The sequence below is a fragment of the Mytilus galloprovincialis genome, chromosome 13 (assembly GCF_965363235.1).
Source record: "Mytilus galloprovincialis chromosome 13, xbMytGall1.hap1.1, whole genome shotgun sequence".
Taxonomy (NCBI): Eukaryota; Metazoa; Mollusca; class Bivalvia; order Mytilida; family Mytilidae; genus Mytilus; species Mytilus galloprovincialis.
The window spans coordinates 9,419,195-9,669,441 of NC_134850.1; the positions used below are offsets into that span (position 1 = coordinate 9,419,195).

The following is a 250,247-nucleotide window of genomic DNA, read 5'->3' on the forward strand; positions in this document are numbered from 1 at the left end:
AATAAAATAATCAACAGACATCTTCTCGTCAACGTTGTATTACAGTTATCAACGATGGAAAAGGGGTCTTTTATGTGACAGGTGAGCGATAGGTTAAGCTATATGTAGCAATACAACCAGTTTTATTCCACAATTAACTACATGAAGAAATGTCTGTACCAAGTAAGTAATATGACAGTTGTTTTCCATTCGTTTGAAGTGTTTGAGCATTTGATTTTGCCTTTTGATAATGGACTTTCCGATTTAAATCTTCTTTGGGTTTTGGTATTTTTGTTATTTTACTTTTTATTATATCAACCTCAAAATCGCCCAAAGTCGAAAATCATAAAATGAATTAAACATTGACCATAAAAGATCCAAAACCAACCCTCATTTCTCCTAATAAAAAAACAAAACTTAAAAACATAACAATGTAACAAAATATAGCCTTAGTGAAATAATATTATTCACGACTCTTGACAAGTAAAAATTTGTGACTGTTTAAGAATTATTTCTTAACTATCGACCCTCCCCTTTTTAAACTATGTAGACTTAAAAAGTTATGTATACAAACAAACTATAACAGAAATAAAGAGCACTTACCTCTAAGATTAAAGTATAAAAACTTGAACCCAAGTGAAAAAAACAAATATTTGTTGATACCCATTCAATTGGTTGATTGATTGGTGTGTGTTTATACCAGTGGCCAAATATCTGCTGCCTGTTCAGGACATCTGGAAAGAATGATTGCAGATACTGATAGGCACTAAAGACATTAACACCTTGTTTCTTTAACATTACAATTTATTTTTAACTATTGTGAATGAGTTCTTGCTCTAATTGATAAATATTGCAACTTCTATAGTTAATACGTCCTTTGTCACGCTACAAATTCTAGATTGACTACACGAATATAAAAACTAGAAGCTCCCAAGAACCTGTGTCGCTCACCTGTATTTACTGTTGTTTTGGAAATTTTGTGAAATAAGGTTAAAATCATAATTAATATTATATTTATTATGAAATGCACATTTATTAATAGTATTATATACTATGACGTTGCGCACGATGTTGGTATATTTTGAGATATTAGATAATATTATTAATTCGTATATTTTAACAAATTTGATTCGTTTAGGGATAGTCACGTGTTAAACTATATTTTCGAAGGTAGAGAAAAAACGGCGGATAGCAAAAAGCATATTGACCGGCCAAAAGCATATTGCACGGTTATTTTTAGAATATCTAAAAACCGATATATTTTGTGACGTCATGTAATGAATTCCTGGATATTGCTTAACGTTTTGAAACAAATGATACTAGTATCTGTGATCGATTATCTGACGAAAAATAATCTTCAAATACATAAGATGACTTGTCCCAAAAAAAAGTAAATGAAATAACAACTAATATGTTGTTATTGTCAAGGAGACAATGTAATATCTTGACGATTTTGATACAAACATGGTCGGAAATTAATAATATAATAAATATAGCCTTTGTATGAGGTCAATACAGGATATATCGACCCAAAGAAGTATATCGACCTCGGACTTCGTCCTCAGTCAATATACTTCTTTCAGGTCAATATATCCTTGTATCGACCTCATACAAAGGCTATATTTGTATACTATAATAATATTTAAGATAGTAACCAAAAACTGCACAATTTCATTAAAATTACCAATTCAGGGCCAGCAACCCAACAACGGGTTGTCTAATTCGCCTGAAAATTTGACGGCTGATAAATCCAAACCTGTTAAGCATTTTAACCCTTTTGTCAGATTTGCTCTAAATATTTTAGTTTCAGAGATATGAACCAAAAACTGCATTTCACTCCTATGTTCTATTTTTAGTTCTGTGGGCCATCTTGGTTGTCAGGCAGGGTCATCAAACACATTTTTAAAACAAGATACCCCGAGAATGATTATTGCCAAGTTTGGTAAAATTTGTCTCAGTAGTTTCAAAGGAGAAGATTTTTGTAAAAGATTACAAAATTTATGAAAAATTGTTAAAAATCAACTTTAAAGGGCAATAACTCCTTATAGGGTCGATTGGCAATTTTTGTCATTTGTTGTTGTTTTTATGGTAGATCTTACTTTGCAGAACATTATTGCTGTTTACAGTTTATTTCTATCTTTTAAACTAGATACCTTAATGATGATTGTGGCCAAGTTTGGTTAAGTTTGGCTCAGTAATTCTCATAGGAGAAGATTTTTGTAAAAGTGAACGACGACGGACGACGACGGACGACGGGCGTCAAGTGATGAGAAAAGCCAGGTGAGTTCAAAACTGTGATAGCTATTGTAAAATTGGATGGATAAGGGCAGACCAGACCATTTTAAATCAGTTATGAAATATTAAAACAAAATTTACAAAAATGGTGGCCTTTGTATGGTACAAAAACAATATCCATTTATATTAGCTCTTTGGAAGGGTCACATCCAAAGAAGGCTCAAGGGAAAACCGGTAGTATTACATTTTCCCAGCATTAGGTTGGCCTTTTGTGTACCCAAGGCAGGTGAAGGAAGTCAAATTAGGAGCGCTGTGATTGGATGTAAGGGTACAATATATTTTTTTAATTATCTATGAATAACTGCAGTGTGTAAATTTACAATATAAATTTTAAAACTAATTGAAATATTTTCTAAAGAATTACTCGAAAAGGCTTCCAAACTTTCAAAAAATTGTTGTAAAATGACGGTGGGCATGGATAACATAAACAAGCTCCGTTGGAAATTGATCATGACACTATTTGGCTTTAATTTTTAAAATAGAATAATAAAGTACTAACACCACACATAACTGTTTTATCCAGGTTTTTATTATAAAAAGTGGTAAATTGAGGAATTGTTAGTATTGTCGCCTATGGCAGAATACATAGTACCGTTTTCCCTCAAGGAGACTTGTTAAAGCGTATAAAACAAAACCAAGACGCCAATAAGTATCATTGATACTATTTCGAGTTGTCTATCTTTGAATACACATAGTACACGGCCGTCACTCGGCTAACCGAGAGATTGGTCGATTATTTTATATAGAATATGCGGCTATATGGGCGTTTGGTCTGTTAATCGGGTTTTAGCAAAAAGTCTGTTAATCAGGTGTTATCGAGAAAACCATTGCAAGGTCAGATTGATTTATTGTATATTAATAACTTTTTAAATATATTTTTATCATCAAAACTTTTCATGTAAGGCAAAACAATTCAGTGTTATTTTTTTCTTCTAGCGTCGATAAACGATCTATAAAATGAAAAGGCTGATCAATAAATTTATACACATTTTACACACACAAAATTTACACAAAATGACAGGTTAGTTGAATTTACTTGCAAGCAACATTTTGAACATCGAAAAAAGACAGCCATTATAGTTGTTTACCATATTAATATCATTATGTGAAAAATCTACACGAAAATCTGTATGTTGGTGACATAAATTTTTATTAAAAACCTGGTCTGTTAATGGGTCGGATGTATAAAACCCGGTCTGTTAATTGTTCTATTAAGAGTCGAGTGGCTAAAATATACGGAAACTTAAGACAATGGAATTTGAAAATTGATAAAAATGGTTTCAAAAAGTATAATATCAATTTCTATAAGAATGGTCGCATATATCATGTGGATTATGTTTCATTGTTATGAATGACACAAATTTGTCATCTACATTCATTTGGTAACAAGTAAATAAATCAGAGATAAACTTCGCAATGTAACTTAACATCATTAAATTAAATATTATTCATTTGTTGTGATTTCCAGGAAAATAAAACATTCTTTTTGTAACACATTAAAGTTAAACAGCACCCAACACCAAAAAAAAACACCAATGTCAATTTATTGTTTAGAACCACGTCTTACTACCGAATATAAAAAAACGGTCATATTCCTTATTTGGTACAGACATTAAATTTTCCTTATGCAGGAAATGACAGTGATGACAAGGTAGAAAAGATAATGCATATCGGACAACGCATGGAAATTACCCAACTGCACTGCAACACAAGTTTCGTAGATGTTTGACAGGGAAAACAATTCTCTCGACTTTCTTTGATTTTCCTTTTTTTCTGGATTCGCCCCTGCTAGTGTGAAAAATCATGGTTTTCGGTTTCAGAAATTGCTAAAGTACGCTTACCCGTTGTACCACATTGACACACCAGCCTGCTAGGTAGTTATTGATAGTCATATATTTTCTTGTTGATGTCGTGCATGGTTAATTGTATTGTGTTATCATATCCGAGGAACCGTTACGGTAGCTCTAAAAGTCCTTGTAATTATTTTTTTTGACAATGTTCAATATGCACACATCTTAAATCATCATAAAGAACCCAACTTTGTGTCACGGTTACGCGTCTATGTTTAAGAGGGTCTGGAGGGGGTGTTGATTGTTTATTCTTTAAACTTTTCTCTTTATTCTTCGTTTTTGGCCTATTTTTCTCTTATTCTTTTGAAGTGGTGTAGGTAGTCCATCTACTGTATCACAAGACCTGTTGACACTAATCACTAATGTTGTAAGGTCGATACCCGCACGTTGCATGTGTTGTCGACTAAAATTTCAATAGACTAGGATTTCAGTTTTCCTCCAAAAGTTTGTGGTTATCTCCAGGCACTCCGGCTTCCTTCACCAACAAAAAAACTGGCCTCTTTTATATACACAGCTACTTTTGCATAGGTACTATTTCTGTACTAAAAATTTGTAGTACTGAAAATTTACTTTTAATATTCAGTACTATTTTGTTACTCTAAAATTATTGTAATATTTAAGTACCTGTATTTTACAGTACTTTATTTTTACTTGAAATTTAAGTACTACAGATTTTTAATTACTACCGTTACATTTTCAGCATTTTGATAGTTTTTCTATTTCAAATCTCTTAAAGGTATGATTTTCAAACATGGAATATTGTATTATTTCTGTACCAAAATATTTAGTACAAATCAAGTACTGTAAAATATAAGTACCTAAATATTACAATAGTTTTAAAGTAAAGAAATAGTACTAAATATTAAAAGTAAATTTCCAGTACTGCATTTATTTTAGTACAGAAAAAGTACCTATACAAAATTAGCTGTGCTGAAAGTGGTTCAACACCAATAATCAACCAATACACGTATTTTAATTCTTTATATTTTAACCAAAAAAGAATGATTATCACTTCTATATTCTTTTATAAGCTATTTTCTAAATTTAACCATTCTTTCAAATGGATTGCCAAACAAAAAATCGGGAATCCCCAATATTAAATCTATTTCTGTAAATCTATTACACTACTGGATAATAAGTTGTTGGAATTATTAAGTGTTTTGTGTTTTAATCAATCGAACAATCAACCAAACTTTTTATTACAATATATACCAACTGATACGATTTGTGACAAAAACAACAATGTCGTACCCGCAGAACCGTTGCAGTAGCTCTTAAAGTCCTTATAATATATTTTTGACAATGTGTAATATGCACAATTAAATCTTAAATCACCACAAGGACCCTCTGCTACATTCTTATATAAACTATGATTTTTTTTTAATTTAACTTTTATTTTTAATGCATTGCCAAAAGACTAGAGCGGGAATCCCCAATATCAAATCTATATCTGTAAATCTATTACACTACTGAATAATAAATTAGGGAATAATAGAAACGAGAATAAATTGAAAAACACACAATGAGTCTGTTCTTTCTTATCTCACTATCAGTGGTAATTGTTTTTGATGAGGCGATCATAGAAACGGAATCTAAAGCATTATTTTCCAATTGCTTTTATTAATATTTTATAAGCTGGATAATTGATAACAGAAAATAGATTGTTCATCACGAGATTGTTCTTTATAAAATTCTTTGTACTGAGAATTGGTTTGTCTTTATTTTTACTCGATATTTAGAAAATTCTGTGTGACAGAGCTTTGATAGTATCTGTTAAATTAAATCACGATTTATATAGACTAGGGACGTTTAAATATATTCTTTCTATCAAGTTATCCATTGTTGATTTATGTAGGACTTCAACCCATATGGGTAAAAATGTGCATTTATTCAATAAACTAATTAATTTTAAATACATGAAAGGATAATACTTGATGATACCGTATCTACGAACTCATATTTTAGGTGAAAAGTGTTCAGCCACGTTGAAGAGCTAATTGACAAATATCAAGGAAAAAATGTTTCACTATAAAAATTGACCAATTCACAATGAGAAAACTGGCCACTAGAGACCAAATGCCATAGAAGTTAACAACTATAAGCCACCGTGCAGTCTTCAAGAATGAGCAAAGTACATTTAGCTATAAAAAGCCCCGAAATTACAAATGTAACATATTAAGTCAAACGAGAAAACTAACGGCCTGCTTTAAGTACAAAACAATGAACGAAAAACAAATATGATGCACAGCAACACACGAAAACTGTAGATCAGTCTATCTGACTGTGGGACATGCACATGCAGAGTGTGACGGGTTTAAAAAGAGTTGGCTAGCGCCAAACCCTCACCTTAACCTGGAACAGAGATGTAACGGTACAACATGAGAACAAATTATAAAACAGTTAAAAAGGGTTTCACATATTAGATTGCTACAAAGCAGAAAAAACATCTTACAAAAACACAGACCGGACGTGGCCGTGTATTTGTACATCCTCAACACTACAGACACCAACAGTTCAGATCTTAGAGTACTCGTAGTACCTGTTATTGCTGTTGCATGTCCTGGATCGCGAATCATCTTGGACAGTCAAGTGTCGGTATAATATTTCATTACGTTTTAACAAAGATATATATGTCCCCTGGTTTTATTGGTAATAAACAATACATGGAAGAACCTTGGTGCCATTGTTGCTTTAATAACAACTATTAGTGAAATAAAGTATCTGAATTTGTAAAAAAAAGAGTTGCCGTTATATATATTTTCGTGAGATAATCAAGAATTATATATATATATATATATATATATATATATATATATACAACTCGTCTAAACATCAACCCAACAATGTTAGATCTGTATATTTTCGTGAGATAATCAAGAATTATATATATATATATATATATATATATATATATATACAACTCGTCTAAACATCAACCCAACAATGTTAGATCTGTAAATTTGCTTTCGCAAATTTTTGGTTCTTCCCTCGCCGGGATTCGAACCCATGCTACTGTGATATCGTGACACCAAATCGCCTGCACTGCAGCCGTCCCGCTAGACCACACGACCACCTGGGCTCTCATAAAAAAGAGCTTTCGGTGGGCATGTGTTACCTTTCCACGTCAGTTTTAATCTAGCGGCGTACTACAGTACATGATATATAAGGCATGAAGATGGTATTGTTACAGATCAGCTAAATTATCTATAGTAAAGGATCCTACAAATTAATGTAATATACAGTCACAGAAAATAATTATATTCATAAGTACGTCTGCGTCAGTGACAACTCTACAACAGATGTATCCATCGGATCGCCATCGATGATGGTGATACATGGCTGTGTACATAATGTATATACAACTCGTCTAAACATCAACCCAACAATGTTAGATCTGTAAATTTGCTTTCGCAAATTTTTGGTTCTTCCCTCGCCGGGATTCGAACCCATGCTACTGTGATATCGTGACACCAAATCGCCTGCACTGCAGCCGTCCCGCTAGACCACACGACCACCTGGGCTCTCATAAAAAAGAGCTTTCGGTGGGCATGTGTTACCTTTCCATGTCAGTTTTAATCTAGCGGCGTACTACAGTACATGATATATAAGGCATGAAGATGGTATTGTTACAGATCAGCTAAATTATCTATAGTAAAGGATCCTACAAATTAATGTAATATACAGTCACAGAAAATAATTATATTCATAAGTACGTCTGAGTCAGTGACAACTCTACAACAGATGTATCCATCGGATCGCCATCGATGTATATATATATATACTACCGAAAAGTACCCACAGGAACTTACTTTACATAACAAAGTACGATAATGAAGAACCTTGTCATATAGTTAGTTAAAAAAGTATTTTACTGACATCATAGCAAACCACTTGTACGAGGAATGGGGCGGGGTGGGGGCGTGGTCAGCGGCAACCACTACATTACAGCCTCCCGACTTTGAACGGACACACATAAAAGTAACCCTCCCATGTCAGCTTTGAACCTGTTGTTGTCGAATTATTTTGAGTAAAAAAAGCACGAAACACATTGTAATTCTGTTTATTTTATTTTGGGAATTTTACTTCATTTGGATTTTTTTTTTCATATTCGTATATGGTATACACATGTTTATCATTCGTAGAAAGAGGCGATGATCCTTCTGATTTTTATTAAAAGCTGAAAGAAATAAATCAGAAAATAGCATGTGCCAAAAATGTGCGTAATGAATTATCATTAATTCTTTAATAAATTGTTACATTTATTGTCTTTTTAAAATTAAGAAAACTGAAATATAGTAAATTAGTTACGGAATTTGTATTGAAAGCAGGTGAAACACAGGTGCAAGACAAATGTAATTACCGTTCGTTGTAGGTATTGAATTGAGAATAAATAAATAAATTCATCCAATCTCGCTTTCTAATAAAAAAAAATCAAATAAATCTAGTATCGTTCTAAAATATCTCTAAAAATATATCACATTTCATTATTGAAGTTGATTCTATAACATGTGTTTTTCATTAAAAAGACATTCTTAAACTAATCTTAAGAAAATTGAAAGCAATTCATTGTTTTTCACTATTTTTGAGATTAAGTAGATAAGAAATTTATTGGCAATGAAAATTACAAGGGTTTATTTGTTGTATATTTCGAACTGAAATCAACATTTAAAGATAAATGAATGAAATAAACATATAAACAGACACATCTTATGAATTATGATATGTGCAGGATGATTATTTTAAACACGAATAATGAATTCTTGTTTGTTTCTATCAGATAATATACCCACCTGTGTTCTCAGATGATAATTCCAAAAGTTTGATGATGGAGGAATTGAATGCAAAAAATAAAACTATAATTATTTCTTAATATAACCGAGTAATTTATTGTATGAGTTTACTTTTTCTTTTTTTAGTGGTAAGTCATTTTTTTTTCAAGCCCATCAGCCAGTAAGACAGAAAAAAAATGTAACAGAACAAATAAAACAACATCAATAAACTAAATGTGTGATATACAAAGTTAATAAAGTTTCTAACAGTCAATCAGCGTTTTCTATATTTTTTTCTAAAAACTACATATATACCGAATAAACAACGGTACTGGGTATAGGATTGAGTTTTTATAAACTTTTTTCATCAATTTTACTTTCAATAGACTTGGCAATAGGCTTTGGCTCGTTCTTATGTTGTACTGTTATACCACTGTCCCAGGTTGGGGGGAGGGTTGGGATTCCGCTAACATGTTTAACCCCGCCACATTATTTATATATGTGCCTGTCCCAAGTCAGGAACCTGTAATTCAGTGGTTGTCGTTTGTTTATGTGTTACATATTTGTTTTTCGTTCATTTTTTACATAAATAAGGCCGTTAGTTTTCTCGTTTGAATTGTTTTACATTGTCTTATCGGGGCCTTTTATAGCTGACTATGCGGTATGGGCTTTGCTCATTGTTGAAGGCCGTACGGTGACCTATAGTTGTTAATGTCTGTGTCATTTTGGTCTTTTGTGGATAGTTGTCACATTGGCAATCATACCACATCTTCTTTTTTATTTTATGTCCAACATATCTACATTTCTGTGTTAGATACTAAATTGTCGAAGGGGTGGATCTTAATCTGCCATAATTTAAGCTTTAACATTGACATAATATTTGTTATTTTTTGGATAACTTTCTGACAATTGAATGGGTGAATGAAACATAGCACACCGAATTTTCAATCTTATCTTCTTCACGGATAAAATATACAACTTTGACCCATAAATCAGATTGTTAATCGTGTTCGAGATAACAGTTATTTTTTAGAGCTCACATATTTAATTTAATTGCGTTAACAAGACTTGGTGAGAGGAACCTTTTATTCTGGACAAGAAGACATTACAAATTTTGAGTTTGTTTTTTTTTTTTTCGCAAGCATTTTCTGTCTTAGACTATGTTTAAAAAAAACTATAGTATCAAGTCTACTGCTTCATAAGATACGCTCACCAAGATTTAAGGATGCATAAACAACGTCATCCATTGCTTTATGCAATGACTACTGAGCAGTGAGCGAAACATGTAATGGGATACATTTTGAATGCGCATTACATGTGTTTCTTGTTCATATGGCATGGCAACAGTTGAGAAAATCGAAAATATAAAACGTTTTAGGATGAAAATCTAAACAGAATATAAAAATAACCGCAGGTCAACTTGAGTTTTTGTTGCGGATTGCAACTAGTGAACAGTTTAGTAAATGTAAGACAATGTAGCATCCTCCCAAAAAGCATCAAAAATCCCCATTCTGTTTATTTATTGCATTTATCTTTACACTACCTGGTATAGTGACTTGATGCTGTATTTATTATACTGTTAAGCATACGATAACTAAAGACATAAATCTTCAAAAAAAATCCTTATAAACATGGTAGATACCTGTACCAAGGGAACACAAAAATATGTTATTTAGATAGCATATCAGTCGAAATTATGAATAGAAATGTACTTCATTTATTGATCGGCGAAATGTGTTTGTGGTTTTATTTTCATGTATCATACATGACCTACCGAGTTAAGACTATTTACCGGATTTGTTATCACATAAGCAACACGACGGGTGCCACATGTGGAGCAGGATCTGCTTATCCTTCCGGAGCACCTGAGATCACCCCTAGTTTTTTGGTGGGGTTCGTGTTGTTTATTCTTTAGTTTTCTATGTTGTGTCATGTGTGCTGTTGATTGTTTGTCTTTTTCATTTTTAGCCATGGCGTTGTCAGTTTGTTTTAGATTTATGAGTTTGACTGTCCCCTTGGTATCTTTCGTCCCTCTTTTATAGGAAAAAGTAAAATTCTGAGTATTGTCTTTGTTGCATTCTGTTGCATTCAAAAAAAAATGTAAGTGTTTATAAATAAAGGCAACAGTAAAAAAACGCTGTTCGAAATTCACTAATCGACTGAGGAAAACTGATGAAAACACATCAAATACAAGAGGAGAACAAAGACACAACAGAAACACAACACTTAAAATGCAACACACAAAGAACTATAATATAACAACGGCCACCCTCCCGAACCAGCACAGGACATTAAGAAAAAATTATGGGTTGAACCTGGCCCCGCAGTCAGCCAACCCTCCTATGACAATTAAACATATTAACACCAAAATGACAACACTACATCACAGGACCACAATTAAAATAAATTGGAACACACAGGACAGAGAAACACACAAACAATAGCTACCAAAAGGTATAAGGCCTATAATTGAATACGCCAGACGCGCGTTTCGCCTACATAAGACTCACCTGTGACACCCAGATAAAAAAAAAGCTCCAAAGCAAAAACAAGCACACAGCCGAAGAGCACCGAGGCCCATATAACATTAAGTGAACGTCCCAATTTTGGTGTGCTATTTACCAGTGAAGTTTTAAGCACGTAGCTTGGTTGTCTGGCAAGACAATTTAAATAATTAGAATCATAATTTGGGCTTCATACATAATTTGATGTATCGTTACATTTTGAATAGAAACAAATGTTGATTTTTTTTTACTTCTTTAGCGAAGTTGTTTGAATTGTCCCTTTACATTTAAACACTGATGATATCTAATCTAGAAAGCCTGAAATTTGTGATATTTTCCTTACTTCCAGTGCCATGTTTATAAAAATGATGCATCAGGTTGGAACTTGATGAAGGAAGATTAACAATTTGGAGAATTATTGGTTATGTTATTAGTCGTACCCCAAAAATACAAATAACATCACATCATTGGTGGAATTTTCATCGTTTAGGATTTCATTAGCCAATCATATCTTTTTGGGATACGCTTATGAAAAACATAACCAAGAAGGCATTATAATCTGAAACGGTTAACTTTCTTGACAATGTATTAAATGTCTTTGTGCAGTCTAAGTGCACAATAAATATTATAATTGTTCAACACTCGTTATAAGAAAATCCGGGATGAATATAATGTTGACATTTTTTATTACGGTCAGGGTGGGCATTACAGAATATATCAAAATGGGCCAATACTGCAGACAAATCGGCTAAAATAAATAGAAGAAAACGGAGAGAAAAGCCCCAAAACTTAAGAATATATAGAATAGTGAGATGCTTCAATGTAAAAGATAGAGATAAAGGACCTAGAAAATAATTAACGAATCCAGAAATGAACTACCTTCCCATCCAGACACGCTTTCATTGTAAGAAAACAAAGGAAAAGAGTTGAGTTTTTTAACTTTTTTATCAATTTTACTTTGAATAGGCTCGGCAATGTCCAAAATATCTATATTTCAGTGTTCGACACTAAACTATTGAAGGAATGGATCTAAATCCGCCAGATTCTAAGATTTAACATTGAAATAATATTGGTAGTGGATATCTTTTTAATATAACTTTCTGATAATTAAATGGGTGAATGAAACATAGCACACCGACTTTTCTTCCTTATCTTCTTCACGGATAAAATATATTACTTTGACCCATAAATCAGCTTTGTTAATCTAGTGCAAGATAATAGTTATTTTCAAAGCTCACACATTAATTAACTTGCGTTAACAAGGCTTGGTGAGTCAGGAACCTTTTATTCTGGACAAGAAGACATTGAAAATTTGGAGTGGTTTTTTTTCGCAAGCATCTTCTATCTAATGTATTTTTAAAACAAAATATTATAGTATCCAGTCCATTGCTTCATAAGGTACGCTTAAGACCAAAATTTAAGGACGCATAAAAAAACGTCACCCTTGACTTTTTGCAATGACTTCTGAGCGTAATGTAATGCGATACATTTTGATAAGCATAGAAACAACACCTATTGCCATGCGCATTATATGTGTTGCTGGTTCATATGGCATGGCAACAATTGAGAAAACAAAAAATATAAAACGTTTTAGGGATTAAAATCTAAACAGAATATGAAAATAATCGCAGGTCAGCTTGACTTTTCTTGCGGATTGCAATTGAACACTGTATTTAAATTTTAGTAAATGCAAGACAACAAGGCATTTCCCCTTAATTCTGTTCTGGCTCTCTATGGAAATATTCTCAGACTGGTAAGGGACAACAGTCTGAAAATATTTCAACAGAGAGCCAGAACCGAATTAAGGAGAAATTCCTTTGCTCTACGAGTGGTGAGAAGATGGAATACACTACCCGAAATTAAAGTGACATCACCAACTACAAATACATTTAAGAATAGACTAGACAAATACTGGATGAACCAAACAATGGTGTACGAAGACTATAAAGCAACATTTACCGGAAGTGGAGAAGATTAAGATATAGAGATTGATGAAGAGAAACTTAAGTTCCTGTATCAGTAAAAGAACCTAAGTAAACCTAGGTAAAGTTAACAAATTTAGCATCCTCCCAAATAGCACCCAAAATTACCCTTTCTGTTTATTTATTGCATTTATCTTGACAACACCTGGTATAGTCACGTGATGCTGTGTTGAAAGTATGTATTATACTGTTAAGCATACGATAACTATAAATACGTAAATCTTCAAAAAATCCGTATAAACATGGTAGGAGATACATGTACCAAGAGAACACGAAATATGTTACTTAGATAGCATATTAGTCGAAATTATGAATAGAAATGTTCTTCATTTATTGATCGGCAAAATGTGTTTGTGTTTCTATTTTCATGTATCATACATTATAGGAAAAAACAAAATATTAAGTTTAAACTTTATGACATTATATGTAGCCGATTACAAAAATATGTTACCGTTTATTACATGAAAATATTAACATTAAGTGACCGTCCTAATTTTTGCTTACTATTTAACCGTGAAGTTTTAAGCACGTAATTTGGTTGTCTGGAGTTCGCAAATTTTGTGTTCTTCCCTCGCCGGGATTCGAACTCATGCTACTAAGATATATCGTGACACCTTGCACTGTATTCGACGCGCTAGACCACACGACCACCTAGGCTTCATATTAGATATATCAGGTTGGAAATTGATGTAGGAATAATTATAATTTGGAGAATTATTGGTAATATTATTGTTCGTACCCCAAAAATACAAACTACACCGTATCGTTGGATAATTTCCATCGTTTAGGATTTCATTAACCAATCATAACTTTTTGGGATACGCTTATAAAAAATACATTTACTAAATTAGCTCAGAATTTTAATTGTTCAACACTCGTTACAGGAAAATTCGTATAAACAACGTGATGAATATAATGTTGACATTTTTTTACGGTCGGTTTGGGCATATATAAAAATGGGCCAATACTGCAGACAAATGGGCTAACAAATCAAGGAAACTGACGGGGAGATAGGCCACAAAACTACAGAATATATAGAATACTGTAAACCAACTAATTTTTGCGAATACTTTTTTTCACGTTTTATCCTTTCTAGTCCACTTCGCGGATATCTAATTTCACAATTTTTAAATTTATATGATGTAATTTAATAAGGAAAGATCCAAGTTTTACATTTTCGCGACGATTTATATTCGCGTTATTTTTTCTACTCGCGAAAGTTGGTTTACAGTAATGCGGTGCTACAATGTAAAAAATAGAGATAGTACACCTAGAAAATAAATAACGAATACAGAAATAAACCACCACTCCACCCAGACCCTCTTTCATTGTAAAAAATAAACAAAGGAAAAGAAAAACATAAATGAAATTTATTGTGAATTATATTTCGTTTTGAGTCTTTCACGAGCTCATCAAATATACATTATCAATCCCAATCGTGCAGAGGATGTCGTCTGCCATTATTTCAATACTTCTCAGGAATATGTAACGGAAAAGCTACTAATTAATCAGTCATGCTCCGTGCGATGTAATCCGTCCCTTCGGAATAACTCATCCGTTATTGTACAATGCAGAAACAACTTAACTCTGACAGCTATTGGGACATATCAATTACATTTAATATCATCATGTTATCGATTGTCAATTCACTTGTATAGAGACTGATGTATCGGGCTCGTAACTGAAATCGTAGTGTATGGCTCAAGATTGTATCCGATAGTATGTACCGAAATGATACCATAGGCGGATCCAGGGGGAGGGGGGGGGGTCCCCCCTTTCGTGGGAAAACATTAGTTGATTATATAGGGAATATCTTAAGCATGATTGGAACGCCCCCCCCCCCCTAAACCCCTAATGAAAATATCTGGATCCGCCGTTGTATACAATGCTGATGCTTTGATTCGACTATAAAGAAACCGTTGAAGATGAAAAGTTAAGGTGTTTTGAATGATTGATTGATTGATTGTTGGTTGCTTAACGTCCAGTGGCAAATATTTCATACATTTTACGGACGATTAAGGAGTTATAATAAGTCTGACCAAATACTGCTGTTGTCTTAAATACATCATGGATATTTTTGAATAACATATGGCCGAATGTGTTTATGTGTGTGTTTGTTTGTTTGAAAATGCTAGATAGGAATATAATACATTGCAAGTTGAATGTTAGTATGAATTTAAAAAGAAAGATATTTTGTTATGTTTTTCCGTAATATTGATTATAAGAAACTAAAAGAACAATGATTTCCTTCACTCTGTCACAAAAATACTCTTAGAATTTGAAAACTCGGCCTTTCGTGGCTTCGTATTAAAACCGTTGAAGTGTAAAGTTTTAAGCTGTAATGTCTATAGGGTAATTGTACATATAACATTAATTGAAGAACACAAAAAGGAAAAGAAGAAACAATACATCCAATATATAAAAAAGAAGATGTGGTATGATTGTAAATGAAACAACTGTCTACAAGAGACCGAAATGACACAGAAATTAATAACTATAGGTGACCGTACGGCCTTTAACAAAACCCACCTTGACCGTCATGTCTTGAAACAAATAGTCAACATTATATTCATCACGTTACGAATTTTCTTACCCAGTCATTTAGAATGTTGTGGATTGATGTCTCATTTGTGATTACACATCTCTTCATTTGTTTACTTTATTACTCAAATTTGACCATGGTCTTTTTTATTTCAATTACGAAATGTTTGCCTAAAACGGATTTTAACTCCACCACATTCACTATGTATGTGTCTGTCCCAAGTCAGGAGCCTGTAATTCAGTGGTTGTCGTTTGTTTATATGTTACATATTTGTTTTTTGTTCATTTTTTTGTGCATAAGTTAGGCCGTTAGTTTTCTCGTTTGAATTGTTTTACTTTGTCATTTCGGAGCCTTTTATAGCTGACTTGAGGTATGGGCTTTGCTCATTTTTGAAGGCTGTACAGTGACCTATTATAATAGTTAATTTCTGTGTCATTTTGATCTCTTGTTGAGAGTTGTCTCATTGGCAATCATACCACATCTTCTTTTTTTTATCATTAAGGTCGTGTTCAGGACGGAAATCATCGCGTTTTTCTAATTCACAAATAAACACTTTTCATTGTAATTATTTGATTATTGAATTTACTTTACAAATCTTTCAAAATTACTAAATATGTATTTATGGTTAAGTAACAAAACTTCAAAGCCCATATGTTGACAAAAGATTGATTTTCCGCCCAGTTATGTACTATGTATTCATTAGAAAAAAAGTCATACAAAAGGATTAAATATTTCTTCCGTCTATAAATATAGATAAATGTTAACAAAAATTGCAGCAACTATTATTTAAGAAATGACTGTAATAATTTTTCTGTCTATGTAGAAATAACATAAAAAATGTGGTGCACTCTGAATAACCCGCGTAGTGGGTTATTTTATAGTGTGCACCACATTTTTTATGTAATTTCGAATAGACAGAAAAAATATTACAGTCATTTTTATAATTTAATTCGTAATTCAATTTTAATCCAGAGTAAATCATGAAAAAACGTTGAGGACGTCACGGTCACATGACAAAATTATGTCTATGAGCAGATCAACAAAACGACGTCAACCAATCAGAAGACGCGCGCGTTACATCCAAAATTAAGTTATTACAAAATAGTTTACACGAAAAGATACTCGTATATTATGTAGATTTCAGTAAACATATATTTAATTCAATCGGATAAAATCGTATGAATTTTGTTTCAGTGAACTTGATTAACATTTAACAGTAAACTAGATTAATTGACTGATTGTTCAGTACTATTGACTATATTGGGGTGGCCAGCTTTTGTATTTTGGGTAAGAATAGAACCCACAATCTTATCGTGGACAGGATATTTCATATTAGACCCACACCTATCAATATTTTGTTAAACCAATGCATACCGTTGATAAACTACAAAATGATTAAGAAACTAACTTGTAAGGTTGACCACATAGAAATTAGGCTTTTAATTATATGTATGCCCTTTTTGTTTATACAACTTCTATCGTTGTGGCGTATTTACAAACCCCTGGCTTTCAATGTATATGTACGACGGATGAGACGTGTGGATCAGGATCGGCTTACCCGTTGGGAGCACCTGTGATTAGCGTCTGTTTAAGGTGGGTGTGTGGTGTTTTTTTGTAATTTGCCTTTTCTTCAATTTCGTGTTTTGCTGTGAAATTGTTAGGATATTTTTACTTATGAGTTTGACTGTTCCTTTTTTATCTTTCACCTGTCTTATTGTAGCTTTTCTTGTGACAGGTTAGTGCAGAAAGGCTTTTCGTCCGGACGAAACTTATTAAGTACGTACATGTACATGCATATGTATTTCATTTACTCGTCCAGTACAGTATTAACAATGACATATTTCCAGATTCGTTTCAGAACTTTATTGCACATCTTTTAACAACTTATACTTTTGTTCTATTTTAATTGAAACACATACCTACCTATAGATAATACAATTTCCATTTCAAACCTTTTCTTGAAAATATTAATAAGATGGAACACAAGTGACATTTCAATTTCTTTGATGCCTCAAGAAAAGTTCAATTTATTAAACAAAAGGAATTGAATTTCATTAAACCTGAGTACCCTTTTGATATTCGATATTATTGTATTTTCTTAGAACTGTATCATCCTTGTGTAATGATCGGCATACCGCTGTTATAAAAGATTAAGATTTCCATTTGACGAGTTTTTGAAACCTTTGAAATCTGTGTAATCACTGTTGGTGAAACATTGGTAATGTTTATATGATTTAAGTCTCGTTATCAACGACCAATCGATTTTGTCATCAATCTTCTAATTTAAATCTCCAGATAACGTTTTCAAAAGAAAGAAAAATAATTTATTTTGAAAACTGAAGTTCCTGTATTTTCCGATACAAATTTTATTTTCTCATCAATCAGAAACAAAACATTAGTTATCAAGTTCCCTAATCTGGATAAAAACACATTTTCAAACGTCAAATTACTGTGCTTTCTTAATAAGAAATATTTCAGCCCGCACGAATCTAGATCCATTCTGAACATTTGCATGGTTTCCTCGGAAATCTAATTAATTTATCTAGTAGTTACCGTAGAAAATTAAGAAAACGAGGAGAAAAAACAATCTGATAATAGATTAAAAAGAAATCGTTCAAATTCTCATTTAAAAGTGTAAATTCAAATATTGTTTCTGGTCCAATTCAATACTACTTATGACTGTCAAGATAACATAATTTGGAGAATGCTGTTCGTTTTTCAAATTAATTGTCAACAGAGAAACTGTGAACGATGCACTATTGCAACACACTCGAGTTGTGTCTTTTGTCTACGCTAAAATAGGCATGAAATGGAAATAAATCAGGCCGTTAGTTTTCTCGGTTATAATGTTTTATTTTGTCATTTCGGTGCCTTTATTAACTTACTGTATGTGCGGTATGAGTTTTCTCATTGTTGACGGTTAAACGGTGACCTATAGTTGTTTCCTTTACGTCATTTGGTTTCCGGCCTCCGGTTGATAGTTATGTCCATTGCAATCATACCGCATCTTCCTATATATGAAACAAGCAGCTCTGAAACAAATAGCATATAACAAAAAACGTGTTGGAATAAATATCGAGAAAATAGGAAAACATCAAGAAAGACATATAGAAAAAAAATTATAACACTTCCAAAACCCTTACTTTTGAATTTAACTACGCCTTATACACTCAAAGCAGGATGTTTGAAACCCAATGATGTTAAACAGTTGAAGAGATATGTGACAAAAAGGACCTATAAATAATAGAAGTCAATAGTGTCTTCTAATAAGCTTTTTGTAAATCGTTTGCTGTATGTAAGTAGCTTATGGTCATTGTATGGATTCAACAATGAGCAAAACTCATAGGCATGGCAAAATATAAAACATCTCAACCAAAAATTATCAATAAATGTGTTGTTCTTTTTATTCATTGTTATTCTAACAATATTTAACTGCTGCATAAACGTTTACCACAGTTCCTTTTCGTGTGCAATATAACACTTTCATGTTTACCAAAATGAATAATTCTTACTTTTCTCTTCAAAAAAACTTCATGATGATGGAAAAATTGGACACGTCGCATTGTACATATGCCATTTACTTCTAGCGCTTATGCCATGTAGATTTCATTGTTATTTTATACTTTAGCAGTTTTGATCATCAAATATGACACCAAGGGATCTGAAATAGATTACAGTTATGGAAGCTAATAATTGATTAACCTCAAAGACCACTCAGTTTCACACAAAAACATCAGAATATGTTGTCCCTGTAGGTAAATTAATGAAACATGATTATGGATTAATTTCTTATTTGGTGTTATCCTTTTTTCTGGATACTCACGCTCATAAAGATATAGCCAAGGGATTAAACCGGAAACCTGCCGTAAACAATGTACTGTTTACTGTCATTCAATTGAAATTTTACGACTTACTAAGCAAAAAGTACCACTTATATACATTTTTAACTGTCTTATAATATGTTTGGTACATTAATCATCCCTTATGGAGCCTCATTACAGTAATATTACCAAGAGATCATCTATAAGATGAATAATTCGATTTACATCGAATTAATATAATACGAAGAGGACATTGGTCGCCATTATAACAGCAACACTGGTGTTTTAACGGACATTCTATAATGGACAAGATGGTTTCGGAGTCTAACTCAATTATGAGCATTTTACTACCATGTGTAATAGATTTAGTCTCGAAATACTGTCTGGCATTAAAGCTAAGGGAAAGCAGTAGCGTTGCCCCCTTCAAATTGAAATAAACTGCTAGGGAGGGGTTTGACAGGACGAGAGCGACCCAAAAGCTGAACGATCATAAACAAATTAATCATTTAAGAAAAAAATGTTTACACGGGTGCTACACCACTGAAAGATGTAAAAATGTGTCAGCATTTCCATTACCTGCGCACGTGTAAAAATTTAATGAACCTTGTTCATTTGTATACATTAATATCCAAATAAAAACTTTGGTATTAAATCTTAATTTGTATCAGATCATTCTCTTCTGCAATAGATAGCTCATTTTCTTCTGCAAGAGATAGTTCATTCTCTTCTGCAATAGATTGCTCATTCTCTTCTGCAATAGATTGCTCGTTCTCTTCTGCAATAGATTGCTCATTCTCTTCTGCAATAGATTGCCAATTTTCTTCTGCAATATATTGCCCATTCTCTTCTGCGAAAAATAGCTCATTCTCTTCTGCAATAGATAGCTCCTTTTCTTCTGCAATAGATAGCTCATTCTCTTCTGCAGTATATTGCTCATTCTCTTCTGCAATAGATTACCCATTCTCTTCTGCAATAGATTGCTCATTCTCTTCTGCAATAGATTGTTCAGTCTCTTCTGCAATAGATTGCCAATTCTCTTCTGCAATATATTGCCCATTCTCCTCTGCAATAGATTGCCAATTTTCTTCTGCAATATATTGCCCATTCTCTTCTGCGAAAAATAGCTCATTCTCTTCTGCAATAGATAGCTCATTCTCTTCTGCAATAGATTGTTCATTCTCTTCTGCAATGGATTGCCCATTCTCTTCTTCAATAAATTGCCCATTTTCGTCTGCAATAGATTACCCATTCTCCTCTGCAATAAATTGCTCATTCTCTTCTGCAATAGATTGCTCATTCTCTTCTGCAATAGATTGTTCAGTCTCTTCTGCAATAGATTGCCAATTCTCTTCTGCAATATATTGCCCATTCTCCTCTGCAATAGATTGCCAATTTTCTTCTGCAATATATTGCCCATTCTCTTCTGCGAAAAATAGCTCATTCTCTTCTGCAATAGATAGCTCATTTTCTTCTGCAATAGATAGCTCATTCTCTTCTGCAGTATATTGCTCATTCTCTTCAGCAATAGATTGCTCATTCTCTTCTGCAATGGATTGCCCATTCTCTTCTGCAATGGATTGCCCATTCTCTTCTTCAATAAATTGCCCATTTTCGTCTGCAATAGATTACCCATTCTCTTCTGCAATAAATTGCTCATTCTCTTCTGCAATAGATTGCTCATTTTCTTCTGCAATAGATTGTTCAGTCTCTTCTGCAATAGATTGCCAATTCTCTTCTGCAATATATTGCTCATTCCCTTCTGCAATAAATTGCCAATTTTCTTCTGCAATATATTGCCCATTCTCTTCTGCGAAAAATAGCTCATTCTCTTCTGCAATAGATAGCTCCTTTTCTTCTGCAATAGATAGCTCATTCTCTTCTGCAGTATATTGCTCATTCTCTTCTGCAATAGATTACCCATTCTCTTCTGCAATAGATTGCTCATTCTCTTCTGCAATAGATTGTTCAGTCTCTTCTGCAATAGATTGCCAATTCTCTTCTGCAATATATTGCCCATTCTCCTCTGCAATAGATTGCCAATTTTCTTCTGCAATATATTGCCCATTCTCTTCTGCGAAAAATAGCTCATTCTCTTCTGCAATAGATAGCTCATTTTCTTCTGCAATAGATAGCTCATTCTCTTCTGCAGTATATTGCTCATTCTCTTCTGCAATAGATTGCTCATTCTCTTCTGCAATGGATTGCCTATACTCTTCTTCAATAAATTGCTCATTCTCTTCTGCAATAGATTGCTCATTTTCTTCTGCACTAGATTACCCATTCTCTTCTGCAATAAATTGCTCATTCTCTTCTGCAATAAATTGCTCATTCTCTTCTGCAATAGATAGCTCATTCTCTTCTGTAGTATATTGCTCATTCTCTTCTGCAATAGATTGCTCATTCTCTTCTTCAATAAATTGCTCATTCTCTTCTGCAATAGATTGCTCATTCTCTTCTTAATAAATTGCTCATTCTCTTCTGCAATAGATTGCTAATTTTCTTCTGCAATAGATTGCTCATTCTCTTCTGCAATAGATTGCTAATTATTCTCTTCTGCAATAGATTGCTCATTTTCTTCTGCAATATATTGTTCATTCTCTTCTGAATTAGATTGCTCATGTTCTTCTGCAATATATTGCCCATTTTCTTCTGCTATAGATTGTGCATTCTCTTCTGCAATATATTGCTCATTTTCTTCTGCAATATATTGCTCATTTTCTTCTGCAATAGATTGCTCATTTTCTTCTGCAATAGATTGCTCATTCTCTTCTGCAGTAGATTGCCCATTCTCTTCTGCAATAGATTGCATTTTTTTGGTTTCCTGCTATGGCGTTGTCAGTTTGTTGTCGACTTTTGAGTTTGTCCTTTTGCTCCATTTTTCGTCTCTTTTGAAAGGAGTAGGTCCGGTAAGGACCGATTTTGGCCTCAAATTTCAAGTTCATCTGACGAAAGATTTTGACCACTTTTTAAACACTAAATTGTCTTTTTCATTTGATTCAATTAGTTTATGTGAAATATTTTAACTGATTTAGTCATTAAAAACGATCCGATTCAAGCTCAAATATGAAAAATCTACCAAATATGCCGAAAAATGTCACTTTTCAGATGGTTTTTGTCAAAAATGAAAGTGGCCGCATCCGTGTTCATCCTCAACCTTTATATATGTTATGTATTATCATCAAATACAACTTACATTTCAATATTAAGGATGAACACGAATGCGGCCACTTCCGTTTTACACGGAAACCGTCTTAAATTTATCTAAAATGCTAGAATTGTGAAGATTTCAGTAATTTAGCATGACTTAATGGTGCTACTACTCGATATACGTACATGGTTTTGTCAAAAACAGCCCATATGCATGTAGCCGAAGCATTCTTCTGTCCAATACATAACTAAAATTTTACATTTTAACAATTTTGTAAAACTGCCATATTCTGGGGCCAAAATGGGGTCTTGTCCATCACCAACAAATACCTATAAGAAGACAAGCCATATGATAATCATATGCTATAGACAATTATCTAAACTATCGTCGACCTAATATGAAATGGTTGTCACTGGACGTCAGGGATACAGTCATCAATCAATCTTAGCTAGTACTGAAACATATATGTTGACCTGTAAGGTAATCTCCCGTACTGTTCCATTGATAGGTTGCTTTATAATTAGGGTATGTCTCCTTTTATTTCAAACTGCAGTTAGCACCAATAATGCGATTCAGGAATTTTACCAATGAAATATTTTTATTTCTGAACCATATATAATCTTACCTTTGAATATCATTCAGTTGTCTTTTTCTTCCTCTAATCTTTGTGTTTTCATCTCCGACCAAAAAGAATAGTCTTTTTGTATAGAAATACAATAGCTCCTAGACATTCCGTTCCGGCAGTAAAACAATTTCTATAATTTTGGGCGTCTGTACATAAAGGCAACAGTAGTATACCGCTGTTCGAAATTCAAAAATCGATTGAGAGGAAAACAAATCCGGGTTACAAACTAAAACTGAGGGGAAAGCATCCAATATAAGAGAACTACGACACATCATTAAAATGTAACAAACACAGAAACGAACTACAACATAATGGCCATTTTCCTGACTTGGTACAGGACATTTAAAAAAAAACCTGGTGGGTTGAACCTGTACCATATATTAACCATGTACGTGCTTCTCTACCGACAAGATTACGTCTAGGTTTCATTACTCTCTAATGAGCAACCCTAGATGGATGGAATCCTCCATACCAATATTTCTCAGTGGTCGTCTAAATTTACCGCCTTTCATCTTTATTGGCCTAAATATACCTGGCAGAACCTGCCTCTTGTGCTAATTGGGACTTTGTTCTCGTCTTGAATATGCCTGAACTATTTGTCACTGAATGTTAAAACAAGCATTTCTCAATTTCAATTCAAGAGGTTCGCTACGATCCTTTTTTTTGCCATATATAAAGAAAAATATTTGTTATCGTTTTTATTCAATTATATTTTCAGAATGTACTTCGTTTATAGATTTCTTTCAAATATTTATACCCTCATAAAATAGACTGACTTCATTACATTTTGTAATTTGAAATAAAAATTATGCAATTTCAAAAAATAATTTTCATACTTCTCGAGTACTTGAGGCAATGCAATAAAATAAATTTTACAACGAAATACTTTTGTATATATCTATAAGTCTACAAAATGAAAAACATAAATGTTTTGATCTCAAGCACATTTCAAGTATACATGTATTTCAATGGCACTAGCTTCTTACTTTAGTATACAAACAAACGCTTGTTAACCTATAATATAAAATTCGAAAGATATATTTTTATGCTCTAATCACCTGTCAAAAATAAAAATGCATTACACCTGGGCAGACCTAATCACGTGCTGTGCAGACTATAGGCTAACAAAAATACAGAAGTCGCGCCTGCCAGAGTTTTGAATGCAGTAATTATTTCATAATATTTTATAGTGTCTGTTAATTTTTAAGATGTTTTTGCAGTGAACAAACTACCAATTATATTTTATTTTTAAATTACAGAATGCACGAGGTCGCCTTCAGTGATACAGAAACATACAAGGTTTTGCATCTGCCCAATTAGCTGTTAAAATCGCTAACAATTCTGACAAGTGATTAATTCAAATTTTAATAAAAAATATTTCTGGTTTTCTTTTATTTATAAACATCGATATCAGTACAGTATTTATGTACAGAATTTTATTTCTATTAGTCGTCGATTTCATTTTATTGCCCAATTATTTTCAACCTGGGGTTAGATACTCTCTCTCTCTCTCTCTCTCTCTCTCTCTCTCTCTCTCTCTCCGAAGATCTCCCAGTATATCTCTCAGTAATATATATATCTTGTATAATTATCTTTTTCATTTGTCTTATATCATACCGTAATTATCAATTGTTTTGACATTAAAAACATTAAATTCCCTTGTGTATTTATTGGCCTTTTCATGCTACCTGTATAAATAGTAAGGAAATAAATAATTGAGTTGGTTATCCATGATCCATTGTATCATAGTCGCGTGTTCCAGGTTAATAGTGGTGATCAATAAATTAAGTTGGTTGTTAGTCGAATCATAAGGTCGTATTATCGGATCGCATGGATCTAGAGAGAGGGAGATCACATAGAGAGTAGTATCTATCGAGACTTCGGAACTACTCTAAATCACCATAATTGGTTGAAAATTGGATTTTTACACTTTTAAGTTTCAATTTATGTCAATATGTCAACACGTGTTTCTGTTAATAACATTTGACAACAGACACAAACACATATAGGAAGCTATTGAAATAAAATAAAGGATATCATTTAGTGAAAAAAGTTATAGTTTATTGTGAATCATTCTGTAAAAAAAGTTGTTAATCGGAAAAGACTGGAGATATTGATACAGAGATCCAACAAACAACTTCGTTATTTTGTATTAATTCAAATTGACAATTTCTTTGTCTGATAGGTGTTTTATCAATAAATAAATTGAGAGTTTCGTAACTTGCAAATACTGTTTTAGTGAAGAAAAGACATCATCTTTAACCATGGTCGTCGGATGTAACTTCTTTCCTGATCTTCCAAGGTGTAAAAACCAGGTAAGATTTAAAATTGATAACTTAAAAGTTTTATATTTTAATTTCCTTGTTTTATCTTATTTTGACATTTAAAAATCTCAAAACAATGAATAATCTGATGATTTTCCTTAGTCAATTGATTATTATCGAACATGGAAAATATGCAGTAAATTGCGTGTAAATTGTCGGTAAATAGCCTCCGTATAAATAATTATCAATAAAGAGGCAGTGTAACGACTTTTAGATTCCAATTCACAGTGCCACAGCTTTACTGTAGTTGTTAACTTTGAGTTACGAACAACTATTTTCTTACATAACGGCACTTTTGACCATGTGACTTAAATAAAGATGTCACTGACTGCTTTCTAAAAATTGCAGTTTTGTTACATTTTTCGTCAATTGGAGATTAAAAGGTAAATATGGATAGTAAAGACATATTCAAATGGAATAAAAGCTAGAAGACTTCATTTTTGACCCCCCCTTTTTTTCCCAGGTATTTTTATACGACCAACGAAGATTCAAAAGGAAGTATTTACGAAAATATATGCCTTAAGTATGTACCTGTGTGCAAACGTTTATCAAAATTATGAATATTTACATTATTATCTTTAAAAGCAGTACTGAGAAATATTTTGTTTATTACATAAAAAATAAGGAGATGTGTTGAGAAACACCTACTCAGAAATTATATTATATAGTCAAATCATTTTATATACATTGTACATGTATATACATGGAATATATATGCTTTGGTAGGTCCTCCAATCAGGGTTCTACTAGTAGGAAATACATATCTTATTTACCAACACGTTCTTTTTTACATTGTATAGTACCCTCTATTTCTGCAATAAGTTTGAATGTAGAGGGCTTTACAAATTTGGACTGGTACTTTATCTAGTGTATAGAGTTTAATTTTCATAATTTTCAAAATTTATTTTATATCATATCCAATTGAAAGTTTACAAATATGACAACATAGATTTCGAAAAAGTTTACCTGTCATGTATGGTTGTCATTTTGGTGTTATATTTAACATTGCCATAAAAGTGGGAGGTTTGGCTAGCCACAAAACCAGGTTCAACCCACCATTTTTTTCTTAGAATGTTCTGTACCAAGTCTGGAAAATGGCCGTTGTTATATTATAGTTCGTGTTTGTGTGTTTTACATTTTAGTGTTGTGACGTGGTTATCATCTTGTGTTTGATATGTTTCCCTCAGTTTAAGTTTGTTACCCGGATTTGTTTTTTTCTCAATCGATTTATGAATTTTGAATTGCTGTATACTACTGATGCCTTCATTTACCTTTTGTTGCAAACATAACCTATTACTCAAGTACATTATAATTCAAACTTCGCAGACATATGGTCTTTCAAATAGAAGTATATTCACAGGAACACCAACACAAAACATTAGAGCCAACTCTTATTTCGTGAGTAAAGAAGGAACGTTTATTACCATTGCTGTAATATTTTGCTTCCTGATGATCTGGGGGGGGGGGGGGTCTTCAATTCTATTTTCTTTAATTGCTAATGCATTCTCTCTATTTTTCTTTCATTTTCTTTTACCAATTGTTCTTCATTCTTTATACTCTGTAATCATTATTTTTTTGTACATATTACTCCATTCTGTCTCTTATTGCCACATTATGCTCTATTCTGTAAACCCCTTAGAGAGCATATTTCCTCCTCGTGCACGGTGTACTGGATGCTGAAGAGTATAGGGTATCTTGAATGCTCCAACCATGAGTGGACTCTGAACTGTCAACACTGAAAAAAAAGTTAAATCACAAAAAAATACTGAACTCCGAGGAAAATTCAAGGCGGAAAAACCCTAATCAAATGGCAAAAACAAATGATAAAACACATCAAACGAAAGTACAACAACTGTCATATTCCTGACTTGGTACAGGCATTTTAAAATATAGAAAATGGTGGATTGAACCAAGTTTTATAGCGCTCAACTTCTCACTTGTACGACATCGAAAAATTACTAGTTCTAGTACTGTTCCAAGGTCACGATATCAGCTAAAGAGCAGAAGGCTCGAGGTCTGATATATATCAAAGCATGAAATAAAACGTTTATGTTACCATTCCGGAGCACCTGAGATCATCCCCAGCTTTTGGCGGGGTTCGTGTTGCTCAGTCTTTAGTTTTCTATGTTGTTTCTCAGTGCTATTATTTGTTTGTTTGTCTTTTTCATTTTTAGTCATAGCGTTGTGAGTTTATTTTCGATTTATGAGTTTGACTGTTGCTCTGGTATCTTTCGCCCCTCTTTTAAATGCAAGTATAAAATATACAAGTATTTGAATATATTCAATTATGACAAGCGTAGAATGATTAACTTTTATTATTACACTGCCTTTTTTCACTGTCAGACATTAATGTATCCAACACCTATAAGAGAGGGCTGAATCGGTGAAGAAATATAAACTGTGCGACTCTCCAAAAGAATTTATATACTGTATTATTTGTTTTGCATTTTTTTATAATGTATTTCCCTTTTTCCTCCTTGATTTTGTCTTTAAATATGCTTACATATTTCTTGTTTTCACTGATAAATGGTTCTATCAAATCGCAGGTCATATACAAAAGGACCACCCCTTCAGGAGCTACATATATGGTAAATGCACAGACTTTTTACTCCCACTTCTGACTTTAGCGTGTCATAGGTGGATCCAGAGGTCGATATAGATTTCTAATGTCAGCTATAACATTTACATGAAAATAGCTATATGTTATAAACCTAATTATTGTACATGTAGACAAAAATACCTTATTTGGTCTTAAAGAGAAAACAAAAGTACAAGTATTAGACAAACATGAATGATCCCTTTTTTATCAGCCGTTTATGCACTTATGATGCCAATCAACAGTTAATTTGAGTCAGATAAAAGCCACTCAAAGATCAGAAGACAATAGCATCTTCCGTCCACGTTACATCTGAGGCTTCATTTCAACGTTCTAGAAAATCAAGTCTCGATCAAAATAATTGTCACACTGTCCGCCAAAATTCAACACCGTTACTAAATTGCGTCTTCGTAAATGCGCGTTAGACCAATCAAAACGTTCAAAGCACTGATGTTCCTAGAAGTCAATCCTGGGGGCAATACTGGTATCATATTCAATTTTTATTTTCCTAATCACAGGGCACGTTCATTCACACTTCAATACAACTCTTTTTCACTCTGCTCACCTAGATTTGATATACGTATGTGTTATATTTGAACAGTCTTATTTTAAGGGATAATAAAAGTTTAATCAATGAAAGCTTTGTCCACGTTATAGTAAGTAACGTATCATATATATCTGTCTTGAGGTGCGGGTGCGTTATTGCATATACATGTATGAATAATGATGTGTTTGTAAAATGCTTTTTGTTGCCTATGGTAATTTTGTCATTTCTTTGTATTTGCCTCTGTTAGTGCCACTTAATTTGCATCTATTGCATCCAGGTAATTTATATCTGTTGTAGCTTGGTTATCTGCATATTTGCAGCCAGTTAATTTGTACCTTTTCCGCCAGTTAATTTGTACCTTTGCGGCCAAGCATAATCTTGTCTGGTACAATACAATTCGTTTTTATTCTATTTCATTTCTTCCCTTTAAATTATAATCCCTAATACTTGATTGGTTACTTTGACGAAAGACACAAATTGGCAGAAAAATACTTTCCTTCGTTTTTTTTTAAATCACATAAAAATCACGAAAATTAAACTGGTACCCCTTCCCTAGTCCGAGAAAGCTCTAACGTCTGACAGCCTTTTTATGTCTTGTTTGGATCGTATGGTCACGTCCTAAAAATGACCGCCAAAAAATATGACCGCCTGACTTCAGAGTAATACGGCTCGGACTACACCCTCCCCCTTCTAAATTTTCAAGGCGGACCCCCCGTTATCGACTATTTGTATTTCTTATAACACTGTTTTTGAAATGCTTTGACATTTTTCTCTTCCAAAAATATTTCGAAATTGTAAGAGAAAAACAAAATATGCATCAACAGACCAAACGAACACATTGAGAACAAATTTCATCCACAAAATTAATAAAATGAAAATGATAAAAGCATTTGCCTTCTAAGAAGTCTTATGATAAAGTTTCACAAGATCTAAAGAAGATCGTGAATAACTTTCTTAAAAGGTAATCAAATTACCACGAGAAATTTTTTTTCTGTGACAAAAACACTTCATTCAATGTTAAAGAGACATTTCTTAAAATGGAAATTCTCTATAACTAAGTCATCCAGCTCTTAAAATACAATACATTCAGTTTCATTACATTATCTGGTAATGAAAATTTTCCAATTAAGACGCAAACTTGTCAGTATCATTTTATCATTGTGACGTGAAGCTCACATAACTCTGACATGTTTAATTTTGTGAAAATGGTGGACGTTTTTATAGAATTATCCTCTTGACATTTAAGATAGTTTAAATTATATGTTATGTTTTAATAATGTTTACATTTACAGCCATTTTCAACAAACGTTATGTGCTTTTGGTTAATACTTCTATGACCTTCTGCGTCTAGTTTTCGTTAGTTTTTGAGAGTTTATCAAGAAATGAGTTAGAGTTGATTCCATGCATGGATACATTTGAAGAGTTAATTTATAATGTTCTTTTTGGCCTTAAATGATTGAGAGTTTATAATATTAGAAACAATTTGTCTGTTGTGAGTCTTTGATCACTTTCGTGTCAATCCGCTTACTGTCTCATTGATTTATTACGACATTTCCTTTTACTTGTGAGTTTCAAGCTTACATGTATTTTTGTCCTGCAAACGTACCTTATCCTATAATGGTTTACTTTTATAAATTGTTACTTGGATTGTGAGTTGTCTCATTGTCACTCATTCCACATCTTCCTATATCTATTTACATGAAACAATATATGGACGCTTTATCTTTAAGCCAAGAGTCTTTTCTACAAATGTAATAAGATATCCTCTTTTCTGTGCAATGCTTATTCAAACTCAATATCATTACCAATATGTATTGATGGTGATGACGAGTTGCGTCCAGTTACAAATATTTAACGCACAACAAGACGAAAACATGTGTATATGTTATAAACATAAAATTTGCATTACACGAAACTGACATTATGATATTTCCTATATACATTGCCAAGTCAGCTAAACTTCAACTTGAACTACATTTAAATCTATATTTAGAGGCCTGAAGCTGAAGCCCGTCTCAGAAAGATTATTTTTCTCTCTGTATTGAAGACTCATTGTTTACCTTGGGATGTGTTCTGCTCTTGTGGTGTTGTTGTCTATTTGACACACTACCCGTTTTCATTCTCAATGTGTTATTTATTTTTTTGAGTTAACTGTCTTGCTCAGTTCTCTTCGCGTAATTTTCTCATATGTCTTTCTTATTGCATTGGTCTTGTATTTTTTTAATTTTAGTTTCTTGTGTACAATTTGGAAATTAGTATGGCGTTCATTATCACTGAATTAGTATATATTTGTTTAGGGGCCAGCTGAAGGACGCCTCCGGGTGCGGGAATGTCTCGCTACATTGAGGACCTGTTAGTGACCTTCTGCTGTTGTTTTTTCTATGGTCGGGTTGTTGTCTCTTTGACACATTCCCCATTTCCATTCTCAATTTTATTTCTTTAAAGTTACCACTTGTACCTATTCCCATTTTCCATTTAATGCTCTGGTAATGACTAGCTTACACCTGAATCGTCTAATGGTTGATAATGTTTCCAGATTTTCTTTGAAATGTATAGTGTTTCAGGATTATTGTCTTTTTTTTGTTTTTTTTTTTTTATCAAATGTCAGTTATTCATTCAATTTGATTCATTGCGGTATTTCCGGAAAAGGTTAAAATGAAGGGAAAAAATAAAGTATGATAAATGGTATATCCTGTCAAAAAGCTTACTTTTTGAAACACAGAAAGGAGAGGTTATCGAATGGGACCGACCATTCTTTCTTTAGGGGGGAATGATTGTTTCCTCCGCTTTTTCTTTCTCCTTTTTGAATCCTAATTTCTAGTGAAAACAAATAATTTCTTAACTTGACTCATAAAACTACTAATCTGTTTCCTTAAGAAATTAAGACTCTTAAAATTAACCCCCCCCCCAACCCCCCAAAAAAAATTAGATAAATAAGATGAATGTTCTATACTTTAACAGAAAGGTGCCTTATTTGAAGTATTATAAACATGAAAGTCACTATTATATTTACCAACATATTTTTAAAATTATGTAAAAGTTACATTAATGAAACAATCTAACATTAATGAAATTTCCAAAAATTTTGCGATATTATTAATAATTGATTGAGTTTTAAAACACAAACAAAGAAGATGGATAGCCTCTTTATAAACTTTATCATCTAAGATTAATCAAGCATGTTAAGATATGATTATAAAATTATTACAGAATATTGCAATTATCAGATGAACTAGAAATCTCAAAAACAATTTTCAAGAAATTTATCTGGCTTCATTTTTATGACATTAATATCGAGACCGAAGAAACGGAACCTAGATTAGATTTTACGTTTGAGCAACCTTTCGCTTGATCAAAAACATCCATTTCCCGGCGTAATCCGTTAAGATTAGGTTTCGGGGAAAGAAATTCGGATTACTATTTGAAAAATAGGAGACTTTTCTTTTAATTATACGAGTTGACTAATGGGTTAGAGAGTGTACTAGCCCGTTAATTAAGACGTTGAAATTATCTCTCTGTCTTTGTGATTATTCATTGTCTTATAGTAAGAGACCCTTTATCTCAATCAATGAAGAGCTGATGTTGTATATGTATTAGTTGTAGTCTTCTTATATCTGAGTGGCGTCAGGCCCGAATATACAGTGCTCTCATATCTGAGTGGCGTCAGGCCCGAAGATACGAGACGACTACATTGGGTTTACCTAAATAAATAAATAAATATTTTATCTTTTCTATCTTTTTGAAACGACAAATAGTTTTGATTAAACAGAAAACGCGTAATTTTTTTCTTCCAGATGCATTAACATTTTCGGAAGATTTTTATAGTAATGAAATGAATTCTTAATTGTCTCTATTTTTCTGTCATAAAATTGATACATGATTACTGTTTCTGTATGGCAATATGTTTCGCTTTCCTGTCGTCTTCTGTGAAATTGGCAAAATCTTAATTTTTTGTTACAATGTAAAGTTAAAAGTTGTTATTTTCATTCCTGAAAAAAAAAAATCAAAAAAAAATCTTAAGTTTGGTGATTTTCACTATTATGTTTCATAAGGAACATCGAGAGCTAAAATAGATTGACAGAAAATGATTCAAGAACTCAAATTATTAGGAGGCAAATAATGTATTAAGGTGGTACCTAACACTACAGGGAGATGACTCTGTAAAATCACCTAAACGTTTTAATGACATTGTGTTGTTAAGGGAATATTAAAAGCTTCTCAATGATCAAAATTAGTGTTTGTCAAACTGCTATATAACCAGTGTAATTTTTCTGATAAAACGCTTGGTTCAAATTTTTTTAATTTTTTATATTTTTGTAAAATGGTCAAAGTAAATACTTTGTCAAAATTTTATGAAAATTAAACGAGCCAAATTAATTTTAGTGAAAGTGATGGGTACCACCTTAATACTTCAAAAGCTCTAAGACCAAAAGGGACCTTTAAGAAATAGCAAAAATTACCTTATAATAACTTTGCATTGGAAGTTCGAATCATAGTTTCTTAGTAATTTCTAAATCTATAGACGGATTTAAAAATTGTTGATATATGCACTGACTACTGGAATAATGAGACTCTTGACTAACAGTACAACTGCTGCTGTAAATTATCAGTGTAAAATGTACTAGAAAATATTTAAGATGATAAGGATTAATACTGTCTCTATAAATGTGATGTCATGAAGCTAACAAAAATCCTACTTTATCATCAATCCATCTGCAGCAATATCTTCCCATTTTTAAAAACATAAACTAGTGCGCTCGAAGCCAAAGAGTTTTACTAAATTACTTTGATTTTAACATAAACCGCGTTTGAAAATAACACTGAAATCATAATCTGTTCAAAAATCGACAAGAATATATTACCCTCTACCCTGGAACCCTTGTTCACAGCTCGGTACGACTGCTGGAAATGCATGAATATGTATCATTGGTCCTATTGTGGAAACAATGAAGAATTTAAGGAATACACATTTTGTGAGATGATGGCTTGCTATCTCGTTATCTTTTCCACAAAGACGTCTCATATTGGTTTTAAAATATCCTTATAATATTTAAGTACATTATTTGTCCTGGTATACAATATTTTAATTATTCTAATCTTTATAAAAACATATAAGTTAAAAAACGGCTTTGAAATTAAATTGTAAATTTATATTTCAATAATTGACAATTTCAAAATTACCGGTTGATCCTATCGTTCCCGCCATCTTACTTGAAACGCTAATGTGATTTAGCATCTGCTAAACGAACATCCGGGTGAAATGATCCTAAAATAGATAATATAATTTCAAAATCTTCTTTAAGCCAATAGCTGAGGGTCTTAATGGTTCATCCTTCATTTCTTTATTCTTTTATTTTGTAGGTAGCTTTCTTTATTCTTTTTACTGTTTTGCCCATTAGTGTATTCTCGATTCTTTATTAATTTGCGTTATGTTTTTCTAGTCTTTCTTTTTTGGGGGTCCATTTCTCTGTAGAATAGATAATAATGGTCATCATAAATAAAGTATATAGAATAATGAGAGAAAAAATAAAAAAAACGAAAGACTTTCTTAATATTGTTAATGTTATGGAAAATAACAAGTTATTATATTTATAGTTACAAAAATTCACAAATTATTGAATGTGTCATTTTCTTTTTTTTTTATCTAAATTAAACTGATTCATAGCGTATTTATACTGCAATACATTTTAAGATGAGAAAAATGCATATGAACAAATAACTTAATATGAATGTTTCACAGTCTATTAAGAAATTGAAATAAAGTAACCACTTTATGGAATATTGTCGCTATAAATATTTAATGTTGGATAAATATTTTATACAATGAACAAAACAAGTTTTCCTTGATATAGTGTCGGCTCTTTATCAATAATATTATCGATATTTTATTCCCAAATGGGTTATAATATTCCAGCAATAAGATACAAATATTGCAAATGTCAATAATATATGAGTACTTAAAAATGTTTATATTTTCAAATGAAAAATAATAAGTTCCGATTAGTAGGCAATCAAAACAAGTTGAAGAAAGACATGCAACTAGAGGGTACATGTAGAAAAAAAAAGATGGACAACAGTCCGCATAATACGCGCATGAACTAAAGATTGGTTAAACACAACCAAATAAAATGTTAATAAAGGATCCCAGATGCATTAGAAGGGTACGCAATTTCTGCTCCGTTAGTGGTTAGATGCATGAGAAGGATACGCAATGTCTGCTCCGTTAATATAAAAAAGAAGATGTGGTATGATCGCCAATGAGACAACTATTCACAAAAGACCAAAATAACACAGACATTAACAACTATAGGTCACCGTACGGCCTTCAACAATGAGCAAAGCCCATACCGCATAGTCAGCTATAAAAGGCCCCAGTAAGACAATGTAAAACAATTCAAACGAGAAAACAAACGGCCTTATTTATGTAAAAAGAATGAAATGGTTAGATGTTTCAGACGGGTACGCAATTTCTGCTCCGTTAGTGGCTTCCGTAATTGCCGCTTGTTGCTGGATGCTCTATTTTCGGTTTATTAGGTTAGACCGTTTGTTTTCCGATTTGAATTGTTTTACACTAGTCGTTTTGGTCTCTTTTATAGCCGGCTGTTCGGAGTGAGCCAAGGCTCTAGTTGAAGGCCGTACTTTGACCTATATACTTGTTAACTTTCTATACATGGTGACTTTTATGGATAGTTATCTCATTTGCACTCATACCACATCTTCTTTTATTCTCTAAGAAGTTAAACGAATTAAAAGAAATAACCTTTATCAGCCCCTCATATTTTCAATTATGCATGTGTACTTAAGTCTCGACGGGATGAGTTAGGTACAATACATGTGAAGGACATATATATATTCTTTTATTGACATAACAAACGCACCACAAATATTCAATCATTAAATTATTGTCAAACAATAATAATATACAACATATCTTGCTTGACATTTTACACATTCGTTATCAATAACAACATCTATTAATTTACGCAGATTTTCAAATGGCAAACATTTACGAACTAATTTTGATATAAATGAAATTGCCAAAGAATTTGTGCGTGTGTCTAGGGACTATTTTCTTTTAATCAGATGCACAGGAAGAAAAGAGTGATTATGACGAAAGGCAGCTCAATAATATTTTGCATACTAATAATTTGTTCACATGTTTCATTTTTTTTTTGTTAATTGATTCTCAAGACGATATTCAAAATAGAATAACATGACAAGATGTCTAAAAGGAAGATGTAAAAGAAACAATATTCCACGTTTCAAATTTAATTGGGATATTGCAGTTTTAATCATAAAGCCTCTAAACCCAGTCTACCGCCTTGAAAAGCTATGCGATTCTTAACATATATGTACGCTGTTGCGGTTTTTTAACTAAAAGAGTTCGAGCTTTGATTGAAAGGTATATCATTCAATGTGTAAATATAATTGGTGGATTATCCATTGTTTATTTGTATACATAAAAGATACATTTAGTGGTACAACCATGAAAGTATTACCCAAAATGCATTCTGAACCGTTACGGTACCCAGAAATCATCCTGAATTGATAGAAACCAATTATGTTATGATGTGTTGATCATGATGTTTTAAATTTTTTTTTAAAGGAAAAAGAGAATTTCAAAAATTGTTACATTTGTAAAGTTAAAAATCGTTGACAATATTATCAACAAAAGACGCAGGAATCTAATCTCATCAATCACGTCCTTAATGTCAGCAACAACAAAAAATGAATCACATCCTGAAACCGTGTGACCTTGCTCTCCGTTTCAGTCCCCCACTAACCCATCACACCGTACCACCTTCAACCCCCCCCCCTCTCCGACTTTTATCCCATCTAAAATTGGACAAAGGTACACAAAATAAAACCTAACCTAAATTTTTGAACTTAGTGATATTTGTAAATTATCATCTTTCAACTTCATTATACACTTCAGTTAAGGTTCATCATAACCTTTTGGCTAAAATGGCCGTATTTACACCCCAAATTTTACTCTGAGTACAGACTAACCTATACACCTGCAACAGTTTTAAGGGATGGCAGGAACTAGATATATAAATTTTAAATGCATTTTATGTTTCAGAAAATTATAAACTTTTCTAGATTTTGCTATCCATTTTTTTTCGTTCCTGCAAAAGGTGCAAAAATTAACTAAGTAGTGAAAACGATTGAGAAGCTCCCCTCATATAATCAATGTTGTGAGTAGTATTGATTTAAATTGACAATAGATGGACAATAGACACCTGTAAACAATAGGTGATTTAACAGGTTTAAACTGTGTAACTGAGTGGACCGTATCAAATGAAACTCGGGTGTTTGTTTATTTTGCTATCTTCTGCAGACTGGAAAAAAATGAACATCGAAATCCAGGTAAGTTTTTAATTTTCTGAAACGTAGACTTCATATAACTTTTATATATCTAGTTCCTGCCATGCCTTAAAACTTTCCTGGATGTACCAGTTTGTCTGTACTCATAGTAATTTTGGAGGTGTAAACACGGCCATATTTTTCAATTCCTTATGATGAACCTTAAACCTCGTTATTTTAAGGTTCATCATAACCTTTTGGCTAAAATGGCCGTATTTACACCCCAAATTTTACTCTGAGTACAGACTAACCTATACACCTGCAACAGTTTTAAGGGATGGCAGGAACTAGATATATAAATTTTAAATGCATTTTATGTTTCAGAAAATTATAAACTTTTCTAGATTTTGCTATCCATTTTTTTTCGTTCCTGCAAAAGGTGCAAAAATTAACTAAGTAGTGAAAACGATTGAGAAGCTCCCCTCATATAATCAATGTTGTGAGTAGTATTGATTTAAATTGACAATAGATGGACAATAGACACCTGTAAACAATAGGTGATTTAACAGGTTTAAACTGTGTAACTGAGTGGACCGTATCAAATGAAACTCGGGTGTTTGTTTATTTTGCTATCTTCTGCAGACTGGAAAAAAATGAACATCGAAATCCAGGTAAGTTTTTAATTTTCTGAAACGTAGACTTCATATAACTTTTATATATCTAGTTCCTGCCATGCCTTAAAACTTTCCTGGATGTACCAGTTTGTCTGTACTCATAGTAATTTTGGAGGTGTAAACACGGCCATATTTTTCAATTCCTTATGATGAACCTTAAACCTCGTTATTTTAAGGTTCATCATAACCTTTTGGCTAAAATGGCCGTATTTACACCCCAAATTTTACTCTGAGTACAGACTAACCTATACACCTGCAACAGTTTTAAGGGATGGCAGGAACTAGATATATAAATTTTAAATGCATTTTATGTTTCAGAAAATTATAAACTTTTCTAGATTTTGCTATCCATTTTTTTTCGTTCCTGCAAAAGGTGCAAAAATTAACTAAGTAGTGAAAACGATTGAGAAGCTCCCCTCATATAATCAATGTTGTGAGTAGTATTGATTTAAATTGACAATAGATGGACAATAGACACCTGTAAACAATAGGTGATTTAACAGGTTTAAACTGTGTAACTGAGTGGACCGTATCAAATGAAACTCGGGTGTTTGTTTATTTTGCTATCTTCTGCAGACTGGAAAAAAATGAACATCGAAATCCAGGTAAGTTTTTAATTTTCTGAAACGTAGACTTCATATAACTTTTATATATCTAGTTCCTGCCATGCCTTAAAACTTTCCTGGATGTACCAGTTTGTCTGTACTCATAGTAATTTTGGAGGTGTAAACACGGCCATATTTTTCAATTCCTTATGATGAACCTTAAACCTCGTTATTTTAAGGTTCATCATAACCTTTTGGCTAAAATGGCCGTATTTACACCCCAAATTTTACTCTGAGTACAGACTAACCTATACACCTGCAACAGTTTTAAGGGATGGCAGGAACTAGATATATAAATTTTAAATGCATTTTATGTTTCAGAAAATTATAAACTTTTCTAGATTTTGCTATCCATTTTTTTTCGTTCCTGCAAAAGGTGCAAAAATTAACTAAGTAGTGAAAACGATTGAGAAGCTCCCCTCATATAATCAATGTTGTGAGTAGTATTGATTTAAATTGACAATAGATGGACAATAGACACCTGTAAACAATAGGTGATTTAACAGGTTTAAACTGTGTAACTGAGTGGACCGTATCAAATGAAACTCGGGTGTTTGTTTATTTTGCTATCTTCTGCAGACTGGAAAAAAATGAACATCGAAATCCAGGTAAGTTTTTAATTTTCTGAAACGTAGACTTCATATAACTTTTATATATCTAGTTCCTGCCATGCCTTAAAACTTTCCTGGATGTACCAGTTTGTCTGTACTCATAGTAATTTTGGAGGTGTAAACACGGCCATATTTTTCAATTCCTTATGATGAACCTTAAACCTCGTTATTTTAAGGTTCATCATAACCTTTTGGCTAAAATGGCCGTATTTACACCCCAAATTTTACTCTGAGTACAGACTAACCTATACACCTGCAACAGTTTTAAGGGATGGCAGGAACTAGATATATAAATTTTAAATGCATTTTATGTTTCAGAAAATTATAAACTTTTCTAGATTTTGCTATCCATTTTTTTTCGTTCCTGCAAAAGGTGCAAAAATTAACTAAGTAGTGAAAACGATTGAGAAGCTCCCCTCATATAATCAATGTTGTGAGTAGTATTGATTTAAATTGACAATAGATGGACAATAGACACCTGTAAACAATAGGTGATTTAACAGGTTTAAACTGTGTAACTGAGTGGACCGTATCAAATGAAACTCGGGTGTTTGTTTATTTTGCTATCTTCTGCAGACTGGAAAAAAATGAACATCGAAATCCAGGTAAGTTTTTAATTTTCTGAAACGTAGACTTCATATAACTTTTATATATCTAGTTCCTGCCATGCCTTAAAACTTTCCTGGATGTACCAGTTTGTCTGTACTCATAGTAATTTTGGAGGTGTAAACACGGCCATATTTTTCAATTCCTTATGATGAACCTTAAACCTCGTTATTTTAACAAAGGTATTTTCATGTTCTCAAATATCACAATTTCTATAGTAGATAGATATATAGTATTGTACTATTTTTCATAGGTAGTTATTCACAATTTAAAAAGAAAACAGTTTCTATGTTACCTGATTTTATGATAAATAGCAAACGTGATGATTTGAAGTGTGTCTTTCACTAAGTTTATTCAAAATATTTCAAGTGAGGAGGAAATAAAGCCATTACTGTGGAAACGTTTTGATTGTGTGATTACCTAGTCTATTACAGTTTGTTACAAATTGAGTTTGATATTAACACGTGCATTGCTAATAGAAGGTTATTCTTAGAAGATTTTTAGAATGGTGGTCGGATGTAACTTTCTGCCTGATCTTCCTCATTGTCAAAATAAAACTGAAGAGGTAAGAATTTTGTTTGTTTGCTTATGCGATTTAATTAAGAGTTTTTATGAATGTGCCTGTCCCAAGTCAGGAGCCTGTAATTCAGTGGTTGTCGTTTGTATATGTGTTACCTTTTTGTTTTTCGTTCTTTTTTTGTTCAGAAATAAGGCCGTTAGTTTTCTCGTTTGAATTGTTTTACATTGTCATTTCGGGGCCTTTTATAGCTGACTATGCAGTATGGGCTTTGCTCATTGTTGAACGCCGTACGGTGACCTACATTTGTTAATTTTTGTATCATTTTGGTCTCTTGTAGAGAGTTGTCTCATTTGAAATCATACCACATCTTCTTTTTTATATTGTCATAGTTATGAAACACCTTGCTATTGATTGATTGATTGATTGTTGGTTGCTTTACGCCGCATTACCTTGCTATTGATAAACACCGTATCGTATGTTGCATGGCCTCATTATTACATGTATTTTGTGTATAATTCTTAGTTATTTTTTTTACTCTTTGGGTTGCTGTGTCATCGAGGTATACCCAAACTGTCCCTCTTTTTATCTCTATAAAACTACCGTCACATATATAACATAACATATAACGACATATATAAACTCATGTGATGTATTCATGAAATAAAAGACCAAGCGTACATTAAAATTATAAATTGTCTTTCTAAACACAGTTTATACTAAACTGAATTCTAAGAAAGCTTTCAATACACGTGGGTCACAATGATGGTATATGTCTTTGTCTTTTGTGTGTCAGAAATAATTCTAAGATACGGTATACTAGTACATGTATGTATCTGAACTTGTGGTCATACAAATTACGATCACGATTATTGTACTCAAGACTAGGTAATCGACCAATCAAAATACTGTTTTTGGGGTTCAGTAAACATTATGTTGTACTTCGAGAGCCCTAATTGTCAAAGCTTTCGATATTTTCAAAAGATATATTGTATATTCATTGCAGAGGCGGATTTAGGGGGGGCAGGGGGCCCGGGCCCCCCCTTTTTGGGAAAAAAATTGGTTGCTTATATAGGGAATCACTGAAGCGTGACTGGAGCGGGCCCCCTCTTAGGTTAGTCAGTGGGCCCCCACTTATGAAAATTTTTGGATCCGCCACTGCATTGTGAATTCATTATATTTTTATTGTACATTTCGATCAAGATTTTAAAACCTCTTTGTCAAAACAGATGTTTATAATGTCGTGATATAATCTCTAAAATCCATATTCTATCTTACTAATGTCAAATGCTTTTGTGTCTGGGGACTGTAAGATATTGGCGTATTGCTCATTGTTCAAAAATTAATTTCCTGAAGTATTTTCATCAATTTAAGTTTACTGTATAATTTACTTTCGTAGCCAGAAGGATTTACAGCACAATTAGAAATGATGAAGAAGTAATCTTATGAAGTCTTTCTGTGTTAAAAATGCGAAGTAGAACTAATGGATAGACATACCTTCCTCATGTATGTTATATATCCGACATATATGCAAAAACTAGTTTGACAAAGCCATGACTGTGTACGTAACACTATGACAGGCGATTACCGCGAAACAAATTGAATTTGAAATTTTATATAAACCCCATTCGCACCCTCTTACATGTACATTTATAACTAAAATTTAGTTATAAATGTACATGTAAGAGGGTGCGAATGGGGTTTATAGAATATAAAACTATGGAAATTTAAAGCAAATGGAGCGCAAAACATTTTACGAAAAGGTGAATAAATGTTTCACGCAAAAGTTTTAATATTACTGATTCAAATTAAGGTGGTACCCAACACTTTCCTAAAATTAATTTGGCTCGTTTAATTTTCATAAAATTTTGATAAAGTATTTTCTTTGACCCTTTGACAAAAATATAAAAATTTCAAAACAAATTTAACCGACCGTTTCAACAGAAAAATTACACCGGTTATATAGACGTTTGACAAACACTTATTTTGATAATTGAGAAGCTTAATATTCCCTTAATTAACAACGCAACGTAATTAAAACGTTTAGCTGAGTTTACAGAGTTATCTCCCTGTAGTGTTAGTTACCATCTTAAAGATCTATAGTTAATACAATACGTCTTACAGAAATTAAAGTATTAAAAACGTTTCACAACATTAGGTGATCTTGTCGTAAAATTAGGAGCAAACAAGGATGTGTCCCCAGTACACGAATGCCCCATTCGCACTATCATTTTCTATGTTCAGTGGACCGTGAAATTGGGGTAAACCCTCTAATTTGGCATTAAAATTAAAAAGATCATATCATAGGGAACATGTATACTAAGTTTGAAGTCGATTGGACTTCAACTTCATCAAAAACTACCTTGACCAAAAACTTTAACCTGAAGCGGGACAGACGGACGGACGGACAAACTAACAAACGGACGGACGAACGAACGGACGCACAGACCAGAAAACATAATGCCCCTCTACTATCGTAGGTGGGGCATAAAAATAAAAAGAAGTAAAACAAATATATCAGATCTACTTCAAACTGGTTTGTCTGACTTCTAGACCTATTCAGCATTTCATGGTTTATTTATTACAGTGTAGGCTACTTCCAAATCATAATGAACTTATTCTGGGCAAATGCAATGGAAAACAGCCTCGTCTAAAACTTAGGACACTTAGAGAAACTGATCCTAAGTTATTATATTAAACGCATTAGATATCGTTCATCCGCGACAAAACTGAAACTAAAACTTTGATGAAATCTCAAAGAATCAATTTGTCACTTTTTAGAAATATGAGATTTACGCGGGTAATTTTTCATCTGAAACACTGTAGAAAGATAATTGCTGTTTTGATATTAATACGATAAAAACTGGATTATTTTGTAAATTAATTTTGACCAAAAAGTCATCGCTCTTACAAACCGTGAAATAATCTTCATAAAATATTGGATTTTTTCCCCTGTTTAACGAGATTTTAGAAGATTAATGCAGATTCGGCAGGTCGATCTAGCCTGCAATATAATATAGCGCAAAATATAACAATTTTATAGTTTGGTCCTTGATTAATCATCATAAACTTTTATTAGAAAATTCCTCAGACTTTACTTTATGTATAAGTATTTAATTGAATGAAAGAAAGAAAAGACTCAATTCTTTAGACATGACCAGACGAAAAGACTATCTATTTTAACATAATGCAATTTAAAAGAATTTAAAGCGATGCGAATTCAATAATTTTGTTAAATATGCTATAAAAAGAGAAATTTTGCATGTAAAAAAAGACAAGCACATTCATCTCTTTTTATCTTTATTGAGAAAACTCGCATACGATTTGTCCAGGATTTGTCTCTTTTATGCAATTCGCTATTTCAGAAGCAAAAGTACTATGTACATGAACCTATGATTGAGACAAAGTTTCAGATCTCAACCCTCCGCCATTTTTGTGTTTTATTGTTTGCTTCATTTTTCAATTTTAGTTTGCCCTATCGACTTTTGATTTCTACGATACATACATTATATATATAACTTGAAATGGAATTAGAAGTCAGAATGACCGAAAATGAACTAAAAATAAACAAAACGCAATACACCATTCAAAATTGTGAGTTGTTAACGTTGATTTAAGGGTAATTCCTTCATCTAAATTTAATTCGTCAAGGATGTCTACTCAATACTTCTTTAACTTTGACTTCTGTATTTGCGGGCGGTCTTGTATTCCAGAACATAAACAGGAAATTGATACAAAAACAAATAGATGTTCGTAATTCTTACAAAAACAATCTTTCTTAATGATTGAAAATCTCTGTCATTATAACTACTTTAACTTGGTTATTTACAATCCAGCTACAGTAATGTAACTCTTAAATAAAACAGTCGAAAAACTACGGACAATACATGTGTTATTGAGGTTTCATGTGATCGTTTTCAGCAAATAAAGTAACCCGAATAATTCAGTCGTTATATTCCGCTGATCTACGAAGGCTACATTAACCTCTTGTTGGAGAAAATCGGACACGAAAAGGGCTTGAATTATTCGAGTTACAAATAAAGATAAGTAAATGCAGATTCTAATAAAACATACATGTGACCTATAGTTGTTAATTTCTGTGTCATTTGGTCTCTTGTGAGTTATCTCATAATTGGCAATCATATCACATCTTCTTTTTTTTATGTAATGTAATTATATAACAACAAAGTATTATCATTCATATAATAGATAATTGTATTGACTCCCTAAAACTTCTTGAAACCTCTAGGCATGACAAGTATGTGCTGTAAAATGTTAATCTTGATAAGAAACCCCAATTCCGACGTTTTATAATTACCTCATTATCTTTTACCTCATCAGCCGATGTTTGGAATTGATTTGTTTTGATTTCATTGTTGGTACCAGGTACTTTTCAAAGTTAACTACAACTATTTCCTGTCTATTTTAATTTAATTCCTTAATTGGCGCACCGCATGCTCTCTATCAGGCATGTAGCAATGCTGCATTATCATGTAAAGAAAGCTCTACATGTACCTTGCTCTAATTAATCTGACTCCTTAGTCGGTGCACCTCGTTGTCTTATTATGTAAGAGAAATCTACATGTTCCATGTTCTAATTATTAGTATTATATACGCATCATTACAAACATGATTTAGTGATATGTTACGATATAAGTAATTTGACTTTTTTTTAAAGATGATTACGCACTTTTATCATTTCATGCAGGAAACTTACATCAGCAACAGGTACATAAATAATCATTTCTTTTTTTTCCCCAATTTTGCGCACGTGTAAGCTAAAAGACAGAAAATGTATGTTTTTTGTGAAAAAAATCTGTAAAACAATCTGAGCAAAAACACATGAAAAAATATAACTAAAGATTCTTTATTTCTTAGTCTGTCCTCATGTTACGGTTAAGAAAGGTATAAGTGGTATACTTTTTACCCTTATGTCTTAGCTCTGTTTCTCTTTTTTTGCACACATGACATGCTGCAAATAATAACATGCATCATATCATGATATTACTTGTATGTTTTTATATGTAGAGAGAAGGATTTGTAAGTACGACTATACAAAACCTTAATAGGGGGACACCAAAAACAACCTCGTTATATTTGTCAAAATATCAACGATGAAAAAAAAATCCTTTAAACAAAACCTTTTGAAAAAATGTTATGGGGAATCTCTAATTGTCCCTTTTAAATCATTACTTATGCTGAAATAATATTTACTGTGTTAAGCTTTATATGAACATGATGAAGATTAAAGATAAGATAAGTCAAGAGTTTAACAGAACATGTAAAGATATAACCACCAGGCTTGAATCCATGATTTGATGTAAGGGGAAGCGCTTCTCAAAATTGGGTGTGAGTGGACCCTTTTTTGACCAAACAATGCCTGTCATTTTATCTTTAAAAAATCACATTTTTTAAGGGGTTAAGGGGGCACCACCCATATAACATTAGCACGAAAAAATGGACGTTTATGAAGCATAACACATTGAAATGCTCACTCTCTTAGTCGACGTAAATTCATCACAGCCTTATACTTGTTTTAACAAATATTGAAACATGTCATGTTAATAGTATCTAATGGTAAAATAATTATTAATTATTAATCACTTACTGCCGATTACAATGTCAATGTATTGATTAGTTGACAGGTTGTAGAACATGTAATGAACACTTCATTGGTGCATTTAATTGCAATTTCCAATCATAAAAGCATTTGGTGCATGTGTCATTTACGGAAATAGCCAAATTTGATAAATGTATATTTTATGTGCACTTGTCGAATTAAATATTTATACTCTAAAAAAAATACAGGAAATTAATTCAATCAGCGTCCCAAATTTGTCTCTGGACTATTTGTTATGTGTTAAAATGCTTCAGTTCATCTTAAAACGTTCATGTGGAAATGTAGACTAACATTATACATTCAAATTGTGTTATTACTTTTTGTTTAAATAATTAAAGTTTATGAAAATCTTCATCGAGTTAGATGAAACTGGGAACAATATATAGGTTCCTGAATGAAAGGGTATTTTTTTTATGCATACACGATACACATTACTGAATTTCATGATAAAATAAAATATTTTTTTAACATTTTTTATATAAAAGCGTAAAACCATTATATGAAGAAGAAATAAAACCTTGTGGTTCAGCAGTTTGTGTAATGACACACATTTTCATTCATTCTTTTTGCATTTACTCGGTTATTACTAGTACTTCCTGTCTCGCAACTCCGCAGGTGAATAGACAAAAACCTTTCATGCGAGCCATTTTCATTGTTAAATAACTTTAATTAGGTTAGAAATTTGAATTGAACTTAAAATAAACTTTAAATGTGTTTTCATAAAAAATTAATGGTTGCTATCGCAATATTAATAATTCTGTTGGCGCTGATAATGACTTCAAAGGTTGATTTTATGAGAAAAAAATATTTTGCTTTTTCATTTTCATTCTTTGCATAGATAATTTTATATGATTGCAAAAGTTATAAAATAAATGCACTTTTAGAGCATAAAAATATAAACTTTCTATTTGCTATGGAATAGTGTTTTGAAAAGTACGTGTGTAACTTGAATTAAAATCTTTACTACAAAAAGTATTGCAAAAATAAAGAACTCTTAGGTAAAAAAGGGAAGTCCGTAAAAACTGTTAAAATCAACCAACGGAACCGAAAAAGGCATGTGACTGAAGTTAGGGAGAAAAATATACGTCAAAAGATTTAAACCCTAGAATTTGTCTCATATAGATATTGGAAGATGTGGTGTGAGTGCCAATGAGACAACTCTCCATCCAAATAACAATTTTAAAAAAAAAGGTAAACCATTATAGGTCAATGTACGGCTATCAACACGGAGCCTTGGCTCATACCGAACAAAAAGCTATAAAGGGTCCCAAAATTACTAGTGTAAAACCATTCAAACGGAAAAACCAATGGTCTAACCTATATAAAAAAAAAACGAGAAACGAGAAACACGTATAAATTACATAAATAAACGACAACTACTGTACATCAGATTCCTAACTTAGGACTTGTGCAAACATTTACAGCGGGATTAAACGTTTTAATGGATCCAAACCTTCTCTCTTTTTCTGAAACAATAGCATAACATCACACCATGACAACCTTTGTGATTATACATCTGAAAATTCTTATTCTGTTAATATGTTTTAAAAAAAGGTTGCTGCTTAACAAAACGAATGAACGTTTCTGGTTTTATTTCAAAACAATAACTTGTATATGTCTTATGTAGACGAATCGCGCGTCTGGCGTACATAATTATAATACTGGTAACTATTGCCCCTGCATGTACGTAAGAAATAAAAAGGATTTTAGTTTAGTTTTAAAATCCTGTAACGATTTGCACAAACATTTTCCTTGTAGTTATTCAATAAGATTACATTAGTAAAACCGGAAATATACATTTTTTTAATCTTTCTGTTTCATTTGTTGAACTATTGAATAAGTGTTCTTTTCTTTCCTCTTTTAACGAAATCTTCATCATTAACATCTCACATTGTATGAAGTCAACGTGTTATTGAATTATAATTTCGTATTGCGCACGTGTAAGGAGACCTTTCTCTGATTTCACGGATCTTTATACCCAACTACCTCCATTTTCTTTTCTTAATACCCATGGTCTACATAGTTGTCATAGTACACCCCTGACGTGCGGTTTTTCCATACTCAACGGGTAGGCATTGTCTCATTATTCTACGATGAAATTGATTCTGAAATTGACATTAGATGCTATTTGATATCACCGCTCAATTTGTCTTGATATTCATCAGCTACCAGCTGTCACGCAGTGTTCAAATTACAATGAAATAGCTACGAGATTAGGCATCAATTAACAATATATGTTTTCCGTTCGTTTTAATGTCAGTATACAAGGGACTATAGTTATAAATTTTACCAGGGTTAAAATTTAAAACGCCAGCAAGCGTTTTGTCTACATAAGACTCATGAGTGACGCTCAGATAAAAAAAGTTAGAAAGCCAAACAAGTACAAAGTTGAAGAGCATTGATGACCCAAAACTCCAAAACATTGCGCCAAATACAGCTACGGTTATCTATGCCAGGGATAAGTAAATCCTTAGTAGTTCGAATATTTGTTATTTAAATGCAAACAGTAAGTTAAGTTTACAAAGAAATTACCATATAATTGATATTCATGTCAACTCCGAAGTGCTAACTACTTGGCTGGTGATACCCCCGGGAATCAAACGTGCACCAGCAGTGGCATCAACCCAGTGGTATAAATTGTTATCAAAGGTACCAGGCTTATAATTTAATACGCCATACGAGCGTTTCGTCGACATAAGAATTATCATTGACTCTCAAATCAAAATAGTTAGAAAGCCAAACAGTGTGTAAATAGTTATCAAAGTTACCAGACTACAAATCTTAAATACAAAATAGTCAATAATGATCCGTGCAACCAAGTGCGGATCAAAGATTTAAAAATGGTGTGACCACTTTGCAGAATATATGCATTTATCATAAAGTAACTCCATAAGGAAGGGGTCTAGCCCTCAGTCCCATTAAATCCTCCTCTGGCTACGGTAAATACATACTATGTATGTAAAAATTCAAGTAATGATTGAGTAGTATAATAATTGATTCATTCATTTGTGTATTCTTTCAGGGTCTATATATTATATAAGTATTATAGTCCGAGAATGAGGTTCTTTCATTCATTTGTTTATACAAACGACCAGTATAAAAAATATGTGTTATGATTAGCAGTTTGACAACCTCTTCCACTAGAGTTTAAATGACGCAGATAGGAGAAACTGTAACTCACAGTGCGCCCTTCAGCATTGGATAAATCAGAGCAGTCCTGATTAAGACATACTATAATTGAACTAGTTTGACCACTCGGGCCCTGATGCTTTAAAGTTTTAAGCGTAGTGTTTTATTTGTTCGATCCATGCTTAGTTTCGTTTACAATTATGCTTTGGGTTATCTCCATCCAATTCTTATACGATGTAATAGCATGTAAATATTGATTTCAAATCTCTTATCCAATCTTATAAAACATGTTATAACATTTATTTTCCTCAAACTAAAAATAAATATGGTGTAGTGTCACTCTTTTTTAATTTGCAATTTCTTGACAAACTTATTAACCAAGCTTTTGAAACATGAAATCATTTCGCTATGCCTTAGTATTGACAGACATATATCAATACACGTTCTTATTAGAATTTAATCTATATTTCATTGTTTGCAATTTTATAATGTATTCAGCTGTTGCATATATTGTGTAATGCATGGGGGAATTGATAAAAACAACTTAATTTACAAAAAAATATCAATACACCCTTTGATCAATTTCAAAGCATGCGCATGTAGTTGGTGTAAATGCATGTAAATATGCAAGTAAAATTAAAACTTTCACATTCAAGCAGGAAGTTCGTGAGGGCCCTTATAAGGTGGTTTAAAAACAAAATATTACAAAATCATTTGTTAATATTTTAGCAAAATTCAGATGGACCTGGGAAGTTTAAACTATAAGTTCATTTAAGTATGTGTAGAGATAAGGGCATATTTATTTCTTCATAAAACAATTTAATTTTTACACATATATTTGAGTTGGTAATGTTTATGTGTGAATTATTTATAAGATACGCTTTATTATATGCTTTATGAATAAGCTTTATCATAAAGCAAAACAATTAAAAAAAAAATCACTGATTTAAGTCTCTTCCGTAACATGCGACATATATTGAGTGTGGTAGTCCTTTATATACATGCTCCTGATGCCCTTATCTCAAGGGCGGCCTAAATGTACATGCTTAAGTTTACACAGCAAATGCGCCTTTCCAGAATGATGTGTTATTATTTGGGCATATCTTATAAGGTTTATTCCTCCAAAACTGAAATCTAGGAAAGCATCTTTATCAACGCGAAACCAAATAGTTCATGGTGAACCTCTGACTAAACCAAAAACCTTTTTAAACATGTCGGTATTGATTGTTCTAATCCACATTTTTTTTTGAGCTTTTGAATTTGCCATTTGATAAAAGACTTTCCGTTTTGTGTTGTCTTTGGAGTTTGGTATTTTTATTATTTTACTTTTTATAAAGTAAGCTCAATGAAACGTAATATATATAATTTATCATCACATATTGATACCTCTTTCATACACAACCATATAAAAGTGTATTAATATATTGAAAATAAAACTTAATTTCCCCACTTGAAATCAATTGAACAGCTGATGAGTATTATATTGGAAACTTGCGGAAACAATTTTTAAAAACAGTTTCCTTATCATTCTCAAAGATAAAAATATAGTTTTTCAATTTCATATTTTCAGTAAAAAAAATACTATTATTGAGCTTCCAACAGCTTTTATTACCTCGTATAAGTATGATGTTTTGATTTTTAGAATCACACAATAATTTGAGAAAGAAAACTAGAATTTAATTACCTATCTCGAAAACATGCTTTCATTTTGAAAGACTAGTTTTGTTTAGTTACATTGTATTACATCATGATGTATATAAACCTCAGCTTACCATCTAAGAAAACAAAGGGATTAAACATTTATATATATATTATTTTTACTTATAACGTAAATAAAGAAAAATTGTTCCGCAGGGATGCTGATATAATTAGTAAATAAGTTTTCGAAAAGAACCAGCTTTCAAACTAGATGCCTCTAAAGATGTTTGAACAAGTAAAAACTTGCAAGATCGAAGGAACGAATTAGGAAACTCTCCACATTTAAATAGGCATTCTTCGTTAAGTTTAATGTTGAATTGGCGAATTTTGAAAAATTATCCAAGGTCAAAAATGAATGTTTCAGATTTCCATGATAAGCATCGTATTATACATTTAGTTACTTAAAGGAAAGGAAACTTTCCCATCAATTCTTCCCCACTTAAGAAGATAATTCAATTCCAAATGATGCCCCTTGAGTCTAATATACACGCTACTATCAGATAAGCATTAAAACTTCCAGATATACATTTTTTTTTTCTGCGTTCCAGGTTGCTATAAAATAGTTGGATATTCCATGAGCAGTCGGTGCTGTGCGTCGTCTTTGGTCCAGCTGTTCATCTTGGTTAATGATGGAGTGCCCTGAAAAATCAGGATACACAAAAATGAGGACATCTTATAAACACTTGGTCGATACCACTGATTGTGGTGTTTGAATTTCTCGAGCGTAGCACTAGTTAGTACCTTTGTGTTGACATGAATTATCATTGATATGGTCATAATTATAAATTAAATGTTTACAAAAACTGTTATATTTTTGGAAATACTAAGGCTTTTCTAGCTCAGTAATACTAACAGATTACATAAGCTGTATTTGGCAAAACTTTTTTGGAATTTTTGTCCTCAATGATCTTCAACTTCGTAATTTATTTAGTATCGAGTGTTACTGATGAGTCTTTTGTAGACGAAATGCGCGTCTGGCTCCCATACAAAATTTCATTCCTGATATCTATGATGAGTTTATATAAAGGAGCCAAAGGGTCAGTGGCTTATGTTATACATGCATCACCTGTCGTGTGACAATTAAAAATAAAAACAAAATACGAGGTCGACCTATTATTATCGAAGCAACTGAATTGAATAAAAAGGTCGATATAGAAAGGCATTTTTACAATTAAAAAGGAAACCAACTTGATTTTTCCATACACTTAAGTATACCTTAATCATTTATTCGCATTAATATAAAAAATTATTCTGTTCTTTGTTGATTTACGACCAATTGTCAATAAAATTATACGTTCTTATGGTACCCACACATTTTTTTGTTATAAACATCAGTCATTCTAAACTGTAATTGTCCATAATTACTTTGTTTGTCTGTAAATTATATATTGACAGTTCCCAACTACTGTTTTTTCGCATCTAATCACTGTAATTGTATAGATCTAGATGTGGTGAAATCAATTTAAGATGACAGAATTAATTGCAGTTACTTCCCTTATCCCACGTTTGAAGCGACGATGACATTATAACATTCAAATCTTGTTTTATTCGTTTTAATTGCCTTTAGTTTCGTGACTAGTCCTTTTTTATGGAATAGAGGGTTTGACGATTGAGATCACTTGGGAATCTTTATTTTTTCCAAGTATTCTCTCTACCGCTTTTTTTTTTTTTTTTTTTTTTTTTTAATCTTTATTCTGCACTGTTTACGCTCGGTTGTTCTCTTCTGACGCTTCGGTTTCTTCCACCAGTAAAAGCTGACTGCCATGAAAAAGTAAAATAGCTGAAATTTGCGTCATATACCAATCAATCATTCAATCTCATTATATTGTCCTCTCACTTATCAATATAAAATTCTAAAGTCAACCCCGCCAAATTGTCATGTGTATATTCAAGACCAACATTTAGTCTGTATCATATTTTAATGTAGATCCATATTTTAAGAATTAGTTACTTTAGTTTATTGTCATTTTTACGTGTTGTATTTTGTAAAATTTGAACAAAACGTTGTTTTCTGAAGATTAAAAAAATAGAGTTATCTTTCTTCGATCGCTGTTGGGGGGAAAAATGCAAAATAATGTTCCGCTAATAAACATGTACATATAGTTTCGATATTGAAATAAATCAAATTTATATGCATTATTGATAAAAAAAAAAATAATAATAAAAATAAAAAAAAAAACAACAAAAGAATCAATGAATCAAATATAATAAATAAAATAAATGTAAGATGTAGTAACTGTGACCCCATGCTTTATAATGTCACTAACAAAAAGATGGATAGTAGCATCTTCTTGAGTTTTAGAATAATTTGTTTTTAAAAATTTGATTTATTATTATATATTTTCTTTACATAGACTATCTTTTAAATTTTACTAGGACAATATGTGACTTTGTTGTTGGTTGTTTCAACTGACCATATTATATAACCGTTGTTTAAATTACACATTTTAACGTATATATGTCAGGAATGACTTCCAATGGGTATACATATACTGTCTATTTTAAAACAGTTTGAATCCCATGTACGAAATTTACACAAACTAATTTATTGATTCCTGTCAATTGCACTGAATAGCTATATGATGTTTTAAAATGTCTTTGTGTACATCAATGCATTAATAAATCGTTATTCTTTTGTAAACCAACTAATTAATTGTAGTCTGGGTTTTTACAAAGAGATAGAATCTTGATTTTCTTCTTAATTAACATGACTTCCGTTATCTGTCTTTTATCCATCATCGATAACATTTAACATTAAAACCGACATAATCAGTGAAGCTCCTATCCATCAGCGTCTTTCAATATTGTTTATTATTCAAACCTCTTATTCTGAAATATGTTTGAAGTAGAAATCAATCCTTGAAATGAACACAAAATAAACACACCTGTAATATCTCACAGGTGTAAGGTATCTGCTAACGTTAATCACTTACGTAGCATGAAACACAATACCATCAGCATTGGCATGAAATAAGAATTCTGTAGTTTTCAATAGAGCTAATGTTACCTCCTTGTGTGTATACTATACCGATTGTAAATAAAGCTTATCTATTATTTATAATTTATTTATTAAGCAAAGGACAAAAACACTGTTCTTTTCTTGTCAACCTCTTCTATTTAATTTTATGTAAAAACATGATCGCAAAGTTACAAGACTTATGTTGGCACAACGGACATATTAAAACTGACTTATATATGTTTACATGTGCAAGTAAATTAAAAACCTTTGGTCTTCGTAGTTTAAATTCGAGCATTCGCGTTTAATGCAAATGTATTGGAGAGCACCGGATGCCCATACTTTACACGTTTTCTCCTCTTTTGTCGGGGGGAAGTGAAGAAGATAGAACAGTCTTCGATTAAAACTGCGAAAAATATGTTTACGTGACAACTTTTGAATATAATGAAGGTAGTGTGGTATTGCCTTTTTGAATGCCTTTGTTCTTAGGTCCTTATTGCTCTTTTGGTTCCTAACGTTTCTGCGTGTTTATGCTATTCTAACTTGCACATCTTTTGATTTGATGTTCTATAAAGTCTAAGACATAAATGTGATTCGGACGCACGAATTTATAAAAGGTTGTTTTCAAGATACGCTAGAAATAAAAACATTTAGAGTTCATATGTACATACAGTTTTTATTATCTCCACTAAAACCAAAAAAAAACGTAACCTTGACCAAGGATAAGGACAACCTTCATATAATAACGGGTTTCATCAACTTTTCAAACACATTTTGTATGAATCATCTAAATCTCAGTGAATTATGGCTACTAAGCAAGTTGTAGGTTCGGTTGTAAACCACCAGCATAGGCGCGGAATCAGGTTTGGGCTCACAAAGCGCGCGTTCTATTTTGTGTAGCCTGTAAGATTTTTAAATTCCTATTGCAATATGATTAAATCCTGTAAGATTTTATAATACTCTTGTGAGAGTTTGAAATTCTAATTTAAATATAAATAAATTCTGTAAGATTATGTATATGCTATGAGAGATTACAGATTTCCTTTGGAATATGAATATTTTCTATTCTATAGTGTATATTTCTTTTGGGATTTTTTTATTTTCCCATCGGAATATGAAGATATTCTGTTAGATTTTGTATTTTCCTGTGGGATTTTAGATTTTCCCATAGGAATATCAACCAATCTTATTATATTTTGAATATGCGTATGGGATTATAGTTATTTTCATTGGTAAATGAATATTTTTGTTTGATATGGTTTATTCCTGTTGGCATTTTAACATTCTAATCGGTATTTGAATAAATCTTAATTCTTTTCGATTTGCTTATTTTCCTGTTGAATGCTAGAGATTTCCATCGGAATATGAATAAACCTGTTTGATCGTAGATAAATTTCTTGTTACTTTTTAGCTCACCTGGCCCAAAGGGCCAAGTGAGCTTTTCCCATCACTTTGCGTCCGTCGTCCGTCGTCCGTCGTCGTCCGCCGTTCGTCGTCGTTGTTAACTTTTACAAAACTCTTCTCCTCTGAAACAACTGGGCCAAATTAAACCAAACTTGGCCACAATCATCATTGGGGTATCTAGTTTAAAAAATGTGTCCGGTGACCTGGCCAACCAACCAAGATGGCCGCCACAGCTAAAAATAGAACATAGGGGTAAAATGCAGTTTTTGGCTTATAACTCAAAAACCAAAGCATTTAGAGCAAATCTGACATGGGTAAAATTGTTTATCAGGTCAAGATCTATCTGCCCTGAAATTTTCAGATGAATCAGACAACCTGTTGTTGGGTTGCTGCCCCTGAATCGGTAATTTTAAGGAAATTTTTCTTATTTTGGTTATTATCTTGAATATTATTATAGATAGAGATAAACTGTAAACAGCAATAATGTTCAGCAAAGTAAGATTTACAAATAAGTCAAAATGACCGAAATGGTCAATTGACCCCCTAAGGAGTTATTGTCCTTTATAGTCAATTTTTAACAATTTTCATAAAATTTGTAAATTTTTATTAACATTTTCCACTTAAACTACTGGGCCAAGTTCATTAAAGATAGAGATAATTGTAAGCAGCAAGACTGTTTAGTAAATTAAGATGTACAAACACATCACCATCACCAAAACACAATTTTGTCATGAATCCATCTGCTTCCTTTGTTTAATATTCACATAGACCAAGGTGAGCGACACAGGCTCTTTAGAGCCTCTAGTTTGTTATTATCTTGAATATTATTATAGATAGAGATAAACTGTATACAGCAATAACGTTCAGCAAAATAAGATCTACAAATAAGTTTGCATGACCAAAAAAGTCAATTGACCCCTTAAGGAGTTATTGCCCTTTATAACTAATTTTTAACATTTTTCATAAATTTTTTGTAAATTTTTAGAAAATATTTTCCACTGTTATTACTGGGCCAAGTTCATTATAGATAGAGATAATTGTAGTAACAAGAATGTTCAGTAAAGTAAGATCTACAAAAACATCACTATCACCAAAACACAATTATGTCATGAATTTATCCGTGTCCATTGTTTAAACTGCACAAGGCCAAGGTGAGCGACACAGGCTCTTTAGGGCCTCTAGTTATCAATTTAACAAAAAAACAAGGAAAAGATGGACGTCTATAAAACTGGATACAAAACAGGATAAATAACAACGTATGTTTAATATGATGTTCGATCTTAACATCTGTAAAATGGACGTTGGGTACCATGCGTTGACAACATACGTATATAATTCGACATTGTGTGCACGAAAAACATACATTTTACAACATTACGATACTTTGTAATGGACGTTTTACTGGCATTAGATGTGTGCCTCATGAACGTTAAAACGCCTTTGGAACAGAAAAGAACCTTATGATAAAAATAATTTAGTTAATGTTAAATAGTCAACCTATAAGTTTCACGGTGGAACCATGATATTCAATTCATGCCTTTAATTTTCTTTCCCATTATATCGAACGATTTACCATGTAATCCGCCTTTCTACGTTTATTATCCATCCGTGGATACAAACGATACGTTTTACGTACGTGAAACAGGCGTTGTAATTTTACCTGTGTAATCTTTAACAAAACTACGCTGAAAATAAAGTATAATATGAAAATATACAATATGGTTCAAGAATGTATTCAGTATATAGGATACGACATACATATTGACTCCATGTGGAAGCCAGAATAAAAATTGCATTCCCCCTTCGCAAGTTAGTGCATAATACAATTTAAAGTTGGCACATGCAAAATTCGTATGATCAATCGTAAACGGATGTTATGTTGTTAAACTTAAAAGCTTTTTCTTAAATTGTACAGAGCTTTTTAAATTCCTGACAAATGATGTAATTAAAACATTCAGTGTTGCATGCAATGTTTAAATGTTATGTTGCAGTTCAAAAATTGTTTTGACAGTGCCTGATGAACAATATAGCAGCATTTTGTTTTTTTTTCTTCAACCAGCATTTGTTTTATAGTTATAATCAACCAAGCATCATTTTGTTGCAATTATACCTCTATATTTTTACTGGGAGGTTAAGGTATATTGTTTTACAATTTAAACGAAATTATACATATGTTATTCTAAAAACAACTTCCGAGGATTATGTAAGAGAATATATAGCTGTTATGATAGCTAACTATGTTTAAAAAAAAAGAAGAACTTCATTACAACTCTGGAGTATTAAATTATAATCCTGGTACCTTTGATAACTATTAACATCAATGGGTCGATGCCACTGCTGGTGGACGTGTCGTCCCCGATGGTATCACCAGCCGAGTAGTCAACACTTCAGTGTTGACATGCATATCAATTATTTGGTCATTTTTATGAATTTCCTATTTACAAAACTTTGAATTCTTCGAAAAACTAAGGATTTTCTTATTCCAGGCATAGATTACCTTAAACTTGTTTGGCACAATTTTGGGAAATTTCGGGTCCTCAATGCTCTTCAACTTTGTACTTTTTTGGCTTTTAACTATTTTGATCTGAACATCACTGATGAGTCTTATGTAGACGTCTTGCGTTATAAGTTACAATCCTGGTACCTTTGATAACTTTTAAGAACAACAGGAACGTTATACTTCTGCATAAGCCTGACTAATGCTATGTATTATCCAACGGAACATTTATTTAACAAAGAAAATTCTACCACAAATGTTTAATGCACTTGTGTCATCAAAATGTGGTGCACACTAAATAACCCAATTAGTGCTGGGTTTTTTCAAACTGCGCACCTCATTTTTTAGGTCATTCTGAATAGATAGAAAACCTATAACAGTCTTTCCTCATTATTTAATTTTAAGTCCAATCAATAAGGAGTAAATCATGAAAAGCGTTGATGACGTCACGGTCACATGGCAAAAACGTGTCTTTGAGCTGATAGCAACGTGTAACATCCAAAATTAAATAATTGTTAGATCAAACACATTACGTCAATGTTACATTTTGTACTACCCAGTTGGTAATTTCCTTTAATTTTTCTATTGAAAACACTGTCTATTATAGGCCATTTCCAAAAAACCTTCTTTTGACTCCGGTCGAAATAATTTTTTGACTGGTTACATCCTCTGTAGTAGAATATTCTGGTAATCGGTAAAGTAAGAGCAAATGAAAGAAGTAAAAAAATTCTTAAAATATATGCAATTCGGGGTAAAATAACGGTATATTTTTTGCTATACACAAGAGCAAAATAAAGAAGTAGAAACAAGCTTAAAATATGTGCAATTTGGGGGAAATAACTGTATATATTTTGCTATATACTTAGTTTTAAAAATTATATACCGGGAGACATGAGTCGGTAATATGAAAATAGTCCATTGGGAAATAAACTTATTGACAACTGGCCTTAATATAATAGACAAAAAAAGTTTTCACATAACGATAGATAATAAATTTCACACCACAAAGCAACATACCTATATTTGAACACATACTTTCTGCCCTTACTTAACATTTATGTGATTCTAAGTTAATTAATACATATTACAGAGGTGATTCCTCGTTACAGGCAAACTAGTATTAAAATTTTGAATATTCATTACTTCAAAATCAGCGTTGACTGTAACAATAGTTTGCCTTAGAAGACAACATTCCTTGTTTTTGTTGTCATTTGATACTTTTTCAGTCCATGATTATAAATTTACAAAGAAAAATCGTTTTTAGGGGGAGAAACAAATTTCCTAATGAGACATTCTAAACAACATTATCACTCTGAAATTAATAATTCCACATAATTGTGAGAAATTGCGAGATAAAATGACAAGAATTATAATCTTCTGAGGACTTTGGATTTGTGCATTTTAATTTCTAACGTAATCCTCTCAAATCAGTTCCAGTGTCTAATTAATAGAAATCAAACAAATTCTGTTATTATTATTCAAAATTCCAACGTCTGATATCCTTTTCGCATTATTTGTTCCAAGAAAAACATAAATTCACGGATTACATGACAAATCCTTATTATACTGGTCTCCGTATTTCATATTTATGATGCTATAAATAACTTTAAAAGAGCAATACGTAAACATTTCAACGCATTTCAATTAATATTAAATTACTTGATATCATAAATTTCTTTTAATTTTCGATTTGTAACGCTAAAACTTTTATTATTCGAAAGTCTGATTCATTGAATTATATCAGGGTTCAATACTGTATTACAGAACAAGTTAAATCTTCTAAACATGTAAAAAGTAAAATCACAAAAATACTGAACTTAGAGGAAGATCAATTGGGAAAGTCCATAATCACATGGCAAAATCAAACAAAACGCATCAAAAACGAATGGACAAGAACTGTCATATTCCTGACTTGGTACAGGCATTTTCAAATGTAGAAAATGGTGGATTAAACCTGGTTCTATAGCGAAGTTTAAAACCGGAATATATTACGATGATGTAGAGCGGGCGGACCGTGAAAAAGTGTTTTATATGTTAGCAACGATAGAGAATTATATACTATGTTATGATTTATTTGAATAAAATTTTTAAAAGATTGAACACATGTTGTAATTGTGCACACACTATTATGGGGTTGTTTTAGGAAGTTTACACACTTGAAAACTTAAAAAGATAGTACCACTTTTGTTTAAATGACTGAATTCCCCATACAGAGCTTTCCTGTATGGGGAATTCAGTCATTTAAACAAAAGTGGTACTATCTTTTTAAGTTTTCAAGTGTGTAAACTTCCTAAAACAACCCCATAATAGTGTGTGCACAATTACGACATGTGTTCAATCTTTTAAAAATTTTATTCAAATAAATCATAACATAGTATATAATTCTAATAAATAAAATTCAGAAACAAGCATAAATGTTTTTTATTAATAAAGGCTACAGTAGTATACCGCTATACCGCTATTCGAAAGTCATAAATTGATTGAGAGAAAAAAACTCCGGGTTTAAACTAAAACTGAGGTAAACACATCAACTATAAGAGGAAACAACGAAACAACAGAAACACTGATGTCTCCTTATCTCTATTGTATTTAAATAAACTGGAGTAATTTACGTTGGAAACAATGGGAAGACGTTGCTAACATATAAAACACTTTTTCACAGTCCGCCCGCTTTACATCATCGTAATATATGCCGGTTTTAAACTTCGCCCATCTGTTCAAAGCACACGAAGCATTCCTGTCTTTAAACAAAATTCTTTGATACCCACTGACTTTTCAAATAAACTTACCATTATCACTATTGGACAGGAAAGATTGTTTTTTCGCGTTTATGTGAGATATTTTGACCGCTGGATGTTCGTCAACTTAATTTCAAACTATCGGCTTTTTATGATTAATACTTTCATGTCGATGCAAAATCAAATTTTCCTTAGACGACATTTTATAATAATTTGATTTCCCTTGTTCTTTCCCGGCAATTTGTCATCGTTTTGCTGCATTGCTGATCACATCTTTACCAATCAGTTTTCTATGCCATATGCGAACTCTTTTATTGCCAGATCCATTAAAACCAAACATCTCAAAGATCTTGATATAAATATATTGTCATTTATATAATTTCCTTCGACCCTTGAAACAAATTATGCAGTCAAGCCTAACGGCAGAGCATTTATATTCGGAAAACGATTTGACCGTAATCGGTTTGTTATTATACGTTGTATAGTTTTGATGTAAAATCGTTAGTGAAGTGATCTTGATCATTAATCATTGTAACATCTTGTCTTTGTTAAGAGGTTTAGAACAAGACACTAATCTTTAAAATTATTGAGCTTTCTGGTAACTTTGGAATTGGCCTTGCGTTTTGCATCGTCAATATAAAACTTGCATTTATTTGACTATTTTATAGTATTTTTGTCAGTATGAATTTGAAATTCTTCTAGAATAGAAAACTTTTTGAACATTGGTATATATTACAAAAAGACGAAACATTATGTAATGGGAATAATACATATTAAACATCAAAAATGCACAATTGAAATGCAAATTAATGGAAGACATTTATTCTTGTGTTTGGTTTGCCTCAGGATGACATAAAGGAATGTTTTCCTTGATTTAACATGCATATAAGCAGCAGATATGTTTTCGATGCAAAAATAGGAAAAAAATCTGTGTATCGGCTCTCGACTATTCGCAAAAATTCAGAAAAGACGTTTTAAAAATAAATTACAATGGACCATGGATCTTTTGTTTTAAATTATAAGATGTTCAGATCTTTTAGTAAGAATAATTTGCGAAAACTTTGTTTAATAACTGTTTTCTTAGGTTGTGTGCATTGGCACATCTTAAACATTTGCTAAACATATCTTTACTTTCATAGAATGTTATAAGTACGTAGATTGTTGTAATTACTGTTTGATAGCACCTCCAAAACTAAACTATGCAGCTAGCTACCTCTTACATGTCTTTTTTTAAATTTCAAATATCATTTTACAATGTAAAATTTTTAAGAAATGAATAGTATCTAAATAAATGAAATCATATTGTTTATAGCATCATGGTGAATACATAATATTAGCAATATGAAGCACTGAATAAGTGATACAGCAGCTTCCTTTGAAAATTTTTATTACGTTTCAAATATATTGTCCGGTGTTTTATTTAAACGAATTTAAATATTCGATGTCCTGCAATGCCGCTGATTTTTTATGATGACTATACCATGGTTGTCGTAATGTATTGAACTCTCAACATGTTTGATTTTATCTTTTAAAACTTACGTAATTGAATTCACGCTGCGTATCTGGGGATTAACCAAAGTTGTTGAATTGCGTCGATTTTGTTTTTCCAAGTTTAACTTGATCTCTTTCCAAACTTTTCGTTCGTTACACATAATCTCCATATTCTGTTATGTTTGTACCATAATTCCATGGTTTTGATAAAATTGTTATTAAAGTTCTATTAAACAGTTTGTCTTTGACAATCGTGAATGTTTCGGTGATTGCTAGCATTTGGAGCGTATGTTTGATCTGTAGTGAAATTGATTTTTAATATAATTTTAGATATATTTTGCAGATTTCTCCCGTCGATGTGCACTGTTTTGTTCATGATGCGTTCATATTTTCCATACATTCTTGTGATTGATTGTATGTCCTCTAATTACGCAAAAACAAGTATCTTCTTTTAAACTGAATTGAATCATGCCATATTGGCTAGTGGATTAGGGTGAGGAATGAAATCTCACAAAACATGTTTAACCCCACTTCATTTATGCGCCTCTTTCAAATCAAGAACCCTTCTTAGTCTTGTGTTGTTTGGTGGTTTTTTTATATATATTATATCATTTATGGGTTTGTTGTGACGTCCATTTCGCTGTACTACTATACAAGGTGGAAGGACCCACATGAAGCCCACTTCCGGGGATGAAATTTCTTGCTACGTTGAAGATCAATTGGTGGTCATTATACTGTTTGTGCTGTATGGTCGGATTGTTGTCCCTTTCACGAATATCCGGTTTCAATTTTCAATTTAAATTTATTACGACATACAGTAAATATTCTAGCTATATGATAAAATTATACTAAATTTAAACATAATCATATGATAAACAAACCAACATAATTAATATTTTACTTAAAATAAATTCATATTCATGAAAATATTGCCATTACTTCTAAATATTATTATTTTATTTCTGTATTAGTATGAAACCATATAAGTTGACAGTTCTTTCTCTATAAGGGTCTTATGCGGTTTTTTATCCGAATAACGGCTTACTTCATGAAAGTTCATCATACTACAAAATAAAAGGTACAGAATGAACCCTGATGTAATACCATCAAGATTTTTTTACTTTCATTCATCACTTTTTTTTTCATTGATTGTACATTTTTTGTTACATTAGTTTATGAGTACATGCAAATCAACTTATTTTGTCTTCTCAAATTCTGAACGAGGCACTGTATTGTCTTGTTCAAATATGGAGTGATCTCTGATAGTTTACAAATCTTCATTGTTTCGTCGACAAATTAATTTCTGTGTTCATTTGATGCATTGGACCCGTATCTGTTTTGTTTTTAGAAAAGAACAATTGTAATTCCATTAGTTTCCTTGTAACTAAGCGCTAATCATGATGAATGTTCTAATTATTAACCTCGCTGACTGGTAATTCTGTCAATTTATAATAGAATTATAGCTATAAAAAGATACAGGACAAAATTAAATTCTGAACTAATGCAACAACATAAAAATACATCTTAATCACAGAAATTTCTAATATTGCACCGAGAGAAGCGTTACAGAAGTTTCTTTGTTTGAAGTTTTATCACTATTTAAATAAATTAAGATAACATATTACAGCATTTTAAATTAGATTTTTTACTGTATGTGTAAAATGGAAAGAATGAACACCTGACAACCTAGGAATTAGTTTTTTGCTATGTTGGTTTTTGGTGACATCTTTCCGATGCCGTAGTTAATGAGCGTTGGTTTTTTTGTGATATCTTTCGGTGCTGTAGTCAATATGCGTTTTAAATCCAGGCATTTTTGCATTGAAGCGTCTATATGATTCGGAATCAAGGAAACGAACAATGCCTTGCCACATCGTGCTTAGAAATCAACTACTTTGTCTTTGAACAGGTTGTGCACAAGTCAGGAAATGTGGGATACGTGTACTATTCCCTGCTTTCAGGGAGCCTCCCTGATTTCTGATGTATAAAAAAAGATTTATGGCATGAAATTTACAAAAGGGCACGTTTTAGCGTTATAATTACATCAGTTGAATTTGAAAATACTAAAAGTATTCTAGGAACAACAAAACATGAATAAGTGAAGACTTGTTTTTTCTAGAACATACAAATCTTTTATTTAGGAATCAATTGACCAAGCTGCATGATCCAGGTGTAACTGAACATAATCGAATTATGTTCACGTCTATTGAAAAATTTTAATTCCCAAGTGATTAACATATTTTTTGTCATCTCATAAATTATGATCAAGATATGAATTGGTGAACAAAGGAATTATTTTGTTGTGAGTTATGCATCAAATTAGACTCGAAATAAGCTTGATTTTTAACTAATAAACACTTGCTATCATTAAACATTGTTATCACATTTAGAATGTGCACTTGTGTAGATTTCATATTATAAAATGAATAGGAAAAAAAGAGGTCCCTGTATATACTGTTTTAACACAAGAAACTGGGGTGTACACTTAATACAGGGAATATCCCACTTGTCTTGACTTGAGCCTTACCTACCTACCCATACCCTGACAACCGCAGTCAGGGGAGGGGAAACACAGATAGTTTTAATGTTGGCCTGAGATGTAAAAAAATAAAGTAACGTACACAGGTAAATAAAAATATATGTGTTGTGAGGATGTTTGCTTCGGTTATAACAGATTAAGCTTTTAAAATAATTCAACATTTTAATAGTACTTAATTTATAGAAAAGTATGAAACCAATGATATTCAATGTCGATACAAAAGTGCTGACTACTGGGTTGGCGATACTTTGTGGGGACGTCAATTGCTGACTACTTGGTTGGTGATACCTTGTGGGGACGTCATGTGCGGACTACTGGGTTGGTGATACCTTGTGGGGACGTCATGTGCGGACTACTGCGTTGGTAATACTTGGTGGGGGACGTCGTGTTAAATTGTCGTGGCATCGGTCCAGCGTTTGTAAGAACTCATCCAAGATACCAGGTGAAAGGTTTTTTTTTTAGTATTTCGTGAAAACGACTTAATTTTGAATATGAGTATTATTTTTTTTAGACAAATACTGTTAGCCAAACTGACAGTAACCTTTATAAATTAATGATGTTGTTGTGTCTGTATTTTTGTATTTCATTGAAAAATGGATGAATTGATTGATGGCGTAAAATTACAATCTATAAATAGCTTACATTATTGTATAAAAAGAAAACACAATTATTGGATGCAGTTCTATATATAAAGTGAGGAAACAAATGGCAATGATGAAGATTATGGATGAGTAGTTGATGGCTTTGAACGGAAATGAATCTGTAATGACGATTTCACTTCGAACATTACACAATGTCGCACCCGACTACCGATATGTGGATTTCATGTTCATGTAAATGATGTTTTATTTTTATTATGCTTTCCCTAGGAACTGGTTTTGTCAGCTTCTTTTCATCCACTTGTATCTTTTTCTTTCCCTATTCGCCGCATTATTAAAGATAGCCTATGACAATTCAAATCAAAATACATTTTGTAATGCATTAAATTACCATTCTCAATCAAAACGAACTTTTCATGTCCGACATAGTTAATGGTCAAATAAAGTTGAAAAGCAATGAACCCCCAAACTTCCTAAAGTCTTTGCCAAATACAACTTAGGTTTTTTGTATCTAAAATTCAAAAAATGATAATTCCTGTCAACACATTGACAGAGAAGCAGACTATTGGACTTGTTGATATTCGTTTCTCTTATGGCACATTTTCTTATGACAATGTTTCTTTATATTGCTGAATGATTTTTGGGGTTTTTTTTGTCTTTTTTTTTAACCGTGTAGCTTTGTTTTCAGTCTGTTTTATGGCTTCCTGCTCTGTTTTCCTTTGACCATAATATCTTCTTATCTGTTCAATGTATTATAGAATAAATAAAATAAGATTAAGTTCGCTGATGTTCATCACTTTATATACATTCAGATTATACATAAACAAGTTTTATATAAAAGGATAAAAAAAACTATTATTATCCTTTATAGAAAAATGATTATTATTTAATGTAAATTTATTACATTAACAATGATGATTGTATATTTACGCAATACCATGACTATACAAATAATCATTACTTTTCAATATTAATATACATACAACAATTATGACAATATAAGTTGGAGAAAAAAATGACAAAATATTATAATCAATATTCAGAAAGGTTTCCATATAAACGAAGCACCTGTTACGTTCGTAATTTGTTCTTTATTTAAAACGAGGTAACAGTTGCCTAGTTAGTCAAAGGATTAAACAAACATTACAGTAACTGTGAAATCGATGCGTAAGTAATGATAATAAAATATGTATGTTTCCTCGCTCAGGAAATGTACATCGCAAAATGTAGAGGCGAATGAGAACATAACATGCTTTCTAGCAAATAATGAAGAATCTAAAGGAACTTAATGACCTTGCATTTCATTTTAAAGAAATTGGTTAAGAACTTCGGTACTTGCATGAAAAAAAATCCAAATAATTGAAAGTTTGTCAGTTAGAAACACTTTTTGAATCTCATAACCTTTTGATGACGATAGCAACGTTGAGTTATTTGAAATATCACTAATGTATATAGGGATAAAAGGATTTTTTTTGTAAAATATAAGTGATATGTTTTGTTCAGAAAAATTAATAATATAACGGAAAAGCTGGAGACGACATTTGTCAACAGGGTGTCTTGGGTTTCATTTTTCTAAGAAAAAATCGTACAATATCAGACTTTTCCTTTTAAAAAGTTGCATGTTACTTCTAATCGGATATTTAGAATCAAAATTGACATCCTTATTCTTTATCTAGAACTAAACAGTGGGAAGTGTCAAAATAATTCGTAAAAAATACAACCAAATATGAAACTTTAACATGTGATTTCCTGGTCATAGCTTTGCACATTAGATATGTTTTCTTTAAGCTACAAAATGAACATTTAACAGCATATCATAATCCCTAGAGTATTTGACAAAAACCAATAGAAGGTTAGCTCTGTATAAATACTTTCTATTTACAAACGTCACATAATAAATAACTAGCTGAGCGATTTACAACGGTTGAATTTTCTTCCTCAGTGTTGATAATTTTCAATGCTACAAGCCATGATGTAAATATCAGTAATGAAATTGACATTTTTACCGAATAAATCGGGAAAACATACAAAGTAATTAAGCTTAATACTTGCCATACAAATTAACGACTCAGTGGATGTGTGCTTTGCATTCTGCCTACATTACCACCCCGTTGTGCTCTAATTGAACCTTTGATTCACCAGAATAATCAAATTATCAAAGAGATTCTTTGTTTATGTAGAGTTCTTATATATTTATCAATGTTTGGTTCAGTTAATCATCTGACATACGAAGTTCATAAATGATTGCATAAAGCTCACTCGAGGATGGAAAAGATGTTGTCTGTTTATTTCATCTTTAAAATTTAATTGTTAAACGTCTAGCTGGCTGGATCGTTTTTGTTCGGTGGCAGTTGTGGATTTTCTTTAACTTTGATAATTGAATCGTTATAGTTAAATTTCTAATTTTACATTTTATATGATTTGTCTCTATCATCTGAATAATTAATATTCAGCTACGTGGATTTAGTAAACACGAATGTAATTGTATTTGATATATTAAGTGAACAGCATTAATATTTACTGAAATTTTCAAATGTTTCAATACACCATTAAATGATACTTAGGATACAATCATATACAGATAGATTATCAACGAATCGTAACATAAATGTGGATCACGGTCGATTAATCAAAGAATAAATTAATCAGCAAAGAGACGAGGTACCATATTGTAAGTAGCACATGTGATGTATGAAATTGATCGGTGATCTATAGCAGTCACCTGTATATAATGGTATTATAAAAATGTTGGACATCTTGTATGTTTACCGTATCGACAACTAAAAATTTAAATCTGTATTCCTCTTGTGGCAGCAAATTGGCAGTTGTATTCAAATACTGAATATTTTGACGGATATTTATCAAAATAAGTTACGAAACGAATGATAAATCTGCAATCGTTTAGAGATTTATTACAGTGAAATAAATGCAAATGAGGTTTACTGCAATATACATTTGAAATTATTTTTCTGAAAGTGACGTTGAACATGAATTGATGTAAGTTTCGACAACAGGTCTGAGGTTAATTGAAGATACATCTGTGAATTTTGAAAACAGTTTTTAACTAAAGAAAGTATATCAGCAAACTTATTTTTGATTCCTAGCTGCAATTAATCAAACGTGTCTTTGACGAATACGGAACTATGCTTCTATTGAATTATCGATGTCTTTTACCTGTGAAAATGACAGTAATCTGAAACTGACACCGCTATGATATGAAATCCATCATAATTTACATCTAAAAGGAAGAGCAGTTATAAAAACGCTTGAATAATTTTCAAAACTTGATTGTAAATTGTTCGATTTGCAAAATAAGCAATTAATTTTACTGCTTTGTTTGATAATGATAACAATATCTAACCAACGCATCTAAATGTAGGAAATATTTATGGAAATAATTATACCTAATTATTTGTTCAAAGAAAACACAGACAAAAAAGTAATTGTGCAATTTGTCGTCATGCAAAGGTGTTTAGAGGACTTATGAAAATTTAATGTCGACAGCAAATTTCAATTAATAATTATCTTCGAAAACAAAGTGCAGATTTGTTCATGCTTCACTTCAGGTGTGGTGCAATTTGCTGAAAGGTTTCAAATGTAATTGAAGATTTTGTGCATCTTTTTTTAAATCGGCAAGTGAACAAAAATCGATTGCTATTGAGCAACAACAAATTTATGGGAACTCATATACACATCAGGAAAGAAATAATTACAAATATATGATTTTTCTGACATTTATTCTAGGAATAATTATTACAAAAAGAGACGGCATCTTTTAATTAAAATCAGTTGTACTGTTTACAAAAGGTGGACTGTTCTTTTCATGTGCATTTTCTGAGAAAACCTGAACTGATCATTTCAATCAGCAGTGCTAGAAACAAATTAAAACGAAAAACAGAGAAATAAGCCATAAGCTAAGATTTCTCATTAGTTTTACTACCATTGAATATCATTTTACGGAATAATCATTTAATGAATAGCTAACGGATATTGGATAATAAGACCGATCAATTCCGCTCGAAACAAATGAGACGGACCTTTATTTAATATGACATATTTGTATAGCATGAGAATAAGTTTGTCATAAAACGTTTGTTTGACAAGGAATATCTTGTTCTCTGGTGATTTCTATGTATATGTAGATTACGATATTATTAGTTTGCTTGGAAATCGATTTGTAAGGACATCGAATTGAAGACCACGTAATTTAGTATTGTGATGTTCAACGTTCGACTTCCTCTTTTTATAAATTAGATTAAATCTCCCCAATCAACTATTTCGCCTGATAAACAATGACAGTGATTTTCGGAATGCATCGACCCCAAGAAATCAAAGTTGTATGAACGTTTTTTATTACGTTGCTTCAGCACTCAGCACTGATTGAAGTTTGTGACAAGTATTTATTGCCAATCTAAAGGTACCTTCGCCGAGTGGCGATTAATCGTTCTATAATAGACTGTAAATTTATCTACTTAATTCGGGATGATTTCATGTGATTGATTTGTGTTGTGGGAATTGTGACAAAATTCAGAAGAAATGGCTGCTGCCATCCTTAAGATAATTGAAAAGGTAGGAGATATATATTTTCGTAAAATCTAAAAGATTCATGTTTGCAATTGACATTACTTTTATTTAATATTTAAAACTAGCCATTTAAGGGCTATATTTCGGTGTTTTTGATACAGCTCATCGATATCACAAAATTAGAAATATATTTTCAGTCTGGGAGAAATGCAGCGTTTATTTGATAATTTTTTAACATTAAAACAGAAAAAAAAATCAGTGTGTGGCTGATAAATCATAGAAAGTAGAGCGCGATCGCCCCCCCCCCCCCCTTTTCATTGACGTTTTTCTTTTAAATCTCATGAATTTTACGATTTATTTGTAATTTTAGCTGATAAACGTCCAAACTTTTTTTGTATATTTTTACTTTTGTAGAATTTCAACCCCCCTTTATTTTCTTCAAAAATCCTTGATCCGGCTGTCACTGATGTAACAGCATAGTTGTCAGCTTATCATATCGGTAACCTTTTTTAAACGTATAATGTATCATACATATGCATGATCTCTCAAATATTTAGTTTCAGCAATCAATTTGATATTAGTAAACAAATGATATTAAGTTGTTTTGATGCTAGATATATTTATAATCTGGTCGACTATATAATACCAAAAATAAGAGATCAGCATCTCTTGAATTAGATAACAAATTATATCAGCTTTGTTGTCCCTTTGATGTCTAAATTAAAAAAAATCATGTAAATTTCCACCTTAAAAATGTATGGCACAAAACTTATGAAATAGATATTTATTAGAGCTGGTATATGGGTAATATAACAAAGGACCAGCAACCAAATTTACCCAGATATGCAGAAGAGGTTTGGAGGTGAACATTGTCTACATCAGTTGAAAGGTGTTGGTCAAACATCGAGTTAAGGTGGTACCCAACACTTTCACTAAAATTAATTTGGCTCGTTTAATATTCATAAAATTTTGTTAAAGTATTTACTTTGACACTTTAACAAAAATATAAAAATTTTGAACCAACCGTTTTGCCAGAAAAATCACACTAGTTATATAACAATGTGTCAAACACCAATTTTGATCATTGAGAAGCTTAATATTCCTTTTACAACACAACGTAATTAAAACGTTTAGCTGACTTTACAGAGTTATCTCCCTGTAGTGTTAGGTACCACCTTAAATGTAAAGAAATACCCCAAAAACAAGGGTCTGAAAGGGATTCACAGTATAGAAAATAATGAGTACAAAGTGCACTGTAATGGTTCTCACTTGATAAAAATACTTATGTTTGGACAAGTTTTTTTAATGGCGTCAAATTTTACTCTGAAAATCCTTTCGAATTTCAATTTTTCTATATATCTTGAATACACTTAACTTTTGTAACTACAAAGTAGGCCCTAGATGTGTGTGTATGTACCTTGTACCGTCAAACGAGGTTCAAATGAAATCAAATAATAAAACATTATGTAACGTGGTATGTCTATTTAACTGTGCCATGAACAAGCATGTTGTTCTTGGCTAGCTGAGTCTTCATAAAAGGAATTGTTCTTTTATTTAAGAGATGGATTCATTGTTGCGGCTTGTGGCAAATTGAATTTCCTTATCACTAAGTTCATTTCAAATTTGCTGTCCCCCTTTATTTTAAACTCGTGTAAAAATGGTTGACGTTATGTCTACAACCTGATCATGAAAACGTTTAACAGAAAGCAAACATGGGTTTCTACACTAAAGCTCTTTTGTAATTCCGATAATAATATCTCAATATGCTTTTATAATGGATGACATTTAGTTAAAACAACAAATTTACTATCTCCAACCAATAATCATTTACAAAGCACGATTCCCATTTACTGACACATCAACATGAATATAAAACGGAAATAAAATTCTAATATTTGTAGAAATTATAACAGGGTTTAATGGAGGTTTATTAATTTGTTATGAGGCATAATCAACACGTTCATGGTTGTACCATACACAGCAGACGACACTTTTTTTTATTTCAAATGTGATAATTTTTCGTTTCGTTTTAAAGTTCGTGAATTATTCATACGTGTGTTTACACTATGGATACTTCATTACTGTTGGGCTGTTTCAACTAGACTTTGCTCTTTTATGATGTAGGGTTGTCGTGTATTTGTATGATTAGAACAATACTTAGATAACATGACACAAATGTCTTCGTTTAGAATTAAAGGCATTATAAATAAAAAGTAAATGACAAAAATACTGAACTCCGAGGAAAATTCAAAATGGAAAGTCCTTAGGCAGCAACCATTTGCTTTTCGGGGGGGGGGGGGGAGGGGGCTATGGTTTTTTATTCTGAACAGCCTTTTTTTTTCGCCTGCGGCGAAAAACAATCTATGTTTTTCGCAACAAGTCGAAAACAATTTTTTTCTTTCAATTTTAGCATTAGATATAGTGGCAGCTGAGGGTGAAACAAACAATTTTTTTTTTCTCAGAATCAAAAACAAATTATTTTTTTCTCCAAAAACTGGAAACAAACTTTTTTTTCCAAAAAAAACCATAGCCCCCCAGAAAATCAAATGGTTGCTGCCTTAATCAAATGTAAAAATCAAATGATAAAACACATCAAACGAATGGCCAAGTAACGTCATATTTCTGACTTGGTATAAGCAAATGTAGAAAATTGTGGATTGAACATGGTTCAAATTGCATTGCTGTCTCAAATTTGACTTATTTTATAATTCAAAAAAATTAGAGCGATGGTGTAATGTTATTTGAAGATTCATGACGGCGGACGACTCCCATACTATCTTAACTGAACATTCAAACTCAAAACTAACAAAATACTATTCGTGAGTGATCACACGTCGACGACGTAACAACTTTTAATGAATGACTCTAAATTCTTCGGATAAATATATGTTTACAAAACAATCTGTATGGAATGCTAGTATCGTGTATATATTTATTGATAAGTAAAATATGACAAAGGTTAACTTTGCTTGTTTAATGTCATAAATGCCATAGTTGTTTTACCTATTAGATCGTACTTGATATAATGCTAGAATGAATTAATTGCAAAGCATTTATTTATATCAAGTACGATTTAGTATTTTGTAAGTTAATAGCATTTCTTTTAATAAAGACTAAGCCAAATAAAAACTGTTCTTGCCTCAGTCAGAAAAGAGCAAACAATCCAGCAAGGGTTCCAGTATTTCAGGAAGTTTGCTGCTCAGTTTCGAAATAAATAGATTTCCATAAAACTAGTATCTATATATATATTGATAGGGTTTAATTGAGGAAGCAAAAAAGCAAAAAGAAATATATAGGTCAATGTGCTTGTTTTTGGAATTTTAGCGAGAAAATGTTCTCTCTTGATTTTTCACAGTTTTATCATTGACCAGTTAAAGTTCTCAAAAACTATTAAAAGATGAATAAGACTTATAAGATTTATAAGACTTCTATAAATGGCTTATAATTATACGTGTAAAAGATTTATAAAAAAAAAAGGGGGGGGGGGTTCATGGGGACATTTTTTTAAGGCATTCAAATGGATAAAACCAGAGGATTTCGAAAATCTTACAAAAATTCCAAAACATGACAAGCAAGCATCCTTAACCATTGATAATCAATTTTGTAAATAAAAAATAAGAAAATAAATCCTGGTAACTATGATGAGTTTATTTGTTGGTGTTACTCAACTTTGAAAAGGGAATAATGGGTTGCATTCTGGTAGACATTTACCAATCTAAATTAAAATGATATTTCTTTTAAGCAGAATTAATCGTAACAGTTGTCATGAAATGCAATTAAAAAATTGCACACGACAATCGTAGAACATAAACAACATTCTCAAAGCGACTAAATTGAGTCGAAGAAAAATCTTGTGATCTGACATGCAGTGGTAAATTCTTTGACATTTGCTGGGGCTTTTCCAGAGAAATATCTCTGCACTCACCCTAAATATGATGATTCTTAATGTTATATATATAGTATAAAGAAGAATTTGTAAGTTGGTAATGCTTGTGTCTGGTTCGCTATGTCTTTGCGGAAATAGAATAAATTTAACAACCAGCTAATTCGTAACAAGCGAGGACAAAACGCAGCTGTAAATATATATTACGACAGACATACAGGCTCTATATCTGATACATGCGACTCAATTTCTTCATAACCGTCTACTATATATGTTTGTATCATCAGCTCAGTAGTCAGTACTTTGGTGCTTTGTAACAAACCTTAGTTTCTTAGATTGAACGTTATTAAATCTAAAACTTATTAAAGAAACTAAGGTTAATTATCCCTCAGGCAAAAGTGTCCTTAGAAGGAGTTTGCTATTAATTTAGGCCCTTTTTGATCCTATAACTCTTCAACTGCATCAGTTCTACTGCATCCATGGCTTTCATATATTGGGATTTGAGTGTTCATGATGAAGTTAAAATCCAGAAAGCGCAGTCGGATTTTCGTTATCCATATAAATATCATTTAAATGTGAACAAGTCATTCTTGTTTGAGAAATTAAAACTATTCAATTGATAAAACAAACACAAACTGTATAGCGTTAAAGCCTTAAAAAAAATCCAAAACCATGAAAAACATCTCTGTATGACGTCGCGTACGGTGTTGGTGATAATACGGATTTTGCTTTCCAGTTCGCCTTTATTGCATTTGTTAGAAGTTTCGGAATTGATAACTATATAAATGTATATATCAAAATGTGCGTAATTAAAAGTAGAAATGGAATATGCCTTAAAATCAATACTTGTATTCATTTTGTTACTCGAATGATCCCTAATAACACGGATTTTGAGCGTGTAGACAAGTAACACCGCGACATATGATAAGCGTTGCTTTGAAGTTATTCTTGTCATTTTTTAAACTTATTAAAAAAAAGTTGTACTCCTAGCAAGAGTAGTCTTTGGTGTTAATGGTGTATGTTTTATTTATGACGTCATCGTGAACTGGACGCGTCTGACCAGGACGAAAAGTTCACTTTGTTTTGTGGTCAAGCCGAAAATTGAAAAAAAATATGGATAGGGGTGAAGTTAAGAGTGATTTTTAAAGGTAATTCAAATAGATTATTCCGAAAATGATATATCTTTTTATTCCGTATATAATAAGGGAAAAAAATAAAAAGTTGTGTTACAACATTTCAAAAGATCGTGGCAGAATTAATGATTTTTTGAAATTTGTTTTTCTGTCACAAAACCCAAATCTCGCATATTTTTTGGAGCTCTTCAAAATTCGAACGAATGCTGCAGATCCAAACCACAATTTACATATCCACCCTTCCTGTGTCAAAATTATACAATAAATATACAACTTTCTATGTCTTCAATTAGTAAGTATTGTTTAAAATATGTCCTAAATTGTTCATTTTATTAAATCCGTTGAAATGTCACACTCGCCGTTTTCTGACGTTTTGACGTATTTGTTAAGTGTCTTATGAAAAGTAATAGGCAGTTGCAGTCTTTTCTACGATATGAAATTTTATTCAAACGTGAAAACTTTTTTTTTAAGTGTATGAAAAATAATTGTGTCGAAGTTTTAAGAGAAAATATTGAAAAAAAAAAATAAACGCGATCTTTTTGTTCTTGTCTAGTCAAAATGTCACAAAACGCAGTTTTTTACATTTTTGTTACAAGTATGATAAGTTATATTATACAGTTCTGGAGGGGGGAATTTGAAATTATAATAGCACAAAAATACTATATAACATATTAAAATCTACTGTTCAGGGATTTTTTTTAACCCATTTTCGATCACATGTCGGAAGTATTAACGACACAGTCAGCGACTACTTTTGTCTAGTCATAATGTCACACCATGCTTTTTTACTTGTTTTGACGTTACGTTCTGTAAAACTTGACATGTAGTGCCTAACGTCGAGAAGTGCGGAAGCCTTTACGTGCCATGCTATTTAACTTTTTCCGATTTGATATAACAAATTATCAATTTGATACAACAGATTATCAATTTGGTATAACAAATTATTAATTTGATATAACAGATTATCAATTTCAGATAACAACAAATTATCAATTAGAATTAACAAATTGTCAATTTGAAATAACAAATTATGAATTTCTCTCCCTATAGTATGATTTAATTATAATAATTAGATTCGTTGAAACATTGCGTAACCCAAATTGGCGCATTTTTTTGTTTAGTTTAAACATATTTATTTATAGTGGATTGGGAAACAAGTTTTGCAACTTATATTAATCCCTTTCCACTTTGCATTTTTTTGTGTATTGATTCATTGTTTATCTGACGTCCAGCGACAAATATGTCATTGAATGCTTATTCAAAACGTTCTTAACAGGTTTAATGTTTCTGAAACCTTCTCCCTCCCCTTTTATCTATTATTTGAGGCAGTTTGGGGACTAGTTTGAATGTTCTCTATTCAGTACATGGGACCTGGTGTCTAAGTACGAACGATTATAATAGAAAAAGGATCAATTTATATTGCACATTTTCAAATCAGAAAGAATGGATAGTGTGTTTCTAAGGACATATAAACATGCAAGGATAAAAAATGCTGGCATGCTTCTTTATCAATTTCGATGGGCACATACAAGGATTAATGAAACACCCTTAAGTTCATCCTTGCATTTTTCTTTATATATTTGTTTCAATATTTATTTTGTTTGTACACTTTTTATTAAAAAACAAAGACCCATGCGCGAGATCTAGAAGAGATCAGTACAATACTGTTGATAAAGTTGCAGAAGGAACTGATTTTTCTCTTTATCTTGTCTAGATTGTGGTGCACATTCGCCTATACGTTGTATTTTTATATATGTTGTTGTTTGCAATTTGATGATACAATTTGTAGTATCAAGAAAAACGTAAATAGCTGAGTGACAACTATAGAATTACTTTTATTTCCATGATGAACCAAAGTGAACATATATATACATACAACTTTAATATTAAACCAGCATAAATTAATGCTCGTGGTTTTATTATTATTCAACTAGGAAAGTTTTCGCTAAAATGGGCTATCGAAAATACAGCTGAACGGATTAATCCTGCGCTAAAATGGGCTCTAATGTCTGCGCTAAAATGTCCCCTAGTAGTTTTGCGCTAAAATTATCTGCGGCCATCTGTTTTCTTGTTCATAGTTGAGATTAAATTTCTTTTTGTTTATGAAATTGGCAAATTTGGTTTAATTAATTTTATTGTGGTTAATTTTGAATTTGCTTTCAACTGTTGATTCTTTTAACATTTAATACAGGCGATGAAACAAACGATTCAACTAATAAAATTTTAATTCGGAAATTTTCAAAAGCGGATAAAAGAATAAGCCCTTGACACCATTTGCGAGTATGATGGTCTTGTGAAACAATGATAGTCCGTCGGAAGGGGGCGATAAATGACTGACCCGTGTTTTATTAAGAGAGAGCAATATCTCTTGCACATAAAAGTCACCTTTTAGATTTCGAAAACACACCCTCAAAGTGGAAACGGATTAATATAAGTTGTAATAACTTGTTTCCCAATCCACTATAAATAAATATGTTTAAACTAAAAGAAAAGACAGCAGAAAAGACAGTGGTTTAAACTTTTTTTTTAAATATCCTGTTTCAATCAAAAGAAAGAGAAAATAGCTTTGCTCCAAGGGGATACTAATGTAAATGAATATTATTTTTCCGTTTTAATTTAACTGTACTTAAAAAAAAATATGTGCCGCTTTTGCATTTCGGTTCTATACGTAGCAAGTCAAGCAAACCGCTACTATAAATTATGCTGTAATATGAAGCTGCACGAAATAAAACAAAGTACGACGTTATTTATACAATGCATGAAAAATAACGTCAAAATAACGTTACCAAAACTAACACCAACACCGTACGCGACGTCTTATATAATCAAAAAATAAATATAGCTGTTAAGAAAGTGAAGTTATAATAATAATATCGATGCATCACGCCTATTTTTTTCTTCTCGTGAGTCGTGGAAAAGTACTCAGAAATGAATGAGTGCAACTTTAATGCCTATATATAAGCATGCGGATTAAACATTTTGCAGTCATGAAAATGCCATTATACAAAAAGTGCGTCATGCCTTATGTAATCTCATTAAATAAACGGCGATGTTTCCATATAACAGCTTGTTCAAAGAAACAAAATATGCTTGGGTTAACTCGACCACTAAATAATCGTTTAGAGTGTATGCATTATGTATATAGAAGGCGTTCAACTCTAGTTAAGATACTTCAAGATGCCTATATAAGAGTTCAAGTCTAGAAACTTGACTGTGTACTTTTTTTGAATAAGCATCCCATTAAAAAAAGATAGATACTTGAACAGATTTGTTGGCGTTTTGTTTTCTTTTTTACCTCTTTTTTCTTTCTTTTTTGTTGTTTTTTTTTGTTTGTTTGTTTTTTGTTTGTTTATTTTTTTTGTTTGTTTGTTGTTGTTTTTTTAGGGGGGGGTTAAAATAATTAAATCCTGTTACCAAATCCAAACTTTTTAGTTTACCATACATAGAACACAACTTATAATTTGCCTGAGTTGCGAATTCTTTTTTTTTTTAAATTGTTTTATCTTAGAACAAAATCAGAGGACTACAGTAAATGTACCATTATTCTGGCATGATAATTTTTTTGTCTAAAACAAATTTTTTGGCTTCAGCACTTTATATATTAGCTAAGGACCACTTCTTATGCGGCAAAATCGTCAACTCTACATTGAAAAACACGATTCAATCAAATTCCAATTTGCTTAGAAAACTATTAAAGATCTAATCTTAGTCGTTTAGTCGATTTCATACGATTTAAATGCCCGAATGATTAGAATTTCAATTTCTGAAGACACATTCAAGTGAAATTACAGAAAAATTCTCTATTAAACCGTAAACTAAATTGTATTATGGGGAATGACAAATTTCTCTATAGAAATTTTCAAGTGGAACATGAATAATAATCAGAGAAATTAATTTCATCGATATTGTATGAATTTTAACGTGAATCTCATATAAGTGTTGTTTATTTTTGGAATAAATAATTTAAATGCGTTTCCGGCAGGAGGACTAATATTTTTTAAAGCCTCGTTGTGATTTTAATATTAAAATCGTTTAATTCTTAGTGATTTATTTAATTCAAGTATTTTTTTATGTTAAACAAATCAATTCCTGCAGTTTTACTGCATCCAATCACAATAGTTGAATAAAACTAAATACACAGCGCAAAGATCTTAGAAATGGAAGGGAATCTTAGTAACGTAATTGGCCGAGAACACAGTTATTTCGTAGTGCATTTCTTTTAGACCATAAATTCAAATTTAAAAAATCGCACCTGCTCTTTTTCAAAAAGATTTTTACAGTGTAGTGTACTACCAGTGAGACAAATAATATCAAAATTATAGAAAGTTCTACCAGCTCTAACTGAAAATATTGACAATTCTGTGGTAAGGGGGTGTAAAATTCAGTTTGACAGCTTCAGACGTGATAAAATTTGACCTTTTTATAACTGGACCAAATCACTACTTAACATAAAGATTCAGCACTTAAATTTTTTTTAACATGTAATTACATCCCCCTCCTTACAATTTCATGCATTTAACATCAAGAAATAAATTGAAAAAGTGTATTAAATAAAACATGCAAGTTATACACTGTTTACACTAGGGACGAAAACCAAAGGACGATAACTGTGTCCTTGGATCAATTAACAGTTGTTGTCCAATCGTTCGATGTATTTTATCATTTGTTTTTGCCATTTGATTTGGGACTTTCCGTTTTGAATTTTCCTCGGAGTTCAGTATTTTTGTGATTGTACTTTTTAATACATCTGAAGCCAATCTTGCATGATATTAAATTTACAAAGCGTCAAAAGAATTGAGAATGGAAATGGTGTACGGTTCAAAAAGACACCAATTCGATGGGGTTAAATGATTAAAGAATAATGCCCTTAAAAATGAAGATAAGGGAATAACGGGCAAAAAAATGAAGATTAGAGAAAAAAAGGGGTTAATTTTTTGAAGATTAGAGAAAAAAGGGGTGAAAATTAAATGTTTACAGATTAACAGACCCCCCATCCAGACCCTCCTTTATCAGTACAGCGAGAAATCCAGCGCGCTTCAGCTACATGAATAATGTGTACTAGTTCAGGGAAATAGATCTTCAGTGCTCTAAATGAATACAATGTTTAGTACTTTTAAAGTTTGATCAAATATCTTAACTATCAAATATAAAAGTAATTTAGAATTTTGAAATTTTATGTATTTGTTAAAAATTTCAAAATTTTTAAAAATTTTAAAAATTTGGAATTTTGATATTTTAAACTTTGATCAAAATTTCAAAAATCTAAAATTTGAAAAAAAAATTAAAATTTTGAATTAATAAGTGTTACAAGGACCATTTCGTAACTAAAAAGTAGAAAACAATTTAACGTTAGATGTACGAATACGTGTTCGATGAACTAATAAGCAAATGTTAATGGAACAAAAAGTCTTGCTTAGTTTTCAATTATAGGGCTATAACACCTCTCTATAGGACAATACAATAAGATTAATGCGACGTCGGACTATTTTATTCCCATGAAGAACTAAACTGTGAATGCTCATAAAGATATAGTAATGGTGTTAATTTTCAGAAATAATATTTTGTCCTTAAATAGTTATTGCATGGAATAGGATGATCTAAACAAATTGTAACTATTTGTTGTTTCTGTCGTGTCACCTCCAATTAGCGCTTTTGAAATTATTTTTATTGATTATAGTGCCTTTTGCAATCTTTATATAAATACATCAAAAGGAATACGATTTACTTTGACTAATGTATTTGATATTTTACATGAAATGGTTTCAAATTGACAATCTTAGTTATATTTATTCTAATGCAACTTTGTTTGCCCTGTCATACTTTTTATTTTATTTCAAATCGCTTCTAATTATTCCTATTGAATAAATATTGTCCTAAAAAAATCATGGAGACAATGATATGAAATACAAATCAACTATATATGTGTTACAGTGTTTTGAGAGAAAAAGAAGAATTATTAATATGACCTGGCAAAAGTTTGACGCTTACCTAAACAAATTCTCGAAGCTTGTCTTTTGAAAGGTAGAACCTCGCAAGGGTATGAAAAGTTTTCGTTCTCGAATTATGAGGTAGAATTTTAAAGCTATCGTATACAAATAGAACAGTCTTCCAGTTTGTCTCTTTTTCGTCTCTTTTTTGTTTAATTTTTACATGGCCTGCTTTGATTGATTGACGCAAATTGTTAGCCAATATATGAACGCTCGGATTAATTAAAGCCTTTCGTCTTTCGGGGTTGAACCTTGTAAGGTGCGAAACGTGCACCAATATTTGCAGGAGACTAATATATGTATAGGTCTGATTTTGAACTAATTTTTGTAAAGTCGAAAACAGATTCCAATTTCGTCAGCAGTTTGCTTAACTTCTACCAGGCCCTTACTTATTAATTGACACCAACTGTTGTCATACTATCAACGATTGATGTCACTGTAAAGACTTGTCTATACATCATAAATATTCATGTCTGTCTATTTTCAGTAAGTCAAATCACCTATTTCGTTTCCGTTCTGAGTTATATTGTCCGCCATTTATAGTGATAAATCAATAGCCATTTTTACTTATTATTTCTATACATTTGTTTGACATTAATGTAATATAAAGGATTATGCCTCTATTACCATTATCAATTCATACCATAGATTAGTTTATAATGACAAGTACGGGACCGCATGCCGGCTTTTTGTCGATTGAAATTTTTCACAATACAATCGTCATTTCATTGTCAAAGATGGGAATAATAGATGTTTTACTGTGAATGCACAAATCCACTAATTAGAAGTTGTCCAATTTTCTGCTCCAAAAGCTCTTACAAACAGTTTTAATGACAGGAATGGCTTTATAACGGTTTTTATCTGGGAATAAGCCGTATCGGGGTGGAATTAATGCAGCGAACAATAATTTGCGATGACTAGAGATGATGGTCTGCATATGAAATCAAACTGTTCGATATTAGGAGATTTTGTTTTGTCATGATAATTATTCAAGGTGTTAGATAAAAAGCAAAAAAGGAACTGGATAACGACGCACAATCCGGCATTATTGCATTGCAAAAAAAGAGGCAAAAGATATCAAACTCTAAACGATTAAATAAAAACGATCAATCATTTGCATAACACAACATGGAAATCTAAAGACAAAGCAACACGAATCTCACCAACATCCGGGTGATTTCATGTGCTCCAGAATAGAAGGCATGCAGTTCCTGTCCCAAATATCATCACCATTTGTGTACAAAAACGGACCAAATCTTATCCGATAGGTCATATTAAAAGAAACGAGGCAATGCATGACTTATTTGTTTCTGATTTCATGTGCTCCAGAATAGAAGGCATGCAGTTCCTGCCCCAAATGTCATCACCATTTGTGATGCGCATTTAGGAATAAAAGCGGTGATCAATCTTATCCGATAGGTCATATTAGATGAAAAGAGGCAATGCATAACTTATTTGTTTCTGCTTAATATGCAGTGGCAAATATTTCATGTGAATCCATGCAATTAAAACAAAATCAAAAAAAAATTTTAAGCATTTTATAGAGTAAAGATGCATATCTTCCTTTATGCACGTGCATGATTTTAGTTTGGTTTATCTCTATCTATATTCATCCTGTCCAATTATGTTATCCCTTCAAGAGAAATTTGCTCGAGTTAAAGATTGCATGTTAGTTTGTTTATTGAGCATCAATTTAGAGACTTTACTCGCCAACTTTGAATTACTTGTAACTTTTTCATTTGAAGCAAAACCATGCATCTCTTATGAATAAGACGGCTTTTAGGTATATCCCTTTTTAATTGTTGAGCTCCAGTTTCCACGTATTGGGATCTGGGTTATATTGAGCAATATTTTGGGGATATGGGCTTCACTGATAGAAATAGAGCTCCAGGCTTCATTGATAGGTTTCCCATGCCAGCTCCATCGGTATGGAAACTAGATCAACTTACTTTAAAATCAAGCGTCTAGGTGTTTAGCTCGTCTTATTAACGTTCAGTTATTTTCACTATTTCCACAAAGCTTTAAACCAAACTCACCTAATTAAAATAAGATACATGGCAATTATACTGTATTAGACTAACACAATAAAACGGTTTGAATGTTTTAAAGTTTGCAGTGCACTAAATCAGACATAAATCTAATCGGGCACAGGAAGGGAATTAAAATTTGGAAACCTAGACAATTTCAACTTTAATTCTTCTAACAAGACAATTGAAAATCAATCATTGAGAGAATTGTCTGGTACTTTTCCACTTGGTTCGTTGCTTTTTTGGAGTACCAGACGGCTAGATATACTCTTATTTCAAAAGTTCTTTTTGAAGAGAGGTGAGAGATACCAAAGGGACATTAAAATTCATAAGTAGAAAATAAACTGACAAAAAAAGAAAGACCTACAGACAAACAGCAGCTACACAAAACACAACCTAGAAACTTAAGGTGGTACCTAACACTACAGGGAGATAACTCTGTAAAGTCAGCTAAACGTTTTAATTACGTTGTGTTGTAAAAGGAATAAATTAAGCTTCTCAATGATCAAAATTTGTGTTTGTCAAATTGCTATATAACCAGTGTATTTTTTCTGACAAAATGGTTGGTTCAAAAAAAAATTAATTTTTATATTTTTATTAAAGTCTCAAAGTAAATACTTTGACAAAATTTTATGAAAATTATACGAGCCAAATTAATTTTAGTGAAAGTGTTGGGTACCACCTTAAATACTGATCATCATGAACCCTACCAAAAACTTAGAGTGATCCCAGGTGCTTTGTATCATTTTTAAGAGTAACACATCAAACCAACTTAATGAAAGATTTATAATTTTGAAAATCATCACTAGAGTCTATAGATAACTAAAATATGTAATAGCAAAACAGGAGATGCTGTCTGGTTTCAGAGTTTTTGTCCACGTTGAAAAAATGCTTTTTTCTCACAAACTGTTTAAACGTTCTGCTATATGTTTGTAGCTTTTAAATTTTTTGTTGACTTCTAGAGTTTCTTTTTTCCTTACATGTTTTGTCTCTTAATTGGTACAGTTAAATTGAGAGTTTATCAGATGCTTACAAATTTATACATATATTTAAGAACCTACTTTGAATCATAATTTTGGACTTTTCAATCAGATTGACGCTAGAGAAAAAAATATGTGTGTCGTGATGTTTAGGTATCAGGCTTCGTTAATTGTTTTAACATAGCAGTCATGAATAAGAAATCGTGAATGTAAATTAGTTTTACTTTACTTGACTAATACTTTTGATGCTTTGTAAGTTTGCTTGGGTCCTTTTTTTTCTAATCTCTTATGACATATCTTATATGTTTCTATACATATATAAAAACAATAATTAACTTAATTTACCAGCCAAATGCTCATTTTATTACAAACTTTAGAAATAACAATGAGTTATGTGAACGGCCTAATAAAACATCAACTCTCATTATAATCAAACACATAGAAGATAATATTGACGTCCAAATTCTGATTGTATCTTGTTTGAGAAAACCGGAGGAATCCCGCGGAATCAGGTAACTTCATTTCCTGCTTGTCGTTAAATTAAAACTCCGCGTCCGTATCTGATGTTTAGTAATGCACTTTGTTTTATATTCTATTGATTGTGGCTTTATTTAATAGAAGAACACACTGTGATTTCAGATTCCATTGTTTTGAGTTCTTTACCGTTAGATCTAATAGACATTTTATTTAGTAAAGGGTTCTTGGCATATTATATGGTTGTTTGCGCTTTGCCGTATTTAGCCATTTGTTTTTATTATCACAGAAGATTTGACATTTTGTAAAACACTTTGTATTTATTCCACGAGTTTTAGATGACAGAATATATTTCTTGATTTCATTGCGATGTCGAGTTGCATGACTGAAAGACATAAAATAGTTTGGATTTAAAACAATAAAGATTCTCAAATAATTTGCACTAATAGGCGCCTATCTATGAGGGCTTAATAAGTATTAGGATAAACCAAAGTGTAATCCGAAGTGCAACTGGATTTATGTTCTGACCATTTACGTCAATTGGTGGAATTCCGTCTTTTATAACTAAATAACAGTTTACAGTTCGACCTAACAGGTCGTTATAAAATAAACCACGAATATGAACTGACACTAAGTAAGACAAATTTGTCTGGTTAATATAAAGCAGCTTTGATTATATCAATAAACCGGAAGCTGTATATACTAGTAACCAAAATGGCCGCTGCTGTCCTAAAGTTACTTTTTAAGGTATGGTACTTTTTGTTTTTATTTCATTAATAGAACACATAAGTATGTGACAGTTTAACAATGTTCTGTAATTAAATTGAAACTTTTTAATTATTTAAGTTTGCGAATTTAAATGATTGCTCTGTAGTATGTACCATTGAATTATTTATACTTTAATAATTCTGTTTTTGTTTTGTTGTTTGCGGGTAACTTTATTGATGTGCTCATTTTTTTTAATTACCTATTTTGTTTGATAGGGATCGTTTGACTTTTGTTCTTGAACCTGTTGATTCTTTTCTTTTGTACACTATACTTTGGAGCAAAGGTTGACATTTCCTGTTCGACACAGTGTGCCAGCTTCATATACATTCTGTCGCCAAAAAATGTCCACCTTAAAAACATGTAAACAATAGAATGACCGCATTCTGCCAATAGAACGACATCATTCTAACAATAGACCGACCTCATTCTGACAATAACAAGACCTTGTCTATGTTTGAAACACTACATAATACCAAAACAATTTTAGCTAAACTATTTATTCGAGTAATTATTTTGTATCAAATTTAAATTTAAAAACTATTAATTTGTTATTAGCTTTGAATTGTCGATCATCATTAGAATAGTAACATGTTTGCCGATCACAGTGTAGCAACATGATTGACGATCATCGTTAGGTAAAGACCAATGATTGTCGATCATCGTTAGTATGGACCAATGGTTGTCGATCATCGTTAGTATAGAAACATGATTGCCGATCATAGTCTAGCAACATGATTGACGATCATCGTTAGTATAGACCAATGATTTTCGATCATCGTCAGTATAGAAATGTTTGTCGATCATCGTTATTATAGACCAATGCTTGTCAATCATCGTCAGTATAGCAACATGATTGTCGATCATCGTTAGTATAGACCAATGATTGTCGATCATCGTCAGTATAGCAACATGATTGTCGATAATCGTTAGTATAAACCAATGATTGTCGATCATCGTCAGTATAGACCAACGATTTTCGATCATCTTCAGTAAAGAAAATTGATTGTTAACTCGTGTTTGCTTAACGTTCAGTGGCAATTATTTCATGCATATTCAGGATAAGAAAATAATAAAAATTGATACAAAAAGAAGGTTCTGAAAAATAGGATGAAAGGAGAGGGAATTTATAACTGGGAATTGAATTAATTGTATATAAGCCACCTAGTTATACCCGGGAACCCTAAAGAGTTAATTGTTACATTGTACATAGGTTTAAGATGCATAGAAAATATCAGCTAATCAAACGAAACATTTTATTTTCCTTTTCCATCCAGATTTTCAAATTGCTGAAACAGGATTTTTAATTATTCTTCTGTTTTCTTTCCTATGATTTGATTGGATAATGTTACAAATCATTAATTTTCTTTCAACATGAGAAAACATTGATTTGTTGGTCAACTTTACAAATAAACAAACTCAACTTCATTATTCTGTATACACACTTAGGCGTAAATATACTTTTGACATTCCCAGAAACTTTAAGAGGTTTTGCTCGTCTTTAAAGTTTATGGAAAAGTAAAATAGTGGAAGCACAGACAACGCAAATCAAAAGATAAGAAAACAAAATGAGTATTCGAACTTTCGATCAAATATTTTTAAACTTTTGAATAAGAAACAAATTGAATTTACACGCCATTTTTCATATATACATGTGACTGAGTGACTGACCTTGGTAACCAAGGTTACAAACACGGATTCAAAAAAGTACAAAGCAACAAATGTTCAGAATAACTCTACAAAACATTATTTCCAGAACTTTGTAGTTTAAAAAAAAAGGAATGCCATAATATTCCACTCGTTAGCAAGCTATTTGCTAAATGGCCTTTTCAACATTTCCATATTTTACTGAAATCAATGTCTATAATATTTGAAACTAGTGATGCAGTCCAGATCTTAGTCATATTAACGTTTATTAGATTAATAAATTGCTATACAAAGACAATAATATTCTTTGAAGTTAAACATAATGATGAATATGATTTTTTATCAATAAATGGTCTTTCCTTGATAAAACTTCATCAGCAGCTGTACGTCAAATAGTTTTTACGTGCGGTTACTTAAAGAGGTGTCGAATCATTCAGTGACATCACATTTTGAACAATTGGAAATATTTTAAAAGCAATGATTTCTTTGAACAATTTTAACTCGTACACGAACCATTTAGAGACAGAATTGTATTTAGAAACATCGCATTGAAGTTACCAAACTATAATATATGACCATTCACAGTTCGGTTTAACACTAAAAACCAAAAAAAAAAATATATTGTTCTGCTTTTGTGCCAATTGTTATTTCATTTGCGCCACAAACCATATGCAAATATGCAAAAATTAAACATTTCATTTGCGTTAATAATACAGGTAAATAGTAATGTAAAAATTGTAAAAATGGGAGCAAATGAAAAAATTAAATTTTGCACAACACGATAAAAGTCTTAAAATATGAAACGAAAGGTCCAAAGTTTTATATAGATAAAGCCATACATTTTGGATATATTACATAGATTTAGGAAGATGTGTTATGAGTGCCAATGAGACAACTCTCAATCCAAATAACAATTTGTAAAAGTAAACCAATTATAGGTCAAGGTACGGCCTTCAACACGAAGCCTTGGCTTACAGCGAACAGCAAGTTATAAAGGGCCCCAAAAATTACTAGTGTAAAACCATTCAAACGGGAAAACCAACTGTTTAAATCTATATAAATGTCAGACTAGAAGGGCAATTGCTGAAATTTTATTCACCGATAATTGGCGAAACTTTACTGCTACATATAATCTTTTTTTTATATAAATTCTGTTTTGTTTTAAATTCTATAAGAGATTAAATGGTATAAACTTTTTTTTATAAATGGTATTATATATTTCATTTTTATGAACATTTTGATGGTCAGATCATATAATCACTTTGAATTATACAAATATAATGTATGGATTATAATACTGAAGTAATAAATAAAATATTAAACATAGCAGCACTTGGATAGAAAGGAATAAAATGTCTGGATTATAATTCTAAAGTAATAAATAAAATATTAAACGACGAAACATTTTGATTTTTCAAATAAAATGTTTGGATTAAAAGTTCTGAAGCAATAATTAAAACGTTAAACATCATAACACATCATTCGTGCAGATTATCTTTGCAAATTGCATGTTGTTAAAATAAAACCAAGCAATGTATGTTTAGAATTTAATTAGTGGACTTTTCGCCTAATTTCAAAAGAATCAAAATCATATTCTTCACGCACACTTGGTTAGGTTTTGGGAATTTCCTCTTGTTTACTTTGTTTTTATGCTATTCTCTGATTCAATAATATTTATTCAGAAATATAGCGCCATGAAATATGATCTTTGATACTAGAACTCTTTCTTTATCAATTGTAATTTCATAAAGCATAGTTGCTGTCAAATCAATGTTCTTTATAATTCCACAATAGTATATTTCATATGCCACTTCAAGTAAATTCGGCGTAGGACCTGTAATCCCAGGCGGAATGATATTGATTAAATCATATATCATTGCGCCACATGAGATTACACGTCCTGTTAATCTGACGTAGACGACGTTCCGAGGTGACTCGAATGACTTTATAATCGAAATTCGGAATCCCTCTGGACCTTCTTACTGTCGTTTTAGTGCGTAGTAAAACATTATTCATCAAATAAATTCAAAGTTTAGAAGAAAATCTTTCAATCGTAAATTAAATTGATTGAATATTCCTCCCGAGGTCGACGTGTTTCATTATTTTGCCTTTAAGTCTAGATTTAGCGGAGATTTGTTTAAAAGAGCAGGTTTTCCTCTGTCAAGAATTGTCTCAAAACTCAATACGCTAAAAGGGTGGTTAAGATAATACGATAACATAGTTTAGGTAACAAATAGTATGCATATGACATCATTTGCGGATTAATAGGTATATTTAATAGTGTGTCTTTCTATGTTGTGATATTATACTATTGTTTCAGAAAAGAAAGAAGGTTTTACACCATTAAAATGTTTAATCCCGCTGCAATTGTTTGCACCTGTTCTTAGTCAGGAATCTGATGTTCAGTGGTTGTCGTCTGTTTATGTGGTTCCTTTGTGTTTCCCGTTTAAACGGTTTTACACTAGTATTTTTTTAGGCCCTTTATAGCTGTTTTGTGTGAGACAAGGCTCCGTGTTGAAGACCAGATCTTGAACTATAATGTTTACTTTAATAAGTTGTGACTTAGATGGAGAGTTGCCTCATTGGCACTCATACCACATCTTTTTATATCTACCAACTGCATGTGCAGTTTTGTTTGTTGATTAAGAATGCACTTGCCATTTTAAGTTCAGTGGTTTCAGGGGGACAACTAATGCTTCTAGTATATGACTTGCATGTGTTGGAACCCCCTTTGAAAAAGGCAGGTGACGCGTTTAAAGTTTTCTTATTGTATTTTCATGAGGACAGTAGTCATTTAAATTTCAAAATTTGAAGTAAACATACACATTTTCAATCCTGGCAATATCAAGACAAAGACTTGACAGATCTGACAATACTACATGGCTGGAAACTTAAACTGATGAAATGTAATCTTTGTCACTGAATGAGTTATTTAATGACCACTAAAAATGCGGATATGCTTCGCAAGTCTAAAATAAACTCCAAAACATTCTTTAAGTTGTTCTTTGATATAAAAATTCGAAAAACATGATTGTTTATTTCGCTTTGAAAACCTTGCAACTTATTATTTTAGGTCAGCTGAAGAAAAAAAAACATTGTTTTTTTTACCAGGTCGTAATGTAAAGTAAAGTGTCATAATTTTAAATGAAAATAAGTAAACTGATATAACAAAAATTGTAAAATCGAAGTAGAACGAGAGAACGGTGACGGCTAAATACGTTGAAATGTAGCGATCTATAATTCCTTGTGCCAAAGTTTGATTTAATGTGAAAATGTATAATTGCATAATATTTAAACCATTGTCATTAAGAACCATGCTGTAATTGTTCATGTGTATTTAAATTATTCAACACTATCTGTCAGAACAACCCAATTTTGGAGACGTTTTCCTTTTGCCCTTCTAAACGATCTATTTTTCTTTGTCAAGTTTTGAAAATAAAACAAAAATACAAATACAAATATGTGCTATAGTTTCATTAAGATAATGACAAGTGTGGTTCTGCAACATCAGTTTAATCAAATTTTGACTATGATGAAAGTTTCCCATGGGGCTAATGCGTTTCTGAACCTTGACTTCCTCTTATGATTAGATAGCAAGTCAGAATGAAACGCAAACGGATGTTAAGCTGGATTCTGTTATCTTTTGATCGTTTAGTTTAATGATATTTTCATATTCAAATTCCATGTGGTCCAGAAATTATGCAGCAAAAAATTCCATACGATAAACTTCTAAAAATAGAATATTAAATAAATGAGTTTAAAGGATTTACATGTTGTTTGTTTTGTTGATATGGAACGCTACTTTTGTACATATATTCATAATTTCATGGCATTCAAAGCAAACAGGTCCTTGCCATTTTTGCAAATGACCTAAGCGATTCCTAAACGATAATTGTCTCGTTTCCCTCAAGTAAAACTGCAAAATAGTGACGAAAGTATGAACAAACCTTAGGGACATTCGAACTAAGTAGAAAACAAACTAACAACGCATTACAAAAAAACGAAAAACGACCTAACAACGCCTTGACAAAAATATGAAAAACGACCTAACAACGACAGTTTACAAAATACAACATTGAAAACTCAAGACTGAGCAACACAGACCCAACCATAAAAGTGGATGATCTCAGGTCCTACGGATGTTACTATATTGGTATCAAAAGTTTAATATTAATTCCAGGGATCGCAACATGCACGTGCTTTGCGAGTTACAATGTACCTTTATCAGCAGTTCTCGAAACCAAGACTTCTATTACCTAAAAAAATCAACGTTTCACAGCTTTTATGTTGAAGGCCGTTCGTTGACCTATATTTGCTAACTTCTGTGTCAATTGGTCTCTGTTGGAAAGTTGTCTCAGTGAAAATCATATACCACATCTACTTAGGAGATAACTGTATTGTATTTTAAGCTCCGACGGCATCAATTGGGGATTTGATGGTCGCAAATTAAGTTTACTGGCGACGCGTTAGCATTGATGCCATGTAAGAAAGTCACGTTATCCAATCGAAATGAACGTTACAACGTTGTTGCATTAGAGTTATTTTTATAATGTCATCTCCCCTTAGAAGATGAAAACAACGACATAAGTTGCATGATATCTAAATTGAAAATGCAATCAAATAAATCATGAAAATTTACTTTTTATTTTACCCTCAAAAGACTTTTTAAAAACTCACAGTGCCCTTGTTAAATTTGAATGACAATATTGTTAGAAAAAAATCTGATGCAGTTGTTTCGAATGCTTAATATGCTGTTTCCTACATTGTCTTCAGCAAACATGCAAACATTATTTTTTTTTATTCTAACAAAATTATTTGATGTTTAAGAAACAATGGATTTACAGCATGTATAATAACAATGGCGAATGTATAATTATCGCCACGGTCTCTTCATTATATATAACAATATTGTTTTTGTTTCCTACTTATGCAAAGAACCAATTATCAACATTGATGATTGACATAATAGAATTAATTTAATGTTCTTACAAAATAATCTACACCGTTTCAAAATGGTATTCTGCGATCGGAGAAACGTTTATATCTTTGTAGTAAAACGGGGATGTTATTCTTCTGAGAAGGAGTGCAATGTTACATAAACAATTAAAAAGAAAGAAAATGTATCAAACGGCAAGCTAAGTTGTAATTAACCTCGCTAGGATTAATGATGTTATCGCTTCACTATCACTTAACATGATGCATGTGTTAAGGGGCTGTTCGATTGATTTATTTTTCACAAAATATCAGTCGTTATAGAACTGGATTTTTCCCTCTTCTCTGACAATGTTTCTGTGTCATGAAACATCACTCTAAAGGAACGAGAATAACTAGACGTTGATAAATTACTCATTACGAGTCCTGTTTTCTTTCGGAAAATCACAGAAACGAAGAACCCTTCAAATTAAAGAAGTTGAATTTAGTAAAGACAAAAAAGACAATAATGATTATATTGATCACCATTTCTTTTGCTGTTGAATCTTTAAATCTGAAACCCATGTCAATGCAATCATACAAAATATGGTTATAAGGTCTCGTGGATAGCACATTTTTTTAATCAAGAAACAAAACAACCTACAACCGAAGACCCAAACTTAGTACAGATCTGCTCTGTAATTTTCACTAAAGGACAATGGTATTCTTCCGGGGGGAAATGAAAAGTGCGCATGGGTTCATTATGAAACTACTTTGTTAGACAACATTATGTGAGAACGAATTTTATAATTTCTCCTATCATTTATACAAATAGATAGCTTTATGCTATTTCATTGAATTATTAAGTCGTCATTATTTTAGTAATTAATGTTATAAATGAGTATATATATAAACATATACGTGATATGTTAACTGGATCCTTAACTAAAATATCAGTAATATTTGAATGTTTGTCATTTTCGTAATTTGCATGACATTTTCCTTTTTACGCTCTCTAGTTGTATTCGGTCGTATATATATGTGTCTTGGAAGTTCGATAACTTGGTAATAAACTGGTTCCCCATTTCAAAAGATTATATCTAATGGGATACCTGTTTTTGTAATTCTGGTTTTTAATAACATCAATCTCTGTTTTCAGAATTATTATTTGTTTTAAAATCATGAATCAGCTAAACTGGCCAATCTGTGTTTTTTTCGCATGTGCCCAGATTTGTTTTCATATTATATCGACTTTGCAGCTTCGGTTTTTGACACTTGTTGAATATGTCGGTTCGGTGATCTTCGAGATGTGTTTTACTTAATACCATGTTTGGTGTTGTAAAGATTTATACACGTTGTTATTACATCTTCAGATGGATTAATTCGCCTTTCTTTCCGTCAGAATGGTCAGGGAAATAAGTAATTAGCTTGTAGGTGTCGTATTTCTCGTTCAATGAGAGTCATATTTACTGAACAAAAGGAAAGATGTATATTTACTACATTCTTACAATCAAGGAAGACAAAAAACAAGTCAGAAAATATAACTAATTTTCTTATATATCAGTAAGTAAAGCATTAACGACAAATGTATTTATATCTTTTTTTCGAAGTAAGAACAAAAGTATAACAAAAAGAAGAAATCAAAATTAAGTATTTTTGTGTCAGTGTAACATGTATATGTTACAGTGAATTTGTATAATCAGGGATTATGTAGAATCCCTGATTTTTCAGGGAATATGTAGAATCACTAAAATCATTAGTAATTATATATAATCCCTGAAAATGACCAGTGATTTTACATAATCACTGAACATTTGAATAATTATTCTACAAATTCCCTAATATAATTTCAGGGATTATGAATAATTTAAGGATTCTTTGTTTGATAAGATAAAAAATATATAGACAGAACAAATTTATTGGTTCATAGTGTGTAAATTTACCATTTATTTTATTGAGTTAAGCCTTCCAATTGATATTTAATCGTGTGTTTTTCTATGTTGTGATGTTATACTATTGTTTCAGAAAAAGGGAGAAGGTTTGGTACCATTAAAACGTTTAATCCCGCTGCAAATGTTTGCACCTGTCCTAAGTCAGGAATCTGATATACAGTAGTTGTCATTTGTTAATGTAATTTATACATGTTTCTCGTTTTTTTTTTTATATAAAATGTAGATTAGACCGTTGGTTTTTCCATTTGAATGGTTTTACACGTCTAGTAATTTTGGAGCCCTTTATAGCTTGTTGTTCGGTGTGTGCCAAGGCTCCGTTTTGAAGGCCGTACATTGACCTATAATGGTTTACTTTTATAAATTGTTATTTGGATTTAGAGTTGTTTCATTGGCACTAATACCACATCTTCCTATATCTATCAAATTATCATTTTTTTTACTTTCATATTCCTTGCCAGATGAAATAATTTTGCTTTTAAACACAGAGGATGGTCTTAAAGATATAACCATACAGGGTTTCGAGATAAAGTTGAAGACTTCAAAATTAATAATATCAAGATTCCCTTTATAGCAATAACTTAACAATATTGTTTGTTTTTAAAATCCAGCGTCAAATGGATATTCATGTTCTATTTGTAAATCTACAGAGCATGTTTTTGTGGTACATGTAAAACAAATGGTGAAGAAGATCATGGAACATCTGTATTTTGGTGGGTTTTTTTTCTCCTCAAATGAACAAGAAATTCAAACAGAGAGAACTTACGCATCTAAATGTATAGAAAAACTAAGGATTGACAATTAGACCAAAATTGTAGAGGAAGCTGGAATTTGGTGTAATATTCTCATAGCAATTCCACATGGTAAAAATGGAAACGAAATCCCAAAAAAACATAATTGTAATTGTTCACCAAAAGTCGGAAAAAGGACATTGCCTGGCCAAAAAAACATGGGGTCTTGCAAGAATCAGTTCGAGGTTGCTTATTCTCTTATTTTGGGGTACCTACAGATGTTTTTACTGAACACTTTATTTCTCTTAGGCGGGTCATAAAATCTGATTCGATATGGGAAGGTAAATGTTTTCTAAAATATGGATATTGTGGTAAATACAGATGTAATTTAAGCATGTTATTTTAATATATTGTGTTTACAATCAATAAAGTTATAATTTTGATATTTTGTGCTTAACATTTTACAATTTATGTTTATACAGTGTAATGCTGTTTTAATATGATTTTATAGCATACATTATATGACTTTTATTCATTTTCTTTATAAATAAAACTATTTCTTCATTTCAGTTATTATGTATAATCCCTGACGTTTTTTCTAGTGATTATACATAATCCCTGAAAATTTTAGTGATTATACATGTATATAATCCCTAAACTGACCAGTGATTCTACATAATCCCTGAAATTAATTTTCAGGGATTCTACATAATCACTGATTATACAAATTCACTGTAACATATATACATAAACGCCCAAATGCGGCAACGACCTTGTATTTAGTTTGTTTTAGTAAGATAGTTGCATTTTGAAATAGGCACATGCTTGCCATAGCTAAATATAGTTTGACCAATTACTGTCGGTATCACTAAGGTATTAAAAACTACTGGAACCTCAGGAAACCCTTGTTATATTCTGGTTTTATATAATGTTCTTGATGATAAATCTTACGTTTTCTGTGATGTTTTTGTGGACAGTTTTTTGTCGTTCTTCTTTTTATTGTTGTCTGTTTTTCTCCGACTAATGTGTTTTGATTGTTCTAATGATACATGTACATTCTTTCTCCTTTAATGTCTCTTCATGTTTTATTCATTGTTTTAAGGTTTAGAGGAGGGCTGGTGGGAGAATTACATACAAATTCTTCCTTCATTAAAGTAACTTTTTTTAGTATGAAAATTCTTAGTGTCAGTACTGTAGTAATGCTGAGAAACAGGCATGACAGTAATATAATGTTTCATGAAATGTAAAAACGTTATAAAGTTAAAGACTATAAATAAATACCCTTACTATAAAAATGTACCCTCAAATTAAAGACAAGAATTGATATATTATAGCTTCGCGATTAGCTGTCCAATGCTTTTAAAAATAATGCAAACTTATATTTTCCTGTCTCTTTGGTTACAATCACTAATTCCGAAAGTTTAGCGATAGTTAGATAGAACAGTGATGCATTGTTTTAGAAAATGAAACGGAAATTCAATCGGATGTGAACATTACTTATTTACGACATTGATATATTATTCCGCGTAAAAAACTCCGGAAGGTCGGCAGTGATCAGTAATGAACACGTTCGTTTTATATCAATTACTAAGGACACACAATTATTGTGCTTCTATTGGTTGTCCGATGTAGGTTAACCTCGCGATTTCAGATCGAGGTTAAATATAGTCCAAACTTTCAAATATCGTGTCTTTATATATTATTTTCGTAAAAGATTTAACACATATTATAAAAAGAATAAATATAACTACGAAACTAAATCATATAGTTCAATAGATAGCACTCAAACTAACTAAAACTTAAACAAATAGGACCCTTTTCTGGTTTGTGGCTTTCATCTGTATAAATACACTATAAAGATTAGCTTAAATAACGGTTGCTTAATCAGATATTTCAATTCTTTGAAGTTTTCAAGTGAAGAATTATTCATTTTATATATATATATAATACATGAAAGAGGTAATTAAAGAATATAAAGTAGTTGTTATAATACGTGTCAATTTTTTCAAAATCTTCCAGCTACATTTTACATATACCTGTATCTCTATTTGATCATTTTTTTTCATATCTACATTATGAAAATTGCTTTTAAAAAGTAAAATTCTTTAAATTAATCTCAAATTTTTTTATGATGTACGAAGCATAATACATAGCATAAACATTTATTTTCGAAAAATAAAAACGCAGTACAATTTTTCACTTTGAATACATATTTAAAGTTCCTATTCATTTGTCGCTTGTAAATATATAATATAGGGTGCATTCGATTTGTCCAAATGTATAAATTGAACCTGCCATGATATGTAATCGTATGGAATATTATCAGATCAAGATGTCTACTGTTAGTGTCGGCTGGTGTAGTTTACTGTGGTATCTATTATTATTGGTAAATACATTTTTGATATTTTAGATTTTTTTTTCTATTTGATACTCTTGTGGGTATTTCCGACTAAATTGCATCATCTTGTTCCCCCTTCCTTTTCCGACGAATATAAAGTCATTTACTGAAAATTTTCATTATTATAATTGTTAAATATGTTTATGTCCGAGATATTAAGTATTATTTCGCCACTCTAAGAGTTGTGAATATATTGCATCATCTTGGTCATCCGAGGACCTACCGAACAAAATAACTGCATATTTGATCATCAACTTGAACTTGACAGTAATATTTGTAAAAACGAGTGCATTTTTCAGAAATGTGAAACACCTTCTGTTCCGCTACTTTAAAGTACAAGTGAAATGAGTGGGTAGGAGGGGGTTCCTAAAATAGATAACGTTGAGTGGCAATGGGTGGGGGAGTGGGGGGGGGTCCCAACAAGATAACGGGTGCAGTTTCTGTTTTTCTGGGTGATATTGAAGAGTTAATAAATTTTTCACAGTTGGCTACACGCAGTATATACAGTTTAAGATATTGCCCAGTTTCTGCTTTCCACATCTTTAGTGCAAAGGGATATATTCAATTATTACATCCTTTGATGGGGTATTTATAAAGATATATGTTACTTATGATTTGTAGATGATAAAGAGCACAAATTTATCTCCATGCAAAAGATCATCTTTATAGCGTTTGATGTAAGGCATTAATATCGGTTTTATATTGATAGTTTACGAAGGGAGGATGGTTTATTTGACTGAATATTAAAGACAAATGGCTCTTTATGTTCTAGTTATTGCATTTGGCTGGGTTATAATTATCTTATTTTTGATATAAATGCCAAACTTCGACGTTGATGGATTTCTAGTTAGATTGAAAAGAATGGACTAAGATAGTATGAAAATTTATTCTTTACTCGTAGACGGATATTTTAGGATGATTAACATTCGGAATGCATCTAACTCTACATGGGAGAATGATAAATGTTCAAGAAATGTATAAATTTAACTTCAGATGTATCAGCAAGGAGCATACAGCGGTCATACTCAGTTATTAAAATTCTTTTTCTGAGGGAAAAAAATCAAAACCTTGAATATTATTCTCAAGTAAACAGTTTAATATATTTGAACGCAATGCACTCCTCAATAATGTATTCTAATGCAAAAACCTTAAGGATGGTCTAGAAGCGGGTCATTTTTTGCATTCTTTAATTTTCTGGACCATTTTCTTTATTCTTTATTGTATAATTCAGAATAAGAGGCAAAGAATATAAAGAATAGATACATAATTTTTACTGAACTTAAGACAGTCGTGCAACAGCACAACAAAAGAACAAACTGTACAACTCATTGACGAAAACAAATATGATATACAGCAACAATTAATGACAGCCACTGAATTACATAATTCTCGCTCTTCAAACTTCATTCAGTGTTTTGGTAAATGCCCAAATCATAAAAGATTTATTGAAATCAGTTATGTAACACTTAAACCCAGACACAAATTACTAAATATCTTTAATGTTTGTCCTCTCGACTTTTTTTCTATCTAATATATTTTTTGTCATCTGTCCAATTTCAATATGAAACAATTGATTGATGTAAAAAAAAAAGTTTTTAAGCATATGTTACATGCAGCTGATTGTTACCATTCTAAAGGATTTAAACAATAGATTCCAAATGTAAACCGAATCTAATTGTCTCTGGTTTTTCTATCTCTTGATATAATCTCTTCCAATTAATAATAAATCTGTCCCCCTCTATATGGAAAATGTCATTATTATTGTTGTTTAATGGTGCGTACTTGTGATAACCATCGACATAAGCTTCATCGTTTCAATTGGTCAAAATCACAACAAGGCGTCTGTTGGATATGCAATCGAAGTTAGCAAAACGTTTACTTAATTTGGCAGCACAACATTAAACGGATTTGACATTCAAAGTCTCCTAAACGTTTTACAAATATTGATCTTTTAATAGATATGAATTAATCAACACAGAACAGCTATTTGCTGTCATTGATTTCTAAATTATGTTGCACATTGCTTTAAATGACATCGATTTAGGAAATTAATAGATCTTCCACACGAACATAATATTCTGACAATTTACATCAACATATTGCTTAATTTCCTCCCGGCGGAGATGAGGGTAATATACTACAATTATTACCCGGGAAACAGTGTATTTATTTCTTATCAAATGACAGAGAATTATCACTTGTTTTAATATTAATTGATTTGAGGGCAACATTGATTTTGGATCAGTTTTGCATTTCAGACGTATATCAAATGTCTGTTATACCCCAACTATTTATCATTGCTAAAATACCAATTGACGTTGATTGGTCAGGTAAAATTGGATTTGTCTCAAGAGTATTGGATTCCGTTTAGCCCCAAGTAAATACCTTAAGTGGTTAGCAAACTATAAATTCCCGTCTTAAGGTTTTAAACACATTAAGTTGACTTTATCCTCTTAATAATTTCTCTATTACTAACTACATCAACGATTAATAATCAGAAATACATATAAATGTATTTCATCTTGCCACAGAAAGCCAATCTAACCTTGAACTTCAAAATACTAAATTTGGGTCTGAAGAAAAATCAGACAATATCATATCAGATAGTTATTGCTTGGAGTATAAGGATCTATCAGCTTAGTTTGAGTTCAATTTCACGATTTATAACTTCAGATTTGAATACAGGTTAACTTCAATCAGATTAAACAATCGCGGACAAATCCGTTGGTACATTCGTGGTCAATAACTGACTGTTGGCCTGACCTAGGACAGTTAAACAATTATACATACGTAAGCAAGTAGAAAAATGACCAAACAATGTATACATTTTTTCTTTTTTTTTAATGGATTAAACTCTTCCAATATTTCTACATCAGGCTGCGCATTTCGCTGTTTCGCCGCAAACATAATTTAGGATTAGAAACCGTTTACAAAGGTTAAAATGCAGATATAACCGAAAAGGACCAAAATCAAAGCTAAACCCGGATGTCGTGTAAAAAATTCGCAACACGACTGTCAACCCTTGTAAATATTGATGAAAAATGTATTAACAATATGACTTTGTAGAAAACACTCATTTCACGTCGATGATGAATAGAATTTCTTCTTTTAGCTTTTTGTTCCTGCTGTGGAACTTCCTATTCTAATGATCATGGTTTTAATAAAAAGACAATTATATACATGATTAAATGCGTCAGCGTAAAACTTCTGCCTCATTTCCATCAAGATTTTAATGAGGTCAACCTGTGTAAATGAACAGAGTATGGTCGATAACCTTGTCAAATACGGAGAAATACTAACTTTTCCAAACTTTTGAGTTAAGCCATTTCAGTTAATATTTTATAGTGTGTCTTTTGTGTTGTAATGTTACACTACTGTCTCAGGTTAGGGTGAAGGTTGGTGCCTGTTAAAACGTTGCAACCTGCTGCATTTTTATTCGCCTATCCTATGTCAGGCGCCTGTTGTTAATTGGTTGTCGTTTGATGGTGTGGTTCATAGTAGTTTTTTTTTTTTTTTAATAAATTACACATTTAGTTTTTCCTTTTTTATTTGTTTTACACTTATGATTTTGGGGCCCTTTATACATGTAGCTTGATGCTTGGTGTGAGAAATTGTGACTTGGCTGGAGAATTGATTCATTGGCATTTGGGGTCAGTGCTTAGATCATTGCACAAAGGAAATGATATATATTATCTGTAAATGACCAGATATTGGTCACAAAATACACAAAATGATAAACAACAACAAAACAATAAACTGATTTTAATACAAATGAATGATAAAACTTATTAATCATACATGTAAATCACTTTACTCCTAAAACCAAAATGAAAAAACTTTAACACTGATTTTTTTATATACTTATGCTGACATTCAACTGGTATAAACGGTTGCTGAAAGCGTTCATTCGACATGTAGCTGTGTTGTTCACACATCTGTTGTGGTTCTGGCTATGCAGAGTTTAAGGGTATATCTGTGCGACTTGTTTCCGGTTTTAAATACATGAGATGCATCTACAAATGCGAGCCTCTTATTCAAGTTAGAACACCTTAAAACATTGTGTTCTATAAAACAACCTGCTTTATAACAATTCCAGCATTTATTTTTGGCGCAAATAAAATGTAACCTTAAATTTGATTGTGGTCCAAATGAAATAAAAAGTTTTAAAATAAAGATAGTAATATATACAGGGGCGTATCAAGGGTTTTCAAAGCCGGAGGGCGTAACTCATAAAACTGAGGAAATTTCGCATGAGACGCGTAGCGAGGGGATAGAAAAAAAAATGACTTTTTTATGTTGTACACTGTAATATATTTCAAGAAATGGGGGCGTAGGCCTTCACCCTGATTTCCCATTGTCTGAGGCCTTGAAATTTGAAGTAAGCCATGGATGATTGAGTCCATGTTGATTGTATTGTTATATCACCCGTCTTCTTGTATATATTTATTATGAAGCGGTATAGATTACTGAAGACATCCGTTTAAAGAAATCTTCAGGAACGGATTATTCAAAAGAACGGAGGTTCAAACAAGTTTACAACAAAAAAATGACAGATCAAAACTTTATTGAGTTGAAAAGCGAGCAAGATGTCGTAGCATGTTAGTTTCCGGTGTATTGATAAATAACGAAATCGTATACGGTCCGACGACTTCCCTCCGGAAATACCTAGACAACGTTATTCAGGATTTCCTGAAAAGCACATAGTAATCTGTCAATGTTGTATGCAAACACGTCTTGTTCTCAAACAACTTCATCAATATTAAAATTCAAAATAATTAAGACGAGCTAAAACGGCACGTAATCGAATTGAGAATCCGCTTTTAAATGAGTACCTTTCCGTGTGAATAATGTCTACAAGGCACATCTTGTCATTTAGAATATTAAAACATTATCTGTATTTACTTAATTGGACGAAGACATGAAAAATGATTTACCAATGAAATAGGAGAAGCGAGATATCGCTAATGTTGCAATAAAGCTTTTAAAGTGTTTGGTTACAAGGTGATATGATCGTATCTAAATTAATTATAATGAAATGTTAGTTTCACCTGCCATCCGGGACCTGTCATCGAAGGAAATTTACAATACATTTTTCATACACAACTGTATTGCTAGATAGTTAAACTTGAAATACCGTTATTTAAATGTAGGCCTAGGAACTTGACAAGTGTACCAACTATTGAATAGAGATACACCGTGTTCGACTTTTGAGTTTGAAAGGCCCTTCCGGTATCTTTCGTATCTCTTCTAGGACACATTTATTTTGATATTTGATGTGACTGTTGTTTATCACTCTCGCAAATGAAGTAGTTAAAATGGTTCGACCTTTCGATTTTTTTTTTAAATGTGCTACACCGAATTTAGTTTTGTTTCTTCTTCATATTATGTCAGAGAAAGCTTTAAGTGTCGCTTATTTTTATTGAATTTATTGTCTTGGAAATATAGAAATGAAACGTAAAACAAATAATTATGTTAATTAATAAATTAATTAATTGTTATGCCTTTCAACTTCAGACACATTTGTCGTCAAGTGAAAAAAACAACGTAGAAGCACTTACATAATTCCTAAAACCCTCAAAGAAGTTGTTTAAGTAAACTATTTATTGTCATACATGTCTACAAAGTATACAAATTTTATAGGCTTTTTATTTGTGTTGATAGTTGGTCGTTTGGAATTCCATGCTCAGAATACATAGCGCGAAAAGTCACGAATAATTATCCGAAATGTTTCATTTTTCAAACTTCACACGGAATCATGGTATGTCAGAAATGTACATTATCAGTTATTTTGGATTAATTCTTATAATAAAAGAATTCTGTTGCACTAAGAAAATTACACATTTGTATTATGTAACGGTCTGCTAAAGATTTCTCTTGATTTAAATGAATAAGAGAAGGTATCGAACACGTGTGAGTGATCATTCTCCTCACAAGAGGAAACAAAATTGTAATGATTTCCTAATGGCTGCCGTATCTTAATACAAAAGTCTGATTGTAAATGTCTTATGGTAGACTGGTTTGCAAGGTTATGTATAATGATTAATCCCAGATGATCTGGTACCTGTACAAAAACATCTTAAATCACGGCAAAACACGCCAGTTCTCCAGATATCCATACGTTAAAACCACGTGACCAGAACGTTAATGGCGTCATGTAAGCCAGTAGACTATAATTTGGCACGTGTGAAAGATGAAAATAAATTGACGATTCAACTTCGGAATCCGTTGCAAGATGTTCAAATCATAGTAGATAATTAAACGATTATTTTTTGCTTTTGTGCCATAATTGATGGTTAAATTTCAATGTTGTAGGCTTTTAGACAGCTTAAATAAATATAAAAGGTGCATTTGGAAAATCGAGTGAGCTACTCAAGTCTTTAAATATTTCTTATAATTGGCTGAAAAACATAAAAGTGCACTTTACTTGTGCTTAATGTTAATGCCACACTGGCTTTTTCATAATATATCATGTAAAATAATTAGTGTACGATAAAAAAAAAATGGTATCAATTTGAAGATAGCTTGTGTATCTTTGTAATTTCGAGAATTAAGAATTTGAGAAGGAAAATCTAAAATTAAGAATGCATTATAATGTGACTAACATATGTATCGACCCAAACTTTCAGGATGGATAACATATGTATCGACCCAAACTTTCATGATGGATAGCAGAAGTCATTGTCATTATGGTGGGACTTCCTGATAATTCCAAACGACAGAAGACATGATGGAACTATTTTGTTTTTAAAAGAAAATGGTTGATGTATCAACTGATTCTGAATAAACGCATTATGGAAGTAAAAAAAATCTAGACTGATAAATGTATTCCATATTTCGTTTTTTTTTTATTGACTTCTAACCTCGGTTCAATATGGATACAAGTATACAAAGTATTTGTTCTATTCCCAATCATAGCCTCAATATCATCTTTTCGATGCATTCCCTACATTTTCAGTTTGTTGTATATATAATAAAAACTAATAAAATCAAGCCAGCTTTAAGAATACAAGTGGCAAACTTACAACTGTCCGTCACGACTGGTGTATTTATCTGATATTGAACTTTCAATGGTAATTTTAAACGTGATGTATATATACTAAACTGTTCTATGAGTATCGACATGGACATATTGTGTTTATTTCTTTTATGGTTTTCATTTAAGCCACAGTCATTGTGATTTTTTGTTTTGTATTTCCACAAATTTATAAGCACCTATTTACCCGAAATATTTGCCACTGGACGTTAAATAAACACACAATTAATCATAGAAAACAGTATAGTTTTTATAATGATTTGTATTTACTGCAGTGAAGTTGTATACATGTATAATTGTTTTATTTTTCTTCTAGGTAAGTGAAGTGTTATGAACAGACCTGCTCAAGTAACGGTAGGAAAAGTTTCGTCTTCCGTTCTTTCTCTTCGTATAACTGTTCCATCTTTCTTCTGTTTTACCTTAATTTCTTTACCACATGCATGACTTTAGAAGCACTTTTTCTTCTATACTGTATTTTTTTATATTTTTGTGTTTTTATTCTTCAATATTTTAATAGTATATTAAAAAATTGATTTCAGTCTCTTATAGAAATTCAATGTTTAAATTTCAAAACTGTATACCCAATATTTTACAAATATCTTGTACTCTTATCTTAGATTTTTTATGTATAAATTAACTAGCCATCACTTCTTGTCCGTTGTTGTTCTTGACATTTTGTATAATCGTGGGTTTTTGTCATTATCTATGCAAACACCAATGGTCAAAGGTCGTTTAATCTATTCGAAATCGATGTCTTTTTTCCAAATGCAATATCCTCGAAGAACTGTAAATATAGGGTTCAAGAAATAAATAAGAACAAGTAAGGACCAGGTCACGGTTCACGTTATGATTGAATAAAATGGTATGAAAAGGTTATTTAGCTAATTATATAAACATGTATCCTTCGTGTCTTTGGTTTATAGCCGTTGTGGTGCTAATAAAGGAAGATCTCTTTATTTCTCTATTAAGTTAAAATAAAGAGGTAATGTATAATGTACACTACGTTTAAAAACTCCATTAAGGTTCAATGGTATTTTCAAACAAAGTGCAGTCCATGCGAGAACAAATACGACTGACCGAGTCAAAGGTATGGAATACCAATTACACGACCGTCATCCATCGTGTTGGATATCTAAGTTAGATATATATATGCGTCTAGGGAGAGCAAAACACGTGCAAAAAGGAATTAGAACTCCCTTAAAATATGCATAATGCAAGTTCAATGAGTAATCCGGTACTAGTAAGGTACGGCATTTGTACAAAAAGATAAAAAAAAAAATGAATTTGAAAAACAAATTTACTGAGCAGCAACATATTTCATCAAGGATATCAAAATTGTGAATCCATTTACAAATAAACATAACATGCCAATGGCGTCCATGTTACTTTTCGGCGAGATTTGGAAATTAATCGAATTCACATTGAAACATCATAAACGTCAATTTATGTCAAAAGAATTAGCAGAATGTTTTGTATAATGTAATGTTATTATTTAGTTGCCGGGGAGTAAGCTTTGATGAAGTTAACTGAATTAAGTTCTCGCGAGAGACGAGATTTTCTGGGATTTAGGCTATGCGATAGAACGTAATGAAATTACTACTTTCTCAATAAAGAAATTATTGAGATAAAAATATTTTTTGAAATGGAGTCACTCTAAATCATTATCTTTTGGCAGCATCAAATTTATAATTTATATCAAAGAAAATATTTTTGATGAATTTCTTTGTTTATTTTCCCAGATGATTGTACTTCAAGTTAGATTTTAAGGATTAAAATGTTGCTGGAAAACCCATATTTTATTGCATATGTCCACTATCTATTTTTGGCATTCTCAAAAGTAAAATTTGAAAACTAAAAAAATAAAACTTGAAAGGATGTAAGAGGTTTTGCTCCGTTTTGAAGACCTCATTGTGACTTTTAGATCGAGAACAGCAATAGAAGCGTTGTTCTTTGGATTGTATTTTTGCTGAATCATGTATTATACATGAAAAATATAATAAAGTCATATTACAGCTGCAAACCTTCGTATGAGTAGTTTCGAAAATTCTGAAATATGAAATCAGTTTTATGCACATGACGTTTGATTTGATATATAAAAACAAAACACACACATAAATAACTGGCATTGCATTCTATAATAAAATTGAGAATGGAAATGGGGAATGAGCCAAAGAGACAACAACCCGACCATAGAAAAAAAACCAGCAGAAGGTCACCAACAGGTCTTCAATGTAGCTACACATTCTAAAATATATTAGAATAAATATGACACATTATGATATATAAAACGTATTTGTGTTAAGCTTTAGAAATACAAAATTATGTTATCTAATATTTTTGATTGACAAAGACCATCAATGCAAACATGATCTTTGTAAAAAAAAAATACATGTATTCTGTCAACGATATATACAAACGCGACTTACTATCTGTCTGTTTCGACTGGACTTCCAAGTATTTCTTTCCTCGTTGTAAGGGAACTAACTCTAGTAAATCTGTTTACGCTTAGTTTTAAATGAAACTCAGTGGATGTATTAGGTTAACTATTGTGTATGTTGTTTCTTTTATTCATTACCAGGAGAATAAGAACGGAATGTTTTCATTTCTTTTAGAAGAAATATTTGCCAAATTAGCACTGTCTTTGTAGAAGAACAGACATTATTTTCAATATTCCTTATCTAGAATTTTACACACATGATTCATAATGTTTAGCATTTATTTTTCATCTGTTAAATGTGGCGGAGTACCAACATCTAACGGGCAAGGTCAAACGTTGGGTACCACAGACTCCATACATTTCTCAAAAGTTTTGGTGCAGGGAGCCTTGAGTCTAACGATAAAATTATTACATATGATTTATCCAAAAGCCCGTCCACTAAAAAACAAAACAAAACAAAATACAAGTGTAACAGCAGCCATTTATTCTAATTATTTACTGATAGTCTGTTGTAGTGCCGTGTAAAGAGACATTTGCTAATTTTAGATACATTTAATATATCATGTCACAGTTCATATTTTTCTTCATTTTTTGTCATGGCCTTCACTTTGATCAATTTTGAATACAGTTTCATGCAAAGGGTTTAGTTCAAGTAAGTTGCTATACAAAATATCATGCATGTCATGACATTCCCTTTGTTGAGAAAGATTTATTCTTTAAGATTGTAATTTGTCGGACAAAATAAAAGGCAATGGCATACAATAAATGTTTGTGATTTGTATTTATTTTTTGGATATAATTTCAGTGTTTCAGTTTAACATGAATATACAGGTCAACTCCAAACACGTTTTGTGAACACCATTAATTCAGAATATTGCATCTCCAATAAAGTTTAAGACGAACATACCCTTTAATTACACTGATGCGAGGTATCTGTAGGGTAAAAGTATACTTAAACAGGTTATTGTTAGTGACAAAGCAATAACAGCAACAGCAGTACTTACAAAAAGAAGATGTGGTATGATTGCCAATGAGACAACTCTCCACAAGAGACCAAAATGACACAGAAATTAACAACTATAAGTCACCGTACGGCCTTCAACAATGAGAAAACCCATACCGCATAGTCAGCTATAAAAGGCCCTGAAATGACATGGTAAAACAATTCAAACGAGAAAAGTAACAACGGCCTTATTTATTTTAAAAAATGAACGAAAAACAAATATGTAACCCATAAACAAACGACAACCACTGAATTTCAGTACTATTTCTATGTGCATTTATGTCATTAAAATTATCTGAAACAAACACCCATACTATTCTAAGAAAGATAACTCAGTCATTTCAGTTTTCTATTTTATACAAAGGCTATTATTTGGTCTCTAACTATAATAAAATCATCTTGTCATCACTTGATCGATTTTTACGATCCCTTTATTAAAAGTAAGATATAAGATATATAAGAGGTTCGGCGTGTATAATATTCCTGCAAATAAATGGCAAATGAATTTGACGAAATACTTAAATCACTATATAAACAATTAAATATAAAGGATGTTCAACGCTACTTTTAACCTCGCTTTTAACAAGCGTTAAATAGACTTCAAAATTTACGTTCGCATACGTGAAAACGTGATTTTGATTTACATGTGTTATCTTTGTTAAGAATCTAAATTATCATTTTTCAAAACTTCATCATGTTTGGAAGAATAGTTGCAACTGCGAAGTTAGAATATTTTTTTTATGACACATTTCCTGCTGCGGTCATCCTTCTGTTCAGCGTTTAAGCCATGTCAAATTCATAAATATCAGAATTCAAAACTACTTTTATGTTTAAATTGCAGGATATATTATTACGATCTACAAAAAAATATAATAAGATTTATGTATACTCTTAATCGCTTAAAAATAAAAACGTTTTCCTGTTTCTAAAGCTCTCTCAATTTACTACTCTATATACCTTTATATTCCAAGAAAGACAACTCTGTCAGTTTTAATCCACTTCATTTAAATTTGCAAAAAGAGAAAATTGATTGCTTCCCTTTATTTTTCATTAAGCTACAAGGTAGTAGACACATAACTCTCAGCTAAATTTACTTTATGGATAAAACACATTAACGTCGAATATTTAAAAACAGAAGATTGAATCACAATAATGAGGTTTGGAAATCCTAAACAAAATGCCTTTGGGCTTTGAATTAATTTTATCATGTCGGAGATGCAAGCTTAATGGATGTTTATTGAACAGTGTATAGTACATAAAATTTTAAATAATTCATCAGTAATTATCGATAGAAAAGCAATATGAGGTTTTAGTTAGGTTTTCCAGACTGCGATTTAGATTTGGCGTTTTCGTACATATTAGTTCGAGGTTTTGGTAAGGTTTTCCAGACTTCGATTTAGATTTGACGTTTTCGTACATATTAATTCGAGGTTTTGGTAAGTTTTTCCAAGCTTCGATTTAGTTTCTACGCTAGGAAACTCATTCTTATGATTCCCCTTTAAATCATATAGGGTCTATAAGGGAAGTTAAATCAAATAGAGAACTTCATTTAGATTAATGGAACGCATATTTCCCCTGGTTCCCTGTCAATGCAGCTCAAAAGCCGATAACTTCTGTTTTGTGGATGATAAGATATAAACCCTTGACACCATTCGCGAGTGTGATCTTGAGAAACGATGATAGTCTATCGGATGGGGACGACAAATGGCTGGCCTGTGTTAAGAGAGAGCCATGTCTCTTGCACGTTAAAGACACCCTTGTAGATTTCGAAAAAAAAACCAGGCGAATGCCGCTACGAGGCAGCACTCGCACTCGCAAAGTGGAAAGGGATTACTGAATATGAAATGCAATAACTTGTTTCCCTATCCACTATAAATAAATTTGTTTAAACTAATATGTATTTACATTGTATCACACTATAAATTTTATTTGAACGACCTGTATAGAAGCAGTGAAAATCCGATGTTCGCCAAGCTTGCTCAAGTTTCGTAGCGAGTACAAATAAGTTCAGCATTTCCAATATTGTACTCATATTTATCTAGCAATTTAAAACATTTGATCTAGTTGGTTTTTTTTACAGTGCAATAGTCTACCTCAAATATGTTGCATGTGTTCTCTAACGTATATAGAAAGCGTTGCACTCTGCTTCATGGAGTCATCAAATTAGCTTCCCCTTTCGGTCTTGATGTTCAATGCATATTTATCAACTCCAGACAACCAATCGCACGATCTTCTCTGGCGAGTAAGCTAACTATATTGCTAAATTCTACAAGTTTTACTGCGAGTATAGTTGCCATATTGTCAATCATACCACATCTCGATATTATGATTTAAATCAGTACAATAAATGACAGTAAATTAATGGATAGATGCATTATAGTCTGAAACATCCAGTTACATATATATTAAATGCATATATTGTTATTGATTGGTAGTTGCTTACCGTCCCTATTGGCAATTCCTTCATGCAAATTCTGGACTAAAAATAGAACAAAAACAATGATTCTGCAATGTAAAACTACCGACATAAAGGGCAAGATAGTTGGATTCTCTCTTGAAAATTAGAGTATACTATGTTTGATAGTAGGAGAGTGTCCACATAATCATGTATTTTTAAATCTTTAACGTTCAGACTTCGTTACATTCTTCCTATACGAGGCTTTGGATTTCACGTTCCCAAACCGACCGGACGTGGTTGCGAATAAAATTTCATTCGCACAGCCAAATAGACGCGTAACTCTAACAAGGGTTTTACTCTAGTTAATATGCAAGTTAATAAGTTTATATATAGTCCGTAGAAAAACAGGTAATCCTAACCAGTCAACCATTTCCGATTCCGAGCCAATCAGTCTTTACTTTAACTTATCAATCCAAGCAAAAAAGAGTGATAGCAGTTACTGAACTTAAGTTATGTATCTTTCTCTAAGCCGTATGGGAAGTTTAAATTCGTAGTCACTTCCGGTCAGAATACATGGCGACATTTAATCGGATGCCATGTGTATATAGAGAAAGTGTCACGCCCTCTGCACGTTTACATCATTGGCAACATCTCTTTGAGGGTCCATATAGGCTGCTGCAAAGGCTAACTTTCTGTCCATATCAAATGTACCAACATTTTGCAGTGCCATTTCTTTTCTCTCACCAATCATCCAAGAATACCCCCGATATAAAGTAAATGGTTTGGTAATTTACGTGTCATTTTGGTCTTTCAGGGAGAGTTGTCTCGTTGGCAATCATGCCACATCTTCTTTTTTATATATACCCATTGCATTTGTTCTCGTCGTTAACATGCATGAACTATATTTGCCGTTGAACGTATTAGGCGAACAAGAATCAATGATTTATCTTCCTCGGTGCTAATTTAAGGGCGTTATGTGCATTCTCTGTATATATATTATGGCTAAAATAGAAATCGACAACAAGTCAGCAGAGTTTGGTTGTCAAGAAGTCTAATGCATGTTAATGTTTGACCTTTGTCTATATCTTAATAATTGACGACATGTCTAACTTCACGCTAGAAATTCTAATTGGTCTTTGAATCAAGGTCAATTTTGTCTATTTTGATTGGTTTAATTTCCGAGAAAGCAGTTCCAGATCTTTTGTCTTGCATACAACCTCATCCTGCTGATCTCAAAAGGTCGATTCTACCTCTGGTCATGTTCAGAATGTCACTTACTTTATAAAGAGCAAGACTGATTCTTCTTAAACTATGTTGAATGTTTTTGACAAAATTGAATTTGTTATGCTCGCTCACTGCGCTCACTCACCAAAAATATTAACATTGTGGTGCTCAGCTGATATGTTGCGATATTAATGGGTTAAGAACTCGATAATCGTAACCAATTGATAATTTATATTTTGCATGTTGGAGAATGAGAAAATAAAAAATCTGTAACACATTCATCTATTCGCTTTCTCTGTTTTATTGATTTTTATTTTTGACAAAACATGTTGTATCGACCCCTTTAAACATTCGTCATAACCTTAAGCTTTCAATTCAAGTTTTCTAGACTCAATTAAACTAATTGAATGATTTCACTACTATAATTTCAGTATTGTATCAAATGAGTAAATTGATAACCTAACATTTTTTGTTTACTTTTTATTTTTCACTTCATTTAACATGAATTGTTGAAGATCTTCGAAGCATAAAACACCCAAAAATACGTATAATGAAAGCACAATGAAATCAATAACAATACACAATTAAAACTGATTGCAATACACATCTTTCTGTTCTATAAATGCTTCCTGCCTTCACATGAAGTAATTTGTTTTATAAAGGTTTCAGATATGAGGTTTTTGTGTTCTGGCGCAATTAGATAGAGTACATAATTTTCCTAAGGTATAAAGAAAATTAATATTGATTGGGATGTAGAAACTCGGATTATGGCAGGAGATATCTAGTCAGCGTTCGCTCTTACAATAACATTAAACAATACGGTTCCCAGGCGGGTGATAACACAAGCATATTCAACGACTCGGAGGGGAATATTTCAGCTTATTACACCTGCCGATATACTTTATTGACTTGTGTTTTTAGAGTGTCCGGTGTGACATAAAAAACGTCTTATTAAGAAACTCTTTCTGACAGTAAGACAAATGCGTGTGTCATTATTGTCTAATCTTTGCGGATAATATATAGATGTAACAGATTCCTTGCTGATAAAATGTTTCTGTATGTTTGTGTGATTGTCATTTTCGCGGTAAGTTTCTTTAAAATTTATAAATTTATCAAATTTTATATATCAATTTTACAAAATAAAAAATTCTTTCAGGGGTTTAAATTGATGAATACATAATAAAGATTTTTAAATCTAAATTACTTGCTTTTAAATTGTCATTCAAAGGAATAGATTTGTACTTAGATTTAAACATTTTTCTTTATCTGATTATAAAAGATACATGTATAAAGATTTTTTTAATAATATAAAATAAATGTGTTTATGTCAATGAACCAAGCAAATATGTAACCTGTATGTAACTTTATTTCATTTTTATTTATCAATATGAGGAAAAACGTGCATGTGTTTAAATGATATTTGAAAAGTAAACTTTCGAGAGGGTCTTAGTTTCTTTAATCTAAAAGAAAGGCCATTTAGATGCACGTGCAACTATGCATTTTCTTTACTTTGAACAAATGATAAACGTGTTTTAATATTTACTTTCATACAAAATTATTGCGAGGAATTTGAAAAGTAAACAATATTTAAACAAATAAAAAGGAAAACAAAAAAGAAAGAAAAGTAAATATATGAATGTGCAAAGTATTAGTATTACAGAATGTACATGAACTTTCAATGTTTGATCGATGTGAACAGTGATACATGCATGCACGTACACTATACTGAAACGTATATTTAATATTGAAAATGAAATAATACCAATATTAAAATTTTCATATGCAAACTAACTTTAACTTGTTTTAATTTAACAGCAATACTATAATTGCTATTTGAAACAAATTCAATTAAATTGAATATTATGCAAAATCCGCCTGGCAATCGAATCAACTTCAGAAACATAATATGTGGTAAGATTGAAAGTCGACTTTCGGAACTTTCTAAAAGTTCTAAGGTTTTGGTTATCAATCCAAGTAAGACATGTTTGCATACCATGTATAAGCTTAACATGTAGTTTGTATATGACAGATGCAAATAGCGATGCAGTTTTCGTACAAACACTATCATTCGTTGCCAGCCCCAAAATAATAATGGGGGTACATTTACATAATAGGACAAAACAACAAAACAACATAAACGTCAAACGTCATAAAATAAAATTTTGAAAGCAAAATAAAAATAGTGTTGCATTTTTGAAAGATTTGTTTTAGGAGGGGCTGGGTGAGAGTAATTTTTCCATACATGCATCTATATAGATGCTTATGCTGCACACCATCACTTTACAGGGTCGTACGATGAATGTGTAACTTTGGGTTGTCTTTTAGGGGATGTTACTCAAGGATTGCAAAACACTCAATGCCTATTCAAGGAATTTATAGATTTATTTTGTAACTTTCCAAAACAAAGAGGGGGCAAATCCTGTAATGTTAAAATTTCTATTTAGATATAAAATTTCTTTGCGTTTCTATCAATTTACAAAAACCTGTAAATTCTCCATCATCGGTCGCTTTTCAAATATGCGTCTTTCAATATACTCTCCTTTACCAGGAATGCTTACTAATGGATATATATACAATCAGCCCCTGTAATAACTAATAGATAATTCCCGCAAACGTGTCATATAGAGTGTCATAATGTCGCCATTTTGAAACCAAAGCAATACTTAAACGCTTCAAAGACCAAGATATGCCATTAACAGACGAACAATACGCCATTATTATGCTATTATTTTACCGGGAAAACTATAGTATTATATATGGCGTAGTAATTTAGTTGTCAGTTTCAAACATTTTCAATCACTTATGAAATCGACTTTAGAAATATCAATACGAAAACAGTAATCAAATTGATGCTAAATAATAATCAATTTTTGGCCGAACAAAATTTTGCAATTTCGATGTTTAAACTTCAAGTAGAACAGCTGCCGACAGAGGTGTTCATGTTGTATATCCGTCTTACCTCTCACTTTTATGGCTTTAAAACTTGGTAATTGTGAAATCGGAACACAAACACGTGCACTATGGTGTTGGCTTAAATTAGATTTTGAAAGTCGTAAAATTGGAGTTAAATATATAAAAAAAAAAGATGATGTGGTATGATTGCTAATGAGACAACTCTCCACAAGAGACCAAACACAGAATTGAACAACTATAGGTCACCGTATGGACTTCAACAATGAGCAAACCCATACCGCATAGTCAGCTATAAAGAATGCAATGAATTTGTATATCATGATACATGTGTTTATCTTTAAACAATGGTGAAAAACGAATCAGGCAAACTTGGTCTGTATAACAAATAAGGAAACCAAAGAATCAAAACACAACACAGAACAGAACAGAACAGACAAAACAGAACAGAACAGAACAGAACAGAACAGAACAGAACAGAACAGAACAAATCAAACAAAACAGGGGAAAAATATATTCAAAAAAAATTATTTAAATATGTCCTTCTGTATATATTGTACAAGTATAACATATAGAAATGGCATTTTTGAAAAGTAGTTTCAGTGACATATATATGCAAAGGCCATTAAACTTGTATTTTCCAAGAGCTCGTGTTTTACCAAAATATCCCCAAAGTCTCCTCAATTTAAAGATTTTCCATGTCAGATCGAGTGACGTGTTAAACAATTTTTGCAATTGTAATTACACGGAATATTACCAAGAGGATATGTTTAACATGATCAGTGCAACCTGATCAATGCTACAAAACCCTCTGTAACTGATTCAAATTCAATTATTTACACACTTAAAAACCGTCATTGTCAGGCGTATGAATACCATTTTATACCAGAGGAAAACTTTATGGGGTAATGAAAGGACACATATAATGTTGTGAGATCTGTAGAATAACTTGATGTTATGCTTTTCATGTATCCATTAAAACCTTGATACTATATTAAGTCTCAGATTGATTATATCTGCAACATATATTTGTAACATTACTGAAACTTAATCTATTCAGGCTCAACGTATCACACATGTTCGATTGTTTCTTAACTAGAAGGGTGTACTTGATTAACAATTGTGAAGTTTTTGTGGTTTTCCACTCCAAGTTATGAGCATGAAATTCAGAAGTTTTGTCGATATCAGTTACTGGACTTCGGAAAAGATTTCAGCCTATATACGAACGGTTCGGGATAGTTTTACGCTCTTGTGCAATCCTCTACGAAAATGCCAGTGTATAGATTTGTCATACAAAAATGAAATAAAATATATAAAACCAGTTTAAAAACTGGTAATCATCTTATGTAAGAAGCAATGCTTTTCAGTACAAATATCATTTATCGATCAGTTTATTTTCAAAAATCTTTGAAGGACAATTTCGAAACTTATTCACTTTTTAAATAATATTACTGTGGCAACATCAGGTTTTGACTGTTCCCTATAAATTCGATCCCGATACTTCTGATATTATTTTATAAATGATAGATGTAGAGGAAATAAATTTAGTATGTCGATAAGAAGTGTCTGTTGTCGCTGGATGAGGAATGGGGTTCTAGTTCGAGGCGAAATTATGAAGTTGTTTTCTTGGAATTAAATGCAATTATATAAGGTTTACCAATTGAAGTTTTCACGAGTTTTCAGTCTCAGGTAAAGATGTTAATATACTCTGGTCAGGAGATTTACATGAAATTTGGCTGTCAGCAGAAATCGATTGAAAAAAACAAAGAATTACCAAAGTGAAGAAAACATTTGTTTTACTTTCAACAAAACCATATTACCAGGATTTGTTTTAAATGGGAACTATCAATCTCGAGTGTATTTGATCGTAAATTAGATTTTTCTTGATTACTTTTCATCTCAAGTTTCTACAAAACACATCAAAGACGATGATTGCAGTGAAAATGCCATTACAGAAATAAATTAAAACATTGATCTGATCTGCAAAAAATGGCGGCAGGTTACGTTCTGAAAAACCTCGGAAATATCTCTGTATGACAATTCAATTATATTGGCGATATAGTTCCGAATAGATTAGATACACAATAATGATCACTTGATAGCGACCAAATCGATTTTTCTAAGACATGCAAGATTTTTATATCATCTTCAACTCTTTCCAATTTCCTTACAAACTAAATAATTTACAGAAATGCCAGAAAAACCAATGACAAACATAAACATTATCTATTGAAGCAGGTGTTCCGAACGCTCCGGCATCGTTAAATCCGAACCAATCTAACAGACACTTGAGTTTTATGATACTACTTAAGGAAACAGTTTTAGTCATTCCTCTTGTTACAGCTTCAAGTAGCATGATTGTTTTGAAATTAAACTGAAAAATAACAAGTTATTCTAGAAAATTAATTAAGTTTCCATGACAACCGATTTTCGTTTTTATTTTTTTATTTTTAATTATAATCTTGCAATGCTAAATTCTGTACTGAAATACATTTTAGTTTAAATAGAACCAGTTAAATTAATGAAAAAGAAGTTGGGTTTTCTTATTTAGTTGCTTATAATTATGTGAGGGAGAACTGGTAGTGGAAATATTCTTCTTTAAATCAAAATGGCTTTCGTTTTACTTGAAAAATTGTAAATTCTTGAAGGTGAAATAAAATCGCCATTTCAACCTCTATGTCTGATCTGTTCAGACTAAATTTACTGATTATCTAAACAAACGTAATCTTTACTTACCAAATCCTCATTTACCTTAAATTTTAAATCTCTAAGGATAATATTATTTTTATAATTGTATAATAACATTGATAAGTATTAGTTAAGCAGTATACTTCTTTGGCCATTAGCAGAGATTAACTCAGTTAAAACTGTCTAAGTATATATATATAAAGTGCCTAGAAAATTAACCTAACGATGTTAGAATAGATTTGATTCGTAACTTCCTCCCCGGCCGGGGCTGAAACCTGTACTTTTTATTTCTAACTTCTGCAACAACACCGCCTAGCATTGCGCAGAGACCTTATCTCGTCCTCTAACTATATATATTATATAAATTGTGGATACAGTGGGGGGTGGGGTCAGGAGGTTGGTACCTCATTTTTGTTTGGCAACGAATTGTTGTGTATGCAGACAAATGGTAAGAACCCCACCACTTTTTATATTACTTAATGTGTTGGAACCTCTTTTAAAAAATGACTGAATCCAGCACGTCTGTCCCATGCAAAACGTCAAACATGGTTTTTAAATATTTTTGTATTCTATTTCTTTTATTTATTTGTTTTTCACTTCTTTTGTTTTTTATTTTTAATCTAAGGCAAACTAGTATCAACTACCAATACAAAATAATCCTTCAACCAGGGGGAGTATTTAAGATGAAAAACGTGTCACTTAACACTTGCACAATCGTATTATTTTTATAATGTTCAACATTATTTCTTCTAATCTTATTAAATAATATTTTTCTTTTTTTTTTAAAAGGGGGAGAAGGAGGTTAATAACAAATACATATTGGTGTCAAGGGGTGAATTAAAATGAAAAACTGTCATTTGCAAAATTTACTAAGCTGTGTGGTCATCATTTTCTCAGTTCAACATGTCAAAGGTCGATGGTTCTTTTCAAACACTCCAGCTTCCTACAACAACAAAAACTGACCGCAACGTTATTGCCAATAGTGCTAAAACAGTCCAAAAAATAATCAATAAAACTCTATTCCATTTCATTTATTCATGTTCCTTTTCATTTATTTTTGTACTACCTCAAAAATATAAAGATAGCAAATACCTATACAAAATAAACATGTCACTTAAAAACTGCAGGACATTTTTAACAAGCTTGACACTATACTGATCCTGATCCCGATCTGTTCGTAGATTGTTATCTGTTCGGTCATCTTTAAGGGAAATAATTGTACAATTAAGATCCATTAATACTGATATGAAAATGATCAAAATGCAGTGATAACCATCTTCGTGACGTAATTAGAAAAAAAATGACATCTGACCTGAACAAATTTAAAAGATCTTAAAAAATGTATATATTGGATTTGAAAGCCAATTAGCCATTCACTTTAATTTTAAAAGTGATTGAATGATTTTAATTTTTTTATAATTCAAATTTTTAGATACGCTTTAAATGGTAACAAGTTCAGTATAACAAATTTAAAATGACATTAATTTAGCATTTCAAGTTTGATATTAAAATTTATTTCAAAACTGGATACAACAAATGAAAATTTGTAACGTCGACCTTGACTGGCTATCCAGCCCTTGTACGGTCGGGAACTGGATATACATGTATGTATATAGTTGAATATTAAGGTGTTAGTATACCGACCGTACAAAGACCCTCGTGGGTAGTCAAGGTCCTTAAAAAAACCTGCGTCATCGTATATTTTAGATAAATTTGATTCACATCGTACATGTATATTAAGTTTTTTGTCTCCAAATCTAAAAGATAAATATTATAAAGTCCTATCCTATATTTTGCATAATAACACTTAATTCATGACAGTTTCAATGATTGTCTGGACAGGGGTACATAACTCTACATAAGTATAACAAATACACGTCGATTCTGACTGAGGACAATATCTGCCCATGCAGTAGTACCCTATTACGTCTGTTCTGACTGAGGACAATGTCTGTCCAGTAGTACCCTATTGTTAAAACACCAGACTAATCTCTATAATGATGACACATTCACAAATATTTTCTTTAAGAATTAGATAAATACTCCTCAAATAATCAATATTTAAAAATTTAAAGAAAGTTTTATCAAACTTGTAAGTGAATGAAAGCAAATGTCTCGGATTTAAAGGTCTCAATAAGGTTAAATGGTCCGGAAATTGTACCTCGGGGAACATCAAACAAACTCATTAGAATTAGAGGGTAATATACGATTCTTAAAGGAGAATTTATATCCTTATTAGGCGTACATTTCAATGTATGTTTCGATGTTCATTTCAATGTTCATTTGAAAGCATTCAGTCAACATCGTTAATAAGTGATTTAGATTGAGGTGTTATAGGACGAATTCACCTGGAGAAGAAATTAAATAAGAGAAGAATTTCCTACGTACCTGTAACTTTTGATGTAATAAGAATTTGGTGACATATTTGTGTTTTTGTTTACTTTGGATTGTAAGAACATGGCCACTACTACATCTATAGATAATAGATCGAGATCTGCCAAGAAATCAGCTAGGGTAAGAAAAAAGCATATTGATTTAAGTCTTTTTTTGCAATTCGAAAGAGAAAAAGAAATTTCTTTTTTACTTTTTGCATCCTCACGTTTCATACGCCAAATATTTTATTGTCTAAAAAAATGTTAAATTGTTAAGGTTTTTATGAGAATTTATTATCATTTTAACTTAGGCTTAATATGTTAAACACTTGGGCATATGATCAATGAATATATTTATAGAATTGAATTGCATATGCAGGTGCTAAAATATTCAACGGTTATAAATCTTAAATGCTAAAGACTTTTCGTTTGGTTTAAACATAGATGTATTTCATCTATGGTTTAAAGAACGACCAACTGTAATTCTTCAGTGTCAGACTTGGAACTGAGGCCAATGTAATACATAAACAGATATGTAAAAAACAATCTTTTTAAATATAATATGGGTTTGCAAGAAAGTCCATCTTTTTTTCAAAATTTGAAGCCACATTACATTATTTGCAAACATTAGAGTTCAAAGTACTGATGTTGGTGTTTTCATCCGTAATCAGTACAATACATGCTTGTTGTTAATAATGCAGATATTAACTTCCGTTACAATAAATGTGCGCATTGATAAATGCTGTTATGACATGTCAACTGTATTGATATGCATGTCATGTTTCTGTCTTATAAGAAGAATATCCTAATATAACATTTCCCTTGATATTCATATAAGTAGGAAAGTTTCAATGCATTGGAACATAGATGAGAATTTCATAACGCCCAACGTCTAGACGAAAACCAATTACAAAATTTGACTCTCTGGAAAATTACATCTAAATTAAAATAGATCGTCTTCTGGAATTCGTTAAAAGAATTAGGAGTCACATTGATTTATACGTCAAATAAGCGCTTCGTAATTTCTTTTAAGTTTGGTTTCTTTTTGTGTTTCATATTTGAGATGATAATGTCCATTAGGAGATATTACAGATTCGAGGGTAGCAGGAACAATCACGCTGAGGTGTTTGCCACATGTTCCCCATTTCCTTAACCCTTTTTATTGTGGTAATATGTCTCGTGCATATTCATTAAGTTTTTACTTATTTCACTTATCTTATGTGTTACTAGTAATTGTTTCTTTTATCCATATAATATTACAATAGCAGTTGTTTATATATCAAAAATGCTGCATAAACAATTTTTTTGTTATTGTAATATCAAATATAAATTCAACAAAAAATACAGATAAAGAAGAAAAAGGGTTGAAGCTTAAGGCGCTTGTTTGAAGCATCAAATAAACAACTGCCCGCTATACTTTGTCGGGCATGTGGAATGAAGGTCTGTCTGATATTGTAGGCAAAGTAATTGACGTATATAAATATATATTTATAAGAAATATTTAGCTGTAAAATCAAAATTATTTTTTCATTTCAGCTTGCTCTCTATACATTTTTTTTATCACAGAAGTAATTTTGTTTTGTTAATTATTACTCTCAACTTTTACATTTTTGTTTTATTCAAAATATCTGACCTAATTAAAATACACACAGATTCTCACATAACTAGTAAAGGAATGATAATCATGTCCTTTCTATTTGTCATGTTAGTTTTGATAAGAAGTACTTATTTTGTGTATTCTCCTATTACTAGGTCAGGTATAGTTCGATAAGAAAGCTAATTTAATGAAATAAGAATTGGTTTTGCCGTGACAGTAGCTAAATTTTATGATAAATATACCTTATACAGGTAGATCGTATTATTAGTGAAAGTTTACGTATCCAAGTAGCCCCAGTCTGTGACCATTGTATGTTTTTCGGAATGTAGTGTATACAGGCAATTAGAACACGTTCATACTTGGCTTTAGTTCTTTGTTTGTTTTAGATGCACACCAAGTTAGTCCGATCCCATTTAGATTATGATAACGAAAATAATTCAGTCCTTCTCCGTAATCGATCGCGATCTCTGCTACTTTAGTATCTACACTCGTCTAAAGGCTCGGCCGATTCCGTTCTTCCATCTATATATATAGAAAGAGGGTTACTGATTCACCCGAAGGATTACAGATTTGCGTATCCGTCTCAACTAACGAATTAACTTTTCTCAAAAACTAAATTTTCATTTGCTCTTGTATAATGGCGTATTGTCTCATAGTTTTGACGACCTTTTTTGTTACTTTTGGATGTGTTATGCGGAACTGAACACTGAAACCGGCTTTCCGTGTATCATGGAGTTTATTTTTTTACACCGGGATTCGTTAAAAAATTGGAAGTTACTAACATCTGTATAGTTTTGTTTCAATTCTGATCTCGTGTACATGTATTCATGCTTTTTTATAAGTATAGTTTAGTTTCAATTCTGATCTCGTGTACATGTATTCATGCTTTTTTATAAGTAGTTTTAACATCATAAAATGGAGAAGACGAAGAATGGACAACCCTCCACAAGGGACCAAATGATACAGAAACTAACAACTATACGACCTTCAACAATGAACAAAGTTTATACCGCATAGTCAGCCTGAGAACCGGGTCAAATCTTACTTAAAGTCTCTAGTTCTTGTAGAACAAAATCCTCGGTTTTATTTTTCTCTTAAATTTTCTATTTTCATTTTGACACCAATTAACGCTTCGGTACTTTTCTATATACATGTACATTGCACATAACACGGGTCGAATGTTTTCCGCTTTGTGTCGTGTTTCTGTCCGGAAAGGTTAAATGCTGTTAAAGAGATTTCCGATTTCAATCACGTTTACAAATGTTGGTTCAAAATAATATAATTATGTCAATTTTGAAAGCGAATGGTTGTATTTGTCAATGGACAATAATAACAAGATTTTGTTCCGAATGATTCGACTTCCAGGAGACCTCTTTGTTGTTACTCGGAATTGGAAAAAATTAACGAGGAAAATTTGCATATTCTTTTATAACACAAATCCTAAAACTACATGATCAATAAACCGCTTTAGTTGGATTACAGTTTCACTTGTAAACTAGAGTGATGCTTTATTGAAGAAAAAACAGAAACGCAAACTTCACTTGACGTGAATTTATTGCTTTCTTTTTATCGCAAACTACCCTGCGGTTGTAAAACTGTAGTCGGAAATAAAAGAAGGATTTTTACTACCAGAATAAAAGAAAGATTTAACTTTGGCACTGATTACATTGTGACAGAGAAATATATTGAGTGCATTAATTTTACTGAAATGAAGAAAAGCTTCAAGCATATTATATTCATTAACTAAGGCACCTTAAGGAAATCTTTCACATATATAGAAAAACAATTTAAAATAAAATCATTTGAAAAAGATTTAAAACGTAGTTGCTGTTTGTGGTCACATTTTTGAAACTATACACATTTTTTTGTCATGCTCATCTGTACAAAATTTCGTCTCACCAGATGCTTAATTACAGCACTTAACAGATTTATTATTAGGACCTAACGTCAAGTATTGGGAGCCCATAAGAGGTTGCTAAGTGTGCTTTGCTGTGCATGATATAGAATTTTATGTAACTTTTAACCCCGGAATTAAAGCTCTGCATATTGAGATATGATTCAAATGTATATTCTTATTGAAAACAAGGACAATCGATGCATGTGATGGTAAAAACGAGTATAATGCAAAGTCTAGAAATTTAGTGCGGAAAAAGTGTTACGTACACGATGCCTTTCGATACACCCAATCGCTTTTTATGAATTTAATGTATCTCAAGCTTTGAGGTTATAATTATAATTAGTCGTAGAAAGCTGTAAACTTCATTACAGAAACGGAAAACGCTTTCATCAATTAATGTACTTTTAATTGTTCTACAAGCGTTTGCATAACCCTGGTGTTAGATCTGTGTCATTGAATCTGACAATTATGAACAACGAAGAAACACGAAACGACATTTATGCACGCAGGTGTTCGGTCATGCATGGAATGTAAAGAAGTGTTGCTCTTTTAACTCATAACAGATACACCTTGAGGGTGTGTTTGCATACATGTGCTAGCATACTTGATAATGTGATACATTGTAGCATTTTCGATAAGATGCTCTTACTGTATCCCTGCATAGCCCCTTCGCCTTTAGTTGAAGAGGTTAAGGGTTCGATGCCGTGTCGTGCTTATAATCTCTTTGTCTCATAGTTTTTCGAATTTCTCTGGACTTTACATATAAGGCGTTTTTAAAGAACGGCTCGGAGTGGCGGTAACGTAGAATATGAGTGACATGTAAAAATAAGATGTAAAATGATTGCCAATGAGACAACTTTATAACAAATTACATGTACATAGAAGAAGTTTTATTTACAAGATTTGCATTTGAAAGCTATGAATATGCATTGATATTGCAACTGGGCGTAAAACACCCAACAATCAATCATTCAATCAATATGTCACTATATCGTGCCACGATGATGGTTATTTTGATAAATGCAGTTAATGTCGTAATTTTCTATATAATTTTACCAAACGGAAGTGAAACTTATTAGCTCAGTCTGAAAATTTGCCTTTAACCATAATGTCCACTTTCTGTCAATTGCTTCAAAAGAAAGTTATTTGTCTTTAATTGGAACCAATTATCTTAGAATCTCGTTAAACGAGATTAATGTATTCCTTCTAAAATTAAGTCCATAGAATATTTTTTTCAACCAAAAATACAACAAAACAAGATTTGCTTCGTAATGCAAACATTTGATAGATCAATCAATTCCCAAAAAACCTAGTGCACGTCAATTTAAACATTAAGATGAACATTTCCTTCAATTTTGATAATCGTTAGTGATTGCATCGCAATCTAACAAGCTCTCTCATTAAGTTCGGTTGAAACCTGTTTAATTAAACTCATTCCATTTCTTGTAACATGCAAGATATCATTCATCATAATTCGTTTGTATGGAGTAATTTGTGATCTACAATTTATAATGTTGCACTGTCAAAATGAAATGCTTTTATCATTAGAATCTTTGACAGATTTAACTTAAACTTGATAGGAAGGTTAATCTATCCTCTCGAGTATCTCTTTGCACATTCTGATGCGTATACTTTGCATCTAGCATACTTTTTTTACATTGGAGTATGTAGTTGTCCAGAATTATTTTAGAACATTCGGCGTACAAAATAAATGCATTTTCGCTAAAAAATTATTTATTAGATAGAAACACATACATTTTAAATGAAAAGACATTTTTCTAAATATATATATTCAAGGTTTATCTATGGTTGAGGATAGTGTGTCTTATTTGTTTTTGGTGACAAAAGGGCACAGCCACGCTCGTAAAGATTCGGAATGTATTTCCGTTTCCGGATTTTAAATGAAACTGACTCTAAAATTATAAATTTTAGAACTTGATAAAATTATTCACTTTGATTTCGATTTCAAATTATAAATTCTTTGTTTTATTACATTATGCAAGCACACAGACAAGGAAACGGGAATTAGAAACACTCGATTAATTAAGACTAAAACATGTTTCGTTCTGTCAATATTCATTTCCTAGGTCACTTTAGACAAATATTTTATCTAAAGCTGATTTTATATCTCCTTCAAGCGATTTCAGAAAACGTGACTTTGAAAATATTACATTTTAATCTATTTTCACATTATGGTTTGCTTGCGAAGATAAACTACACATTTATTATACATGTATTGGTGTGTGTCTGCAAAAGGATAAATATTTGTGTCATGTGAAATATAAATGACCGTAAATACTTGAAGGAGTGACATACAGAGTCGGATTTAGGTGGGACAGAGTGCCGCCTCCCTTATGTGAAAAAAAATTGGTTGCTTTACATATAGAGAAATATTGAATCATGACTGGAGCGGGAACCTCTTAGAGCGGGAACCTCTTTTTTTATGAAATTTCTAGAACATCCACTGACACAAATTATTTTTTTCTTTAATACTGCTTCACACAAAAGCAATTTTTCGAAAGGTTTTTCAACCTGTACTAAAACTGATACTATCACAACTGCATCAATATAATTGAAAGAACTTCTGTGATTTCGTTTTAGTTATAACACCTATATACATATCCAGTCAAGATATAGATGTGAATTTTATTTAGTTTGGCAGCTTCTTTGAGGTTCTAACAATGGTATAGCTTACTTTTATTAACATTTAAACATTTAAAGAAATACAAATTGGCCCAATACTTCAACTCAGTTTTGAAAAGTTAGGAACGTATACCAAAATGTATTGGGGGGGGGGGGGGGGATTCTTAACCCATAACGACACAATAATAAATTAAGTTCAGTTTTAATTTTAGTCATGTTGATGTAAGAAAAATAAATTAAACCCGAAAACATGTCAGTAATTTGAAATATTTGCACAAAAATTCGTACAACTGCAATATGCGTTTAGCTACATCAAAATGTTCATCATTTTCATTCAGTGATACATAGTGGCGGGTCCGGGGAACTGTATAGGGTTTAACCCCCCCCCATATTTGATCGTCATTTTTTTTTTAAAGGAATTGAAACGAAAAACAAAAAAATCGTGTTTTTCACGTACATATATATCATAATTTTTCATAATTTTTTAGTATATAATCGTCAAAAAACAATGTTTGACTCGCTTCAATCGGCTCTACTCATCAAATTTGTGGTTTTAAGCTCATTTTAAAAATAGATGTGAACGTTTTATTAAACATATGAATTACACATTAAAGTGTTATCTTCTAAATAGTTGTTCGGAATAACAATCTTTTGTGTAAACAAAAACAGTCCGGAAAAAGAGTTTATCCTTATTGAGATTTATCAATTTCAAGATCAATTTCCACCTAAATTAAGGTTTATGGTCCGTAGAGAGAAGTTTTACTAACTATATCATCTATTTAAAAGGTTACTAGATCAAATATTACTTTGTGCATGGTTGAGAGAGAGAAAACAAGGCACCGAGCTTCAGAGTCAATCACTGTTTCCCTCGATAATAATATTTATGTAAAAAACGAAATGAGTTATTGTCATGAAATGTGCGTATTATCTTGATTGAAAATTTCATTTTAAAAGTATTTGGTTAGCGACATATTTGTTTAATTTATCAACTTCCGTCTGAACTTTATTGACATTTTAAATGATACATTTGAATTTAAACTGTAATATTTTTATAAAAATAGCACACGTTTTTACATGAACAGTATACAATTATTTTAGAAATCATACTGCCATGGTTTTACCAACCAAGAATAAAAATTAAAAAAATTAAAATGAAATCTGAACGGATCGTGATTGGGTGTGTCTTACTTTTCGCTGAAAAGAAATGTCACGTCCTCTAAATTCCGACCGGCAGTAAAACACTTGTCTGTTTGATTGTGCGGGATGTACAAGTACGCAGCTACGTCCGGTCAGAATGCCTCGCGTAAAGACAGTGCTACACTCTCTGTATACGTTTTAAAAAAACCTGCAAAAACTCTTTCAGTGGCCGGGTCCGTACAATAGGTGGCCTGTTGCAATGCAAATTTCTGCCCCTAACTAATGTTTACCTCCATTTTCCAGTAGCAGTCAAGATTTCCCCGACCTTCTTCCAAGATGGCCTCTATATTACAGGAATGCATATTGTTGTCATTTTCAAAATGGACAGAAAGTATATAAAAAAAGGAGAAAAAATTCCTTAAAGAAAAATATAGAATACAGAAATGAAGGACCTTCACACAGACCCTTATAATAACGTAACATCGTGTTATTTCATACTTTTATATTGATTGGTAAGATTTGTGTCATCTTATGGAACATCTGTATCTGTCACATGTCTGTTGTTTACAAATATACATCGACGAACGATAGAACAATGGACAAAACTAGGTGGCTCTGAAATTTCTAATCATTTCTTTGTATTTCTGATAATAATATTAAACTAAAAATGATAGGACGTTTGCCGATTCGTACAAGGAGTTTTGGGAATAAAGCCCTTCAGAATTCTTCTGAAATTATAAAAGAAGTACAAGAAGTTTCAGGCCATTCCAGACTGAGTATTTGATGCTATATATACAGGCGTTGCCGTATTAATATTTCTATTACTTTTATTTTTTTAAATAATTATACGGAGTTCCCGCCACCGGATGTGCCCAAGTCTGAATTTCCGCTTGAGTTTTCCCTTTTTAACACCTAAATGAGGACTGTTTATGTAACTTTATGTATCTTTTAACAATATCCATTCACAATGCTATTTCTGGCATGGTACATCAGGGTTTTTTTTATTCACATTTCAGTAATGTCATCAAGTATAGATATTATCAATTTATATTGGAGAAAAACAGTAAAGAAAATAAAAAGAAATCAGTCTCTGTATCGAAAGTTTGAGCTGGCCAAATCTTCAAACATTAAATTGAACGTTACATTTGAAGTGCAGTCTGTTCCTCATAAATTTACATATTACATAAACAAAGGAGTATAATAAACGGATTTTATGGTGTGTTAAATAGATAGAATATATACAGAAGTGATGTGTTAAATAGATAGAATATATACAGAACGACTGTTTCAGTAATAAATTGTATACACTAAAAAAAAGTTATATTCCTCGTAAAATTCAAATAGCTTCTAAATTCTTTCAACAATTTTTTAGTGTTTATTTTTATTCAAAACTTCAAAAGTGTTTCATTATGTATTGCCCATGCCATTGAAGGCAACGTACATCTTCAGTCGCTTACCCTGTTCCTAAAAAAAATATAAGTATTGTGCATTTTATACATATTTTATCTCCATTCTAGACCAATTGCTTTAGACAAAACAAACTTAGAAACTCGGGATCATCAACTGCTTCATAATTAATTTGGTATTTTCATTTCCGACTTGAGTCTTAACCACCTAATGTTTCAGTCGCCAACTAGACGATGAAGAATCATTCTGATTATGCTACAGTTAATTCTACTTTACCAAGAGTTCAGTGATATATGATCAACAAATTTATATCAAAGTCGCGAATCTTTGAAATCAGGCGTGAAGTCGGGACTAATGAAAACAAATTGTGTCATCCATCCCGAGCCATTACACTAGAAATCAATAGAAATACTCTTGATTTACATCAGTTTGTTTGTTTAGGTTGTTTACTTATTCATCACAGCATTGCTTTTATGCGATAATTTTCTGATGTTTCGGTAGGATCCGTCATATAAATGTCATTAATTAAAAAATATAGTTGATGTAATGACCCTAAAGAAAATATTTTGTTATTTATGCTTTTGGGTTTTTCATCAAGCTTGTGATTAAAAGCGGACCTCGGTGGCTAAAGGTCTAAATAGTTCATCTGTAGTGATAACAAGCTTACAGTAGTACTACATCTATAGAAATCACTAGCATGTCAAATCCAAAATTATGAGTTCGAACCCACTCGTGGCAGTAAGGCGAGTTATACTAAAATCTTGCTATTTCTCCTGCTGAAAATCGGGGCTCCTCCTCTTGTACTGTGGTTTCCAGAACAAATAAAAACTGGCGGCAACGATATAGCCGAGAGAATAGAAAGGTGCGTTAAACATAAAAAAAAAACCAATCATGATTGAAAAGATACGCGAGATGAACTTCAATGAGACAGCAACTCTGCAACATGATAACTCATAAAAAGACACTGATTATTGGGGCAAGGCGAGTTATATTTTATACCTTAATCTCCCTGAAATGTATGTACATTTTACTGACATTTTAACTATATTCTGGTTAGTTGAATTGGCGTTCAACAGTGATGTTAACTCAAATATAGATACTATCTTACCCTAGGATGAAGATAACCAGTTTAAGTTATTCTCAAGGATGCCATATCTTGGTCAGAAACATACTGGTCACTTGCTAAAGTGCTAAAGAGAGTCGATATTTTACAATTTCTTTGGGTTTTTTTTGTTGTTTTTTTCTGTAAACGGTTTTTATTTCTTCTGCCAAGGTAACGAGACCTATATTTATCTTTATGTAGTACACATCGGATTATATATATATATATATATGTCAGTAGGTATATATAATGCAATTTAATGCAATCTTTGTCGTAACGAGTGATATCTTATCGGGACCTTATCATGAATTTTTCTCTTTCTTTTGTCAGTTTCTGCATTGCGATTCTTCCTCTTTGATATAATTCGTGTAGACAGTTAAGCAATTATCATTGTTTCCAGCCAATTACATCTGTATTGCCTTCCAAATTAGATTAGTCTCAAGCCATCATTGTGTAATCTGTTTACTGTCAAATCTCGTTGTTAATCGGCTTTTCTCGTGTCCAGCCACCATCGCTCGGAGTCAAATTCGTCTGCTAAAAAGCAGGATATTGCATTTTAAAATTACAACCTATCAAGTTGACTGGGTATACAATAAGTTCCATCCAGTCGAAAATCATATACCAAGGGAACCCGTTTGGCTGGTATGGATGTATTAATACTCAGCCACGTATATGATCGGAATGGGGACGTCAAACCCGTATTGAGAATAATACGCTCTTTGCGCATTAGATACCCCATTCAACAATGGCATTTAGGGCCAATAAAGATGGCCTTTTGTAAGAGGCAAAAGTTGTGACCTTGTGTGACCTACAGGTCCCATTTTTGCCCAGTGGCATTTTTTATCTCGACCATCATCCCGATCGACCGACTCTGTAAAACCTTCTTGTTGACAATATTGTTGATGTTTTCGTCCTAAATATGCATGAAATAATTGCCACTGGATGTTAAGCAAACACATAATAATTAATTTACCAAATTATCTTTAAAACGCCCATTTCAAAAATATAATATCAATGTGTGCTTGATATAGCCAAACTCTCCGTAAAACCCGTCAATGATCATTGTGACAAACATTCCAGCTGTGTCAGATTAAAAACTTTCCATTTTAAGAACATTTTAAATTAGTTTGTTTTACTTGGATTTACTCATATCTAAAGGCTTTGTTCAGTATACAAAATTTATTCTTTCTTCAAAACTTATTAGGAAAATTTTAATAAAATCAAAATCTAATAAAATCTATTCAACTCGGTGAGCGTTAAGCATTTTGGCAATATAGAACAAAGAAATGACATCCAGAGGTACAGTTGTGTCTCCTGAACTTGTTTAAATTTACTTTCACACCATGTATCATAACAACAAAAATAATGGATAATTTGTTACATAAAGGTGCTCTAGGTACGCAAGCACACGTGGTGTGCATAATTTTTTCTTCGTCTGCCCTAGATGCTTTATTTGTGAAAGAAGCGGTTTACTTTTTACCTGTAAATGAAAAAAACAACTATACTGTAAAATGAATTACTGTGAGTGTGTATAGCAATTTATTTCTAAGTGTGTCGCATCTGCCATGTGTGACTAACGTAAAGGCGGTTTCCATTGTTCCGGGTGTAAATAGCGTTTTACATCAGTGTACTTGACGTTTGATTTGTAAGAGTGTGTTTAACAAGTAAATAATAGAAACTCAGATCAATGCTGGTGAAAGAAGAGACAAAAACTTGACATTTAATCAGGATATACACGTTTTTACGTTCGGAATAACTACTTTTGTTAATCAATAAAGACTAATTAATTGTGATCAATATTCATTGATCGGGATTTCTTTTGGAAATGAGTAGGGTAAGTAAACTCGTTCTTAATTTAATTTTAAACATGGGATATTTAAATTATTTACAAGTTTCAGTTACATATAGAAATGTTACAGTGATTTGTGTCAACACAGGATAATGTTAAATGCTGTAAAATATAAAATGAAAATTGTCAAATATTTAGTCATTGTTATATGTTTACTAAACGTACAGGTGTCTAACACATTAAATATATTACGAACACTTTTATATAGACGTACTTAGTATTATTCAAGATTTTGTTACGTAAAATTGTTGATATAAGTTTAATTTAGTGGGTTTTAGAGTTGCAGTCTCTTTAACCCCTTAATATCATGTATGTTTTTATCTAGCTAGTAGTGTTATTGTGTTGCTCGGCTTTTCTTGCTGCAATAAATTTTACTAGCTCTCTGGTCATATTTTCGTTTCTGTAATGGTGCAATGTAGCAGTTTTATCATCGTCAAGGGTTTTGCGGGTTTTGAGGGGCGGTTGGGCAGGATTTTTTATTCTTATTTTCATGTTATCACTCTTGAATTTCTTTAAAAAAAAAGTTTCTGTGTCTTGTAAGTAATTTGGTATTTTTTAGTTATCTTATACTAAATCCATCTTGTTCAAATTAGAAAATTTTTTTGGTCATAGAAATTGAAAATCTTGATAGAATTATACAGACTAAAATTTATGACTATTCACAATCCACTTCAAATTGAAAATCACCTGGCCCCATGACAGTTTACACCCGAGGCTTATTTTGATGGTCATTTAATGATTCACCATTGAAAGTCATTAAGTTTTAGTTCTTAGCTTAATACCTTAATGTGTTCAATCCCTAGATAATTAAAACTGGAGCTAGTATTTGTTTCATCTTAACAAGGAGACAACAATAGAGAGTTAGATTTTAATGAGTATCAGTAACAATGTAAATATTCTATCCACTTAATAAGCTTATCCCGTCATCATAGGGGGGTTCAAAGGGAAGTATTTCCCCCAATTTCATAGCTGTATATCATATATATATCTTTATTGCAAAATTACACCCATGAGGGTCAAGCAATACAATGAAACAATAATTTAATACTATACAATGCAATACAATGAAATACAATGTAATACAATGAAATACAAAATAATACATAAGTAGTAGTGAAAAGATGATATTGGCTTGATCCGAAAATTTTAGTTTGATGAACCAAGAACGCAATTTGAAATGAAATGCTAGTTACATTTCACAATATAGCACTGGACAGACACGTTACCGCCCAGCTGTCGATCAGATGTGAATTTCATTTATTAGCTTCTTCCCGCGATAAACAAAGTGTCTTTTTCAGAACCCTATAAGACATCTGAGTGACATATTATAGACCAGACTTTATAGAACCTTTGAATTGATCGCATCATTCGGCGATATTATTACATTGCATTGCTTTCTTTATTTACACAGAGAAATGCCGTCTAATTAAGCAGGAAATTGGCTTATCCATGTAATACCACAAATAATCAGCCGGGAGCACTTTCATTGTCAGTTTCAGTTGGATGTTATTTCTCCAAACGTCTGCCATGTTTTCTTTTCTTACCGTCCTGGGTTGAAGGTTTTGTCAGTTAAAATAATAATACTAATCATTGGAAGAAATCAACCGCCATCTTAATGCTCTTCGGATCATTGTTTCGTATTAAATGATACTATCACATGATTTTCGTTTGATAGCCTGTCAAGAAATTGATTCTTCTTGTGAACAGAGCTAGCAGCCTTTTATTGGCCTCCTTGGAATCGGATGAAAGGATCGATCACTTCTCAATTAATTCTTGCGTGTATTCTGTAAAATAACAAGAATCATGGTAAATTTCTTCAATGTAAGTAATAAGTGATTATTTGAACTATAATAATATATTATTAAATAAGATTCTTTTTTGAACACTGCACAAGTTCTAAGACTTGTTTAAAAAAAAATATAGGATTTTGAAATAAATATTAAATATCAGTTTAGCGAAATTATTGCTTTGTACATAAAACAATTTACATGACAGTTTTTCATTTTTGTCTGTAGAGAAATTAATCTAATTGGGACTTCCAAAACATTATGGAAGTTTGAAGAAAACAAGAGAAGGACTTATTTTTTTCGTTTAACATAACATACTTGTACTTCAAACGATGTACTTAATATCATGGTATACGGATACTTGTTATAGTACTTGTAATGTAATAATGCTTTAAGAGACCGTCATGATGTAAGGACAAAGTTGCTAAATTGAGAACCAGGATAAGAAGATGAAAGATAGTAGTTTAGTACATTCCTCTAAACCTCTCTGAAAAACTAAAAACGTATTCTATATCGATTAAGGGAGCTACCATTTGATTTTTATGGGGGGGGGGGGGCTAGGATGAAATTTGAAAAAAATAGGCAGGACAGGAGTTTTGAGTAAAAAAAAAGGCAGGATGAGACACTTGCAAAAAAAAAAAAAAGGCAGGACGACAATTTAGGTAAAAAAAAGTCAGGATAAACTAAAAAAAAAAAAGGCAGGACCGAACAGAGTGAAAAATAAAAAGGCAGGACAGAGATTACAGCTAAAAAAAAATGCAGGACAAAATTTTTCATCCTAGCCCCCCCCCCCCCCCCCCCCCCCCCCATAAAAATCAAATGGTAGCTCCCTAACAAGTAAACCAGTTCTCCAATGTATCGCTCATTCACGAGAAGTTTTACAGTGATAATTCTAATTGGACTTTCAAATCGTTATCTTTTTGACAGTTTGCTGAAATATTGGAATGTAACGGAACATGTACATCATAGAGGGACACTGTTATGAACCGTAGCTAGTGTACGGAACATAGTGTTTCCCACTTGGCAACAATCTCCAATAAAGTTAAATATAAAGACTCCATTATTTGATAGTATATTTAATTTTCACAGTTTTAAAGGTAAAAATAACAGCCTTTTGTCCATAAAATCGTATGTCATTGTGTAAGTATCGTAAACTCGGAGTATAATCCGAACAAAAAATGTGTGATGTGTAATTTAAAAGTTCACGGAATGTGATACGCAAAGATCTTTAAAATGCTTTATTTACCTTAGGTTTAATCCGTAACCTTGGTTTTTTTATGGTCTACTGATCCATGTACGAAACATCGAACAATGGGGTGTAGGACTTGGATTATAATAATTTCATGTTTCGCTTCTTTTTAACAAAAACTTCTATTCATATAAAAGTCTGAAATAAATGAAAAAAGATATTGATACACAAATTTTAAAATTTGAGAAAATAAGAAATTCTGCTTCATTGTATTTATGTATGAGTTTTTAGAATAAATTTTGAAATAACTTTAAAGATTAGAAAAAAATAAATAGAATTACCTAAAACTTGCAAAAACAAGAAATTTCTGTGTAAAGGTGAAAGTTGAAACACAAATTGTATTCAAAAATACACCCGATTAGATACAAGTTCTTTAAATAAACTGCATGCGTTTAATTTACGGTCTCAGAAGTTATAAATGATTTTCATATCTATGAAGCTTTCATATCTATGAAGCTTTCAAACAGAGAACACTGAAAACGTCAGGATTCAACTCGCTAGCTTGCCTCTCTAAGAGTGAAGGTCGAAGATATTGCAGAATAAGTGGATTTCCATCATCCTCTCAAAGATTGAAGGTTGAAGCTATCGCAGTATAAGTGGATTTTCATCCTCCTCTAAAAGATGAAGTCGCAGGTCTGTCATTAAAAGACGTTTTGCACTTGTTATTATAATTTATATATACTTACTTTTCATTACATATTTATGTACTTGAAAAGAAGTAAACAATTTGGGACACAAAAGTCATTTGTCGTAGCTATCTTCTACATGAAGTATATATATTACCAGAGACATGTGTGTCTTTGATATTGCTAGTATATGATAGTAGAACATCCAGAAAGTTGTTATACATGTATATATTTGATATTACTAGTATATGATTGCACTGCAGAACATCCAGAAAGTTGTTATATATCTGATATTAAGAGTTTGTTGAATTGAATATACAAATATCGTAAATAAGGATATGTTTAACTTATTGATTAGGGAATACATTATTTTTATTATACTAAGTTTTTTTTGCATATTCTATATTATTTATGTAAACAATGTGTTACATAAATGTCACATATCGTAGCCATCTGTGTATATATCATCTTTAGACAATATAATTATATTTATCGATGTTGAATTATCTTGTAGTTTCAGAAGCATAACGGCTCATGAACACTGCTTGTCATTTAGTTAGTAAACCTGCAACGTATATACTATCAGACCGAGGGTGATACAATGTACGGGGTGGGTGTTGAAAGTCTTATTTTACCACTGACTCACGTATATATTTGCTTCGACTTACAATCCAAGCGTCCAAGTAAAAACAGCAGGTGTATATCATGTATAACATCGTGAGTGCGAATACTGGCGGTTAGCATCATGTTTATCAAAATTTCTTGTGGTCATGTTTGTCATGATATGAATCCGTGTTGTAAATAAAGAACTCCCCCATACGTTCCTTTAGGCTCGAGGAGCTGTATAGTCCATACGTTCCTTTAGTCTCGAGGAGCTGCATAGTCCATGCGTTCCTTTAGTCTCGAGGAGCTGCATGCATAGTATTTATGCTTTAATTCTGTAATAAAAATGAGATTCAAAGAACGGTTATTCAGTGATATTGTTTGCCTTAAATTACCGGAGTATATAGGCTTTTTCCCCTGGAGAAGAATCCAAATTTGAAAAAAAAATGGCTTAAAACTATTCCCAAAAAAACAACTTTTTTCCCAAACAGTGCAGTTTCAGTAGTAATTGTGCATGATTACAAACTGAAAAACACTTCATTTAAACATTTTTCATGCCAAAAATGACTACATGTGCAGATTTGAGGGTCTATTTGTGTATCATCACTAACCGGCAATAGGGGGTCTTATTTCAAATGAGGGTTAACCTCTTTAAAAGGGATCTGCAAATTAAAGTTCCAGTCAAATTCATGGTTTATTATAAATTTCCCAATTTGATATAAATGACGCATATTTTCCCAATAAAAAAGGGTAGAGGTAGTTTTGAAAAAACCCAACAATATCACGGTTATATAACACAGATTTGTCTTGTTAAGAATGACATTAAAAGGATACGAATTTACGAGCCTTCCGAAACTTTATATTAAATTTATTAAGAAAAGTTGCTATACAAATTATTTTTAATGAAGATTGAAGCTCTCAATTTTCTAAATCACATTCTGCAGACTTCTGAAGTATAAATGAGTCATATCGTATATCTTAGTTTATCTGCTAGAAGTTTGAATAAACTTAATGATAAACCGAGCAGCAGATGCGACCATAGCAATATACTCAGGCGTGTCATAACTCGGACCAACACAACCTCACTGTGATCATTGCTAAATCATACACATGTATGGAATCTAAAACAGCCACAGTTTTTTTCAATCCTGACCTTTATACAATTTCACGTTTTGTAAAATTCAAATGATCACATTTTGTAAAATTCAAATGAATATGGGTATATCTTTTAATACGGAATTTTATTTCTGAACAAAAAAAGAGTATACATAACTGACTTACAAAATTAGCACGATGAGTTATCAAAATTAGAATGTTCTGTTATTTGAGGTTGGTGTGCTCGTGCACCGAGGGAAACGGCATTTGAATGCATGAAGGGAAAATTACTACTACTTTTTATGACAACAAAACCTACCTTTAAAAGTTTCTTGGTATCTAAAGTCATTGAATGCTTCTTGAAATATGTTTACTTTTTTCTGCAAAAATCAGGAGTTTCTGGTCACGTGTCTTGTGATGATGTGAGGTGGAAACTGAAAACTGACCAGCCTGTCAATTTCAAATGATGGACAGATAATAATTTGAAATTAAAAAAAAACATTAAAAGAGATGATGAAGTGAAATATAATACTTGCATATATATTAGAATGATTTGGATCTTTGTCTCTGATTTCTAATTTCTCAACCTCGTCAAACAAGACCCCTTTGACCTCTGAAGAGGTTCATATAGGGTAACTTGACAAAAGGAATTTCTTAATAAGTTTTGTCGATTTTCTGGCTCGCTTACTTTTTACGTTACTAATTTATTTGTTTTGTAACTTGTTTCTTCCATAATATACAAGTAATATATGCCATAAGCCCGGCTTAGCAAATAGTTAAAAAAAAAAATATCGAAACAACTTCGATGTAAGCAGGAATTGAAAAACTAATTATATTATTATATAAGCTGGAAAAAATTATTTCACATATCGAGACGAATTTGTTGACTAAAACAGTTAACTCTTAAAATACTCTAAAACTGCAATACCGGACTAAAATGAAGATATTCCCCTGTATGTAGATATGTCAAAACCCACCCATTTTAAAACAGATAACTCTTAAAAAAAAACTCAGAGTCTTAAAACTCTCTACTCTCAGACTAAAACGAAGATATGTTCATGTGTGTCCCTAACGTTCCCCTGTATGTATATATGTCAAAAACCACCCATTTTTTTTAACTGCTTAAGATATTTAATACTTGTATGTAACTGATTGTTATTTAACACATTTCTCTAATTTCAAGCTGAAATTTTAATTTGTTGTGGCGTTGACGTTGCATTTCTGTAACAAAACTAAGTATCAAATAACTAGTTTAATGTTTTAATTCATTTTATATCTTTTTTATATTAGTTTTAGAGAGTGTCAGGTTAATACTTATCATGCATTATTTTCATCACTTTTTTTTTTAAATATCCATTACCGCATTTGGTCTCTAAATTATAAGCACGATCGAGTTGCTTCCCTTTGATCGAAATAAATAGTGAATTTTTGAGTGAAGTAGAATAATCATGTTTTATTTAAACTGTAATACGACAACTCATTGTAACTCAGTCTTTTTATCATTGCATATTACCATACCTATCTAAAATATACAAAGAATATGTTTTCAATAACGTTTTGATAACGTTATATTATATGATAGATGTGTTTTATTATCAGATAAATTTCACCTTTCATTGTTAGTTGAGATTTTATGATTGTCGAGTTCACTGTTAAATATGTAAATTCTCCTCTTTATACCTATATTATTAAAATATAATCAAAACTTCATAAAAGCAAACTGAAAATTAAATTCACACTGAATAAGATCTGATAAGTGCCCGTAAAAGAGATACATCATTCATTTAAGAAAATGATTGTTTATTTAGCATAATTCAAATTTACTTTTTAGACGTTTAGGAGACTAGTAAGATCAGGAACAGGTGTGGCTTCAAACGGGGACACATCGGATTACTTCCCCTTAATACTTGAAGGGAAAATTAAACGTGACCTTTATTTTGTCAAAACACGGTCCTCTTACTCCAAATTCTCAGGAAGTTTCCTTGCATGGAATTCTGGATCTGCGCCTGAGAAGATGATCATTCAATTTTGGTTTATCTGAAATTGAAAATTGATTGATTAGTCCAGCAGCAAATATCTTATGAATATGTGATTCGACAGCATTTTTTTTATATTTTAAATGGCTTTTACCCTGTTGATTTTTTCATAGACATATACAAGTTTATGTCTCCGATATTTTATTCCGAAGAACCCGAAATTTATAGAAATGACAATGTTAATTGACTTTATTTATATTGAAGTTTATATGTACACGTATTACTTATGAAAAAGGATAGATAACTGAGATTTATTCAAATACACTTTGTTTCCATGATAACAGATATAAATGTCAGAACAAATGATCTTCGGGGATTTTTTTTTTTCAGTGCTCAGCTTAATTTGAAAATAATTGCATACAGCCAACAAGTATCTCTACAATGTATTCTCGTTTTAATTTAGATAATTGAAGAAAACCAGAGTTACGAGAATATTGATTGATTTCCAAACAAAGGATAACTTGTGTTTATAATTGACACGGGACGAATTATGGCATGATAATCAAATTTAATATCGATTTGTAAATTCCCTGTATCTTTCCAATTGCGATAATTAATATTGACACAAGTTATGTCCCTTAGACCAGAATATAATCGTTTGTTATGAAGAGTAGTTTCCCTTTGAAATTACAGATAATCAATCATTGTATAATTAAACCTAAATTGGATGCAAAGTCGGAGATCAAACGTATCAGATTCTGCTTGGATGTAGGATTACATTTGGTTTTCACAGATCGATTTCTAATTTGAAAAACAATATAAAATAATTTGATAAATTCATTTAAAATTCACAGACTTCCAATAAACCATTCTTTTTGAAATTCTCACAGATCAATTTCTAATATGGAAAAAAAGCAACAATATGAAATTATTTCATAAATTCATTTAAAATTTATAGACTGCTTTTATTCAATTGCATGTTATACAATATCAGTCTTTCAATTGTGATCTTTTTGTCTAAATTGCGGTTGGTTTATTTTATCATGACACTGTCAGCATCGGATGGTACTTCTTAGTAAATGTTTTAGAGGAGATATGGTGGAAACCAACGGAAAATTAGGACTGCTAGTCGTTCAAACTTTTGTGTTCTGCAAGTTTGGCTCAAAAGTCATACAATTCTGACTATTAAAAATTTTGTTGTCAATCTGAATATGCAAGGATTCTGATGCGAGGAAATATATTTTAAAATGACTTTTTTAGGGGCTTAAAAATATATAGTCATACAAAATAAATTATAGGTCATGAGATTGACGCCTGCATAATTTTGAGAAAGAAATTTATATACATAGTGCCCTAAATAAACGCGTTTGTATTTTTCAAATATTATTTTTGAAATCAAATTGCTCTCCCCTTTGACAACAGTATACTAGCTATAGACTCCTGGTACAAATGTATCTAATTTTGAAGTATTTCATTAAATGAAGTTTATTTATTTTAAGGTTGTTACCTAATTTAAGTATTTAAGAACTGTTCATTTTAAACAAATATGGCGAACAAAGACAACACATTTCTATATGTCAAACGATATTTAAATTAGTTGATTAAAGATAAATTGAATTGTTCTTAGCACTTTAAATCTTGGTTTGCATTACATCAAACAGTTAAGCAGGTGAAAAACAGTTCAAATTATTGATATTTATATAAAACACATGTTTTTAACGAGCATTGAGTTACAAATACTTTTTTTCTATCTTGTTCTGCCACCATGCTGAGCCGACATCGTTAATTATGTATGTTTCAAAAGTGGATCATTGAAAAAGTGTGTATTCTCCATTGAAATGTATTTTAATGGCCACTTTGGATGTGTATTTAGCGTGTAATGACCGTAATAAGTATTTATTACTTTCATTGTGGATAAATGCGTATAATGATGGTAGTGAATTATCAATAATTTACTCCAAAAACTAATTTAATGCAGTTTGCGTATGAATTCTGGAAGAGTATCAACATTTAACGTTTATCGCTAAATGTGCTGATTATATTTATCGGAATAATTTAATGCATATTCTTGGATAAATAATCTAATGTTTACCTTGCGAAAAATTGATTTGCAATTTCCTAGTTGTGGTATTATCAGTTACTTATACGTGTAAGTGAAGATTGCGGTGCACTTTTGTGATAATTGAACTGATAATTCCTCAGTGTTAATGGATCCACCTGAAACTTATGTCAATAACGTTTTATTTTTGTTTCTAACAAGTTGTGTATGCAATTCTGACTATCAGAACAGCTGATCTAAAGAAAGTGTCAGTTTTTATAGTTCATGGCGTTCAAGATGTGTAAAACGTGTTGAGTTGGATATTGAAAAAAAATATCTATCGTTCAATATTTATTTACACTTCTAAGCATTGTACTTATGGATGAATTATTTGCAAACTTATTGTTAATCGACTTTGTGATATGATATAACATTTATTAACACTTCGATTACACGTTATTTATACATGGTTTGTATTGTTTTGGATTTTTTACAAGCATTCCACAACTGCCACACATCCTACCTGTCGCATTGTTCTATGCCTGTTTTGGAAGTTGTCATATTTTAAATGCCAGCATAGACCGTCATTGTCATAACGAAATACATCTGAATCACGACAACTTTAGTCAGGAGGTTTTAAAAGCAGACTTTCGACTTTATTTTGTATGTGAGAATTTGTTATCTGAGACAATTGTGAAATTTGGCAATAGTTTTCAATTTCAGAAGATTTTAAACGTGATTACTTGAACCTTTTTTAAACAGCATTTATTCGTCACTTTTGGATTTAAAGGACACGCAGGACCCTCCTCTTTTTCAAATGACAAGAAACACATGACATATAGTGTCTCCTTTCAGCCTCAAATTTGACATAATTCGGATAACAGAAATACAAAGAGCATCTTAGCTTTCGTGTGTGTCGCCATTTTGAAAATCAATACGTGCGAGTATCATATGCAATGTATTGATACAATAAAAATCTGAAGTTACAAGTTATAAAAACAACAACAGATGTAAAAATACTTTTTTTTGTCTTAATCTGTGATCGGAAAACCGTGAAATGCTGGGCAGTGGTTGTTCAAGCTTGGGTTGTGATCCGGATAGTACTGTCCCGGTACGTATCAGTTATTATATTTAAATGTATTTCTATTATTTTAATGAATTAAAATTAATCGCCTTACTTTGCTCTTATCATAACGGTTCCTCGGTTTAATGAGCTTAAATAACTTCCCTGGATCAGGTGTAAGGCTTGTTATTATTAAGAGAATATCGACCGTTCGTACAATATTAGTTATTTTTCACAATAGAGAATCTTAGAAAAGACGGAGTTTTAAGTTCACAAATTCTCTGACTTTTATCATTAATTAGCACGGTAGAAAAGGATTTTTCATCTAATGAAGAGATGATTTTTTTCCTGCTAAGATTACGGTTCCATAGTAGTGTGTTTTTACCATCAGAAAATCTATGAAATCATCTTTGAACAGCAACGGTTGGATGTTCGCTACTTCAATGTTGCGCTAGAATAAGACATTTCCTTAAAATCGATGGGGGACTTCACGAGTGATCAATGGGTCTAGGATGAATTCTGCCAATTTATCTAATCGCTAAAGAATAGTAGGGAATACGCGTTGTAAACAATTGTATTGCCGTTTTGTATGGTTTTACACTAATTAAGTAAAGTGTGTATTTTTCTAATGATCTGAAATTGGATTTTTCACTTGAAGTAAGAATTGTTTCTATAGTTAGCTCTGAAATAACAGAATATTGAATAAGATAACGAAGCAGTTGAAAATCTTTAAAAGTTTGTGAGTGTTTTTACGTCAGATTTCCGTTCATGATCGTTCATCAACACTTGTAAATAATTATAAAGTTTCTTCCGGTTTTCAGGATTTTGAGTGATTCGTCAGTGTTGGATAAATCACACTGAAGAAGTTGATTTGAAAATTGAACTGCTATATATAAATGGATTTACAAAAACTATGTGAAGTTTATTCATTGGAAATTACGTAAATCTTGCATGCTCTAATTTGTGTATTTTTCTAGTGAAGGAAAGTTACACATACATGTGACAAAGTTACTTTTACAAATGTAGTATTGGTGCTATACTGCAACGTCACATAAACGTTTTTGTTTTACTGAAATAGACATAAAATGGCGTTTTCAAATTGTGGTACATTAGACTGTTCAAAACCAGCAATGACAGTAAGTAACGTTATCTAGTGAACCGTGACTTGACGTCTGGTAATTTAAGATGGAGGGTTGAACATGGTTCCTCCTTTCCCTAGCTGGTATCTGCCCACCTTACGTCATCTTTTAAATTGTCACGTGATATATACCGAAAAATTTGTATGAATTTTATTCTTATCATGATTTTTTTGAACGATTGAATCCTTTCAGTTTGAAAATTTACATTTCAATCCTTAAATACAAGCTAAAATACAAATTTTTAATGAAAACAATAGATTTAAAATCATTCAGGTCATGATTCAAATATTTATTATAATTTGTTAATATCATGGTAAAATTGAAAATGGAAATGGGGAATGTGCCAAAGAGACAACAACCCGACCATAGAAAAAAAAACAGCAGAAGGTCACCAACAAGTCTTCAATATAGCGAGAAATTATAAACTTGTTTCCAGAAATACTATTTCTAGAAACTAAATAAAATTATGTCATTGTATAGTCTGTATACTAGTATAGCATGTATATATGTGTCTTATCACAAGTCATGTTAATTTTATCTAGTTAACAAATGTACCAGTTTAGAAATTTACATGCTATTTACATTATTTACGATGCCCTTTTCAAAACAATTTGTTTCAATTTACCACGGAACAGTCATATGAATAATTAACGATTGCAATTATCGTTTGTATTGACTTTGTAATAAATGTAACGGAACATGAAATAGATTTCCTATAAAAGAGAAAAAGCTGGCTTTCCCATGGTAATTCGGCGTATCATTGAACGACAACAAAACGAATGCTCCCTTGGTGAATTCGACTTGTCACTACCTATTTGCGACAATTCTGGTGATTTAATTAAGAGAACCAACTTCTGCAGTAATTATTTATCAATAACCATGATAACAATTGGCATATCCCTTGAGAGTCTCTTTTGAAATTCTACAAGAAAAGAATTCTATATACTTTTCTTTCCGGTAGGGTCATGTAATTTTGTTATCGGATACATTGTATATGCATATATTTAATTCGTGCTGTCCGTTTCATTTGGGGGATATAGAGATCAAATTATTTTCTGGAAGCTACCTTTTTCATTAATCTTACAGCGATCTTATTTTTGTGACAAAATAAAGTCTATAGATGAGTTATATTTGGACTCTATCGCGTAAAACATTCTTAATTATATATTTTTGAGGTGTTGTCGCTATCTCATTTACGTATACGTCCATGGCTGCCTGTTGCAAGGGGAAAATGTGTCCCTATCCAATATACCCTCATTTGCCCGTAACAGTCCAGATTTTAATGACCTTCGCCTCGGACGTCCTTTATTACAGATCATAACAGGACCTACCAATTTATTTTATGTATTTATTGTTTATTTTTGTATCGCCCTGTCTGAACATGCATGAAATATTTGACGCTGGACGTTAACAATTATCTAAGGATATACCAAATACCGTTTTCACTAGAATGATAGAATTGTAAATGAAACTTTGATAAAAAGAATTATTACAAAGTATATGAAACATAGATTAAAAGAATGATTACAAAGTACATGAAACTTAGAACTAGTAAAAGAATGATTGGCAAAGTACATGAAACTTAGAACTAGTAAAATAATGATAAAAAGTACATGAAAAGTAGAACTAGTAAAATAATGATCACAAAATACATGAAACGTAGAACTAGTAAAATAATGATTGGCAAAGTACATGAAACTTAGAACTAGTAAAATAATGATTGGCAAAGTACATGAAACTTAGAACTAGTAAAATAATGATCACAAAATACATGAAACGTAGAACTAGTAAAATAATGATTACAAAGTACATGAAACTTAGAACTAGTAAAAGAATGGTTGCAAAGTACATGAAAAGTAGAACTAGTAAATAATGATTACAAAGTACATGAAAGGTAGAACTAGTAACAAAATGCTTGCAAGTACATGTAAAATAGAAAATAAGAACGAAATCAACTATTTTTTCCGTGATTCTTGATTTTTCATGAAAACAAAAACTGACATCCTTCTTATAGAAGACTAATATCACATGGTATGTCTGAAAATCAAGCTCAAATCAAATCCATCTCTTGCAAATTTTTTTTAATACGCGGCTGCATTTATTTGCTTTTGGCTATTCTAACGGAAACATATTGGACTATGCATCTATGGTTTATAAAAGCCATTGATTTTCATACGTTATCATATGCCTTTGGGCTTTGGTAATATGCAGTGATTTCGGTTTTTTGGCTTTTGCGTTTATGCAGTAGTTTCATTATACGATTTTTATTAACAAAACAGATGATTTCATGTTATTTATCCCCTCAGCTATCTTTCAAATCAATATTGCCTGCTTTATTTATATCAATTTAGGCTAACATTATCAATTTAATTACTTCTTTATTCTTTTTCATCTGTTTTCTCTTGGCCGCCATTTTGGAACAGAATTGATCTTTTGCTGTTCTGTTCAAGCAAAGCAACCTCCCAAAGGATAATTGAAATTACTCATTAAAAAGCAATCGAACCGTATACATGTACTTTATGACTATACCATAAAAGTTTGAAAATTTAATGATGCCATTTTAATATCAGAAAAAAAAAAACCAAAAGATTTCCGTTGGATGATACAAGCTCCAAATTGAATTTGATCATGGAATTACGTATTCTGATCAGGAAAGCTCTTTCCAATCCGACATTGCAATATAAAATGATGTATGATTCTTTGTTGCATTTTATTACGGGATAATAATACCGTGGAATGCTCTCTCAGGATTAAATTATGATCGATTTTTCCAATAAAAGGGTTATCCTTAATTTGATGGTAGTTTCAAAACGTCAAACTAACTATATTATTTTAGCCATTTGTTGTCAGTCCGTGACAGATTCAAACGCTATTCAAACGTACGTGTACTGCATAAATCAAACGCAAGCTTGAGTTAGGATTCAGCTTCTGTTTTGTTAAAGACGAATTCTTGAAACAAATCTAATTTTGTTGTTTATTGAGAACCCTTAAAACACCATCATGAACGTTTTTATTCAATTCTACTTTCATGACTCTTGTTTCGTTTGATTTTACATGATTTCGAAAATTCGATTGATTTTTTTGTCTTTTGTTGGCTTTAACCCTCTTAAGTTCCTAAGAATGGCTATCATTGGCATGAATATACAGAATCAACAATATTCATTACCAAACCATCGACAAATGTCATTTGAGAGGCTTTTCAGGTGATGGATATGTCCATCAAAATAAACCGATTTGGATTTGAGAATTTCAAACAGAAGAAAAGCAGCGAATTCAGAGACAAAAAGACAAGAGATTTGCATAATACAGCACGAAATGATCCCATACATGCTATTTATCCCAATATCATTTTCAGGGGATGGATATCGTATTTTGGGGTAAAAGAAGGGCTTTATTGTTCGTTATAGTATAAATAGTGGCGAGCATAGTTACCGAGACGTTTTTTTTCAAAGTTTACAATTTTATACCAAAAATGATATTTTTCATCGCAAAGGGGGATTATTACGTCCTCTATGTTCCCATTTGAATCCGCCACGGATATAGTTTTAATTCCGCATGTTTGAATAAGGATATATTCCAATGTTAATATATATATAGAGAGAGAAAGAAAGGCTTCTTATACTCTCTTCATGCATGCTCGTACATATTCTTAACATGCTGAATAGGATTGTATATAATATATATATACATGATATATATTGAATTTAACATATTTTAATGGTGAACTATGCTTGCTAGTTCATTATGACTACATAGAAATATGTTCTAAATAAGTATACACAAGTACTTGAAATAAGAGAATACTTAATAAGATAACCTTTATTGTGGCGATAAAATGTCGTGGGATAATTATGAATAATCCGAGTCATTTAAAAGTGACATTTAATATTAATGACTGGAAAATTTCATTCGCATAAATTTCCTATCTCCTCCGAAATTTGATACAATGTTTTATTATTGTTACATTGGGGAAAGTTGCTGTACTTATCTGATCTCAACTTACTAGAGTACGAAAACAAGTCAAAAGTAAGGGACTGGGTTTGGGAGGTGCCCAGGGGACCTGGGCCGCTTATCGGGCTACATATATGATGAGCCCGTTTAAAAGTTTTACACTAGTATTTTTTTGGGGCCCTTTATAGCTTGCTGTTCGGTCTGAGCCAAGGCTCCGTGTTGAAGACCGTACCTTGACCTATGATTGTTTACTTTTATAAATTGTGACTTGGATGGAGAGTTGTCTCATTGGCACTCATACCACATCTTCCTATATCTATAGACTTTTTTCAAGTATGACTCCGAACATTGTCTTGCCTTGGAGTGGCCAACTTTTTCTAATCCTGGATCCACATCTGGAAGCACACAGTCACCAGAACGAAATGAGAAGCAAAATCAAATAACACTTGTCACAAGTCGTATTTGAGTGTTTCAGAATAGAAATAAACCAAAATTTTAGGAAGATAATAGGTTACTGCATTCCTGCTTTTTACCATTTGTCCCTATTGCAGCGACCCAGCAATGACTATCATGGGAGTGAAAAACTAATATCAAAATATGGTTTTGAGTGTTATTTTCAGAAGTTTCCTTTTGTGTAACCCGAAGGGCTTCTGCGTAATCGACATTCCGGGTAGGACTTGATTCTGCATGACTTTTTGTATTCCCGAGGTTATTCCGAACATAAAATGATGACTTGAATAGGCAGGACCTGCTTTTCAAATGCTTTTGAAATAAGAGTTGGAAGCAGATTTCAAAAGAAAGAAAAGTCCATTATATACCTATCATATTGTAATAGTCTGAAAATTTACTCGTATTAAATAAGTCTTTGAAATATAAGTTGATTAGAATTTCGGCATAGAATTTTATACACTTGACAATCAAAAGACATATTCATTAAATTTCGATCCACTTGTAATTTTATTTCGAGTATCAATATATTCTCAAAGTCAACGTCGAATACAATTAGGGACAAGAATTTCTGACACATTATTTACTTATCTAAGGACTGGCAGTATTTATTTTAGCATTTTCTTTTCTTCTTAGTTGAAAACGTATATGTATTTTATAATGAGTAAATATGTTCTTACCAGAGTGGGTATTAATTAAAGAATATAGATATTATTATATATAAAAGTAAAGCAAACAAACTTATATAGATACGGATCCACGATTAAATATTTGACGGGACCGTCCTTTCATTAAACTGAAATAATATTTTTATTTCGTGAATGTGTATTGACATTGAGATCATAAGAAAATAAGCGCCACCAAGGATACAATAAATATTGAAACACTTAAGTCTATGAGTGAAAAAGACTAAAGAAAAAACAAGAAAAAATGTGGCTTCTCCTTAACCAAAAGTTCACCAATGGTTCATACAGGGCTGAACGTGTTTTATTCAAATATTTAAATGTTCGTTGAGACTTTCTAATTTCCAAAGAGAGAATTTGTGTTTATTTTTATGAAACCTTTGAACAGATTTTGTAGATGTGATGTATTTAGAAAGCTAATTGTTCGTTGAGACTGTCTAATTTCTAGAGATAGAAAATGTTGTTTATTTTAGTGAAACCTTTGAACAGATTTTGTACAATACGGTTTCTATTACCTTCAACAATTCCCTTTCAATATTACCATGGTAACAATTAAAATAGCAGGACTGAGAAGTTAGGAGACACAACATATTTACATGAACGTGTTGTGAAACATTGACTTTCAACAAACGTTACGTAATTGTAGTCACGTGATTTTGCGACCGGCCGTTTCAGAAAATAAATATAACCTGCACTGTGACACGGAATACTCTCTGACAAAAAACATTTCTATTCTCTAATATGGTAATAACCCATTGTTTATCTAAATTGACTATATCAGTCCCAGGGGTTATTTTAGTTTAATCAGGTTCCATTTTATCATGAAATGTTTTGTTTAGCATAAACTGCTCTTCAATATAGAGATCAATAAATCATACTTTTTATTCTTAAATAATTAGAAGTTGTCGACCTGGAGTTCTGCAAGCACGAAACAAAGACATTTACAAACATTGTCGTGTGATTTCAATAAATGCAGTCTTTGAATAGATCTAAAAGAAAACTTCAAAAATGAGTCAATATTAAGTTTTTATACAAAGACACATTGCATGGTTGTCATTGCCAACGACGTGGTTTCTAAATGTCGGATAAAATTCTGGAACTTCCGGAAACAAGGTGAAAAACTGTCGATTAAATCGTTGGCACGTCCTTTGGTTAAATTGAAGCTTTTCTATCAAAGAGGTAACGAATTGAAAACAATGTTTGAAGACAACATTACGAAAATATGATGTTATAAGTATTTGAGTAGTAAAAAGCATTTGATTTTTTTTTTGAAAAAATGTCATGAAAAAGGCAATGGAAATATACCTATGTATGATATAATTTTTTCAGAAGTAAAACTTAGAAGCACAAGATAGCATTGGGTATGCTTTAGTTTTACATGACTTTTTGTATTAACACAGGAAAAAACTTCAAAGATATCGTTTGCAATATGATGTAGCGTTTGCGTGACCTAGAGAATCCAGATAGCGTCAATGTTTTACTTGTAACGACTCAAACATTGATCTCATCTTAGACACAAAAACAATTTAGTTTCGGATAAAACTTAAACAACAGATTTTTGTAATAAAATCCGTTATTCAGCGATTTAAACATGCCGTAAAATCTTGTGTGTTTAAAGTACACATATGGTCCCATTATTAACGTTTTCAGACGTATTAAGGATTTTGAACTATAGTATTGTCGAATATCTACATTGTTATAAGAAAAAAGACGACTTTTAAAGCTGAAGAAGTACTATGTATAATAGTTTCTTTATAATTTCAAGTACACATCCTATTATACTAGTGATTTGCCCACTTAGCATGGATAATTGAAGTTTAAAATAATGTTGTAATCACACTGCCATCGCTTTGTTTCGATTTTGTATTTCAAACAGTCTGAAAATGTGTCAGTGTTACTTTAGGTATACCGTATAAATAAATTGTGTGTTTTGGTGTATGTGTTATATTGGGACATCAATTGCATTGATTAAGCTTCTGACTCAATCCCTCAACAAGATGAAGAAAACCGGAATTCGTGTATATATCGCTTCCATTTCTTTCCGCACTATTTCATCAAATCTGCTAATAAAATAGTAATCCCTCGCTCCACAAAACATAATCCGAATAATATTAAAATGAAAGCGTAATTTCCTCGGTATAATTTAGCCGGCGTATTAATCGGAGATCATTATATCGCTCGCTCTTTCGTATCTCATGCAAAGAAATCGTGAAAAATACTATTAACTAAATCAATTTGGCGTGGTCTTCGTTTTCCCAAGCATATTCGGTCATCTTACTTGTAGATGAAAACGTTTAAGTCTTAATTTCTAAAAAATAAAACAGCCCCCTACCCTTTACTGCCCTCGGCCTTCCAAGTATACAGACTCTGAGAGTTATTACTATCATTCAAACCCTGGACTTAGTTATGATATGACTGTTCTAAATTGAATATGTATTGTAGGAAATACCATCTTGTTGGAAATACATATATAACTAGTATGGTAGAAAATACCATATATACAAATTATTATATTGTTCGAAATACTGTATTGTTTTCTTATATTTTCAGTTTGGTCCATCGATAGGTGGCGTACATTCAGCAGAATGCAAAGCCGACTTGACAGAATGTTCCCCTGGTAAGTAACGTCTTATTCTTAGTGTCAATTGATTAATTTTAGTGTTGTAACGATTATCACCGATGATCGATTATATATGTTTGGATCTGTTGTAACGATTCTCCGATGATCGATTATATGTTTGAAATTGTTGTAACGATTATCACCGATGATCGATTATATGTGCACCGATGATCGATTATATATGTTTTGATCGGTTGTAAGTTTGGTCCATCAATGGCTTGTGTACATTCGACAGAAAGCAAATCAGACTTGAAAGAATGTTCCCAAAGAAAGTAACGTCTTATTCAAAATGTCAATTCTATGACTTTAGTCTTGAAGCGTACCTCCGATGATCGATTATTTATTTTTAGAAAGATTGACGATGGTAATAATAAAAAATTATCTAATTTGGTCATATTTATTTGAATTTTGGTCATATTTAATTTTAATCCTTGTGAGATTATCTGCATGATTATGAATGACAAAGATTACGAACCTCAATGTACATGTATATTATAGATATTTCAAAGCTTAGTTCTTTCATATATCGAAATTTCTAGATGGATATCTATCCATCGTTCTGATCATGTGTTAGATTAGTTGAACTTTCTTTTGCACGTGATATTTCGGTCATATCTAAGGAAAATGTTTTACATTGGTAATACTTAACAATATTTTTTTACCAGATAAATGTTCATTTTCTACGAAAATAAAGTTAAGAAAATCATTATGAAGAGCAGTTAACTAATTCCCTCTTCATCTGAAAATCATTATGAGAACGGAATTGGCTTTCAACTCGGGAAAACATTTATGAGTTTTCAATTTCGTATAATTAGACAACAAGCAAATTGAGCCAACGGATTTAATACATTATATTCAAGCATCTTACTGACTTTAAGCTTTTCAGAGCCTCGTAGTGAGATAATTAAAAGAGATGAACTTTTCACTTTCTTATCTGGTAAAGAAAATATTGATTCAAAATATCATTGCAAAACTCATACGATCCAATTAAGTAAGAATCTTCCTATTGCCTTTTCTCCAATTTGGTTGATTGGTTCAAGTGTCAATATTCATGGCAGCCATCATTCCGCGTGAGAAAACAACAGACGATAGAGGTCCCGGATCGAGTATTTACTGTAACAAAACAGAATTGCACAGTGAAAATAGAATTTGTAAGAAAATAAGCAAAATCGATACGAAACATCCATTAGTTTATGCAAATGTAAAGAATAACCAAACTTTGATGCCAGCTAAAGTCAATAGATCGTTTTTCAAGATGTCCGAACAACCGCCATTTTACGGCTACATTATTCATCTTTTTGTAAACCGTACGCTTTTATTCAGTTACATAAGATTTTCTGGAATGGTCTTACATTATTCATCTTTTTTTTTAACTGTCCTCAGTTACAAAGATGTTCTTGAAATGAATTTATTTTGTTTTTTGCTATAATAATTTGACTTTGACGGATGCTTTTTTTTTGCATGTCGTACATTGTGTTAGGGTACCTGTTGGTTTATTCCAGCCAACAACATAACATATTTTCTTTATCAGTTCCTATATTCATTGTGTTCGTCGATACTCAATATCGAAGACTTCATTCAAGATCGTAATGGTTGGATGGGTGCTTCATTTCTGTATTCTTCAATTTTTAGGTAATTTTCCCCCTTCTTTAATTATTTGTTCATTTATGCCCCACCTACGTTAGTAGAGATTTTAATGCCAAATTAGATTTTTTATCCCAATTTTACGGTCCACTGAACAAAGAAAATGATAGTACGAGTGGGGATCCGTGTACTATGGACACATTCTTGTTCTCTATTATTTTAATTTCAGCACCCCGTTATTCTCTATTACTGATTTTTGGGGGCCTATTTTTCTCTATACTTTATTTGATTTGACTGTTTGTCTTCAGTATACGTCCCATATTCTTTTTTTTATGTGAACCCTATCAAGACTCTCGTTTATGGTTCTGAATGAAACACAATCTTTTATAGATATGAAAGAAACCATGGTATCATTAAGAAAATGCCCTCATTTTCGAATTTTATCAAATTTGTTTTAATCGCAATAAAAGTTGGGGCAATAAAAGATAATGAACCAACAGTTGAAACAAAAAAAATCTTTCTTCTCATGCAAAATTTATTATGCTTTCTATCACGATTAAAAAACACGGCTTGAATTTAATAAGATTTCCTTGTTATCTTTGTCTTAGGGCTTCTTTCTTCGAAGAAAATCAATACTCCCTGCAGCTAATACAGATTTCATGATTACTGAGTATAAAATGGCATAAAGTCATTCCATGATAACTCTTTTATATCATTTTAGTCTTAATAGAAACAGATTGTTATCACCCCTCGGGGAATAGCAATAACGAAATAAAATACGGTGCAGGCGAGTTTTCAATATAAAATAAAGTAAACAACTGCTTTTCTAATGGGAGCATCCTTATTCATTACTAATAAACCGAAAACATAAACTGCTACTTAAAAGGGGGTCTCATTTAGGGGGGAGGGTCTGATCCTTAGAAGGGAACCCACTTTCCTTTTGAAATCAATTTATACTTCCGTTTAAGTTTCGAACATAAATATTGGTCTAAGGTTTGTTAAAGGTCGAACACCCTGTGTCGTCATTTCTTCTGGTCCGGCTGAAATAAAAAGTCCAAACCTAAGTACAATGTTCATCGTTCCCAGTAACATTACATTATTTGTTTTTATTCTTACAGGCCACGAAATGGTCAAATGCAAGGGAACAGAACTGAAATACTACTGTCAGCAATGTAGTGACACGACTTTCCAACCGAATGCCAATAGATATGGAGACCGGTGTCGGTTGAGGTAAGTAAAATATCCGAACGGGATCATATTGACAAAAAGAAAGATTTTAAAAGTAAATACGAAGATCGAATATTGAGACTGACTTTTCGTAGAATTTCTTCATATCACATAGTTATGATTTGTTTCAATCAGTACACTCAGTACAAATCTTTAATTTCACTTTTCTGACTAGATGGCAATTTGTCAGGAAATCCTTATGAAACTTTGTTTGCACCAAGATCACTAAATAGATGACATAAATGTCCATTTTATAATTCCAGAAAAGCCTGTTACAACCAGTTCATGCGTTACAGAGATTATGGTAGTACGACACGTGATGCAATGTGTAAATGTGAACCTGGCTACCATTTTGAATCAACAGATCAACGAGCATGCGTACAAAACAATTACTGTGATAGAGGTTATGGACAAACAGATTATGGTGAGAGGAAAGATATGCTACCATGCACTCTCTATTTCTATTAATTTAAAAAAGTGACTCAATTTGTAGATGGAGTTCAAATCAAAAAATGAAAACAAAAATGTATCCATGAATAATTAATCCAGTGACGTTATGCCTATTGTGAAACATGACAATGTCACTATATCAATTTTGTGTGTCTGAATCGCTTTTCTGAATTTACTTTCATCAAGAACACCTAACCCCCTCTAAAAAAAGAAATCCAACTTGTCGTAAGAGCGGCGAAAGATACCAAATGATGACTGTAGTACACTGAGATTCCTGTAAATTATAAAATCCTGATAGAATACAAACTGTTCGAAGAATTGCATTCCCTTATTACCGACTGATACTGAGATCCCTGTAAATCCTGATAGGGTACAAACTGTTGGAGTTGCATGCCCTCACTATCGACTTATTGACGAGATGCTTCCAACTTAAAGCTCCTGCTTTGCTTGTGTCCCCCTTCATGTGACTCAAAATAATAGAAAATGGTAACTGCACTGGACCAGAAGTGTTACTAATATTTCGATATTTTTTTAATAATAATAATCATAGTAGTGAAATAATCAAACAACAAATTATTGGATAAAGATTTATAATGTCAAAAGAAAATATAAAGCTGTAGCAACAAATATTGAAAAAATATAAACTTGATGATATTTTTACAGGTTCCTGTGAGCGTTGTGTAGTAGGCAGTACATATTCAAACAAAAAGGACAAACTACAAAGGTGTAAGACGGTTACAAAGTAAGTTTTGAAAACGAGGTTATATTTTGGTGTTGACATGAATATCAATAATGTGGTCATTTTAATAAATTTTCTGTTAACAAAACTTTGAATTGTTCGAAAAACTAAGGATTTTCTTATACCAGGCATAGATTACCTTTGCCTTATTTGGCACATCTTTTTGGAATTTTGAATCCTCAATGCTCTTCAACTTTGTACTTGTTTGGCTTTATAAATATTTTTATATGAGAGTCTTATGTAGATGAAACGCGCGTCTGGCGTACTAAATAATCATAATCCTGGTACCTTTGATAACCATTTAAGTGTTCAGTTTGTATCAGGATTTGCCTACACACTTCTGATGCGTCATTTACTGACGAATCACGTGTCTTGCATTAAAAATTATAACCCTGGTATATTTGGTGAGTTTTTATCACAACAATACCTCTTTCCCTTATTTTAATTAGATTATAACTGCATTTGGTAGACATTTTGGGAAATGTGGATAATATTGTTCACAAAGCAATCATCATGTATCTTGATTTTCACATTAAAAAATGAAGTCAGATGGTTAAATTTCGTTTCAGTGTAGACGCCAATGAAATAATTTGAATAGTACATGTCTCAGGCTGCATGTTTTGACTTTAGGGACGTGGCAATATCTATATAAATTCAATTTAAGCTTTATTCTACAAAAAAACATGATTAAGGTTGGGACATTGATGACTCCTTCCCTCCATTAAAACATTTATGCATTTAGTTTACATGCAATCTGTAAATGTTATTCTGACCAACTAAAATAATGTAAGAAATATCAAAGAAAAAGTGTTAGCTTTAAACAAAAAACTAACCTATGTTTATTATCATTGAAATTAATACCTCAAAGGAAGGTAGATGAAATTTTGAAAAATATTGTGGATCAGCCAGTCCTAAACTAAACCTTAATCTTAAAAACTATTATAAATTGTAACAGGATGGTGTTAGTTAAAGGTTAGGTTTTTCAATTCTAAAAACTGTAAATGTTTATAGTTTAAATTTCAACCTGTTACATTGTTTTTATAGGACAAGAAAAGACTTGATGTTGGTTTTATGTTTAACAAAGTATTTAAAAGGATGAATTGATGTTTAGTTTTAAAGGCTATTTCAACACAAAGCTTTCATTAACATCTTTCTGATTCATTTAACTTGAAATATTTTTTTGAAAGGATCAAAGTCGAACATTTGATGTAATAATATGAAAACCTTTGATCAATGAGTAAAGTCTACATATATAAATAAATGAATCAGCTACAATATGGTATATACTTTATACAAATAATAATTCACAGGGATTAAGACAACAAAACCCACAATAAAACTTATTTATATATAATTTATTATATTGATAGAAATGCCCTTATATGGTTATATATTTAAATTATTACCATTCCTTGCAAATCTTTCTTATAAAAACAAGAAGAAGTTAGAAGATTTATTACTAAAAAATGACGCTAGATTCTTTGAAAGGAAATGATGGTTTTCATTATCTGATTTAAAAAGACTAAGACAATCTAAGAAATACCTGGAAACAAACTCACGTTACTGCTTTGAAAATACTAAGCTTTCAAAGTAATCTAATATCGCTACGTTTGACTTAGATTTTTATGATCGGTGATCTAAAAGATTCCATTCTTAACTTTGAAATTCTTAAAAAAAAACTGGTAAAATGATCTGCAAACGTGTTTTTGTTTGTTTTAAATGATTCATTGCCAGATCTTTGAATCGAAACAGACACAAAACATATATACTGTTTTCTATCTTGACACGTGTAGTCCACCATGAAAGTGAAAAAGATGGTAGAATAATAAAAGTAAGATACCTGTCAATTTCTGTCAGAGAAATTCTATTTACATCGATGTTTAAGAATGAAAATAAAATTTAAAGGATTTTTTTCAGTCATAAAGTTAAGTTGATGAATAGGCTTAAAAACAAACTTTCTAAAATATAAATGTTATAAATGTATTTTTAGAATTCAAAAAAAATATTATTGAAAACAATAAACAAAAGTTAATTCATTTGCCAAAATAAACATTAACATAACTCTACTTGCTGCAGTTAAAAGTTAACATTTCAACTAATTGTTAGAATATTATAACACATGTTGGAGATCAAAAGCGTATTTTATCAATTTCTGCTCACGATTTTCTTTTATGTTTCAGCTGTGAAAAAGATAAAAGATGTACAATAAAACGTAGTAATGGAACTGGTGATAACGTCTGTAGTACATACAGAGTCAAAAGTAAATATAAATATCTTTTCTTCTTTCTATTATGTTTTATTGACGACATAAAAAATCAATGAAGGATAAAAACTTAATTCAAATAGTTTGGGTCAAAATTGCTGCAAGTTTTGTTTAGTTGACATCGATTTTATATATATCCTTATTGGTCAATCAATTTTCCCCAAATTAAGTTAAGAGGGGTAGGGGCGTCAGTGAAAAACTATATGAATTAAGTTTTTTTTTATCCTACATTGAACTTTTGATATCGTCCCTTATTATAAAAAACAAAACGTTGGTTAATTTGTTTCTGTATACTAATGTTCGTCTATAGATAAAGGTTTTAAGCTTTGAAAATGTATGCTTCAATTTCTGGCCTGCATTGTTTTTATTAACACTGCTGACTTGGATTTGTCTCAAAATTGATATTTTAACTTCAGTAAACTATTGTTGCCTTAATTTGAAACTCTGAAAAAGATGCCTATTAATAACACATGTAAGATTTAATATATAGCCATTGCTTGTCAATAATTTGACTTGTACAGTCAGTCTAGATGCTATTAGTTACATGTGTCATAATATTTGATTATATTTAGGGTAATGACAATAAATAGATTACATTGTGTTATTTGAATTAGCATATCACCTTTGCTGCAGGTTTGACTATGTTCATGTTCAAATAAAGGTTAATTCTGTAGTGACAATGCAAAGTGTTGCACCGAATTGTCAATTCAAAAAAATGAAGCAGTTCAATTTGAAAAATTTAGTATTAAAAATTAAATGAAAAACTTTTTGTTTTCAGATCCGTCTAAAGACTGTACAAATCCACCGCCTGTACATCAAGGAAATGCACAAAGTGGTGGACTATCCGAAGGCGCCATTGCAGGAATTGTTTTAGGCGTCCTGGCAATCATTGTTATTGTTGTCCTTTTGTTCCTATTTCTACTGAGCAGACGACGAAAAGCACATGCTAAGAATGACCAGATTGATCCAGATCATTTGGAACGGTTAGCATCACAGATTGTGGAAAGGTCTGCTAAAGAAGAACCATATCGAAGAAAGGGTATGCGCAGATAGAAAATAGTTTTCATAATTCACCACAATGTAATTAAAATCAGGGATTTTTTTACATTTTCTATTCCTTATTTTATTTGTATCACCAGCCCAGTAGTCAGCACGTCTGTGCTGACATGAATTATCATTGTTGTCATTGATATGGTCATATTTATAAATTAACTGTTCAAAAAACTTTTGTATTTTTGATATACTAAGGCTTTTCTACCTCAGAAATAGATTACCTTAGCTGTATTTGGTAAAACTTTTTTGGAATATTATTTTGGTCCTAAATGCTCTTCAACTTCGTATTTTATTTGGCCTTTTAAACTTTTTTGGATTCGAACGTCACTGATGAGTCTTTTGTCCACATCAAGAAAACGCCCCAAGGGATATAGTGTATACTTACAGTGAATGATATAGTGTATACTTACAGTGAAAACTTTCGTCAACTCAGCAATCATCTATCAAGAAAATGTGTGGAAAAATTAAATCAAATAAAGAAAAGTTCCAGATTTTTTCACTGATTACCAGAATCATACATCAACTTGAGTTTCCTTTGTCAGATCATTAATCTTCCTTCTTTTTTTGTTAACATTGACCAAGCGTTAATAATTGATTTTGGTGCCTGTTGTTAACGATATCTCAAGGAACTGTTGTGGCTAGTTTATCAATTTAACATAGTTCATCAATCTCTATATCAGAATTTGTTCAGAGTGATAATTGTCTTGGATACAAGTTGGGAGTATGTAGTTTATTATCATTCTAATGTCGTAATCTTTCTTGTTTAAGTGTTGACAGCATCCATGAGAGAAATAGAGGATAACATAAACAAACAGATATGGTCGTTACCACAAGAATTATTCCGGAATCATACTCGAGATGCTAAATATGAACTAGTGGTGGAACAATATAAAGGTATGGTTATATTGTATAAACGAGATGTTATCAAACCCCTTCTTAGAGACATGAAACTCGGAAAATTATCTTATACGGAAAACGGAGTTTGTTTTTCGTGGATAAGATACAATTAACACTTTCAGCAAAAACTGAATTCACTCTTGTGGGACAGATTCCACATAATGGGACACATTTCACATTATTGAGGAGTATTTCAACAATGTCCTATCAGTTGAAATTCTCCATTCAATCCAGGTACTTCAACTTTCTAATGCACACTTATTTTTGTTCAAGTCATCGTTTCCTAGATATATATGTAAACACAAAACACAAAGGTTATAATAGAAACAAAAAAATAGATGATAACAAGTCAAGACAAGACAAGAAAACAACCATGAAGACAGAATACATGCAATTAACTAATGATTGGGCAACTAGAAACCTACAAACAGTCAGAACTGTACAATTATGTTTTCTAGAAGGCTGAGCAGTTCCTGTTTAATTTAAAAAAAGGAAAACCGAAATGGTTCAATTTATAAATTGATAACTCCATAGCATTTAATACTGTAGAGCTGCTAGTGTACAATGGAATCCTCATAACACTCTTATTGTTGTATTTTCAGACAAAGATCACAAATATGCCATCAATGGTTACATGCAGGATTGGCGTGAATGGCGAGAAGAGGCTGGTGATGCTGTCGAAGAACTGTTTGCCTGCCTGAAAAAGGTCAAACGGGAAGACATCATTTATAAAATATGTAGCAAATTCAGAGAAGGTAATTAAACATCTGGGTTCTTATTTGGTTAACTTGAGTTGTGATGATGATGTCACATTGATGCTATTGCATTATGGGTAATCTAATCATCATGAACATCATGGGCGTGACATAGCAATATTGTCTTTTCTAACAATATTTAAATTAAATTATAAATTACATATCCTAAGGAAATGTTATACTTCATGAAATGCGTATGTGTTACAGTAACATTCATGGTACTATTAACGTTCATGCTATTAAAGAATATGTATTTAAAAGACGTAAAAAGTTTCGAGTTCTATTTATCTTACTTGATCAGATCATCAATTCTTGATAAAATGTGTTTTACACTTACATTTACTTATCTAAGTACTTATTCAATTCATTTCTATTTAGCTTATCCAGAAGTTGTGATTGATGCAGAAACCCAACTAGAAAATGGTGTAGTTAGCAGACGTTCAAAGCGTCAAAATAAGGAAGGAGTAATGGATGTTTTGTTTCCTTGTTGCTCAGCACAGGATAAGTACGAAACCGAAGAAAATGAACAAGTTAAATTCATGCTTGATGATTCGAAAGATGCCGCGGCACCACCACAAACACTTGAATTTGAACCAAATGAAAAGGGCAATAACTCTAATGATTCTAATGACAATGGCGCCTTGACGCCACAGGAAGCTGGAGATGTATATCGTGGACATCCAACACCAAGTGCTCCTGTACTGGATGATTCAGGCAACATTCACATCATTATACCAATGAATAGGTCCGTGTCATATCCTGTTCAAGCTAGTTCATAACTGGTGCTACGACTGTTTCTATTGGTTAAAGGTTAATGTGCTAATATCTATAGCGTGTTCTAAAGCTTTTGTGCTTGAACTTTAGGGTCAATATCAGTTCAAGCATGATTCCTTGCCTCTTTACATGTGTTCATGAGATCAGAATTAATACAAAAAGCGGCATTAATCTGTAAAATGTTTAGAATAAACTTGATAAGGAAGATCGTTTTCACATTTGCATAAAGGACATTGGCCAAGGGACCAAACGCAAAATTATACAATGTTAATTGTATGCTACAAGAGACATAGATTTTGATAATGTTTATATTAACTTTTGCATGAAATGCAAATTTTATGTTGTAAATTTGACACCGTTTCATCAACAAACGGAAAACAATTCAAGAAAGACAACTCAATCTTAAACTAACATTGAAGTAATTGTATGACAGAACTTGTCAGTGAATGAACAAAGACAAAAATTCCTGAATTCAATCAGTGAACATTGGATGTGAGTTGTGATATTTGAATCCTTTTCAAAAAAGGGTTTAATGCCTGTTACTTTAATTAAAGTGCTTTTATTTTTGTTTTGTAATATAGGATTTAATCTTTTATGAATGATTGTAATGTGTAGATGAAAAAATAAACGTTTTTGTGTAATATATATATATACTTGTGAATAAATGATATGTCTTACAATTATGAGGGGCATGTAGAAATTGGTTATAATTATTCATTAAATATTTGCTTTATAACGTTTATTATCAGATAATTTCAAACGTAGACTTTTACAACATTTACAATAGCATTTAAAACAAACATACATGTATTCGCATTCATTTATTGTTTTTAAGTATTCTTCAAACCTTAATAATTAATGCAAATTGACCCACAAATTGATCATAATGCACAAAGAAAGTGAGATTAAATACTGCGGTGGAAGAAGTCATATTTGTTCATGATTGTTTTAGACCAGTAGTAATGTGCAGTTTATTTCTGGTTCATAAAAATCAATAACACACATCTAAAAAAATTCAATGTTGCCGAACTATCTATTAAAAAACAACAACATTTACAAAATAATATGAGGAATGCATATTGTTTGGCTATCGGTCGCTTTTAATTAAATTTGAAAGTAATTTCATAAAACATATATCAATTAAGATACTTACAAACTTTGTGTTGCTCAAATTGATTCATGAATAAAAATAACTACATTTTTATGATATATCAGTAGTTTATATAAGTTTTCGTATTCTAAAATTTTGTAAGGCGAGCTATGAACAAGTAAAGTAGATTTTTTTTATAGATAATGTATGTCACAAAAATTATGATACATCCATGGTATTTGTTTATAGTTTTAAAAGTGCATAATTTTTTATCTTTTTTTTTCTATCAAAAGAAACTAAAACAAAATAGATTTTCAATGAAAGATTGTAAAACAAATATGTATTCCTATTGAAATCAAAATTGAAATATTTTTTTTCAAATAGATTTTTGTTGAAATTTAAACTAAAAGAAATTTAAAAATTATGATTGTCAATACAATTATTTAGTTTTTGTTACTTGATGAATTCCCATAATGTTTTTTCAATTAAATATTTGTTTATTTGATCAATTTTCTTTGTTTATAAGTCTAACAACATTTATATATATGTATACTGTAAACGTATTTTGTGTGCAGTTGTTTAAAAGGTTTAACAGATATATTCTTTCTCTTTGAAAAAAAGTTGTCAAATTATAATTTAAATATTTTTCATGTTTATTAATCATATCAGATGTTAACCACATTTCATGTATCATATATATGGTATCTTTTTTCAATTCATTTTATTTTTTTTATTTTTGCATTTACTAAATGTTCATTATTAAAATGACATAACTTTGGTTGTAACTGAATTAATTTAAAATTGCAATTCATTTACTAAAAACAATCTGTTCTTACCATTTCTCTTGTTTTAAATTTCATTATTAAAAACGACAAACATGATTGCAATATTTCATATCACATCACCAAAACAAAATGTGCAGTATATATATTTACAGCTTAAAGCAATTAAATCTCCATAAAAATTGAATTGGTCCACTTATTTCCTATTAACAATCTTATATTTTACGATTATCAGAAGACGACATAATCATAAAACAAATTTGCAATATTCAATATTTGTGTGAATAGATATAATGATTTGTACTGTTGATTATTCTAAATGTCAAGTCCCTATTTCTGATTTGAAATCCTTATTTTCTGTGTATACATGTTATAAGTTCAATAAAATGTATTTGTCATAATTTACTTGCTATCTTAATTAAATTGCAATGTCATCTACATTTAGCTAATAAAATTATTTTGTTATAATATTCTTTATATATTCATTGTGAGACTTGTGGATGATGCCATCTTGTCTGATCTAAAAAAAAAATCACGTCTTTCGGAGAACTTCCACACTTCTGGTTTCAGAGTATACAGAGAAGAGTCATGAGTTAGGTGATAGTTATGGAATAATTTTGTCACAGGTGACAACGGATATATTCAATTGTAGTAACCTCAATCCCGTCCTCTTTTCCTCTATTGAAACCAGTGGTAACACTATTTGACGGTCGTGTTAATCTTATGGTCGGTCTTTTAGGTTTCAAAACTACTTTCGTTTCAGATAAACCATGACTATCAAATGATAACTATGGTACCGCTTACAGTGTGCTTGACATATTTTTTTCAGAATTCCATTGACCGTCATCTAGTTCCGTTAAACAAAGTTGGGAACCTTAAAAATAAACTTCAAATTTTTAATTTCTATGAGTTTGATTTATTTATTTACAACCACTGGGTCGATACCACTTCTGCTGGAGTTTTTATTCTCCGATGGTATCACCAGCCCAGTAGTCAGCACTTCAGTGTTGATATGATTTTTCATTGATATGGTCATTATTATAAATTATTTTTTTTACAAAACTTTGAATTTTTCAAATACTAAGGCTTTTCTACCTCAGTAATAGATTATTTTAGCTGTATTTGGCAACACCTTTAGGAATTTTTGGTACTTAATGCTCTTCAACTTCGTTCTTTATTTGACTTTTTCAATATTTGTTGATGAGAGCGTCGGTGATGAGTCGTATGAGACTAAACGAGCGTCTGGGCGCAAATATTAAATTTCAATCCTGGTATCTATGATCAGTTTATTAATTACCATGAGGTTTAGTTTCAGATTATACTTCATCAGAAGAAGAAAATTAGGAAGGAAAGAAGCCTGCAACTCGTATTCCTATATTAAAACCCAGTCAACACTTATGTTGTGAGTTCGAATCCCGCACATGTCAAGTTCACTTGACTGCAATCGTAGTAATTGACAATGTTTGTCAGTTTTCCGTAATATAATCCGTGGTTTCCAGTTGGCATTTTTCCTTCTCCACCGCCATGAATTAATGTAAATGTTTCACAATTGCATAAACAACGTATGAACGTTATGACCAGATCAGTCGGCGCCATCACGAGTTGGTTGACCGTTATTGAATAACCGTTTCACAGATGATACCGGATATGCTCCTTATGTTGTAACTACAATACCCTTCCCTCTTCACGATTGTGACCAACCGAATTAAACTATATACCGGATGTGTTATAACATAACCAATACGACGGGTGCCACATGTGGAGCAGGATCTGCTTACCCTTCCGGAGCACCTGAAATCACCCCAAGTTTTGGGTGGGGTTCGTGTTACTTAGTCTTTAGTTTTCTATGTTGTGTCTTCTGTACTATTATTTGTCTGTTTGTCTTTTTATTTTTAGCCATGGCGGTGTCAGTTTATTTTCTATCTATGAGTTTGACTCCCTCTGGTATCTTTCGTCCCTCGTTTAGCATACCATGTAATACATGCACCACCCTCTATTCATTTCATGATATCAATAGTGAAGACCAGAACTTCTGAATACCTCGGTGTTTGTATAAACTTAAAGGGGCACTAGCTACGAGATGTATAAAAAATCTGAAGTATGATTTTTTTTTTTGTTCAATCATTAATAAAAGTGAAATAGTGAAATAAAAACTTGCTTTTCTCAGCTAGAATGGTTCAATATTGTCAAATAAAGCTAATAAACATTGATAATGAATTATTCACTTGCAAGTGAAAAACTCGACCTCATTAAATCCGTATTCATGTGAACTCCAATTTAACCCCGTAGAAAGAGATAGAATACGCATGCATTGCCCGTGTATGGTTATTTAAAGGAAAAGAATGTCAACATTGAAAGTGAAACAAAGGTAAATAATTTGATTGACTAATTCGATTCACAAAAAGTCTTTCTTATAAAGGTAAAAACGACGATAAACATTAATTTATAATTTATAAAACAAAATTTAACAGACCTATCAAAATCTAATTGCACGAGCTGCTTAATCTATTTATATCTCTGTTTATGTTTACATCGCTTATATGGTCATAGAGGGTCAACTCGATAGTTAATTAGATGGCGTCTTGGCTAAAATTCTTATAAAACGAAGCTACATCTTATTGAGACCATGTCCTGTAAATTGTTTATTTTATACTTTTGAAAAATGTTTTACATTGTTATAAACAATACACAAGAATTTGAGTCAAATCGGTGAACATGAATTTGGCAGCTAGTGTCCCTTTAATATAATTTCATCAGAAAAGCTCAAACGATAACATTTGAAAGTCAGGGGTGCGTGAATACGCCGAAACGTTCCGACCTTTTTTACCAAAAGGATCTAATCGGAATAACAAAATAATTTAAGGTCAAATTTCCTTCGTTTCTCATACTTTTTTTTAATTTATAAACGTGGAACTGTTGAGAGTTAAATAACAAGAATACCTAACTACAAGGAAAATTCAAAACGGAAAGTCTCGGACCCTTATCAAATGGCGAAATAAAACAAATACATGATATTTTAAATTCAGTACCGAAGAGATGTCTACTGAGCTGATAATATCCAAGAGAATCAACAGTCTACCAGCATTGGTGTCGAAACAGTGTTGATAAATGAAATACACACTATAAATTGCTTGCGTCCGAAGCACTCTTCTGGGTTATTTGTTTACATTTTTCCTACCCCAAGAATGTACTCAGAATAAAAAATTGTACGGCTTCTAAATTGAATTATACTCCAATTAGATTTTTTTTAAATCCCGAACATTAAAGTCACATTTAACAAAGTATAGGAAATAGCTTCCATATATGCATGTCGGACCCATTTGAAAATGCCTTTTTCATAATGCGAAAACAAATCGATGTTTTTCAACAGGACAATTTTTGCCACATGACCATATATACTTTTTTAGTAATTAAGCAACAAAAGCATTTCTAGTAACAGAAAATAAACTGATCATAGATACAAGGATTAAATTTTGTATTTACGCCAGACGTGCGTTTCGCTATAAACGACTCATCAGTGACGCTGGGATCCAAAAAAGTTAAAAAGGCCAAATAAAGTACGAGCATTTTTTCGCAACTATCATGATTGATATTGGATTATCTCACGTCTATCAGAAAAAAAATACAGCAGCAATTAAAATATGAAAATGTGAGGTTATATCGTATTACGCCAGACACTCTTACTAGAAACTTGCTTAATACTTAATTGACCTTAATTCATCAACGATGAAGGGTTTTTCAACTGTGTCTTCTTTAATTGAATAATTTTTTCTCCCTTATTTATAAATCTACCCTATTATTCTCTATTCTTTATACTTTAGGACCCCATTATGCTATATTCTTTTTTTCTTTATGTGTTTTGACCGTTTTTTTTGTTTGAGCTTTTTTTCTGTAAAATGTGTCTTTTATTCTCTATTCTTTATACTTTAGGACCCCATTATGCTATATTCTTTTTTTCTTTATGTGTTTTGACTTCTTTTTTGTTTCAGCTTTTATTCTGTAAAATGTGTCTTTTATTCTCTATTCTTTATACTTTAGGACCCCCATTATGCTATATTCTTTTTTTCTTTATGTGTTTTGACTTCTTTTTTTGTTTGAGCTTTTATTCTGTAAAATGTGTCTTTTATTCTCTATTCTTTATACTTTAGGACCTCATTATGCTCTATTCTTTTTTTCTTTATGTGTTTTGACTTCTTTTTTGTTTGAGCTTTTATTCTGTAAAATGTGTCTTTTATTCTCTATTCCTCATCGTTGCTAGCAATCAAATGAGATAGATGTCATCAAGATATCAAAGGACGAAAGTGTTCATGTATCCTTTCCCAGGCTACGTATCTTTTTTTCGATTGGTCAGAAATTATTGTTTATGAAATTTCATTGGAATACGTAGGATGAACACAGATTGATTGATTGATTGGTGTTTAACGCAACTTTCAGTACTATTGTGCTATTTAGTGGCGGTAAGTTTTTATTGGAGGGAAGCTGCATTGTCCGGAAAGAACAACATTCATTCTGTAGAAAAAAATACAATTTTAGTCATATAAGATTTGAGTGAATTGTGGTATTCGACCTCTCATGCTCTTCAACTTCGAATTCGTACTTTATTTGGCCTTATTAACATTTTTTGATTCGAGCGTCACTGATGAGTCTTTTGTAGACGAAACGCGCGACGGACGTAAATATAGAATTTTAATCCTGGTATATATACTGAGTGTATTCTCAATCGCAGTGTTGACAGGCTAGTGATACAATAGTTTCGACTGCTTACACCACTCGGGCAAAGACAGTAAAATAACTCTCAAAGACAGTAAAATAACACTCAAAGACAGTAAAATAACACTCAAAGACAGTAAAATAACACTCAAAGACGAAATCGTTTCTTAAATTGTAAATTTTATTTTTTTTTTAAATGTAAGTACTCGTGACGTGATTTGAAAATATGGAACAACAAAATTTGAAAATAAAAAAGCAAAAAAAGCTAAATGAAAATTTATATTGACAAAGAGAGATAACTGCGTGTAAAAATAGTTAATTTTATTTACAAATCACAGTTTAAAGAGGTTTGTTTATCATGAGGTGAATGACAAACTTTTGTGATGTTGGATTAAATAGGAGGTAAAACATTGGGAATATTTGATATACATGTGAACCATTGAACATCCATAAAAGTGGAATCAAGGTAAAAAAAAAGAATTGGAAAGTGGCCAAAAATGCAAAAAGAGGGTTTTTAAAAGAAAAAATCATTCATCAAAACGCTGACAAACATGCTTAACCCGGTAACAATCTTTTAAGCATGTCCAAAATCAGAAGGCTGGATTTCAGTGTTTTTTTCTTATTCATTTATGTTATATACGGTGGGTTTTTTTCGAGAATTGTCTCGCAATAAATTAGGTCATCAGTTTTCTCGTTTTAATTGAGTCAAATGTTTTCATGTTGAGGCCTTTTATCGCTGAAAACATTGTATGGGTTTTGTTCATTTTTAAGGCCTAACTATCTTTGCTTACATCCACGTCAATTCGGCAATCATGCCATGTCATGTCTCCTTGTTTTTATAGTTTTATGATGGAGTTCCTATTGTTTATTCAAAAATTTAATTTTGGATGTAACGCGTCTTCTGATTGGCAGACGTTGTTTTGTTTATTAGCCCATAGACATAATTTTGTCCTGTGACCGTGACGTCATTAACGTTTTTTCATGATTTAATACGTTTTAAAATGAAATTAAGAATAAAATTATAAGAAATGACTGTAATATTCTTTCTGCCTATCTAAAAAAGACATAACTCTCCACTTGAGACCAAATGACACAGAAATTAATATCTATAAGTTTGTGTAATTCCATGAAAATATATCATAGATACCAGGACCAACATTTTATATTCACGGCAGACGCACGTTAAGGGCATACGATACAGTTACAGGGGAGGTAATATGACGTTTCTAACGTAAAATGTTATTTTCGCGACGTCAAACTGTGACATATCGGGAAATGATGCATTTTTGACTGAGTTTTATCATTCAAACAGATTTAATTTGAAAACGAGTGCATGGACCCCCATTTTTTAAAACGACATTTTATTTCATTTTGCAGGGAGATTATGTGGACCAAATTTTATAAAACTGAAAATAGTGCAATTTTTTTAATTTTGAAAAATATGCAGCAAAAAATTACGTTTTTTTCTCAATTCCTGACCATTTGATAAATATGACTTATTTCTGAACAAAAAATGCATAAATTTTTAGAATACTTATACAATACAGAAATTACAAATTATTTAACAAAAAACAATTTGTGTTTATCTTTTAAAACAAAAAAGTTATGTCTTTCTTTCGAAATGGAAAATACGGCCATAAATCCGAATTTTAAACAAATATACAAAATTTCGACCTCATTTAACTAAAAAAGTAGCGCATGGAGGTATATTTTTTTATTACATATTTGATTTAATTAGGTATGCAAATTTTCATCAACTTGTAAATACGGGATCAAAACTGTATCGTATGCCCTTAAAAGGGTCTTGATCGGGGTCCTTCATATTTTTATTGCTTGATCTTTTATAAACATTTTCCTCTATCCTTTCTTAATTTTTGTCAATTAATGTCTGTTCTTTATATCCCACCAACACTTTTAAATATTCCTCTCGTTATCGTGTCCCGTGTTTTGAATTCAAAGCACCTCTTGAATCAAGTTGCCAGGCAAAACAAGTTAGACTATCACGTCAAGGAATAACGACAATGTAGTATAGGGGTAATGTTCTACTTTACAACAGTCAGGTGGAAGTTCTTTTCCTACAGCACACGAATTCCCCATTCTAATCACATCTGCCACGAATTGATACAACCCGCTTAGCCAAATGAATAAAATCGAGATTAATGGGCAAAAAGTGCCGAATAAGTTGCTTAAAAAAGGGTTAATAAAGAGAAATCAAGCCTTTCAATACTAATTTTATTCTCTATATCCAATGAAATTGTACTTTAAATAAAGGCAACAGTAGTATACCTCTGTTCGAAATTCATAAATTGATAGAGAAAAAACAGATCCGAGTTACAAACTAAACCTGAGGGAAGCGCATCAAATATAAGAGAACTACGACACAACAGAAACACAACATTAAAATGTAACACACACAGGAACGAACTATAATATAACAATGACCATTTCCCTGACTTAGTACAGGGTATTTTAAGATAAAAAATGGTGGGTTGAACCTGGCTTTGTGGCATGCCAAACCTCCTGCTTTAATGGCAATGTTAATTATAACATTAAAATGACAACATTACATGACAGGACTACAATACAAATAAATGGAAGAAAATATAGGACAGAGAAACAAACGATTAATAGCCAACAAAAGGTACTTTGTTAAAAACAGTGTCGTTCAAAAACAGTTGATTTATTTTAACTGTCAAAATTTTATGAAAATTAAACGAGCAAAATCTAGTTATGTCAAAGTGTTAGGTACCCTCTTACATATACAATTGCAGTTTAAAGGATGTAATCCAGGGTTCTATCGTTAAAAACTGTAAGGTGACCTTTATATGCCTATTTTAGATTACTTTAAATCTGTTGTCTGTTATAATTGATGTACAACATAATCTTTTATATTATTTAAATAGTTTGTAATTTAATTAATTATGGTGTTTTTTCTTTTTCTAACAACTAATTCATATGTATCTAAGGCATTCAGGATAACAAACTCTTTTTCTAAATGTAATGTTGATGCATTTTAAAAAGAAGAAAAATATACGATGTTACTTGATATACATGCACCAAAGATATGACCGTCGTACGTGCATTACATCAAAAACTGTTGGCTTCCTATAAGTAAAACAAGTAGATTTGTGGTTTTTTGATAAAATTCTTGAATAAACATGTAATGACTTTTATTTTCCTGTTTCACATTATTCGTCCACTTAACAATGCCGTACGCAAATGATTAAGAATGTAAAATTTTACTTGGAACGGTGCCTTTTTTAAAAGATAGTTTTCTGCCAAAAGAAATTTCCAAGTATTGGATCGTTTCTGTAATTGTACGAATCAATCTATACTTTAAACACGATTTTACGATATAATGTTTAAAAAGGAAAGGGAAGTAAAAACTTACAAAACAAACCGGGTTTTGAATTGGAAGACATACGTCTTTACTTAACATTTAGATGCATTCTGTATATTTACGGCTGATCTAAATATCCAAATGAAACATAGCAAAACATCTTTAAGGTAGCACTACAGTCAATCTTTTCTTATTCTAACCAACTGTCTTTAAAGATTTAATTCTCCTGCACTACTCAATAGAGTTTCATAATATTTAACTCATTTTAAAGCCGAAATACTACTCTTTCTTAATCTAAGGATATTTTTTTTCTGGTATGATCAATTAAAAAATATACCTCATTAACTTTAAAAAAGAAGTGTTCTCCCAACTTAAATGAAAATAGCGATTTTTTTCAAATGATAGTGAACATTTGTTTTCATCCATTTATTGACCATGGATACACAACAAAACCGTAAACAATGCTAAAGGGAATCGTGCGTTTGCTTGTGCTGGATGTTAAAAAAGTGCATTTACATCTAGCTGGTCAGAATGGGAACGTTAATGGTTCAATTAGTTGTCTCGTGAATGACGAGTGTCAAGCTCCCTGACGTGTCCTTTAAGAGACAAACATAACTATAAGAATAAAAATAATAACATCTGACGAGAGTTAGTCACCATTTTACAAATATACTGATGATGCATCCTTGTTTTCTTATTTCGGGTGTATCTCTTTAGAAACATATTATAGATTTTACACATTTTCACATCAGAATGTGTCACTGTATTGACAAGGACGTAACTTAGTTGGAAACTCAAACTTGTCTTAATATTATAAACTGTTACATTAGAAGATGTCACGTGTAGTCAAACCCTATCGTTTCATTGGATGTCTACTGGTTTGTCATACTAAAGTTATTGGAAATATAGAATTATTTCGACTGTTTGGATTCTGGTTCTTTTTTGAATATGGTTGATTTTCAATTTGTATTGAGAGGTATACTTTTGTTTGTATTTGTGTCATCAGCAGGTAATGGTTTATTTTTTATAACTATTTTATTTATTTTATATCTCTGTCACATTTATTATATACACATTTTTCTCTTCTTCTTTCGAGATTTTCTAAATCCAATTCCCTTTAAATACTATACAAATCCTTGTTAAAATCTTTCCATTTCATAGGATAATACTAGCTTAAAATAAGTTTACTTGTTGTCTGGAAATAATTAAAACGAAATAATGACAAATTACATGTAGTTCTACGAGTGTATTCTTTGGATTTCTTATTTGAATCAATTATAATTTACCGTGTTTATCATATAACAAATTGATGGTCTTGAGATATCCTTAGTATATTCCTAACTTAGTATAAATAAACTCATCATAGAGGCACCAGGCTTAATGTTGTACGCCAGATGCGTGTTTCGTCTACAAAGTCTCAGCAGCGACGCTCGAATAAAAAAAAAGTTAAAAAGTGGCTAGATATAGTACGTATTCAGTTGAAGTGCATTGATAAACCGATATTCAGAAAGGTTTTGCCAAATACAATAAATGTCATCTGTTCCTGAGGAGAAAATTCTAAGATTTTTTTTTTTTTTTTTTTTTTTATATTTATACAAAAAGTTCGGAAACGCGTATCTTTTAACTTGGATATTTCATTATGCATCGAAGATAAAAATTGATGCCAAAATTATTTTTATTCAATTCAACATAGATCCGCTTTAATTAGAAAAAAGAAGATGTGGTAAATCTGCCAATTAGACAACGCTCCACCAAAACCAAATAACATTGAAATTAAGGGAGTTCTTCATCTTTTAAATGTAAGTATATATTCGACTTGTTGATTTTGGATGGTGCAAATGTGTAAATCATGACTTCCCGTAGTAGCTATTTATCATGTTGTTACTGTCATGGTTTGAAATATTTCAAGCCTTGGTATGAACTTCAGTTGGATTTCAGTGTTTAAAATAATTTGGCAAACGCAATTTCTTTTTATTTGCATTTTTCTTTATGTAGGTTGCCTGACTTGCTATACCTGTTCTATAAGTAACGAGAAAGACAAAACATGCGTAGAGGATAACAGGTACCTGATAGACAGCAAATTACATATGAAAGGTTTTGTAAAAAATTGTTCTAAAAATGAAAGTTATTGCATGATAGAGAAAATCACAACTAAATGTAAGTATTTGAAATCTATTTCTTAGTTAAGTTTAAACAATATTTTATTTTTCCAAAAGTGCACGAAATATAATTATACAATATAAAGTTTCGTAGCCTTACCTTACCAGAGAATACCTGCATACGGGATATATATCTCCCAATTGATACGATATTCCTGTGCTTGCATTTCCTATCATGATTTTCTTGATAGAGGGTTGCTGCTCACAAGGAAGCTATTAAACCAAGAGTTCCAAATGGTAAATTTAAATCATCCCTTCGTAAATTTTACGAACGCCATCACGAGTTGGTTGACCATTATGGAAAAACCGTTTCACAAATGAAATCGGATATGTTCCTTACGTCGTAACTGCAATCCCCTTCCTTTTCATGAATGTGACCTACCGAATTAGACTATTTACCGGATTTGTTATAACATAAGCAACACGACGGGTGCCACATGTGGAGCAGGATTTGCTTACCCTTCCGGAGCACCTGAGATCACCCCTAGTTTTTGGTGGGTTCGTGTTGCTTATTCTTTAGTTTTATATGTTGTGTCATGTGTTCTGTTGTTTGTCTGATGGTCTTCTTTCATTTTTAGCCATGGCGTTGTCAGTTTGTTTTCGATTTATGAGTTTGACTGTCCCTCTGGTATCTTTCGTCCTTCTTTTACAAGAAAATACCTTTCAGCCAGACCACTTGCCTTTTAATTTTGTTCATATTTGTTTTATGATTTTTTTTACTTCCTTCTATTTTCATCTTGAGCTCTTTTGACTTCCTTCTATTTTCATCTTGAGCTCAGGATCGTGTGGTTATTTATGGTACATGGTCGTGCGCATGGCAATCATATCAATACTCTATTCACAAATGGATCGGTAGTCTGCTGAGTAACCAAGGCCGTAGCGCAAGGCCGAACGAAGTGAGGCAAATCGCCGAGCGGAGCGAGGCGAAAAATTTTTGAGCCGAGCGAAGCGAGGCGAAGCGAGGCGAAGCGAGGCGAAAATTTTTTTTGGGGGGGGTTCGGGTGTCTGAAACGGGAAAAGCTTATTTCAGCATAAATATGGGAGAAGTCAATGTATTTATTATAAGAAACAAAAGAAACAAATTAACAGAAATGCGTTTTTTTTAATAGCTAGCCTAGTAAGTAACAAAACAAGTTTCACTGTATATCATAGTTAATCTCTGTTGGTCAACCAAAACTTCCCGATTCTCCTATGTCCTGTGCTATCGAATAGCTTCAATACACGTTCTTTGTCCACTGCATCATTCCTATGCACATGGAGCATGGCAAGCCCACAAAGCCTGTCACCACCCATTGTAGCCCGTTCCCATGTTTTCAAACGCCTTAAACTGGAAAACGATCTCTCACAACAGACTGATGTGACAGGCATAGTTAAAAGTACTTGCAATATTGTGAAAACATTTGGGTACAAGTCTTTGTTAGCCAGCTTAATTGCTGTCGTGAGGCTTCCTTCATCTAGCATACCTACTGTCTTTCTTACCCACCTTTCAAGTTCACATGTTAACTCTTCCATGTTTGTTACGTCCGGAAATGCTTGGAAAAGGTGTTCAATTAATTCCGGTGTTAACTTGCCTACATTTTTTGGAATAAGGTAATATCCTAACATTTGATTTTTTACCTCATCAGGAAACCGGCGTTGCATTTCACTAATAACGTGATCCAAAAATGGGAAAAATAAATTAATTCGCCAATGCTGCTCTGCAGTAGAGGCAGTTGCTGCGTTCTCCCTATGAACTTGACGACCAACTCGCCTACGTGGCATTAAGTCTATTTCAATAGCATCTGCTATGACAGTACCTCGCCTGAAAAGTTCTGAAAAAATTTCCTCTGTTCTCTTTTCCTGCAATAATTCCAGAAGAATTTTTGATTCCTCAAAAGCATCCACCATGTTGCAGTCAGTCTTTTGAAGGAACAATGTTAGTGGCTTAAGAATGCTCAAAACAAATTGGGCAACTAACACGGCAACAATGCATTCGGGGTCTTCCAGGTAGCGCCGATAACCACTTGCATTTGTCCTAGCATCACTTGTGCTTACATTTTCAATTTTAGTCAGAGCAGCATGAACAGATTTGTAGTTTGCAAGAAGTGACGAAACCGTGTCTACTCTTGCTGTCCACCTTGTTTCGCATAAACGCTTCACCGAAACATCTGTTCCCTTTTTCAAAAGTTTTATGTCGACATCTTCTTCCTCATTTTGTAAACCTTCAAGCATATCATCTACTAATTTTGTATTACCTGTAAATGAGTTTAGGATGGTTTTACGCTTGTGGGATGCACACAAGAACCATGTCATTTGGCCGACTGATGACATCAAATTTCGTATCTGGCGCACATCCTTGCAACTCTGCGTCACCACAAGGTTAAGGTTGTGCGACTTGCAGTGCACGAAGGGTGCATCTGGACATTGTTCACGTATGCGCTGTTGTACACCTGATACATGTCCACTCATGACAGAGGCTCCATCGTACCCTTGTCCACGCAGTTTCTGCAATGGTAGTCCCCATTTGTCTAGGTTACTAACAATTGCATTAGCAATATGTTCAGCGTCAACTTCCTTAGGTTCAGCAAATCCTAAAAAATCCTCTCTAACCTCATACGTGTCATTATCAACATATCTGATACACAGCGATAGTTGCTCTGTCACGGAAACATCCGTAGTTTCATCGGCCATTATGGAATAAAAGCCAGATGCTTTACATTTTTGCACAATTCGTTCTCTTATTTCAAGTTCACAGCATTGTATCAATTCGTTCTGAATCTGTGGTGATAGGTATGTCATAGATTTGTGTGCTGTTTCGAGATGATCTTTTAATACCGTATCAAAGTTAGATTTCCAATTGATGAAAAATTGAAAGTTTCCGTCTTCCTGGTGAGATATTTTATCCCAATTTCCCCTTAATGCAATGTTCCTCTGCCCTAACACGATTATCACATCAATTATGGAAAGAAGTATATCATGATTTTTCTTGACCTTGTCTTCATATGCTTTGCTTAATGATGAACATATACTAGGTTTCTTGCCTTCGCATACAGAGATAAAATTTTCAGCCTTCTCAACTGCATTTCTATGGTCAACGGAGTCGTCATGTGATTTTAAAGTTGATCTTTTATTACCCACTGCATTTTTCCAGTCCGTGAAACCTTTACTGCTAAAAAGTCCACCTTCATCCCGAAAAACAACACAATACTTGCAATATGCAGCATCTTCCGTACAGGAATATCTTAACCATGGAAACTGGGATTCCCAAGATGGCAAATATCGTCTCCCCCCTTTTTTAGGATAAACATTAGATATTTCGTCAGCATCTTTTAGCATCGCCAATTTCTGTTCATCTGTACTATGTTGGTTTTCAATAAGAAATATAGCTGGATCAAGCCCCTTTTGACTACTAACTGACATTAGAGTGGACTTTTTACTAGTACTCGGCTCTGGTGTTTCCCTTATTTCTGGATCTGGTTCATTTTGAATGGGAGAGGATATATCTGGAGTTAATTTTTCTGTATCAGAATGGTCATCTACAAAGAAATTGAACAAATAAACCTGATGCTAGCATGATGATAATGATGATGAATGCCTTTTTCATCTCCTGTCCAGCAGCAAGTTATAAGCTTATAAAAGACGAGAACATATTATAAGCATCAATTAGGATATATCTATTTTTAATACATAATCATAATCCGCTGGAAGACATGTCAACCTAACTGGACACATTTATTCTACCAACTTTCAAGTCATTGGTTTTAACTATGAACAACCTGGATTCGAACCCACGACCTTACCGCTCAAGAAGCAATGGAACACATTAGCATACAACCAGACAATGCTGATCATAATCAGAAAAAGAAACACGAAAAAAATATTTTCAAACAATACTAAAAATATATTTCACACTTTTATTACTGATAAATAAATATAATGAATTGCCTTAAATTAATACATTAAAGATTTGAGTCTCCCATAAAAAGGCGCTTCGTGATTTTGTTTAAAACTAATTATAAATAATTATTATATTTTTGGTCAATGAATTATTTTATCGATTAGCATTTGTTGTTCAGTGAATTGATAGTGTATACATTGGTAACTATAGCATTATCCATCCAAAAAATAAAACAAGCAGAAAGCCTGCATACTTATAGGGGGTGTTTATACTCATGAGTTACCTTTCTCATCTTTTTTTCTCTTTAAAGAACCCGTCTTCAACCAGTTTTGTAAAGACATCACGAGTTTGTTTCAATTTTCTATTTTGATTTGTATTCGGAACACTTATTGTTTTACAGTCAGCGCTATGGTAAAAGCTGCACGCTGCAACATAGTGGACACACTGTATGTAGTGTGCCGGTAGATAATTTGAAACTCGAAACTCGCATAATGATTAGTATGATAATGTAAAATACATAATTGAAAAAAATGACACTTTTAAAGTTTGGTCGTCGTTTCAAAAGTGAGGCATTTGCCTCATTTGCCTCCATTACGCTACGGCCCTGCATTGAGTGCAAAAAATAAATTGTCTTCTAATGTATGGTTGTTGTGTATCAAATGAAAGGTCAGGATGTGTACATTTCAAATATCAAATTCCTGACCTCTAAAAATTGAGTGCAAGAAATCAAAAACTTTCTAGAATATGGTGTTGCCGCATATCAAATGAACGGTAATCATGTTAACATTACAAATATCATACTTCGGATTTAAAAAAAATAAAGGTGGATGGGGTCATTACAAAGTTTTCAGAAGGTATGTTTGTCGTATATCAAATGAAAGATCGTTAGGAGTACATTACAAAAACATCCTTTTTACAGGAAAGACCTTTCAAACAATTCAGATACTAGTATGATATGGTTCTTATAATAAATTATGTCAAAAATCTGTATATTTAACGGAGTTTCATAACATTAAATTGTGCGTGTAACACTTAAGATCACTTAACAGACTATAACCGACCCGATTAACAGACTAACCGCCCATATAGCTTAACGTTTAGTGAAGTGCGAGTAATTGAATTGTCTAAAACGAAAGTAAAAATCGTATGCATATTCAAATTACCTTGTTCAACTTCTCATTTAATTTCTTATTAATTTGCGACAACTTACCGATTTATCGTCGAAATATTGAGGGATAAAAACAAATAAATGTTGTCACAACTGACAAAATTAGCACTGGCATTTAGAGAGAGGAAAATACATCGAATACGCCTGCGTCGTATGATATTTACCTGTTTCAAGATTATTGATTTCAAACTATTTGTTGAAATGACGGGTATATTTAAACAAGGATTTTGTTAACTGAGGGCCCTCATGGGGTTTTTGATTATGTGATTACTTGGCCGTTTTTTTAATGATTATTTGATTATTAAGCCAAATATTTCATGATTATTTGATTACCTAGGACTGTATTTTTAGTTTATGATTATTTGATTACTAAAGATAAGCAAATATTTAATGATTATGTGATTATATTGGCAAAAAAATGGTGATTATGTGATTACTAGGACCCCCCCCCCCCCATGAGGGGCCTCTTAACTATACAAAATTAATCCTTGATTTAAACAAGTTGCAGTAAAAAGAAAGAAAAGCAACACGAAATCCCGAGACAGGTGAAAAAAAATGTTACCGATTTTTTTGCATTTGATTTGAAATAATTGACTGGGAATAAGGTTATGATGATTTAAAAAAAAAAGCGGCGTTTTATTTCTAAATATACATGGCATTGTTTTTTGTTCGACTTATGTATTTGACTTATTTACCCCTTTGGTATCTTCTGCTTCTCTTTTATAGAAAAATGTAAAAATTCGGTTTGGAGGTAAATCCATTTAGTTTTCTATGAAATGTAAATTTATAATTGTATAAAATGCAGGCGAACATTTTTTGATTACAGTAAACATGGTAAATTATTACTTCGGTAATCGGCGCAGTCACTAATAGTCATTTAACTTGAAATATTAATAATTCTGAACTCTGTAGCTTGAGACACCCTAATTTCGATAACAACATTGTTCATGTTTATACATCCATTTGGCAATCAAAAATTGTTTTTTTAACATAAATATGTGTACATTAAAAAAAATAACAAAACGTGGTGTATGTATTGACAGACTTACCAGGTAGGAATTCAGAGTCATTCATTTTCTGAAAGACAAGACAAACATCATAGATGTAAGACATCTTCGGTAGACAAGGGTTAGGATCCATCCTGGAGAGTTTTGATAATTTTTGTGAAAATCTCCTAATACAACTCTTTGTAGAATCTTTTAAGTACAAAACATAGGACTTACACTACGACTTTTTGTGAAATTGATAACATTTTGTGAGGGAATTCGATGTTTGCTATACCACTGTTCATTCAAACGCACTTTATGACAAAACCACTATATCAATGTCATTGTTATTGAATCTTTTGCAATTTGATTGGATTAAGTTAAATAAATAAGCACAACAGTCAGTTTTTTGTAGTTGCTTTATTTTAGAGGCCCGACGAATAGCAAATTGTGAAAAGTCTATCTCAATCAGTGGAGAAATAACAGGCAGATCCAGGAATTTCAAATGGGGGCGTTATTCAAGAAAACGCAAAACTATACCGTAAAAAAAGTGTACGCCCTCTTAGCAAACACCCCCACCCCACCTCCTCCTGCTGCTTAAGTCAAAAGAAAGGGTAGCTTTCCGGAAGTAAGGAAGGAAATGATGTTTCATCAATGCCCAATTGCTTCCCGATGGTTGTGAAGTGATATGAAAATAGGAACATTCTAATGGCAAAACGAACAATTAGACAGAAGAGGGATAACTGCTGCTAAAATTGATGGTCCATTTTGTTCTATTAGTTATAAAAACATGTATAAGAAAGGTTAAACGATTTGGCGTTGTCCAATTGAAAATAATGGTAAGCAGAGATCTTGAAGCGGACCCCCCCCCTCCCCCAAACTTAACAAATGTAATAGAATTCTTCTTGAAAAAAATAATTGTACTGCTACACTGGTGATACGCCACTGCAAAGTTTCCATTAACTGTCTTTTTATAGCTCACATGGTCTAAACATTTTGAAAAGATGCTTTAAGGGGACGACACGCTATAGGGGTACACAGATGGGATAGTGAGGAAAAGTGGAGTGCAGTTTGGGAGGGAGGGAGGGAGGGAGGGAGGGGGGTATACTTATGAAATGAGTACCCCGTGTCACCCCTCTATATTTATTTTCTTTCAATATTTACTGTTTGTAAGAAAAGGCTAATCTCATTTAGAAACTACTCTGAAAGTGGAAATATCATACCAAATGAAAAAAATACTAAGGCGTAGTTTATATTATTTTAGCTAGCATACATATAAGCTAGCATATTCGAAATAGTATTTCTCCCTAAAACATGTGAAGTCAGTAAGATAAGATACACATGACTTTTTATTCTCGGTTTACTTGTGTGAGGAAGACAACACACGTTTTTGGAATGATGTGGGATAAACAAGGTTAAATAGGGGGAATTTGGGGTGTAGGGGGTAAAACAAGTGGGTATGTTGGATATAGGGGTAAAATGTAGAGTATGAAAAGGGAGAGAGAAGGGGGAAAAGTGGGAATTGTGATAAAATAACAAAAGCCTGATTTTTTAAATGAACAGCCAGGTGTTACCCCCCTCTTATGTCAAAAAATTTACCTAATGAAATAAGTGATTCAAAAAAGTTATCTTCGGACGAAACTGCAGTTGATCTTTTATATGATTATAAAGATTTGGTTTATCTATTTGTTTGTAATAGATCTTTAAGTTTAATAGTATGTCCGAAGCTGTCAAACTGAATTAAAGACCATCTTAAAAACATTTATCCCTTTTTTTAGTTCTATCTGGTTGACATTTTTATAATTAAAAGTAGTAAAATACACTGTAAAAATCCTTTTGAGATTGACATGATGGAGCCGGTGCGGTTTTTTCATTTGAATTTATTGTCTAAAAAATGTACTAAGAAATAACTGTGTTTTGCGCCACTTGCTGTACCCCTTACACTTCTGGCAATCCAGACCATGAGCGAGGCTCTGGATGGGAGTCTTTAATTTAGTACTCTTTAAAAAATAAAAATGTAAATTTTGCCCATTATTCTCTATTATGTAAAGCTAATCCAGACCCTCATGTGCTGTCCATTGTCTTGGATTTATTTTTGTACTTATCATTTTGACACTAACGGTAATGTAATAGTGGGGGTAGGGGGTCCGATGTCGATATTTTAGACCCAAATATGGAGAACAGCAAAGTAGTTTAATATACTATACAGTTTCCAGCTCTAATTTTGTGCAATTAATTGGTTTATATATTGAAAACAATGATGGTTTTAAATGCATCTATAATTGTAGTTTAAGGATGTTTGCTCCTCTCTTTTTTTAATTTTTTGCCAGATTTTCGGAATCCTCTGGTTTTATCCATGTATTGTCATTAAAAAATTTGCCCACAAACCCCTACTTTTCTTTTGATAATTTTATTACATATAGGTTAAAAAGCCATATTTCAAAATTTTATAAAATTCTTGTTATTTTTTCATTGTTTTTGAAACAAATAGTTGCCAATGTTAAATGTAAGAAAATCTAGAGAGAATTATTTCCCGCCAAATTTTCAATGGCTTATATCTCAGAAACGAGCACACAGACCCTCCATTTTTTTCTACGTTTTTAGTTTCTTTACTTATATACTATCAATTCATAACAATCTTTTAAAAAGCTTGTTATTTTTTAACAGAGTAGCGAACATCCTTAAAGGATTTAATCATGTTATCCAGACGGTATTTATTATTAACAAGAGTGCACATGTTGAAATATCTCGCTCCTTTACCAACCATTGATTTTATGTTGATCGTTCTAAATATAAAGCTTTACTACAAGTATCACATAACCTTAACATAATCCAAGAAAATGAGATCAGGGTCAGATAAATCAAACGAGAAATATATGTACACCTAACAACCATTTGATATTCCAAATATAGTTGACCTATTGCTTATTATATAGTTTCTAAGAAACTGTCTTAACCAAGAAAACTAAACATTGACCAATGACCCATGGAAATGAGGTAAAGGTCAAATGAACCATACCAGACAGACATGTACACCTAACAATGAATCTTTGCATTAAATATAGTTGACCTATTGCTTATAGTATCTAAGAAACAAACTTAACCATGAAATCTTTGACTAATGAACCATGAAAAATGAGGTCAAGGTCAGATGGTACAGACCTGCCTGACAGACATGTACACCGTATAATCCTTCTATACAACAAATCTAGTTGACTTTTAGCTCAAAATTTAAGAAAAAAAAATCAAAACAAAAAACTAAACTCTGAGCAATGAACCATGAAAATGAGGTCACGGTCAAATAAAACATGCGAGAATGACATGTACATAATAACATATTTCGATACACCAAATATAGTTGACCTATTGCATATACAATGTAATATATAAAAAAGACCACTGAACCATAAAAAGATAAGGTCAAGGTCAGATGACACCTGCCGGTAGGAAATGTACACATTGCAATCATTTCATATACCAAAAAAGTAGACATATGGCTTATACACATGTAGTATCTGATATATGGAATTGACCATGAAACTCAACCTTGTTCGCTGATTCGTGAAATGAGGTCGAGGTCAAATGAAAACTGTCTGACGGGTATGAGGAGCTTACAAGTACGCACATTCTAAATATCGTTATCCTTTTACATAATAAAAAAAGAAATTGACATTACAAAAAATCTTAACTTTTTTTTCAAGTATCACTGAACCATGAAAATGAGACCAAGGACAATGGACATGTGACAGACAGAAGCTTCGTTATATAAATCATCTATATACAAAGTATGAAGCATCAAGGTCTTCCACCTTCTAAAATATAAAGCTTTTGAGGGGTTAGCTAACACCACTGCCGCCACCGGATCACTATCCCTGTGTCGAGCTTTCTGTGATAGAAATTAAAGGATCGACAAAATGTAAAGTGACCTCTAGATGCCCTTTTTTGGGAACTAAATTTGTACATTTTCTTTCATTCAAATAGTTTGAATTTTTATTTATTAACGTGTTTTTCTTGTTAAGACTAGTTCAAATGTATTTATGGCTTTCAGGATAACAAACCCCTCTCCTAAATGTAATGTTGATTGAAAACAGAAGAAAATGTACGATGTATCTTGATATATTCAACAAAACGACAGTCGTACGTGTGGTACATCAGAAAGTGTAAGCTTCTTGTTATCGCGTGAAGAAAAACAAGTAGATTTGTACTTTAATGATAAATTATATCAAATAAAAATTATAAAAATTCCTAAACAAACAATGTAATGACTTAAATTTTCTTGTTACTCAAATGTGTTCGACTACCTCATAATTGCGTAGGAAAATGAATAAGATTCTAAAAGTTTACTTTGGAATGTTTTCTTTTTAAAGAAAGTTTTCCCCACAAATGTTATCTTCAAGTAGGAACGTTTCTGTAAAAGTGCGAAGAATCAATCTGTACTTTATAACATGATGGTGATTACACGCATTTAAGATCTACCTAGCTGTATTTCGCAAAATTTTTACGAATTTTTGGTCCTCAATGTTCTTCAACTTCGTACTTTATTTGGCCTTTTTAACATTGTTTTATTCCAGCGTCACTGATTCAAGTCTTTTGTAGACGAAATCCTGGTATGATGAGGAGTGCCTTTTTCCGGACGTCGGGATCGGGTGATTTTAAGCTCGGTATTTCGGGATTGACCATTTCAGGATCCGGGAATTCTTTTTTCTAATTTCGGGTTGTCGGGATCCAAATTTTGTTTTAATTAGGGACCTCGGGATTTCATGTTTTCAAGCAGCCCGGGATTTCTGGATCAGGACCCCCCCCCCCCCCCCCCATGCTATATATGATGAGTTTATTAACTAGTAATACCCGGTATGTCCACATGCGCGTCCGTTCGAAGTGAGAACGTGAAAGGAGCAACCATTTTATTCCAAGCGAGTAGGGGGTATGTGTTTTTGTCTGCCCGGATAAAAAATTCGCCCAAGTTTAATTAGGTTTTCAAATTATTTTTTTTTAACATCTAACACTATAAATGGTATATGGAAAATATGGACCCAATACTGTATTTAGAATAATTTTTTGTTGTGATCTGCTAGATCAGAATACTTTTTTTTTTACATCAAATAGGGAATCATTTCAAATCGAAGTTATTTTTTTTAGAAAAAAAAAGCATAACCTGGAAAATCTGGATTCAGAATATTTTGTTTCGTCATCTGTTTGACCAGAACATTTTTATTCATTAAATTTGGGATCAGAATGTATTTTTGTAGAAAAAAAAACCTATCCCTCCCCCTTTTTGAAGTTATATGGTCATTCCATAAATCAATTATCTCGTGAAGGGAGAGAGAATAAATGAGAGAAAAAAACTTCGTAACCATTTTACACTGATACAGATGGTAGATATTTGTTAACTTATTTTGGCTGTAGTTGAACACTCTTTAAATATATATAATACATACAATGTATGTGTTTTACAGATATTACACCTTTTTTCGTCAGAAGGCGTCGCTGTATTGACAAGGGCGGTAACTAGGTTGTTAGAAACACAAACTTGTCTAAATTATTATCAATATTTATCAACATTTAAAGATGCGTAGGCAAATAATATCTTCAAAGGATATATCACTATAATCTTGTCGGTTAAAAGGTTATATTAACTTCCAAATAAACAGTTTAACAATTAAAATATGTAATTTAAAAGTCGGGAAACCAATTTCATGAATTAGAATTGACTGTCTAACGGCTTGTAACATTGATGCGATTGGAAATATGGAATAACTTCGAATATTTGGATTCTGTTTCATATTTGGGATATGGCTGATTTTCAATTTGTAGTTATAGTTTTACTTTTGTTTTCATTTGTTTCATCAGCAGGTAATGTATATTTTAAAATAATTATCCAATCAATTCGATATCCTGATAACATTATTTTTTTATTTATTTCTCACTTGTCTTCCTCTTTTGATATATCTTTAAAACCAATACTTTTTTTTTATATATTCTGTACAAATCCTTGTTAAAAACTTTCAATTTTCTTGGGGGGTTTTCATTAAAAAATATGCTTCTATGTTTTATAAAAATGAAAAAAACAAAATTATGAAAAATTAGTTCTGGAAATACATTTTTGGATCTCTTATTTGAATCAAATAGAATTAGCTGTCATATTTGTTTTACTTTTTTTTTTTTTTAATTTGTAACGTATATGTTTATTAATAAGCATCAGAGTCAAATTATACTAGACACAGGCAATTCGATTTTGTCACACGGATATATCTAATTATTTTCAGACTTCTTTTTCATTATACCAACATCTACGGTTTGAGTTTTCCTTAATAGTTTGGAAACGCGTATCTTTTATTAAAATAGATATTTCATGAATTAAAGAAAATGAAATTTGATGCCAAAATATATTAATTCAATTTCAAAAAGTCTTAGAAAGATTGGATCCGCTTAAGCCCTTCGTGCTTCTTTTTTCTATACTTTACAGTTCTAATGCTAAACAATGTAAATCTGAAAATCTCGATAACGTATTGCAGATATTCTCTTTTTTTTTAAAAGATAATATAAGTCAATTTTGAATGATCTAAATATATAAATCAATATATTTCCTTAGTATGTATTTGTCATGTTTTATATGTATGGATTGCGTGCGTATGTGTCATGTTTTATAAGTATGTGTTGCGAGTGTATGTGTCATGTTTTATAAGTATGGGTTGTGTGTGTATGTGTCATTTTTTATGAGTATGTGTTGCGTGTGTATGTGTCATGTTTTATAAGTATGTGTTGTGTGTGTATTTGTCATGTTTTATAAGTATGTGTTGCGTGTGTATGTTTCATGTTTTATAAGTATGTGTTGCGTGTGAATATGTCATGTTTTATAAGTATGAGTTGCGTGTTTATGTGTAATGTTTTATATGTATGTGTGTATGTGTCAAGTTTTATATGTATGTGTCATGTTTTATATGTATGTGTTGCGTTTGTACGTGTCATGTGTTATATATATATATATGTGTTGCGTGTGTTTATGTCAAAGTTTGAATGATATTCAACTTTGATTTACACATCACTTGAATGAACTGATTCCTTTAGATAAATACAATACTGTAATCAAACAAACAATTCCGGACTCCTAAATTTGTATATTTCTTTCTGCAGGTTGTCTCACTTGCTATGCCTGTTCTTTGAGTAACCAGAAAGACAAATCATGCGCAGAGGATAAAAACATGTTGATAGACAGCAAAGTGCATATGAAAGGTTTTGTTAAAAATTGTTCTGAAAATGAAAGTTATTGCATGATAGAGAAAATAACAACTAAATGTAAGTATTTGAAATCTGTTGCTGGTCAATGCCATGGGAAAGTCGTTTTTGTTTTACCTTGTCTGTAGTTATCAAAAGTACCAGGATTATAATTTTATACGCCAGACGCGCGTTTCGTCTACATAAGACTCATCAGTGACGCTCAGATCAAAATAGTTAAAAAGCCAAACAAATACAATCTGTCCGTCTATCCCTCATCAAATTTAAAACGCAAACACTTCAAAAGAATAGAAAGATGACCAATGAAGTTGTTATGAACCATATGATTTTTTTAATGAAATTTAGCCCATTAATTTTGGATTTTAGAGTATCAGCTTTTTGTGGTAAGATTTCAATGAAAACTGATTCGTGGGTATATCATTACACTCGGAGGCGGGATTTAGCTGACCACTACACAAACATGTGTAATAGTTCAGCGTAAATGGTATTCACACTCATGCAACTCCGAAAATGAACCAAAATAAGAAATAATATAAAAGACTTAACAAAGGTCAAAGGATCCTGACTTGGGACACGCGCATAGATGAATGTATTCTGAAAACACATATCGTTTGCTGAAAATTGGAATCAAAATTTTTTGTCAAAGACTCTCTACAAACCCCAGAGATACCAGGATTAAAATTGTGAATGTCAAACGCGCATTTCGTCTTCAAATGATTTATGAATGACGCTCGAGTAAACAAATATTAAACAGTACAAAGAGCATTCAGAGCCTGTTACGGTTCACATAAAATCCACCTTTTTGCAAACGTCTTGACTTCGTTACTTATAACTTAATAGTTATATAAACCAAAGAGTTAGTTATGGAGTTTTAAAATAAACTTTTAAAACAATTTAAAAAGTGGGAGTATACTGTTAAACCTCTGTCTGTCCATCCGTCAGTCCGTCCGTCAGTCCGTCCGTCCGTCCCATGCATATTTTTCGTCGGATCTTTCTCAGGAACTACAATACAAGGATTTCAGATTCATCACTCAACAACTTCTTGTTTACCGAACACTTTTATCATTTTTCACATGATAGCCAAGTTGAAAGTTTTCGTCACATTATCCAGGAACTACAGTACAAGGATTTCTGAAATTTTTGGTTTCAAGGTTTATAAATCAGTTATACCGTTTGATGCCTTTTATGATTCATTACTTTAAAACTTCCTGTTTACCGTATACGTTTAGGGGGTGGGGTATCATAAGTGAATAGTAGCTCACAGATTCACAGAAATGTTTCTCGTTTCTCGTTTTTTATATAAATTAGCGTTGGTTTTCCCGTTTGAATGGTTTAAAACTAGTAATTTTTGGGGTCCTTTATATCTTGCTGTTCTGTGTTTGCCTAGGCTCCGTGTTGAAGACTATACCTTGACCTAAAATGGTTTACTTATATATATTGTTACATGGATGGAGAGTTGTCTCAATGGCACTCATACCACATCTTCCTACATCTTACACACCTCATGCAAGAGCCTACATACACAGTGAACAAGAGGACATTCAATATAACATTCAGATATAAAGCTGATTATGCATGATGACCGTGTTATTTGTTTTGCGATCTTTATAACCCTAAGACCACTTTTTTATTGTGCTTTTATGTCTTTATTGTGCAGCGAATACAACATTTTAAAAAAATTGTCTTTATTGTGCAGCAAATAGAAAATTTTAAAAAGTTCTCAAAAGCTCATTTTCACTTGTATATATAACTATTTTATGTTTTGCTAATATACACTGACCTAATTTATCTGTCATCTTGGGCATATATTTCAGTAGATCCTGTATCTTTTGATATATCACAGTGTTCAGATACGGTGGCTTAAGTAGGGTACACACTACAGAGCAATCTAATTCGCCTTTTTAGAATCTAAAGGATTATGGGTAGTATCATTGTTTGTACATCAAAATGAAAACGTTACGTCATCGGTTGAATTTCCATTGTCTATAACTTTTTTGACCAATTACAACGTTTTGGTGTACGCTTTTGAAAATATTACCCAGAATGCATTAGATTCCGAAATGGAAAATTGTAGGAATATAAATATTACTGTACAGCATGTATGTTTTATCGTTTAAAAGGGAAAATATGCCTATCAACAGAAAAGGTTAAAACTAAAACAAAAAAACAAAAAACAACACAATGCATAACTTCTTTTCTTTTCTTATGTTTGAATCCTTCTATAGTTAACGCATCTTTCTCTGAAGTATGCTCGCCTTTATCTTAGGATTGAGGTCGAGGTTCTATCTCTAAATAGGTCAATCCAAAGACTTTTTGATTCGTATCTGTTTGTAATATTTGCCGCTAGAAGTAAACAATAACTTTTCAATCAATCATTTTTTCAATTGACAAATTCTATTTTCATTTTCAGATTCGTTTGCGAGTTACATTCGAGATTGCAGTAATGGACATTCCTTTTCCTATTCTCAAATAGATAGACTCAAAGGGATTGCACCAAACAATTCCTCTAGGTGTGCATACTACAACGAACATCTCGTCTGTGTTACTTTGTGTCTGGGTAATTTTTGTAACGGTCCACAGGAAGTGTCGAGTGCACCTTTAACTTTTGTAGGCAATCAGTTATTATATTTAACATTAGTTTTTCTATACTTCGTGCATAAACTTTTATAAAAAAATACATGTACGACAAAACAAAATGCTGGTGAACATCAATTTATACAGTGTATCATCACCATACGAATTTGAAATGAAGTTAGAACAATGTTTTTTTTCGGATACAAAACCAATTTTGGCCATACAACGGAACTAGAAACAACGTGGGAGGCTTAGTTAGCGATTAAACCTGGTTAAAAGTATGATTTTCCTAAAATGTCTGTGCAGTTCTTAAAAATGACAGTTGTTTTTAATCATTCCTTTGGTTTAAGTCTAACGTTTGATTTTTGTCTGTTCAATCGTCATAAATTAAACTACCTGCTTCGCTGGTTTAAACGGGAGGATAGTAACTCTTTATCATTGGTCTTTTTCTGAAGATGCATATTTGTACCTTCTTACAGAAGTTTCCCTAGAAACTTTGCTATTATGCTTGCTCATTTAAAAAATCCTTTACCTTATATTTCGTTAAGAATCACTGATACCGTTTTATATTTCTACGTTGAAATGATATTCCCGAATAATCATTTCATTATGAACTACATGTAACAAGAAACTTCTATTTTCTGACAGTTTCTTCCCTAGCTTTACGAAATCAATAGAAATAATCGTCAAGCTCATCAGGGGTCGCACTACCACACATGTCACAGTGTGTAATATCTTTTTTATGTTTTCTTTTGTTATTCGTGTTTTTCTATGTTACATATAGTCATATTCATTATCATATCACATTGATGCTTGACGAAAGACAAATCCAAAATTGTTCGGTTCAGAAACAGACCACGAAGATCCACTAAGGCAATTTTGTTTACATCGGTAATATATATTGTATACTTTGTATTGTATTGTGTATATGTCATACGCCCGATATTATATCTTGCTTGTGATTGAATTATTGCCCCTGAGAGATTTTGATTGAAATAAATCTATTTTCTGCTAATGTATTGTGTTGTATGTGTTGTTCTATGTTGAAGGTATTATATACTATATATATATATATTCAATAAAAGAAACGATACACAAGTTTGAACTCAAATGTATCATAAAATATGATAAAAAAGGAGAAACGTTCAAATTATTAAATGAAAAAAAAAATTGCGCAGCAAATGCATATGATTAAAAGAATCTGACCAATTTGGAAAGTTTTAAAAATAATATCGTGTTACTGAACACAGGAATCATTTTATTTTGAGGCAAATTATGACAAAAGTCAGCAATTAACTTTTAAGATGAGAATTTAGAATTCAAATATCTGCGAAGGTATTCAAAATTTTAAGCAAAGCATGTTTAATAGATTTATAGTTTTTAGTTCTAATATCGATTTTAGAATTTTTGCATGAAAATACGATTTTTGAAATAACAAAAATGCTCCCAACTATTTCGCGTAATTGCTTAAAATCAAAGGTTTGGATAAGAAAATAACACTCTGTAGACATTAGATCGGTTGGGCATTTATTTACCTTGGTACAGTGTATCCAATTTCAACTTATATATGGAAACACATACTGTCTGACGGGTATGAGGAGCTTACAAGTACGTACATTCTAAATACCGTTATCCTTTTACATAATAAAAAAGAAATTGACATTACAAAAAATCTTTTTTTTCAAGTATCACTGAACCATGAAAATGAGACCAAGGACAATGGACATGTGACAGACAGAAGCTTCGTTATATAAATCATCTATATACAAAGTATGAAGCATCAAGGTCTTCCACCTTCTAAAATATAAAGCTTTTGAGGGGTTAGCTAACACCACTGCCGCCACCGGATCACTATCCCTATGTCGAGCTTTCTGTGGTAGAAGTCGCAGGCTCGACAAAAACTGGAAGGTAACCTTTAGATACCCTTTTTTGGTACTCACATTTATACATTTTCTTTCATTCAAATAGTTTGAATTTTTATTCATTAACGTGTTTTTCTTGTTAAGACTAGTTCAAGTGTATTTATGGCTTTCGGGATAACAAACCCCTCTCCTAAATGTAATGTTTATTGAAAACAGAAATAAAATGTACGATGTTTCTCGATATATGCAACAAAACGACAGTCGTACGTGTGATAGATCAGGAAGCGTTAGCTTCTTGTTATTGCGTAAAGAAAAACAAGTATATTTGTACTTTAATGATAAATTATATCAAATAAAAATTATAAAAATTCCTAAACAAACAATTTAATGACTTAAATTTTCTAGTTACTCAAATGTGTTCGACTACCTCATAATTGCGTAGGAAAATGAATAAGATTCTAAAAGTTTACTTTGGAATGTTTTCTTTTTAAAGAAAGTTTTCCCCACAAATGTTATCTTCAAGTAGGAACGTTTCTGTAAAAGTGCGAAGAATCAATCTGGACTTCGTAACATGAGGGTGATGACACGCATTTAAGATCTACCTAGCTGTATTTAGCAAAACTTTTAGGAATTTTTGGTCCTCAATGCTCTTCAACTTCGTACTTTATTTGGCCTTTTTAACATTTTTCTTTATTCCAGCGTCACTGATGAGTCTTTTGTAGACGAAACGCGTGTCTGTTGTAAATATAAAATTTCAATTTTGGTATCTATGCTAGTACAGAAATGACCCTCACATCCGTCGAATATGTTCAACTCAATTCCTTCCTTTTCAACAACACAGAAAAAGAAACTCATCAACGATACCAGTCTTATAATTTTGAATGATATCGTCCGTTTGCTTATGTTTGATGTATAATGTGCACCTGCGTCCGTTCGAAATTAGAACGTTAAAGGAGCAACCCTTTTACCCCAAGGGAGAAGGGGGTTTGGGTTTTGTCTGTCCGAAAAAAAATCGCGCGAGTGCGAACATCTTTTATTTAGGTTTTTAAAAGATTTTTTTTTTCAACACTATAAATGGTATAGAAAATCTGCTTGATCAGAATTATATATAATATAATATTGCAATTCCCTAAATCAATTATCAATTGACTCGTGACAGGAGAGAGAATAAATGAGAGAAGAAAAAAAAAACATTGTCACCATTTTACATTGATACAGATGGTACATATTTGTTTACTTATTTTGGGTGTCGTTGAACACTCTTTTAAATATTTATAATACATTTAATATATGTGTTTTAAAGATATTACACCTTTTCTCGTCAGAAGGCGTCGCTGTATTGACAAGGGCGGTAACTTGGTTGTTAGAAACACAAACTTGTCTAAATTATTATCAATATTTATCAACATTTGAAGATGCGTAGGCAAATAATATCTTCAAAGGATATATCACTATAATCTTGTCGGTTAAAAGGTTATATTAACTTCCAAATAAACAGTTTAACAATTAAAATATGTAATTTAAAAGTCGGGAACCAATTTCATAAATTAGAATTGACTGTCTAACGGTTTGCAACATTGGTGCGATTGGAAATATGGAATAACTTCGAATATTTGGATTCTGTGTCATATTTGGGATATGGCTGATTTTCAATTTGTAGTTATAGTTTTACTTTTGTTTTCATTTGTTTCATCAGCAGGTAATGTATATTTTAAAATAATTATTCAATCAATTCGATATCCTGATAACAATATTTTTTTTTATTTATTTCTCACTTGTCTTCCTCTTTTGATATATCTTTAAAACCAATACTTTTTTTTATATATTCTGTACAAATCCTTGTTAAAAACTTTTAATTTTCTTGGGGGGTTTTCATTAAAAAAAATCAGAAATATGATATGCTTCTATGTTTTATAAAAATGAAAAAAATAAAATTATGAAAAATTAGTTCTGGAAATACATTTTTGGATCTCTTATTTGAATCAAATAGAATTAGCTGTCATATTTGTTTTACTTTCTTCTTTTTTTTAATTTGTAACGTATATGTTTTTTAATTAATAAGCATCAGAGGCAAATTATGCTTAACACAGGCAATTCCATTTTGTCACACGGATATATCTAATTATTTTCAGACTTCTTTTTCATTATACCAACATCTACGGTTTGAGTTTTCCTTAATAGTTTGGAAACGTGTATCTTTTATTAAAATAGATATTTCATGAATTATAGAACAAGAAATTTGATGCCAAAATATATTAATTCAATTTCAAAAAGTCTTAGAAAGATTGGATCCGCTTAAGCCCTTCGTACTTCTTTTTTCTATACTTTACAGTTCTAATGCTAAACAATGTAAATCTGAAAATCTCGATAACGTATTGCAGATATTCTCTTTTTTCTTTTTTAAGATAATCTAAGTAAATTTTGAATGATCTAAATATATAAATCAATATATTTCCTTAGTATGTATTTGTCATGTTTTATATGTATGGATTGCGTGCGTATGTGTCATGTTTTATAAGTATGTGTTGCGAGTGTATGTGTCATGTTTTATAAGTATGAGTTGTGTGTGTATGTGTCATGTTTTATGAGTATGTGTCATGTTTTATAAGTATGTGTTGCGTGTGAATGTGTCATGTTTTATAAGTATGAGTTGCGTGTGTATGTGTAATGTTTTATATGTATGTGTGTATGTGTCAAGTTTTATATGTATGTGTTGCGTGTGTATGTGTCATGTTTTATATGTATGTGTTGCGTTTGTATGTGTCATGTTTTATATATATGTGTTGCGTGTGTATGTGTCATGTTTTATATGTATGTGTTCGTGTGTTTATGTCAAAGTTTGAATGATTTTCAACTTTGATTTCAACATCAGTTGAATGAACTGATTCCTTTAAATACATGCAATATTGTAGTTATAGAAACAATTCCGGACCCATAAATTTGTATATTTCTTTCTACAGGTTGTCTCACTTGCTATGCCTGTTCTTTGAGTAACCAGGATGACAAAACATGCGTAGAGGATAAAAACATGTTGATAGACAGCAAATTACATATGAAAGGTTTTGTTAAAAATTGTTCTGAAAATGAAAGTTATTGCATGATAGAGAAAATTACAACTAAATGTAAGTATTTAAAATCTGTTTCTGGTCAATGCCATGGGAAAGTCGTTTTTATTTTACCTTGTCTGTCCGTCTATCCCTCATCAAATTTAAAACGCAAACACTTCAAAAGAATAGGAAGGAGACCAATGAAGTTGTTATGCACCATATGATTTTTTAATGAAATTTAGCCCATTAATTTTGGATTTTGGAGTATCAGCTTTTTGTGGTAAGATTTCAATGAAAACTGATTCGTGGGTATATCATTACACTCGGAGGCGGGATTAAGCTGACCACTACACGAACATGTGTAATAGTGTAGCGTAAATGGTATTCACACTCATGCAACTCCGAAAATGAACCAAAATAAAGAAATAATATAAAAGACAAAGGCCAAAGGCTCCTGACTTGGGACACGCGCATAAATGAATGTATTCTGAAAACACATATCGTTTGCTGAAGATTGGAATCAAACTTTTTTGTCAAAGACTCTCTACAAACCCCAGAGATACCAGGATTAAAATTGTGAACGTCAAACGCGCATTCCGTCTTCAAATAATTTATGAATGACGCTCGAGTAAACAAATTATATTAAGTACCGGTCTTTGTAAGAATCATGCAGGTTCCTGTTGATGGGCGATTCATGACCCCTCTTCAAATGTCTTTATATTTTGTTTATGATGAAGGTATGGTATGAAAATAAGTTTTCTGTATTAATTTTTTCTTTTCAACTTTGGTTGCCATGGAAACCATCCTTACAAAATTTTGCCTAAATACGTCCATAAGTAGCCTTTGAAAATTGAAATATAATGGATTTTAAAGAACCATAGAAATAAAGTTAATCAATACAAACAATATGTATATTTACAGTATTGACAAACACAACCCCAAACTATACAAAAACGTTAAAATTTTGAATTTACTAAATGGTTTGTTTCCATAGCAACCATTTAAAAATGTGTTAAAATTCGAAAATGAAAAATTTCAAAAACTTAAAAATTTTAAATCTGTTTATCTCCCAAGACCAACAATACCATGACATGTCATTGACAAATTTTGAAAGACCACATTCTATATATTCAGAAAATAAAAAGAAAGTCGTGTGTTTTTTTTTTCTTTAAAAAAATAATTTTAGTCAAAAATTGTCAATTTTCACCAAAATTCAGATTACCAAACAGATGAATACTGAAACATTTTGAACTTAAAAAGCTAAAACATTCCATTTATGCGTGCATTTCTGACACAAATTTGGTAATTATAAATGAGAAAATATGATTGATAGAGATATTTTTGTAGAGAAGGACATTTTTTCTTTCTGGGCATGGTGCCCCCCCCCCTTTTTTTCAAAATTCAAAAAATTATTAATAAATTTAAAAGATGGAATTCAATTGTGAACATTTTGAGCATTAAAACATGAAATTTCTTCAAAGGGTGAGGGAAATAATAGAACCCCCTACACCATTTTTATATATTAGATTTTTTTTTAGAAATGGGGAATGTGTCAAAGAGAGAACAACCCAAACAGAAATTTAAAATCTTTAGATTCTATTTCATGGTCTTTAAAATTGACTCTAAAGAACCTGAATCGATCACCTGTAATTTTTGGTTAAATCTTGCATCAATGATTATTTGTCCCTTCAATATATATCAATGAGTGGCTTAACAATTCCATTTAAATGTTCTTTGTATCTGTCGTTTTTTCTTCAAAAGCAAAAAATGAATTTTACCCCTTTGTTCCATTTTAGCCATAGTGGCTAAGTTTCTTGAAGTACAAGGAAATAAAAAACTAAATTTATACAAGATTATAACTCCCAAGTTGGGCTGAAATTGATTAAGCATATTCAATATCAAAAGAAGATTTTTTTTTAAAGGAAGCAAACTAGATGAACAAATTGTGAAAAATTTCTTTAAAGGGCTATAACTCCATACGGATTCAATTGACAATTCTGGTCATATAAACTTATTTGTAGATCCTACTTTGCTGAAAGTTGTGCTGTTTACAGTTTATCTTTGTCATTAATAATATTCAAGATAATAACCAAAACTGCAAAATTTCCGTACAATTAACAATTAAGTGGCAGCAACCCAACAATGGGTTGTTAGATTCATCTGAAAATTTGCTCTTAAAAGGCTTTAGTGTTTGAGATATGAGCTACACACTGCATTTTACCCCTATGTTCTTATTTTACCCATGGCGGCCATTTTTTTTTACAAAATAGAAAATAGGACACAAACTTAATTCTAGATATCCTAAGGATCATTCAGTTTATAAGTTTTACTGGAATTGGTTAAGTAGTTTCAGTGGAAATGTTTCAAATATTTAACACCGGACAGACGACAACGGAAGCAAAGTGATGGCAAAATTCACAGTTCCTTTGAAACGATGACCTAAAAAAACTACGTCCGTTCTATCAGAAATAAACTGAAAATAAAAAATAAAAAATTTGTACCATCGAGAGCGCTAACAAGGCAACTTTCCATAAATTTTAATATTTTTAAGGGTCATAACTCTTTTAAAAAAGTCAATTGTCCATGATTATAGAACTCATCCAAGATATTGTTGATATCAATCTAGTGTATAAGTTTTATTAAAAATCTGGCAAGAATTGTACCTGTGGGAGCGTTAAAGGGGCTATTTTCCATAAATTTATTATTTTCAAGGGTTATAAATGTTTTTATTAAAGTCGATTGACCACCAATATCTAACTTGTTCGAGATATTGCTTATAATAACCTGAAGTATTAGTTTCTTAAAAATCTGACATGATTTGTACATGTGCGAGCGCTGCAAGGACAGCCAGATGGACACAAGGACGGATGGCAATCAAAATTTTAAGCAGACCATGTTTAAACGAAAAAAATTAAGTTCTAATTTCGATTTTTATTAATTGAAAATTTTTTGGTCGCATATTGGTATCACGTTGGCGTCGTCGTCGTCCGAAGACATTTGGTTTTCGCACTCTAACTTTAGTAAAAATAAATTGAAATCTATGAAATTTAAACACATGGTTTATGACCATAAAAGAAAGGTTGACATTGATTCTTGGTGTTTTGGTCCCAACAGTTTAGGAATTAGGGGCAAAAAAGGGCCCAAATAAGCATTTTTCTTGGTTTTCGCACAATAACTTTAGTATAAGTAAAAAGAAATATATAAAATTTTAACATAAGGTCTCCATGACCACAACAGGAAGGTTGGGATTGATTTGGGGAGTTTTAGTCCCAACAGTTTAGGAATTAGAGGCCAAAAACAGGTCCCAAATAAGCATTTTTCTTGGTTTTTGCAAAATAACTTAAGCATAAGTTATTAGAAATCTATGAAACTTTAACACAAGGTTTATAACCACAAAAGAAAGGTTTGGATTGATTTTGGGAGTTTTGGTCCCAACGAATTAGGGGCCAAAAGGGTCCAAAATTAAACTTTGTTTGATTTCATCAAAAAATTAATTATTTGGGTTCTTTGATATGCCAAATCTAACCGTGTATTCAGATTCTTAATTTTTGGTCCTGTTTTCAAATTGGTCTATATTAAGATGAAAAGGGTCCAAAATTAAACTTAGCTTGATTTTAACAAAAAAAGAATTCTTGGGGTTCTTTGATATGCTGAATCTAAACGTGGTCATAGATTTTTGATTATGGGCCCAGTTTTCAAGTTGGTCCAAATCGGGGTCCAAAATTATTATGTTAAGTATTGTGCAATACCTCTGCGGTCGTATAAAGCTGCGCCCTGCGGAGCATCTGGTTTATTTATAAAAATACTATTTTTGATATAACAAAAATAAAAAAATAAAATATTTTTTTTGTCTTAAATCAGTGGTTTTGATAAGATAATAACACTCTGTAAAGATTAGACAAATGGGACAGTTTTAATCTTGGTACAGTGTTTCCAATTTCATTATCTATGGAAAATACATTGCCTTGCATCGTTTCTTTTGTGGACTAGTATACTATTGCACAGAGTCAGATTATGTACACATAATGGCTGTTACTATTTACCTCCCATGTAAATCGACATGTATCGAAACCTTTATGCAAACACTTATTTGTCACTATGTCGATTTAACTGTGCTAAAATTGAAATTGAAGAAGAACTACATAACCTTTCTTTTTATTCTAATATATAATAATCTAACTTATCTAAAAGATTTGAAATAAATGCGGAATGTGTCCATTGGACACAGATGATGCTCCCGCTTCCATATCATAAAAGTCATAAACGGACATGACTGAAGACACTTACCAATTGTGTACTAACTTTTATGGTGATAAGAATTGTGTAAAAGTTTCGTAACATTTGGTTGAGGCAAACTAAAGAAAGAAATACAAAACAAAAAATTCAGCAACTTTTTCCCTCTATAAAGAGGCATTGCATAGAACAGTGAAAGTTACACCACAAAAATTCAAAGTTGATCTGCATTTGGTGGTTTTAAGCATTGTGTATAATTTTAATAACATCTGGTAAAGACAAACTAAAGTTAGAGAACAGAAACGGAAATTCAGCAATATTTCTATTTGTAAAGGGGCATAACTCTTGGACGGTTTAAGTGACACCACCAAACTAAGTCTTGTTTTATGGTAATAAGCAATGTGATTAGGTTTCATAACATTTGGTTGAGGCAAACTAAAGATAGAGAACAGAAACCAACGTTGGGACATACTGACGGACGGACAAGGGTTAACCTTAATGCCCCCTCCGCCACTGCGGGGGCATAAAAATATGTAAATATAACAATTGATTAAATTAGGCAAAATTCAAGAATGGCCATTGCACATGGTTGTCATAAAGGTTTGAGAATCAAAACAGTATACAATAGTTCGGACCAGCAAATTTTCCTCAGGGCCACAAGGATAATATTTTTGAGAACCATAAAAAAACGCGATTATTCTGGGTATACAAATAATAATTCAGTTAGGTTTTAAAAAAAATAATAGACAAGCTGTCCTTTTCCACCATATACAATAGAAACATTGACAAATTCTTGCACAATTAATGTAGATCGTTGGTATATATTTCCTCAGATAGAACATGTAGAATTTGTATGCCCCAACTGTAGCAAAGGGGGCATTAAGTTGTACCCTTGTCTGTAAGTACGTCCGTTCCAGAGTTATACCCTTATACAAATGGAAAAAAAATGCTGACTTTTTTGTTTCCGTTCTCTAACTTAAGTTTGCCACAACCAAATGTTTTGAAACTTATACACAATGCTTATTTCCATAAAATTCAGAACAGTTAGAATGTTATTGGTGTAACAGGTACTGTCAATAAGTTATGCCCCTTTAAAAATGGAAAAAAATGCTGAATTTTCCGTTTCCGTTCTCTTTTTTTCGTCTGTCTGACATAGTTCATCTTACCCTGACCTCATTTTCTTAGAACATTGATAATGTTAAGTTAATATGATACTTGTATTAAAATCTTTACATAACACTTACAGAGTTTCAAAAGTAATTCAATTATAAATAAAACCAACCAGACATTTCAGGGTGAGTCTTCTTGTTTAGCAGATCTTAGTCTAGGGTTAAAGTTTTTAAAGCATCAATCTGTTTCAAAAACCAACAATGAGTTGCATTAAATTGTTATTGTAACTTCTTTATAGCCATTTTGAAAGAGAAAGTATCCTGAGCTATTTTTTTTTAAATGTTCATTAAGATTTGTTTTACAGATAATCATGTTATGCTCATTGTTGAAGGATATACGGTGATCTGTGGTTGTTTATTTCTATGTCTTTGCTCTCTCTGGTTGAGAGTTAATTGTCTCATTGACAATTACAACACATCCTCTTATCTTTATACATAGACTTACTAGTAATTAAGTTTTGGATTCAACTTTATTCTTTTTCACTGACAGCATCAGTCTTAGACACGACAACGGGTTATGCGTATTACCATTTTTTTTTTAAACTTCTGAGAAATCTTACATATAAGATTGAAGGGAGGGGGTACATATGCTGCCCTCAACTTTAGAAGTTGTGTTATGCTTAAATTCTTAAAATACTTAGTTCACAAGTAAACACAATGAGATACCACATTTCTTTCAACAAATTTTATAATTTTGAAAAAAAAAAAAAAAAAATCGAAAAAAAAGGGGGGTGCACCATACCCAGAGTGATGATTTTTCATTTTGTACAAGTATATCTTCATTTATCATATATTCTCCTTTAAAATTAACAAATGTGTGTCAGAATTGCACATATAAATGGAATGTTTTAGCTTTTTAAGTTCAAAATTTTTGATTATTCATCTGATTGTTAATCTGAATTTTGGTGAAAATTGACAATTTTTGACTACATTTTTTTTTTTAAAGAAAAAAAAACACACGACTTTCTTTTTATTTTCTGAATATATAGAATGTGGTCTTTCAAAATTTGTCAATGACATGTCATGGTATTGTTGGTCTTGGGAGATAAACAGATTTAAAATTTTAAAGTTTTTGAAATTTTTCATTTTCGAATTTTAACACATTTTTAAATGGTTGCTATGGAAACAAACTATTTAGTAAATTCACAATTTTAACGTTTTTATATAGTTTGGGGTTTTGTTTGTCAATACTGTAAACATACATATCCTTTGTATTGATTAACTTTATTTCTATGGGACTTTAAATTCCCTTATTTTATATTTTCAAAAAGGGTCTTTTTTCACATATTCAGGCAAAATGTTGATTTGATGGTTACCATGGCAACGGGCATAATACAGGGAAAATAAAGACAGAATTTTGACCATCTACCAAAGTTCTTATAATATAGGGCAAAAAAAATTACTTCTGTGACATGCCATGAATCACCTTCTGCATGATTTTTACAAAGACCGGTACTTAAACAGTACAAAGTTGGAGAGCATTCAGCGCCTGTTACGGTTCACATAAAATCCACCTTTTTGCAAACGTCTTCGTTACTTATAACTTAATAGTTATATATACCAAAGAGTTAATTATGGAGTTTTAATATAAACTTTTAAAACAATTTAAAAAGTGTGGGTATACTGTTAAACCTCTGTCTGTCCATCCGTCAGTCCGTCCGTCCAATGAATATTTTCGTCGGATCTTTCTCAGGAACTACAATACAAGGATTTCAGATTCATCACTCAAAAACTTCTTGTTTACCGGACACTTTTATCATTTTTCATAGGATAGGCAAGTTGAAAGTTTTCGTCACATTGTCCAGGAACTACAGTACAATGATTTCTGAAATTTGGTTTCAGGGTTTATAAATCAGTTATACCGTGTGATGCCTTTTATGATTCATTACTTAAAAACTTCCTGTTTACCGTATACTTTTAGGGGGTGGGGTATCATAAGTGAACAGTAGCTCACAGATTCACAGAAATGTTTCTCGTTTCTCGTTTTTTATATAAATTAGCATTGGTTTTCCCGTTTGAATGGTTTAACACTAGTAATTTTTGGGGTCCTTTATATCTTGCTGTTCAGTGTTAGCCTAGGCTTCGTGTTGAAGACCATCCCTTGACCTAAAATGGTTTACTTATATATATACTGTTACTTGGATGGAGAGTTGTCTCAATGGCACTCATACCACATCTTCCTACATCTTACACACCTCATGCAAGAACCTACATACACAGTGAGCAAGAGGTCATTCAATGTAACATTTAAGGAATGACTGTAATATTTTTTCTGTCTATGAAGAAATAACATAAAAAATGTGGTGCACACTGAATAACGCGCGTAGTGGGTTATTTAACAGTGTGCACCAAATTTTTATATTATTTTGAATAGACAGAAAAAATATTACAGTCATTTCTTATAATTTATAATTCTAAATTCCATTTTAAACCGTAGAAAACCATGAAAAAACGTTGAGGACGTCATGGTCACATGACTAAATTATGTTTATGGGCTCATAACAAAATAACGTCAGCCAATCAGAAGACGCGTTACATCCAAAATTAAATTATTCAGAAATGAAGTTGAGTATGCATGATGACTGTTTTGTTTGTTTTGCCATCTTTAGAAACTTAAGGCCACTTTTTTCATTGTGCTTTTATGTATTTATTGTGCAGCGAATACAACATTTTTAATAATTGTCTTTATTGTGCATCAAATACAAAATTTTAAAAAGTTCTCAAAAGCTCATTTTTACCAGTATATATAACTATTTTATGTTTTGCTAATATACACTGAACTAATTCATCTGTCATCTTGGGCAAATATTTCAGTAGATCCTGTATTTTTTGGTATATCACAGTGCTTAGGTATGGTGGCTTAAGTAGGGTACACACTAAAGAGCAATCTAATCCACCTTTTCAGAATTTAAAGGACTATGGGTAGTATCATTGTTCGTACATTAAAACGAAAATAACGTTACGCCATTAGTCGAATTTCCATTGTTTATAACTTTTTTGACTCGCCTTTATCTTAGGACTGAGGTCGAGGTTTCTATCTCTAAATAGGTCAATCCAAACACTTTTTAATTCGTATCTGTTTGTAATATTTGCCGCTAGAAGTAAACAATAACTTTTCAATCAATCATTTTTTCAATTGACAAATTCTATTTTCATTTTCAGATTCGTTTGCGAGTTACATTCGAGATTGCAGTAATGGACATTCTTTCTCCTATTCTCAAATAGATAGACTTCAAGGGATTGCACCAAACAATTCCTCTCGGTGTGCATACTATAACGAACATCTCGTCTGTGTAACATTGTGTCTGGGTAATTTTTGTAACGGTCCACAGGAAGTGTCGAGTGCACCTTTAAATTTTGTAGGCAAGCCGTTATTATCTTTAACATTAGTATTTCTATATTCCGTGCATTAACTTCTACAAAAAAAACATGTACGACAAAGAAAAATGATGGTCAGCATCAATTTATACAATGTTTCTTCGCCATACGAATTTGAAAAGAGTAGTTAGAACAATGTTTTTTTTCGGATGGAAAACCAATTTTGTCCATACAACGGAACTAGAAACAACGTGGGAGGCTTAGTTAGCGTTTAAACCTGGTTAAAAGTATGATTTTCCTAAAATGTCTGTGCAATTCCTAAAAAATACAGTTGTTTTTAATCATTCATTTGGTTTAAGTCTAACGTTTGATTTCGTCTGGTTTAAGGACTTCAATCTTCATAAATTAAACTGCCTTCTTCGCTGGATTAAATACGAGAATGTAACTCTTTATCATCGGCTTTTTTTCTACAGATGCATATTTTTCCTTTTTACAGAGGTTCCCCTAGAATCTTTACAATCCTTGCTCATTTAAAAAAAATCCTTTAACCTATATTTTGTTTAGAATCACTGATACCGTTATATATGTCTACGTTGAAATTATATCCTCGAATATTCATTTCAATAGGATCAAGAACTATCAAGGAACTTCTCTTTCATAACAATTTCTTCCCTGGCTTTACGAGATAAAAAGAAACACCCGCTAGGCTCCCCTATGCAGTCAGGATTCTACTTCGTCAAAATTATCTCCCCATTACGCCAGTTCATTTTCACAATCGTAGAAATGGAAGCCATTGTATGGATGACGCGCGGCCAATTTTGCTCTTGGAAACCGATTAATTTATCCACATTGCACTATTACGATCCTTATCTGTCAGTTGTATTTTAAAAGACAAATGTATCAACTAGCTAATGAGCTTCAGTTAATGATCTTGTCTGCATTGATTCAACTTAAAAATATTGTCTGATCGGTTGTCAGGTGGAATTTTCGAAAATTCATAAACTTTTTAATAAATTCTAATTAAATATTTCGTGGAGGGGCAGACTAGATTTTTTTAGTGGTTGAAGACAATAAACCCTAGTTATCACACACAAAAAATCATAATTTTTCAAAGATATGCATTTTCATCATCCAACTTGAAAGACTGTCGTCAAGTACTTTCAGTAAACAAATAGCTCTTCGAACACACCTACTCTGTTTTTTGTGATTCATTAGATAGGTATTTCACTTGACCCATATATTTCATCTTTACGTACTGTGATTTTTTATTGTAATAAAGTCAACCTGTAGCTTTGATATATAAAAATGATAGAATCTGAAGCGAGACGATGTATGAGATAGTCTTGCTTTGTACGATATCAAGACAAAATATTCAACTCAAACACGCCCTTACATAAAAAGGTGCACTCGATTTTCTCTTATCGTTACAATTGTTACCCTTTTTTTGGAATTTTTTCTTGAGTCACATAATGGAAGGGCAGACACGAAAATTGCTGAACTAATAGATTGATATGTTTTCCGCCCGTGGTAATTTTTTTTTTTAAATCGGAGGTTATGCATTTTCTACATTTAACTTGAAAGATACCCATGTCGTCGACTTGATATCTAATTGTTCTACTTAACTATGTACTAGATAAATTGAAAACTTATGCAAATGGTATTTTTAAAATAAAACACTTCGTAATTGAGAAGAAAATTGTAATTTTGTTTGTTTCTATTAACTTTTAAATTCTTTGTCACTATAGTAAACTTTACAGTAAGCATTTATCGCCTTCTCTAACAAAGAGCTTCGATTCTTTTGTTCTATTTCAACCTGGTTTCCGACTGTATGGGTCGCACTACAACACATGTAACAGTGTGTAATATTTTTTTATGTTTAATTATGTTCTTCGTATTTTTCTATGTGATACATATATTCATATCATATTTCATATGTCATATTCATTATCATATCACATTGATACTTGAAGAATGACAAATCCAAAATAGTCCGGTTCGAAAATTGGCTACAACTCACATGCACCCACTTAAGCTTTTTGTCACATCGGTAATATAGGGTTATTGCATGAATATTGGGGAATATTGTCCCGAGTAGAACTTTATATTGCAAGAGACTGTGAGTGCATTATATGTTCTACGAGGGACAATATTCCCCAAGATTCATGCAATAACCCTTTTATTGTATGGCAATATAATATTTGAAAGTCTGGTTTAAACTAAGATTTTGTCGTTGATGACGTCATCAATTTTAAAGATTTATTGCACTACGCTAACTTTTGGTTACTTTCTGTGGGAAATATTTTATTGCTATGCAATACTATATATATTGTATGCTTTGTATTATATTTTTTATATATGGCATACACCCGATATATCTTTCTTGTGATTAAATATTTGCCCCTGGTAGATTTTGATTGGAATAAATCTATTTTCTATTAATGTTTTGTGTTATATGTGTTATTCTATGTTGTAGGTATATATATACTAGGAAACAAAAGAAACGATATACAAGTTTGAACTCAAATGTATCATAAAATATAATAAAAAGGAAAAAAAATTAAATGAAAAACATTAATTTGCAAAGCAACTGCATATGATGAAAAGAGTCTGACCAATTTGGAAAGTTTTAAAAATAATATCGTGTTACTGAACACATGGGTTATTTTATTTTGCGGCAAATGATGACAAAAGTCCGCACTGATTTTTTAAGATGAGAGTTTTAAACGTATTTTAATTTCTGCGAAGGCATTCAATCTTTTAAGCAGACCATGTTTCACAGGTAGTAACCTCTTCATATCGAGAAGCGTTAAGCACTGTGATTTTGTCATATTTTGGTTAAAATGAACACGAGCGCCCATTTATTCCCAATTATTTTATAAGACAATCATAGTAGTATGATTTGCATACAAAGACAAATCAGTTAACAGTTAAATTGTTTAATGTAAGCTTTCCCAATTACAGCATCTAATTTTGATTTAAAAAGCTTGTTTACTTCTTAGTCAGTTGGTAAATTGTGTAACATCATTTAAATACAACCGTTTTTCAACAAACTATCAAACTGAAACAGATATATATCAGTTAGGATCTAAACCATGACAAACTTGATTAAAACCATGTCCAACTTCTAGACACTTAACCGAATCATGTCATAACTTAACCAAACCATAGCAATTTCGATAGTTTCTTATTCTGCGTTATTTTCTTGAAAACAACAATTCCAATGTAGATCCTTTTGTCTAACGATGCAGATTCAAACATCTTATTTGCCCGTTTAAATAGAACTGAGACAATCGTTCGGGAAAGTATCTAATTTCACAAATGATATCGGATATGTTCCTTACGTCGTAACTACAATCCCCTTCCCTTTCATAAATGTGACCTACTCAATTAGACTATTACCGGATTTGTTATCTCATAAGCAACATGACGGGTGCCACATGTGGAGCAGGATCTGCTTACCCTTCCGGAGCACCTTAGATCACCTCTAGATTTTGGTGGGGTTCGTGTTGTTTATTTTTTAGTTTTCTATGTTGTGTAATGTGTACTATTGTTTGTCTGTTTGTCCTTTTCAATTTTAGCCATGGCGTTGTCAGTTTATTTTCGATTTATGAGTTTGACTGTCCCTCTGGTATCTTCCGTCCCTCTTTTTTTTTAACACAACCATGTTCATCTTAACCAAACTATGACAAAATCACTGTACTGAACGCTTCTCGATATGATGTTTTAAATAGGTTTATAGTTAAGTTCTAATATCGATTTTAGAATTTTTGGATGACAATTCGATTTTTGAAATAACAAAAATTCACCCAAAGTTTTCGCGTAATTGAATTGCCTTAAATCAAAGGTTCTGATAAGAAGAAAAAAACACCCTGTCAACATTAGACCGCTTGGGCATTTATTTACCTTGGACAGTGTATCAAATTTCACTATATATGGAAAATACATTGCCTTAATTGTATCGTTTCTTTTGTTGACTAGTCAATAAAATAATATTGAGTATAAATGCCAATGAGACAACTCTCCACCATAGACCAATTGACATAGAAGTTTTCAGTTTTGGGTCACCGTACGGCCTTCGATAATGAGCAAAAACCATAGCGCATGGTCAGCTGAATATAAAAGGACCCAAAATGACAACTGTAAAACTGATCTATATAAAATAATCATTGATGAACGAAAAACAATTATGACACACAGCAACAAACGACACCTACTTAATTACAGGCTCCTAATTTTAAACAGGTAAATACATTATGTCGCGGGGTTAAGGATGTACTTAGGTGAGGTTAGGTGAAAATTAATAAATTAAGAATTTAAAATAGATAGTTTAAGCCGTTAGAGCATTCATTAAGGATAAAAATAAGCTAAACATATTGACTTATCGAGATATTTGAAATTTTAAAAATGGCGGGAAAAGGCTGACTCGGACTTTTACCTTATATTTGCATTGGTATTATTTGGGTCTCAAAACAACAGAAAAAAAATCAAGAATCTTCTTAAATTTTGATAAATGACCTTTTATGACCTATTAAATCTTATATGAAAAAATAAACGGGTGTTATGGGGCAAAATATTTTACATTGTACTGTATGGAAAAACACAAAAGAGTCCGAACATTTGGCACAAATTCCAAAACCTCACCTAAGTACATCCTTAAATAGGTTTAAAATGCAACCTCTAACTTTGGACAGTCTTGTCACAGTACAACACAAGAACACACTATAAACGATATAGTATAATATATAGTCTATATTTGTTTTGCCTTTGTAATATATGATATTTTGTGCATGCATACAATTATTAGTTAGCATGATCTAGTATGATCTGTTGAAAACATAAATGAAGAGGATACAATTCAATATGATGAATGTCCTTTTCTTGCTCACAATGGACATACATTAATTTCAAATCTGCAAGTGTTTTTCCTACCCAAGTACACTTCTACTTGATACTTTAATCAAATCGGTTATCAGTAAGATATCTAGTGATATTTCCAGCGGTTTTTATTTCTCTTGCTAGTAATCAAATAATGACTACTGAACATCGGAATACTACAACTTTTTGCAGATATTAAAACAAATTGGGAATGGAAATGGGGTATGTGTCAAATAGACAACTACCCGACCATAGAGCAGAACACAGCCGAAGTCCACCAATGAGTCTTCAACACAACGAGAAAATCCCGCATTCGGAGGCGGGCTTCAGTTGGTTCCTAAAACGTGTGTAGTAGTTCAGTGAAAATGGACGGCATACTAAACTCCAAAAATATAATTTAACTAAAATTCAAAATCATAAAAAAAAGATATAATCATGGGTCTTCACAAGCACATGAAATTTAACACTACGCATATTTTAAAATCTGTTGCTGTGTTATACAAATATCTTGGGGTGCTCCAGAAAGTGATGGACTTTACTGCAATGAATGAAAAGTAGGAGAAATCGGTATCGGTATCAGATCCGACCCTGAACTTGTTAATTATAATTGGTAATATTAATTATGTGAAAAACAGGAGGATGAAAAATATTGTAGTTTTTAAAATAATGCCCTTCTTATCTTCTCTAGTATTCTAAACATTTATCACGTATACCGCTGGAAAAACATCAACTATACTAGGAAAACAACGTAACAACAGAATCAGTAAATCGCAACAAAAAACAATGCAGACACACAAAGATAGTCTATATGATAACAACTGCCATATTTCTGAATTTGTACAGGACATTTAAAATATAAAATTAGTCGGTTAAATCTGATTTTTATGGCTAGCCAAACCTCCTGCTTAAATGGCAATATTAAAAATACCGCCAAAATGAAGAAAAAAAAATATGTGACAGGAATACAGTAAAAACAAATGCTAGAAACACTCTGCACATAGAAAAACATAAACAAGTAATATGATAGTACATTACAACATGTAAACCGTATAATAACAACGGACTCCTCTCATAGATTTACGACATCGAACCATGTATTTGTATGACGTTTGAAGTACTTTATCATAGGTGCTATTCTAAAAATAAAATAAATTTACATATATAGCCAAGGCTCCGTGTTGAAGACCGTACCTTGGTCTATAATAGTTTACTTTTATAAATTGTGACTTGGAAGGAGAGTTGTCTCATTGACACCATACCACATCTTCCTATATCTACATACAAGAATACTAAATTGCAATAGTCTCCTATCAAAAACACAACCACATCAATCGCATATATAATTCAATTATATTAACAACATCGAACTTTCATCGTTAAAATACTTAACCCATCCAAAGATAGCAAACCCTAGTCGATGTATGGTTTGTTTATAAATTAATATTCTCTGATTATTGTAATTTTAAAAACTTAAGTTAAAATGCAAATGGAACACGTTTGACAAAAGTGTTAGGAATTTTAGGTGATAAAATGCTCTCTAACTCTGTACTTTGCTTGGCCTTTTAAAGTTTTGTTTCACGAGTGATTGGTGAGTCTTTTGTAGACAGATCGTGCATCTGGCGTACACACTATTAATTTGTGTATCTATGACCAGTTTATGGTTTATATCACATAGTTGTTCAGATATAAGCTCCATTTCCCTAGATGATCAGTTCTTGGAACTTCTAGTGTTTCGTTTTCTTTCATGTTCAACATTTGGATGAAATTAGGTAGTTTACAGGATTGATTGAATGGTAGGCCATCAGCATATGTCATACCCTCACTATGTCAAAACAATAAAGTAGAAATTATTCTGAAATCGTAAAAACACATAACGTTACCTGCATTTCATATTAAATACAGTTGCAAAATTAAAAAGTATTACACGAAATCGAAATTAAGGTTCATGTGGACTCTTTGGCTAAATGGCTGCATTCTCACCTCAAATTTTACTCTGAGTACAGACAAACCTGTGAAACACATTTGAAATTTATCTATCTAGGGCATGCTATGCCTTAATAAAATTACAGATGCAAAGGTTAATCTGCACTCAGAGTAAATTTTGAGGTGATAATACGCCCATTTAGCCAAAAGGTCCACGGAACCTTGTTGACCGCTAAAGAGATTCAAAGGTCGAAGTTGAAACAGTTAATGCAACAACAGTGACAAATTTGACCTGATTATGATGGTAGATATTGACATGTTATATATTTAGACTGTCCATCAAAATGAACTTAAGTAATCTTCGGCAAACCTGTTTATAAAATTGATCATTTACTCTGATTTGAGTTATCATTGATATGTTCAAATTTACAAATCAACTGTTGGAATACAAAGGCTTTTCAACATTAGGAATAGATTACTTTAGCTGTATTTGGCAAAACTTTTTGGAATTTTTGGTCTTCAACGCTCTTCACCTTCGTACTTTAATTGGCATTTTTAATATTTTTTATTCGAGCGTCACTGATGAGTCTTTTGTGGAAGAAACACGCGTCTGGCCTAAATATTAAATTTGAATCCTAATATCTATGATGAGTTTATTTACAACCACTGGGTCGATACCACTGCTGGTGGAGATTTATTTCCCCGAGGGTATCACCAGCCCAGTAGTCAGCACTTCTGTGTTGATTTGAGTTATCACTGATATGTTCATGCATAATTATATATAAACTGTTAACAAAACTTTGAATTTTTGAAATACTAAGGCTTTTCTAGTTCCGGAATAGATTACCTTAGCTGTATTTGGCAAAACTTTTTGGGATGTTTGGTCTTCAAATGGTCTTCAACTTCGTACTTTATTTGGCATTTTTAACATTGTTTGATTCGAGAGTCACTGATGAGTCTTTTGTAGACGAAACGCGCGTCTGGCTTTTATTTTAAATTTGAATCCTGGTATCTATGATGAGTTTATTTGAAGGGACCTTTGCAACAGCTACATCAATGAAGGCTAAACTTGGTTTGTAATTTCTTGTTAGTTTATGAGGTCATGGACATTGGATATAAAGCAGATGGAAACTTCGTACCATAAGGTAACTATAATATACAAAATATGAATTATCCAGCTCTTCTAACTGCTACTGATTCATTAGCATCACTGTGCGAGACAAAAAACTGAAAGCATCAAGTTAAATTGATATTCTGGTTCTGCATGACGCTTAAAAAGCATTTAATTTTTGGTTTTGGACTAAATTATTAATAGTATTAATAATGCAAACTAAATAACTTCATGTGTTTATAGTACAATCGACCATATAACGCACAAACGTATATTTATTGGATTAAGGTTAGTCGGGTGTCTTCTTCAATCTTTGATTTTGAAATACCAGATAACAATCGGTAAAGATCTTTAATAAAATCAATATTCAAGACTTTTTATGTTAATACAGAAAATGACATGTTTTATCATATTTACGGGTGTATTTTACACCCCAAAAAAAACCAGTAAAAACTTTGTTCGATTTAATTTTTTTCAAAATTTCCCTCATCAGGGAATAAACTTATCAAAGACCCCAGGATTAAATTTTGTATTTACGTCAGACGCGCGTTTCGCCTACAAAAGACTCATCAGTGACGCTCGAATCAAAAAAAGTTTAAAAGGTCAAATAAAGTACGAAGTTGAGAGCATTGAGGACCAACATTCTTAAAAGTTTTTCCAAATACAGCTAAGGTATTAATCTATTCCTGATGTAGAAAAGCCTTAGTATTTCAAAGATAACTCTAATGTAAGGGGCGATCATTCTGATAAAGTAAATTTTACAATAGAATTTTTGTTAGGACTAAGTCTTAACTAATTTCATTGTATAAGAAAACGAGTTCGATGACCCCATTTTTTTATTTCCTCTGACATATTTTAATTCTAAAATTATACTGACAGTGTGTAGTTTTCGTTTTATGACATAAAATTGTGTTTTCCTTGCATTATCTATACAAAATCTGACAATTTTGCACAACCTGTAGCGTGAAAATAAGCCCGGTGACCCATTCTTTTTATTATATTTTTGAAAAAAGCATGATATAAACCACTGTTACACATTTTGACAAATTATTAAATTTTTTCTGCTGATCTTAATTCAGACCCCAGCTGCCTTAGCTGTAGGTCCGATACATTTTAATTTATAAAAATTTTAATCTCAACCAACAATCATTTTTTCTCTGCAACCTGTCATGATTGTTTCAGGATTTTAATCAACCGGAATCTTATCTACCAGAATGATCATAAAAAATCATTTCCATTTCACTGTTTTGTCATTGCAGCAACAATTCCTCATTAAGGTCTTTCCTTTTTCTATAAGGAAAGACCTTACTGTATTTCTTCTTCTTCTGATTATTATTATTATTCTTTCCGCCAAACTTTAACGACATTGCCCAAAAAAAAGTATGCGACATGTTAAAATGATATTAGGTATCTAGTATCGGTTGACCAAAAGCTATCTTGTGGTTAGTGCACGACCCCGTTACATTTCCTTTATAGGGGTTATCTCCCCTAACACCGAAAACCTTGTTATCATTCTAACTAGGTAGAAAAAAACAAAGGGTGGAATTTGTTCAGGAACGGTTCTTCGTTACATATAGATGGAAAAGATTCAACGACTCATTGGTAGGGTTATGCCCCTTCGAAAATTAACCAATGTCGGTTGGCCACTAAAACTCAGAAACCGTAAGTTGTAGCCACCTAGGATCTTCACCAATGATCATCAATTTACGTGACTAAGAAAACTGACCTTAGTTCAAAGGTCAAGGTCATGACCTAGATTTTGACCTTAGCTTGTTATCGGATTTACTCAATAACCGTAAAAGATGGCTGATAAAATATCACAAAGAAAATGTGTGACTGTCGTGTCCAGATCTACATTTGTTATGTTTGGTTCAAAATTATTGGACCGACTGTTATGGACCTAGGGCACGAAAACTGTTTTTCGGGTCCGAAATTATGATGTTTCGCTTATAACTCAAAAGAGGTTAGAGAAAGAAAAAAACTTTGAATTGCAAAAATGTTCAGCATAATAAGATCTATAAAATTAGGTCAAGGTCAGATGTCAAGATCCCTAGCAACAAGATAAAACACCTTAGCAACCATATATTTTTGAACTTAGAAGGATATGAATAATATAAATATGAAATTTTTAATACTGGAAATGACATTTTTGTCCCTAACAATGACATTTAAGTCCTTAGCACTCACTTATTTTTTTAACTTTAAATACTATGAATAGTACATATGACATTTTTAATACTGGTAGTAATATTTTTATCCTTAGGAATGATTTTTGTCCTTAGCAACCACTTGTTATGAAAATAAAAGTCCTTAGAAACCATATATTTTTTAACTAAGAAGGAAAGACCTTTCAATTGTTCATGAACAATTGACTTTTTAATCTTTTTTTTTTTATCATTGAAAATAATTTTTGCTATAGAATACAAGTTCTAACACTAGTACAAATCACACTAAGTCAAACATTGCGGTTTCTGAATGTCCAGTTCCCCGTTCGGTTGTGTTTATTGTTAATTCAGTGTTACCGAAATGAAATTCTACATCAAAACGACGGATTTTTTCGGATGGATTATGTATTTTAACTCTGAAAGTTCCAATTTGCATGCACCCTGGTTCATCAGTATACATTGGGTCTTCTTTTTTAGACACAAAAACAATGACAGCTAATGCTTTTTGGAGTTTTACTGTCTTGAATTCTTGTTTAACTATTGTTCCCGGTGAAGCGTCCTCGTTTAACTTTTTGACAATATTAAAACAGTTTTTACATTTCTCTTCGCCATCTATAATTTCTAATTTTGCTTTGTCGTGAATATTTTTGTTGAATTTATTTTTAACTTGAATGCCATATGTATATCGCATTACGCGTGATGCTATATAACCTGGATTTTGACCAAAAAGTACGGCCCCTTTCAACACGGACAATCCTGCATCTTCAGGGATAATGATTCGTTTGTCTGGGAATTCCTTTTGTATGACATGCTGAAGCATGTCCGATTCCGAAAATCCTCCTACTAGAAGCAGCATAGAAACCCCTTCACATTGTTTGATAACATTGGTTATTTGACTGATGATATCAATAGATGATTTCGAATACAGTGCTTTCACAACATCTACCTCCGCCCTCATTTTGTCACCTCGGAGAGATATTTTATCGCTTAGGGAACAAGACTTAACAGTGGCAGGAAAATCTTCTCCAAAATTTACCCTACACAAGTCATTCAAAGCAGCATAAGGAACAGTGAAATTCATTTTACCCGTTTTATTGTGGTGTACGGTTCTTTTTACTGTTTCGAATTCTCTGAACAGATCCAGATAAGCTGAGGGATCCTTCCATGACAAACTATTCATTAGAGGTTCTCCACAAATTTTCACCATTATCTGGAAAAATTCGTTATCGATGGACGTTCCACCACATGAATCACCGGTTGCTTGGCACAATTCCTTTAGTTTCCCATCTTCTTGCTTTTCGTGAACAGTTATATCTGCAGTTCCCCCTGCATTAATGAAAACACTTTCTTGTTATATCGTATGTAAAATATATACTAGTATATTAAAAAACATGTATTTCCTAAAAAGTAAATTGTCTTGGTTCGATCATGTAACCAATATGCCACAAAGTACTAAGAATTACTCTTTCAACGTTAAGGTTCCACTAAAGTCAAAATATAGGACACTTCATAAACATCTAAACTTTCCCGGTATTTTTCAACCTATAATGAATAAAGTCATAAGCTATGAGAACATATGTTCATTAAAACATACTTTACATATACACATTGTGTAAATTGTAAATAAACTTGAAATTGTTATATTGTGGCCAAACCGGTTCTTGGGGTTAACACTAAATTTTCAAAAAAATCTGCAGGCCTGCAAGACGACTTAATTTGCTTAAAATTTGTATGGACGAATACTGTTACATGTAATGCAGGGCAAGCGGATGCTGATTTGTCACATACATATGTTTTAATGGCATATTTGTCCAATTTCTGTATTGTACCTTCGATATTCGTTCACTTAGATACATGAAATTAACTGAAATTCGAAAATCAATACATTTTATAAAAAATCAACATCCGCTTGCCCTGCATTACATGTAACAGTATTCGTCCATACCAATTTTAAGCAAATTAAGTCGTCTTGCAGGCCTGCAGATTTTTTAGAAAATTTAGTGTTAACCCCAAGAACCGGTTTGGCCACAACATAACAATTTCAAGTTTATTTACAATTTACACAATGTGTATATGTAAAGTATGTTTAAATGAACATATGTTCTCATAGTTTATGACTTTATTCCTTATAGGTTGAAAAATACCGGGAAAGTTTAGATGTTTATGAAGTGTCCTATATTTTGACTTTAGTGGAACCTTAACATTAGATTACGGACTCTATAACGACATAAAACATGCACTAGCACGTGCTGTGGTGATGACTATTAATTTGTAATTGAACGTTTTAGTAAACAGCACGAGGTTACCTGGGTTGAGTTCAATATCGTATCGGCTACGTAGCTGCTATCAATATCTACGTAGCAGCTAGTCTATAGCTACACGTTCAATAGTCAAAATCTACGTAGCACTACGTAGCAGCTACGATATTAAACGCGGTCCTGGCAAACCGGTAAGAGCGAAAACCTTACAAGTCATCACTATAAGGCTATTGACAAATATGAGGTAATTCTCTTCGGTAGTTCCTGAGAAAACCGTAAAGTATAATTTTTCATTTCACGGACAGATCCGACACTCGAACAAGCTGATAATTAAATGTATTGAGTAAAGAAACAATTTTAACAAAACATTTTTATAATTTTGAATTTCAACAACAACAACTTTTTAAACATAACAAAAGATAAGTTATTGTAATAATAATAAAAAAAAACATATATAGTTTATTTCCACCACCTTTTGATTTGTATTGTGTTTTATAATGATATGTTGCTTGACTATTCTCACTCATTATATAAATTCATTTTCCTCAGTATTCTGATATATATTGGACACTGCAAGCAATGGTTTTGTGCTTTTTTGTATCAGTAGAAACAGGCGAAAGATACCAAGTTGATATTCAAGCTCGTAAATCAAAAACAGAGTTTAGTATGGCGTTCATTATCACTGAACTAGCATATATATTTGTTTAGGGGCCAGCTGAAGGACGCCTCCGGGTGCGGGAATTTCTCGCTGCATTGAAGATCTGTTGGTGACCTTCTGCTTTTGTCTGCTCTATGGTCGGGTTGTTGTCTCTTTGACACATTCCCCATTTCCATTCTCAATTTAATGACAATTTCATAATACAAAAAAAAAAAAAACACAAAAATTCTGAACTCTGAATTCTGAAATTCAAAACGGAAATTCCGTAATCAAATGGCAAAATCAAATGATAAATCACATCAAACGAATGGACAACAACTCTCATATTCCTGACTTGGTACAGTTATTTTTTAATTGTAAAAAATGGTGAATTGAACATGGTTTTATAGCGCTAAATCTTTCACTTGTACGACAGTCGCATCAGTTTCCATTATATTGACAATGAGGCGTGAACAAAATGTCACAAAAGGGTACAAAAACAACACGGACCCCACCAAAACTAGGGGTGATTTCAGATGTCCCATCCTGCTCCACATGTGGCACTCGTCGTGTTGCTTATGTTGTTACAAATCCGGTAAATAGTATAATTAGGTAGATCACATTGGTGAAAAGGGAAGGGGATTGTAGTTACGACATAAGGAACAAATACGATATCATCTGTATTACGTATATTCCATAACGACCAATAAACTCGTGATGGCGTCCGTAATATTTACGAAGTCATGATTATAGCTTCACCATTTGGACCACAAAATAAATGTAAAAAGACAATCAATAAATTCACAAAACACAGCATGGAAAAGAAACAAGCAACAAGAAAAAAAACACCAAAACTTGTGTTATTGACTAGAAATTTAAATTGAAAATACTGTCTAAAATTATCTTGATGGGTGTTTTTACACTTTAAATAATAATCATCATCTCGTATGGTATAGTTGGATTACAATAGCATTTTTTTTTATTATTTAAGAAGAAAGAAAATTTTCAGAGAAAAAAGAATAATACCTTACAAGCGATAAATACTTCAACACTGAATCATTTTTCTTGTCTGAAAGTACTGGACAGTTCTAAACAAGGGTTTAAGTAACTTCATTACACAATAACAAGATAAGATAAACTTTTTTTCAAATCGTTTTATACAGCTAGAGTGCATTGACTGTGTGCGAAAATGTATTTATTTGTATTTATACATAAATATACATGTAAATATTTACCTCCTAAGTCTATGATCATATATTTCGTTCCAACTTCAGCCATTGTGAATTCTCCGTCTACACCCTTTAATTTTTCTATTGGAAGATATTGACAGTATATAGAAGCAGCTTCAGGTTCCAAAGCAATCAGTAAATTTTCTCCTGGTATCCCTGCCTTCAAGAATACAAAGTATATCGTCCTTACAATACTATATGAATGCATACGGAAGTGAAATAGTTTTACTGGACAAAGAAGTCCTTTTTTCAGTTTTGCTGTGTACAAATGCATATTAATCAGTAAATTCACCTGGTATCCCTGCCTGCAGTACAATACAACTAAAGTCATTCAGATGTCATAGACAATTATAGGTGGAATGCTTTAATCACAAACCATCAATTAATGCTGAGTTCACACGTAATTCGAATTTGATTCGCATTAACTAATTCGAATTAGTTTAATTCGCATCAAACGAAACGTTAAGTTACGTCCTAACGTCAATTCTAATTCGAATTGCAATGCGCGACATGTAAATTCGGTTTACTGTTCAAACGACGTTAACTTTTCTAATGCGAATTGGATAATTCGAATTAAAAAAAAAGAGTGTGTGAACGCGATTAGCGAATTCGATTCGCATTCGCATTCGAATTCAATTCGAATTAAATGTACGTGTGAACAAGGCATTACTTTAATAGAATATCATTGTGTATTTATCATTTTGAATGTTTGTATGAAAATTATATTGCAAAAAAAAGAGAAATAATAAAGACGACAATACAACAAAACCGAACAATACGAATCCAACGCAAAACAGGGGTTATATACGGTGCTCTGAAAGGGATGAAAGACCCCGATTATGTCCATAAAATTACAGAAGGAATAACTTTAACTTGGCCCTTTGGACCTCTTGGTTTAATAGCTTTCAATTACTCAGCAACCCTCTTTTAAGGTGATCATAGTAGAAAAAATGCTAGTTCTCCAATAACTGGTGATTTATACAATACATGCACACGCAGCGCGCTGCTGGAATGTTTATATATAAAAATGCAAATTGGAAACAAAAATCATCTCGTTTATCGTAAAGTTTTGTTCTCGGTCTTCCATTATTGTCAATTTAGGAGATAGCCGCATTGTATGTTAAGCTTAGCTTGGTCTTCGTAAAACGAAATGCAGCATATTATAATTTAACAAAGTTTGGCGTAAAATGCACGTGTAAAATGACATAAACGACATAAACGACATAAATGACATAAACGACATAAACGACATAAATGACATAAACGACATAAATTAAAAAGTCAACTAAACCGTTGCATTGTCTTTAGCAACTAAACAATGTCATATGTATACTCACGATGTCAAACATAATATTCTAGACGTATTTATAACTTTCGTACGCTTCAGAATGGTTTTAACGTTGACAAAAATAAACAGCTTGAGCCTCAAAATATGACTTTCATGTATAGTTTGTAAGAAAGAAATTACATTTCAAAAATATCAACCATCTTGACAATTTCATTTTCTGATGATTGTTTTTATTGGTTTTTTTTACACATTTCTCTAACAAACAAGCTGTCTGTATAACGTTTGCCTTTTGTTTTAATGAAACAAAGCTATGTTGGACACTGTAAGAAAGAACATACAAGGAAGTAGTAAATATTTTAAGAAAATAGTTCGTAAGCATAGCGGTATTTTTGTCAATAGATGAAATATTTGGTAGATTTTGTGTATCAAACGAAGGCTTGAAAATGTGGGATCACTTTTGAAACCTTGTTGAAACTTTCTTTTGAATAATAAAAAGTATGTTAATTTATAATAGGATAACACATTTGTCCTGTTATTCAGATCAGAAGTACGTGTTTTGTACTATCAAAGAGTGTTTAGATTTTTTATACTATAGGTATCCAATAAAGTCGGGTAATGTTGTTTATGTTAAACTTTTTTTTTACTATCAAAAAATGAAATACAGTTGCAATTACTGTGATAATCATCCTTACTAGTTTTTAAAATCTTAACAATTTTCAGAACGGGCTTTAATCAGGTACTTGTTTCATTGCTCAATCTCTTGATTCATCCAATTTTATTGTAATATTTCCATGATTCTTTCATAATGTGTTTACTACTGCTGGGATGTTTCACAACATTGACTTTACCCAATTAGGTCTCATATGTGTAGCAGTAAATCATGACGAAATAACAGAAAAAAACAACGAAAAGATTTATTAGAGTTTACAATAAAATTGAAAATGGAAATGGGGAATGTGTCACAAAGACAACAACCCGAACAGACAACAGCAGAATTTCACCAACAGGTCTTCAATGCAGCGAGAAATTCCCGCACCCGGAGGCGTCCTTCAGCTGGCTCCTAAACAAATATATACACTAGTTCAGTGATGAAGAACGCCATACTAAACTCCAAATTGTAAACACAAGAAACTAAAATTAAAAATAATACAAGACTAACAAAGGCCTTACAAGAATATAAGAGTTAGAGAAACACCGATCCAATATTCTATAAATATATAAATCTCATGCGTTCATAGCGCTTGTTTGGTTTTATTGTCATCAGGAAAGCTGAATTGTAATTTTGAAAGGCAAGGATGCATAAGAGCCGAAAGATTTGAAGGGTTTTTTATAACCAAAAAAAGACAATAAATAGTAACAAGATTCATATAATGCATGTCAGTTTTGACTGAGGGAGTTGATCCTAAGTGTCCAAATCATTTATAATTTTTAAAGCAGATTTCGGTGAGTATGTAGCTAAAGGCAATACCTTTGGTTAGCTTACTTGCTAGCTGAACCGTGAAGTCATTGTTAGGCTAGGTAAACCATCCTCTTTTAAGAGTAAACTAGTCCACTTGTCCACTTGTGTCACACTTCAATTTCAGAACATTCTCTCTGACATATATAAAAAAGAAGATATGGTATGATTGCCAATGAGACAACTATCCACATGACCAAAATGACACAGACATTAACAACCATAGGTCACCGTACGGCCTTCAACAATGAGCAAAGTCCATACCGCACAGTGAGCTACAAAAGGCCCCGATAAGATAATGTAAAACAATTCAAACGAGAAAACTAACGGCCTTATTTATGTAAAAAAAATTAAAGAAAAACAAAATATGCAACAAATAAGCAAACGACAACCACTGAATTACAGGCTCCTGACTTGGGACAGGCACATACATAAATAATGTGGCGGGGTCAAACATGTTAGCGGGATCCCAACCCTCCCCGTAATAATATATTTTATCGTTACCTTTTCAGCACTTTTTCTCATAAACTGTTTTGCTGTATCATTCCATATGGCCGGAACAGTAAGTACCCATCGTATGTCTTTGACTGTCATTGTAGTTCCTCTTTTTTCTAATGTATCAATCAAATGATCCTTCAGGGCTCGTATAGACAAAGAAAACACATCTATTGCTAATGCTGATTTCCCAGTTAAATCCTCAATTATTGAGGCTGTTGACAAATGCTATAAACAAGATCATATACTTTATACAAAGGCCATTTTATTTTCATGCCCTACGAAACCACAATTCTACGCAAAAACTGCAAATCCTTTCGGATTTAGAATCCTCGCAAATGTATCAACGTTGTTGGAAGACAGTCAAAAGGCTTTCTACAATTTTTGCAAATATTTGTTCATAGTTGTCTTGGCATCATACAACATCTCTTTGTGTTTTGATATTATAGGGATGCCATATGTGACTTGATATTGTTTTTGTTTATGTTGATCAATGGAAGAGATAATGTTTTCTTCACTACCTAACTTGCTGTAATTTCTTGAAATACCTATTAGTGAAATGTATTGACTTTCGCAAATGAAAAAAGTAAAATAACAAAAACATTGAATTCAAAACGGAAAGTCCCTAATCAAATGTCAAATTCAAAAGCTCAAACACATCAAACGAATGGAAATCAACTGTCATGTTCTTCACTTGGTATAAGCATTTTCCTATATAGAAAATGGTGGATTGAATCTGGTTTTATAACTAGCTAAACCTCTCACCAGAATGAATTAACGAAGTGTAACTTCCATAATATCAATTACCTTATTTTTATGGAGCTTCATTTTAAATCGGTGAAAATAATAGAATTCATCGTGTTCTTTATCCATCGTTAAATCAGAGTACTGGTTTTCTGCTTCATAACCAAATGAAACAAATTTCTTGTCCTGGTCGAGTAAAAGAACTGTAGGTGTCTTTAATGAGAGAAGTTGTCTCCCACCGGCATTCCAAGCTTGATTGGCGTGGATTTTGAGAGGATCTTTCTTGAAGTCACCTCTCATTGAAAATGCATAACCAGAGTAAGTGGTTCCGAAATCTATAGCTGCTACCAGGAGATGGTCGGAGGCCATTTTATCTTGCTTAAGATATCATCTGAAAAAGAGACCGGCAGGATTTAAAAAATTTTTTTTTGTCGTATAATAAAAGTATTTCTTTTATTCGTCCGAACCACAGCATGGAATACTCCCAGAACGCGCAAAAGTTAAAAACGCTAAAGAATAACCAATAAACATCCTTTCAGATGAAAAAAATGTGTTACCGCCTTGGTTTTGTTAATACATAAGAGATATATGAAAAATTACTTCTACTACAGAAAGATAGTGTAAAGGATCGCAAATATTTCTCGGTACACTAATAATTAGTGAACACAATAAATGAAAAAATAAATATATACAGACAACAAATATTAATATCTTGGTTCAAATCTTACTGCATGCAAAACATTTAATGAATGGCTATTATCTATTTTGAATTTATTGAACCATAAAACTAATTTTTGACTCTTCACATTGAATTATTGCCATTCATTATAAATAAATTTCTATCAAAAATAAGGCTCAAAGAACTTTTTATATTATTTATATTAACAATAACAACGTACACACATTTTGGCGTATGAATACACAACGTCAGAGTGGGCGTGTCGCCATCAAAATTGACAACATTGAAAATAAAACTAATAATTCTAACCAATCAGAAGACAGTAAAAACACCAAATCTATTTATGACAAAATATAAAAATAAGGTGTGGTCGGATTGCCAGTAAACAACCTCCAAAAATCAAATGAAGTGGATGTAAGTCATGGGAAAACCGTGCAGCATTCAACAATGAGAAAACCCTATTCCGTATAGTCGGCTATGAAAGGCCCTGATATGAAAAATGCATGTGAAACAATTCAAAAGAGAAAAATAGTGGCCTAACTCAAAACAAAGATATATACGAAAAAACAAAACAAATATGACAGACATAAACCAACGACAACAACTGAACTAAATGGATGATCCTGATTCGGGACTAGCACATAAAGAATGTGGCGAGATTCAACATGTTTGTGAGCGCTCATCCCCTCCGCCCATAACATGGAACAGTAGTGTCAATCACCAAAACAAACAGGCAGTGTGCGACCAAAAATCACAGAAATCAACATTCAATTTGACTGTGATACAGATTAGATGAGTATGCTTTAGTTTCAATCTTGGCTAATTAAAAACATAAGTAAAACAGTCAGCATTCATAAAAATATAAGTAAATCTGTTCAACAACACTTTTATTTATTGAACTGATTTAATAGCTTTTGGGAATTGGCATAACTTACCAAATTAACGTGGAACAGTTGCGCCGGAGCCAAAAGTTTACACTCTGGAGCAGCTTACTAAAATGTCACAGGAGTCATAAGGAAGGGAAATACAGATACGCCTGCGTCGTGTCTTTTTAATGACATGCTAATTAACCTATTCAAGATTATAATTGGTTTTAAATAACTAGTATTGATAAAAAAAGATAAAAACACACTGTTACACTTTTTATATAGTGTGTGGTGTTTTGGGCGAAATAATGGTTACAATTTCATATCTATACAAAAGCCAAGCATACATAAGATAAGATATATTTTTATTTCCAATAGTGGACCCATCATATAGGAATAATCAGTACATTGGTATTTTTATCACACAATTGTAATGGACAATACACAAGAAAATAAAAATCGAAATACATTTGACAAAAAACATGAAATATGAATTGAGTTAATAAATAACACATAATATATAACATGTATAATGGACTTAGCAAAAGATGTCTATCAATATTCGGATCAGATCAAATCAAACTATTATCATTTGATTAGTTGAACATGCATGCAAAAATTAAATCGTTTTGCTCTACCAGCTTGGAATAAAACAGCCGTAAAATGACTCAATTAAAAATAATATTGCCGAAACAATTTTATACCTTGTACATTTTTAAGTGGAACTGCAAAGGGACAATACAAAAGCAAAAACAAATGAACAAATTCTTCACATCTGTCTTTTAAGGTTAACCAAGGACGTATAACTAACATACGTCCTTGGGTTAAGTAAAATGATGTTGTATATGTTACAGTAAAAATTTGAAATTAGGAATCACATGAAATTACGAAACAATTAGTAAAACATTTTTCATGTTTCAGTGATTACAGGTAATCACTATTTTTTTGCCATTTTTACAGCAATATAATATTTTGCTTCAAAATTATAGACATAATTGAAGAAACCAAATGATAAAGTAAAAGGGTAGGGATTGTAGGGATTGCTTTAGGGGTAAGGAATCAAAGATCCTTCAAGACTGTATGCTCTTTATTTCAGTTTGTGTATGTGAAACTCACAGACAATCATAGGTCCCAGAGGTTTGTGTGTTTATATGACATTCAATAGGCAGTCTTCCCAATTCATTCCTTGTACCAAAATTAGAGGCTATCTGCTCTTGTTTGTGCCAAGGGTAAACTTGCAATAACCAAGATTTCTATTGGTGTCTTCAATTGTCAATAAAATCAAACCATAACTACTGCACAAAATGAATGAATACGGTATAAGAGGACCACTAAACAAATGGTTGGAGATGTTCCTAACCCAAAGGAAAATGAAAGCCGTCGCAGATGGGGAGGAATCAGAAGAAGCTTCAGTTGACTCCGGTGTACCACAAGGTACAGTACTAGGACCCCTTCTCTTCCTCTGCCACATTAACGACCTTCCAGATTCAGTACAATCATCTGTCAGACTGTTCGCAGATGACTGCCTCCTGTACAGGAACATAAATAGTCAACATGACCACACACTCCTACAGAGAGACCTCCAAAACCTAGAAGTATGGGCCAAAAAAACTGGGGCATGCGCTTTGAACAATGCAAAAAAGTGCTATATACTTAGCATCAAGAACAAAAGCCAGAAGATGTACAGCCTAGACGGACATGTACTACAACAAGTCCAACACAACCCATATCTAGGCTTACAAATATCAGAAGACCTAAAATTGAACACGCACATCTCAAATGTAGCCAAGAAAGCCAATTCGACACTCGGCTTTCTGAGGAGAAATCTACGCTTCTGCCCAAAAGATTGCAAAAAGACCGCATATATATCATTAGTACGATCAACTATGGAATATGGTGCCATAATATGGGACCCATATACACAACATGATATAAATCAATTAGAAACGGAATACAACGCAGAGCAGCTAGATTCATTACAGGCGACTATAGGTCTAGAGAAGAGGGGTCAGTCACCAAAATGCTAGCCGAGTTAGAACTAGACAATCTACAAACGAGAAGAACAAGTCAACGGCTGGTATTTCTGTACAAAGTGGTTGAGGAGTTGGTCCCAGCTATTACTCCCGACGATTTTCTTGTAAAAAGTAAACCTAAGAGGAAAATCAAACCCAAAACATTTGACAATTTTGTAAGTGCCAATATAGTGACAAATTCAGTGAAGAACAATTCTAAGGCACTATAGAAACTATTCCTAGCAACACCGATCCATATAAGAACTCTTTCTTCGTCAAGAGTATTCTACACTGGAACCAACTGGAAGCCCGTATTGTGTGCGCAGATACAGTTGAGAGCTTCAAGGCTGCTCTCCAACACCGTCAATAGGTGTCTCTCTCTCCCGTTGAGTAAAAGCCAGAATTGGTGTCTTCAACGTACGTATACATACAGATAGATACAGAAATGGGTTCACACATGATTTTTCTCCACTGAGAAACCAAAGCTCTTTTTTAGCTTTGAAATATGTTATATATATATATATATAGTAGTCTAAATATGTTATTTCAGAATTATAAGTCAATATATATATAGGTCTCACTAAGGTGTCAAATAAGTTCAGGTTAATAGGGTCAAATGTATGCTAGATTGACTGAACAATTAGAAGTTCTGAGAGCAAAGCAGCCAGATCATTAGCGAACAGGAGCCTAGTTTACTATTTATAAGCTCCATATATAGATAACTTTGAGATAATATTTTCTCACATGGGAGATCACTCTTGAGCACCTTGCTGAAAAATGTATGAATGAAATGACGTCATTTATTTGACAACCAACCAAAGTAGTGTTTACATCGAGATCTTGGTGACAATTTACGTTATCAACAGCATCAACACTAACAATATGGCGCTAAACGTCAATCTGGAATCCAGGTAGCAAAATTGTAATCAACGAACCATGGACGATTATAGGTTTTAAAATGATAAAGTATATGTAAAGTTCCAGCAAACTATATATACCGCAAAGTGTGCGAAGTTGTCAAGTCCATACACGCCGCTAACTGCACATTTATTTTGGGAGGTCGTTCACACAGTTCACGTTATATCTTGTTGAATGTTTAGACTTTTTCGTGTGTAAAAAGTGCCGATATTATCCTTAAGTTTGGAATTACATTATTAAAAATCAAATGGAAGTAGAAATAAAATTAAATTGATGTCAAATGTTTTCAAAATGTGATTGTTTTGGTTGCTACGAAAGTGCATAGTGAATTAAAGTCTGTGCTTTCTGTGTTAGAAGCATGTCAAATGTAAATATATTGTCATTGGATTTACATCCTGCTAATGTACACAAAACACATGGTGGTAAAAAAGGGTCAACATCACTAATTAAATATGAGGATGAACTTATTCCTATAGTAACACCACGATTAAATCAATCACAGGGTTCAAAACGAGTGGCGGCAGGACCTATTGTCACCACTAGTGATGAAGAAAGTGATAGTTTGCCGCCAAGTCCGCGATCTAATGATACATCTTTAAATCAGAATCGTGAGGCTTGTGAGCATGATCATGACTATGAAAATGTGGCATCACCCAGTGGCAGTAGTACTGCCAGTGGCCCTACATATGAACGACCTCCTGGATTTAAATTTCATGCGCATGAAATAAAAAAGACTAAAAAGAAAAAGACAAGTGTTTATTTTGGTGACTTTAAAACTGGATTAAAGAAACGGGCGCCTACACCTCCAAAAGTGAAACCTAGAAGAGGTAATAAATTGGTACAATGACAATGTACATTTGTACATCATTCATGTTCATATGTACATGTAATGTAGTTTGTACTTGTTTACTAATTCATTATCATACTAGTAGTATTTAATTTTACAATACATAAAAAAACACATTTTTATCACATCATTTCAGGGATCTGATAATTTTATAGTAATTTTTATGTCCCACCTATGATAGTAGAGGGGCATTATGTTTATCGGTCTGTGCTTCAGTTCATCCATCAGTCTAAACGAAACATTTTATCATACAAATTTACAACAAATAATTTAATTTTAACAACCACCACCCCCTCCCCCTCTGCTCTAACACAATTTTTTATCTAAAACCTGTAACTTGTTATTGGCCAAAAACAATTTTAAAAAACCAACATGTGAAGTACATGTACATTACATGTAGTACATTTGTACATGTAAATTTGTACATTATCATTGTACAATGAACCTACATGAAACCAATCCTCTAAGGCATGGGTACGAAGATCAAAATTATTTTTTTCAGGATGGCCTACAATGTAGATTAATCTTAATGCATTTTTTCTTCTATATTTTACTGCAAGTTGTAGAGTAGACTGACTAGTACTTTTATACTACATGTACTTTTTATAAGTGACTGTTAATTCAGAAATTGCAGGGGTTTTACTTACATGTACATGTAGGTGAGTCCATGAGTCTTGCAGTTTAGTTTGTCTTTTCAAAATCATTTATAAATCTTGCAAAATTTTAATACTGCAAATGCTCCTTATAATTTCTGACTTTACAGTAATGTATTTAACATCTGTACATGTATGAACCTCTCAATTAGTTACACGCTTAATTGACTAGGATTGTTAGTTTTCCCATCGAAGATCAGTGGTTTCCTCTAGGCACTCAGCTTCCTCCATCAATAAAAACTGACCTGGTGACCACTTGCATGTAATACATTGTAGCACAATCTGACAATACACATGCTGCAAGTGGCGTTAAAACACCTATCAATCAATCACAATTAGTTACATGTACATGTACCATCGGATTATCATTGACTTAACTTTGAGGCTCTTTTAAAAACATCACTTTAATAACTACATGCATGTACATGTATATATAGGGAAAAGGTATGAACAATATTTTTGTACATGTATATGTACATAATATTTGTAAGACTGTCTTGGTACTGTCACATGTTCTTGTTTTATCGTGATCAGTGGTGGATCCAGACATTTTTAAAAGTTGGGGCCAACAGACTTGATCATGCTTCAGTGGTTCCCTATATATAATCAACCATTTTTTTTCCACAAAAAAGGGAGGGGGGAGCAGGCCACCTTTAAATCTGCCTCTGGTGGTGATAATTAAGTACCTGACAGTTCATTTAAAAGCTTAAAAAATCTGGATTGCATTGTGAACTTTAAGCAGATGCTAAATTACTCATCCTATAGTCATGATAATATATAGAACATCAGTTATCACCTCTGCCTACAGATTTAATTCTAATTAATTAACTCCTCCTTTTATACATGTATATTAAGACACTTAAATTGATTTTATATCATAACAACAATGAGAAATGTGGGAAATTCCAAAGTCTATTGACTCAGTTGTTTATGTTTAGCTGTAAAGAATCAATACACCAGAAATCTACGTGAGAAATTAACGCCAGGTAATTTACCAGCTGAGCCAGGTACTTCATTGTACTTATCAAAGGCATTGACCATTGTTTCAATTATTGATAAACAAATATAAGCAAAATTCAATAATTTCTCCACAACTCAGGGTCATTATGATGTTAGCTTCAGATTTTCAATCCATAGGGAAAATTCAAATTGGTTTTACTTCATAGGATTTCAATTTGCCATCATTTGCATGTCCTTTAATCACAAATCAGATATTCATCGCAATTAAGGTAAAACTTTACAATTATGGAAGTGAAAACCCATGAGAACAGCACTTTTGAACTTTAAATTCATAAAACTCGCTTCTAGTCATGACCGACATGTGAAAGCATAAACATGTACATGTTGTACATGTCTTAGCGCTAAGTGCTATCCACAAGTTAAAGTCTGAACTGGGACCTGGCAATTTCTGTTTTAGTCTTCATTTCATTTCTTGAGGGGAGAGGGGTTTGTAAAGGAGAATATAAATGGTACATTGTGAGGTTTTTTTGTACCTTTCATATTCAAATATATCAGGTTCAAATATTATTAATAATAAAGAATAGAATTTGCTCAAGTCCAGGAATATATTATTACAAAATTCTTGGACATGTTCATGTTTTTACCATATACATATATGAATGTATATAGGGAAACTTTCTCTAAATAAGGCCATAATAAATAATAGGTTTGTTTGCCCAAACGCTACCTACCCAGATAAAAAGCTGCCTACTCAAATTCTTTTATTGTCCTGATTTGAAGAAGTTTTTTTTAATCAGTTAGGCATGAAGACTAATAAACATCTGATACTTCAATTTCAGATTTTGAAAAAAAAAGAAGAAAATGCCTACCTACCTACCCACTGTCTCAACCTTTTTGTATCATCTAAAGACTTGCAAGTACAATCATTTGAAAAAAGCAGATAAGCATTTTTAATCAAATTTTTACAAAAAAGAGATTATAGCTAGAGTGGGCACGGGTGGACAACCCACGGTGGGCAGTTGGAAAAAGCAAAATCCACACGGGCTGTTGTGTACACAAATGTTTTTTTTTTTCTCAATCTTTGATATCATTCTGAATAAAAATGTACAATTTATGTACATAAAATTGAGAATGGAAATGAAGAATGTGTCAAAGAGACAGCAACCCTACCATTGAGCAGACAACAGCAGAAGGTCACCAACAGGTCTTCAATGCAAAAAAAAATTCTCGCACCCGGAGGCGTCCTTCAGCTGGCCCCTAAACAAATACATGTATATACTGGTTCAGTGATAATGAACACCATACTAAACTCCAAATTGTACACAAGAAACTAAAAGTTAAAATAATACAAGACTAAAAAAGGCCAGAGGCTCCTGACTTGGGACAGGCGCAAAAATGGGGCGGGGTTAAACATGTTTGTGAGATCTCAAACCTCCCCCTATACATGTACCTCTAGCCAATGCAGAAAAGTAAACGCATAACAATATATATATATGCACATTAAAACGCATAATAAATATGTACATATTTACTACCAGATATTTTTAGCAAGAATAAAGGCATATGTGTATATGTACATGTAATCAATTAAACAGGCAATTCTTTTGTTAAACTTGATAATATTTAAAAACAAGAAAAATTCATTTTAAAGTCTTTTTCAAGTTTACGATGATCATGATAAGTTTTCTAAATTGTTTAAGAAAAATATAATGAAATATGTACTGTAGTACAATTTACATGTACATGTAGCGATATTGTTAAGACGATGTGAATCATTTGATACAACATCATGTAATTAAATATTTTTGTCAAATAGGGCTGGCTATCGATTCCAATCATTAATTTTATGAGAGATTATAAAAAGGTCAGTCATGTGAATACCAAACCAAAAATTGAACTCTTATGTGTGTCCCGTTAAGAGTTCTGTACTCAGTATACGTACATTTATACTTGAAACATAAACTTTTAAGTAGAAAACCAAATAAAAATTTATTCTCTTTATGTACTTTCCGTCATAATCTAGTACTTTGTTTAACCCCACTGTTAAACATACAAAATTTACATTGTTTGAATTCAGTTATATACTACCCTTGTTAGTGTTAGTCATGGTCGATTTTATCAGTATTACTTTTGCTCTATACTTTCTTCGTGAAATGGTTCAATAAACAAACTCAACGATCTTTTATATGATAACAAGACTAGAATGTCCGTAACGTCTTTGTTTGTAAATAAATGTCTTTGTTGATAAATAAGACGTTATTATTGTTTTAGATTTTTATGGAAGTTCGACTGAAATAATTGGATTTTGTCATGAAAACTTTTTAGAAATACTACATTTTTGTAATTGAAATTTGTTTATTAAAATCTAAATATAAGGTTTTTCAAACGTAGTTATAATCATGATAATGAGAAAGTACAAAAAGGAATATGATAAAATCATATTGTTAAAAAAATGAAACAAATTAAACCAATTTAATGTAGTGACAGAATGACAGCATGTAGAGACATATAATATAATAGAAAAAACAAAGGATATGTGGGATATCCATCCATGACACAAAAACAGAACATACACAGCAAAAAAACACCTTAAAAATCACTCACATAAAGCAAGGGAATAGGGCTTTTATTACCTTTTTTCATCTCAAAAGTAACTTTCACTCAACTGCAAGTTTAAGATGGCCCCTGAGCACTGGTTTGAGCAGAATTGTAATCTGATGTAACAGTAACACCACCAAGTATGTACATGTATGATGTATATATGTATAACTCTCGGGTGACAGTCATACATTGTATATATATATATATATATATATACATTTGTACATGTACATATTTGTACAGTATGTAACACTTTTAATTATCATTCTTTGTGCTGTTTTTTTTGTAGACTCAGTTCCTATGCGGTTGCGGGCTTTACCACAATCATTTTGGAAACAACCAAACTGTCCAAGCAATGTATCACCTGGTAACCTGTTTCCTTCATTACCACCATTAGGGACTAAGGAAACAGGGGAAGACTTTCAAGGTAACAGTAAAAACATTCAGAACTTTTTACAAGTTAAAAGTTTGAGGAAAAAAAACTAGATCACGAACTCTCAAATGTCTAGCATAAGAAGTCAATAAGAACTGATTAAACCAATATATTGACTAAATTACCAACAGAACCAGAGTTCTTGACAAGTGGTGGTCCTAGGGATTTTTTGGTAATTAATGCAATAGAAATGATAGTGATCAGTACCTGCATATTTTCTTCAAGGACCACCAGGCAAAAAAACATTTCGAGAACTCTGCAGAACTACTGGAAAACATTGCTGTCATATTCATGATTTCCTTTAGTTGAATGATATTTTTTGCAAACCATTGACCTCTGGTAGTCTGTGCAAGAGATTATACTTGCATTTTAAATTGCGCTAAATGGATAATGTCTGAGATCAAATTTGCTGTGTTTGTTAACCTAAAATTGAGAAAGGAAATAGGGAATGTGTCAAAGCGACAATAACCTGATCATAGAACAAACAACAGTCAAAGGCCACCAATGAGTCTTCAACGTAGCGAGAAACTCCTGCACCTGTAGGTGTCCTTCAGCTGGCCCCTTAAAAATATGTATACTAGTATAGTGATAATGGAAGTCATAGTAAACTCCGAATTATACACAAGAAACTAAAATTGAAAATCATACAAGACTATAAACAAAGGCCAGAGGGTCCTGACTTGGGACAGGCGCAAAATTGCGGCGAGGTTAAACATGTTTATGAGATCTCAATCCTCCCTCTATACCTCTAGCCAATGTCGAAAAGTAAACACATAACAATACGCACAGTAAGATTCAGTTCAAGAGAAGTCCGAGTCGGATATCAGAAGATGTAACAAAAGAAAATAAATAAAATGACAATAATACATAAATAACAACAGACTACTAGCAGTTAACTGACATGCCAGCTCTAGACCTCAATTAAATTGATTGAAAGATTATGTCTTCATCATATGAATATCAGGCACATTCCCTCCCGTTAGGGTTTAAGTATCATACTATCATAAAATATATGAGAAAAATATAACCCTTTGTCATGCCAACAACTGTTTTTTTTAAATTAATGTGTTTAGTTCTGATGCAAAGACCCTATAAGTAAATCATTATGTTCTACCTCGCTATGCTCATCCGAACATAAATTATTCTCATTCTATATAAAGAAACAACAAAGACTAATATGGCAGGAGGTACACACTAAGCAGTTTTAATATAACATTTTTTCAAAATACATGTATACCGTGCAATCGAATATTAAAGTCCATACATCATGCGTCATTATATTATCTATATAATCATCTCAACTGTTCATACTAATATCTACAAAAAGGAAAATACAGAGAATTAGAATTTATACAGAGCATAATATTACAATCTAAATGTAGTAAAGTTGTCGAACAAGTTTGGTGTGTGAAATCTCGATGAAATGAAAAAGGGTGCGTAAAACAGTATATAAAGTCCGAAAACCGAATTACTCAGTATTCCGCTACAGAAATAGGAAGAAATCTCAAAACGAAAAGAAATGTAAATATTAAAGCCAAAATATGCAACCTGAGTCTTCAAAGTATAAAAATTTGCAACTTAATGAAAATTGAATTATGAATGTATAACTATGGATTCATTAGAATTTGTTGTATACTAATTTTCGTGGATTTGGGTTGGTACAGGGGAACCATAAATTTAATGCTCAACTAATTACAAATTTTCTAAAGGAATGTATGCGGCCCTTGCCAACACCAGACAATGAAATATATCCACTAATATGCAATTTTTCTACTACGAAAATTGGTACCCAAGAAAATGAATGAACCAACAGTTTTACAAATAGCCTAAGGCATTCTAGTTATACTGAATTCTTTCAGCAACATTATTGGCACTGATTCTAAATTTTAAGGATCAACGTTACTTATAGATCGTGAGGTCTTTATGTACAGAAACATGCCAAGACAAATTTATCTTGACCCGAATGCATAAAGAAGCCATAGATTACTGAGGTTTAAATTTATCTATATTATATGTTCTATGAAGAATGAGGAAGGAGTTTCTGGATTGTGCTTTTTGTACTGGTATTTAAACCTTGGATAAACTACGAATGTTTGTCTACCGTTGTCAAAATAATCTACATTTAAAGCTAATCTTGTAAACTTAATTCCTCATATGTACTTAGAAATAAAATTCATAACTCTTGTAGGGCGATTCAACATGTGCTGTTACCGTGATTTTTAATGATTTATTTTATCATTTCTTGATATGTTTTCCATAGAAGAATGTATAATTCACATAAGTTTAAATACATGTATTTAAATCTGTCTAAATCAAGACTTATAAATCAAGAAACTTTAACAAAGACCTATTTTTGTTGATTTATTGGGCCATTTTCTGTCTTTGATTTGTTGCATGATTTCTGTGTATATTTTTTTTAAATTTTGTATGTTTACTATATCTGTAGATTTGAACTTTGAACCTCTATGGAAAACTGTTTGAAGTAAACCTACATTAACACACATTGTACGTCTTAAAAGTAAAATAATAATTGGCATCACAAGAATTAAGTTTATATTTGTTGTTTTAGACTCAAATCAGGTTCATGAATAACAATACTTTATTAATGGCACACTTGTTAAAGTTGAACTTGTTTTTATGCCCCACCTACGAGTGAAGAGGGGCATTATGTTTTCTGGTCTGTGCGTCCGTTCCTCAGTTCGTTTGTCCGTCTGTCCCGCTTCAATCAGGTTAAAGATTTTGGTCAAGGTAGTTTTTGATGAAGTTGCATCGAATCAACTTAAAACTTAGTATACATGTTTCTTATGGTATGATCTTTCTAATTTTGATGCCAAATTAGAGTTTTGACCCAAATTGCACAGTCCATTGAACATAGAAAATGATAGTGTGAGTGGGGCATCCATGTTCTATGGACACATTATTGTTTCTTTCTTAAAAAAATGAAATTCAGGAATGTCTTAAATTTAATCCTACATGTATTTAAAATTCCAAGATGTACATGTACCACTAGTTGGTTTATTTCATGTAGATAATCATACATGTATTGTATAACAGATTATAGTTTGTAAATTTAATCTGATTGAACAACACTTTAACAAATATTAATATAAATAAGTCCTCCTAAATTAGATTTAATTTAATCATGCTATTAAGAAAGAATCAGTTTCATATTTGAAATTTTTTTTTTTAAAATGAAACAATGTCAGAAAGAGCTCAGAGCAAAATAATGGCAACTCTGGTTGATGTTTTATTAGTTTATTTGCTAATGAAGGCATATCAAAATGTGATGAGTGCTTGAAAAGAGAAAGGGGGTGGGGGTGTACTATGAATTTGGTAATAATATTTTGAAACTTGCAATCTTTAAGAGTTGATGCTGGTGATGTTTCTGTGACAACTTTTTAATTCTCTATATCATTGTACATATATTCCTCATTGCGAGTGAAAAAGGGCTTATAATAAATTTAAAGTTTTAAAAATGTTCATTATTGTATACATGTATATATTTATGTATAAAGTTAATCTCACTTGCTAGAAAAGATTAACAACTTCTACTTTAAAAGGTTTTTATTTTAAATTTATATTCTCAACTTCGAAATTAGCTAATAGTGTAGAGATTTGTATACAGGTCAAATTCCAAAGAAACAATGTTATAGCTAGTTAGTGCTAAGTCACTGTTTTTAACCTATTACAGGATTGCCACAATAGTTAAAGAATAGATGACAAAATAAGTGGACAAAATTGTCAGACCTGCTTATTAAAAAAAGATATTTCTTTAAGTCAGATAAATTTCTTGATTTACAAAAAAACAACACATATTAAGCCAACTCTTGTAGCTGGACATTTTGTTTCATTTTGTTTTAACCATGTGCAAATATTTGTGTCAACTCTTGTGATTTGAAAAAGAGTTTTACCTTTAAGGAGCACCTAAGACCAACCCCAGTTTTCTTTGGGGTTGGTGTTTCTCAGTCTTTAATTTTTTATGTTGTGTTTTGTGAACTGTTGTTTGTCTGTTTGTCTTTACTTTTTTAGTGGTGGCGTTTATTTTTCAACTTATGAGTTTGAATGTCCCTTTCACAGTGTTTTCTTTTGTATCTCTTTTATATATAAAGAGTCTTAGAGAATTGACATACAAATGTATTCGTGACTGATGACTCTGGAATAAATAATAAGAGGAATTGCCACAGATGAGCAATTCCTCTGCTCATAAACTTAGATATGTATGATAGCTCCTTTCAAAGCTGAGACATTTTCACATAGTTATGCCACTTTTTTGTGGTTAAATATTTTGGATACCCAGAGAGATTGATTTGTCTGTATATTAGCAAATTTTACACTCCAAATCCTTTCATGATGCTTCTCTTTTTTTGCACAATCAGTTCTGTGAAAATTTAAAGTTAATTTCCCTCCTAATTGTACCGATTGTTAGCTTGGTTTTACTTTCTTCAGTTGCTCTTACTTGACCGAGTACCAGAATGTCTTACCAGTTTGGAGGTTACCAGTGTCAGAAATTATTTATTCTGGAATCAAAAGTCGTTAATAAGAAAATAATCAATTGGAAGTAATGCTTCATTTAAATTTAAATTGTACTTATTTTGTCATTTGTCAAATCAATATTTAGTTATTGTCATTTATTATTCCAAAGCCTATTAATACATGAAGATCATATAATGCCTGTTATCATAGCTGTTTTTGCACGTAACTATTGCAAACAATATTTGTCTTTTACCTTTCCTTTTATAAATTTGTCTCAGGTGAAAAGTCGGGACTCTCCAAGTTATCTTGTATAACAAATTGCATTAATGCATTAATAGATAAATATTGTGTTTGTCTCTCTTTTTCTATGTAATCAATTTTTCCTCAATTTGTGATATTTTCTTTGAGGTAGTTAATGATTGGTTACCTAGTTACGAAAGCCATTCATTCAATACAAGCATCAAAGCAGGACTTTTTTTCCAGTTTTCTTTGACGATTTTAGAATGTTTCTGAATAAAAGTATAATTATATATGCTAACAATCAAAACAGGAAAAAGATCAGACATTTATTGAGAGTCTCTTATTTCTATATACATGAACGAGGATCTTGATGGGGGGGTTTTTGACATCTGTACGTATTCTTAAATTTTTAGGCAATTTTACTCTTTTCTTTATACCTTGCTCATTATTCTCTATTTTTATGCCCCACCTAGGGGCATTATGTTTTTCGGTCTATGCAAATGTTTGTTCGTCAGTCCTTTAGTCTGTCTGTCTGTCCCGCTTCATGTTAAAGATTTTAACTCTGTCAACTGAACATAGAAAATGATAATTTAAGTGGGGCATCCATTGAACTTTGGACACATTCTTGTTTATATTTAAGCATGTCATTATTCTTTTTACTTAATTTTTCATTTCCATTTTTCTCTATTTTTTATACTTTTTGCCCATTAATTATTCTCTAATATTTTTAAAAGATGTAATAATTACAAATATTTTATTGTAAAAAGCCAAAAAGACTTTTTTCATATCTAGCTGTGCATTGTGCATTGTAGCCAATACTATTTGGGCAAATAAAAACAAATTGTGCTGCTTAATTCAGGAATAAAAGCACTAATTCATAGCCCCATTGATTTCTATGTTAAATTCTGCAATTTCAAGCATTACTGGCTTCTTTGTCGCTTGTTAAAATATAGTGGCAGTTATTTCATGTTAAAACTGTACCTTATCCTGACTTGCCCTGAAAAATTCAACATACTTTTAATTGCATATTAGAGCAATTGCTGGTTCCCGGAAGTTTGGTTGCACAAAAACAGGTACTTCTGTTTTGAACGACAGGGCAAATGTGCCCTCCTATTGAAATTTTATATACTTCTTTATTATTAAATTTTTTTTATCATTTATGGGTTCAGGTTGTGAAGTGATTCCATGCCCTAAAGCTTTCATTTGATATAATTGCTACCAAAATATTTCACCTACAAGGGTTCTGCCGTGATTCCGAGTCATAAAGCTTTCATTTGATATAATGGCTACCAAAATATTTCACCTACAAGGGTTCTGCAGTGATTCCGAGTCTTAAAGCTTTCATTTGATATAATGGCTACCAAAATATTTCACCTACAAGGGTTCTGCAGTGATTCTGAGTCATAAAGCTTTCATTTGATATAATGGCTACCAAAATATTTCACCTACAAGGGTTCTGCAGTGATTCCGAGTCTTAAAGCTTTCATTTGATATAATTGCTACCAAAATATTTCACCTATTGACAAAGATACAGCTATATATGCAGTATGGGTAGGAACTATTATATTAAAAATATTTAATTCTTTCGTGTATGTTCTTTACAACCGGATCTTAACTAGGGGTTTGAATTCTATACCTTCAACTTATTTTTCAAGAGTGCATTTTCAACCATGTCACATCCAGTATGCTACAACTGTCTGTTTTTCATGCCTTTTCACATTTTGAAAACTTTTGTTAAACTTTACACAAGAATACTTATTAAATGTCCCCCTATAGTTCAGCTACCTCCAAAGCAATAGGGAACAGAAAAAAAACCCTGATAATACATATTAAAATAAAACTTATCCTGAACATCTTCGCATAATACATATTAAAAATGATATTTCAGTTTAATTATTTCATTAAAAAAATACAATATCACATCTACCCTAATAGTGGACTTTTTATCAATTAAACAACAACAAAAATTTAAAAAAAAATCAAGTTAGTTTTAAAGAGGCTTAAGATTATAATGGCGTCTAAATATTAAAGTGCTTCATCTCTCGAGGATATAATTTCTATCAAACGCCTTCCATACAATGTAAATATTGATTGTATATATATATATATATATATTATACTAAAAGGTATAATTTACAAGGAAATCAACTGAGCGTCAATTTCACTTTTCAATAATTTATAATCTACCTCAAATATATGGAAAATATCAATACTACCTTTTGTATAGATGACTTTTTGATTTATATTGTACATGTTGTATGGTTGAATTCAAATGTTTTGAAAATTTGTTGTCTACCTGGTGGTTAAAATTGAATAGATCAAAACTCCCAATAGCTTTGAAAATTCTATAAAATGTCAATCGTTTTTAAGAAACATGCAAATTAAGACTTTTCTGTATTTGAAAAGTAAAATGTTTACTTTTCTAATTGAAAAGATTTGCTTTGAATTTATGATCATATTTGAAAATTGTAAATTGAATTTGAGTAAAAGGAGGCCTTATTGTAGGCCATACCAAATAAAGTCCTTGCTGTCTGTTTTTGCTTTTAACAGAGCTGTCTGGTTTTGTTATATTCAGGTGTGTCTTTTTAGTTTGGACCATGATAAATGTTTTTGTTTCTGTTTTTCTCTTGAAAGATTTATTTTCTCTTTTTTTTTTTGGATGAGATGACTTACCTGTTTACGTCATCACCACTCTAGAAGATGTGGCTTCTTGCTTCTTTGCAATCACCTTGTCTGTCTGTCTGTATACCAACGAATATTTTTGTCTTTTTATATATTGTTTAACGCTTGCATGAGAACACTTAAGTTTTCTCTTTTGAATTGTTTTTCATTTGTTATTTCAGGGCCTTTAATATCATGCTAATTATAAGTATATGGGTTTTGCTCATTGCTGAAGGCTGTATGCTAACCTACAGTTGCTAACTGAGTCTGCTCTGATGGAGAGTTGTCTCATAAACAATGAGGGGGGTGGGGGTGGAGGGGTCCTGATCCCGTTATCCTGGGCTTACAAACATTAAATTCCAAGGTCCCAAATTTTAAAAAAAAATAAATCCCAACATCCTGATATTTAAAAAAAGGAAATCCTAGATCCCCAAAAGGTCAATCCCAAAATCCTGAGCTTAAAAACATCCAATCCTGATGTCCCGAAAAAGGTCCTGCCTCCCCTCATCAATCATACCACATCTTTTATTTTTATATGGAATTCTCGTCCTGAATATGCATGAAATATTTGCCGCTGGACATTATAAGCAACCAACAATCAATAAATTTTTATATGGTCACTATGTGGTTGTATATGAACTAATTTAGATATTTAATTTGTTTTGTCCATCATGTTACATTATATTAGCATTTGAACCATCATGAACCTTTCTGTGACCTTTAATGGTATTGTTTCATTCTTGTGGTTTTATCTATTTACAACTTGACATTTGAAACAGCCTTAAGTTTAATCAGTTTTGACTGTTATATATAACTTTACTAAGAAAAAACAAAAGGTCATTGACCTATCATTTATAGTAAGCACTGAATTGGCAGGGTTTTAGGGGCCACGCTTGAAAAATTATTTGTTTGATTTTGGCTACCCATGATGCCTTAGGGAGCTACCATTTGATTTTTAGGGGGGGGGGGCTAGGATGAAATTTGAAAAAATAGGCAGGACAGGAGTTTTGAGTAAAAAAAAAGGCAGGATGTGACACTTGCAAAAAAAAAAATTCAGGACGACAATTTAGGTAAAAAAAAGTCAGGATAAACTAAAAAAAAAAAAAAAAAAAAGGCAGGACTGATTAGAGTGAAAAATAAAAAGGCAGGACAGAGATTACAGCTAAAAAAAATGCAGGACAAAATTTTTCATCCTAGCCCCCCCATAAAAATCAAATGGTAGCTCCCTTAAAAGGTTAGTTACATGTAGATTCTAGGAAGTTAGGGATTTTTTTGTTGTTGCTAACAATGCACATACATTTTTGTAAGTAACATATTAAAGGCAATTGACGTCAAAGCAGGAAAAGATTTGAAATGATATGTGTTATATGTGTTATATACATGTAATTGCAGGAATTGATTACTTTTCTTCATTCTGTTCTTGGAATACATCAAGTTTTTTTGATGAGTTGTTGTAGTTTAATGTTTACTTTTTTGGTTATGTTTTAAATTTTATCTCCCTGTTTTGCCAAGGAACATATAATACAAACAGAATTTAATGTAGATGACCTTGACACTACATATGATGTAAATGTATCTTAATTAGACTCAAGTTTACACATGTAATTAAGGGGATTAATTGCATATCTCAAAGGCATTTAAAAATGTTTATTTAAGAATTGAATGCTGCTTATTGTAAATTTATTGGGGTGTAAAAGCGTTGACCGAAGTACATTTTGTATGAAGCGCAGAAGCGCTTCATACTTTAAATGTGAGCACGGTCAACGCTTTTACAACCCTATAAAGTTACAAAAAGAAGCATTCAATACTTATAATTACATTCTTTTAGCTAGAATCATGAAAACACGATTTTTATCAAGTTTTCATTTAATTTGCCTATGCACTTTATTGTGGGACCTCGTGTCATCATGAATGATAAATGTTATTGTCTAATACAATTGTTTCAGGAATAGCACGTGCTGTGCAGTTAGCCAATCAGAATAACGTATTATAATGAAACATACATCTAATGTAATTATTAAACAGTATCTTCTCCCACTTTTTGCTATAGATAAGGAACATGTTACAAATGGCATTTTATATGGACGACCATCGACACAATACAAATCAGGCCTGTAGCCAGAAATTTCCAATGGGGGTTCGTTGAACTCATGAACTCGACTTAAACAGTCACAATTTGAACAAAACATTGACTTTAACAGTGCTTATTTGATTTCAAGGGGGGTTCGTCCGAACCCCCCCAAACCCCCCTGGCTACGGGTATGCAAATGGCATTTTATATGGACGACCTTGACACAATGTATCTTAAGTCTGGAGTTCACATATATTGTATTTAAATTATATTAAAATCTCAAAGGAATTTATATAAAACATTTGTAAATACATGTGTGTTAAACATCAGTTTCAGTTATATAAACGATTTAATTAAATTATAAAAGATATTTATTGATACCAATATTTTGATTGGAAACGTACCAACTTTTGTTGCGTCATTTAAATTGAATTTGAATATTGAGCCAAACATCAATTTATTATTGAATTGATATTAATTATGAATTAAAAATCATTTTCATTGTTTACATAAATTGAACATTTCAATAGATGTAGCTTGATTACCGATCATTGAAATAAATGATTAATGTTTGATTTGGTTATAGTGAGATGGACATAGGCAGATCCAGTGTGTGTGTGTGTGGGGGGGGGGGGGCTTAGGGGCTGCCCCACTCCCCCTTTTGTGGGAAAAATTTGTTTGGTTATATAAGGAATGATTGGACTGAAGCATGACTGGAGCTATTTTCTTTTTTATGGCCTGAATTATATATAATGGTATGATTGCAAATGAGAGTTAAAATGAGGTGGTACCATCATTGGCAATTATAGGCAACTGTACAGCCTTCAACTGTGAAAAACTCTTTCTGTATTGCTATAAAATGAAAAACAGAAAACTGAGGGCCATATTTATAACAAAACAATTTTCAAACGACATTTGATATGACAGGCATACACAACAACCCCTGTTCTACTGAGGGTCCTGACTTAAGACAGACACAAAAAGAATGTGACCATGTGACATTCTGTTGAATGTGGCTTTATTTGAATATATTCAATACAATTTATAAGGTGAAGCAGCAGTATTTCTAAAAAAAAAATGCAAATTTTGCACACATACATTGGAAAAATTATATATTTATAAATTTAGCGATCCTGTTTTAGAAACAATATAATGTTTCGGAAGTTTACATGCTGTAAATGAACTATTTTGACCAATGATCTATAAATAATGGTTTTTGTTCCATTTTAGGGTTCAATTTTGTGTAACAACTTTTGTAATTCATCTTTTTAAAATAAGGCTAATATCATGAACATCGTGCTTTTGAATAAAAGAATGATTTATAATGAAATAAACTTGACAAGTTTATACATTTGATCTGAGTGAGTGATAAAAAATTGTCTACTAATTTAAATGGTTTATAATTAAAAGACACTTTTGAATTTAAGTGGGTCTAATACTCCTGAAATATTTGAGGGGAACTCCCTTTCATTTCCAATAGGAGCTTGAATAAACATCAATTATATGTATTATAGGTGTCAGACCACCAATTAAAAATCCCTATCTGTTCAACCAAATTTTGCAATTTTCACAGCTTTCTGAATATTTTACCTTAAGTTTAACTTCAAGGAAACCAGGTATTTCCTGAATTGTACATGTATCACCTTCCTACATGCCAATTTTCAACCAATGTTTAAAGTCTTGTAACAAATTTCTGATTTTGAAAAGACAGGTACTACCAAAATAACTCCCGGTTTTCTGGAAATCTTAAATTAGTGTACTATGTAGCGCATTAATCATGAATTTTTAATGCAAACTCATAGACAAGTGAATTTTGGCTCAAAATGGTCTAAATATATTTCCCTTTCACCAAAAGTTTCATTTCTGCAAATTTGTTGGTTAGTTTAAGTAAACAATGACATCAAAAGCACTATTTTCTGTCAAAGTAGGACTACTTTTACATACGTTCTAAATTGGAGGGAGTAATTGGTGGTCTGACACCTAAATACATGTTTGGTACATCAAGTACATGTTATTTGTATCTCAGACTTGGTCTTTTTTAAGTATACCCTACTAAATGAGATTAAACAAAGGGTGAGGATTTGAAATCTCAAAAATCTAGTTTAAAAAAATCACATATGTACATGTCCAAAGTCAGGAAAGTGGTCAGTGTAACCTTAATATATTTTGTAATTTGTATCTTTTGCTTGCTGGTTAGAGGTCATAAATTGACCTCTAAATATCTTCTGAGATTTGTATTTTGTATCTTTAGTTTGAGGTCATTTTCAAATTTACCTGCTAAATGTGAAAAAAGGGGGAGAGTTGAGATCTTAATAAACAAGTGAAACACCTGTCACATGTTGACTAGGGACGATTTACAGTTTGACATAGGCACTTATCCATTGTTGAAGGTCATACATTGACCCCTAAATAACTTATGCTGTTCTCGTATCTTTGTGCCTCATTTACAATTATGCCTAGTATATTTGCTTTTATTCATATTCTCTATTTCTCTTCGACTTTATGAATAACGCCATATTAATGGTATTCCTTGATTTTTAGCCGTAATCAATAGTTAATTTATATAAGTCATCTGAGGATCTGAATTAATTAATCATCTTCCTAGAAGTATAATGAGGCTTTATATAAGTAAATGATTTATTGTCCAATTAATATAATGAGTCTATTTTTGCTAAAGGTAGAAGTAAGACTCTTGAGTAATATATTATTGATTGACACAGAAAGTGGGAATTATAAAGTCGGTCAACATTTTCTTTTATCAAATTTACAAAAAAATTATCTAGAAAATATATACCAGAAAGGTTTTGTTAGGAATCACCAAAAATATTTTGACTGTTCAAATGACAGCAGCTGAGCCAATTATTTTGAACAAATGGGCATATAGAACAAGTAATAACACATGATCAAACAGAAATTTTGGAAAGCATTACATTTAGCATAAAAAAAAGTTATTTTGTTTTCAATGTCACATGTTGCATTGCAGCTCTATTTCTTTTAAGTATTTATGTTGATTTTATTCAATTCAAATAACTGAGAATACAATTAAAGTATAACAGTTGTTTCAGTTTATGTTTTCAATATATTCATTTAGAGTTACAGAATTATATTTTTCTTCTTGTCAGAAACTTATTACCAACTTAAAATATCTAGAACAATAGAGACATAACACATAAGAAAAAAACTGTTCCTTTAAACACTGGAAATTGTAAATAAGAATATCTTGAATGAATAAGACAATTTGTAATATTTTATTTTCCCCTATCTGAAGGAGATGTAAGAACTATGTGTGGTTTATGATATGATTGTCAGGTAACAAACATCCTAGTTCAACACTTATTTTCATAGAAGTAGGTGCCACAGCAGTCAAGGTCACGCACAAGTTTAGATGAGGCTACATTTTATGAAAACCAAAGTAAGGATTATGCAGGGAGACTTTCTTTTGAACCCATAAGTTGACAACTAATTTTTCATTATCTTTGGTTATTTTTCAGATGTTCGACCTATAACACCCCCAGAAGACAAGATGAAAAAACCATCTCGACCTGCTCAAGAGAGAAAGCTTATAATAACAGGAGATACCGACTTGTGGATGAAGAAACTGTTTGATAGGGTTAAACCAGAAGGTCATAAAGATCAAGGGTCAATTAGAAGGGGGAAGTATGTAACAATTTTTTGTTTTAAGTGTTTACGTTTTATTAAATAAAAACATCTAATGAGACATATTTTCACCAAAGATCAAATGAAGTAGATGTTAGCAACTTCAGGTTACTTTACAATCTTCAAGAATGACCAAAATCGATCATGCAAAAAGTAAAATAACAAAAATACCAAAATTCTGAGGAAAATTCAAAATGGAAAGTCTGTAATCATGGTAATCAAAAGGCAACATCAAAAATCAAAATTGATAACAACTGTCATATTCCGGACTTGATCATGTGCGTTCAGGCATTTTCTTAAGTAGAAAATGGTGGATGAAAGCAAAGACAAGATGTAAAAGCATTCAAAAATAAAGCCTGATTTATGTATACACAACATGTACAACAACAATCTACACACAATACTGACTTGGGACAGACACAAACAGAATGTGATTGGGTTAAACATGTTTGCTGTTGCCCAAAACTCATCTTAGCAAGGGACAGTGGTGTTATAGGGCAACCTAAGAACACATGATTTTGATGGTGTGTTTACTGTAAACTCAGAAATGGTTATGTGCATATGAACAAAATCCTAGTTCAGTTAATGTGAATTCAGAATAAGCCTTTTTTTTTATTCTGTTTATCAGATATATATGAGAATGCAAGTTCTTATTATTAAGCATACCTGCCAACCTTTCAAAATACCTATGGGGGTTTTGTGTGTAAGATGCCTGACATAGTTCAAACAAAAATTCAAGTGGGCCTTCTAATACATTTTAATGTTGTTTTTTGGCTTCTTCATACTTTTATAAGCCTAAAATCATTGTAAAATAATTGTTTTATTTAAAATTGAGGACAAAATTGCTCTTTCCAAATTTCAATTTTGGAGCCTCCATGGGGGAAATCCCCTCAAATAGTGACAGTTGGCAGGTATGATTAAGATAACCACCAAGTGGCATTATTTGCTTTATATTTTTTATATTCTCCAGATTTGTTTGAAAATAATAATTTGTGTATTTTTCTTTATTTTTGTAGCAGACAGAAGAAAGTAACAATTCCCACCAAAGTTCACATTACTAACTCTAAGGCTATTGTTTCTGGAGAAGATCCTTATTTGGTCGACACCATCGCTGACAAGTATTTACCGCATTTGTCATTGGACAATAAAAATGGCTACGGAGGAACAGCCTCCTTACAATTAGTGACATTACGTGAAGGCGATAAATCTGTGACACTGCCTTCGCTAAGTGTGGAACAAAATTATTCACAAATGTTAACGGAACTTGTGATGAACATATAAAAAGGGACAAATACCTAGTCCAAAATGGAGGACAAGTTGTTAAAGATGTCATGTGATCAATTGTTGATGTCATGTGATCATGGTTGTTAAATTTGGACCAATTTATTAGAGAATATAAGAGACCTGTTAATTATGGTTAATTTTATGTGTTGTTAAGGATAATTTATATTTGTTTGTTTTTGTTAAACAGAAAGAAAACTTCCGGTGTTCTTTAACTAATGAGAATCATGGTTCACAATTTAGAACAAAATATTGTTAAAGGATATTTTCATCAGAGTTATTTTTACATGATATTCAGGAATTTTATGGGTGACTATTTTGTGGCCAGCTAAAATTTGAAATGTAAAATGCATTTATGTTTTTTTTCTTCCCCTTATGACGTTGTACAAAGATACCGCACATAGTTGAGTGATATGGTTTGTGCACAATAAAGTTTAGAAGTTGTTGATTGTGAATTTAACACAAAAAGGGCATTTCTTTGTAACAGAGCGTTTGTCATTTGTTTCAGAGAGTGTCCACTGCACATTTGAATGTCATTTTATTGTAAATGTACATTTTTTTGTACACAGTTAAAACACGATCTGAAATCATCATTTTTGATAGAATACATATATACTGATGTCATCATTTTTCAACAAAACTTTTATTTTACCATTTTGTGTAAATATGTCAGTTGTATGCCGTCCATTTTCAAAAGGAGCTAACTCTTGAATTGTTCACATGTCAACATCTTTGTTATAAGTATTCCCTCCATTTTACATCCCATAATTCTCACTTTGAATCATGGGATAGCTGTATCTGTGATATTGTATTTATTTTTGTTATTTATTTATAATTATTGGAAATTTTTAATTCTGTTGTTTGTTTTTGTTGATGAAAAGTAAACTTGCAAATTTTCATTTGGTTCTAATTAAAGGTTTTTGATAAAGATTTAATTTGGAATTGACATTTATAATTGCATGTTGTTAAGGAAAACTAAAAATGTTTGAAGAGGTATTTTAAAATCAATTTTTAGAAAAAATAAACCAAAATTAATTGATTTTTTCATTGTGTTGAATACGGTAGAACTGAAAAAAATTATTTCAAAATTTATTTATTTTTGTACAGAAAAACATTTATGAAAGGGGGGGAGAGGTTGCAGTCAAATACTGGAAGTACCTTATTACTGACCATTTGAACATTTTCCAGGTTTTTTTTCATCAACAACTATATACCAACATTGTTTAAAAATAATAGTATATATTTTGTGCAGTGTGTAGACTTTGAAGTATTAAGTAATATTTGACATTGCTCTTGATCAATGTAATTGTTTGTTATTATATGTATATTAATTGTCAAATTACTGGAACACTGTAAGCCTAGACCAAAATAAGTGTGTGTCTCTCTTCCCATTCCATTGGGAACAGTATACTGTTTGTATTTTTTGCTGTCTATCTCAACTCAAAATGCAGTTTTATAATTAATTTCAATGGTATTTTTTGGCACTGTATATTTTTGTCTACTATCCAGTCAATAGCATATTTCAATGAGAATGTTCATGAAAAGTCAATGTTCAAATTCAACAAATTATATTAGTATTTGATGACAAAATATGTAAAAATGTCTGACAATTACAAAATCAACAAGTTCTGATGCATAAGAACAATCATGTTACCGTGGTTACCATTGTGGTGCCATAATTGTGCATGTTTCTTATAAAAATCATAATTTGGACTAATAAATAACAATTGAATTTTTGGGGTTAGAAAAATAGCCAAAAACTGGTAAAGTATCAGGACTTTTCATCTGCAATTGTTGAAGACAGAAGAAAAAAACGTCAAGTTTATGAAAATTTACATATTTTAGATCATGAATTATGGTTTTTCAATATATCATTAGGAAGTTTAATTTTTATACCTTGTATGCTCTTCTACTTTGTTTTTAATTAACTTAATGCTTTGTTCTTCAGAGTGCATTATTGTAACTAACTTTATATGATGACATTTGCCAACTTAAGATGTATGATATATTTAATTTAAATTATAAATGTCTTTTATAAAGATTTTATCGTTTTAAATGGGTTGTTCATTATATAGGAATTACGTCAAACAAACCGTCCATTAATACTATATTTATTTTGTTATGCATGACAGACTTTTATTGCCTTTTTATTGATTTAAGTTACATTTCTTATTCATTTCTTTTTTTCTGAATTAATAGTCCATAATATATACAGATAACAATTTGAATTTTAAATTGTTTTAATACCAATCTATACTTAAATGATATTTTTTCAAAACATTCCAGTATTTCACCCTTATTGACATAAAAATTCATTACGTAGACACCTTGGTACAACAAATACTTATATACTAGACCTAAGTATTTATATATAAAAAAGCATGATACTCAATCTTCAGAAGGAGTGTTTAAGTACTTTATTTTTTTTTTTATTATGCTTCACATATTAATCTGTCTTTCAAATTTTTCATTATTTTCTTAATGGCCGTTAGGTATCTTTTAAATTGCCAGATAAAACAAGAAAATCTTCACTTAAGCAAATTATGCTATTTAGAACATTGTACCTTAAACTCTACTGAATTGAATATTGAATAAAACTTCTTATGTGAAGAAGAAACAATGAAGTGAAAATTCAACAATTTATAGTATAGCCTCAAATGAACAGTGGATAGATATTTTGTAAGTCATTATTTGGATTTTACTGTACATATCTTAAAATTACAGTAAATTCAATCAGTCTGCACTAAAAACTTGTTCAACTACTAGTCCGAAGACCAATATTCTGACATTTTTCTTATTGGTCCAAACAAAGTTTTGCAAAAACTTACTAGTCTGAAAGAAATTTTACTAGTATGGGGCATCGGACTAGTGGCTAACCAACCGTGCAGACTGTTCAATTATTAATTACTGAAAAATATCATCTTCAAGAGACAAGATATAGAAATTGATAGAATTACTGTAAATATCGATATATTCTACTTTCGATTTTTCGTTGAGTTTATCGATAAAAAATAGCAGTCTTTTTAAAAATTTCTTGTCTAAATATTTCTATATTTTTAATTATATAGATAAAATAAAAATCGTGACTTGTTTAAATTGCTTACAAACACAATTTGTATTTTAAAAGTTAGATCGTGACAAAATTTTACTGTTACATTTTTTTAATTTAATCTCTTTAAATTGGATATTGATTTTGACAAACAAATGTTGAAATAGGTTTAAAAAATAATGCCTTGGTTTTCTCAGGCTTTTAAATTGTTGATATTTATTATATATCTAGAGAATTTATTATTACTTAAAGTAACAAGTATTACATGAAGTTTTAATTTATTTATTTATTTATTACAATTTATCTGTATACATATGTATTGACTGTTAAAAAGTGCTTTAAAGTGGCGTATATGAGGGGTCTGGAAGGGTGTATTTCATTTCTGTATTCATTATCGTTTTAGACAGTTTTTTTCTCTATTTTTTATTCATTTTTTCCATTATTCAATCTTATAAATATATCAGCGTCCATTATTCTCTATTCTTTATATTATTTGTATTTTAATTCTGCAATTTTTACCCTTTATTTTCTATTCTGTAAACCCCTCCCTGACCCTCATGTATACTGACCAATATTTATGATCTACTGTCTTGATTCTGTCCAATATATTTGTTTATTAATTTATTTGTATCATATTTTATTTATAAATATTGTTTTTTTACAATTTTCTTTATTGCTGTGTATTTAATGTGTGCTGTGTTTTACACTCATTTTAAGGGGAGATAACTCCCTTACTACTTATTTTCTTTTTCTTTTGATTATCCATATTTTACTGCGTTGAAGCCATATTTACTTTCTTAAATAATCTTCAAAACACCAAATTGCTAATTTTGGAATAATTTCCAAAACAGAAACACAATTTGGGTAGCCAGCTGACCAAAGAAACAACTGCTCTAAAATGACTTTGGCCTGTCTTGAATTTGGAATTGCCTTTTAAACTTTTAAATTAGATTTTCACCTTTATTTGTGAAATTTATGAAAATTGGTTTCAAACAAATCATAATGAATACATTGTACATGTATATCAGTATTGTGTTTAGACACTTGGAAATAATACGTCATATTCTTGGGTATGTCAAATTAACTTATCATAAAGCATCAAAATTGTAATTCTTGAAATATTTATCATGATCAAAGTTTCAAGTTTTCTTCACCTTTGTTTAACAAGAAATACATTTAACATTTGACATTTTTTTATTGATATTTAACTTCGATGCATTCCATTTATCAATTTGTACATTATTAGAAAATGATGAAAATATTGGAATCATCAACATTTTACCGTTTTTATCAAAATACTTTTTTATTATTTAAGTTACACATAGCAACCACCTGCTCATGCTCAAATACCTATTTTTGAAGTGGCCATGTCATAAGTTGACTTTTTGAAACTGTGACATTATTCATTTTCCGTCCATTCTTTTTCTACACCAGCCGTCTTATAAATGAATATTTTTACAAAAAAATGATTTACATATAGTTTTATTGTGACTTTGATGGAGAGTTGTCTCATTGGCACTCATACTACATCTATTAACAAATTTTGAAATCCAATGAAATATAATTATGTCCATATTTATTCTTCACCAGCCGTCCAATGAATATTTTTACAAAAAAATGATATACAAAGAGTTTTTAACAAATTTGAAATCCAATGAAATATAATATTTAGCTTCTGTCCATATTTATTCTACATTAGCCATCCCATGAATAAATGTTTTTTTACCAAATAAACTAATCTACAAATAGTTTTTTAAAAACAATATGAAATCCAATGAAATATAATTATTACTTGTAGTTCATAGTGTTTTAAATTGTGTTCTTTATAAGAATACAAGAGTTATCTCCCATCTAGTGAGATGTTTCTGAGTTAACTCCCTTTATACTGATTCTGTTGTTATTCATGAGCTTGTAAACATTTTAAAATCAATTAGATGTTATACAAGTTAACTTGAAATGTATTAAATGATTAAAAATAATCTTTAAAAAGCAGCTTGTGTTTATTTATTCAGTGTTTTAATATTGCTGTAAGGGTGCACAGAAAAATTACCTGAGCTATATTGCTTAGAATCAAATCAGATTAAAATCCAGACGAGTGTTATGAAAATGAATATACCTTAAATTTAAGTACTCTGCTGTCCGGTAGTTCTACTTTAACCAATGCAGTAAAAAATAAGCTGACAAAGCCATGGCACAAAAAGAAAAAGACTGATGGACGAATAACAGTATACAAGACACAACATAGAAAACTAAACACTAATCAACACAAACCATAACAAAAACTGGAGTGATCTCAGATGCTCTGGAAGGGTTAGCAGATCCTGCTCCACATGTTGCACTTGCTAGATTTCTGTATTAATGAGCACATTTTAAGACCGTCATCTTTTATATTTGTTGTACAAGTCATCAAGTGGTCATCCTGTTGGTTAGTGGACTACAGATTTTTATTGTTTTACTTTTTACAACAATGCTAGATAGATAAATGAGATGATTGTGCACAAATATTTTTAATTTTTATGCACCATTTATGAGCATTATGTTTTCTGGTTAGTGCGTCTGTCTGTTCCGCTTCAGGTTAAAGTTTTTGGTTGAGGTAGTTTTTGATGAAGTTGAAGTCCAATCAACTTGAAATACACACATGTTCCCTTTGGTATGATCTTTCTAATTTTAATGCCAAATTAGAGATTTCCCCCCATTTTCAAGGTCCACTGAACATAGAAAATGATAGTGTGGATGGGGCATCTGTGTACTTGGAACACATTCTTGTTGTTCCTATACCCACTCATCCTCTGAACCATGTATTGTATGTTGTTGATTGGGCTGCTTTCAAGTCTTTTTTGGGGGGAATCAGATATTGGTTGATATATGGATGGCTGTTTAATGTTTAGTGGCAAATTAAACCATACTCTGGATGAGAACATAAAATGGTATGAATACAGACCCTTCAGTAAACAGGAAATGCGTCAACGAAGAATCAACGAAACTAAAAAGCAGAATACAGCGCAATGTCTCAATGAGTCATCAGTGCAGCAAGAACACCCCATACCAAGAGGCAGTCTTAAGCATTCTTGTTCCCAAGGTAAAAGTCTGTAGGAAATAAACTCTTCATAGATACCACGACTAAAGACTCATCAATGACGCTCAAATCCAAAAAAAGTTAAAAAGGCCAAATAAAGTACGAAGTTGAAGAGCATTGAGGACCAAAATTTCTAAAAGTTTTGCCAAATACAGCTAAGGTAATCTATGCCTGAGGTAGAAAAGCCTTAGTATTTCAATGGCCCTTCCATGACACATTGAATCCTGCTTGACTTGTCTTTGCCCTTACTTATTGCCGCATGCTTAACCATAGCTGAGAAGCAGCAAATACCAATTTGGAAATTTCTGATTTGACCCAGCTGGGGATAGAACCATTTCCTCACTTGAGGAAAGCATGCTACCAAAAGACCCCCCATGCAGTTTTCACAATTAGTTGTTGCCTTCTAAGTATTTTTTGTTGTAATTTTCATCGTTTTGAAAATTTATTCTTTGTAGGTCTCTGTTAAAATTTATTCACATCTCCTGTAGACTTTGAAATAATTTGTTTTAAATCTAGAAACATATTATAAAGTAGATTCATTATTTTTCATGAGATATTAATTATCTTTTATCATGGGAATAAGGAAATAACTAATTTTCATATTTGATGAAGTTCACATTTTCTTAAGACTTTGGGAAAACCATGAAATCAAACATCCATGAAAATATACTTTTCTCTCAATTTGTTAAAATAGTACCCATGAAAAACAAGAATGTGTCCAAAGTACACGGATGCCCCACTGGCACTATCATTTTCCATGTTCCGTGAAATTGGGTCAAAAGTCTAATTTGGATTTAAAATTAAAAAGGTCATATCATAAGCATCCAAGTGTACTAAGTTTCAAGTAGATTGGACTTCAGCTCCATCAAAAACTACCTTGACCAAAAATTTTAACCTGAAACTCCCACTTTCATTTTCTATGTTCAGTGGACCGTGAAATTGG

General features: G+C 31.8%; 3 protein-coding genes and 2 long non-coding RNA genes across 14 annotated transcripts; 4 read left to right on the forward strand and 1 right to left on the reverse strand.

The window, feature by feature from the left end:
* Nucleotides 1-25,444: 25,444 nt before the first annotated feature.
* LOC143056928 (uncharacterized) lies at nt 25,445-161,435 on the forward strand. 10 transcript variants are annotated; one of them, XM_076230132.1, is made up of 10 exons: nt 25,445-25,830; nt 149,284-149,350; nt 152,056-152,167; nt 152,428-152,588; nt 153,278-153,356; nt 155,534-155,613; nt 156,395-156,655; nt 157,438-157,563; nt 158,169-158,321; nt 158,700-161,435. In XM_076230132.1, the coding sequence occupies exons 1-10, from the start codon at nt 25,780-25,782 to the stop codon at nt 159,098-159,100; spliced, it is 1,491 nt and encodes a 496-aa protein (XP_076086247.1). In that variant the 5' UTR covers nt 25,445-25,779; the 3' UTR covers nt 159,101-161,435. The 10 variants fall into 10 exon arrangements, with proteins under 10 accessions (XP_076086247.1, XP_076086242.1, XP_076086249.1 ...); XM_076230127.1 differs by lacking the exon at nt 25,445-25,830 and adding an exon at nt 40,145-40,350; XM_076230134.1 differs by lacking the exon at nt 25,445-25,830 and adding an exon at nt 69,046-69,539.
* Nucleotides 161,436-169,889: 8,454 nt separating this feature from the next.
* On the forward strand, nt 169,890-186,977 carry LOC143056048 (uncharacterized). Its single transcript, XR_012972228.1, has 3 exons — nt 169,890-170,026; nt 171,013-171,174; nt 186,854-186,977. It is a non-coding gene; the product is annotated as an uncharacterized LOC143056048 (long non-coding RNA).
* Nucleotides 186,978-190,299: 3,322 nt separating this feature from the next.
* On the forward strand, nt 190,300-202,348 carry LOC143056049 (uncharacterized). The gene is made up of 3 exons (XR_012972229.1): nt 190,300-190,578; nt 191,840-192,001; nt 200,491-202,348. It is a non-coding gene; the product is annotated as an uncharacterized LOC143056049 (long non-coding RNA).
* A 7,771-nt stretch (nt 202,349-210,119) lies between these two features.
* Nucleotides 210,120-220,522, reverse strand: LOC143057028 (heat shock 70 kDa protein 12B-like). The gene is made up of 5 exons (XM_076230256.1): nt 220,442-220,522; nt 218,891-219,218; nt 218,093-218,311; nt 214,851-215,004; nt 210,120-212,046 (listed from the first exon to the last, which is right to left on the reverse strand). Exons 2-5 carry the CDS (start codon nt 219,194-219,196, stop codon nt 211,001-211,003), a joined length of 1,725 nt encoding a protein of 574 aa, XP_076086371.1. The 5' UTR covers nt 219,197-219,218; nt 220,442-220,522; the 3' UTR covers nt 210,120-211,000.
* A 2,713-nt stretch (nt 220,523-223,235) lies between these two features.
* Nucleotides 223,236-244,183, forward strand: LOC143057276 (uncharacterized). The gene is made up of 4 exons (XM_076230555.1): nt 223,236-224,129; nt 228,653-228,790; nt 241,733-241,898; nt 242,915-244,183. The coding sequence occupies exons 1-4, from the start codon at nt 223,661-223,663 to the stop codon at nt 243,177-243,179; spliced, it is 1,038 nt and encodes a 345-aa protein (XP_076086670.1). The 5' UTR covers nt 223,236-223,660; the 3' UTR covers nt 243,180-244,183.
* Nucleotides 244,184-250,247: the final 6,064 nt, after the last annotated feature.

What these genes read in the sequence shown, in the direction of transcription:
- LOC143056928 (XM_076230127.1), top strand. Translation starts at nt 40,291, where the DNA reads ATGGTGGTCGGATGTAACTTTCTGCCTGATCTTCCTCATTGTCAAAAT. An exon ending in AGGTGTAAGACGGTTACAAA is followed by an intron (nt 153,357 to 155,533) that starts GTAAGTTTTGAA and finishes TTTATGTTTCAG; the next exon opens with CTGTGAAAAAGATAAAAGAT. An exon ending in AGTGGTGGAACAATATAAAG is followed by an intron (nt 157,564 to 158,168) that starts GTATGGTTATAT and finishes TTGTATTTTCAG; the next exon opens with ACAAAGATCACAAATATGCC.
- LOC143057028 (XM_076230256.1), bottom strand. Translation starts at nt 219,196, where the DNA reads ATGGCCTCCGACCATCTCCTGGTAGCAGCTATAGATTTCGGAACCACT. An exon ending in TGAAGCTCCATAAAAATAAG is followed by an intron (nt 218,312 to 218,890) that starts GTAATTGATATT and finishes TCTTGTTTATAG; the next exon opens with CATTTGTCAACAGCCTCAAT. An exon ending in TATGATCATAGACTTAGGAG is followed by an intron (nt 212,047 to 214,850) that starts GTAAATATTTAC and finishes TCATTAATGCAG; the next exon opens with GGGGAACTGCAGATATAACT.
- LOC143057276 (XM_076230555.1), top strand. Translation starts at nt 223,661, where the DNA reads ATGTCAAATGTAAATATATTGTCATTGGATTTACATCCTGCTAATGTA. An exon ending in AAAAGTGAAACCTAGAAGAG is followed by an intron (nt 224,130 to 228,652) that starts GTAATAAATTGG and finishes TTTTTTTTGTAG; the next exon opens with ACTCAGTTCCTATGCGGTTG. An exon ending in GGGTCAATTAGAAGGGGGAA is followed by an intron (nt 241,899 to 242,914) that starts GTATGTAACAAT and finishes TTATTTTTGTAG; the next exon opens with CAGACAGAAGAAAGTAACAA.